At 40.8% G+C, this 235,000-nt stretch overlaps 4 protein-coding genes across 9 annotated transcripts in view; 2 read left to right on the top strand and 2 right to left on the bottom strand.

The window, feature by feature from the left end:
- Positions 1 to 7,201, top strand: part of lca5 (lebercilin LCA5) — an 8,073-nt gene extending 872 nt beyond the window's left edge. The window contains exons 1-8 of one of the 2 annotated variants that reach the window (XM_061929337.2): positions 1 to 81; positions 397 to 797; positions 1,728 to 1,948; positions 2,025 to 2,330; positions 2,414 to 2,551; positions 2,628 to 2,724; positions 2,973 to 3,094; positions 5,041 to 7,201. The exon at positions 1 to 81 is cut by the window's left edge and continues 157 nt beyond it. In XM_061929337.2, the coding sequence (XP_061785321.1) occupies positions 71 to 81; positions 397 to 797; positions 1,728 to 1,948; positions 2,025 to 2,330; positions 2,414 to 2,551; positions 2,628 to 2,724; positions 2,973 to 3,094; positions 5,041 to 5,943 (2,199 nt within the window). In that variant the 5' untranslated portion in view covers positions 1 to 70 and the 3' untranslated portion in view covers positions 5,944 to 7,201. The remainder of the gene's footprint in view (positions 82 to 396; positions 798 to 1,727; positions 1,949 to 2,024; positions 2,331 to 2,413; positions 2,552 to 2,627; positions 2,725 to 2,972; positions 3,095 to 5,040) is intronic. The other variant, XM_061929338.2, reaches the window with a different exon arrangement.
- A 377-nt stretch (positions 7,202 to 7,578) lies between these two features.
- Positions 7,579 to 14,473, top strand: fam167ab (family with sequence similarity 167 member Ab). Of its 3 annotated transcripts, none has more exons than XM_061929448.2 (3): positions 7,579 to 7,658; positions 10,015 to 10,383; positions 12,668 to 14,473. In XM_061929448.2, exons 2-3 carry the CDS (start codon positions 10,072 to 10,074, stop codon positions 12,929 to 12,931), a joined length of 576 nt encoding a protein of 191 aa, XP_061785432.1. In that variant the 5' UTR covers positions 7,579 to 7,658; positions 10,015 to 10,071; the 3' UTR covers positions 12,932 to 14,473. The 3 variants fall into 3 exon arrangements, with proteins under 3 accessions (XP_061785432.1, XP_061785433.1, XP_061785434.1); XM_061929449.2 differs by having other exon boundaries at positions 7,656 to 7,805; XM_061929450.2 differs by lacking the exon at positions 7,579 to 7,658 and adding an exon at positions 9,677 to 9,818.
- A 9,833-nt stretch (positions 14,474 to 24,306) lies between these two features.
- ccm2 (CCM2 scaffold protein) lies at positions 24,307 to 38,143 on the bottom strand. Of its 2 annotated transcripts, XM_061929257.2 has the most exons (10): positions 37,749 to 38,141; positions 35,169 to 35,345; positions 34,970 to 35,053; positions 34,542 to 34,725; positions 26,353 to 26,489; positions 26,143 to 26,278; positions 26,022 to 26,079; positions 25,815 to 25,950; positions 25,614 to 25,752; positions 24,307 to 25,059 (listed from the first exon to the last, which is right to left on the bottom strand). In XM_061929257.2, the coding sequence occupies exons 1-10, from the start codon at positions 37,776 to 37,778 to the stop codon at positions 24,755 to 24,757; spliced, it is 1,386 nt and encodes a 461-aa protein (XP_061785241.2). In that variant the 5' UTR covers positions 37,779 to 38,141; the 3' UTR covers positions 24,307 to 24,754. The 2 variants fall into 2 exon arrangements, with proteins under 2 accessions (XP_061785241.2, XP_061785240.2); XM_061929256.2 differs by having other exon boundaries at positions 26,022 to 26,278; positions 37,749 to 38,143.
- A 2,499-nt stretch (positions 38,144 to 40,642) lies between these two features.
- xkr6b (XK, Kell blood group complex subunit-related family, member 6b) lies at positions 40,643 to 223,438 on the bottom strand. 2 transcript variants are annotated; one of them, XM_061929301.2, is made up of 4 exons: positions 222,267 to 223,438; positions 77,187 to 77,383; positions 57,079 to 57,994; positions 40,643 to 41,837 (listed from the first exon to the last, which is right to left on the bottom strand). In XM_061929301.2, exons 1-4 carry the CDS (start codon positions 222,827 to 222,829, stop codon positions 41,813 to 41,815), a joined length of 1,701 nt encoding a protein of 566 aa, XP_061785285.1. In that variant the 5' UTR covers positions 222,830 to 223,438; the 3' UTR covers positions 40,643 to 41,812. The 2 variants fall into 2 exon arrangements, with proteins under 2 accessions (XP_061785285.1, XP_061785284.1); XM_061929300.2 differs by lacking the exon at positions 40,643 to 41,837 and having other exon boundaries at positions 56,501 to 57,994.
- Between the last annotated feature and the right edge of the window lie 11,562 nt (positions 223,439 to 235,000).

Below are 235,000 nucleotides of genomic sequence, written 5' to 3' on the forward strand. Positions count from 1 at the left end.
GCCATAGACACCCACCACCATCAAGTGGCTGTTTTATTGTCTGGATGATTTAGAAGGGGGAGATGACAGCATGACCTTAAGGTGCTATTAACATTAGTGTTATGTTGTTGTTCTTCATGATCATCAGCTTTATGCAATATTTATTTGGTGTTGATTAACATGCCTGCAATGCATCTTGTGCAGGACGTCTGTTATTATTAAGCCTGGTGGAAACTTCTACCTCATTGAGTTGTTGCCTAGTAACCTAACAATGTTGCACAATAAGGAAGTCCGTTGCCTAGTATTCGTGCCAATGTTGAGTCCAGTTAATCAATGGACTATAATGTTAGGCTGGTGAATGAAGTGCAGTCTAACCTGTGTGCATAATTCAAAAAATCCAGTTTTGTTCTGTTTCAGTGCTCCTTCTCATCATAAAGAAAGAATGGAGTCTAAATCGGAACCGATCGTGGACGATTGGTTTGACAATCAGAGCCGACGGTCTGTGAGGAGTGTGCACAAGGAAAGTCGTGCATCCTCCACTAAGAAACAGAAACACAACAAGAACTTCCGGAACAGGATCCAGGATGAAAAAGACATTTCGAAGAATGAGATCAACACTTCAGATCCGGACCGCGACCACATGTCGGATGGAGACGGGGGGCAACAGAGTAAGGGCCCCTACTACTCGGACGACTACGACAACGACTCACTGTCAGAGCGCTCGCTCTCACCGTATACACGGGATCAGACACTATCACCCACCCCGCCTGTGGGGGTACGGGGAAACCGGATTTCTAGCAGTTCCCCTTATAATACAGGTGGGTCAAGCACAGACACGCTAAAATATAAATAACCTGTTGCAGGGTCAAACTCACCATCACAAAACCTTTTTTTTACTCTACAGCCTGTTAAAATTGTAGTGTTCCTAGCTGCCATACAAGTTAAAGGAAGTTAACCACTGTTAACCATATTCTACTGAGCAACAATGACATAGATGAATTTGTACGTTAGGGGTGCAAATAACGACAATTTTAATAGTCGACTAGCTATCTAGCTTCCTTAAAAAGAAAAGTGAATTTTGTAAATTTGGTGTGTTTAGAAAGTCTATAGTTAAAGCTATTTGTCATGCAACTCTGTCTCTCCCTGTTAGCAAGCCAGCTAACTATATCTTACCGAGGATAGTCAGAGAACCCATCCTTTAGATGTCCAACATGCCTCCGCTTTAAATTCACCCGCATAACAGACGTACTGCCATGAAAAGCTAGGTCTGCTTTGCCAATTGAGCAAGTTATTTGTGTTTTTGAGATGTTCAGGCGAAATGTTCCTTTACTGTCAGTTTTCTCTCACAATGTTTTGTCAAGCTGTCTGGCGCATTTTTGTTCCCAATGAGGAGAAACTCAAGTGATGACATTGATGTCATTTTTTAAAATCCATGTTTGACAACGTCAACTAATTGTTGCACCTTCTTTTATTGCTATATATTTGCTATATTGTCATAAGTGTGTCTGGTTCTATGGTTTTCTTCACACATTTCCTCTTTAAAAGCCAAAGAACAAGCAGCAACGCAAATTGTTTTTTTTTTTAATGCAGATTTGAAGTAGTATGTTTGTCTTAAACCAGCTGACACATTTAGAGGTTCTATTCACTGTGATGGGCAGAAATATTACTACATACATTCCCAGTGAAAGGTTAGAAGACACCACCTCATGGTATTCAACAAAAAAGTGTCTTATGTTTTTATATAAAAGGCATGCAGCAACGTGTCCGGGTTCGCCCACCGCGTCCGGGTGGACGCTATCGCGGAGTGCGTTCGCGCAGCAAAGAGTCCCTTCCTCCGAAAGACCTGGACCCTCTGACCAAGCAAATGCTTTCGGGCCGTCTGCTGAAGATCAACGAACTGCGCAACGCTCACGGTGAGCTGCAGCTGCGCATTGTGGAGCTGCAGAAGGAAAACCGTATTCTCAAGCAGGTACGGTCAGGTTCTGAGTGATAACAATGTTTAAAGGAAATCATTTCTAATGTTTCTTTCATCCATCCTGCCACAGCTTCAGTTGCGTCAAGAGAAAGCCCTGCAGAACTACACGGACGCAGAGAGTAAAATCTCCAAGATGCTGTCATGCCACGCCAACGAGACCCACGTGCTGCGCGAGCGACTCCGGCGCACTCAGGAACGAGAGCGCGTTGCAGAGCGTCGGCTGAAGGAGAAAGAGGAGCAGCTGAGGAGGAGTCAGGTGACCATTGGCCGCATGAATAAGCTGGTCGAGCAGCGAGAATTGGGAGCCCGCGAGGAGCTGACCTTCAAGCTGGAGCAGGAGAGGGCTCGCACACAAGAGGTTGAACTCAGGATGAAGGTATTAATTCATATTTACACTCCAAATTGACTTGAAGTGTGTGTTTAGTAATGTCCCACATTTCGATACTGCTTGTGTGGAAGGAGCTGGAGAGGAACATGGAGCTGAGCAGCAGCAGTTACCAGAGACAGTTAGCTGCAGAGAGGAAGAAAATGCTCGTGGCTCAGGAGGAGATCAAAACTCTGCAGAAGGAGCTCGACCAACTCGCCAACAAACTCCGGGTGCACAACTGCAAATATACAGTATCATACGGCACAGAAAATGCAAGCCATCCTAACTATTTCTTTGGTTTTGCAGGAAAAAGAAAGGGAGTTAGAGATGAAGAACATTTATGCTCATCGCATGGGGAAACTCCCATTGCGGAAAGTCACTGAATGTGACAATAAATCAAAGCGTAAGGCTCATTTATTCATCTAGTTGAGTCATTTAGACTTCATTCAATAAGCTAGCCAGAAGTTAAGCGAGCGCCAGTTGGCTTATGGGTGATTGAAATGTTTTTATTTTTAATGTGGTGACTACTATTTAACTGCTTAACTTAACTGTTATAAGAGAAATAATACAAAGTATATTGTGCATGAATATGTGCATACATATCTTATTTGAATTGAGTGCTTGAAAAGTGATTTTGTCTTGTCTAACAAGTCCCCAGCAGGACCCATGCCAAGGCGTTGCAGACCCAAGACCGAACGAGCAGCCCAGATTTCCCCTCGCCTCCTCCCTCTGTCAGCAGTGATCCGGCACCAGACGGATATTTATCACTGAAGGTAAAGCATTCAGTAAAGATGTCCTGATCCCGATGGTGGAATCATATCGGGCCGATATTTGCCTTCTTTAACTTATCGGCTGATGAGCTGCCAAGCACAGCTGATCATTACCGCAACTGTGTGCCGGTGTTTATATGGCTAAAGATTGTACTTGTGAAAGATTACTTCAAAGGGAATGCACGCTCAGAGGGACACCTGCTCGAGTTTAATAGCAAGCTAGAACAAACATGTAATTTACAAGCCATGTCTGCAAGGGCCTGATTTACTAAGATCCAAACATCACGTGATAAACAGCGTGTGCAATCTATGAAATAACATGTACTAATAGTGGTCGTGTTATGTGTGATCTACTAACACCGCGTGTGCAATTGAAAAGTCGTGCAGACCGCCTTGTTTAAATGAAGATTTTCTGTGTAGTATACGGGGCATCACCACAGAGACACTCTCATTTACTGCACATTCATGTTACCATGCTCCTACCTGTGGTGTTTTGCTTTGTTTTCAAACATACAGCAGACATTTTAGAAGCAGTCATGCAGTGCATCAACAATGAAACCATCTTTTTTTTTTTTACAGCTTAACATACCCTAATTGGTGAGAGGCTGTACATTACTCCACTCAAGATGCAAAAAAATGAACATTTAAAATTTTTTCATAAAATAAATATTTTAATAATATATGTTCTATGTGGGGAAAAAAAACGCCATCAAAAAATACCAAAGGACACTAAAACGCATCAATTGAATTTGTTTTAATCAGTCCCTTAAGTCCTCTAACAGCTGTAAAAATTATAAAATGATGTTACTGAATAAATAGTATGTCTAATATTTTTTATTTCTCACCGTCCAAAATGTTGACAAACGTACTGTAGGACGAAGGATTCTTGTCAGTCTATCGATTGTCTTGTCTGTGCAGCGAGCACTGATCCTGCACAGATCCTTCTGACACGTGCTATATAAAACATAAAAGAGGGCTTGCAAAACGGTGATGAATATTTATGAAACACATTGCATGTGCTAAATAATTATATTTGTATCTTTTCCTCCCAGTATTGTGGGAGTTTTGATGATCAGCATATATTTTGCATATCAATGAAGACAGAGACGCAAAATGGAATGCACGCCTTATTCTGCTCACTTAACACACGCAATCCACTTTGCACACGTTTAGTAGATTAGGTTTGCGTGTGCTATCAAGTTTGCACATGCCTTAGTACACGCAAACTTTTAGTAAATCAGGGCCTAAGTCTTTTCCAAGTACGATTAATACTGGAAGACTAGAGGAAAATAAGCATGATACACACACACACCGAGCAGGTCGACACAATAACCTAAACGCTAAAGCTTCAATGTAGTAATAATAATAATAGTAGGCTCCAGCACCCCCCGCGACCCCAAACGGGACAAGCGGTAGAAAATGGATGCATGATGATAATAATAATAATAATGGATTAGATTTATGTAGCGCTTTTGTAAATTGGGATGATCGATTTAGATGTTACTATCGATACCTACTATAGTATCAGTATATAGCAACACTAAATTGATTACATTGACGTTTTTCTTTTTCTTATCATTACAAAATCACTTTTGGTTATGTTTATTATTTTTCACAAACTCAGAGAGTAAGTCTCTGGATACAGGAAGGATTCGAGGACAAAACCCAAATGAGTTAAATGGGAGCCAATAGTTAATAGCCAATAATATGATTTACAACAAAACTAGCAAGTTCAAAATGTAAGAAGATAAGCTTTAGAACAATCTTTTTGTGTTTACTTATATCATATGCTATTAAACATTTACATTTGTATGATCTATTGTCAAAGTATCGAATCGGGACTCCAAATCAGATTCGATGTGAGACCAAAAAATCGTATTTAGGCTCATTTTATTGGAATTTTGCTGTCAAACTTCAAGCATGTCTTTTGTCCCGTTTGATGTCACCAGCAAATGGACAAGGCAGATGGACCAGCAGAGGCGGACAAACGTCCAAACCGTGCGCAGCAGCATCAAAAGACAGAAGACGTAAGAGGCACGAGGGAGCAGGAGCCGAAGGAAGAACAACGACCAACAGGGTGGGAGAAAGGAGACAAGGAGGACGAGGACAAAACAAGATCCAGCTTCTTGGTAGATTTGAGGGATAGGAGCAGTAGCAGCAGCAGCAGCAGGAAGAGCGGCAATGTCCAAGAGGAAGTAGACAGGTGGAACCATGAGGCGGTCGAGGCACGTCGCAGAAAGGACCAACTGCTGGCGAAAATGCGGGAAATCGATCTTCAAAATGAGGGGGTGCGGAAAACCATCTTCAGCGACACCTTTGAGTTTAATGCGGCTCCAGCTGAGTGTCCCTCTTATGGTGTGGAGGATGCAAGTTTGATCGCTGGAGATGGAAACAGGGAAGTCGGACGTAGACGAAGCTTGCGATCCCAAAAATCCGATGAGGACTTAATTTTCGGGAGCTATGTGCCTTCTTTCGGGAATACCCGAAGTGTCCCCGCGCCTCTTATCAAAGAGGGCGGGGACTCTGCTTTACAAGCGATTGGTGTTTTTAGCCTCCGTGGGGCAGAAGTGGACAAAAAGCAAGAGAATGATGGCCTCTCAAAGAACAAAAAGTCCATTCTCATGCAGCAGCTGTTCGGCTCTCTGGCGACACCTTCTGGTGACGCTATCAGAACGGACGTCCATGATGCGAGCAGCAACAGCATACGTTCGGGTACACGCGTGGGACGCATGAACTTCAGCACGTCAGCGCCGCCGTTGGCCTCCTCGAACACCCGTCACATTGTAGAAAGCCGGCCAACTGTGGTCGCTATCCCTTCGTTTGATGACGACATCGAAGAACTAACCTTATGACATTTTTAAAAGGAAAACAAACTTAGCACTCGTGTGTGTGTGTGTCGAATACAGTTATTTTTTTAGTTGCACTTTCACCTGTTTTGATTTTAAATTTAGTGCACTTGTCCTGTTCTGTTTTGTATTTATTATTACATTATTTTGTTAAATACATGATACGTCATTTGTCTTTATAAATATGCCTATAAATAGGGGTGCAACGATTAATCAGTTAATTTATTTAGTCAAAAAGCTTAGATTTATATTCTGTCGTTTAATGAGTGTAATGAATAAAAAATGAAAAAATCCAGACCGCATGGAGTGCACAAAACCTTCAATAGGCGGACATAGTTTCCGCACGGCCGCTGCAATCGAGCACACATGAGAGCGGTGGCGCTTGGGTGCTGTGATCTATGTGGCAGAGAACAGCAGAGATTTTTTTCTATCTTTTGATAATGCACACATGTTAAAAGTGCAATTTCAATGTTGATGATGTGCACTTATAAAAAATAAAAAAGTTTATTTCAAGTGAAAAGTTTAACTATTTTCCCTAAAATCTGCATTTAAGCTATAAAGTGTGTTACTCGATTAAATGAACAAAACAATCAATAAATTACTCCATTACAGGGGTCGCCAACCTTTAGCATGCAAAGAGCCATTTTAGGCCGTTTCCCACCAAATAAAACCCACCTAGAGGGTGTTTGATCCCTTAAACAACGATAATGCCAGCTTTACAGACACCCCAGTATTTTTGCTCTGATCAGCTTTCCGCAGCAGTTAGGAAACTGCTCCTTTTTTTTGGTCATATCTTTCTGCGAATGCTGTATTTGTTCTGGAAATGTCTTTCAACATTTGATTTTTTGTTGTTTGCCATTTTCTCCCCACATATAAAGAACACTCTTTGTCAACAGTGAAAGCAAACGAGTCCGTCCATGAAGCATTAAATGTTCTATTGTCATCACAAATGTTCCTCTTTTTTGATCCGTCCATTGCCAGTTTAGCAGGGATTGACCGCTAAAAATAATACAAAATACAAACGATAACATACATTTCGATCGGCAAAATATTAAAATGTTTTATTTTTATATTACAAGTACAAACCCCTGTTATATTATAATAATCCATTTCTGCAGCCCTATTATACATATAAATAAATAAGTAAAGTCCACTAACACAACAAGTTCTACAAAAGGTTCATCCACAGTTCAATGTTTTTATTCATTTATTACAATTGGTACAAGTTAAAGTCAAAAATATTTATTTTTAAATCTCTCCTATTAAGTTTTTTATTCATTATTAAGAGTATTTCATATTTTAGAACAAGATTAAATGTACATATGTTTTTATTTATTATTGTGTTGAGTCATTCTTTTTTTTTATAATAGGTAAAGTGAAGTACACCCATGGGACATAATCAAGAGCTCCATCCATAATTAAACTTTTTTTTTTTAATAATGAAAAAGTTTAGAATCACAAATTGTGATATGCTTGTATATTGTACTTTTATTGCAAACACTTATAGTAAACAAGTCCATCATGTGCCCTAGTAGCCTTTTTTAGTTTGCATTGTTGTACGTCATAAGACAGACGACACCTACCTAGCATAGTGTGCGCATACGCGGGACAGCGTCTCCTAGCAACCACCATCTGACCCAACCTCCCAGCCCCTCCTCCTGTCGCTGGAACAAGTGGACCGTCCGAAGACCTGTGGGAGGAGATTAAATAAAACGGAACGAGTGAGTTTTTTTTCTTTTTCTTCTTGAGTGGATGAGTATGGTGGTCTTCACTCGTCTGTCTGTTTCTTAACAAATTCTCTTAAAACAAAACGAAGAGTTACAAACGAGCTGTTAGAACCGGAAGTGGGTCACCAGAAGAGTCACGTGGTAAGAATAAACCGTACCTCGTTAGGCTAATTTGTTAACTAGCTAGCTCTTTTGTAGCGTAACACCATAAATCAAATAACTGCTTATCTGCATTTATCAGAAATACAAATGCTATTTTTCTAGTAAAGTATACCTGCAAATATTTCTGAAGAAAGTACAAAAATTGAACTTAAAGTGGTGCATCCATTGCTATTGTGTGAACTCACCTTTGAAAAAATGTTTGACATTTTGTGTATTTAATATATAAAAAGACACTATGTGTTATTAGTAGTAGCAATATATATTTTTTTATTTGTTTAAGGACTGAAATAAATTGTACTGACACTAAAAAAAAGAGACTGATGGTAAAATGTTTCTCTTTTTTTATTATTGCACAATTGTTTAAAGTGCAATTTCAATGTTGATGATGTGCACTTATATATATATATATATATATATATATATATATATATATATATATATATATATATATATATATATATATATATATATATCCATCCATCCATCCATCTTCTTCCGCTTATCCGAGGTCGGGTCGCGGGGGCAGCAGCCTAAGCAGGGAAGCCCAGACTTCCCTCTCCCCAGCCACTTCGTCCAGCTCCTCCCGGGGGATCCCGAGGCGTTCCCAGGCCAGCCGGGAGACATAGTCTTCCCAACGTGTCCTGGGTCTTCCTCGTGGCCTCCTACCGGTCGGACATGCCCTAAACACCTCCTTAGGGAGGCGCTCGGGTGGCATCCTGACCAGATGCCCGAACCACCTCATCTGGCTCCTCTCGATGCGGAGGAGCAGCGGCTTTACTTTGAGCTCCCCCCGGATGACAGAGCTTCTCACCCTATCTCTAAGGGAGAGCCCCGCCACCCGGCGGAGGAAACTCATTTCGGCCGCTTGTACCCGTGATCTTGTCCTTTCGGTCATAACCCAAAGCTCATGACCATAGGTGAGGATGGGAACGTAGATCGACCGGTAAATTGAGAGCTTTGCCTTCCGGCTCAGCTCCTTCTTCACCACAACGGATCGATACAGCGTCCGCATTACTGAAGACGCCGCACCGATCCGCCTGTCGATCTCACGATCCACTCTTCCCTCACTCGTGAACAAGACTCCGAGGTACTTGAACTCCTCCACTTGGGGCAAGATCTCCTCCCCAACCCGGAGATGGCACTCCACCCTTTTCCGGGCGAGAACCATGGACTCGGACTTGGAGGTGCTGATTCTCATCCCAGTCGCTTCACACTCAGCTGCGAACCGATCCAGTGAGAGCTGAAGATCCTGGCCAGATGAAGCCATCAGGACCAAATCATCTGCAAAAAGCAGATGATATATATATATATATATATATATATATATATATAAATAAGTTTATGGCAAGCAAAAAATAAATAATACATCGTAAAAAGACTGATGGACAAATGTGCTGACTGCGTTTAAAAGTTTTTGATGAGCCGAACTTTCCTGAGACTCCTCAGCTGGTCCAGGTTTTGGCATTCCATAATAAACCCTAACCACAGAGAACATTTTATTGCTGAACCTTATGTTGGTGAGTTTTTAATGCTGCCACCAGAAGATCTTTAGACTAAAAAGGAATGTCGGAATGAAGATTATTGGCTGGTTTTCCCCCTCTTGGGTGTTTGAATGTAATTATTGGGATTACTATTTGAGTTTTTTTTAAACTCCTATAACAGTTAATTTCTGTATGCAAACACACACTCAAGTAACCCCGTCCCATATAGACTCATGCTGAGAATAATCACAAAATCCACTCCAAAGCAATTTAAACCCCCCAAATATCTCTTTTTCTCCCTGTTAAAAGGAGTTGAGCCTATCATTAACTACATGGCCAATGACCTCACTGCTGGTCTGCGGCGCCTATTATGGGATAAGTGAGCACAAACCGCTTTGTAGAAAAACAAAATGGAGAACTACAGTTTATGAGGCTATAATGTAGATTTAATGCATTTTCCAAGTCCTACATGGTCAGGCGTGTGTTACTGTTAAATGGCTGTTTTTATATGGTAATAAGAGTTGTGTGTTTTTCTAGTAAACTGCTGATTCATGTATGTCGTACGTGCAGTCGCTATGGAAACAAACTGCTGCTGCTGGCTATAATTTGATATGTGACGATGGCGTCTTAATCGCTGCATTAAACTGGGAATTATGCCTTAATATTTCTGTTTTTTACGACTCACCGCGTTCTCGCTCTCTTCACAGTTGTTCGGAATGTTCAAGAACGTTTACATCGCACTTTAGCGCCAAAGCCCTTCTATAATGGAGACGTCTGCGTCCGCAACAATCCCTGCAGAAGAGTCGACGTGTGAGGATTCGCCTCCAGGTGACCATCTTCTGATCTTGAAGGCTCTGACGGAGAAACTGAGACTAGAGACCAGGAGACCTTCCTACTTGGAATGGAAAGCCGGGTTGGAGGCAGAAAAGTTCACAGGGTTCGGAAGCGGAACGGTTGAAGCGGAATCCGGCGGCACACGAAGAGATTCAGACATGATTCGCTGCCAGTTGAGGTCAGGTGTCCTGAAGGTGTTCGAGAACGTCGACGAGGCTCTGAGTTGGCTCAGACGAGAACTGGTAAGATGACCACAACATTTCTTAAATCTTCTTTCACGTTTTTTAACCCATTTAGGGGGAAAACTAGTTGGGACTGACTTAATGACATAGCAAATGCAATTTAACCTTCAATATCTTCCTGTTTAGTTTTTTTCACAGCAGCCCATTTGGGCAGCGCACACGTTATGCCTGTATACTCATATTTGCCTTTTATTACATAACAGCTACAATTTCTCTTTTCATTAATTACAGCAGCCTGTCTACGCAAAAACAAATTGGGCCTGACTTATCAAATGACATATAGCTACTACAATATCATTTTCTTCTTTTCCTGTTTCTATCTTTCACAGCTGCCCATTTAGGCAGCTTACATGTCTTCTTTACTTAATGGCTTAGCAGTCACAATCTTAACTTCACTTTATTGTTGTTTACTTTTAGTGGCCACAATATACTGCATAGCAGCCCGTTTAGCCAGCAAACTAGGACTCGTTTATTTAATGACAATGAAGCTACGATTAAAAGATTAAAGATTTGACTACAATGAAATCTTCACATTTCTTTTGTTTCTCTATTGCATTGAGTTATTTTTTTTTTACAGCAGCCCGTTTAGCCAGCAAACAAGGTAGCCTGACTTAAGGACTTGCTTGTTTATTTAATGACATGGTGACTACATTTAAATCTTCACATTTGTCCGTTTATTTATCGTACTGATGTTTTTATTTTTTCACAGCAACCCATTTAGCCAGCAAACTAGGTGAACCTGAAAGGGGTCATATTATAATTTATTTCCCTACATTTAAAACACTTCCTTGTGGTCTACATAACATGTAATGGCGGTTCTTTGGTAAAATGTTGCATAGATAATTTTTTGACAGACCATTTTTAAGTCGCTTTCTGACCGTCTCTTCAGGATGCGCCGTTTTGTGGGCGGTCTTATTTACGCGCCTCCACTTTGTCCGAGTCTTCTCACCGTCAGCCCTGTTGTAGTTTTTAGCGCTTCCATATGGAGTCTACTGACAGATATAAGTAAAAACTATACGCTACTTTGTATTTCAGTTTCAGGAGGTACATGGTGGAATAAGCTCAGTGATGAGTTGAACACATGTAGTTCTTTGTTAAGGTTTAAGAAAGCCTTGAAAAGTGAAATAATAAAACTATAAAATATAGCAACGCTTACTTTCGTCCCATTGATTTTTTGAACGTTGATGTTTCAGGCAATGTAATTTTCAGTGAATGTATAGGATAGGCAAATATAAGCCTTGGCTTCAGCCTATTCCTTTTTCGGTCATTCTTTCTTCTTGTGTGTGTATGTGTATGATTGTTAATATGTATAATATGTGCTGTTAAATTGATCACACAAAATGGTTGATTATATGACCGAAATAAACTCATTTCATTCAGTCATGATTTGATTTCAAATTTTCAGGACTTATGCAGATCCCAAATAGACATAAAAGGGTACCGATTGGTAAGAAAACTTGAAAAACTCTTTTAATGACATGGTGACAACATTAGTTCTGTTTATTTATCCGATTGTTGTTGTTTTTTTACAGCAGCCCGTTTAGGCAGCAAACAAATTGGACCTGTAAACATGACCTACTTGCTTAATGCCGCACCGTAGTTACAATCTAAATACAGTGGTACCTTGGTTTTTGAACGTCTCATTTTTCATTTGATTCGTTTTTTTACTACAATTTCCTACTGTTATCTTACGGAAAAACATTGATTGTTTGTCGTAACAAACTAGTCCGTTTGCCTGATTTGTTATGTGACTGCAAATATATTATGAATTGCATTTACCTTATCTCTAAAGGGATTTTTTTTTGTGTTTTTGTACATTTGGTCTTCAAAGCACCACTGTAATCCTATAGATGTTTTTTGTTTCTATTTTCTACTGCAATTTGTTTAGGCTGCTGACTTAATCGCTCATTTATTTAATGCCTTTGCGACTATTCCAAACTTTCCGCAAGTGTGATTTCCTCCACTGTGCTCAATTAGGCCGCTCAATCATCCATTCACTGATGTTCATGGAGCTAACACGCAAAGAGGCAAAGCCTTTGTAATAGTTTTCCAGGCTTTTCACAAAAACAGTGGACAAGTGAAGGGACTGGGACCTCTACACTGATCTTTGCACATTCGGCAGGCCAGTGCACGGAAATGAGATCATGTCAAGAGAGTCCCACTGTGAGTTTTCTTTGTAGATTTGGTGACAGTAAAGAGTCCCGTGTAAGGAAATTTTCTGCAACTTCACAGAGAAAATACCTCTTGTGGCATTGAATATTTAATCTCGTTTTCGGTCCTCCAGGCCGAGATGCGTCTACAGGACCAGCACCTGGCGAGGCAGCTAATCCGCCTGCGTAGCGACATCAGCAAGATGAAGATCGAGCAGGCGTGTCAGCTGCATCGCCGCATGCTGAACGACGCCACCTATGGCCTGGAGGAGCGCGACGAGTTGGCCGACCTGCTGTGCGAATGCCCCGTCACGCCGGGTCTGGGCCTATCTGCGCCGCTGCGACTCATCGGAGTCACGAAGATGAACATTAACTCTCGACGCTTCTCGCTATGCTAGTCATATGTTATGTTACCCAGTCTTTAGTAGACTAGCTGCTTGATTAATCATTTTAACACACAGTTAATGGTGGAGGAAAATCTAATAAAATGAAAAACATATCTAGAATACAGTGCATCCGCATAATATTCACAGCCCTTCACTTCTTCCACATTTTTGTTGTTACTGCCTTATTCCAAAATGGAATAAATACATTTTATTCCTCAAAATTCTACACTCAATACGCCATATTGACAATATGAAAAGTTTTTTTTTTTTTAAATAAGCAAATGTATTACAAATTAATAAAAATCACATGTACATAAGTATTCACAGTCTCTGCTCAATACTTTGTTGATGCACCTTTGGCAGCTATTACAGCTTCAAGTCTTTTTGAATACGATGCCACAAGCTTGGCACACTTAGGGCAGTTTCGCCCATTCGTCCTTGCAGCACCTCTCAAGCTCCATCGGTTGGACGGGAAGTGTTGGTTTTCATCCAGGATGTCTCTGTACATTGCTGCATTGATCTTGTCCTCTATCCTGACTATAGTCTCCCAGTTACGGCCGCAGAAAAACATCCCCACAGCATGATGCTACCACCACTGTATGAATGGTATTGGCCTGGTGATGAGCGGTGACTGGTTTCTTCCAAACATGATGCCTGGCAATCACGCCACAGAGTTCAATCTTTGCCTCTTCAGACCAGAAAATTGTGTTTTTCATGGTCTGAGTCTTTCAGGTGCATTTTGGCAAACTTTTTTACTAAGAAATGGTTTCTGTCTGCATGGCCACTCCACCATATAGGCCTGATTGGTGGATTGCTGCAGAGATGGTTGTCCTTCTGGAAAGTTATCCTCTCTCCACAGAGGAATGCTGTAGCTCTGACAGAGTGACCATCGAGTTCTTGGTCACCTCCCTGACTAGACTAAGATGAATGCAGCAATGTACAGAGACATCCTGGATGAAAACCAACACTACGCATCCAACCTGATGGAGCTTGAGAGGTGCTGCAAAGAAGAATGGGCGAAACTGCCCAAAGATAGGTGTGCCAAGTTTGTGGCATCGTATTCAAAAAGACATGAAGCTGTAATTGCTGCCAAAGGTGCATCAACAAAGTATTGAGCAAAGGCTGTGAATACTTATGTACATGTGATTTCTTAACTTTTACATTTTTTAAATACATTTTCCATTTTGGAATAAGGTTGTAACATAAAATGTGGAAACAAGTGCAGCGCTGTGAATACTTCCCAAATGCACTGTATCTAAAAAAGGAGAGACTAGTTCCACCAAAACAGCAATTCATGTGTATTTTATCGAAAGAGTAATTGTTTGATAGCAAATTTGTATTAGTTTGTAAACGTATGACATCATCCAAACATCATGGCGCTTTCGTATATGCAGCATAGCACATCTAAGATCGCTTTAAAGCTCCTCTTGCCGTATATGCTCGCTGCTGCCTCATCAGTGAGCCCAGTGTCGTATTTTTATAGCCTGTCAAATCCTGTGTTCAAGTCCAAGTATTTCAATAAACTTTAAGGCTATTCTAATCAAGTGTACCAAATATTGTTTCTTGACACTGTTATTGTCTGTTTTTGAGCCTATTCACATGCTTCTTGGCTGAAAGCAGACTCTGAAGGATAAATACTTTGGATCCAGCACCATCTTCTCAGACTAGAACCGTCTAATCAATTTGCTATAGCATTAACTGATGAAGCCTGTTCGGACGAGAGACAAAACATCTAAGACAATCTGAACATTCCAATGGATCTGACCGATTTGGTGCCCTGAGAATACAACCTGGATGGATGAGAGTATTCACAATGATTATGATCATACATTTTACATGTAATAAAACAATGGATTGATTTTCTTACAATTTGTCAGAAATGTTTTATTGTCAGTGATGATGAAGATTAGGCATTATGATCAGACACAACTGTGCAGCTATCGATAAACTACATGTGCACCTACCTGAAACTCGATTAGGTGCACACTCTCATGATGAAGGGCATTCATGTTCAACATGGTTCTTGAAAAAGCTGTCTAGGCGCTAGCTACATACAGCACAGGCTAAACAATTGGACACACTTTCTCATTCACAACACAACTGATAGTCCCAACCCCATTGATAAAGCAATAAATTCCACGAATCAACCCTGATAAGGCACACCTGTGAAGTGAAAACCATTTCTGGTGACTACCTCTTGAAGCTCATCGAGAGAATGCCAAGAGTGTGCAAAGCAGTAATCAGAGCAAAGGGTGGCTATTTTGAAGAAACTAGAATATAAAACATGTTTTCAGTTTTTTCACCTTTTTTTTGTTAAGTACATAACTCCACATGTGTTCATTCATAGTTTTGATGCCTTCAGTGACAATCTACAATGTAAATAGTCATGAAAATAAAGAAAACACATTGAATGAGAAGGTGTGTCCAAACTTTTGGCCTGGACTGTATTTAGAGCTAGTTTCCCTGCTGCGTAACAAGAAAACATTGTAAGAATAATACATTTATTTCTCACCTTGAAGGAGACAAAATATGTGCTTGTTGTTGACTGCTTTTTAAATTATGGCTCACTTATTTTTCTAGGAAACAATAAAAAAACATTTTCCCCATTTATATTGCAAGTGATCGAAGCACAGATTACCATAATTATCATTTTTAAAGAGCAACACATTAAATTGCATGAAGCCCCATAGGGGAAATGGTGGATCTGTTGGCAGAGCTCTGTGATTAACAATCAGGCAGGATGCAGGTAAAAGGTATTTAATTTACAAAAGAAGGCTAGTGCAGCTAGTGAGTGCACAAGACATGGAACTTCTTTAGAGGAACATAAACACACACTCTCCCAGCTATTATGAAGAGTTTTCAGAGTATAGAAAAAAACCATGGTCAGGGCTGGAATAAAAAGGATCCTGATTGGCAACCAGGAACCGGTGTGTCCAGGTTGCCAATCAGGGACAGGTGTGGGAGCCAGGTCTCAAAGGCAAACAGGGAAAAACACACAGAAGCTGAAAACCAGACCAGGGTGCTGGAACTGGAAATAACACAATTTACAAGAAATACAACACAAGTCCAACAACTGTTATAGAGAGTATTAAAAGGTAGTCTGCATTTCTGCGTGAATTGAGAATGAGATTAATATTTTTGGATGATTTGTAGGACTCTTTACAAAGTTGTTAATGTAAAACGTCCGAATAAAATAGGTTAAACAGACTATAGAGGGGTTCAGATTTTCCCCTAAAGTCCTGCCGGTGTTGTGCCAAAATGTGATTGCCTGCCCAAAATGTATTTCCTTCGCGGGAGCGTGCACCGCTCGCTAAACCCGCATTGCTTGGCTTCGTCTGTCCACAGTGGATTACTAGGTGTTAGACAAACGCTGTATCTTCGTGGTTATTGTAACGCTACGTGTTTGACATTATTTAAGCCTTTATCGTGTTCGGAAAATTACAGTTTTCCTTTTTTGTGGTATTAATGACATTTAAAGGACTGTTGTTAGTCCGATATTGATGTGATAAAACCTCTTTCTTGTTTGGAAGATACATATATATTTCTTTGTGCACATAATACATATTTATAAAGTGTTTGGCTTTATTCATTTATGTAAAAATGTCATTAAATGTAACATTGCCTGACAAAAAGTGATTCAATGTAATATTTTGATATTTACACATCGCATATTTAAACACGCATATTTTACTTGAATACCCTTATGAGAATTACATATATCTAAATCAAGTACCTGCTGTACTGTATACTTGTTGAAATACTCTTTTTAGAGCTAAAAACTACCCAAATGGCCACTTTGCTGCTGCCAAAAATGTATTCCAGATAATATTTATAATAATAATAAAATGTCAAAGTATTTCTCTAAAAAACAATATTATACATTCTGAAAATGTAAACGATAGCAAGAATATAACCTACAAATTTCAGAAAATCAGCTCAGTGGCCTTGTGGTTAGAGTGTCTGCCCTGAGACTGGGAGGTCCAAATAACAGAAACCCCAAGTCATACCAAAGACTACAAAAAATGGGACCCATTGCCTCCCTGCTTGGTACTCAGCATCAAGGGTTGGAATTGAGGGTTAAATCACAAAAATGACTCCCGAGCGTGCCCACCACTGCTGCTCACTGCTCCCCTCCCCTCTCAGGGGGGTAAACAAGGGGATGGGTCAAATACCGAGGACACATTTCACCACACCTAGTGTGTGTGTGACAATCGTTGGGACTTTAACTTTAATTTCACTGGCAACCACTTTGTTTAAAATGTTTTTACTGTACCAACATTCTAAATAACTAAAGAAAAATCACTGATAAACACTGGAAAACTGTCACTGAATGTCATAGTGTGATGTTATTCTGTGATCCCACCCAGGTTTGACACCTTGGATAATGACGGATAACCAATTTAATGTCATGTCAGCATATTGTGACTGTAAGGCAGGATTGGAATCTTACTTGGAGGGGAGGGAACAGGTGGTAGAGGTGAACGGCACCGTCTCCCCCCCCCCTCTCAGTGAGCCGTGGAGTCCCCCAAGGCAGTATATTAGGGTCTTTACTGTTCCTAATATACGTAAACGACATGTCATCAGCATGCGACTGTGAATTGTTCTTGTTTGCGGATGACTCGGCCCTGCTGGTATCAGACAAGGACAAGTCACAGGTGGAGAAAATCCTCAGTGCTGAACTCTGTAGTATTTGCACCTGGCTTGCTGACAACAAGCTATCCATACACTTGGGTAAAACGGAATCCATCCTATTTGGGTCCCACATCAACCTTAAGAAAGTCAGTGACTTAACTATTAAAGTGGATGACATCGTTATCACCAGGAAAGATGAGGTCACCTACCGAGGTTCCATTCTAGAGACTAATCTTTCCTGTGATAAAATGGCAACCAAGGTAATCAAAAAGGTCAACCAATGAACGAGATTTCTCTACAGAATCTCCTCTCTGGTCAACAAAAGCACCATGAAGATTCTATCGGGAACTCTCATTCAACCCTTTTTTGATTACGCATGCACCTCCAGTTACCCTAGCACCTCCAAAACCCTCAAATCTAGACTCCAAACATCCCAGAACAAGCTAGTCAGGTTACTTCTAGACCTCCACCCCAGATCACACCTCTCTCCTACCCACTTCTCCAAAGTGGGCTGGCTCAGGGTGGAGGACAGATTAAAACAATTTGCACTGAGCCTAGTCTATAAGCTACACCTCCCTGATACCGAAGTACATGTCAAACTACTTCCACTACGTAAATAACCGCCATAACCACAACACCAGGGGGAGCTTCACTAACCACGTTAAACTCAGATTCCGATCTAACAAAGGTCTTAACTCATTCTCATTTTATGCCACATCTATGTGGAATGCGCTCCCAACAGGTGTAAAAGAAAGTGCATCTCTTTCCTCCTTCAAAACCGCACTAAAAGAACACCTCCAGGCAACTGCAACCCTAAACTAACACCCTCCCCCTTCCACATCCCACCTCCCCGGATTGTAAATAATCAAATGTAAATAATCAAATGTATATGCATGTTCTTAAGCTTTCTGATCTCTCTCTCTCTCTATGTCCACTACTTGCTGTACATATCCTACCAAGTTAGACCTACACTGTTTCAATGTCCATTTATCTGATGATGCAATTGTTGATGACCGAAGTACTGATATCAACCAAACCTAACCCCCCACCCCCACATCCCCGCCCCCCACTCCACATCCCACCTCCCCGGATTGTAAATAATCAAATGTATATACATGTTCTTAACAAAGTTTTGTTCTTATCTGTGCTGTAAAGTTCAAATTTGAATGACAATAAAAAGGAAGTCTAAGTCTAAGTCTAAGTTATGCTTTCTGATCTCTCTCTCTATGTCCACTACTTGCTGTACATATCCTACCAAGTCAGACCTACCGCTTATTCCCTTCGGGGTTGCGGGGGGCGCTGGAGCCTATCTCAGCTACAATCAGGCGGAAGGCGGGGTACGCCCTGGACAAGTCGCCACCTCATCGCAAGGCCAACACGGATAATATATGTTGCAAGATATTTCTGATGATGTGGCCATATTTGTGTAATTGTTTCAGGTAAACTTTTGCTGTTGTTTTTAATTGCACAAAATGGCAAATAACTCTTAATAACATGTGAAATATGTTAAACTACACTAAACTAAAGTATGAACGCAACTCTTTTGTTTTTGCTCCCATTATTTATGAGTTGAACTCAAAGATCGAAAATGTTTACTATATACACAAAATACCTATTCCTCTCAAATATTGTTCACAAATTTGTCTAAATCTGTGTTAGTGAGCACTTCTTCTTTGCCAAAAAAATCTATACCACCTCACATGTGGCATATCAAAACGCTGATTAAACAATGATTATTGCACAGGTGTGCCTTACACTGCCCACAATAAAATGTGCAGTTTTATCACACAGCAAAATGCCACAGATGTGCAGTTGGATGCTGACTGCAGGAATGTCCACCAGAGCTGTTGTTTGTGAATGTAATGTTATTTTCTCTGATGATGCAATTGTTGATGACTGAAGTGCTGATATCAACCAAACCTAACCCCCCACCCCTCCACATCCCATACCCCGGATTGTAAATAATTCAATGTATATACTCTGATGATTAACTTGTGTGATGACTGCATTATGATGTTAGTATATATTTGTACCATGAATTGATTTAAGTGGACTCCGACTTAAACAAGTTGAAAAACGAATTTGGTGTTACCATTTAGTGGTCAATTGTACGGAATATGTGCTGTACTGTGCAATCTACTAATACAAGTGTCAATCAATCAATCAATCAATCAATCAATGGGAGAATGTTATTTTAATGTAACTTCACTTCCGAATAAGAGTATTTTTTTTAATCAATACTACAAAGTTATTCGACCAAGCACATCAAGGTAATGCAAAGTGGGGCTGTCGTTTGTTTTAAATTCCGTTTTACCTACAAAATGTTTTACCTGAAATGTTTCGAACAGGAAGTCGTCAGCACGTCACATCTCGGTTGATTGTAGCAATCCACGTTCACCTTCGCCGTTAACTCTTCTTTTCAGCCGCTTCCGTTTGCCCTGAAATACGTTTAGGAATATCTCTCCCACCAAGATTGTGACAGTTGACAATGGCGCACGTCTTCGGCATTATGAATATTACTGGATAAATTATTAGCGACAATTAGCGTTTCACTTTTGGAACCTAACTCCCGCCCTTCAATATGAATACCTAATATTGTGACATCCGGGTGTTTTAGTAGTACGTGCTCGTTGGCCATGTCACGTGACGTGATTTAGCACGCTAACGTGTATATTTTACATTTCGACATATACTGAACAAAAATATAAACGCAACACTTTTGTTTTTGCTCCCATTTTTCATGAGTTGGACTCAAATATCGAAAACGTTTACTATATACACAATCAGGCCCGGCCCTAACCAATCTGGCGCCCTAGGCAAGATTTTAGGTGGCGCCCCCCCCCCCCCCCACATCGGCAGTGAAGTGTATATACTCACAAGAACCCGAATAGCTTTGTCTTTGACCTTTTTTTTTACTTACTTTATATACTTAATATATAAAGGGGTGGAAAAGTGACTATTACCTGCAGGGCAAACATTATCTAACCAGAAGGCAATAATGTAAACAAAAAACACCTGCTTAAAAGATCTAATACAAATGTCCCTGAGGAATGTAAGGTGGGAGTACTGTAATTACCTAACGTTACATTAATATTTTCCATAACAATTTAGCCCCCTCCACAATATTAACCCGACGTTAAAACAGAACTAGCTATTTATTGATTAGCAATTGCCGAATCATGTAACATTAGCTTAATGCTAAAAAGCCAGGTTACTATCACATTCTGTAACAGACAAATAATTTCATGTAGGCTAACGTTACCTACCTGATACCTCTGTCTTTTTCTCGTTTCTCCTCCTCTTCTTTTCTCTTTTTTCTTCCCTGGGCACCTGACAGTTTTGGCCGTTTTGACATCTTGTGTTGATTTTTTGATGTGGTGACGTCCAAAAAGAGTCATGATACGGGAAGGGAGGGGGCGCACCGTGCGGGGGGGAGGAGGGGGGGCGTAATGTTGTAACAAATAATATTTCTATTAAATAGGCTTTACTTTGCATTTTAATTAACGTGAGATTATTTTTTGTATTTAGAAATAATAGTAACAACTTTTTTTTTTTTTTTTCCTCCAACATTTGTGGCACTGGCATGGCGCCCCCTGATGGACGGCGCCCTTAGCATTTGCCTATACGGCCTATGCCACGGGCCGGCCCTGTACACAATATACTTATTCCTCTCAAATAATGTTCATATATACAGCACAGGCCAAAAGTTTGGACACACCTTCTCATTCAATGGGTTTTTCTCATTCAAATTACTATTTACATTGTAGATTGTCACTGAAGGCATCAAAACTATGAATGAACACATGTGGGGTTATGTACTTAACAAAAAAAGGTGAAGTAACTGAAAACATGTTTTATATTTTAGTTTCTTCAAAATAGCCACCCTTTGCTCTGATTACTGCTTTGCACTCTCTTGGCATTCTCTCGATGAGCTTCAAGCACACCTGTGAAGTGAAAAACATTTCAGGTGACTACCTCTTGAAGCTCGTCGAGAGAATGCCAAGAGTGTGCGAAAAATTAATCAGAGCAAAGGGTGGCTATTTTGAAGAAACTAGAATATAAAACATGTTTTCGGTTATTTCACCTTTTTTTGTTAAGTACATAACTCCACATGTGTTCATTCATAGTTTTGATGCCTTCAGTGACAATCTACAATGTCATGAAAATAAAGAAAATGCATTGAATGAGAAAGTGTGTCCAAACTTTTGTCCTGTACTGTATATCAAGATGCTGATTAAACAGCATGATTATTGCACAGGTGTGCCTTAGGCTGCCCACAATAAAAGGCCCCTCTGAAATGTGAGTCTTGCTTTATTGGGGGTCTGAGGTGTGACCACCATTTGCCTCACACAGTGCAACACATCTCCTTCGCATAAAGTTGATCAGGTTGGTGATTGTGGCCTGTGGAATGTTGGTCCACTCCTCTTCAATGGCTGTGCCAAGTTGCTGGATATTGGCAGGAACTGGAACATGTTGTTGTATACGCTGATCCACAGCATCCCAAACATGCTCAATGGGTGACATGTCCGGTGAGTATGCTGGCCATGCAAGAACTGGGATGTTTTCATCTTCCAGGAATTGTGTACAGATCCTTGCAACATGGGGCCGTGCATTGTAATACTGCAAAATTAGGTGAGTGTCTCGGGTGAATGGCACAACAATGGGCTGTAGGATCTCATCACGGTATCTCTGTGCATTTAAAATGCCATCAACAAAATGCACTTGTGTTCGTTGTCCATAACATACGCCTGCACATTCCTTAACTGCACCCCCACCATGGGCCACTCGATTCACAACGTCGACATCAGCAAACCGCTCTCCCACACGCCACACACGCTGTCTGCCATCTGCCCTGAACTGTGAAAACTGGGATTCATCCGTGAAGAGAACACCTCTCCAATGTGCCAGACGCCATCAAATGTGAGCATTTGCCCACTCAAGTCAATTACGACAACAAACTGCAGTCAGGTCGAGACTCCGATGAGGACGACGAGCATGCAGATGGGCTTCCCTGAGACGGTTTCTCACAGTTTGTGCAGAAAGTCCGGGTGGCTGGTCTCAGACAATCATGGAGGTGTACCTGCTGGATGTGGAGGTCCTGGGCTGGTGTGGTTACATGTGGTCCGCGGTTGTGAGGCCGGTTGGATGTACTGCCAAATTCTCTGAAACGTCTTTGGAGGCGGTTTATGGTAGAGAAAATAACATTACATTCACGAACAACAGCTCTGGTGGACATTCCTGCAGTCAGCATGCCGACTGCACATCTGTGGCATTGTGCTGTGTGATAAAACTGCACATTTTATTGTGGGCAGCTTAAGGCACACCTGTGCAATAATCATTGTTTAATCAGCATTTTGATATGCCACACCTGTGAGGTGGTATGGATTTGTTTGGCAAAGAAGAAGTGCTCACTAACAGATTTAGACAAATTTGTGAACAATATTTGAGAGGAATAGGTCTTTTGTGTATATAGTAAACATTTTAGATCTTGAGTTCAACTCATAAATAATGGGAGCAAAAACAAAAGAGTTGCGTTCATACTTTAGTTTCGTGTACCGGTAGTTTAACATATTTCACGTCATTAAGAGTTATTTGCCACTTTGTGCAATTAAAAACAACAGCAAGAGTTTACCTGAAACGATTACACAAATATGGCCACCTTACCCCGCCTTCCGCCCGATTGTAGCTGAGATGGGCTCCAGTGCCCCCCGCAACCCTGAAGGGAATAAGCGGTAGAAAATGGATGGATGGATATAGCTAAGCTAACGTTAGCCGCTGTTCCCGCTAATGCAAACTGCCTGCAGCGCCGCAAGATAAAACAATCTTTTCATTGCTATGACATCTCCTTAATGGCTTGCTTCACCTTCGTGATCACTTTTTAATAAAGTCACTCTAAATAAAGCAACAGAAGAATTCAGTTCCGCCGACAATTGGATTAAAGATTAACGTTACAGGGGGCCAATTAGGGCAGTGGTCCCCAACCATTTTGTAACTGCGGACCGACCAACGCATGAAAATTTGTCCCAGGAGGTATGTTTTTTTTTTACAATCATGCGTGCTTACAGACTGTATCCCTGTAGACTGTATTGATATATAATGTAGGAACCAGAAATATTAATAACAGAAAGAAACAACTCTTTTGTGTGAATGAGTGTAAATGGGAGAGGGAGGTTTTTTGGGTTGGTGCACTAATTGTAAGTATCTTGTGTTTTTTATGTTGATTTAATAAATAAATAAAACACATTTTTTTATTTATTTCTTGTGCGGACCGGTGCTTGGGGACCACTGAATTAGGGGACTTTCAAATGCTGCAGAGATGGTGGTTAGACACCGTGTTGAAAATAATTAGGCTTGTTCAGCATCCAGACAATTAAGATGCTTTGTTTCACAAAACACAAGTAGAACAGAAGCAGTGCGACCGGGAGCGTTTTGTATTTGCACTGTGAAAACATTCATTACAATCATTTCAGGTTACGTGCATCAAAGATTTTACCTAAGTACACGCAACAGAAGGAGCTTCTGGGATGGAATGTGCTTCATTTTCATCCCTCTGCATTCCCAACTTTGATGGTATTAAGGACACGTCCAGCTCGCTCGCTTTGACGGAACTTAAAGTGAAGTTTTACGGCAGCTTAAGGTGCATCCGAGCACATGCTCAGTCAGGAATGATCACCATCAGACCGCAAACCTTCACCTCTCAGGTCCCCTTTGCACCCCAAAAGTCAAGAGAAAAAGATCACAACGGTGTAGAGAAATTGAATGCCAAACTCAGTGTTATTTAATAATAAACATTCGCACATAGCGGCTGTGCTACAGTTTTAAAGGCACAATCAGGGATAAATGCCAGATGACCTGCATGAGAGTAAGTCACATCAGCCGCAAATGAACTGGCTTTGTCAAGAACACTTGATGAATAAAACTTTTACAGCATTTCGTGGGTCAGTTAGAGTGAGTAAACACTAATAAATGATAGTGTAAAATGTAAAACATGTATATATAATAAGGCAGCAATGATACAAAAGAATCCAAACCAGTCCTGTTTGTAGCTACATAGCTGACAGCAGTGGCAGATACTGCCTATAAGTGGGTACAAAAACGACATAAAAAGACTTGATTGCAAGTGCATTTGTTTGACTTCATGTGTTGAGGGAGTTATAGCAAATATTCAGTGCGAACAAGCATCATGTGATCACATCAGTCGTATCAGGGCGTCACACCATCGCCGTCCATACTGCAACCGAGTGCTTCGATGTCGTTGCTAATGTCGCTGATCATGCGGTCCCACTCGTCGCCCTCGGAGGTCTCTTGGCTCTCGTCGGAGGCGGCGCCGTCTCCGCTACCGCTTTCCGCCCCGTTGCCGTTGGTGGTGGAGTCGGAGGCTGAGCTCGCTGCCCGCCGGTAGCGGCCGAAGCTGTCTGTGATGATGCCCCGGCCGTCTTTGACCCCGATGGTCTCCAGAAAGTTTTCAAAGTGCTGGCTGTCCTTCTCAGGTATGAAGGGACGCAGGCCTTGCGGGATCAAGAACAAAGGATTTGGGTCAAAGGTGTTTTATTGGCATTGTTAAGTTCTTTTTACACTTGGTTAACAATAATAAATAATTACGCAAAATACCCACAGCCAGACAGATGAAGTTAAAGGTTAAAGTCCCAATGATAGTCACACACACACACTAGGTGTGGTGAAATTATCCTCTGCATTTGACCCATCCTCTGGGAGGTGAGGGGAGCAGTGAGCAGCAGCGGTGGCTGCGCTCGGGAATCATTTTGGTGATTTAACCCCCAATTCCAACCCTTGATGCTGAGTGCCAAGCAGGGAGGCAAAGGGTCCCATTTTTATAGTCTTTGGTATGACTCGGTCGGGGTTTGAACTTATGACCTTCCAGTCTCAGGGCGGACACTAACCACAAGGCCACTGAGCAGAAGTTTGTTCTTCTACTGCAAGTTTTTGTTTAAATAAAAACTAACATTTGTATTTTTAAAAAGGGACCCTTATATAGCTCAATGATGTCTATAAATTACATTTTCTAAGCGGTTTCTTTAAATAAAACATAGTGTGGCCATACCGAGCAGTAGGAACTTCCTGCTGTCACCGTAGAGCTGTCTTAGTTTAATGCAGAACTCGTGTACGGAGGCTCCGTTGCGATATTCGTGAAGCAGAGTGGCAAACTGCTGGATCTCCTGGGAGGACAGCTTTGTGCGCAGCTGATTGCAAGAGACAATTAGGTCACATATTTATATAAGCTTTAAGTATAGCGAGCGCATACTGTGGTCATGTAGTCCTGAAGCAGCTCTGCAGCCGTGGTGCTGAGTTCCCCTTCGCTCGCCGTCTTCACCTGTGGGGAGGCGGGGCTGGAGGCTGACGGCGAGCTGCCATCTGCGTCCATTGATGCCTGGAAAGGACTTAAAGAGGGGGAAAATCTTACATCTACAATGTAAGGGACTTGGGAATGATTATGAAGGCGAGTTCATACAAAGAGCTGGCGTCGCCTTCAAACGCCGCCTTAACATCCACTTTACTTGACGAGTCATCTGAGGATAACAACACGTTAGAAAACGACCTCCGTAACCATGATATGCTGAGTTCCTGTTTACCGCTGTACAGAGAGAGATGCCTGGTGGGGGTGGTGGCTCCGTCAAAGATGGCTCTGTCCAAGAAGTCGATGGTGGACTCGGTGTAAACGATCTGAAAGACTTGACTGAGGAGCAGACACAGCTCCTCTGCTGCTGCCTGACAAACACAAAAAGAACTTACCACTCTGTAATACATTACTTTTGGTAAAAACACTTGAAGAGCAAACTGACTTTGTTGTTGACTGCGAGGACAAGCAGACAGCAGACCTCCACCAGCACGGCGCCGCTCTCTGACAAGGAGCTCAGCGTTTGGGATTTGTTGAGATCGGTAAAGGAGCTGTGACAAGGAGAGCCTCCGCATTCCTGGGCTGAGAAAGAAAAGCAACATTTACTCTACTAGGTCTACTTCACTACATTTAGGAATTATCATTCAGTTAAAGTGCCTGTTAGCAACTTGTTAAAAATGACATTAAAAAAAATATATATAACAAAAACACCACAAATTGCATACGTCAATATTAGTGGTTCAGCAGAACACACACACACACACACACACACACACACACACACGAATATACATCCATACATATACTGTATGTACATGAATATATATATATATACTGTACATACAGTAGATCACCTAAGTCAACATTGATATGTTTGAAGAGTGGATTAAAGCAACTTTAACTAAAATCTATCCAAAAATAACTTTCTTACGTAGAGACTTCAACAGTGACCTCTTGAACCCTAACAAACAAAAGTCCATGGATGACTTTATAGACACAATGTACAGTCTGAGTTTATATCCTAAAATCACAATGCCAAGCAGAATCTCTGGATACATCGCCACACTTATTGATAATATTTTTACTAATAATTTTGATAATAATACCACAAGTGGTCTGCTAATATCCCACATCAGTGATCATCTGACAGTTTGCATAATCTATGACGGAAACTACAACAAAATAAATATTGATGAGAAAAATTCATTTTGAAGAATATGTACAGAACAAAGTATGACAGCTTTCAAGAATGATCTGAGAAAACAAAGTTGGGAATATGTATACTGTGAAAATTATGTAGATGATACATATGGTAATTTTTTTGTATACTTTCATGATGCTTTATGACCAGTGTTGGGTTAGTTACTGAAAACCAGTAACTAGTTACAGTTACTAGTTACTTTATTTCAAAATTAACTCAGTTACTAACTCAGTTACTTACACCAAAAAGTAATGCGTTACTGTGAAAAGTAACTATTTAGTTACTTCTTCTACTTTTTTTTTTTTTTAAAGCTCCCATTAATGTCCTTTTAGCCTTCATTTCAGTACTGTTATTGCACTGGAGAATAATACAATCTGTTAATCAACTTGACATACATTTGCATCACTGAACTCTGCTAAGCAATGTGCTCTACATACAACACACAAAGACAAAGATATGTTTCAAAGGGCCAACTTATTTCAGGCCAGAACAAATTGACAAAACTATTTTAAATAGCTGCAACATAACATACATAAGTAACAAACAGCATAATAACACTAACACTAACACTAACCACGTTAAACCCAGATTCCGAACTAACAAAGGTCTTAACTCATTCTCTTTCTATGCCACTTCAATATGGAATGCACTCCCAACAGGTGTAAAAGAAAGGGCATCTCTATCCTCCTTCAAAACCGCACTAAAAGAACACCTCCAGGCAACTACAACCCTAAACTAACACGCTCCCTTCCACATAATACCTCTTCGGATTGTAAATAATCAAATGTAGACACTTTTTCTTATACTTTCTGATCTCTCTCTCTGTGTCCACTACTTGCTATACATATCCTACCAAGTCAGTCCTACACTGTTTCAATGTCCATTTCTCTGATGATGCAATTGTTGATGACTGAAGTGTTGATACCAACCAAACCTAACCCCCCCCACCCCCCTCCATATCCCACACCCCGGATTGTAAATAATGTAAATAATTCAATGTATATACCCTGATGATTATCTTGTGTGATGACTGTATTATGATGTTAGTGTATATTTGATAGTATATATCTGTATCATGAATCAATTTAAGTGGACCCCGACTTAAACAAGTTAAAAAACTTATTTGGGTGTTACCATTTAGTGGTCAATTGTACGGAATCTACTAATAAAAGTTTCAATCAATCAATCAATCAATCAACAACATAGCTGTAAACCTGGCTTCACCTAAGGAAGGCACACGTGACATACACAGAGCCTAACCAGGCAGATTTTAATTGTTGTTTTGGGCAGTAGACGGGATCTTTGATCCAAGACACAACTTACATTTAACTAAAATGTTCTTTTCTTTGTCCTCGACAAAAGAAAAGAAGTGAGAATATCTCATACTTGCCAACCCTCCCGAATTTCAGTGCCTCTCCCTGGGACAACCATTCTCCAAATTTCTCCCGATTTCCAGCCGGACTTAAGGCACGCCCCCTCCCGGTCCGTGCGGATCTGAGTGGGGACAGCCTGTCGTCACGTCCGCTTGGCCAACCAAAAAGTAACCACAGAACACTATACCGTATAGTCTTATAGTGTTCTGTGGTTACTTTTTGGTTGGCCAACGGTTTACGTTGTATTGCGCACCCCCCTCCCCTCCCCTTCCCACACCCAGACACACACACACACACACACAGAGAGCGCAGAGGAAGAATCAGAAGCACGTCTCTGCTTCGCTGCAATAAAACACACTCAGATCCTCAGTTTCTAGCCGATACTACATAATAACGTAAAATAACGCAGTAACGCATCATGTAGTAACGGTAACTGAGTTACTGAATATAAAAAATAACGCGTTAGATTACTAGTTACCGCCGAAACTAACGGCGTTACAGTAACGCGTTACTTTGTAACGCGTTAGTCCCAACACTGTTTATGACAAACATTGTATAGAACATTTATAACACAAAGATCTACAGAAGCAGAAAACAAGTACAAAATGTATAAAAACAAGCTAACTGGCATACTATGAACACGTAGGAAAGAATATTACAGTCAATTGTTGGACCGGAACAAAAACAATATGAGCGCAACATGGGGCATCCTAAATAGCATTATTAAAAATGGTGCTAAGAAGGATTATCCTAAATACTTCTCAGACGGAAATGTTACAAATGAGAATATGAACTAAGTAGTTGAAAACTTCAATAAGTACTTTGTGAACATTGGACCCAATCTGGAGGAAAATATTCCAGATTCCGAGTCAGTTAAGGACTTGAATGACACCATAGATAGAAATCCCAACTCGATATTCCTTGAAGATGTGACAAAAGTGGAAATAATCAATATTGTGAAAAAATGTTAATCTAAGACCTCAACTGATTATAACGAAATTGATATGGAAACGATAAAAAAGGTTATTGAAGAGATTTCATATATCAGCAACCTATCATTTCAGATCAGAAAAGTTCCCAGACAAAATGAAAATAGTATAAGCCGTACCAATTTATGAGACTGGAGACAAACACCAGAGTACAAACTACAGACCTATTTCTCTACTTCCACAATTTTATTAAATTATTGAAAAACTGTTTTACAACAGATTGGACAAATTCATTAATAAAAATGAAACACTCACAGACAATCAATACGGATACAGAGACAACATTTAAACAGCAATGGCATTTATCAAAATAACGGAAGAGATCACCAATGCAATAGATAGTAAAAAATGCGCTGCTGCAGTATTTATGGATCTAATAAAAGCATTTGACACAATTAATCATACTATCTTAACGGTATGGAATCAAAGGGTTAATCATGAACTGGGTAAAAAGCTACTAAACCATTAGAAAGCAAAATGTGAAGATAGAAGAACACATGTTTACAAAGCTGAAAATATCTTGTGGTGTAACTCAAGGGTCAATACTGGGACCATAATTGTTCAATCTTTATATAAACGACATTTGTAAAGTTACAAAGGACTTAAATAAAGTTAGTATTATCTGCAGATGACACGACTGCGTTTTGTTCAGAAGAAAACACGCAGAAGCTAATACAAACAATTACATAGTAGATGAACAAATTAAAAAGATGGTTTGACAAAAACAGACTATCTTTGAATCTCAGTAAAACTAAAATAATGCTATTCGGTAACAGCAGAAGCGAAAGTCAAACAAATGCAAATAGACAGATGAGATATTGAAAGGGTAAAAGAAAACAAATTTTTGGGTATAATAGATGATAAAATGAAATGGAAACATCATGTAAAAAATAAACAACAAAATAGCAACAAACATGTCAATAATGAATAAAACAAAATATATTCTAGACCAAAAAAAATCACTTCATATTGTCTACTGCTCGCTAGTGTTACCATATTTGAGTTATTGTGCAGTAACATGGGGAAACAACTACAAAGGTGCGCTTCATTCACTAATGGTGTCACAAAAAAGGTCAAATAGAATAATACATATTGTTGGATTTAGAGAACATATACACTTTATTTATTGAATCAAAAATATTGACTTGGTGCATTTGCAAACAGCAAAGATGATCTACAAAGCAAACTATAACCTGCTACACTAGAATGTACAAGTGAAGTGAAGTATAGCGCTTTTCTCTAGTGACTCAAAGCACTTTACATAATGAAACCCATTATCTAAGTTACATTTAAACCAGTGTGGGTGGAACTGGGAGCAGGTGGGTAAAGTGTCTTGCCCTAGGACGGCAGTGACTAGGATGGCAGAAGCAGGGATCGAACCTGCAACGCTCAAGTTCCTGGCACGCCAGCTCTACCAACTGAGCCACGCAACCCCACAACAATTCTTCTAAGGCTGCAGCTAACGATTATTTTTCTATCGATTAATCTATAGATTATTTTTTCGATTAATAGGTTACCGGTAATCTATAGATTCTTTTTTCGATTAATCTACAGATTATTTTTCCTTTTACCGATTATTTTTTTATTTAAAATGAAGATGAAAAAAATAAATGTAGGCCAGTTTTTTCAAAAGGCATAACTTTTATTTACAAAAAAAAAAGTATGGCCACTCAGTCAACATTGACAACATGACAAAATATTCTGTAACAATGTAAACATTCAAAACTTTTAACATTTAACAAAATTAAAAGTAGCTTATTTGCTTTTTAATGTGCAAATATAAAAGTAAACATCCAGTGCAAATCATAATATTCTGCAATAGTATAAGCATTTCAAAAGTAAAAGTATTGCTTATTTTGCTTTAAAATGTGCAAAAATAAAGATAAACATCCAATACAAAAAAGTGCAAAACGAAATATTCTGTAACAGTGTAAACATTTCAACAAAAGTAAAAGTATTGCTTATTTTGCTTAATAACACAACAATGATAGTATGATTAAAGTGAAAGTTAATTGTTCGTTTGTACATAGTATATGTAACTGTTAATGTTGTAAAAGGTATTTGCATAACTAATTAACGTTAGCGTTAAAGAGGAGTGCGTCTTTGTAAACACTGAACAGGCACGCCAAACGTGCCTCTCAGAGCGAAACAGTGTTTTAGTTTATGAATTTACAACGCAGATACAAATGACACATTCATGTTTTTGTGTAATGATGACAATGTATACTCACGCGGACGATTGACTAGTTGATGGTGATGGCAAGAACGCTGTCGGGTGTTTTCTTTTCAAATGTTCGTTCGTAGCCGTTGTGCTGCTATGATAGGCCATTTCCGCTAGACACAGTGTGCATACAACAACTGTCAAGTGTTTTGCTTTTTTCACTGTGCTTATCCCACACTTGAAGGGATGTACCAATGCTGAATGTGGCTTCTGGATTTCACTCAAAAGACCAGACCGTAGTTACTTTTTCCTTTTATTTTTCTTTAGTTTGCAACAGTTTTTCCAACGAAGAAACAGCTTATTTTTTCTTCTTTAGTCTTTTTAGCAGTCTTTAGCAGTGTTAGTAGACTTTAGTTTCTTTAGCTGTCATTAGCTGTCATTAGCCGTCTTTAGTAGCCTTTAGCTTCTTTAGTAGCCTTTAGCTTCTTTAGTAGGTGAAAAACCTTTAAGGACAAAACACCACAAGATTAACATGCTGTAAAAAAATCTATCAATTATCAATCCCATAATTTACAATTATTAATTAGGCTATCAAACAAGTGCAAGAAAATAGACACATCTTTTCCCTTTAAGTTAAAACAGATTTTAAATAATTTGTCTCAACATAAATGCACCAAGATACATATAAAATACATTTAAACCCAGAAACACAATAGATAAATGCAGCAGAAAAAACAATATGCAAATACATAAATACCTAACCAATTAACCACCTATTTAGATACATATTTACAATCCATATTCAATATAAATATATTATTAATTTAGCAGTGAAACACTCAATCTTAAACGCTGTCTACTGGTAGAAAAATACCCCTTTTTCCATGCCCTCACCAGCAGCCAATGATCCAACACAGTTAAATCCAACACATTAAGTTGAGCGACTTCACCCTCCTGATGAAGCAAATTGCTCCAACATTTATCAAACTAAGCAAAGAATATCAACACTTCCTTACTAAACAACAGTTACACAAAACACTGTGTGTTTTAGCCTCCAGACTAAGCACGCTACATGCACACAACTCCCCCGAACCCACCATCTCACCAGCGCAACAGGTGCGCCACACCCACAAAGAGAAATACAGTGCAATCTTACCGGCTGTCCGTTCAGCTTTTGGTTTTGGTACACTTTTGGCACAACTCTGGGTTATCTGTAATGAACTAAACCTTTTTCCACTCTGCGCTGGCGTCTTTTGTACTCCTTGATTTGACACAGCTGTCTAATTACCGGGCTCGCGCACCAGCAAATGAGACGGGAGCGCGCCGCGTTATACCTGCGCGTGAACGTAAACTGATCGGCTCTGATCATATAAGCCGACTGGCCGAAATAATGCCGAATTATATACATTTCCTGGGGTTGCCTAGGTGAATAGGGATGCGGATGTGCTCTAAGATAAAATATAATTTTATTAAGTGGGGTTTGGCTGGTTGCTAAGCAGCCACGGTTGCGAGCTCGCGCGTCAGCTGACGAGACAGCTGTTCGCCGCTACAACATTATTAGGCCGTTTATTGAAATACTCCCACACTTTTGACGACTTTTGGCGTGCTTTTTTCCCCTCGCTCGCACCGCTCGCATCGTCTGCTTTGCGCTCCGCCGTGACGGTAGTGTGACGTAAATATGCGACACGTCGACGCACAAAAACGGCGTCGACGTGTTTACGTAACCAATGACGTCGACGCGTCGTTTCAGCCTTAAATTCTTCTCAACAAAAGAGGAGAATTATAACCTGAGAGGAAAATCTAATTTAAGACATTTGTATGTACATACAACACTTAAGACCTTTAGCATATCCATATGTGGAATTAAATTATGGAATGGATTAAGCAAAAAAAATCAAACAAAGCACTATGATTCACTTTAAGAAACTTTTCAAACTGTGTTTCAAAGTGTTCACTAAGTACAAAGAATAACAATTATGATAAACATCTTGAACCTTTTTTTTTTACGGGATAATTATTTATGTATTTAATATTTGCTTACTTACTTATGGTTTATTTATTTTTTTATTCACAGTTCTGTTAAAAACAGAGAACAAAGAAATGAGATAAAATTGCTATGATATGAAAAGGGGTAGGATAAAATAAGCTCGGCTTCTTCCTACTCCTTTTCGGACATGCTGTAATGAAACAACTGGAAATATGTGATACATTATATTGTTATTGTATTGTGTAAATGTTCGAAATAAACTGAAACTGAACAGAACTGGAGTCTTTTTTAATACTATGCCTCAAGCTTGGCAAATCTATTTTGGGCAGTTTCACCCATTCCAGGCTTGTGACAAAAGACAAGTATTGAGCAAAGAGTCTGGATACTTATGTACATGTGATTTTTTTATAAATTTACAAAAAATTCTACATTTCTGTTTTTGGGGCACACCTACACTAAGATGGGGTGCTGAGTGTACATTAATGAGAAATAAAATGAGAATGGCTGCAATGAAACAAAGAGTGAAATATTGAAATTGGTCTGAATACCTTCCGTACCCAATGTATATTTACAATTTCAATTGCTATGTTTCTGTTGTTTCATCACGCTATTTGCTAATATTTGATTGTACTATTGTATTTTAACCATGTGAAACACGTTGTGAGAAATGTATTAACTTGCTAGGACACTCCACACATCAACTAAATGTTTTTCGGTATCTGCTTCTCATTGGTGTGGGTCTTATCAGTCATAAAAACCAAGGATTAAAACAAGAAAGTGACCATTAGAAAAAAAAAAAACCTAGTAGCTAGTTGGAACCCAGCCACTGTGGCAAGAGAACAAACGCTCAATTTCAAAACTCAATATAATCTGGCTAATCCCCAACGCACAACAATAGTGTTAACCAGTTGTGTTCTCCTTACCGGTCTTGATGACAACGAGGTGCAGCGAGTCGTCCCTGACGTAGGAGACAGCGGCAATGTCATGGATGGGCACCCTCAAAATAATATCCTCGCCGTCACGCCACACTAACTTGACGTTGTACGCCGACAAGCTCATCACGGCGTCCTGCTCTGACGTCAGTTGGCCTGCCAACTGATGTGACTTCTGAAAAATAATTATACATTAGAAGGACTTTGTTTTACAGTATGTCACTCACTTGTATATATAATGGCTGTATTTTGAAGCATTTGTGGACAATAAATGTAAACTGCTATTAAAGCTGTTCAATGACAACACTTTCTATAGTAATGCCCCTTGAAAAATACTGTCATAACCTGCTTGCTGAAATATTAGGGTATTGTAATTTCAAGCGTGTTTTAAACTGTGAACAGTGACTCAGATGACTTACTCTTGCATTGTCGATGAGCTGAAGGACTTCTGTCCTGCTTGAAGGATTCAAGTATCCTGGAACAGATGTCAGCTGGCCCAAATACTGGAAAAAGTGTAGCATCTAGTTAAAAAGATCCTAAGGTGTGTGTTATTGAGCTATACTGATTAACTAGCACGACAATGCTCAGTCAACTCGGTTTGTGCTTCCGCATACTTACCTTGACTTCTTTTTCAATGTAGTCGTTGAGGAGGATGTCAGGATCAATGCGATGGTCGGGCTGCGAGAGTGAGAAGGTGTGCAGGGCCCGGCGCTCTGTGGACTTCTCCTGAGCCTTTTTGTCCCGCCCCTTTTCTCCCTTCAGGAAGACCCGCTTGAACGGCGACACGATACCAGGCTAAGGAAAACACAACAAACAGCAAAGGATTTCAACAACGAAGATATTAACTCCATTGAGAACGTGGCCATATTCGATTTTCTTTTTCAAGCGTCAAAGCAAATCATGCAGACTAATTATGTGCTACCCAATGCCACAAATACTGTATATTGCAATCATGGTAAAGTGAGTCTAATGCTGAAAACAGTGTGTGTAAAGGGACACGAGAGACAAAATAATATTGCAGTACAGTCCTGTAACATCTAGTGTGAAAACATGATACACACACGCCAAAACCAAGTGAAACCAAACGACAGTATCGTAAACTAGTGACTACTTTTTTTTGCAGGTCTGTGTGAACAAGGACCAATAACTCAGACTGCACAAGAAAGGCTTCAAAAACATTTTCCCCATAACAACTTCTTTATTTTAGGTTAATAAAAGTACCTAAAAAAAGAAAAAACTCAAGTGCTCAACCACAACTAGTTCCTGCAGAAGAAAAGGGAATGCTGCTTTGTGTTACCCAATATGTGCATCTCAACTTTCAGCAACAGCAACATAAAAGGAAACGTCATCTCGTAATCCTTAATGACTTTGCAATCAAAGACATTCTACATGCAATGTTGAACCGTTGAGTTGAGTTTGTGTTTATTTCGAACATGCATGCATACAACATGATACAACACAATTTCCAGGTTCTCTATTCAACATGCTTGAAAGGGAGTAGGAAGAAGCAGAGCTTATTTAATCTTACCCCTTTTCCTTTACATAGCAGTTGCTAAAACTTTTGTTCACTTCCTGTTCTCAATTTATCCAAAATATACTCCACATATACTGTTTGTGCTGCAACTCCAAAACGGAGTAAAAGCCCAGTCTTCGTATGCTGAACTGTGCAAAAACATTATACTATGTGTCTTTCTAATCCTGCAAATATTATTAAAGCGCATACCTCGTTCTCCATGAGCCCGGACACTAGAAGAAATACGTTTTCCAATAAGCACTCCACCTCTGTTTACACTAGTCACCTGTTGTCCGGGCTTACGCAAAGTGACAGCTGCCCGGTGCTGTGCACGTGACCCAAAACAAATGAAAGGGACGCATGATGTGAGAAAAGGAAGCCGACTGCCACAGCATCCTGTGATGACGTCGGCATTTGTGCTTTTGGATGCAACTGCCTTCATACACTTGACTGCATTATTAAAAAGAGTGTGCAGCGCCGGATGATATGTGCATTAACATTTAATGGCATTTTGGTTGAGAGAAAACAGTATTTCTTTTGATGGTGACCTTTTATTCAAAATGAAACATGGTATAGACAAAATTGATTACTCTATAAACAACAACAATGCTATTGACCTGGGAACATTTGTTTTAGTTCCAGTGAGGATCATTGGCATTGTTTGTCTCTTACATTATAAATATGCAATATATATTATTATTAGGCCCTGCGATGAGGTGGCGACTTGTCCAGGGTGTACCCCGCCTTCCGCCCGATTGTAGCTGAGATAGGCTCCAGCGCCCCCCGCGACCCCAAAGGGAATAAGCGGTAGAAAATGGATGGATGGATGGATATTATTATTAAATGAAATAAATCAAATATTTTATAAAATGCATATTGTCATGCGACCCCTAAATGAGAGGCCAAATGTTCAATTATTTCCTAAAATGCGGCTTCTCCAAAAACATGCACCTGGGGTTAGGTTGATTGGCAACACTAAATTCGCCCTAGTGTGTGAATGTGAGTGTGAATGTTGTCTGTGATGAGGTGGCGACTTGTCCAGGGTGTACACCGCCTTCCGCCCATGTGCAGCTGAGATAGGCTCCAGCACTCCCCGCGACCCCGAAAGGGACAAGCGGTAGGAAATGGATGGATTGAAATGTTTTTTTTAGTTATAACAATTCGCTATCGCCCTCAAGTGGCACAAAAAGAAACTACATGGCACGGTGACGTCACTAAATCATAAACAACACGGCAAACACTCATTTTAACAACTGACACATAATTAAGACTACAATATGGTCACTAAACAGTAGATATGATACACTCCTGGTACAGAACGAAAACCGGACAATAATATTGGTAAAAATAATCTTACTGCATTGCAAAAGAACAATTTATGGCCTCTCAAAGCATAATAATGTCAATGTTTACATACAGAAATCAGTAACAGGCTGTAGTAGTTGACACAGATCAAATACATGTAAAACAAAGTACATTTCAATCAAATGGCTCAGGAATTAAAATGTACACTTAAAAATCTGTAGACTTTCTAGCGATTTAACATATTATTCCAAGACCACACTTTTGGGACTTTCGCTTCCATCATGTTATGTTTTTAACTGGCCCGACTAGTCTGCTTTGGACCGACTAGCATGCTAGCCGGCTGGGTGGACAACTTGAGTGCTGTGGAAGTGTTAACATACCTTTTTCACTTTTTTCACATCTTCCTCCATTGCTACGGCAATGTCATGTTCTTCATGTTCAACCTACCGCCCTCTGTCCGAACGAGGGAACACATAACCCGCGGAGCTTTAAAGACCGCAACTCCCCGCTAGCTCGATAGCTTCCCTTAGCTTAGCTTAGCCCCGCTTCGGCAAAGTGAGCCCGAATTTGGGGATGACAGCTAAGCGCTATTCTCATGTTTGACATGTACCGAAGTCATTGTGGGGAACAGAGCGAGACACAGAATCCACGTTGATTCTGGTGGGCGCGGAAGAGCTACACACCCCGATAAATAGTATGAAAACAAACTCGAGCAAAACAGTCAAAACTTTTCAATCGTGCCGCCATTTTGGGCGTCGAATGCAACACAGGGCACTCAGCAGCGCCCCCCTCTGGAGGAATCAGTGACATGCAGCTAAACGCAATACATTGGATTAAAAGAAAAGTATACAGTCGTGGTCAAAAGTTGACATACACTTGTAAAGAACATAATGTCAAAACGAACTTTATAGTTGCTAACATTTTAAAGTTAAAAAAGTGAAAGTTCCAATGATTGTCACACACACACTAGGTGTGGCGAATATTCATGACGTTTGGTTCTTTTATGAATGTATTATGGGTCTACTGAAAATGTGACCAAATCTGCTGGGTCAAAAGTATACATACAGCAATGTTAATATTTGGTTACATGTCCATTGGCAAGTTTCACTGCAATAACCACGTTAAACCCAGATTCCGATCTAACAAAGGTCGTAACTCATTCTCATTTTATGCCATATCTCTGTGGAATGTGCTCCCAACAGGTGTAAAAGAAAGGGCATCTCTATCCTCCTTCAAAACCGCAATTAAAGTACACCTCCAGGCAACTTCAACCCTAAACTAACACCCTCCCCGGATTGTAAATAATCAAATGTAGATACTTTTTCTTATGCTTTCTGATCTCTCTCTCTCTCTCTCTCTCTCTCTCTCTCTCTCTCTCTCTCTCTCTCTCTCTCTCTCTCTCTCTCTCTCTCTCTCTCTCTCTCTCTCTCTCCTCTCTCTCTCTCTCTCTCTCTCTATGTCCACTACTTGCTGTACATATCCTACCAAGTCAGACCTACACTGTTTCAATGTCCATTTCTCTGTTCTCAATTGTTGATGACTGAAGTGATGATAACAACAAAACCTAACCCCCCGCGCCCCTCCACATCCCACACCCCGGATTGTAAATAATGTAAATAATTCAATGTATATACTCTGATGATTATCTTGTGTGATGACTGTATAATGATGATAGTATATATCTGATAGTATATATCTGTATCATGAATCAATTTAAGTGGACCCCGACTTAAACAAGTTGAAAAACTTATTCGGGTGTTGACATTTAGTGGTCAATTGTACAGAATATGTACTTCACTGTGCAATCAATCAATCAATCAATCAATCAATCAATCAATCAATGTTTATTTATATAGCCCTAAATCACAAGTGTCTCAAAGGGCTGCACAAGCCACAACGACATCCTCGGTACAGAGCCCACATAAGGGCAAGGAAAAACTCACCCCAGTGGGACGTCGATGTGATAGACTATGAGAAACCTTGGAGAGGACCGCATATGTGGGTAACCCCCCCCCCCGAATGCAATGGATGTCGAGTGGGTCTAACATAATATTGTGAGAGTACAGTCCATAGTGGATCCAACATAACAGTAAGAGTCCAGTCCACAGTGGGGTCAGCAGGAAACCATCCCGAGCAGAGACGGGTCAGCAGCGCAGAGATGTTCCCAACCGATACACAGGCGAGCGGTCCACCCCACCAATAAAAATTTCAATCAATCAATCAATAAGGCGCTTTTGGTAGCCATCCACAATCTTCTGGCAAGCTTCTGGTTGAATTTTTGACCACTCCTCTTGACAAAATTGGTGAAGTTTAGCTAAATTTGTTGGTTTTCTGACATGGACTTGTCAAAACGTCAAAGTGGTAAAGGGATGGCTAAATCAGGCTAGAATTAAGGTTTTTGAATAGCCTTCCCAAAGTCCTGACTTAAACGTGTGGACAATGCTGAAGAAACAAGTCCATTTCAGAAAACCAACACATTTAGCTGAACTGCACCAATTTTGTCAAGAGGAGTGGTCAAAAAATTCAACCAGAGGCTTGTAGATGGCTACCAAAAGCGCCTTATTGCAGTGAAACTTGCCAAGGGACATGTAACCAAATATTAACATTGCTGTATGTATACTTTTGACCCAGCACATTTGGTCACATTTTCAGTAGACCCATAATAAATTCATAAAATAACCAAATTTCATGAATGTTTTTTATGGCCAACAAGTATGTGCTCCAATCACTCTATCACAAAAAAATAAGAGTTGTAGAAATTTTTGGAAACTCAAGACCGTCATGACATTATGTTCTTTACAAGTGTATGTAAACTTTTGACCATGACTGTATATATTTAAAAAGTCATAATTATTTTTGCATTTATAATATGAGATATAAAATATTTATATAAATATTTTTATATTCAAACCAACTTCTCTGTTAAGCGATTTAGCAGCGCTCCCTCTGGTGGAAGTAGTAGTATGCAGTAAAATGCAATACTTGATTTATTTTATATAGACTGCAAGTTTTTGTAACATATTGCATATAGATATACATAAACTGTGGTATGTGTAGCACTAGTGGTAAGCGTCTCTATCTAGTGGTACGCCAAATATTCACTTGACTAAAATACAATGTTTTATGTTCCTCCTATATAGTCAACAGAGTGTTACTGTTCAAACTGTGTGCAATGTTACAGTGCCCCAAAAATATTAAATATACTTGTTAAATAAAACCTACGCCTTGTTTTTAATGAATACGTATGCCTACTACGCTCCTGTATTTTAATGTTGGTTGTTGTCTTATATTCAGGTAAATAAATAGTTATGTGTAAACCTCACCTTTGCAGAACCTAATCAATTAAATGTGAAATGAATACAATACAAATCATACAGCACTTTCAAATACTATATTTATTTTTCTCTTCTGGGATGAACAGTCTCATATATGAATCTACAGTAAGGCTTACATTATATTTTCAGCATAATAGTTAATTAATCTAAAAACCAAAACATACAAAAAGAACTTTAGCACCATATGTTATTCATATTAATAATATTCATATTGTTCCCTGAAACAGGGCAAAGGTACAATACTGGACATCTGCTTGTTTTTTTGTTTTTTTAAAGAAAGGGAATTCCATGAAATTACATTTTATATTCAACCATCACAATGAAATCCATCTCTAAATTTACACACTGTGCCAATTGTTTTAATCATCCATTGATAGAAATCAAATACAGCCCAGGGAGAAGTTATTTGAATATACACCCACAAGCTAACACAATCTAGAAATTGAGTGAATATTAACAAAGCAACACTTTTTTGTCGTAATATTTGAAATCAGCAGCAATTAATGTGACACTCATAGTCATTGCAATATCAAATTCATTTCCCAATAAAATGTTACAGCCAATTCTACAATAATAATGAAATAAAACACAAACAGGACATATAGATGACTTTACAACACCGCAAACACGTTCTAGATATAACAATTTTTTTTGTGTTTATTCTTTTTTGAGACAATTCCTTTCTGGAGTTTTTGTGCTTCTGGGACCAAATGATGTAGCATTTCATTGTCCCAGAATGAAAATAACAAACAGACAAGAAATGAAAGTAAAAAGTAGGCTGAGGATAACTACAACACAATGCGAACACTTTTGTTTGTGCATTGAGTGGTAACAAAAAAATGGCACCATTAGGAAGTTCTGCTGTAGATTTTTGTGGTTTTGAGGTGCTTGCTTTCGAGCATTGTGTTTTTTTTCTTGTTTATGCTCTTTGGAAAACCCCGGAAAAGTGGACTCCACAATGTTAGCACCACTGAGTGAGTTTGTTGAGCACCAAGTTATCAGGAAAACAAAAGACATTTCTTCCTATACTGTAAGAGCGGGTTGAGATGTTACTGTAAAACTGGAACGCACTGCGACAGGAATCAGAGGGGTCGTCGTGCAGGAACCGTTCATCGCCTCACAATCAGATGCATGCTGGGAGGCGAAAAAACAGGAAATGTCTCCAAGTGAAATAAAGGATGAGATTGCTCCGGACTTTACTGTATGCACATTTTGAAACCTCCTCCTACACCCTTTTTTTTTTTTAATTCAGACAAACATTACAGGACAGAAACAAGTCTTGGCACTACAAATCATTCATGTCAAGGCATAGATAGACACAAAAAATACAAAACAATCATCGAGCGGCGAATTTGTGGCTGGCTGACGTTTAGTTGGTTTTCTTTTGGAATAGAATAGGCTTTTATTGTCATTGCACATGAAGAAGAACGGAATTGTGGAATACTGACGGCTGAACCCATCAGGAGCAGTTTGAGGTTCAGTGCCTTGCTCAAGGACACCTCAACATAAAGTCACAAGGGATTGAACCAGTAACCCTCCAGTTACAAGTCGACCACTCCACCCACTGAGCCATGCCGCCATCAAACAGTGTCAAAACATGTCGATTTTCGAATGAGTCACGATTTTTTTTTGTAACGATTCTTGATCGATTACAAAAAAATCAAAAATCGATTAAAAAAACTAAATATATTTTTCAAAAAAAAATCTGTTCTGTCCAGCCACTCCGGCAAATCATATTGTTTAGAAAGAAGAAGTGTGGAATACTTCTCTTGTTGCCTTATTTGTATTTGAATTTATTAAACGTTTGAGTAGAATTTTATTGAACAAAAACTGTTTTCTTTTACGTAATATAAACATTTATCAGAGCTGTTTGTCTATTTTATGGAGGAATGTAGGTAATCATAGAACTGGGACCCAATGTTATTAAAAAAAACTATTGATTTTAAATTGAGAATCGTTTTGAATCGAGAATTGTTTTTGAATCAAATTGTTCCCTCCAAGGATCGAATCGAATCGTGTAGTGCCCAGAGATTCACAGCCCTATTAAATATACTGTGGAAAGTCCAACACAATATTGTTTGGAATTAGTAAAAAAGGTTAGGCAGTCTGAAGTCGCACACAAATTCTAGCGACCATTGATACGTGTCTCTGTCCTGGCTGCTCAGTACAACATGGCCAAGCTGACAATCCTACTAAAAGAAGCTGAAAAGTCTTTATACTCGGGCTGTCAAGCAATTGAAATTGCTAAAAATATCCCTGATTGTGAAATGGTACGTATTTCTGCCTTGACTAGCTGGTGGCATTGGTTTGATTCCCAGACAGAGTTGCCTCAGAAAAGGGCATCAGTCAAAAACATTCTGTAAAATATAATCATCTAATGACTTGCTGCGGGGGCCCCTGACAGGGAAATATGAAAAAATAAGTTTCACATTTGAATCGCGAATCTTATTTATCACAATTCTAAATTGATTAAACATTTTCAAGAATACAATTAAAAAAATTAATTTTTAGGCCGTCTTTCCGTGTTCACTCACTGGGCGTATAGATCATACGTCAGCAGACAAGAGGAGCTTTTGTAATCTGATACCTGGATTTATTGTCATTTTTGTACCAAATAGTAAATTGCAATAATCGGTTTGAATAGAGAATCGTGTTAAATCGAGAGATGATTCTGAACCGAGTGTCAATTCAAAAAGAGTTGAATTAAATCATGAGTTTTTGTAAGATTCGCATACCTAAAGGGAAAAACTGAAAACTGAAAGAAAAAAAACAATGAAATATGTGCATTCTGATTAATTAGAGTCCCGGTTAAGTAATTGCAAATAATTACATTTTAGGACGTCTGTTTTTTATCTGATACGGAGTTTTTATCTGACAATCTGTTTTGTCGATTGACTTGAGTATCGACACATAGGCATGTAACTTAAATTAGAAATGCACCAGGGGATATAGGCTGATTGGCAACGCTAAATGGTCCCTAGTGTGTGAATGTGAGTGTGAATATTGTCTGTCTATCTGTGTTGGCCCTGTGATAGATAGATAGATAGATAGATAGATAGATAGATAGATAGATAGATAGATAGATAGATAGATAGATAGATAGATAGATAGATAGATAGATAGTACTTTATCGATTCCTTCAGGAGAGTTCCCTCAGGAAAATTAAAATTCCAGCAGGAGTGTACAAAATTGAGATCGAATTTAAAAAGTAAAAAGTAAATAATAGGGGTATAAATGGAAACAAAATAGAAACATATTACAATAGAATAAAAATAAAAAGCAACAATGAGAATAAAAATATAACAGTAAAATAAGAATATAACAAGAGAAACTAGGCAGTAGTGACAATGTTATGAAAAAGTATTGCACTGTTATTGTTTTGCATCCCCTGTCATCCTAGTACCCCACTCCCCCCCAGAGAGATGAGGTGTCCAGGGTGTAACCCGACTTCCGCCCGTGTGGAGCTGGGATATATACGTATATATTTATATTTATAATTATATATATATATATATATATATATATATATATATATATATATATATATATATATATATATATATATATATATACAGTATATATATATATATATATATATATATATATATATATATATATATATACATATATATATATATATATGTACACAGGCCAAAAGTTTGGAGGAATTGTCTCATTCAACGCGTTTTCTTTATTTTCTTGACTATTTACATTGTAGATTGTCACTGAAGGCATCAAAACTATGAATGAACACATGTGGAGTTATGTACTTAACAAAAAAAGGTGAAATAACTGAAAGCATGTTTTATATTCTAGTTTCTTCAAAATAGCCACCCTTTGCTCTGATTACGGCTTTGCACACTCTTGGCCTTCTCTCGATGAGCTTTGAGAGGTAGTCACCGGAAATAGTTTTCACTTCACAGGTGTGCTTGAAGCTCATCGAGAGAATGCCAAGAGTGTGCAAAGCAGTAATCAGAGCAAAGGGTTAAGTACATGACTCCACATGTGTTCATTCATAGTTTTGATGCCTTCAGTGACAATCTACAATGTAAATAGTCATGAAAATAAAGAAAAGGCATTGAATGAGAAGGTGCGTCCAAACGTTTGGCCTGTACTGTATACATACATACACACACACATATATATATATATATATATAAAATCGGGTAGCCATCCCCAATATACATATATATATATATATATATATATATATAAAATCTAACAACCACTCATATTGTGAGTGGTTGTTAGATTTCCATCTCTGATACATTTATGCCATAAAAACAGTACCAAAATCCTTGCGCGTAAAAATCAAACTCTGCGTGCACACGGATATCTTTTCTGCTCGTTCGGCCTTTTTACGCACGCGCAGACTCTGTTTGTGCTTGCAAAGTGTTTCTCTTTTGGGACTTAGGTGTGGGCATTGAATACACAGCCAGGAAACGTGCCTCCTTCACTTAAAACACCTGCTGTCTCCTGGTCAGAGCCAATCCAAGGGAAGATGATGTAGTGTATTTTGTCATTTTATACACATTTTTGACACTACAAGCTATAAAACAATGGCATTACTTTAACGACAACCTTTAACAACTCATTAATGATAGATTATTTCTAACATCCGGATAATTGCAATGCTGCATTATATTGAACTACATTATATGACAAAACGTGTCGATGCTCTGATGTCGCAGTGCCGAGTCACAAGTGTGATACCCTCACAACAGAATCAATGTGTTGTTTTTAAGGGTGTAGCGATTAGTTTTATTTAGATTAAATTCAGAAATTGTGGTTGCCGGTACTATTCAGGGCCGCTATTATTTATTTAGAACGATACAATCTGAAACGATTTAGTAATCTTTTAGCACAAAAAAACAACCAGTGTAACTGTGAAATACAGCAAATGGTGGATACTGGACACTACAGGGGAAGTTTCCTATATTCCTGTTATTTCTTGTAAGAGAATTAGGTATAAATTAATTATGGTTACAAACAAGCAAGTAAACAATTAATTGCATTCACATCTTATTTGAATAAAGTGCAACCAACATTTTAGGTTGAATTAGCAGTAGGTTTACCTGCAAATTTTACTGTTGTTTTTCGACATATAAAAATAATATAAATACAAAATAAATTAAACAATTTTTTTTTAAAGTTAAATGAGCAGTGGTTTGACCTACTACTACTCTCATTTTAATAAACAGCTAGGGTAGCAGAGAAAAGCCACAACAAACGCAAACGCCACAACACAATACCATGAAGCCACAACACAACAACTTTCATTTTTAGCACAATTGCAAAAACCACAACAAATACAAACACAACAACACAATAAAATAAAGCCATAACAGAACAACTACAAGCCAAAACACGACAATACAAAAACGGTACAGAAGTGACAACAGATAAGTTTTGACGACCCGCTGACTTCCTGAGACGGAAAGTTGAAAACTGTTTAATCGTACAAAGTTTGAAAAGTAAGTGAAGTGTGACCACTTTTTCAGTCATTAATAACTTCTTTTATTTTTGAACTAATAGCAATATAATATGTTCAGGAAGTTGGCCCGTCGCCGCAATTTGCTCTGCTGTCACATCTGTCATGCCCGCCGTGTCATTTGTGGCTTAAAGTTGTGTTGCGGCTTCATGTTATTGTTTTGTGTTGTTTGTATTTGTCGTGGCTTTTGCAATCATGCTGTAGCTGAAAGTTGTTGTGTTATAATTTATGATTTTTGCCGACTGATGGTGACGACGCCACAGACGGGCAAACCGACTTGAATAACGTTTCACGTCCTTATCATTGAAAGTGCTAATCTTCATATAAAGTCTGCCGTTCTTAAATCCAGATGTTTATACTTGAATCCAAGGAATATAAATACAAAACCCAAAACCAGTGAAGTTGGCAGTTGTGTAAATCGTAAATAAAAACAGAATACCATGATTTGCAAATCCTTTTCAACTTATATTCAATTGAATAGACTGCAAAGACAAGTTATTTAATGTTCAAACTGAGAAACTTCTTTTTTTTTTTTTGCAAATAATCATTAACTTGGAATTTAATGGCAGCAACACACTGGTGCATTTTTACCACTGTGTTACATGGTCTTTCCTTTTAACAACACTCAGTAAACGTTTGGGAACAGAGGAGACCAATTTTTGAAACTTTTCAGGTGGAATTCTTTCCCATTCTTGCTTGATGTACAGATTAAGTTGTTCAACAGTCTCTGTTGTGCGCCACACATTTTCAATGGGAGACAGGTCTGGACTACAGGCAGGCCAGTCTAGTACTCACACTCTTTTACTACAAAGCCACACTGTTGTAACACGTGCAGATTGTGGCTTGGCATTGTCTTGCTGAAATAAGCAGGGGCGTCCATGAAAAAGACAAAATTGGTTACTCTGTCCAAACTTTAGACTGTAAATACTTAAAAAAAGACACAGTTTACCTGTAAAAGGTAACAGTTCCCTCAGATTGGCTCTGACCAGGAGACAGTAGGTGTTTAAAGTGATCGATCTGAAAGAAGGAAGTGCTAGTGCAAACTGAGTCAGCGCGCGAGCAAACGGATGAAGAGTGTGCAAATTGAGTTTGCGGGCTCACAAAACGATTCCGAAGGAAACTAAAGTTTTAAATTATATTCAAATTATATTTTAAATAAATGTTGCTATTGATGCGTAAAAATTGTGGCCCTACTTTTGATGCGACTCTGCAAAATGTTGTCTCACGGTTTTACTGTTAACAGCAGTTACTGTAACTTCTTTTTAAACTTGGGAGGCAAGTGTGGAATGCGTAGCGACTTGCCTTCTGAGCAGCCAGCCGCCATATTTGCGCACGTATGACATGTTAGAGTGTTAACGTGTCACATAAGACAGTCACCCCGAGAGTAAGCGCGACCCTGGAACTGATAACTTTCAAGAGTTGGACTGTGTTTGACGTTAGAAATTCCACTGTATATTTAAAAGCAGTGAAGCTTGGATTCAAGCAGAGAACATGCTTAGAGTTGCTCGAATGACGGAGAAACAAAGTGCACAAGCTAATTTTGAGCGCGCTGTGGTAAACACACAGACTTCCAAGTACGACACAGGTGGACTAAAGACGTTGGCTTCGCGTTTTCTTGCAGCGGAACTTCGGATGTCGTGGCTGGCTGGACTGAAGCACCCCTAAAAGTTAGAAGGCACGACAAGGACTGAGAAGATGTTCAGTATCATACACTCTTGCTGTGAGACGTGGAAACGTTATTGGCTTGAAAACTCTGTATGCGTTAGAAAAGGCTTCCGCTTGCAGTCTTAGCTTTTGTAACCCATTTGGTCTTGAAATAAGTCATTTGGTTTTTAGACTGCTCGAATTCTTGTAAGCAGGCTTTACGGAGGAAATATGCAAACTGACCTGTTACTAAACTAGAATACTTATAATAAGCACCATAAGATTAAATATTGACAAGATAATCTTGGTTTTGATGCCCCACTCGTAAAAAATAAACCAATGAATCACAGTGTAAATTGCACCTGATTTGTACATGTGTCCATGTCTGGAAAATGAAAACAAACAACACATTTCCCTCAAAAGTAAGCAAACACTGAGGGCTCCCAGCAGGTGAGGTGTAGTCCAGAATGGAAAAATTGGGTGTGCATTTTGTTGAGGAGTGACATACCTGGGGATGAGAACTGCATTGAGACACCCCTGAGTCAGCGGATTTAGTGGTCTTTGTGTGTTGCTCCTGAGGAACCCCTTGTATTATTTTTTGTTGGCTATGAAAGCGTCTAACTAATCAACATGGATGCCCACCACCACATGTGGGAACAACTCTCCATGCTGGAGAAGCTTGGCACCTTTAAGGGTACGTCCCCTGACACGCTGAATAAGCACTTGTTCACTGCTGACTCATCAATTATACCGGTCAGTGGAGCTCATTGGATGTTCTCATGTCAGGATCTCAACCAACCAGAGTATGTGGAAGTTTTTAACGGGGGGGTACTTGGAGATCGGCGAGAGGGCGGAGCAGCAACCAGGGATGGAGTTGAACGAGCTACGAGGACTGCGGGAGCTGTACACTGCAAACACTGAAATCTAAGTAAGATTAAATATCTCAAATAAGGGTGATATTTGCTTATTTTCTGTCTGATAAGATAATTATTCTCACTAAGCAGATTTTATGTTAGAGTGTTTTACTTGTTTTAAGGGTTTTGGTCCTAAATGATCTCAGTAAGATATTACAGCTTGTTGCTGAGATTTTATGACCTATATTGAGTAAAACATGCTTGAAACTAGAACATCAACTGTTGCAAAGCTGTGTCATCAACACTCACATGTATAAAACTACCTTTTTAAAGTAATCATTTCTTATTTCAAGCATGTAAAAAAAAATCATGACTTTGACACAATTGTGTCTCATATTAAAACAGATGACAGCCAAATGGACTTTGCTGTTTTATTTTCAATGAAACAATAGAAAATACGTACTCATATAGTAGTACAGTTGTTATTAGTGAGAATATACTTATTTTAAGGTATTTTTGGGTTCATTGAGGTTAGCTAATTTTACTTGTTTTGGAAAGTCTTGACAAGCCAAATGTTCTGGTTCTATTGGCAGATAATTTTGCTTAGTTGAAATAAAATACCCCTCATTTTTTCATTTGTTTTTCTTGTTTTTGAACACTGACTTTTTGCAGTGTAGGTAGCTTCCTACGCTCGCCAGGGAAGCCTTTAAACAGTGTGGCTTATTTGTTCATAGGACGCACACAAAACAATGAACAACTTTGGGTCCGTCACCTTTCGTTATGTCGGAGCAGGGTCAATTAACGTGATGACGTGTCAAGCGCACTGCGTTACTCTCAGTGTTCGGCAAATAGGCTTCCAGGCGGTCTCTGTGATTTGATTTGAGTGCGACTGCAAAATAAGCCACCATGGGGTCAAAGAAAGTTGTGAGTGCCTGAAATTTTATAATGAAGGTGAGAACACTTTTTAATTAAAAAACCCCAACTTGAAGCAAAATACGAAGGTGGCGTCTGTGAAGTTCTACTCTGTACTCTGCAATGTTTACTGGATTAAAACATTGTTAACTAAGTGGATCTGATAGAAGGACCCAATAAAATTGATAAAATCTAGATCGCTTGGAATGCCTGTAAATTTAAATCAGGGGTCCCCAAACTTTTTGACTCGGGGGCCGTATTGGGTTAAAAAAATTTGGCCGGGGGCCAGGCTGTATATATATATATATATATATATATATATATATATATATATATATATATATAAGGGGTGTAACGGTACACAAACATTTCGGTTCAGTACGTACCTCGGTTTAAAGGTCACGGTTCGGTTCATTTTCAGTACAGTAAGAAAACAACAAAATATACATTTTTGGGTTATTTATTTACCAAATTTGCAAAATCTTCCACCAACAATATTTTTCTTAGTGGAATATTTGATGTGAAGTAATCGGAATCTTGGATAGGTCAATAATTCATAATAACATTGATTTTGATTCAATATTATGTTTTGAGCAATGACAGTTTGAAAGAAAAAAAAACTGCTTTGTTTTATTAGTCAACATTGTAACTTTTTCTAAATTACATTTAACCTTTTTTATTTCACTTTTGTTATGTTTTTGTTTATTTTAATAGTAATTTTAGAATGTGCCGGGGGCCTTTAAAACATTAGCTGTGGGCCGCAAATGGCCTCCGGGGCACACTTTTGACACCCCTGTTAGATAATAAAAAATTAAATCTGATAAATCTATGGATAAAAAGCAGAGCCTGGCGACACAAGCCCGTTTATCATAAATCTCTCGCTCTCTCTGTCTCTGCCCCTCCCTCACGAATGCTGCTGCACGCACAATTTGTTTTGTTTTCAACCCCTTCTTAACCCTGAACGTACATTGAAAGTACACGCAACCCTAACTCAAAATGAGGCATTTAAGAAACTCCGCCCTGACAGCTCCGCAAAAGAGGACATGTCCGGTGAAAAGAGGACGTATGGTCAGTCTATCCTAGCCCGTTAGCTGCTAGCATGCAGCTAACGGTTCCACACCGAGGAACAACGCACTGCCGTGTGTTGGGCCCCGGTGTGCATTGTTTACATAACGTGCGTTACGCTACTTAATATGTCCGTGTGGAAACTCGTTCGGTACGCCTCCGAACCGAACCGGAACCTCCGTACCGAAACGGTTCAATACAAATACACGTACCGTTACACCCCTAACATATATATATATATATATATATATATATATATATACACAACCCGGCCCCCGGCCAAATTTTGTAAATTAAAAAAAAAAAATCACTTGTATATAAATATATATATATATATATATATATATATATATATATATATATATATATATATATATATATATATATATATATATATATATATATATATATAATATATTCCTAGCGCGATGTCACGTTATCGATGGGAAAATGCATTTTTAGACAATATGATTTGCCTTAGCAGCGAGGAGACACCGAGAGTAACAAGTGGTAGAAAATGGATTTGAAAGGACAAATAAAAAATAAAAAAAGTATTTATTTTTTTAACTTGGGCACCCCTGCTTTAAATACACAGACATAGTCTCCGCACGGCTGCTCCCGTGGTTTATGTGGCGGTGAACAACTGAGATTAGTTTTTTATATTATTAATCCACACACGTTATATGTGCAATTTTCCAGGTTGATGATGCACATTTATTAGAACAAAAAAATTAAGGTTATGGTAAGCAGAAAAAAAATGGTTTAAACGTTTTCCCCTAATATACAGTACAGGCCAAAAGTTTGGACACGCCTTCTCATTCAATGTGTTTTCTTTATTTTCATGACTATTTACATTGTAGATTGTCACTGAAGGCATCAAAACTATGAATGAACACATGTGGAGTTATGTACTTAACAAAAAAAGGTGAAATAACTGAAAACATGTTTGTCCAGGGTGTACCCCGCCTACCACCCGAATGTAGCTGAGATAGGCTCCAGCAAACCCCCCCCCCCCCCCCCCCCCCCGCGACCCTGAAAGGGACAAGCGGTAGAAAATGGATGAATGGATGTTTTATATATGCTCTTTTAATATTTAATGCTCTTTGTGTTCTTTGATGTTTCCCTCTTACACACATGTAAGACGGATGTGTGCTATGGCTATGAGATTTTTTCCCCCTTGGCCTCAGTCTGGACCCCCTCTCTAGGGCCCCAGGTTTAGACTGAATTAATTTTTGTCTCAGCTCCCCCTCCTCAGCGTTTACCTGTTTCTCACCTTTTTTGTAAGGGACGCCGGAAGTTGGCAGACCTGTCAGCGATCCTGTTCTGTCTCCCTGTAATGTTTGTCTGCTCTTGAATGGGATTGTGCTGAAAATCTTAATTTCCCCACAGGGATTATTAAAGTACTTCTAATTCCGATTCTTATTCTAGTTTCTTCAAAATAGCCACCCATTGCTCTGATTACAGCTTTGCACACTTTTGGCATTCTCTCGATGAGCTTCAAGAGGTAGTCACTTGAAATGGTTTTCACTTCACAGGTGTGCTTGAAGCTCATCGAGAGAATGCCAAGAGTGTGCAAAGCAGTAATCAGAGCAAAGGGTGGCTATTTTGAAGGAACTAGAATATAAAACATGTTTTCAGTTATTTCACCTTTTTTTGTTAAGTACATAACTCCACATGTGTTCATTCATAGTTTTGATGCCTTCAGTGACAATCTACAATGTAAATAATCATGAAAATAAAGAAAACGCATTGAATGAGGAGAAGGTGTGTCCAAACCTTTGGCCTGTACTGTACGTATTGAGGCTATAGAGTGTGTTTTATGCGATTACTCAAACAAAATAACCAATAGATTATTAAAACAATCAATAGCTGCAGCCCTAGACAAAAGTTTTAATTAAAGGAAAGGTGATGCTAGATGTTTATGTTTTCATTTCATTTGTCATGTTTGTGCATAGTTTTCCGCGTGTAAATTATTCTTGATAAAATGTTCATATTTTTGGGTGTTAACTGGATTTGCGTTAAATGTATCCAGTTTTTGTACAATTCGATCTTTGTCAGACAGACCCCTCACAAAAAGTACTATATTGTGACCCAATGCAGAAAGCCAATGGTGTTAACTTCAGGTGATTAAAGGTACAATCCACAATAATGAACACCTATTATTGGTCTGCAAAATAATGATCGTTTAGCACAGTCTCTCCCTCCTGTTCTTTTCCATCCCTGGCAAAAAAAAGAAGAGCCCTCTCGCCTGGAACGCAAACTTTTAGGTGGCATCTGCCTTATTACAGTACGATGTTTTTAGGCACGTGCGGCCACATAGTGAAGCAGACAACCACTGTTCAGAGCCCGCGTACATTTCTGCCTGTACTTGACAGTAATAGATTTCAATGAATGGTTCTAAAATGACACTGTTGACTTTTAAAAGCCAGCGGTTTGTAGCTAGAATAAATGGCACAGGATCATTGCATTTTTTTTTTTTTTTACAGTTGTGGACCAAAATAATGTCATATAATAACAAGAAATACTAGAACTAATCCATTGTTAATATCAAAACAAAAACACTCTTTAGGGTTGAGAAGGGAATGGTGGAGGATTTGATTGTTAAAAATAAGACAGCTTTGGAACGTGTTTACAATATGTGTACCACGGTAAACACACGGCAACGTCTAATCGCTCCCAACACACAAATGGTCCCAAAATACCCCCAAACAACTGCATGAGAGAAATGCTGCAACTTCACGTAACAAACGGGATGCACGTCTTTAAAGATATGAGCTAATAATTAATTATTAGTAGGTTACAATTACTAGTTATAATTAAAAGAGTAAAGTCATTTAAAAAGTAACTCAGTATGTGTTTTGCTAGTGTCTACTTTAATGTCTGTGTGACAAAAACGAGTAAAACATCCACACTGTATTAATTTTCCAATGTTGGTTGAATTCCTGCACTGTGTGTGCATGGGTAAGGTTACAGGGAACATTTAAAACATTGATAAAATCCCAAGTGGATTCAATGTTATTGGAACTGATCAATGCTGGCGCTGTCTAGCTCAATGGGTGTTGTTGGTTTACCAATTATAATGTGTACCGTTATCTGAAATATGTTTTATATTTGCGTTATTATTCGCTTGTTTCAACAATATTTGCCCTTACAGTGTCTGTTTGAGAACCCTCCAAAACAGTGGTTCTCAAACTTGTTTCACCAAGTACCACCTCAGAAAACACATGGTTCTCAAAATACCACCCCACTGTAACATATGTGAACATACGGGTTAGTAATTGCTAAGTGGAAACAGGGTAGGATTAATTAAGTTTTGCTTTTTCCTACTCCTTTTCATACATGTAAAGAAAAATTAAAATATGTAAAATGTATCATATTGCACCTGTATAGATGTTCGAAATAAACTTCAACCTACCAATCTAAATGACCAACATTAAAATAAAGTACTATAGTAGGCCTAAATATTCTGTATTAAAAAGGCAGAGGTTTTATTTAACAAGTGTATTTAATATTTTGTCCACTGTAACATTGCACACAGTTTGAACAGTAACACTGTGTTTGAATATTGCATTAAATGATTATTTGGCTTACCACCAGATGAAGCCCATGTACCACAGTTTGACATTAGCATAGTTAAGGTCTGTCAAAGTTCCGTTTTGTCCTGAACTTGCAGCATTTCTCCCTTGTTTTCATGATTTGTTTATGTTTGTGCCATTTTTCTCGTTGCATTTGATGCCCAGCAGTACCTCAATTTACGAGCTTTATTGCTTATCTCCTATTGAAATTAATTAAAATCAATTTAGTTGGTGCTAGGCCCCGCCAAAACAGCACAATTTGAACATGCAACATTCAAGAAATATTGTCTAAAAACAATGCAACAGAATGTACTCTGAACAACTATGGTAGTTTTATGAAGTACGTAAAAATAATGCACAGCATTTAGAGAGTGCACTTCTACATATCGCTTTACAGCTTCTCCACATTTTCATGGATAAACATCCGCCGTTTGGATATTATTAGAAAATTCTCGGCTGGCGTTAGATTCACTCTGCTTCAATATGGTATGATACGCTCCAAATGCTTTGACAAGCTAGCTCCAAAATGGGTCATATTTTTGAAGATTTTTTTCTTTAATTAATGAACATCACCCGCTTCTTCTTCTCAGCGCCGTCCTTAACGGTCACTTTCGGTTATGTCGATCTCTAGCTATAAGCTAAATCTAGCTAGTAAGCCGCGGATGTTTTGGTCAGATCTAACAGGGTTCACTCCCAGCAGGACCCAAGACATTAAAACAATGTTGAGAACTTGTTGTATTAGGTCCTGACGTTGAGCAACTTGCATATAACATTGAAAAGTGTTTTTTGACGACGTTTAATCAATGTTGGGTTCTGACGTTGGTTTGACCATTGAATCTTGGTCATTCTACAACACAAATACAATGTTGAAACAACATGCCTTTTGACAATGTTTATTCAATGTCAGGTTGGGATGTTGATTTGACCAGTGAAACTCGGTCATTTCCCAACCAACAACGAGGATCCAACATTGGACATCAACGCTGTCTTGATTTACAAATACTATTAACGATATAACTATTTTGCAATGTTGTTCCAAAGTCAATTTTAAAAGACATGTATGTATAATCAATGTTGTATCAACGTCTTGTGCCTGCCGGGCTGCGGAATTTGCTACGCCAACTAATGGCGGGGATGTTGGTAACTCAAATTTTTGCTTGCAACTTAGAGCATAACAATTAACCGGGAGACAGCTTTTAAGTTGAGGTACCACTCTATAGGGCGGGGGTCATCAACCCACGGCTCTCGAGCCGCATGCAGCTCTTTAGTGCTGCCCGAGTGGCTCCCTGGAGCATTTTTAAAAAAGGATTGAAAATGGAAAAATATTTTTTTTGTTTTAGTATGTTTTTTGTTTGAGGACAAACATGACACAAACCTTCCCAATTGTTAGAAAGCCCACCATTTAATATGTTTGTGTGTATGCGTCACTGATGAGACTATTTGGTGAAAATCGTTTTGTCCTACTAATTTCGGTGGTTCTTGAACCCACCATAATGTGGACTGTGCCGCAACAATTTGTTTACATGTAAAATATTCCACTTCTTCGTCTGATTTTGTCCACCAAAAGTTTTATACTGTGCGTGAATGCACAAAGGTGAGCTTTGTTGATGTTATTGACTTGTTGGAGTGCTAATCAGGCTATTTAGGCTAGCTGTATTTAATTTAATTTAATTTAATTTCCTTTAATTTTATCTTTTTTGTATATAATTTATATTAGCCTGTCTCATGACACATTATCTGTATGTAATATTGGCTGCAGTTTGTGTGCCATGTTGTTCCACACCACGTCTACACCTTTGGCCATTAAAAGCCAGTCATTTCCAGGAGTTATCTCACCTTCTGAGTAGCTTCTGATTTACTAATGGTTTCTAATGTAAAAGTGTGTACAATAAATATTACATTTCTACATTTCTGTCAACGAAGATTTGCGTCAGCCTGCGACACATAGTCATTTTGATAGTAGGCTATTATAGCTAATATAGACACTTACATTATGTGTTGTCTTCATTATAAGGCTTATGTAAGACTTTTTTTTTGAGGCTCCAGACAGATTTGGTTTTTGTATTTTTGGTCCAATATGGCTCTTTCAACGCTTTGGGTTGCTGACCCCTGGTATAGGGTGTGTATATGTGTGTTTGGTTTTGGATCATATCTGCGTTTGGAACATGCTGACCACCGTACCCTATTTTCGTGCTCTTTCTGTTACATTCCACGCTTATTCCATTGTGTTCTGCCATTATTACGTATGGCTCCGCCATGAGGGTAAGGCATGCCATAGCGCCTTGCCTCCGCCAGAGGGCAGTGTGCGCTAAAAACCGTTTTTTTTAATGAATAGGCGGAACTGATTGAAGGTCAGTGTGCTTGCGTCTCTCTTCCCCTCCACGCATGATGTGATTACCATTTAGGATTTTGGAACCAAAATAGAACAGCCAGGAGAGCTCACAGGAAGGGAAACCTCTCTCTCTCTCGCTCTCGATTTGCAAATTTTGGGGTTATTTACATAAAAAATGGCAGTAAAGTTTGGGATGTGCGGGCGGAAAAAAAACCTGCATCCTTTTGATACCCTCCTCCAACATTCCCTTTAGGCGTCATACAATATGCCCTTCACAGGTATTCACAATACAGAATAATGCATTTCATAATGAAACATTCATGTTATCTACACACGCAGCCCCATGGGTTCATACTATTTTTCTCTTTGCGTGGTTTTTTTCTCCCCCAAAAATACATCATGACTGTGTTTGGACGGTAAGAGGGATGAGAAAGCCTTTTTTTTTTTTCAGAACGCCGATTCATACTGCAGGAGTTCGTAGAGAAGCGGGCCGTCCCTGTACCTGATGCCCACGGCGTTGGGGCTGATGTACTGCAGCACGTTGATGGTCCTGCGCAGGCGTCGGTCCACAAAGTGCGCGTCCCAGGCTGGGTAGCGCTTCCTGGGCATGTCTATCTTTATGAGGGGGCCTTCCGTTTGGATGGGCCTGCCGGATGCGTCCATGGGCTCTGTGGACCTCACCTGGAAAACAGGAAGGCAGGTGTCTGTGGCGGTTTCATCAGACTCCGTGTACTCCCCCGCCAGCCCCCGCGTTGGAGTGGCCTGGGAGCCCCGTGGGCCGGGCGTGGTGGCCATGGGCTCAGCTTCGGGGGGTAACGGGAGGCCCCAGAGCAGTTCCGCACAACAGGAGCTGGCATAGACCCTCAGGCGGGGGCCCATAGGGTGCAGGACCCCGTAGTAGAGGACCATGCAGGCCACACCCGAGGCAAAGCACAGGAAGACGCTACAGAGGGCATAGGAGGCGTAGGCGTCAGTGGTGGCCGGGTCTCGGTACGCGTACCACAGCGAGCTGAGGAGGGCGTTCTCTAGCAGCACCACGGCGTAGTAGGCCACCATGCGGTAGCGCGTCTGCCCCTCGCGCACGTTGAACCAGCAGAAGACGTAGACCACGCCCACCACCATGTTGAACAGCACCTCCTCCCACTTGGACATGCAGAAGTCGGTGCCGCCGTGGATGACCCAGAAAGCCATGGCGCACCAGTGGAGCACCACGAAAATGCCAAAGTAGATGTGGAAAACCGAGGCGAACAGGGCGAAGGAGAGCACCCGGGAGGAGATGGTGAAGAGGCGCCAGAAGAGGTGCACCAGAGCGCCGCGGTAGCTCATGCTCTTCTCGTCGTCTCGGGAGTCGCGCAGGAGCTTATGGTAGGACGATAGCACCCAGGACAGGGACAGGAGGGAGGACATGGCAGAAGAACCTGACAGACGTAGAGAAGATAGAATGGATGAAATGAATAAAAAGAGGGTGTGCAGTCTTGTCAGTCTCAGCATCTTCTAGAGTAGTCAGTGTGCAGCTTGTATAGCAAATAAATACATCAGTACCTGCTTCTTTCAATGTCGTCAGTACCAAATACTAACACTCTTTCAGTGTTGGTGCTAGGAATTTGCACCATTTTTTTACCCTTCGCGTTCATATTTGTTGCATTTTTGTTGCGTTTCGCCTGATTGTAAAATATGTCGATCAAGAGGGGGTGTGACGTTCATATGTTGTCAATATTCAGTGTTTTATCGTTCATAGTTAATATTGTAAATCCCATTCTTTATTTTCATGTACATCAAAGACATGCACCTGGGGATAGGTTGATTGGCAACACTGAATGGGCCCTAGTGTGTGAATGTGAGTGTGAATGTTGTCTGTCTATCTGTGTTGGCCCTGTGATGAGGTGGCGACTTGTCCAGGGTGTACCCCGCCTTCCGCCCGAATGCAGCTCCAGTACCCCCCGCGACCCCGAATGGGACAAGCGGTAGAAAATGGATGGATGGATGGATTCTGGGTGACTCATTCAGTAAAAAAAATGTAAAATTCTATTCCGTTTTTTAAGGCGCTGTGTCATAATGACATATCATCTTTTGAATCCTTCAGAAATGTTATATTCTTTACCTATTTCTCTTAGTCCTAATATTATTTACTTTAAAAGAAAGAAGTTAAAATTCACTTTGATTAGGGTTTTCACTCAGTCCTGTTACCTTAACACAGGGGTGTCAAAGTCTTGAATTAACTATCTATGGCCCCCGGGATGGTATTTGATTAGTATTAGAATTGGCCTGCAGGCCACAGCCGCCTGCTGCTGTTTTGCACGCACCAATACTCCATCAGTGTTGGCGCTAGGAATTTTCAAAATTGTTTGTAACCGTTTTGAAAACAAATGATACATGTATGCATTATCCTGTTATATCTCACAATCTATATTGTGTTTTGGAAAAAGGTTGTCATAAATGTTACTTAATTCATTAAAAAAATAATACAAAAGAAAACACATTTTTATGTATATGCCAGGGTCGCTTCCACCCGATTGAAGCTGAGATAGGCTCAAGCTCCCCCCGCGACCCCGAAGGGAATAAGCGGTAGAAATGGATGGATGGATGTAAATATATTCAGTTATAAACGCTTCTTCTTTCCTTCATGGATCTAAACTTTACCGCAGCCGGTATTTTTTTCTATATTTTTATTGTAATATTTTCAAAATGTGTTTGTTCTATTTTATATAAGACAAATAAAACAATTAAAAGTTGTTTTTATTTTTTAGTTTTAATGCCAGTATTTTAATAGTCCGGCCGGCAAGTGCACAGATTTTCCTCCATGCGGCCCCTGAGCTAAAATGAGTTTGACACCACTGGTCTACATCAACTTCAGATTTATCCGTCAATTCTAAGTTTTTATTTTATTTTTTATGTTGTTTGTTGGGTTTTTTCTGCCCTTTTTGCCAAACAAAACTATGTTTTTTATGGCAAACACACAAAATGTGCAAAATCTTCCACAAAAAATATTTTTCAAAGTGGAATATTTGATGTGAAGTAATCGGAGCCTTGGATAGGTCAATAATTCATAAAAACATTGATTTTGATTCAATATTATGTTTTTAGCAATGACAGCTTTAAAGAAAAAAAAAACAGCTTTGTTTTATTAGTCAACATTGCAACTTTTTCAAAATTAAATTTCACCTGTAAGCTTTTTTATTCCACTTTTGTTATGTTTTTGTTTGTTTTAATAGTATTTTTCGAATGTGCCGTGGGCATTTAAAACAGTAGCTGTGGGCCACAAATGGCCTCGGTGCCACACTTTTGACACCCCTGCCATAGATAATAAAATAATTAAATCTGATAAGTCTATAGATAAAAAGCAGAGCCTGGCGACGCTTGTGCGTTTATCATAACGCACAGTCAGTATCTCTACTTCAGTAAACAATGACGGTGATGATGTCACTTGCTACCTTGTCAGCCACTTCTCCGAGAGACTCCTTTTGAACTCTCCTCGCACATTAACACTTCAAAAGGCACATATTTGCCCCGTTTGTTGATCTGCAAAGTATGTTTTTGGGGTGGAGGAGTCTGGTCGGGTGCTGGTTAGCTTGAAGCTAACTGCTAGCCAGTCTCCATCCTCGAACGATGTCGATGCAGCGGGAGATAAAAGTGAAGTTTCCATGGACTCACAAAGACTAAAACAAGTTATTTACTGGCGACATGGCTATACTTGCCAACCCTCCCGGATTTTCCGGGAGACTCCCGAAATTCAGCACCTCTCCCGAAAACCTCCCGGGACAAATTTTCTCCCGAAAATCTCCCGAAATTCATGCGGACCTGAGTGACGTGTCGACAGCCTGTTTTCTCGTCCGCTTTCCCACAATATAAACAGCATGCCTGTCAGATCACGTTATAACTGTAGAATGATCGAGGGCGAGTTCTTGGTTTCTTATGTGGGTTTATTGCTAGGCAGTTTCATTAACGTCCTCCCAGCGCGGCAACAACACACACCAACAACAGTCACGTTTTCGTCTACCGTAAAGCAGGCCGTCTGCCGTAAACAGCAATGTTGTGATACTCTTAAACAGGACAATACTGCCATCTACTGTACATGCATATGTGACATTAACATCTAGGGCTTTTAGAGAGTGCAGTGCACAACTGCGCACACAACAAGGAGACGAAGCAGAATGTATCATCAGAGAGGGTGTTCAGCATGGTTAGAAAAATAGTGACAGAGAATAGAACAAGAATGGACAATTCAACCCTTAACTCAACAATGAGTAGATGAGTGTTATGTGTGTGTATGTGTAAATAAATGAACACTGAAATTCAAGTATTTATTTTATTTATATATATATATATATATATATATATATATATATATATATATATATATATATATAATAAAATAAATATATATATAGCTAGAATTCACTGAAAGTCAAGTATTTCTTATATATATATATATATATATATATATATATATATATATATATGAAATACTTGACTTGGTGAATTCTCGCTGTAAATATACTCCTCCCCTCTTAACCACGCCCCAAACCACGCCCCGACCACGCCCCCGACCACGCCCCCGACCACGCCTCCGCCCCACCCCCGACCACGCCCCCCACCCCCCTACCTCCCGAAATCGGAGGTCTCTAGGTTGGCAAGTATGGACATGGCACAGGATGAAGTTAAAAAGGTTGACTTTACACTCATCTTAGTGTTTACCATGAAGTCTTTCTTTTGATAGCCCCTCGCGGTAAAGTTGTCCGAGTGCAAACTGAGGCAGTATTTGTCATTGATAAATTAAAAAAAAAATTAATTTTAAGAAATTGTACCGGAAAGTTCAAGAGCACATTTTTCCATAAATGTTCTTATTCATGGAAGCCTGTCACAAATTTAGCACTTCTAGTTTACACTAGTTCATTAACAAATGATAATGGACATGTGGCAGTGTAGCGTACCTAAAGTGTGGCGTAACTCTGCTTCACAACACGCCTCATGTCAAGCGGAAATGATCTGTGATGCACTTTAGTCACTATGTCGCTATATTTCGCCAGCAGAGGTACTATTATTAAAAAGTAAAATCCGGTAATCAAATACAAGCAGTCACAAAAGTAATTACATTGTGAGTGACAGCAGAGATCCGCCACCACAAGCCCAAAGCGTACAGAAAACCTCCGAGAGCGAGCGACTCAATCTTTTTATCACTTGCAGGGAAACACAGATTAGAGAGACTTTTCTGTGGTTTGGCAAGACTTTGAACACTACTGCTTTACTTAATTCTCCAGGAAGGAACATTTGGTAAATGTTGAAAAGTAAAATGAACAAAATAAACTGGGAAAAATGCAAAAGGACAGCAAAAAGGCATAACTTAATGAGAAAAGGCTGAAATGTTGATACTAATAAATATAAACACAAAGATCTGTTTCTAAATATAAGTTTTATCTTTCTTATTAGCCTATGTCATTACACACAACATGATGATGTCACTCTACCAACATATTGAAAGAATATTAGAAAGAATATTTAGCATTTTAAATATTTGAAGGCTCCACAACCACTGCTTTTCTTTTTGTGTGAATGTTCAAGCATCCACACATATAAGATTCTACACCAAAAAAAAAAAAATCTATTTATTATTATTTCGCTGCAAAATTTTCATCCGATTGGAACGGTTGAAGTATAAACATGTTTGGCTTGACCGGAAATCGCAAGCTCCCTGTCACGTTCAAACACTGAGGACATCTATTAAACAAGACAAAAGGCAAGGAATCAAACAGAGACAGAATTCAATTTGGACTCAATATTGAGGAGAGACATGGCCACTGCACTCTCTGTACAGTCCTGCACCACGCTCTGACGAAGAAGGTTTTCGTCTCCTCTTTTATTCAGATGTTCAATGTTCACGCACCAACACATGTCACAGCAGGAATGGGAAGTATGTAAAACAGTCATTGTTTTCGGTCGCTTTGAAGACCAAGAAGAGGATTTCTCGGGCTTGGGCTCTTCCTGGATCCAGCTGGGGCAGGTGTTGGAGGACAATGGATAACCCCTCCCGTCTCCTGACCACAGCAACTTCAAGAGGGCAGCGGGTCGTAAATAGCGTTGACCTCGGTTACCAAATAGTTGGAAGAGAGTTTGTGAAATACTTCAGAGAGAGTTCGTTTAACACTTCAAAGAGAGTTCTTCTGGAAGTTGAGCAGATCCTGCCATCTGTCCGTGTTGAAATCACAGTGGAGTTTTACGAGCCTTCTTCCTCTTGTTAGGCCTCGAAAGACAGCCTTCATCTTCTTATCAGGAACACAATGCAACACAACGTTTCTTTTGTGATAACTTACAAACAATTATTCCAACATTTCCCTCCTGTTTATCGCAAAAACTTTCCCATAATCTCCTTATCCCTAATAACTTCTTCTTGCAATTTTCAGTTAATGGTTAATTTCCTTACGACAAAGTTATGTTTACACTCAGTATTGAACATACATTTTTCTCATATTTATGACATTTCTGGAAATAAATCAGGAACACCATCCTGGTAGGTATCCTCGTCTTCAGATTCATCTTCCTTGTCGTCCACCAGGAAGTACATCTGAACAGCTTTATCATCTGCTGGGCTAATCGCTGTGGTAATCAGACGGTTAAACAGAGAACAGACAGGGAATACAACAACATCCACACAATGTCAGTATTGCTGAACACGGCCATAGATACCGGAATTGATGATACCAAAGACTTGTATTTGCCAAACACGTCCAACCACCCCTCCCACATAGATGTATCTATGTCTGAATGCTCTTTCAGTTTACCGTTAAGGGTGTGCAGGCCTTCCATTGCTTTGGTCAGGCTACTTTCTGCATCAGTGCAGTTTGGTACGAACATGCAACACTGTTCACCAAATATTGCGCACACGCCCCCTTTTTTGCGTCATACGGTTTTGAAAAGCCATAAGGAAGGTGGCGGTGGCAAGTTGATTAGCGACAGCTTCAAGTCTTGGCCTGTGTAATTTTCCAATCTCTGTACGTTGTAGTGGACGTAGTTTATTCTGTCAACATTCTTGTTAATCGTACACCACCAGTAGACGTATGATTCAAATCCAGCTGCAACTTGATTTACCAATTTATAGTCGTCAGATATACTTCTTTGGACACCCATCAATATTGATTGATTGATTGAATTATTTATTTCAAACCTGCACAGTACAACAACACACACTTTTTTTTTTAAACATTTTGGCAGGGACATTTATGCAAGGCTTGAAAAGGGGTTGGATGAAGCAGATGCTTATAATATCCCAACCCCTCTCACTCATTCCACATTTAACATAAACAATATAATACAAGAACAATACTATACAAACAAAAACAAGAAAAGCTCCTGTACACTAACAATACAATAGTACCACTGTTACTATAAAACAAGACAAGACGAGACAAAACACACACACACACACACACACACACACACACACACACACACACACACACACACACACACACACACACACACACACACACACACACACACACACACACACACACAGGCCCAAACACTCTCTGACCATACACCTCTCTCCCATCGCTCTGTGCTGAGGGCATCATTCTTTTTCCTCCTCGTACTTCTTCAGTACTTCTTTTTTAAACAGTCTTTTAAATGTAATCATGTTAGAACAGGTTTTTAACTCGTCCCCTAAGTTGTTCCACAGACTGACTCCACGCACTGAAATGCACATTGATTTTAAAGTTGTTCTAAATTTAGGCAAATAAGTATATAAGTTGGATCTACAACACTTTGCCAGTTTACATCATGTCTAGTTATTTTCCAATGTTCAGATATCAAACTGTTCAGGCGTGTTAACAATTCTTGTACAAATATTGATACATTTACTATGTGTATGCAGTTATCTGATGATACGTTTCCTAACTGTTGTACAGAGCCTTGCATGTTAATGCAGGTATAATTAGCTTTTTCACATATTTATCAAATATTGGTTTCTGTTTTGTCTCTTTAGCTACATGGTCAATTTTGTTTTGCTCATTACTTCAATTCAACTTTTTTTTTTACTCATCTTGAGTAATTGTCTGGGCTTATACATACAACACAATCAGTTTTTGTAGCCTTTTCCACTTGCTCCGCCATAAGGAACAAATTAATTACCAAAACAGGAACCAATTATTATCAAACTTTGACACACCATCAAATGGTATGCTTACAACTTTGTCACAGTGGAATTTGTAGTGTGCTAGTTAACATGTCCCTTTGATAACACAAATACAATTCCAAATACTTCCCCCCCCCCCCCCCCCATTATATGACCTTTTTAAATACAATCCCAAATACTTTTTCCCATCATATGACCTTTTTACTATGTGCTAAGTGTACTCAGCTTGGTCTTTCCACTATCTTTCAAATGGTGTTAGTCCTGTTGTACTTGTAATGTTAATGTACATTTTTACTAAATATTTGCATAATGCTTTTGCTACTGTCAGCACATCTGCTTTTCCTTTAGGAAATATTTCTACCTACTTTGAAAATGCATCTACTATGACCAGAAAATAATGTTTTCCTTCACTCTTATTTAGTTAATTGCCTAGATGTTTTATACAAAAATTTTTTTTATAAGAATTAAACTATAGGAAGTATAGTACTTCTGTATAAGGGTATTCATATCCCTCCTGTTGAGCCATGAGTTGAACCATGGCTCAAAACTGCTACCCACTTATATAGATTTTTTGGTAAAATTAGTTTATTGTCTGGACATACATAGATGTCTTCTTTGATCAACGTGACTCCGTTTTTTTTATCCATTTATCTTTTTCTTTTGGAGTACTTTGTTGTTGCATACCTTTTAGTATATCATGCGCTAGTTTGTAGTTTGAAATTTGTATTTCCTTTTCTGTTGCTTGTTTTGCTGTTTTGTCAGCAAACACATTTCGTATTGATACTGTGTCTGTTCCTTTGGTGTGTGTCGCACATTTGCATATTGCTATTTTAGCTGGTAGCTGTACTGCTTCTACTAATAATTTTCTCTCTTTTTTTTTTAATCAGTTCTCCAATGTGTTACAGATTTTCCTGTTGACTTTATCATTCCTATATTTTGGCTATCTTTATATATATTGTGACCTTTTGATCTTTCATTACTTTACATGCTTCTTTTAGTGCTTCTAGTTCTGCCGCTTGCATTGAGCAATTTGATGGTCAATTGATAGCTTTCAAAATTTTCGTTACTGTAACAATCGCACATTCTGTTCTATTTTTATTTCACAGAATGCTGCTTTAGCTTCTGAATTCCACTCTACAGATGATTACATTTTTCATTAATTTACTTAAAGGAGCCACTATTTCAGCATAATTTGGTATTCAACTTCTACAATAATTCGTTAATCCTAGAAAATTACATCATTTGCTTCTTTATTTGTGGTTTTTGTACTTGCCGTACTTAGTTTTTCTATTTTCCACAACAGTGCATCCATTTTTGTTTAGAGAACGTCCTAGATTCTTTACTTCTCTTTTGCATAATTGTACTTTTATTTTGCTTATTTTGTGTCTTTCACTATGTAGATGATTTAATAACGCTAATGTTATTTTTTCCTCCTAATTCAAATGTTATACATATTACTTTATGCATTTTTTAAGTAATGTTTTAAACTCACTTAACTGTCTATATGCCACTTAATCTATACTTTTACACTCAGAATTTACATTCTTCCCATTGTTTATATTTTTTATTTGCAATTACTCTTCAATAATATTCAAAGCAATCAGTTGTCTATCGCTAGCTGATAGTTTTCCTGATTGCCATACCTCCTTATTTATTCTATGTTATGTCCTTATCTTATCTTAGCTAAACACTCAGATGTATGGTGTTGCAAATGTCTAAAACATAATCTAACTTAAGAATGTTATACTACACTTCAAAGTTAAACCTACTTTAAACATGTAATAAATTCACTTCCACACCTCCCCCACTGCGCCACGCACACACACACACACACACGGTGGTGTGTAAGTGCGTGAGTGCACTCTAAAGGGCAAAGGTCAGCAACACTTGAAGAGATTTCTCTTCTTTTTTCTTTTTTCTCTCTTCTTTCCTCAGCTAATGAACATGTAACCCACTTTATCATTTTATCATATTATACATCTCAACTCTTATTATAGTTATTAATCTAGGTTTTTATTTGTTCCATTATTTAATTATACATATATATATATTTGTATATATAAAAGCGCTCTTTATATATCCAAACATACATGTATATCTTCAGTCTACCTTTTCTTCATCTCTTATTTCAATACCCCCATTATCTCTGTCGTACACATTAGTTTATTCCATTTTGCATTAATTCTTCTTATTGATTTCTTCCCATTTCTTCATCTATTTTTACTTTTATCTCATTTTAGCACTTTGAGATTTTTCTCCTATTTGCTTTTCCTTTTAACCTATTTTTATTTTTATTTGAACCTCCAGGGTTTTTACACAATTTGTACCTGCAAAGATACACACTTAAACACACACTAACAAACAAACACGTTTGCAGCGATCTTACCACCAATGGCATACGCTGACAACATGACTAATTGGTGTCGTCTTTTAACAGTCATGATGAGTTACTTTGATTGTTAATTTTTTTTTTTTCTCAGGACAGTTTCTTGCAAAATGCCCCTCTTTGCCACAACGCCAACACGCAGTAGGGTGTAACCGCTGTCGTTGTTGTGGTCTCCTATTTTGGTTGAAATAGATTGTAGTAGACCATATTAGATCTGCATTTCTTTGGGTTCCTCTTTTCATTTTGAGGATTTGGAGTAATCCGTCGTCCCCTACAGAGCCGAACTTATAAGGATTACTTTTGTTTTTGTTGTAAGATAGTGGTTTAATTTATTATTGTGGTACACGTCGCGTCTACTGGAGATGGTTCCCCAGTGGAGGTGTCTTGCTTAGAGCATCCACAATAACCCACTATTTACTTCTCACAACTTTAATATGGAGTGATAGCCTAATGGCGATTACTCCCACACACTCTCACATTCACACCTTTCAGTATATTGATCTACGGAAATTTCAATGTTTCATGAGGACCCCGTCGCCCTCCAGGTTATTGTTTTTTACGGACAAAATTCAGTTTTTTATTCTGAATAGACCATTTTTGGTCTGTTGGACTCCGTCGTCCTCAGTATAATGGTTCACGGATATTTCAAATTATTGTGCGCCCCGACACCCCCTAGTATGTTTGTTTATGGATATTAAGGATTCCAGTTTTCGCGGTTCCGTTTACCTGCAGTATTTTGGCCTCTTCAGTTTTTATTTTAATTCAGTTTTTATTTTAAATTTTAATACTCACGGACGTTGGACTCCGACGTCCCTCTAATTATTTGGCCTTTTTACCTGTTAGAGCCTAGGATTTACAGGGTTTGTCTATGCATCGTAACCCTCGTCACACGCTTTTTCTTAGTCGTTTCTTTCTTCGTCAATTTAAAACGTACTCACTGCTCTCTGCCTTCCTTCCTCTTGTCCTCGGATTTTCCGTCAGTCTTTCAATTCCAGCCCGAAATGAAGAAAAAGCAGTTCCTCAATCAGGATTTGGATGCCATGGTCTTTCTGGTTTCACTCATTCTTGCTGGAATCGTCAGACGTGTTGGAATCCGGCTCAAAGGACCAATAAGATGTCACGTTCAAACACTGAGGACATCTATTAAACAAGACAAAAGGCAAGGAATCAAACAGAGACAGATTTCAATTTGGACTCAATATTGAGGAGAGACATGGCCACTGCACTCTCTGTACAGTCCTGCACCACGCTCTGACGAAGAAGGTTTTCGTCTCCTCTTTTATTCAGATGTTCAATGTTCACGCACCAACACATGTCACAGCAGGAATGGGAAGTATGTAAAACAGTCATTGTTTTCGGTCGCTTTGAAGACCAAGAAGAGGATTACTCGGGCTTGGGCTCTTCCTGGATCCAGCTGGGGCAGGTGTTGGAGGACAATGGATAACCCCTCCCGTCTCCTGACCACAGCAACTTCAAGAGGGCAGCGGGTCGTAAATAGCGTTGACCTCGGTTACCAAATAGTTGGAAGAGAGTTTGTGAAATACTTCAGAGAGAGTTCGTTTAACACTTCAAAGAGAGTTCCTCTGGAAGTTGAGCAGATCCTGCCATCTGTCCGTGTTGAAATCACAGTGGAGTTTTACGAGCCTTCTTCCTCTTGTTAGGCCTCGAAAGACAGCCTTCATCTTCTTATCAGGAACACAATGCAACACAACGTTTCTTTTGTGATAACTTACAAACAATTATTCCAACACTCCCCACAAAATCCCGGATTACCCAGAATTCTCGGTTTTCTGGGACATTTTGCCTAATGAAAATGAACGAGCCAATTTTCAAACATGCACAACTCCCACATTTATCACCCCATTCAAACTGTTCCGCCATCCACACACTCCACTCACCTTAAACAATCACGCCATTTACAAGTTTAAAAAAATTCCCAGAATCCTGGTTTCCCAAAGCCCTATTTACACCTCTTCCTGGAAAGTTTTCACAGTCCACATTTTTCAACCGTTTTTGACCATTGTACCTTTAAAACATGCCTCTTAGTTTGGACAACAAATCCCCTTTTTTTCGTCCAAATTCTCAGTTTTCCACAAATTCAAACTGTTACCACATCAACATTTTTCAACCGATTCCAAAAATTCGAACATCAACCCATTCATATCATTTAGGACAATTGTGCTAGTATCAATATTTTCAAAGACTCCCGGTTTTCCCGAAATTTCCAGGAAATTCCCAAATGAATGGACATCGTTGTACAATGTAGTTCTAAATTCTCCAAATTTTGCACCATTTATGAACGCCTACCCACACTACTCTTCCAATATATCGAACGCAAAACATGTTTTCCCTTTCCTGAAATTCCCAGTTTTCCTGGAATTATTTCCCCATTGACAATGAATGGGCATTATACAATCTATTGCATATCCCACATTTCTCATCCGATTCGAACCATTCCACCATCCACACACTCCACTCACCTTAAACAATCAAGCCATTTACACTTTAAAAAAAAATTCCAGGAATTCTGGGAATTTTCCCGAAATTTCCAGGAAATTCCCACACGAATGGACATATTCATAGTTCTACAATGTACTTCTAAATTCTCGAAATGTTGCGCAATTTATAAACGTGATTCCGACCTTTCAACCATCCACCCACACTGCTCTTCCAAAATATCGAACGCAATACACGTTTTCCCTTTCCCCAAATTCCCAGTTTTCCCGGAATTACCAGGAATTTTCCCCCATTGAAAATGATTGGCAATATACAAAACTCTCCAAATCCCATATTTCTTGACCGATTCGAATTGTTCCAACATCCACACACTCCATTCACCCTGGACATTCAAGCATTTCAGTTCCATGCCTATTGGCGGTTCGGCGGCTTGCGCACATAGGGCATTCATGCGCAATTCCTACCGGAATTTAAAACTCTAGTTAGAATGTAAAATAGTTGTGTATTGTTGGTAATTATGAGCATATTTATGAGCACAATAGCAATTGTTTTGAGGTATTGGGAGGCTATAGAACACTGTTTGTTTTACCTGGATCTTTAAATGATGATCTTAAGGATCTAAAATACTTGACACTTCGAAACACTTTTAAATAATGTACTGAATTTAAATGAACAAGGGTTTATTTTATCATGGTATCGAATAAGAATCGTGGAAAAACTCACGTGTCCTTATCGACTACTGAAAATCTAGCCCTAGCAATTGTCGGAGGCAGATATTTACATATATCCGTATTTAAGTGTTACTTCTTTAATTTCATAATCATATTACAAAACAGCTAGTGTTTTTCTTCCAATTGTGGTATTTTGGTTGTCTGCAAATACTGTGTGCTAACCTTGGGTATGGAATGTAAGAAAGAGAGATACTCCTTCTTCTTATCTATTCTTCTGTCCAGATGCGGAGGACAATGGGCATGTGTTTGGGCTGGAAAGACAAGACAACGAGGGTGGGAGGGAGAGAGACTTTATAGAAGAGAAGGTTTCCATATTTTAGAGCAGACCATCTTAGCTGCGCGATTGAATGTTCTATGCTGGACTGGTCTCATGATATTTACAAAGCTTTGCAAATATATTACAAAATACCTATTCTGTCTCTGGTGGTTCTTTTACTCAGCTTTAAGTGTCGTAAAGAGCTTGGGAGCGACGACCAGAAACTTGAATTCCCTGGGAGGAACAACTGGTCCAAACGCAACACCATGTAGCAATGTAGATTTTGCTCCTGACACACAGCCATTATTATATAGCTGACAACACAAGTGAGTAACAAGATCATTAATGGTGGTGGGGGTCAAGTTCTAGGTGACAGCATGAGTGCTGTCAACACTGGGGGAGAAACGATTCTTTGCGGGTGAAACATACATTCTGATCTTCGTACTGTGACATTCTGAAGCACAAACTGGGCAGCATGGTGTTTTTCCAACATGATAACGAGTCCAAACACCAGAGGTGGGTAGAGTGGCCAGAAATTGTACTCAAGTAAGAGTACTGTTACTTTAGAGATTTATTACTCAAGTAAAAGTAAGGAATAGTCACCCAAATATTTACTTGAGTAAAAGTAAAAAGTATGTTGTGAAAAAACTACTCAAGTACTGAGTAACTTATGAGTAACCTGTTCGTTTAATGATGACGGCAACAAATAATGCACAAAAACATAAAAATAGCAATGAGCAAATTCAAAGCCAGGAATATCTCTTAAGCAGCTAAAACTTAGACTTAGACTTCCTTTTTATTGTCATTCAAATTTGAACTTTACAGTACAGATAAGAACGAAATTTTGTTGCATTAGCTCATGGTAGTGCAGGATAAAAAAGCAATAAGGTGCAGATATAAATAAATAAATAGGTTACTGTACAGATAAATATATTGCACTTTTTCATATGCATCCGCGTATATGGATGTATGTTATATTGTCTTTTTTATTCCAGCGAGTTAATCCATTTTGGGGGGAGTTGAGGGGATAATTATGATGCGTTCAAGAGCAAACAATAATTTATGTTAAATAATAATACATTAATCATAAAAAAAAAAAAAAGAAGGCAAATTGAGCCACAATAACTTAACAGCACCATAGGCTCAGTAGGCAGAGATTACAAAGGAAAATAAAAAGTTAGCCTTTACACAAACCATAAACTGATAGGTGTGGGCTGCATCTGGGAACACACTCATTGGTATTTCTATGCATGCGTGTGTGTGTGTGCGACTGTGTGTGTGTGTGTGTGTGTGTGTGTGTGTGTGTGTGTGTGTGTGTGTCTGTCTATGAGGCTGCAGTGCGTTAATAAATGTCCCCACACAATGTACATTGGACAGTGAGTCATAGCAGGGAAGCTAACATCAGCCTACGGTGACAGCCAAAATATCTACTAACGTTAGTTACCGCCATGTGCTTTGTTGAGTTCATGTAAGCTTAAACTTGTTAATTATGTGACCGGCTGGCTCTGTTTGATTGGTGAAACGGAGTCAAACGTCACCAGGCATGCGATAGATCCTAAGGTCTGTCTGACAAACCAAAACAAACAAAGCGTGCATAAACAGATCGATAAAAATCAGTAGCGAGTAGCAAGCTGAATGTAGATAAATGGAGCGGAGTAAAAGTAGCATTTCTTCTCTATAAATATACTCAAGTAAAAGTTAAAGTATGTTCCATTAAAACTACTCTTAGAAGTACAATTTATCCCAAAAGTTACTCAAGTAGATGTAACGGAGTAAATGTCGCGCGTTACTACCCACCTCTGCCAAACACACCCCGGGTGTTTTTAATAGCCGCCATGCTCAGTGTGAGCGGTACTGACCTGTGTTGCCACTTATTTAGACAATAATGGCCGTGTGTTGATATCTAATCTATACTGCAATACAAGCTGCATACTGACTTCTCTAAATTAAATACAAACCCCGTTTTCATATGAGTTGGGAAATTGTGTTAGATGTAAATATAAACGGAATACATCCATCCATCCATTTTCTACCGCTTATTCCCTTTGGGGTTGCGGGGGGCGCTGGAGCCTATCTCAGCTACAATCGGGCGGAAGGCAGGGTACACCCTGGACAAGTCGCCACCTCATCGCAGGGCCAACACAGATATAGAGACAACATTCACACTCACATTCACACACTAGGGCCAATTTAGTGTTGCCAATCAACCTATCCCCAGGTGCATGTCTTTGGAAGTGGGAGGAAGCCGGAGTACCCGGAGGGAACCCACACAGTCACGGGGAGGACATACAAACTCCACACAGAAAGATCCCGAGCCCAGGATTGAACTCAAGACTACTCAGGACCTTCGTATTGTGAGGCAGATGCACTAACCCCTCTGCCACCGTGCTGCCCCAAACGGAATACAATGATTTGCAAATCCTTTTCAACCCATATTCAATTGAATGCACAACAAAGACAAGATATTTGATGTTCAAACTCATAAACTTTATTTATTTTTTGCAAATAATAATTAACTTAGAATTTCATGGCTGCAACATGTGCCAAAGTAGTTGGGAAAGGGCATGTTCACCACTGTGTTACATGGCCTTTCCTTTTAACAACACTCAGTAAACGTCTGGGAACTGAGGAGACACATTTTTTAAGCTTCTCAGGTGGAATTATTTCCCATTCTTGCTTGATGTACAACTTAAGTTGTTCAACAGTCCGGGGGTCTCCGTTGTGGTATTTTAGGCTTCATAATGCGCCACACATTTTCAATGGGAGACAGGTCTGGACTACAGGCAGGCCAGTCTAGTACCCGCACTCTTTTACTATGAAGCCACGTTGATGTAACACGTGGCTTGGCATTGTCTTGCTGAAATAAGCAGGGGCGTCCATGGTAACGTTGCTTGGATGGCAACATATGTTGCTCCAAAACTTTTCTTGGGCACTAATACCCCCCCCATACCGTCACAGATGCTGGCTTTTCAACTTGCGCCTATAACAATCCGGCTGGTCCTTTTCCTCTTTGGTCCGGAGGACACGACGTCCACAGTTTCCAAAAACAATTTGAAATGTGGACTCGTCAGACCACAGAACACTTTTCCACTTTGTATCAGTCCATCTTAGATGAGCTCAGGCCCAGCAAAGCCGACGGCGTTTCTGGGTGTTGTTGATAAACGGTTTTCGCCTTGCATAGGAGAGTTTTAACTAGCACTTACAGATGTAGCGACCAACTGTAGTTACTGACAGTGGGTTTCTAAAGTGTTCCTGAGCCCATGTGGTGATATCCTTTACACACTGATGTCGCTTGTTAATGCAGTACAGCCTGAGGGATCGAAGGTCACGGGCTTAGCTGCTTACGTGCAGTGATTTCTCCAGATTCTCTGAACCCTTTGATGATATTACGGACCGTAGATGGTGAAATCCCTAAATTCCTTGCAATAGCTGGTTGAGAAAGGATTTTCTTAAACTGTTCAACAATTTGCTCACGCATTTGTTGACAAAGTGGTGACCCTCGCCCCATCCTTGTTTGTGAATGACTGAGCATTTCATGGAATCTACTTTTATACCCAATCATGGCACCCACCTGTTCCCAATTTGCCTGTTCACCTGTGGGATGTTCCAAATAAGTGTTTGATGAGCATTCCTCAACTTTAACAGTATTTATTGCCACCTTTCCCAACTTATTTGTCACATGTTGCTGGCATCAAATTCTAAAGTTAATGATTATTTGCAAAAAAAAAAATGTTTATCAGTTTGAACATCAAATATGTTGTCTTTGTAGCATATTCAATTGAATATGGGTTGAAAATGATTTGCAAATCATTGTATTCTGTTTATATTTGTAGAAAACAGATATGCACCACATCCATCTTTCACATGCAAAAGCAGCAGCTAACATCTTAATAGATATAAAGATAGATAGATAGTACTTTATTGATAATAGCGGACAGAAAGGAGATATGGTTTGTTGTGATTGGATCGCCTTCCTTGGGGAGGGGGGGTCTGTATTGCACACTAGAAGCACAGAAGTAAGAGCGATGATCGTTTGAAATTGGATCTTACAGCGTCCATTGTAACAATAGTTGATCACGTGGCAAGAAAGAAAGAGAAAGAGGGTCCCACCTTGTCACTGAGGGACAAATACATAAAAAGTGAGAGATGCGGGGAGACTCTGATACATTCTGTGCATTAAAGACGCTAAAAGCAATCCAATGCAGGTCAATTCATTGGCCGTTTCCATTGAATCAGTGCAATTTGTGCCCCCAGGAAATAGAATGTATAAATGCACAGTAAAAGCTAACTGTCCCGCATCTTCACCTGATTGCATTTTTGATGAATACATTTGAAAATATAAATTTAAACTACCTTGAAGACTGAAAAAAATGTGTTTTGTTGTCTGGCCCCCCGCTTCCTAATATTGGGCGTTAACATGAAATATGATCATTTAAATCAGGGGTGCCAAACTCATTTTAGATGGGGGGCCACATAGAGAAAAATCTACTCCCAAGTGGGCCAGACTGGTAAAACCACGGCACGATAACTTAAAAATAAAGACAACTTCTGATTGTTTTCTTTGTTTAAAAATAGAACAAGCACATTCTGAAAATGTACAAAATCATAATGTCGTTTTTTTACACTTACATGTTGTGGTTAATAGTATTCTATCTTTTTTTGTCGTTATTTATACTTTCTGAATAAATTATGTGATAATGTTCATCAGTCTACTCATTGGTGTTAATTTTCAATCTATCAAGATAAAAAAATAATATCAAAATCAAATTACAGGATGTTATTTATGTAGTTTGCCCATTTTCCTCGACATCATGTGGTTTATTTTTTTGTACATTTGTAGCATCATCTACAAAGATACAAACAATTGCTATTGCGACATCTAGTGGACACATTTAGAACAGCCGTTTCTTTCATTCCAAAATTGCGGCTCATTTTTATACATAGCAAACTCATCCCGCGGGCCGGATAAAACCTGTTCGCGGGCCTGATCCTTACGTTTGACACCTCTGATTTAAATAATTCAGCAATGTGTATTTCACATATTTGTGTATCTCAACCAACTAAAAAAAAGTAACCACGTTTAACCACGTTTAAAGGGGAACATTATCACCAGACCTATGTAAGCGTCAATATATACCTTGATGTTGCAGAAAAAAGACCATATATTTTTTTAATCGATTTCCGAACTCTAAATGGGTGAATTTTGGCGAATTAAACGCCTTTCTAATATTCGCTCTCGGAGCGATGACGTCACAACGTGACGTCACATCGGGAAGCAATCCGCCATTTTCTCAAACACCGAGTCAAATCAGCTCTGTTATTATCCGTACCTGTTTTCCGTACCTTGGAGACATCATGCCTCGTCGGTGTGTTGTCGGAGGGTGTAACAACACGAACAGGGACGGATTCAAGTTGCACCAGTGGCCCAAAGATGCGAAAGTGGCAAGAAATTGGACGTTTGTTCCGCACACTTTACCGACGAAAGCTATGCTACGACAGAGATGGCAAGAATGTGTGGATATCCTGCGACACTCAAAGCAGATGCATTTCCAACGATAAAGTCAAAGAAATCTGCCGCCAGACCCCCAGGAAAAGAGAGCGGATGAGGGTATGTCTACAGAATATATTAATTGATGAAAACTGGGCTGTCTGTACTCTCAAAGTGCATGTTGTTGCCAAATGTATTTCATATGCTGTAAACCTAGTTCATAGTTGTTATTTTCCTTTAATGCCAAACAAACACATACCAATCGTTGGTTAGAAGGCGATCGCCGAATTCGTCCTCGCTTTCTCCCGTGTCGCTGGCTGTCGTGTCGTTTTCGTCGGTTTCGCTTGCATACGGTTCAAACCGATATGGCTCAATAGCTTCAGTTTCTTCTTCAATATTGTTTTCGCTACCTGCCTCCACACTACAATCATCCGTTTCAATACATGCGTAATCTGTTGATTCGCTTAAGCCGCTGAAATCCGAGTCTGAATCCGAGCTAATGTCGCTATACATTGCTGTTCTAGCCGCCATGTTTGTTTGTATCGGCATCACTATGTGACATCACAGGAAAATGGACGGGTATATATTACGATGGTTAAAATCAGGCACTTTGAAGCTTTTTTTAGGGATATTGCGTGATGGGTAAAATTTTGAAAAAAACTTCGAAAAATAAAATAAGCCACTGGGAACTGATTTTTAATGGTTTTTACCTTTCTGAAATTGTGATAATGTTCCCCTTTAACACGCTGCGGGTAATACGACTCTAAAAAATATGTGCATATAGGGGTTTGTGGGGTGATAAACATAAAGGTATGACTTTAAGTTAGTAGAAATTAGGGGTGATTAAGGGTGATGGGTCAAATGCAGAGAATAATTTCGTCACACCTACTGTGTGTGTGACAATCATTGGTACTTTAACTTTAACATTGTTAAAAAGAAGGTGCTGGTGCAAAAACTCAATTGCAATTCTGTGGTGCAACTGTTATTTTACTAACATACTTTTATTTTGAAGGGCGACAGGCGACATTATGCTATGCCAATTGTTACTGAATGAACCGGAAGCTGAAAATATTTTTGTTTCTCTCTCCCATGAAAATGTATTTACGGGAAAACGAACAGAACCGGAAGAGGAGCAGAATACCGGAGTTGACAGGTGTGACTTACACTGCAGCCACTCGACCTGGTTGCTCTGGATCATGATGCACAACTGCAGCACCAGCTGAGGCGCGCTCTCCAGGAAGGTCTCCAGCAGTCGCAGCATGTTGACGTCAGCGTACTCGTACATCATGGCACAGTAAAAGCGCCGCTGGTTCTCCTTCTGCCGGTGGCTTTGGATGCCCAGGTACATGGTGCGGATGTATCTGCGGACAGAGACGCTAAGTATTACAATTTAGAGAGATGGAGATGAATTTTATCCAGGAGGAGACCGCGGAGGACAATGATTTTTAGCCATGGAGCCTCAAACGTAACGATGAAGTGGTGGTGGTCTTCCATAGGGCAGCGGGGGTTGAGAAGCAGAATGGGGTTAGTGTAGCTGTGAGAGGCAATGTATGTTGCGGTAAATGCTGGTATTTTCTGACATTTTCACTCAGACTGGTAAATGTCACATGGAAAAAGTCCACATCCACCACCTGCCCCTACTCCTGTTCCTAATGACACAACACAGACCTTACATTAGTCTCCGCCCACTGAGTTCTATTAGACCAGGCCTGGGCAATTATTTTGACTCAGGGGGCCAAAATTTTAGAAAAAAATGTGTCTGGGGGCCGGTATATCTATCTATCTCTCTGTATGTATGTATGTATGTATGTGTATATATATATATATATATATATATATATATATATATATATATATATATATATATATATACATACATACATACATACAGTATACAAACCCCGTTTCCATATGAGTTGGGAAATTGTGTTGGATGTAAATATAAACGGAATACAATGATTTGCAAATCCTTTTCAACCCATATTCAGTTGAATATGCTACAAAGACAACATATTTGATGTTCAAACTGATAAACATTTTTTTTTGCAAATAATCATCCATCCATCCATCCATTTTCTACCGCTTATTCCCTTCGGGGTCGTGGGGTGCGCTGGAGCCTATCTCAGCTACAATCGGGCGGAAGACGGGGTACACCCTGGACAAGTCGCCATCTCATCGCAGGGCCGCAAATAATCATTAACTTTAGAATTTGATGCCAGCAACACGTGACAAAGAAGTTGGGAAAGGTGGCAATAAATACTGATGAAGTTGAGGAATGCTCATCAAACACTTATTTGGAACATCCCACAGGTGAACAGGCAAATTGGGAACAGGTGGGTGCCATGATTAGGTATAAAAGTAGATTCCATGAAATGCTCAGTCATTCACAAACAAGGATGGGGCGAGGGTCACCACTTTGTCAACAAATGCGTGAGCAAATTGTCGAACAGTTTAAGAAAAACCTTTCTCAACCAGCTATTGCAAGGAATTTAGGGATTTCACCATCTACGGTCCGTAATATCATCAAAGGGTTCAGAGAATCTGGAGAAATCACTGCATGTAAGCAGCTAAGCCCGTGACATTTGATCCCTCAGGCTGTACTGCATCAACAAGCGACATCAGTGTATAAAGGATATCACCACATGGGCTCAGGAACACTTCAGAAACCTACTGTCAGTAACTACAGTTGGTCGCTACATCTGTAAATGCAAGTTAAAACTCTCCTATGCAAGGCGAAAACCGTTTATCAACAACACACAGAAACGCCGTCGGCTACGCTGGGCCTGAGCTCATCTAAGATGGACTGATACGAAGTGGAAAAGTGTTCTGTGGTCTGACGAGTCCACATTTCAAATTGTTTTTGGAAACTGTGGACGTCGTGTCCTCCGGACCGAAGAGGAAAAGAACCATCCGGATTGTTATAGGCGCAAAGTTGAAAAGCCAGCATCTGTGATGGTATGGGGGTGTATTAGTGCTCAAGACATGGGTAACTTACACATCTGTGAAGGCGCAATTAATGCTGAAAGGTACATACAGGTTTTGGAGCAACATATGTTGCCATCCAAGCAACGTTACCATGGACGCCCCTGCTTATTTCAGCAAGACAATGCCAAGCCGCATGTTACATCTACGTGGCTTCATAGTAAAATAGTGCGGGTACTAGACTGGCCTGCCTGTAGTCCACACCTGTCTCCCATTGAAAATGTGTGGCGCATTATGAAGCCTAAAATACCACAACGGAGACCCCGGACTGTTGAACAACTTAAGCTGTACATCAAGCAAGAATGGGAAAGAATTCCACCTGAGAAGCTTAAAAAATGTGTCTCCTCAGTTCCCAAACGTTTACTGAGTGTTGTTAAAAGGAAAGGCCATGTAACACAGTGGTGAACATGCCCTTGCCCAACTACTTTGGCACGTGTTGCAGCCATGAAATTCTAAGTTAATTATTATTTGCAAAAAAAAAAAAAAAATGTTTACGAGTTTGAACATCAAGTATTTTGTCTTTGTAGTGCATTCAATTGAATATGGGTTGAAAAGGATTTGCAAATCATTGTATTCCGTTTATCCATCCATCCATTTTCTACCGCTTATTCCCTTTGGGGTCGCGGGGGCGCTGGAGCCTATCTCAGCTACAATCGGGCGGAAGGCGGAGTACACCCTGGACAAGTCGCCACCTCATCGCAGGTATTCCGTTTATATTTACATCTAACACAATTTCCCAACTCATATGGAAACGGGGTTTGTATATATATATATATATATATATATATATACAGTATGTATGTATTAATGTATATACATACATATAAGCTGTGAAAATGTGCTGTACAGTATGTGTGTTTGGGTCCTATTTTTAGGAACACTAATACAAAAACTCACAAGAATGTCTGATTGAATGCAAAAACGTTATGACAGAGCGCCTTAAAAAAACGGATTGGAATTTTAAATTTTTGTACTGAGTGAGACACCCAGAATGTACATGAAAATAAAGAATGTGTGATTTACAATATTAACTATGAACGATAGAACACTGAATATTGACAACATAGGAACGTCACACCCCTTCTGGATCGTCATATTTTACAATCAAGCGAAACAAAAATGCTACAAACACGGCGAAATATGAACGCGAAGGGTATAAAAAAAACTCCCACCTACAATCTGATGTATCTGATACATCACTAAGCTTTAGAACTTTGTTGTAAAAATCTCCTTCCAGTTCTGTCCCACACTGCATGGTGCCTCGTCTGAGCTGCTGTGACTTAGATTACCATAGTAACTATTTAGATTACCATAGTAACTAGTATATCATGCAAAAGCGCAGATTCCAACCATTGAAATACTTTGTATAGTTCAAGACTTACGGTAATTGGAAAACGTCACTGCACATCATAAAGGCAGCTACAGTTTCTATCTTAAAGATCTAAAAAATTATTTGGGAATGTACGGCGGGCCAGATTGAAAAGCTTAACGGGCCGCATTAATTTAATTAATTTGCCCAGGTCTGCATTAGCTTCTGTGTGTGTTGAATGTAACGCCACAAAATCCAGGCTAAATGTAATGCTACAGTATGTAGAGTTAGCATAGACTCAGACATTTTTTTTACTTTAATTCTTATGCTTCAATCGCTGGTAATACAGGTTAGTGATAAAAGGAAAAAGTAATTCACTTTTATAAAAACGCGCCCTCCGCCTTTAAAGCAGGGATGTCAAACTGGTTTTCATTGAGGGCCACTTGGCAGTTTTGTCTGCCATCAGAGGGCCGCTTGTAACAGCGAATAATGTATAAAATTCCCTCTGAATTTCATTATTAATTATATAAATTGTAGACTGTCGATTTTACAGTAAACATTATACATTTCCAAAATTGTACTGTAAAATTGTGTTTTTAATTGTTTTTTTTTACAACATTGTACAGTAAATGGAAAAACAGTACCACTATTTTGGGGGGGATTAAAAGCTGGCAGCTTAGTTGCCAGAATTTAACTATTAAATTTACATTGGTTTTTACAACATTATATGGTTAATGTAAAAACAGTACAAGTTCTTTTTTTATTCTGGCAACTTCGCTGCCAGTTTTTCAACCGTAAAAACAAAACCGTCTTTCCATTTACAGTAATACACCGTTAAAAACAACAACCGTAGATTTTACAGTCAAAAACTGGCAGCTCAGTCAACAGAATTTTAACGCAAAAAACAGTAGTAGTTTTTTTTTCCAATTTACAGTAATATGCTGTAAAGAACAATGTAAAATGTATTGTAATTTTTATTAATTTAATGGGTAGTTTGCTGTAAAGTTAAGTATTTTTATTTAGACAAAAGCATGTTTGGAAAGTATGATAATATATTGTAATATTTGTTGCAATATTGGATACTATTAAAGTTGAAAAGGTATGCAATTTCAAGCAGTACAAATATTTTTTATGTCAAATTGAAAAAAATCCATTACATTTAGTGAGAAAATATGAAGTACTTTATTGCCACATATAATTTCCAGGTGTTTGCGGGCCAGATAAAATGATGTTGCGGGCCACATCTGGCCCCCGAGCCTTGAGTTTGACAACGGTGCCCGAAAGCTTCCATACACATAGGCAAGAATGAGAAGCGGCATGTGTGCAAATTTAGTGTTTTTAAACGATTCTAATTATACAGAAAATAAATGTATAACACAGTGTAATGGGCAAATATTAATATTTAGTTCATGGCTTTATCATTCTTTTTTTTTTTTTACCATGTCAAGTGAAGCACCGCCTCACCTGCCTATCCTGACCGGACGTCCCTAAATAAATTCTATATTTGGCATTGAGACATTTACATCAGAGATGCATTGCATAAGGAAATAACATTGCATTTCCAAGCCACGATAAAAACAGGTATACACTAAGGTAAATACACCAGGTTTAAAATGTAGTTTTGTTGTTGTAAAAGGTTGGAAAAGGTAAAAATAGGACAGTGAAAAGGCTAATTAAACTCAAACTATTGACTAATAAAACACAGGATAAAACAATTATAAAAACAGTAATAGAAAATAAAATATACTTTAATTTTGCACACATACAGTAAGTTCAGTATTGCACTGTGGCACGGTGGGTAGAGCGGCCGTGCCAGAAATTGGAGGGTTCCAGGTCTGATACCCGCCAATATAAATCTAATCCAATATTATCATCATTATTATTGAAATCTCCTCAGCATATTGTACTGTGTATCGTGTTATGCAACATGATATGAATATGGAAGGTGGCTATGTCATCATCATGACCTGTGAGGACAAATACTAAAAGATGAGATTAAATAATAAAAAAATAATTTTTAAAGTTGCAAAATGATGAAATTATAGTTTTGGAATTACAAGGAAAATGTTGCAATTTTAAAATGTCTTTAATTTTACAATATTCATCTTTTTTCTTAATACTCCTTAATAAAACTGGCTTCAAAGAAAGTGATGAAAAATGTATGTTGATTGATAATGTCCACTTTACCACTGAGCATTTTTCGATGTCTAATTTCACTTCACTTTTTACTTTCACTTTTCTTTTGTTGGGCATGTTGGCCGAGGAACAGTCTGCCACACGCTCAGGCATACTTGCCAACCTTGAGACCTCCGATTTCGGGAGGTGGGGGTTGGGAGGGTGGGCGTGGTCGGGGTGGGGGCCTGGTTGGGGGCGTGGCTAAGAGGGGAGGAGTATATTTACAGCTAGAATTCACCAAGTCAAGTATATATATATATATATATATATATATATATATATATATATATATATATATATATATATATATATATATATATATATAAGAAATACTTATATATATCAATATATCTATCTATCAAGAGGGACAGAGACAGCACACAGTGCATGTGGATCACATGTTACCATGGCGAGAAAACATGGAGAGACTGCCAGTTATCTTGTCTCCACCAGTTGCAGAAAATGTGCCATCAGTACAACTGGACAGTGCTGTTTCAGTTCCATCATCAGGACCATCAGTGAGTCAGACACAAACTAGTCTCATCATTGAACCAGATTCAAGGGCTGCTGAGTTGCCATCATCAGAACCCAGATCACCCACAACAAAAACCCCACCAGTGATCCGCAGATACCCAGAAAGGTTTCGAGTACCACCAAAAAAACTGAATCTCTGAAGACAGTATAAACATCTGTGTTAAAGGTGTACAAATACTGTTTGTATAATAAGCATGTTATTGTTTACAAATGAGGGTTAAGAGTTGAGTATACAGGTAAAAGCCAGTAAATTAGAATATTTTGAAAAACTTGATTTATTTCAGTAATTGCATTCAAAAGGTGTAACTTGTACATTATATTTATTCATTGCACACAGACTGATGCATTCAAATGTTTATTTCATTTAATTTTGATGATTTGAAGTGGCAACAAATGAAAATCCAAAATTCCGTGTGTCACAAAATTAGAATATTACTTAAGGCTAATACAAAAAAGGGATTTTTAGAAATGTTGGCCAACTGAAAAGTATGAAAATGAAAAATATGAGCATGTACAATACTCAATACTTGGTTGGAGCTCCTTTTGCCTCAATTACTGCGTTAATGCGGCGTGGCATGGAGTCGATGAGTTTCTGGCACTGCTCAGGTGTTATGAGAGCCCAGGTTGCTCTGATAGTGGCCTTCAACTCTTCTGCGTTTTTGGGTCTGTCATTCTGCATCTTCCTTTTCACAATACCCCACAGATTTTCTATGGGGCTATGGTCAGGGGAGTTGGCGGGCCAATTTAGAACAGAAATAACATGGTCCGTAAACCAGGCACGGGTAGATTTTGCGCTGTGTGCAGGCGCCAAGTCCTGTTGGAACTTGAAATCTCCATCTCCATAGAGCAGGTCAGCAGCAGGAAGCATGAAGTGCTCTAAAACTTGCTGGTAGACGGCTGCGTTGACCCTGGATCTCAGGAAACAGAGTGGACCGACACCAGCAGATGACATGGCACCCCAAACCATCACCCAACCATGCACATTTTGCATTTCCTTTGGAAATCGAGGTCCCAGAGTCTGGAGGAAGACAGGAGAGGCACAGGATCCACGTTGCCTGAAGTCTAGTGTAAAGTTTCCACCATCAGTGATGGTTTGGGGTGCCATGTCATCTGCTGGTGTCGGTCCACTCTGTTTCCTGAGATCCAGGGTCAACGCAGCCGTCTACCAGCAAGTTTTAGAGCACTTCATGCTTCCTGCTGCTGACCTTAGCCCCATAGAAAATCTGTGGGGTATTGTGAAAAGGAAGATGCAGAATGCCAGACCCAAAAACGCAGAAGAGTTGAAGGCCACTATCAGAGCAACCTGGGCTCTCATAACACCTGAGCAGTGCCAGAAACTCATCGACTCCATGCCACGCCGCATTAACGCAGTAATTGAGGCAAAAGGAGCTCCAACCAAGTATTGAGTATTGTACATGCTCATATTTTTCATTTTCATACTTTGCAGTTGGCCAACATTTCTAAAAATCCCCTTTTTTGTATTAGCCTTAAGTAATATTCTAATTTTGTGACACACGGAATTTTGGATTTTCATTTGTTGCCACTTCAAATCATCAAAATTAAATGAAATAAACATTTGAATGCATCAGTCTGTGTGCAATGAATAAATATAATGTACAAGTTACACCTTTTGAATGCAATTACTGAAATAAATCAAGTTTTTCAAAATATTCTAATTTACTGGCTTTTACCTGTATATATATTTAAAAAAAAAAAGAATGTGGCTTAAGGACAGTTTTTTAATTGAGCTGCTGCATTTTTTGGTTGGGTTGTTTATTTCTTTTAAGTATCTTCTACATTTCTAAAAGGGGAGGAATGTCATAGAGTTATCTATGTTTGTCTGTTGCCATCTCCTGGTGAATGTTGGCTATAGCGTACTGGGGTTACTTTTTGGTTGGCCAACGATTTACGTGGTGTTGCGCACCTAACGTCAAGTGTGTGAGTCTGTTCTGAAGTCTACAGTAAAGAGACGTACTTCATCACCTCGCCTGGTTATTGCCTCCAAATCAATATATTACAACAACATTGCTCCATGCGGACCTGGAGGGTCCACATGGAGCTGGAGGGGGCGTGGCCTCCAGGTCTGCCTGAATTTCGGGAGATTTTCGGGAGAAAATTTGTCCCGGGAGATTTTCGGGAGAAAATTTGTCCCGGGAGGTTTTCGGGAGAGGCGCTGAATTTCGGGAGTCTCCCAGAAAATCCGGGAGGGTTGGCAAGTATGCGCTCAGGAGACATAAAAGTTAACTGATGATATCCTTCCTCGGTATACTGCTTTACTGCGTTCTTTGCGCTATAACTACTTCTTGGGGGAATCTTGTGTTTACAAACCAAAATTTGTTTTTTTAATAACTGGAGTACGTTCATAACCACCAAACATGGATTGTCGTAAACCGAGGAGCACTTATAATGTATTCAGTTTTTAAATTACAATGATGAGTTTGTATGAGAGAAAGTTGGAATTTAACAAGATACTTAAAAATGACCAATTTTTCAAAAACAATACATATACGCAACAAAGTCTAAATTTTACGAGACAATAAGTGCAAACCTGTTTTCTCGCCAATTGCGACTTTGTCAAAATTTCTTAACGTCACTTTGCTCTCCTATTTTTACTACCCTGTTTTAATATGACCCTGACAAAAAATACACATGGATGTCTGATGTCATAAGGAATAGTGTGGGTATTTGTATAATGCACTTTAATTAGTAAAACACTGACTTTTTTTTAAAATAAATGAAAGCAACAAATATATTTGGCTTCAATCTGCAATGAGATTGTGTAAAAATACATCGATTTCCGGGCACTATACAGTATTTCAAAGCAGAATGTTTATGTATATTTTTGTTACGCTAATGTGTTAGGGCAGGGGTGTCAAACTCATTTTAGCTCAGGGGCCGCATGGAGGAAAATCTGTGCACACTTAGGCCGGACTATTAAAATCATGGCATTAAAACTAAAAAATAAAGACAACTTCAGATTGTTTTATTTGTCTTACTTTTGCCATAAATAGAACGAACACATTCTGTAAATATTACAATAAAAATATGAAAAAATACCAGCAGTGGTAAAGTTTAGATCCATGAAGGAAAGAAGAAAGTGAATTAATGTTTATAACTGAATATATTTGTTTTCTTTTGTATTATTTTTTTTAACGAATTAAGTAACGTTTATGACAAACTTTTTCCAAAACACAATATAGAATGTGAGATATAACAGGATAATGCATACATGTATCATTTGTTTTCAAACGCTTACAAAAAAGTGGGACCCCAAATATTTACTGTGGGTCCCCATTTTTATGACTTGATGGGGTCCCTAGGACCCCATTTTGACAATTCCCAGCGCCAACACTGATGGAGTATTGGTGCGTGCAAAACAGCAGCAGGCGGCTGTGGCCTGCGGGCCGGTTCTAATACTAATCAAATATCATCCCGGGGGCCATAGATAGTTAATTCCTTGACTTTGACACCCCTGTGTTAGGGTAACAGGACTGAGTGAAAACCCTAATCAAAGTGAATTTTAACTTCTTTCTTTTAAAGTAAATAATATTAGGACTAACAAAAATAGGTAAAGAATATAACATTTATGAATGATTCAAAAGATGATATGTCACGGTAAAGTATAACTTTAGAAAGCGGGGAAAGGCAACAAATGGTAATTTTCTACTCTTTTAAAGCATATTTACTAAATATGCAATCAGACCTGTGTGCGGGACAGTGTGTTTAACAAAAAACATGATACATTTAGTTTATCGTGCATTTATACATTTTATTTCTAGGGGACACAAATGCCATTGATTTGGTGGAATAGTCCAAACATGCATACATATAAATGTGTACACGAAAATATATTTCATAATCCTTTTAGAGCGGTTTTCCTAAATTATTATAAATTAGTAACAAGCTAACTATTTGTGTATAGCAGGCCTGGGCAATTATTTTGATTCGGGGGGCCAAATTTAGAGAAAAAATGTGTCTGGGGGGGTCGGTATATCTATTTTTAGGAACATTAATACAAAACAAATGTCTGATTGAAAGCTAAAAACATTATGACAGACCGCCTTAAAAACGGAATGGAATTTTACATTTTTTAACTGAATGAGTCACCCAGAATGTACATAAAAATAAAGACTGTGGGATTTACAATATTAACTATGAACGATAAAACACTGAATATTGACAACATATGAACGTCACACCCCCTCTCGATTGACATATTTTACAATCAAGCAAAACGCAACAAAAATGAACGCAAAGGGTAAAAAATAAACCCCCTACCTACAATCTGATACATCTGATACATCAGTAAGCTTTAGAACTTTGTTGTGAACATTTTTAGGCTCGCTCTGGAAACACTCTGTGGAAACGATCCCCCCCACACAGAGCTTGGTGCCTCGTCTGAGCTGCTGTGACTTAGATGACCATAGTAACTAATTAGATTACCATAGTAACTAATTAGATGGCCATAGTAACTAATTAGATTACCATAGTAACTAATTAGATTACCATTGTAACTAATATATCATGCAAAAGCGCAGATTGCAACCATTGAAATACTTTGTATAGTTCAGGGGTCGGCAACCCGCGGCTCCGGAGCCGCATGCAGCTCTTTGACCACTCTGATGCGGTTCAGCTGCATTCTTGCCAACCCTCCCGATTTTTCCGGGAGACTTCCGGATTTCACTGCCTCTCCCAGGGCAAACATTCTCCGATTTTCACCCGGACAACAAAATTGAGGGCGTGCCGTGATGGCACTGCATTTTGCGTCCTCTACAACCTGTCGTCGCGTCCGCTTTTTCACCTAAGAAACAGCGTGCCGGCCCCGCCACATTTTGTATGCGGCGTCTGCTCACACACTGAGTGACAGCAAGGCATACTTGTTCAACAGCCATACAGATCACACTGACGGTGGCCGTATAAACAACTATAACACTCTTACTAATATGCGCCACACTGTGAACCCACACCAAACAAGAATGACAAACACATTTCGGGAGAACATCCACACTGTAACACAACATAAACACAACAGAACAAATACCCAGAATCCCATGCATCCCTAACTCTTCCGGGCTACATTACACACCCTGCTACCACCAAACCCCGCCCACCTCAATCTACGCACAGGGGGTTGGGGGGGTGTTGTTGATGTGTGGGGGGGCAGGGTTGGGGTGGCGGGCTTTGGTGGTAGCGGGGGTGTATAAAGTATTCCGGAAGAGTTAGGGATGCATGGGATTTTGGGTATTTGTTCTGTTGTGTTACGGTGCGGATGTTCTCCCGAAATGAGTTTGTCATTCTTGTTTGGTGTGGGTTCACAGTGTGGCGCATATTAGTAAGAGTGTTAAAGTTGTTTATATCGCCACCCTCAGTGTGATCTGTATGGCTGTTAACCAAGTATGCCTGGCATTCACTTATGTGTATCTGCAGAAGCCTCATATAACATGTAACTGGGCTGGCAAGCTGTTTGGTCAAGCCGTAGAGGGCGCTAAAGGTAGTGACATCACGGCACGCCCTTATTATTGTTGTTTGGGTGAAAATCAGCATACATTCGAGAGAATAGTTTCCCTGAAATTCGGGAGTCTATCGGAAAAATCGGGAGGGTTGGCAAGTGTGACACTGTCAAGTGCCCTTCATATAAAACTCGCGGGCCGCACTAACATTACATTTCCATTTTAAGGTGCGGGCCGCGTGTCTGAGACCCCTGGTTTATACATAGCACAAAGCAAAAAAAAACTTTGCATGCAGTGTTATTTCATTTTAAATTTCAAAAGAGTTTTGTGGCTCCCATTGTTTTCTTTAATTTGTGGAAACGGGTCAAAATGGCTCTTTGAGTGGTAAAGGTTGCCGACCCCTGGTATAGTTCAAGATTTACAGTCATTTGAAAACATCACTGCACATCATAATGGCAGCTACAGTTTCCATCTTAAAGATCTAAAAAAATTATTTGGGAATGTCCGACGGGCCAGATTGAAAACCGAACAGGCCGCATGCTGCCTCCAGGCCTTACTTTGTCTAGGTCTGGTGTATAGGTTATACAGTATTTTCATACTTTTTATTCAAGCATTACTTCACATTTTTGTAGATTTTGATCATAATAATATTGCAATTTTGTATTAATTATGAGTAGCTTGTCATCAAATACGGCCTAATTTTTTTCAATGGCCCCTAGGGTAATTGTGCTTGAGCCGTGTGAACTCTGCCTAGCAACACAAACATGTGACAGGGAAAAAAAACAAAACAATTCCATTAATACATTTTTACTCCAGTTGTACCCCGGGACCAGGGGGGTGGACCACTCCTCTGTGCATCAGTTGGTGACGTCTCTCAAGATGATCCCCTACTGGCCCCACTGTGGACTGGACTCTCACATTATTAACCGTATCCACTCTGCATCCATTACACCGGTCACCCAAGGGGGTACCTTCCAGGGTTTCACGGTGTTCCCATTGGGTTGAGTTTTTTCTTGCCCTGATCTGGGATCTGAGCCGAGGATGTTGTTGTGGCTTGTGCAGCCCTTTTAGACATTCGTGATTAAGGGCTATATAAGCAATCTCGGATTGATTGACTTTGATTGATAGTTTTGTTGTCTATTCAGAATTATAGATTTTTCTATTAGTTGCTATTAAATACACCAGACTGCAGTTTTCCATGTTTCTCGATTAAGCGTCATGTGATCATTGCTCCCCGGAGTAGTGCTACCTGAGAGCTGTTGCTAATGGTAACAAATGAGTGGCTTTGGCAGAGGAAAACAGATTGAGTAGCGCCGCATGCACTGCTGGGGTTTAATGTTGCTGGTGGCTCAGACACAGATCATGTAAGTAGAGCTACACCAAACGTAGACAAGGATCACTCAAATAACGCAGCAAGATTGCCTTAACATTAGGTACACCTGCATAATCAATGACATTGTTGTTCAGTTCAGTTTCAGTTTATTTGGAACATGCATACGATATAATGGAATGAATCACACAATTCCAGTTGTTTCATTACAGCACGTCCGAAAAGGAGTAGGAAGAAGCACAGCTTATTTAATAAATAATAAAATAAATAATAAATAATAAATAAATACCATAGTAAGCATGCAAATATTAAATACATAAATAATCTGTCTCAATTGAAAAAAATGTATATTTGCCGTAGCTGATTAGTTGTTACTTTAAAGCACATGAGATGATGATAAGGGCAGGGATAACATTTGGCGTAGACACGAAAGCAAAGTTCTGAATCCCGCCGCTGCCTATCCCTGTCAGCTCCCGTCACGTCATCTCCGTTCTATCCCATCCTTCCATCCCGACATCCCAGGATTGGCCCAAAGGCGCTGGTCGCATCTCACAGAGTGCGTATCGAACTTAGCTGTGGGATCTTCACTCAGCTAGAGTGTCATCTGTGGCATAATCACTGCCATAAGGGAGGATAAAGATATCTGATCTAGGAACAGCGGTACTGTTAGAGGACACACACTCTGGTCCATTTAGAGCCTATTGTTGGCCTGGCAAAACATGCACCCTCGACCATGTTGTTATTTTTCCGACAAGTACACCTCATGATGGCACTGTTACTAAGTTGGACAGCCACAAGTACGGATGGATGCCGAATTTGGTACAGTGATAGGTACTGACCAACGTATGTCTGTTGGTACCTATTCTCATAAAAACAAACAGTGTTATATTTTGAAACCAAGTGACATCCCATCCGGTTGCAAGCACTTTTCAAAATGCGCTAGCTCGATGGTAATTTACAATAAATTTGCCATAGACTTGCTACCAATTAGCATTAGCGATTTTACATGGCGACTTCAACACCTCCAAATTTGGCAATGAAAACTACAAGTAAGATGCACATTAAAATCAAACAGCTGGTGTGTAATAAATACAAAAAAAGACTTGCACATTCAACTTAATGGCAAAGATTATGTCCTGACTAAGGCAAAACACCATAGCCCTGGGGTTCCCAAACTTTTTGACTCGGGGGCCACATTGGGTTAAAAAAAATTTGGCCCGGAGCTGAGCTGTGTGTGTATATATATATATATATATATATATATATATATATATATATATGTATATATATATATACACACACATACATACATACTCGACACTGCGGCGCAAGCGCGATGATGTCACGTTATCGATGGGAAAATGCATTTTTAGACATTATGATTTGCCTGAGCGGCTAGGAGACCCCAAGAGTTACAAGCAGTAGAAAATGAATTTGAAAGGACATATTTAAAAAAAAAAATTTTCAGTTATTTATTTATTTATTTTTTAAACTCCGGACTTCCCGTATCCGGCCCGCGGGCCGTAGTTTGGGGACCCATGCCATAGCTTATACACTACTGCCATCTAACGTCTTAGAATTGCAACTGCATGCACAGTCAACCATATAATATAGTATAGTACAGTACAGAAAATAAGATATCAGCTGGACAGCACAGCTCAGTGTTAAATATTTTTTAAACAATTAACATTTAATTTAATTAAATCGACTGCTGGGTTCCCTCCGGGTACTCCGGCTTCCTCCCACCTCCAAAGACATGCACCTGGGGATAGGTTGATTGGCAACACTAAATTGGCCCTAGTGTGTGAATGTGAGTGTGAATGTTGTCTGTCTATCTGTGTTGGCCCTGCGATGAGGTGGCGACTTGTCCAGGGTGTACACCGCCTTCTGCTCGATTGTAGCTGAGATAGGCTCCAGCGCCCTCCGCGACCCCGAAGGGAATAAGCGGTAGAAAATGGATGGATGGATGGATTGCCAGGTACCGGGAATTAGTACCATAATGATTCAAATGTGAAATATACCAATCCTATAGCCATGAGTCAAATTGACTTGTAATTTCCCACACAGCTCAATGCGCTCTACAAGACACCCAAGGTAGATTTTACAGTACTTAAACTGCATTCATTCAAGCAGAAATTGACAATACAGACTTGTGGCAAGACAATAATTATTAATAATAAGTATGTGGACTCATTTTTAGTGGAAAGTTGATCTGGATTGCTTTACAAGTTGTGCACTTGGGAGACAAACATTTTTGCAGCAAATTCCTAAAAGTGCTCCTGTTGTATAGAGGAACTCTGACCACTGTAAACACATCGGCAGATCCTTGCATTAACATTTAACCTTGCCATCAAACATAGAACACTAGGGTCCAAACTTAAGATTCACGTAACTGAGGTGACCCTTAAGGCACCCCTTTAAAGAGGCCCTATTATTCAAAACCAACATTTCTTACCTATTAGGAGCTCTTTTGTGTATTTGAGGTCTGCATAAGTCCCAAAAATGTGAAATTAAATCGTGGAGGCATGGCAGAGATATTTATAAAACAATCTTGCCTTCCTTCATACTTTATACAAATGAGTCGTTTGGAATTTTCTCTGAACTGGATGTTTTCTGACCTGTGACGGGTTTGGTGGTAGCGGGGTTGTATAATGTAGCCAGGAAGAGTTGGGGATGCATGGGATTCTGGGTATTTGTTCTGTTGTGTTTATGTTGGGTTACGGTGCGGATGTTCTCCCGAAATGTGTTTGTCATTCTTGTTTAGTGTGGGTTCACAGTGTGGCACATATTAGTGAGAGTGTTAAAGTTGTTTATATGGCCACCCTCAGTGTGACCTGTATGGCTGTTGACCAAGTATGCATTGCAGTCACTCATGTGTGTCTGCAGAAGCCTCATAAAGCATGTAACTGGGCTGGCACGCTGTTTGTACAGGTTGGGTTGTAGAGAGGGTGTTAAAGGCAGTGCCATCAGGGCACACCCTAATTATTTTTGTTAAGGTAAAAATCAGCAGACATTCGAGAGAATAAATGCCCTGAAATACGGCAGTCTCCCGGAAAAATCGGGAGGTTTGGCAAGTATGACGTTGTCAAGCGCCATTCATATAAAACCCGCGGGCCGCACTAACATTACATTTTCATATTAAGGTGCGGGCCGCGTGTCCGAGACCTCTGGTTTATACAAACCCCGTTTCCATATGAGTTAGGAAATTGTGTTAGATGTAAATATAAACGGAATACAATGATTTGCAAATCCTTTTCAACCCATATTCAATTGAATGCACTACAAAGACAAGATATTTGATGTTCAAACTCATAAACTTGATTTTTCTTTTGCAAATAATAATTAACTTAGAATTTCATGGCTGCAACACGTGCCAAAGTAGGTGGGAAAAGGCATGATCACCACTGTGTTACATGGCCTTTCCTCAGTAAACGTTTGGGAACTGAGGAGACACATTTTTTAAGCTTCTCAGGTGGAATTCTTTCCCATTCTTGCTTGATGTACAGCTTAAGTTGTTCAACAGTCCGGGGGTCTCCGTTGTGCTATTTTAGGCGTCATAATGCGCCACACATTTTCAATGGGAGACAGGTCTGGATTACAGGCAGGCCAGTCTAGTACCCGCACTCTTTTACTATGAAGCCACGTTGATGTAACACGTGGCTTTGCATTGTCTTGCTGAAATAAGCAGGGGGGTCCAAGGTAACGTTGCTTGGATGGTAACATATGTTGCTCCAAAAGCTGTATGTACCTTTCAGCATTAATGGTGCCTTCACAGATGTGTAAGTTACCCATGCCTTAGGCACTAATACACCCCCATACCATCACACATGCTGGCTTTTCAACTTTGCGCCTATAACAATCCGGATGGTTCTTTTCCTCTTTGGTCCGGAGGACACGACGTCCACAGTTTCCAAAAACAATTTGAAATGTGGACTCGTCAGACCACAGAACACCTTTCCACTTTGTATTAGTCCATCTTAGATAAGCTCAGGCCCAGCGAAGCCGACGGCGTTTCTGGGTGTTGTTGATAAACGGTTTTCGCCTTGCATAGGAGAGTTTTAACTTGCACTTACAGATGTAGCGACCAACTGTAGTTACTGACAGTGGGTTTCTGAAGTGTTCCTGAGCCCATGTGGTGATATCCTTTACACGCTGATGTCGCTTGTTGATGCAGTACAGCCTGAGGGATCGAAGGTCACGGGCTTAGCTGCTTACGTGCAGTGATTTCTCCAGATTCTCTGAACCCTTTGATGATATTATGGACCGTAGATGTTGAAATCCCTAAATTCCTTGCAATAGCTGGTTGAGAAAGTTTTTTCTTAAACTGTTCAACAATTTGCTCACGCATTTGTTGACAAAGTGGTGACCCTCACCCATCCTTGTTTGTGAATGACTGAGCATTTCATGGAATCTACTTTTATACCCAATCATGGCACCCACCTGTTCCCAATGAGCCTGTTCACCTGTGGGATGTTCCAAATAAGTGTTTGATGAGCTTTCCTCAACTTTATCAGTATTTATTGCCACCTTTCCCAACTTCTTTGTCACGTGTTGCTGTCATCAAATTCTAAAGTTAATGATTATTTGCAAAAAAAAAAAATGTTTATCAGTTTGAACATTAAATATGTTGTCTTTGTAGCATATTCAACTGAATATGGGTTGAAAATGATTTGCAAATCATTGTATTCCGTTTATATTTACATCTAACACAATTTCCCAACTCATATAGAAACGGGGTTTGTACATAGCACAAAGCAAAAAAAAACTTTGCATGCAGTGTTATTTCATTTTAAATTTCAAAAGAGTTTTGTGGCTCCCATTGTTTTCTTTAATTTGTGAAACGGGTCAAAATGGCTCTTTGAGTGGTAAAGGTTGCCGACCCCTGATTTGGGCTATTCAACTGGTGGCCCGCGAGTTCAGCTCCAAAAACTTATAAGACACTCACTTTCTGCAGCAGATTCTTGAAAACACTGCAAGGAAGTTGAGGTAGTTGTGACCCCAAGTTGCAGGAAACAGAAGAACGACGTGCAGGTAAGAGTCTTTTTTATACTCAAACTTAGGAGGAACGGTAACAAAAGGTCCCTAACATAAACAATCCTTGAGCACTGAGGAACAGGCGAGGCAGGCATAAATAGCAGCCTGATTGGTAACTGCAACCAGGTGTGCCAGGCTGCCAATCAGGGACAGGTGAGGGAAACGAGCGCTCAGGGAGACGTGCAGGAAATGGAACAAAAATAAGAGCGCTGACAGGAAATAAACACCAAACAAGGAAACACAACCAGAAGATGTGAAGTGACAGATCGTCACAAGAGTGCTGTCATAGAGATGATCTTTGGTTGGCTTTTTGTCAAATAAAATAGACTAAAATTAAATGTCTGTAGTGGAGGACACAGGTTCTCCAGAATATACGATTTCTGGAAATGTGGCCCCCGAAACCATTTAGTTATCCAAGGTTACTTTTTGTTGAATGTTTGTACTCAGTGATATTAGTTCTTCCAAAAACCTAAACAAAAACTACCAACTGGCTGCTCTATGGTCCATTTGTTGTACCAAAATAAGATGGAATGTGTGCAAAGAGCTCATGCTTGGCAGGGAAGGCGCTTAAAAGCCCTGAAGCGACTCCAGATGTAAAGGACTGCTGCTGGTACCTTGAACACACACTTTCTGTCATAGACCCTCAGGCCCAACTGTTCTACACCATGCATAGTAATAGCTCTACCTGTGGGAATCCGCTAACGATGCGACAAGTAGTTCTCCTCGCCTTGCCTGCATGCAGATGTGGGTTGTCGATGACATCTTGAGTCCGCGTCTACGCCATAAGCCAGGGGTGTAAAACGTACGGCCCGCAAACAGGTTTTATCCGGCCCGCATGTTGAGTTTGCCAAGTATAACAATAAACTGATTTTTTTTTTTGGAACGAAAGAAACTGCTGCTCTAAATGTGTCCACTGGATGTCACAATAGCAATTCTGTTAGGCAAGCAAACGGTTTATACCGGGGACAAGCAAGAGCTTTACAGTAAAGGTGTACTGTGGCTCCTCCTCCTGGACCCACATGAAACCTAAACCCTGCCGTTTTATGTCACCCTGTTTTTGGCCCACGAGAAAAGTGAACTTAACCCTTTTGAATAGTTTTTACCGTATTTTTCGGAGTATAAGTCGCACCTGCCGAAAATGCATAATAAAGAAGGAAAAAAACATACATAAATCGCACTGGAGCCCGGCCAAACTATGAAAAAAACTGCGACTTATAGTCTGAAAAATACGGTACCTCCGTTTATTACGGTTTGTTGAGTTAGCTCTGGGGGGTTAAATCACCATCGCTGCCCCCCACTGCTCCCCTCACCTCCCAGGGAGTGAACAAGGGGATGGGTCAAATGCAGAGGACAAATTTCACCACACCCAGTGTGTGTGTGACAATCATTGGTACTTTAACTTTAACTTAACTTGATACGTGGATATGACAAAGGAGGTACTTGATACAGAGAAGAGTTTACATGTTGTGTTTTAGTTCAACCCCAGAAAGACTGTGACTTAAAGTTGAATCCTGGCTTTGTAGATACACTAAGACAAAGTCTAAGCTCATAGTGTTTTTGAAACCACACCAATTTCCTCTGAATTTTCAACAAATTTGAAGCGTTTTGTCCAGAGGATTTTTTTGTGATTTGTACATTTTCTAAATGTGCTTGTTCTATTTTCGGCCAAAGTAAAACAACCTGAAGTTGTCTTTATTTTTACGTTATCATGCCATGATTTTACCATTCCGGCCCACTTGGGAATCTGAGTTGTTGTGCAGAAATATGGGGGAATAACTTCAAAAGTACACTTTACTTGCTAACCGTGTTACAAAAAAGGTCAGTTAAAATGATACATCATGTTGGATACAGAGAATATACAAACACTTTATTTATTGAATGAAACACATTGAAATTCATTGACTTGGTGCTTTTGTAAACAGCTAAAACAAAGAAAGAAACCTGAAGTTGTCTCTATTTTTAAGTTATCATGCCACAATTTTACCATTCTGGCCCACTTGGGAATAGATTTCCCTCCATGCAGCCCCTGAGCTAAAATGAGTTTGACACCCCTGCCATAAGCAAAAGCTCACAATCTTGCCACAAATAATTGCCAGGGGAGACACCCAAACAGTGGGTGAAAAGAGGGCCGTTTGTTTTAAGAAGACCAAGCAGGAGTGCGTGATGGTATGTTTTATATGTGTGCTATGCAATGGAGTAGATTGGGATTTCTCCTGACAGCTTAAAAAAAGACAACTATGGATGACAAAAGGACTGAAAAATGCTTGCAAAAAGAATACACTATATAGAATATTTATAACACAAAGATCTCCAAAAGGAGAAAACAAGTACAAAACGTATAAAAACAAGCTAACTGGCATACTACGAACATGTATAAAAGAATATTACAGTCAATTATTGGACCAGAACAAAAACAATATGAGAGCAACATGGGGAATCCTATATAGCATTATTAAAAATGGTGCTAAAAAGGATTATCCTAAATACTTCTTAGATGGAAATGTTAAAAATGACAAAATGAACGAAGTAGTGGAAAGCTTCAATAAGTACTTTGTGAACATTGGACCAAATCTGGAGAAAAATATTCCAGATCCTGAGTTAATTGAGGACTTTAATGACACCATAGATAGAAACCCCAACTCTATGTTCCTAGAAGGGGTGACAAAAGAAAAAATAATCAAAATTGTGAAAAAAGGTAAATCCAAGACCTCTAAAATTTAAAAGTTCACAAACAGATGGGTTCATAAATCGAGGTTCGATTGTTTGTAAATGACAGAAGAAACATTTTCAAACTTTACAAAAGCCCAGGAGCCTCCTTGTTCTTTCGGCCTCAGTGCAAAATCCCCACTTAACCCTTCACTTGGACGCCTCTGATCCTAAATGTATATATTTGGTGCAAACATATACATATATTTGTACCAATTATACCAATATATGTATATTTGGTACATAGATCTGTAAAACAGACATAGGTCTGTAAAACAAAACCTATGCAAGATTCTGATCCTAAATGTATAGGTCTGTAAAACATAACCTATGCAAGATTTTGACCAAAGAACCACCATTACATGTCATGTGGACCACAAGGAAAAATCATAATATGAACCCTTTTAATGGAGATTAATGGGAATCTGGGCACATTTCACATATTGTTGTCCCATAACTGATGAAAGCACAGATCAGACAAAGGGACTCTATCGCATAGTATCGTTCCTATTGATCACTTCAACTGGACATTTAAAGATGATCAAAGGCAACGGGTCGTCACGTTCAATATCCAGATGAGTAATCAAATGAAGGACGGGCTTAATTAAATGACGATGATTTCTTTATTCAGCAGATGAATAGCCCACTGCAGCTGTGATCAGTGTTATCATGAGATCACAGCCAAAGTCAATGGTAATAGGATTAGGACTCAAGGGGGTGTGGGGGGCTTCACATTGTCTAAGAAGTTACGGCAGGCTTTCCTGTGGGGATTCTTAGGTCTATACCTTTTCTTAGTGACAATAGACAGGAACAGACTTAATAAACTGATTAAGAGAGCTGACTCTGTCCTAGGTTGCCACTAGACAGCGTTGAGGAGGTGGCTGACAGAAGAATGCTGACCAAGTTGACATCCATGATGTCTCACCAAGCGCAGAATGACAATTTTACGACATTGTTTTGGCGACTTGGACATGAAATCATGTCTCATGTGGCCCCCTCCCCTTTCCCAGAGCACTCACATGCCGTTCAGTTTTGTTTGTGACATTTAGAAAAAGAAAAAAAAAAGAACGGACAGAAGAAAGTTTGTACATCTAAAGATTTTTGTTCAGCTTTTCATGTTTTTGACTCACTGTTTTCAAATGATAAAAACCGGATAAATTATTACGTCATAATTGCGGTCATTGGAAAACACTGGACATCCACACCTCTCAAGGGTTTTGATAGTCCACCCATGCAAAGAATTTCAGGTAAAATTGTAAACAAAAAGCCAGGACATAAACAAAACATTGAAAGATCAGACAAAGATGGCAACAAATCATCTTTAAAAGCTGTAATCATGAAAGTCACTTTTGCTGTTTTGAAGTTTAATTATGAATAAAAAAAATATACACCATTATTATACGTTTATAATAATGAAAAGGGGTATTCCAACTTTTTCACTTCTGATACGATACTGATATCGGAGCCTTGATTGTTGGTTATCGATATTAGTATCAGCACAAATCATAGATTTTGCAGAGTGGAATATAAGAAAAAGCTTGATCCAGTAAAATTACTCAAACAGAAAACAACGGTAGGCAACGTTCCCTCTAAGGTACGCGCCTGCGCAATTGCGCACTGCTCAAGCGTCCTCTGCGCACAGCAAATATATGCCGCGCACCAAATCAAATCCCATCTGAATTCTAAATAAAAATAAACACATTTATTCTGTGCAATTTTGCAATGCAACTCTGAGTGACAGTGTCAACAAGCGGCCCTAACGGTGTTCGTCAACACCGTTCAATTGAACACCATTCAATTATTGTAACATCTATCGAGGTGCTTCGAGGGCAGGAATTTTATCGATCACTTTATTGAGCAAAACTGTTTATATTCGGCCATAACCACACCAAAAACATGAGTAAAAAACTTCTATCTCGAAAAACTAGTCATTTTCTGCCGTACAAAGCAGGCCAAAACCAACTTGTCATCTGTCACCAACACGCATACCACTAAGCCACTGGTGCGTTTAGGCTACACAAAAAGTCGGACAACTCAAACACCACACAAAGTTACACTATGACTCCTCAGTCATACGTGTGCTTATTCTACTGTCATTTATTATTAATGTTAATTTATTCATATTAATCATGGAATGCTGTTACTAGAGAAAGTTACAGGAATGCACACTTCATCCTATGCTTACATTTCAGTGTGCAACGTGAGGATGTTTAAGGGGAACTAAATGTGATCTCTGAAAGGGGTACAAATGATTTCCAAAGCAGGACACCCACCCAGACATATTGTACAATACTAATCCATAGCTTATGAAAAACAAGATTTATTTTATTTTCATTACAAGTGAACCAAATCACTAATATTACAAAATAATCTCATGAAAATGACTCCTCATTTGAGTGTTATTATAAAAGATTGGTTTGAGACAGGTGTGCTGCTGGTATTTCCACGTGTGATGTTGCTCACATGTGCTCCACTGAATGCTCAGGGAGTTTTTGTGTTTGCTTACACACATGAACAATTAGAGGGAACATTGACGGTAGGTATGAAAAACACTAACCTATTTATCATTTACTGTCTGGAATGGGGGCAGCACGGTGGAAGAGGGGTTAGTGCATCTGCCTCACAATACGAAGGTCCTGAGTAGTCTTGGGTTCAATCCCGGGCTCGGGATCTTTCTGTGTGGAGTTTGCATGGTCTCCCCGTGACTGCGTGGGTTCCTTCCGGGTACTCCGGAATCCTCCCACCTCCAAAAACATGCACATGGGGATAGGTTGATTGGCAACACTAAATTGGCCCTAGTGTATAGATGTGAGTGTGAATGTTGTCTGTCTATCTGTGTTGGCCCTGCGATGAGGTGGCGACTTGTCCAGGGTGTACCCCGCCTTCCGCCCGATTGTAGCTGAGATAGGCTCCAGCGCCCCCCGCAACCCCAAAAGGGAATAAGCGGTAGAAAATGGATGGATGGATGGATGTCTGGAATGGACTTATGCTGTCTTTAAGTTGAATTGAAGTGGTATTTATTTTGTTGATACCAAGTTTTCACAATAATTCATTGAGTTAAGATCATGACACAGTAAATCGAATGATGCGGACACATTTGTTACTGGATACTTTCAAATAGGCTTTGTTGCGTCTGACCAGCCTTCCCTCCCAGGGAATTAATGTCACTGGTCAATCCCAAGTTCTTTCAGATGACATATATGCAGAGTAAGAAGGACCATCAAGACAGAATAGGAATATTATCAAGTTTTACTAAAGCTTTAGGAGACCAGCCCACACCAATGCGGTCATAACGGCATTTCGAAATCGTCCAACATTCCAAACGGGAAGAGACAACTTCTTGAATACGAAAACAGCCCCCACCCTGTCCAAAAAGGAATACAGCCTCATTGTTCTAATACAGATAAGATATAAAGGGAGTACTCCAACTCCCACATTCTAACCTTTCAAAGTAAAGCACACAGTTTACTTGCGGACATAAGATACAAACATAGAAAGAGTACAAATGGAAAAATACTAGCTACTTTAAACGTGACTATGAATAAAGAAAGAACTCTTAAACATACAGTATATGCATTCTCCACAGCTTCTGCCTTGGAGACCTCGTATGTGTAAGTGATTTGCTAATATAATTATCTGATACTTGTCTATATTGACAAATGTGGAGTAGCTGCTACCTCTTACTAGAAGGCTATAGCCGACCTTGTTTACTTTTAGTAAATGACTTCACTAAAATACAAAATAGACCAACCTTGTGTGATTATTTGAGGACATTTGGATGTTGACTCGCTGTACAGCTTTGCACAAGCTGCAGGACTGTTTGTACCAGCGATTTTACATGAAAGCCGATACAAAAACTTTTTTTTTTTGCAGGTATCAGGCCGATATCAAGAAGGTTGCACGGGAAACCCCTAATAATGAATGGCTTTTTCTGTGTATTGTATTGTGCAAGGTGCATTTATGTTTTATTTGGGGATGCAAGTAGCACTGATTTTGTGGAATGTGCCCATAAATCTGTAGCGCACCTGTCTTTTACAGGCTTTTTTCGGGGAAAATACAGTGTTATAATCGAGTCCTTATGAAAACATCAGATGGTGTCACGCATACAACTATCGGTGTCAAAGTGTGACTGTTACAGCAATATCCCGTCACTGCTGGCTTCTGTGTAAAAGGCAAAGGTGGACACATGTTACAGCTCTAACGAGACTAACGTGACTCCTCCACTGTTCGCTGCCATTATTTCTTGTTATTGTGTTGTTACATTGAAGCCATAAAAGCTACTCTGCCCTCTTACCAACTTTATTTGCTCTTTTGGAGCGGGTACCGCCTGAAGTGGGAGGAGCAGATTACATGCGAGATTAAAAGAAAAGGCTTGACCTAGTTGCTCGCCAAAAAAAGAGAAAAGGAGCACAAGAGGACTGGCTTTTAGTGCCCCTCGCCATTGCAGCATCATGTTGAGGATTTTATGTTTGATAGTAGGGCAATATGATGGCAATTTAGATGCACCGCAATATTGCAGAAGTGTACCAGACAACTATAAACAGCACAAATCGATGACAGGAGACAGCAGGGAAAAACAAAGATGTCGGTTCACAGCACTACTTACATGTAGACAATTGAAATGGTGGCTGCCAGCCAAAGTTGACTGAAGGCTAAAGATGGATACCTTTCACATTTGAATAGATACTGTACCAATTCCCCGTGTGTGGTAATTGATACCAGTATTCAACGGTACCAATTTTCAGTGCTTCTGCGTGTGTTAATTTGTTTAAAAATAAAATTGAATTTAAAAAAAATGAAATAAAATTAACAGTGTGTTGATAACTGTGCTGTCCAGTCTACAGTGATGTTTGCGTGAAGTTACAATTCCGAGACATTGAATGGCAGTAGTGTAAATGCTACGGTGTGTTGCCCAGTCAGGAAGTATTCTTTACCATTAAGTTGAATGTGCCAGCTAGTCTTTTGTTGAGCCCTACAATGTGTTTATACTCTAAGGCCCTGTCTACATTACGCCAGATAACTCCTTAAACGAATAACTATTTCGCCTAAGCATAGTGTCAGCCACACTAAACCATCAATTAAGGTTCCCCTCCTTGGATAATTTTTTACACGGGTAAGTGCGCCGTGTATTTCTTGAATCTCTGGCTCTTAGCTTTGTATGGACTCATCGATCGTTTACAAACTGATTTCGGAGAGGAAGGGACATCAGAAAGAATGTGCCACAGCCAGCTTCATAACAACTGGTTTTGTAACTCGGACGTAACCACTGGAAAGATGGGGGCGAGTCAATCAGACATGCCCGTGTTACTCCTTCTTCTACATGTACAGACGCTTGTGGAAATCCCACATGAATAGAAGGAAACGCACGATTGCAGCTATTTGGGATACAACACATCTCAGACGGTTTTGGATAAGGCTTGGAAGAACTGCAGCCTGGTGGGATATGTTTGTCACCGAGTGGGTTGTGCCAGAGGAACGGCAAGAGAACTTTCAAATGTCCAGGTCAGCTGTGATTCTACTTACCAAAAAACTTTGTCCATTTGTCAAAGGAGAGACAACGAAAATGCGGGCTCCCGTGGATGTGATAAAAAAAGGTAGCGCATGCTTTGTATTACCTGGCCAACGAGGGAAGACTACGGAAAACAGCGAATGCATTTGGACTGGCAAAGCAGACTGGATCAGTTATTGTCCGCCATGTATGTCGAGCGATTACTCACCGTCTTGGTCCAGAGAATATCAAGTTTGCTAACAAGTTGTTTACTTTCACATGTCCATTCAAGATTTAATTAATTTATCATGGCTCAGGTGTGATTCACAACAATAGGGCCCCACAGCACGCTGAATTTCAGTTAATTGAAATACCACAAAACTGGATATTGTTCAGATAAGTTAAATTTAATTTAACTTGCACACAAAGCAACTATGACGTGCGCATTTTCCACGCATGCGTACTAGGTCGCGTTGCGACGGCGGACGGAGGGGGCAGGGGGTCTTAAACGGTGGAATTGTGTGTGTGTGTGTGTGTGGATAAGGATAAGGTTAGGTGGGATTTACCCTGGATAATCTTAGCCGGCTTAGTGTAGAAGGGGCTTAAGTATTGTATTTATTACACAACAGCTTTTTGATTGTAATGTGCACCTTAGTTGTTTTTTTCAGTACCAAATTTGGAGGTGTTAAAATCGCCATGTAAAATCACGAATGCTAATCCATTTTGAAAAGTGGAGCCTTGTTTTGCATTGAATTGTTTTCTATAAGGCATACTTGCATTCTTGGCATCCAAAATTATAACATTACCTACAGACAGTCTGACTGAATCCGCTCTGAGTGCTGCTAGAGTGCATGTTTCCTCGCCAAGTGTTTCAGCCGGCAACCGTACGTGATGTTACGTGCAATAAAGGTAACGAATTATGGCTTCATTTGAATCGATACCCGGTAGTATTGACAGAATTCAGACGGTGCCTCTAACAGTACCAAGTTCGGTAGATGGTTAACAAAAACTGGGACGTATACAGTATGTATGATATTGGTCTGATTTCGAGAGGTGTTGTATTCTTACTAGAGTATAGAGAGAGTATGGACAATGTTTGGTACCTACCTTGGTACCATGCAATTGAGTCGTTCTGACATTAGTTTTCCTGACGAAATGAACCAAAATAAGTTTAAATATAGTTGTAAATATACTCCAGATCATAAACCTACAATACAATATTCTTTTATTTTGCGGCTGTTTTTGATGCACTCCACAGCTATATTAATGAAGTGTTTAGCTTGGTGAAATGTACGTCAGGAAATACGCAAAAATCCTCATTAGTTTTGGATCAACAATTACGAAGAAATTATGACTTTTGTCAACTGCCTCCAATGTGTGGTTTGTAATCACTGCACTATACAGTATACGCCTGTGCTTTGACTTTTGCTTTTTTGAATGTTTTTCATTGGTTTTGCTATGGCGAGTCTGTCATGATCCGTTGCCCAGATCATGTTTTGTTTAGTTTTGACTCCCTCAGGTCCGTTTTCAGCACCCTTGAGTTTGTGTGTTTTGGTTACCATGGGTGCTGACTAGTTTCACCTGCCTCTGATTAGTGTCTGGGATCCTCACCTGCTGCCGGGCACTAATCAGAGAGCTACTTATTGGTCCCACATCTGCGGTCCCCTCCAAGGTTCCTCGTTGTCATCCCATTGGGTTGAGTTTTTTCTTGCCCTGATGTGGGATCTGAGCCGAGGATGTCATTGTGGCTTGTGCAGCCCTTTGAGACACTCGTGATTTAGGGCTATATAAGTAAACTTTGATTGATTTATTGATATGTATGCTCGCTTACCTCGCACAAGAAACTGTTGTTATTGTCATGGCGAACCTTCACTTCCCACGTATTTCTCCTTTCTGGGTTGCGGGAAACGTACGCAATTGCTTCCCGCAATTTTTGCCAGTGGCCGTAAAGCAGGGCATGTTTACATGACAAACACTCTTCAATTGAAATAAATGTACAATGAGGAAGTGCATTGTCACTTAGCTGCGGCTTCAAACTAGTACATAACATGGCGCCCTGTAGTCACGTGGCTGCCTTTAGACCAATCATTGAGGAGATCGCTTGAAACCGGGTTGTCCATGAGCTCTACACACGACTCTGATCCTTACCGTTGGTGTTCAGTGTTACGTGGAAATATCAATGTTGGAGTGAGACATCATTTGTTTGTTTTTTGCAGTAGTTATGTCGCATTTTCTTCCATGACACACGAGTGGAGGTAAGAGTCAAGTCAGCACACACCAAGGAAGAAGAGGAGGGGATAGACAGAGATGGATGGGCGAGGCGTTGGAGATAAGAGGCGAGGAAGTGGAGGGTACGAATGGGCAGGAGTGACAGTGTGATGTAGTGACAGTGCGAGTGGGGGGAAGCGAGGGGAAGTGGCGAGACGAGGGGACTGGTGGGGAGGGAGGCGGTGGCGAAGACCTGAGGAGGAGGGAGGGGGGAAGTAAACTAATCACTGAGCACGCAATGCAATTTTCTGGCTCCGTGCCTCCACTCCAACTCCCTCTCCTCCCACCACCACCACTACGCTACTGTCTTGGGGGCTCTTCTTTACTATTCTGCTCACAAACACAGACTCTCGCTCTCCCATCCATCAGGCCGTACCATTCTGCGGCGACCCCCACCCCCCCTTCACCTGAAGTGGATGCATCCGCCGTGATCATTAGGAAACCTGCGAGCGGAGAAAACGAGCGTCTGTGCGGCTGAGGCGGCGTTTAGGAAGGATTTGATGTCTATGCAGCAAAGGCCCGAAAGCGTCTCCCTCCCCTTGAGAGTGGGCCTGCCTCACTATTTTGCAGCGCCTTGAGAATGATGATGATGATGATGATGACAGATGCTTACAGCAGACATGCAAATCAAGGAGGCGGCTCCCCTCACACTCACACATGCACACACACTCACACTCACACATGCACACACAACCCTCCTGTGATCCGCTGATACTCTATGATTAATAATAATAATAATAATAATAATGGGGATTTGTCATGCAATGCGAGCGCTCACTCCCTGCTGCAAATATTTTGTCACACAGCAATAGAAAGACAGGAGGGGTGATTTTGGGCGTGCGGCGTAAGTCACCTCATCCATCATCATCTACACGGGTGTCACTGCTGGGTGTGAGGGGGACATGCTAGCATTCCCTTGCTAATGCAGTGGAACCGCGAAAGTTGCACAACTTAACCACACACAGCACATAGAGTACCGATGTTCCGCTCACGGTTTTATTCTGCCGATTACCTACCATCCGTGAGTGAGATCACCGATACCGTTCGCATGTATTACCGTATTTTCCAGACTATAAGGCGCACTTAAAATCCTTTTCCCCCCTCAAAACTCGACAGTGCGCCTTATAACCCGGTGTGCCTAATGCAGGGGTGTCAAACGTATGGCCCGTGTGATGAGTTTACCAAGTAATAAAATGAGCTGCATTTTTTTTTTTTGCGAGAGAAACTGCTGTTCTAAATGTGTCCACTGGGTGTCACAATGGCAATTCTATTAGTAAAGCAAACGGTTTATACCGGGGCCAAGCCAAAGGTACACAGTAAAAGGGGACTGTGGCTCCTCCTCCTCGACCCACATGAAACTTAAAACCTGCCGTTTAATGTCTTCTGCTTCGAACACATCATTATTTGGCACCCTTACTCCCCCAAAGTCATACCAAAGACTATAAAAAAGGGACCCATTACCTCCCTACTTGACACTCAGCATCAAGGGTTGGAATTGGGGGTTAAATCACCAAAAATGATTCCCGGGCGCGGCCACCGCTGCAGCCCACTGCTCCCCTCACCTGCCAGGAGGTGATCAAGGGTGATGGGTCAAATGCAGAGAATACTTTCGCCACACCTAGTGTATATGTGACAATCATTGGTACTTTAACTTAATAATATCTCTGTCAAACACGAGAAAAGTGAACACAACCCTTTTGAACAGTTTTTACCTCCGTTTCTTACGGTTTGTTGAGTTAGCACTGGATTGATATGTAGATATGACAAAGGAGGTATTTGATACCTATAAGAGTTTATATGTTGTGTTTTTTGTTTAATCCCAGAAAGACTGTGATTTAAAGTTTAATCCTGGCTTTGTAGATACACTGAGAGCAAGCTCATTGTGTTTTTGAAGCTGCACCAAAACTTGAAATGTTTTGTCCGGAGGATTATTTGTGATTTGTACTGTAATATCTGTGATATTTGTATAAGTGTACTGTGTCTTTAAGGTTTTGGTAAACGCGCATGCGCGTGTGAGTTGGCGGTAAGCGAGAGTGTGTGTGAGCGTGAGTTGTGGCTAACAGCAGCTCGTGTATGTGTGTGCGTTACTTTCAACCGATTAACAAGTTACCGCTGGTTAATAAAGCGATTGAGCAGCACATCCTCGTCTGTGTGACTCCTTCTCCACTGCGGGGCATTACATTGGTGTCAGAAGTGCTTCGATTTCAACCCGTTGCCGCCCGCATTGTGGAGAGAGGATGTTCGCCGACCGCAGCGCTCGAGTGAAGGTAGAGAGAGGAACTGGAGAGTGTGCGATTGACATGCCGGACGCAGTTTGCGTCGAGCACGGACGCCGTGAAGCCAGCGTGTCGCGCCACATGGACAACAGTACCGCCATGACGGAGCGGCGTCATGACGCAGAAGCGCATGCGCCGCCGCCGAATGTAAACAAACATGGCGGCGCCCATGAGTTTGTGTGCGAAGCATTGAGGACACTGAAGTTTTCCGGGAAAGGAAGCTGGGAAGCTTATAAAATTCAGTTTGAGCTTGTGGCTAATAAAGCAGGCTGGACTGAGGAGGTGAAGGCAATACAGTTGGCTTTGTCACTGACAGAAGAAGCTGCGTCCTGTTTGCTCCTGCTGAACCCGGAAGAGAGACTTGATTACAGTGCGCTGGTTGCTGCGCTGCAAAGGCGTTTTGGAGAGTTTGACTTGAGAGACTCTTTGCGCTGTGAGTTTAAGCACCGTGACAGACTACCGGGTGAGTCGCTTCGGTGCCTTGCTCATGGGATCGAGAGGCTGGGTCGGCGTGCGTATATCGGAATGCCGAATGCAATCCAAAACGAACTGATACGTGATCAATTCATCCAAGCACTGAAACCGGATGAACTGCGCTTGCGCGTCCAGCTCGCCCACCCCACTGCCCTGGCAGATGCACTCGAACTCGCTATAGAGAGAGAGATCGCCACTGGGGCAGCACTTGAGACATTTTCCCGCCCAGTTTCGGCTGCATCGTTTACGCAGGGAGCGGAGCAAAGACCGGCGTGGGTGGAGGAACTTGTATGTGCGCTGCAGACCCGCCCAACCCAGTATGAGGAAAAGAAGGACAGACGAGCGTGCACTGCTGTCTGCTGGGGGTGTGGACAACTTGGCCATCTGCTGCGGCGCTGTCCAAATAGAAAGGACCAGCAGGGAAACGGGAGAGGGTCCGTGTAGCCCGGACGACACGGACCCCTTTAACCAGTTACCGGGAGCACCAGCCCTCGAGTGACGAGACTGTTGTGACTGTGGGCTGGACAGAAGTGGGGGGCCCATGTCATGTTTTCGTGCAGATTGGGGACGTGGCCTGCACAGCCCTGGTGGATACTGGATCTTCAGCCACGATTGTGAGACCGGACGTTGTTCCAGCTGGAACCGTTTTAGAACCAAGTCTCACCAGATTAAAGACAGTGACTGGGGAAATAGCCCAGATGAAAGGCAGAGCGACATTTATGTTCATAATCGGAGGCTTGTCAGCAACATTTTCCGCTTGGGTGGCGGATGTGAGCGACCCGTATATACTTGGTCGAGACTTTTTGAAAGCCACAAGATGTGTAATAGACTTGGGGTCTGCGGTGCTCGTTCTGCCGAGTGGCCAGCGAGTAAAGCTGACCGCTCCCACTGAACGGACTGTGGCTGTGTCCGTCAACACCGCAGTCGCCAGTCCGACAACATGGGAAGAGACTGTCAGGCCCCCCATAGAGAAGGATGAGGCAATCAGGGAGCTCGCAGCCAAGAGGACACCATCCACCACGCAGCAGCCACCGATAATGGGGGCAGAGTCCGCTCGCCCTGAAGAATCAAGTCCAAAGTGGGGGGCGACGTCATCCAGGCCGTCCACAACAGTAGCGGTCCGCTCCATCTGGGAAAAGAACTGCGTCGGCCTCGAAGGGGAGCAGCGCGAGCGGCTGTGGCACGTACTGTGGGACTTTAAGGACATTTTCGCCTTCAATGAAAATGAGGTGGGTCTCACCCATCTGGTTGAACACCACATCGACACTGGGGATGCGCGGCCAATCAAGGTGCGGCCCTGTCGCCTTCCCATGATCCGGCAGGAGGCGGCTGATAGAGAGGTCCACGCCATGCTCGAGGCGGGAATCATAGAACCCTCTGACAGTCCGTGGGCGTCTGGCGTGGTCATGGTTCCCAGGAAGAACAGCATGAGGCCGCGGTTCTGTGTGGACTACAGGCCGCTGAATAAGGTGACAAAAAAGGATTGTTACCCACTCCCGCAGGTCGATGAAACGTTGGACCTGGTCTCAGGGTCCTCATGGTTCTCGTCGCTCGACCTGCGCAGTGCATACTGGCAGGTCCCACTCACCTCTGAGTCACGACAGAAGACAGCGTTCTGCACCACCAGGGGCCACTGGCAATTCAAGGTCATGAGTTTTGGGCTCTGCAACGCACCAGGGACATTTGAGCGACTGATGGACACAGTGCTCGCTAACATCCCCAGGCAAGAGTGCTTGGTCTACTTGGACGATGTCCTCGTCCATGGACGGTCCTTTCAGTCAGCCCTTGATTCCTTGAGGCTGGTGCTGGAAAGGATTGCGGCAGCTGGACTGAAACTACACCCAGAGAAGTGCCATTTCATGCGGCGTGAGGTGGAGTTTCTGGGCCACAAGGTGGACGGAAGCGGCATCAGCACGCTGGATGAGAAGATCAGCGCTATCAGAGACTGGCCAATTCCGAAGGACCAGAAGCAGCTAAAAAGCTTCTTGGGACTTGCCTCATATTATCAGCGTTTTGTAAAGGGATTTTCCTGCAGTGGCGCACCGTTGTTTAGCCTCCTTCAGAACGATCAGATGTTCGTGTGGACGCCGGACTGTCAGGAGGCATTTTCTGGGCTCAAGAAGGCCCTCATGAATGCTCCTGTCCTCACTACTCCAGACCCAGCTAAGCCTTTTGTGCTAGATACGGACGCCAGTAATGTTGGTATGGGCGCGGTGCTGTCGCAGGTGGGCCCAGAAGGTGAACGGGTGGTGGCTTACTTCAGCCGCACCTTCAACAAGAGTGAGCGGCGGTACTGTGTGACCAGACGTGAACTGTTAGCTGTTGTGTTGGCTGTACGCCATTTCAAGTACTACTTGTGTGGCGTGTCCTTCACCATCAGAACCGACCATGCAGCACTACAATGGCTGATGTCGTTTCGTGAACCAGAGGGTCAGGTGGTGCGATGGCTGGAGGAGCTGCAGTCTTTCCACTTTAGTGTGTGTCATCGGGCTGGGGCGCAGCACACCAATGCAGACGCTCACTCTCGGCGGCCGTGTGCTATTGATGGTTGTAGCTACTGTGACCGGCGAGACGTCAGAGAGAAGGAACTGCGCGGAGATGAGACCGCTGACGGGCCTTCATGCTGCACTTTGGAGACTGTGGACGCTGCAGAGTGGGCGGCCAGACAGGGGGAAGACAGCGATCTCAAACCAGTTCGGCAATGGGTCCAGAGTGGTAGGAGACCACCTGGGAAGGCGTGTTGGGGCTGTCAGTCGGCACCAAGGGCCTGTGGAGTAAGTTTGCTGTGCTGCGCATCAGGGACGACGTACTGCAGCGTGCGTGGAAGGAGCCGGCCACCGGGAAGGAGAGATGGCAGGTGGCAGAGGTGGGACCAAGTCATTGTTTTGCAAGTCACAAGTAAGTCTCAAGTCTTTGCCCTCAAGTCCGAGTCAAGTCCCGAGTCAAGACAGGCAAGCCCCGAGTCAAGTCCAAAGTCAAGACTGGAAAGTCTCAAGTCAAGTCCTAAGTCCTGCATTTTGAGTTTTGAGTCCTTTCAAGTCCTTTTAACCACAGACTAATATATTAACACAGATTGTGTATGCTTTTCAAACGCTGTATTTATTTATTAAAACAAGTGCATTTTAAATTGCAGGAAAGAAAATTGTGCTGACATTGCACTTTATAATAGCACTATTAACCAGTCATTTTAAACATTAACTCATTCCTTTACAGAACAAACACATTGAAAAATAAAGTGCAAATGTACTTATTTGTACAAAAGTGTTAACATTGAAAAAACATGACATATACGTGAACATAACAAAAAAGTTGTACTTTTTATATGTCAGGGCCCTATGCTGCATTGCATTTGCAAAAGACCAAATTAGCCTAGAGTCTGTCAGTCATTTGTGCACGATGGGGGCGTAGTATGATGCCACCATGGCTGAAAACTCGCTCCACTGGAGCACTGGAGGCAGGCACTGCCAAGACTCTCATGGCCACTCGGAACAGTGAAGGAAGAGTCTTCATGTTCAATGCCCAGAACAAAAGGGGGGAGAGAGTTGTTTTGGGTTGGTGCACTACTTGTAAGTGTATCTTGTGTTTTTTATGTTGATTTAATTAAAAAAAGAAAAGAAAAAAAAACATTCTTGTGCGGCCCGATACCAATCGATCCACGGACCAGTACCGGGCCGTGGCCCGGTGGTTGGGGACCACTGAGGTAAACAACCAACAGTATGTCAGAAAGCTAGCTAAAACGGTACACATATTCATAATATAGTATACATTTTAACTGACCTTTATTTTACTATTTTTGTCTTTTTTTAGGTGGCTAAAATATGCGGTGCTGCTGACCGCCGTCTAACGTTACGTGTGATATATTGACTAATGTAACCCTGCTTAGAAAAAATCACTGAACAAAAAGTATGAATAAGGTAGTGAACTGCAACAGATTCCCGTGTTTGCAATAACGTTATAACGTTAGCAGTGAGTTTACAGCCTCACTGATTTAACTACACAGCAAATAAAAGTCACGTTACTTAGCCAATAAACGTTATCTTTCATTCAAAACTTACCGTTCTTTGTGCAACTTCAAATGCCGGACGAAGTTGGAAGTTGTTTCCTCTCCATCAGTAATTTTCGAACCGCATGTGTTGCATACTGCAAACCGTTTTGTGTTGACCACCTCGTAATTTTTATACCCAAACAAAATTATTTTAGGTATCATTTTTTGTTCACTGGCGTGTGGTTTGGACATGTCTTCTTCCTTGGTTGTCCTGCAATTTGATTGGATGAATGCTGTGTGATGAAAACAAAGTAGATCTAATTTGATTGGCTGTTGTACTGAGACCACACCAGCTGACACACGCAACGCTGATAGACAAGTACACAATGAAAAATACGGGGCGCTCCCGAATAACTTTTTCATCTTTGGGTTTTGGGGAAAGTGGCAAGTCATGTCAAGTCATGTCAATTCAAAAGGCTCAAGTCCAAGTGAAGTCACAAGTCATTGATGTTAAAGTCTAAGTCGAGTTGCAAGTCTTTTTACATTTTGTCAAGTCGAGTCTAAAGTCATCAAATTCATGACTCGAGTCCAAGTCATGTGACTCGAGTCCACACCTCTGGCAGGTGGTGGTCCCGAAGACTCTGAGGGACGCAGTGCTGAAGGCGTGTCATGGGGGAACGGGCTCAGGGCATTTTGGCAGCACAAAGACGCTCCGTCGGTTGCGCCAAGGGTTCTACTGGGGTCAGCACCGGCGGGACGTGGAGGACTTCTGTCGGCGCTGTGATGAGTGCGCAGCCTACAAGGGACCCCAGGACCGGTCACACGCACCGCTTCAGCAGCAAGGGGTTGGAGCACCCATGGAGAGGGTAGCTGTGGACATTATGGGCCCTTTTCCCGTAACAGACAGAGGAAACAAGTATGTGCTTTGCGCGATGGATTATTTTACTAAGTGGCTGGAGGCGTACGCACTGCCGGACCAAGAAGCGGAGACAGTGGCTGATGCTTTACTGGAGGGCATGTTCAGTCGCTTTGGAACTGCAGATATTCTCCACAGCGACCAGGGCAGGAATTTTGAATCCAGGGTTTTTGCTGCCCTGTGTGAAAGACTGGACATGCAAAAGACACGCACGACTCCCTTGCATCCGCAAAGTGATGGACTAGTGGAGCGGTTTAACCGCACCATGCAGCAGCAGCTAGCCATCCTCACCGCCAACCATCAGCATGACTGGGACCGACATATTCCACTAGTGCTGATGGCATACCGTTCCGCGGTTCAAAGTTCCACAAGCTGCACCCCTGCCCTGCTGATGTTGGGTCGGGAGATCCGGACACCGGCTGAGTTGGCGTTTGGGAGACCACCAGGCAACACCGAGGATCGGCCAGGACTGGAGTACGCTCGGAAGTTGCAGGATCGGATGGAAGCGGCACATTCCTTCGCACAAGACCAGTTGGGGAAGGCTGGTTTGAGGCAAAAGAGGAACCATGACGTGCGGAGCAAGTGCCGGGATTTTAGGCCTGACGAGCTGGTCTGGGTGTACACGCCAAAAAGGAAAAAAGGACGTTGCCCCAAGTTGGACAGTCATTGGGACGGTCCGTGTAGGGTGCTTGAGAGGGTGGGAGAAGTAGTCTATAGAGTTGCAGTGCCCCCTAAGGGCCGAAAGGTTGTCCTGCATAGAGACCGTTTGGCACCCTACAGGGGCAGAGAAGTTCCCCAGTTTGAGACGGCGCCTGCCTCACCAGATGGCAATGGACAGTTGGTGGATCAAGGTTCCCCATATTCCACCATTGTTGTCCCTGTTCAGCTGCTAGCGCCACGTGTTGATGGACCTGAGTCAGAACAGGGCTGGCCACAAAGACAGAGGCGTAGACCGCCGAGGTTCAGGGATTTTCTTGTTGACCCCTCGGGGCGAGGGGCTTCATAAAGGGGGAGGCAGTGTAATATCTGTGATATTTGTATAAGTGTACTGTGTCTTTAAGGTTTTGGTAAACGCGCATGCGCGTGTGAGTTGGCGGTAAGCGAGAGTGTGTGTGAGCGTGAGTTGTGGCTAACAGCAGCTCGTGTATGTGTGTGCGTTACTTTCAACCGATTAACAAGTTACCGCTGGTTAATAAAGCGATTGAGCAGCACATCCTCGTCTGTGTGACTCCTTCTCCACTGCGGGGCATTACAGTACGTTTTCAGAATGTGCTTGTTCTATTTTTGGCCAAAGTAAAAAGAAAACAACCTGGAGTTGTCTTTATTTTTAAGTTATCATGCCATGATTTTACCATTCCGACCCACTTGGGAATATATTTTCCTCCAAGCGGCCCCTGAGCTAAAATGACTTTGACACCCCTGGCCTAATGTTAGGAATAAGTTTGGTTGTGTTTACCCACCTCGAATATTTGGTACATGGTGTAATGATAAGTGTGACCAGTAGATGGCAGTCAAACATATGAGATAAGTGTAGGCTGCACTATGATGGGTCTCAAGTAAACAACACCAACATTTTAAGTGTTCCATTGAAACTATAGAACATTACACACAGCGCTGAAAAATCGATCAAAATGTTTTAGTACGACTTTGGTAAGCTATGAAGCCACACTGCTTGATGGATTGTACTGTGCTTCAACATACGAGTATTATTATGGTGTGTGTATAAGACAAGACATATTATCTGGCATTTTGTTTCGCAATATTATGCAAAAGCAACTATTCTTACCTTCTGGTACCTGCTGATCTGTATTTGGGATCTGCATAAATCCTGAAAAATTGCGCGCGTCCACCTTTGTAGTCTGTGAGGACGCAGTAGTCGATAAGCTTCTTCTTTTTTTCTATCTTCTTGTTATGGGACATTCATCTTCCGCTGTTGCCATTTCTAATATAAAGTAGTGTAAAGTTCTTAATTATGTCTGTCAGTAAACTCGCCATGAAAGCGCTAAAACATACCGGTGTAGTGAGTTTACATTATTCACCCAAGGAACTTTAGTTATTAGAGAGTTCCGGTCGGACGGTTTATCACTCCGTTTCACTCCGTTATTGATTGAAGCAAAGTCTGAATGTCATTAAAACAGTTAGCTCCATATTTTGACACTTCTTCCACTCCCGTCCTTGCACGCTACACCGCTACAACAAAGATGACGGGGAGAAGACGCTGTCGAAGGTGAGCCACGTAAAAGAGACCGCTCACAAAACGGCGCATCCTGAAGCGACTGTCAGAAAGCGTCTTGAAGATGATCTGCAAAACATAATGTATGCAACATTTTGACCAAAGAACCACCATTACATGTTATGTAGACCAGAAGGAAGTGTTTTACATTTATAAAAAATAAATAAATAAAAAATAAAAAAATGGCTTCTTTAATGCGCCCTATGTATGAAAAAAGATCAAAAATGACCATTCATCGGCTAGCACCGAGGGTGTTTCAGTGTTATAACTTCACCTTTATCTTAAGCCAAAATGCGTGCGTTCTCCCTTTTCCGTCTACACACTGTGTCTGCTTTTAAGTACTCCGTGATTGTGCGCTGCCGAACATGCTCCTCTGCTCGTAGACCAGCAATGTCATGACGTGACGACGCGCCTGTACTTTTCAAACAGAGTATAGTACAGTTTTTGATTCCTTAGTACCGCGATACTATACCAGTACCGGTATACCGTACAACCCTAGCAGAGAGTAATTCTAGTTATACATGCAGAAAACAAATTTTCTTTCTCTGCCCAGGAAAATATATCATCAGACTATGTTGCTGAGCCCCCTGCCCCGTTCTAACCCGAGGGGATGCTATGACACATTAGGCATATGCAAGATCTCGCTTGCTGCTGCTGAACAGAACAAGTGTGTTGTTGTGACAGAGCAAACAGCTCCGCCTGTCAGCGTGCATAGAGGGACAGCGTAACAAAGGAGGACAGAAGGAGTCTGGACAGTTCATGGGGGTCACACAGAGGTCAGGGTAGCAGAGGGATGGTAAAAAAAAACATAAACAAGATGCATGATGTGCAAGGAAAGACATTCAGGATAGTGTACAGCTCCTGTGGGTTGCATTAGAGCTGGGTGATTAAACGATCGCCATATATGTCGTGAAATAACTTTTCCTCAAAGAGACAATTTCGATAGTAGTGGTTTGTCCACGTTCTAAAAGATGGAAGACTCGCCTGCTAAGAACGACTGCAGTAACATCAGCACAAAGATAATACACTATATTGCCAAAAGTATTAGGCCACCTGCCTTGACTCACATATGAACTTGAAGTGCCATCCCATTCCTAACCCATAGGTTTCAATATGATGTCGGTCCACCTTTTGCAGCTATTACAATTTCAACTCTTCTGGGAAGGCTGTCCACAAGGTTGCGGACTGTGTTTATAGGAATTTTCGACCATTCTTCCAAAAGCGCATTGGTAAGGTCACACTCTGATGTTGGTGGAGAAGGCCTGACTCTCAGTCTCCGTTCTAATTCATGCGAAAGGTGTTCTATCGGATTCAGGTCAGGACTCTGTGCAGGCCAGTCAAGTTCAACCACACCAGACGCTGTCATCCATGTCTTTATGGACTTTGCTTTGTGCACTGGTGCACAGTCATGTTGGAAGAGGAAGGGGCCTGCCTCAAACTGTTTTTTTTTTTTTGTTTTTTCATAAAGAAATACAATCATGTGTGCTTACGGACTGTATCCCTGCAGACTGTATTGATCTATATTGATATATAATTTTTTTTAATTTTAATTTTTTTTATTTCTTGTGCGGTCCGGTGGTTGGGGACCACTGCTTTACACCACTGCATCTGACACTTTGCATTGGATTTGGTGATGTATGGCTTAGATGCAGCTGCTCGGCCTTGGAAACCCATTCCATGAAGCTCTCTGCGTACTGTACATGGGCTAATTGGAAGGTCACATTTAGTTTGGAGCTCTGTAGCAACTGGCTGTGCAGAGAGTCTGCGACCTATTTGCACGATGCACTTCAGCATCCGCTGACCCCTCTCTGTCAGTTTACATGGCCTACCACTTCATGGCTGAGTTGCTGTTGTTCCCAAACTCTTCCATTTTCTTATAATAACGCAGACAGTTGACTTTGGAATATTTAGGAGCGAGGAAATTTCACGACTGGATTTGTTGCACAGGTGGCATCCTATGACAGTTCCACGCTGGAAATCACTGAGCTCCTGAGAGCGGCCCATTCTTTCACAAATGTTTGTAGAAACAGTCTCCATGCCTAAGTGCTTGATTTTATACACCTGTGGCCGGGCCAAGTGATTAGGACACCTGATTCTGATCATTTGGATGGGTGGCCAAATACTTTTGGCAATATAGTGTATGTAGCCAAGGTGAAAAAGAGGTCTCCCTCTGTCATTAGTGAAGTGTGTAAGTAAATAAGTAAGTAAATGTTATTTAAAAAGTGCTTTTCACAGAGAAAATCCCAAAGCGCTGTACAAAACATAGGTGAAGTAAAACAACAATTAAATTTAAAACAACAGGGGCAACAACATACAAAGGAAACAAAGTGGATTAGAAATGATAGTTAAAAGGTGCATTAACTAAAAGCTTTACTAAAAAAAGAAGGTTTCAAATGTTTCTTAAAAGTGTCAACATAGTCAAGATGAAGGAGGAACTGGTGCAAGTTGTCCCAGAGTCTGGGAGCTATAGCCTGGAATGTCAGGTCTCAACGGGTTTTTTAAAACGAGTTTTTGGGATCTTTAGAAGACCCTGGCCTGAAGACCGGAGGCTGCGCCCTGAAGAGTATGGGCATAACAAGTCAGTGATGTACCGAGGGGCCCCACCATGCAACGCACAGAATGTCAGGACTAAAATCCTAAACTCAATGCGGAATTTAACGAGAAGCCAATGAAGACTGGATAAAATGGGGGTGATATGGGCTTTTCTGGGTGCACCGGTCAAAAGTCTGGCAGCCGCATTTTGTACAGTTGGAAGTCTCTTTAGCGTTGACTTGTTGAAGAGAGTGAAAAGAGAATTGCAATAGTCAATATGAGATGAAATGAACGCGTGAATGATCATTTCCAGATCCAATTTTGACAACACATTGTGTGACGATAACGGCTTTAAATAGTGGATATAGGGCGAATTATTTCCAACAAATAGTGTCAAATTTTAGTTTATGGTTTGTATAAGTGTGAATATTGCCTTGCCGAGTATAAGGTTTCTTTTTTTCCCTCTGTAACGTACATCCTTATATTACACCATCTACGGATCTAATGTGTTTTCCCCAACATATATCATCTGTGCATCCATTCGTTTCCCACCGCTAGTCTATTTTTGGGATCACGGGGGATGCTGGAGCCTCAGCTGCACCCTGGACAAGTCACCACCTCATCGCAGGGCCAACACAGATAGACAGACAACATTCACACTCACATTCACACACTAGGGCCAATCTAGTGTTGCCAATCAACCTATCCCCAGGTGCATGTTTTTGGAGGTGGGAGGAAGCCGGAGTACCCTGGGGGCAGTCACGAGGAGAACATGCAAACTCCATACAGAAAGACCCCAAGCCCGGGCATCAAACCCAGGACCTTCGTATTGTGAGGCACATGCACTAACCCCTGCCCATCTGCATACCTGCCAACTTTTGAAATCAGAAAAACCTAGTAGCCAGGGTCCAGGGGCCGCAGGCCCTGGTAGGTCCAGGACAAAGTCCTGGTGGGGGGTTCCTTCGCCCCCCGACGCAAAATGATTATTAGCATTCAGACAGGTTAAAATGTTGCTAAAACCATCACTTTTCTATCAGTCACAGTGACTTTTCAAAACAAAAATATTACAGCAAAAATCATATGGGTTGATTGACATGTTTATTCTGTAAGCTAACTTCAATAGTTTGAAATTATTTTGACAGTCAATGCCAGTTATCCTGTCAACCTTTCACAAGACTTCAATTTGTTAATTGAAAGTATAAACAGTATAAACACTTTTTACAGTAAACAAATGGTAAAACAGTACTAAACAATTCCATTAAAAAAAAAATTGGTGTCATTATTAACTTTCTGTCCAAGCTTGTATAATCTACTGCCTTGTTCAATTGTAAAAAATATTCTGTGCCTAAAATTCACATTTCTATCACAATTATCATACTGTAAACATGGTAAGCTAACTTCATTCAAATTAATAGTCCTGTCAATAGCATGGAATTACAATTCAAATGTAGTTTTTTTGTAAACCTTTCAAAAGAATTCAAAATATGAAAAATTAATGAAAATTAATTTAAGCCATCAGACACTTGAAAAGTGGCACATCACATCTCTAATGTAATCATTTTAACTTTTCAACAGAAATAGCACTGCAAAAATATTAAGGACATACTTCTGTATTTTGGTAGTCATGCTGTCAACATTTAACAAGATTTCTTCAACTTGGACTTGAAAGCATAAATAGTATAAACACTTTTAACAGTAAAACAGTACTAAACAATTCCAATAGATAGCATTGGTGTCATTACCTTTTTGTTTGCTCAATTATTGCCTCCGTAAATAAAACTTTGGCATTTATCACATCCAAAGAATCTGTTTGGGCGACGAAAAACGTTGAACGTTTTCCACTTGTATCGCTAGCAACGGCATTAGACTTGTGTTTTTTTGTCCCAACGTGGTCTTTTACATCGCTAATTCCTCCGTGTCCGATCGAAACATCTTGTCTGCACAAGGTGCAATTCGCGTAGTTTTCACCCTTTTTGGAACGGATAATTATTCCCGGATAGGCTTTTGAATATTCTTCACGGAATGACTGCAGTTTCCTTTTCGGTTTAAGACTCGTATGCGATTTTTCTCCGGCTGATTCCATGATCGTTCGCTTGTTTGGAAACAATGGCAACTGGTGCCTCGGGCTTGGCAGCGGTGCTATAAATAGCCTCGCGCATGGCATTCGGAATGGCTTAATAGGAAGTTACGGGAAGCACTGGTAGGGCTGGGCGATATGACTAAAAAAATGTATCACGATATAAGTGTTTCATATCAGTCGATATCGATAATTATTGATTAAAAAAAAAAATATTCTAAATAAAGACCAGGAGAAAAAAGGCTGAATTTAAATACTTTTATTTTAAATATAAGTAGGTAGCATGTCCTTCGCTAATTGATCCACCACTGCATCCGTTATTTCTTTCTAACGTTTTGAATTTTTGTCATATGGCACTGCTGCCGAGTATCTCTCGATGGTGGTCTGTTGTTGCCGCTTCGGTGCTGTTCCACTTGCACCGGCTGATGTAGATGGTTGTGGTTGTTTGTTACTGCTGTACTCCAGCGGGTGAGAGCGGCTCAGGTGGTAAAATAAGTTTGTCGTGTCCCCAGACTTGGTCGGGACGACGACCTTGCAAAGTTTGCAGACAGTATTACTCTGATTCGTATCGGACTTAAAAAATCCAAAATACTGCCAAACTGGTGACGTGACGTTTCCTTTTTTATTTACAATTTCCTCTCGTGCCGCCGCACTCATATTCCCGTTTTGTTTCACTCCTCGTCGTCAGCTCGCCGTTGTTGCTTTTTTTTTTTCTTTTCTTTTTTTTTCTGTTAGCATTTCCCAGAATGCCTTGCGGTTCAGGCTCGGCCGTGATAGGTTGAGAGGCCAAAGCCCTCCATCTGCCTACACCCCCCAGAATGCCGTGCGGTTCCGGCTCGGCATTTCTTCCTATTTTTTCTAACAGAACTCAGTGAAATTATCGAACGTTCTATCGACCCCATTTTCTATTGATATTGATCACATGTCTATCGCGATATATATTGTTATTGTTTTATCGCCCAGCCCTAGGAAGCAGTGTCGATTGTCATTGTTGTTATGCGATTTCGTGAATAAAACTTTAAAAAAAAATAAAAAAAAATGTAATTAATGAAAAACCGTATTTTTTATCACTGCAACCGTAACCCGGAATAGGTTGATGAAAACCGTACTAAATACGGGAAAACCGGAGTAGTTGGCAGGTATGCATCTGTGCATCAATATAGTGATATTATATATGTACAACAATCTGTATATTAGGGGTGTGGTTTTTCAAATGACATTGATTTGAATTCTTAATCGATTAAGAAAACATTTAAATTAATTTAAAAACATTTTTTAATCCGTTCAACCACTTTAGGAAATGTTTGGGTAGAATTTTATCAAACAAAACTAGTTTTCAAGTAGAAAGTTATCAGAGCTGTTTATCTATTTTAATAAGAAATGTAGTTAATCATAGAACTGGCACCCAATGTTATTAAAAAGTATTGATTTTGAATCAAGAATTGTCAAGACTTGGTCCTTGGGTTTTGTTTTTCCGGAAGGCAACGGAAAGTTGGCTCGGGCGAGACGGGAATGTGAGTACATGATTTATTAAATATTGTTAAAAAAGAACAAACGAAAAGCGCGCACAGTGGCGGAGAACAAACTATGAAACCAAAAAGACTATAGCACAAAGGCAATTAACTAAGAGCACGAAACAAAACACTTACTGTGGCATGGGACTGTGAACATGGCTTGAGAGGATAAAGAGTGTGCAGAGCATAAATGCGATGTCGCCAGGCTGACCAACAGAAAAAGAAAAGCTTAAATAACACAGACATGATTAACGAAAACAGGTGCGTGACTCAAAACGTGAAACAGGTGCGTGACGTGACAGGTGAAAACTAATGGGTTGCTATGGAAACAAAACAAGGGAGTGAACAACCAGAAACTAAAGAGTCCAAACACTAAACAAAACAAAACATGACTAAAACAAAACATGATTACACAGACATGACAAGAATTGTTTTGAATGGAGAATCGATTGTGAATGGAATCGTGTTGTGCCCAAAGATTCACTGCCCAACACCACTTGTAAGTAAATAACAGAAAGTTTTGTTGATAAATACGGTTAAAAATATGAGATAATGTAGCACATTGTGTAATGCAAATATTTGTCCCCATCTCTGTAGGGATGGGTAACTTTAAATTTGAACCGATATGGTACCAATTCCTGCTACCTGGGAATTGATACCGGGACTCAACGGTACCAATTTTCAGTACTTTTGTGTGTGTTAATATATATTAATTGTCTTAATATTAAAAATCTATTTTTTATTTCAACATATAAAATGAGCTGATTATAATTGCTGTCCAGTTATTATATATTGTTTTATTATTACTGTCAATTTGTTTGTTGGCACTTAAAACTGCAACTTTACCAAGAGGCAGTTTGGCTGAGACCACTCTCAGTGCTGCTGGAGTGATGGCCTAGTAGAATAAGGAATGTGACCATGTGAACATTTTATTTCACTGTTATTGGGACCAAAATTATCACCGTTATTATAATGACAATTTATTTCTTGAATCAAAAATATTGAAATTCAATGATCTAGTGCATTTGCAAACAGCTAAAATGATGTACGAAGCCAATTATAACCTACTACCCAAGAATGTACAACAATTGTTCCCAACAAAAGAGGACAAATATAACCTTAGAGGAAAATCGAATTCAAAATATTTGTATGCACGTACAACACTTAAAAATTTAGAATATCAGTATCCATCCATCCATTTTCTACCGCTTATTCCCTTTGGGGTCTCGGGGGGCGCTGGAGCCTATCTCAGCTACAATCGGGCGGAAGGCGGGGTACACCCTGGACAAGTCGCCACCTCATCGCAGGGCCAACACAGATAGACAGACAACATTCACACTCACATCCACACGCTAGGGCCAATTTAGTGTTGCCAATCAACTTATCCCCAGGTGCATGTCTTTGGAAGTGGGAGGACGCCGGAGTACCCGGAGGGAACCCACGCAGTCACGGGGAGGACATGCAAACTCCACACAGAAAGATCCCGAGCCCGGGATTGAACCCAAGACTACTCAGGACCTTCGTATTGTGAGGCAGATGCACTAACTGGAGTGGATTAAGCAAAGAAATCAAACAAAGCACTAATATGATTCACCTTAAGAGACTGTTCAAACTACAAGTGTTCACAAAGTACAAAGAAGAACAATTATGATAAATATCTTGAACCTTAAAAAAATAGAGACAATGATTATTTATGTATTTGTTTACTTACTATGGTATATTTATTTATTTATAATTTATTTATTCAATGTTCTGTTACAAACAGAGAACAAATACATGGGATAAGACTGCTATGATATGAAAGAGGGTATGAGCTCTGCTTCTTCCTACTTCTTTTCGGACGTGCATTACATTGTAATTGTATTGTATGCAAGTTCGAAATAAACTGAACTGAACTGAAAAATAATGTTAAATGTGCTGAAAAAGTACTTATACACAGACTAAAATCACTATATGTGTGAGGAAGATCCTGACAATCCTGATGTCTCACCCCCTGGCTCCTCTTGAGGTGATCCCTGAACGTTCACGCTTCCGATGTGTGTCATCGTACCTGCACTATGGGAATGTGCACATGTGATAGCTGTCATGTCTGCCTCAGGGTGGGAAGACGCCAGGAGCTGCGATGTGTTATATAGCACAGACACGAACAGCAGAGAGGTGAGTTTTGTATGAAAACATTGTGGTCTTGTAGGCACTAGAAACCCTAATGCTGCTCCAATTCTTTCATGTTTTAATACTTTTCCCATTGGAAATAATGATATAAATAATCTGTTTCAGGGTCAAGCTGTCTCTATCAAACAATCTGCATTTCACTGTACAAGCACTTTAAAGGGGAACTACTTTTTTTGGAATGTTTCCTATTGTTCACAATCATTATGAGAGACAAGAACACAAGTCTTTTTTTTCTTATAAGCGGTAGAAAATGGATGAATGGATGGATTGCAAGATAAGGCAAAGCTCTCAATTTACCGGTCGATCTACGTTCCCATCCTCACCTATGGTCATGAGCTTTGGGTTATGACCGAAAGGACAAGATCACGGGTACAAGCGGCCGAAATGAGTTTCCTCCGCCGGGTGGCGGGGCTCTCCCTTAGAGATAGGGTGAGAAGCTCTGCCATCCGGGGGGAGCTCAAAGTAAAGCCGCTGCTCCTCCACATCGAGAGGAGCCAGATGAGGTGGTTCGGGCATCTGGTCAGGATGCCACCCGAACGCCTCCCTAGGGAGGTGTTTAGGGCACGTCCGACCGGTAGGAGGCCGCGGGGAAGACCCAGGACACGTTGGGAAGACTATGTCTCCCGGCTGGCCTGGGAACGCCTCGGGGTCCCACAGGAAGAGCTGGATGGAGTGGCTGGGGAGAGGGAAGTCTGGGCTTCCCTGCTTAGGCTGCTGCCCCCGCGGACCGACCTCGGATAAGCGGAAGAATATGGATGTATGGATGGATGGATTGCAAGATCCGGCTAATGAGAGTCAAGCCCACTAAAACAACTTCAAAACCGCACGTCCGACCGGTAGGAGGCCGCGGGGAAGACCCAGGACACGTTGGGAAGACTATGTCTCCCGGCTGGCCTGGGAACGCCTCGGGGTCCCACAGGAAGAGCTGGATGGAGTGGCTGGGGAGAGGGAAGTCTGGGCTTCCCTGCTTAGGCTGCTGCCCCCGCGGACCGACCTCGGATAAGCGGAAGAATATGGATGTATGGATGGATGGATTGCAAGATCCGGCTAATGAGAGTCAAGCCCACTAAAACAACTTCAAAACCCTCCACCAATGTTTTATACACACACTGCAAATCTATATATAATGTAGTAACAGACACTATCATAACAATATGTAATATATACAATATTTAACGCGAGTGTGTATTCTAATCGCGGCAAACTTGGTAACAAACAAATGAGGATTCACAACCTTATCTTCTAGAAGAAGCCAAAAGAGTGTGACTTGGTCACGCTGCAAATCTGAAACTTTGAGCCAAGCTATACCGAATGAATGGATTGTTTACCCAAATCAACTGGAAACATCCCCGGCCAGCTGGATCAAACAGACAACTGTCTATCGAGTGATTCACTTTAATATCGATCATGACACATGCAGCATATCACCGTACACTACAGCAGTGTTTTTCAACCTTTTTTGAGCCAAGGCACATTTTTTGCGTTGAAAAAATCCGGAGGCACACCACCAGCAGAAATCATTAAAAAACGAAACTCAGTTGACAGTAAAAAGTCATTGTCGCAATTGTTGGATATGACTTTAATCCATAACCAACCATGCATCAATATAGCTCTTGTCTCAAAGTCACCACCTGTCACATCACGCCGTGACTTATTTTGAGTTGTTTGCTGTTTTCCCGTGTGTAGTGTTTTTGTTCTTGTCTTGCGTTCCTATTTTGGTGGCTTTTTCTCTTTTTTGGGGGGTGCATTCTACGCCAGGGGTGCATTATCCGGTACAACACCGGAGACTTTGACTGTTTTTCGCTGGCTTTGGATGAGAGCTGTGATGTACGTGACACCGCCCAGCTGCTCATCTTCTTACGTGGGATAACTACAGACTTTCAAATCACGAAGGAGCTGGCAGCCATGCAGTCAATTAAAGAGACAACCACAGGTAATGACTTGTTCACATAGGTAAATGCGTGTTTGGACATGTTAGGACTGAAATGGGACAAGCTGGCAGGTGTGACAATCCAATCCAATCCACTTTATTTATATAGCACATTTAAACAACAAAATGTTTCCAGAGTGCTGCACAACAATATTAAAAACAATATTCAAATAGTATCCTTAGCTCCACCAATGACTGAATAAAAACAAAAAATAATTACATATACAACCAATATAAAAAACAATATAAAATAAATATGATTAAAAACGATTTTTAACAACAGATGGTTGTCCAAATCTGATGGGGAAAAATGTTAGATAATGCAGGATTAAGTGACAGAAATGAACCCTGTGCAGAAATGGATATTTTTCCATTGTATTATACATCAGGAAGTGTTGTGTAAGACAGTGTTAAAAATAAAACCATCAAAAGTAATCTGCTTTTGTATAAAGTTAAGATAGGTTAAATTAAATTATTATTATTATTATTAATTATTATTATTATTATCATTATTATTATTTATCTTACGGTATATCAAAAATAATATTGAGCAAAATTTAATTGAAATATTGTTGGTGTGGCTCTCCAGCAGTGCTCGGGTTGCTCATGCGGCCCCCGGTAAAAATTAATTGTCCACCCCTGGTCTCGAGCAATCGCTTAAAAGGTCCGCCAGACAACAAGGACTCACACTTGCTCGAAGCAAAACATTCATACGTTGTTGTCCAGTCGTTGTTAAAAGTCAGATTTATTAAGATTTTTTTTCCAGGGTTGAATGAGTAGTCTTCTTCTACTCACCCCACTGCTGCTTCATTGTGAAGTACGCTGTTGCCCCCTACGGGGTGGCAGGAGTACTGCATACATGATCAATCCTAGTTTTAATGATTTCATTATGCCTCTTTGGGTGGTGTTCGGCAGGCCTAATGCAAAGCTTTGGCAGGCCGGATGTGGCGCGCGGGCTGCCAGTTGATTAGGCCTGCATTTCAGGGATCAAATCGTGAATAGTACTACTCTTAACTCCCTCCAGTCGAAAGTACCAGACCAACAGGCATTCAGTGATGTTGAGCATATAGGCGAGGGCGGACCTAAGTCACTTCCGCCTGCCAATCCCCTAGCAACCGGTCGCCATATTGAATTCGTTGAAAACAAACCAGCTCACAGCGAACACAGCATTGACAGAAAAGGCATTTAACGAGGTTTCACGGCATTTTAAACTGTTCTAAATGGCGTATGATTATGTAAATAGTCTTTCCAGTGAGGCTAGGTTAAGATACGAGTTAAAATGTTCTGTAGTTGGATTAAACGACTGCCCTTACCGCCTTCCAGCAGATGCGTGGACTGATAATCCTACACAATGGCCGGACATGGAATTTGGAAATCTTTATGTCTACCTCACAAGCGCACCAGGTCAGTTGTTAGCTTCGGTTGTTATATAACGAATAAATCACATAAAAATTGTTAAATCACCCAAGGTATGTTGATAAATGATAATAAGGATGACACGGTGGCTACCAGTAGCTGTATATTTATTATATCTGTAGAGAGCTCATTCAAATTCAGTTCAGTATTATGATTTATTATTTGCTGAATTACTGTTCCTTTTTTAACTGAATTATTTATTTAAAATTACAGGCGTTTTCACTCATCAGGCCATGAAGGCATACAAATCACTGGAAGCTCATCGTTACTTCACAGCTGGATTTGTTCAAGTTGTGGTTAAGAAGGTGGATTTTTGTTCCTTATATTTACCAGAAACTAAGTGATCCGAACACACGACCCGGGATTTTGGGGGACTCCAGTGAGAACCGTCCTCGTTTTCCCGGTGTAAAGCTGCGAGCCATTTGTCTCGTCTCTGTGGGCTTTTAGCACGCTTTGGCAGAACAAAATACGACCTTTGTTTTCCCTGTTTCCAGTTGTGGTTTGCACAACCAAAAACAACACCGTTTTATGGCATTTTGGAGGCAGAATGACGGGTTTAATCAGCGCAGGTCGACAGGTTAAAGAGTAATGGCGACGGTTTGTTTTCAACGCCAGTCAGGTTGCTATGGCTCGAAGAACCCGTATGTAGCTCAGTTGCCCGGATGTCGGCCCTGCCCTATTGTGAGAACTGTACAAAATATATTATTAGAATACAACACAACAGAAGATGATTCTCATAGAGAGCCTAAAACATGTATTTACTACTCAAATAACTTTCGACTTAACCAAACAATATCGTACAGCACACATATATCCGCCATATTGGCTTGCTAACATGCTAGCTGGCTAACTATTAGCATGCTAACGAGCTAACGTTTAGCATAATAACTTTGAAAAGCGTCAAATTCAAATCACAGTCAGCGTACAAAAAAGGATTGTTTTAAGGTTACCACATTGGCCGCATTCACTAGAGGGGTAAATAAATCATTTTGGGTGAAAACGTTGGCAACTTGAAAGGGAGTTTGTCTTCCTGTGACAGTTTGCAGTGTGCATCAATCAATAATGTCCCACACCACAACACGTACAGAGCGAACATAATTTTCCGCCATCGAATAAACCCACACACCGTATATTTACAAAGTTATACAAAAACAATATATTGTGAATAGAATTATTTATACACTTCACAAAATGTGTATATAAACACAACACTTTAGATCAAGGGTGTTAAACGGACGGCCCGAGGGCCGGATCAGTCCCGCGAACAGGTTTTATCCGGCCCACAGAATGAGTTTGCTAAGTATAAAAATTAACCTGAAAGTTTTGAATGAAAGAAACAACTGTTCTAAATGTGTCCACTGGATATCGCAATAGCAATTCTTTGTATCTTTGTAGATGATGCTACATATGTACAAAATAAACCACATGAAGTTAGTACATCAGTCGAGGAAAATCATCAAACTACATAATTAACATACTGTAATTTGATTTAAATATTTTTTTTTTTATCTTGATAGATTGAAAATGAACACCAATGAGTTGACTGATGAACATTATCACATAATTTATTCAGTAAAAAATATGAATAACGATACAAAAAGTATATATACTATTAACCGCAACATGTAAGTGTAAAAAAAAAAACAACAACATTATTGATTTGTACAATTTCAGAATGTGCTTGTTCTATTTTTAAACAAAGAAAACAATCTGAAGTTGTCTTTATTTTTAAGTTATCATGCCGTGATTTTACCAGTCCGGCTCACTTGGGAGTAGATTTTTCTCCAAGTGGCCCCCGATATAAAATGAGTTTGACACCCCTGCTTTGGATATATGAAATTACTTCAAAACTGTCTGTTGGCAGCTACAACAACCTTAGATGTGATATGGTTCCACCAACTCTATAATGCGGTCGGCAAGTGAAATGATCTGGTGTCATGTGACAAGGTGGACCTTAAAGAAGCTTTGTGGTTGTTTGAAAGACTTTAAATGAGCGTCAGAAGCATTAAGTAAGAGTAAAAAAGATACCGCCATGTTTTTTTCTGTTTGGTCAGAGTGACATAGCGACTAACAAGTAGCTTTTAGGTCTAATATAACGGCAAAGAGTCGATGGGCCGGCGCTCTGACAACACCACAGAACGTTGTACTTTAACGACGGCCCGATAGCGCTCAGACGTCCGCCAGGAGTTGCTAAGTGGTGGTAACTGGACTACGACATGTTGCAGTCTGGGAAATGTGATGAATAGGAAGTGGGAGGAGGAGGACTGTAATGCATTGGCCCCGGGCCAAGGCGTCCATTTTACTGACAAGATCGGTCAAGAATCAGCCGCCACCTGACCCAGACAACAATAAAACACGCACAGGGAGAAATAATGATAACAAATAGCCGAGTGACGCTCTTCCTCCATTTGATGATTTCATTTTATGTTTGGAAAGCTGACATTATGTTTAATTGGCTTCACGGGCACTACAGAGGCAAGTGGGGCAGTGCCCCTCCAGATCCAGCAGACGGTGCTGTGGTGAAAAAAGCTTAGTGTTAACAAATACAAATACCTCAAAAGCCTGGCAGTGCTTTTTCCTGACTGACGACTCTCACTGGCCTTTATCGAATTGGTTCCTCTGTGAGTTCTGCCTAGCAACAGATATAGACGTAAAAATGTATATAGAAAAATAGCCACTCTGTTGTTCAATATTGCCTACTGCAGTTTTCTACCACATACCTGCCTAATGTAAGACTTCAGTAGACACTTGAGTATGTCTTTCCTGCCGACTCTTCCTATAATGATGATTTTTCCCATGAATTCTGTCCAGCAACAAAAGGATGAAACTAACAATAAATAAGTAGCAATTCTGCTGGTCTATATCGCTTCCGCAGATTTTGACCTACATTCCAAAATGTGTACCATATTTTTTGGACTATAAGGCACACTTAAAATCCTTTCATTTTCTCAAAACTCGACAGTGCGCCTAATGTACAGAATGATTTTGGCTGTTCTTACCAAACTCTAAGCTATTTTCTTTAGTACATGGTGAAATGATAAGTGTGACCAGTATATGACAGTCACACATAAGAGATATGTGTAGACTGCAATGTGACTCAAGTAAACAACACCAAAATGTTATATATTCCATTGAAAATATAGAACATTACACACAGCACTCAAATATCTATGAAAATGTTTTAGCACGACTTTGGTAAGCTATGAAGCCGCATCGCTTGATGGATTGTACTGTGCTTCAACATACGAGTATTATTATGGTGTGTGCATAAGGTAAGACATATTATCTGGCGTTTTGTTTCGCAATATTATGCAAAAGCAACTTTTCTTACCTTCTGGTACCTGCTGATCTGTATTTGGGATCTGCATAAGTCCTGAAAAAGTGCGTGCTTCCGCCTTTGTAGTCAATAAGCTTCTTCTGTTTCTCTACTTGTTATGGGACATTCATCCTCCACTGTTGCCATTTCTAATATAATGTAGTGTAAAGTTCTTACTTATATCTGTCAGTAAACGCGCCATGAAAGTGCTAAAACATACCGGTGTAGTGAGTTTACATTATTCACCTAAGGAACTATAGTTATTAGAGAGTTCCGGTCGTACGGATTTTCATGGGACACATTTCCGGCGTTGTTATTGCACTAGTGAGCCACAGATGAGGAGATGCTGCTTTGTTATTGATTGAAGTAAAGTCTGAATGTCATTAAAACAGTTAGCTCCATCTTTTGACACTTCTTCCACTCCCGTCCTTGCACGCTACACCGCTACAACAAAGATGACGGGGAGAAGACGCTGCCGAAGGTGAGCCACGTAAATAAGATCGCTCACAAAACGGCGCATCCTGAAGCGACTGTCAGAAAGGGGCTTGAAGATGATCTGTAAAACATAATCTATGCAACATTTTGACCAAAGAGCCACCATCACATGTTATATGGACAAGATAGTGTTTTACATTTAGAAAAAAATCATAATAATGTGACTCCTTTAATGCGCCCTATAATCCGCTGTGCCTAATATATGAAAAAAGATCAAAAATAGGCCATTCATCGGCAGTGCGCCTTATAATCTGGTGCGCCCTATGGTCCGGAAAATACGGTACACCCTTCCTGTCCACTCCCACTGTCCTTGACTGATTGGTTCCTCTGTAAATTCTGTTTAGCAACAAATATCACATTGTGAAGAGGCGTGGCCTGCGGACCTGCAGCAAGGCGGGTTGTGCCGGGGCCGGCTCCGAAAACAGCGACAGGTGCGTAGATAGCTTCAGCTGGGCGCGTTTGTCTGATCACCTGTCACCCTGTAAAAGGGCAGCAGCCGAGAGGAGAGGGGTTGATGGTGGAGAGAAAACCCGAGCACGAGCACGAGCGAGACGGAGACGGAGACCAGAGCGGATGGCTGAAAAGCAACCGGAAGAACTAGACTGTCATGAGAGGCGATTGCTGGAAAGCAGAGCGATGAGTTTAAAAAAAAAAAAAAAAAAAAATCACAAAACCGTCAAGCCTGTCATGTCTCTACTGGATGGTCCAAGGAACCTGGAGGTGCAAGACCTCCACACACATCAATAAATAATAATAAATCAAAAAGTAGCCATTCTGTTGTGTGCTAATTTAAGCCCTAGATCCTGGGTGGGTCTTTCCTCAAAACTCTCCCTGACCTTTTTTGATTGTGAAAGATTGTGCCACTTGAATTCTGCCTAGCAACACATGACAAAAGAAAAAAACAAGCAGGAAAGAGTTGTCTGTCGGGTTGTGTTGCTTCGAGTGTGCTAATTTAGGATGAGATTCCCGAGTGTCTTCACTGACAAATCTCCCCGTCCGTCCTTTTGGTTATAGAAAGTAGGACAGACGAGGACGATGTCGCTCCTCCTTGACCAAGCAGCTGTTTTTACTCCAGTGTTCTCTCTGGGATGGTGCTAAGGCTGCACCTTCAAGGAGGAGAGTGGGTCAAATTTTAAATCCCGGCGGCCGCATGTGGCCTTGGAATGTAAGTACTTGATGTAACGTTTGATGATAATGCTTTATTACGTAGTGAGACAGCAGGGGTAAACTCAAAGCTCTTCTTTGACACCTGCCATGTACTTCACTCATCGTGACGTCGCCTATCTGGCTGGAAAAGAAGTGATAAGGCTGACTAAGGCTGACTAAGGCTGTGCTGAAGGAAGAACACACACTTCCACATTCAACACGCTCAATGCTCTTTCACCAGCCCAGATATGAGATTTTTGTCTCGGGACAGAATCGGACTAAAAACCCTTTCCAAAGGATTTATCTTCAGCTGTGCAAAGGCCACTTAATTACAGGCAACAGTAAGACGGATGAGTGAGCTTTCACCGAGGAGGATTGAAAGTAAGTTAGGGCAAGTAGTCTGACGCTTTCATCTCCACCAAGGCAACAATCATATAAAGAGGTATCTCAACTTAAGACGGGGGTCAGCAACCCGCGACTCTAGGGCCACATGCGGCTCTTTAGCGGCGCCCTGGTGGCTCCATGGAGCTTTAAAAAAAAAAAAATGTGTGTATGCTTCACTGATGAGACTATTTGGCCAGCGTCGTTTTGTCCTACTAATTTCAGCGGCCCTTGAACTCACCATTGTGTGGACTGTGAATCAACAGTTTGTTTACATGTACAACTTTCTCCGACGCTGCCACAGAAAGATGTGTTTTATGCCACTCCTTCTTTGTCTCATTTTGTCCACCAAAGGTTTTATGCTGTGCATGAATGCACAAAGGTGAGCTTTGTTGATGTTGTCGTTTTGTGTTGAGTGCTAATCAGGCATATTTGGTCAATGCATGACTGCAAGCTAATCGATACTAACATACTATTTAGGCTAGCTGTATGTACATATTGCATCATTATGCCTTGTTTGTAGGTATATTTGAGCTCATTTAATTTCCTTTACTTATGTGTATCAGATTTGTCCAGGGTGTACCCTGCCTTCCGCCCAAATGCAGCTGAGATAGGCTCCAGCAACCCCCGCGACCCAAAAAGGGACAGGCGGTAGAAAATGGATGAATGGATGTGTATTTAGTTTATTTTTCCATGTTTCATGACACATTACCTGTATGTAATATTGGCTGCATTTCTGATAGTTGTTTGTGCGCCATGTTGTTCCAGACCACAGCAAACGTTACCCAGCTTGCATAGATTGTAATAAATCCATTAGGAGAAGACAACCTGACGTTTCCTTTAACTTGGACACACACATCTATACTTTTGGCCATTCTAAGACAGTCAATTCCAGGAGTTATCTCACCCTCTGAGAAGTTGTACTAATGTTTTCCAATGTTGTAAAAATGTGTAGAATAAATATTACATTTCAACATTTCTGTCAATGAAGATTTGCGTCAGCCTGCGACACATGGTTATTTTGATAGCAGGCTAATATAGCTAATTAGCCACTAACATCATGTGTTGCCATCATTATAACACTTACAGTATATAAATATTTTAATTTATTGCAGCTCCAGACTGATTACTTTTTTGTATTTGTGGTCCAATATGGCTCTTTCAACATTTTGGGTTGCCGACCCCTGACTTAAGAGATAAGAGATGTGTCTCGGCTAATTGTTATGCTTTAATTGGCAAGCAAAAAAATTGAGGTACAATTATCCCCGCCGTTAGATGGTGTAGCAAAAGATCTGACCAAAATATCCGTTCTTACTCACTAGCATTAGCTCATAGCTAGAGATCGACATAACTTTGTTTTTCTAAGCATGGGAAGGAAGTGACTGTGGAAGACAGCGGTGAGAAGAATAAGTGTATTATATTCATTGAATCAAAAAAAAAATCATTCAAAACATGTCATGTCGCCATCTTGGTGACCCAATTCGAGCGTATCACTGCTAGTTTGCATCGTAGTAAAGCAGAATGAACACCAGCCAATAATATCTAGCTAGACAATTATCCATGAAAATATCCAGAAGCTGCTGATGGTGTGTTTGACTGAGAAGCAGCTCCAAGGAGATTCCGTAGAAGTCTGCTCTCCAAGGTAAAAATACTGTACAGTAAATTAGCAAGTAGATTAATAATAGTTTTGACAAAATAAGACAACTGAAAACAATGCAATACGTTATCGCATACGTCCACAGTCAAATTAGGTGCCTTAAGACTTATCACCTCAGACTTGTCTATATTTCCTTCGGCACTGCTTTATCGTACTGCTTCCTACTTTGTTTTTATTTTATATCATTGCGGTACCATCAAAACCGGTACAGACCGGTTGGTTGTAATACATTTGTACTTTTATTGTAAGCACCTTGAGTTTACTGTAATTTGCTATTCTGACTTTTATCCTATATAATTGCACTACATCTTATTCTCTGCATCCATACTGTGATTATTTTACTGTAAATGAGACCTACGGCTCACAGTGATCCCTGTATTTTACTCTGCATTCCTGTTCCACACTGTGATTATTGTAACTATTATTGTCTGATCCTTTTGTTTTCTACTTTGCTTTTAACTTTATTTTTATTTGTTATAATTTATTTTAAATTTTTTTACACTTGTTTTTAACCATGTTTTTACTCAATCATGTCTTTTACTGCTGTGAAGCACTTTGAGCTGCAATTCTTGTATGAAAGGTGCTATACAAATAGAGTTTATTATTATTATTATTATTATTATTATTATTATTATTATTATCATTTATATGCCAAATAATGTACTGTATCATTATTGCAAGAACTGCAATATGTTGCCCATCGATAACACCAATAAACAAACAAGGCATAATAATGCAAAAAACACAATTAATTTGTACTGTCTTTTCCCTTGGTCCCTGAAACTCCCGCCACCAAAATTTATGAAAATCAATTCTGTAGTTAAAGTGCAAACACGCCAACAAAGAAACACTTAATTAGAAAAGCTCTCAGATAACGCTGACCTCCGCTAGGCTAATTTTTTTTACAATGAACTAGTGAGCAAAGTTAGTGACTGTGTGCAAAGCTGGGACAATACAGCTGCGATCCGTATTCTGATCCAGATCACCCCCAAAATACAATCATTTGTTCCCTGTCCCATTTCTAACGTTTTCTGAATGTTTCATGAAAAAAGTCCACAAAAAACAAAAAACAAACTGAAAATATTACAATTATCGTGTGAGAAAGTGTTTTCAACAGACGTAAGCGATGCCAACTTAAGAAAGATAACATAAACAAAGACATATGCGAGCATGAGTCACCCTGATGCTGAGTCATCATTGGCCATCTGCTGTGAAGAACCCACGCAGAAACACGCACCAGGATTGGTCAAAGACTTGATAAACACGCTGAAAACATTTGCATACTGAAGTCAACCTGTTCCTACAGTGTTTTGGTATGCAAATGTCAGAATTTTAAATAGTTTTCCCTTAGTGGTCACATTTATGGCAGCATCAAGTCTGTGTCATTCCAACCTTTCTACTCATGTCTATGTTTTTCCAACTGTCTATTTTGGTCACTGGTGTCCCAAAGTAAACATCTGGGGAAAGATAATGAGCCAGTTTGGGCTGTGAGGTCTCCTCCCCTTTTTTTTTTTTTTTAGCAGGGCCGCATCAAATAGCTTGCATCTCCAGTCTGTGACACACTTTCATCAAAGACAGAGAAGGAGAGCGAAATTGCCAGTTTGTTACAGTCACCTCCCTCAAATAAGCCTGTAACATTGAAAAAAAAAACACCCACCAGACCTGGGCAATTATTTTATCTTTGAGTTGTTAAAGTTTCCCTCTTGTTTTCATGTGGGGTTTTTTTGCCTTTTGCTTCGGGCCCCTTAGGACAGCAAGCGTTAGCCTCGGACAGAGTAAGCTCTCTTGGTTGCTTAGTTTGGTTTGTTTCTGTCTGTGGCAGTGCTGCCCCCCCACCCCAGCAGACGATGGCGTGGAGCACTGCAGAGGCCACCACGGTGTATGTGGGTGTTTGTCTAGGCATGGTGCAATTGTTTGTGCGCAATATGTGTTATTCATTGCTCATTTTTTGGTTTTTCGTTTTTTTTTTACATTTATAGCTGTATGTAGAAATGGCGCTGCTGAAGTGGCAGCTAGTTGCATCAGCTCTGTACTCTATTAATGTATTTTACATCCTGTGTGTTCTTTGATGTTTCCCTTATTGTATTGTTAACCTTATTTTTGTGGACTTTTTCATTTCATCATTGTGGTATGAATAAAGTTTATTCTATTCTATCCTAAATGCGTCTGGGGGCTGGAGTATAATTGATGAGCATCTGCATATACATATATATATATATATATATATATATATATATATATATATATATATATATACATATATATATATATATATATATATATATATATATATATATATATATATATATATATATATATATATATATATGCTCATCAATTCAACCAGAAGCTTGCCAGAAGCTGGTGGATGGCTACCAAAAGCGCCTTATTGCAGTGAAACTTGCCAAGGGACATGTAACCAAATATTAAGATTGCTGTATGTATACTTTTCATTTTCAGTAGAACCATAATCAATTCATTAAAAAAAAAAAAACTTCCTGAATGATTTTTGTAAAAAACAGGTATGTGCTCCAATCACTCTATCACAAAAAAATAAGAGTTGTAGAAAGTATTGGAAACTGAAGACAGCCATGACATTATGTTTTTTACAAGTGTATGTAAACTTTTGATCGCGACTGTAATATATATATATATATATATATATATATATATATATATAACATAATATATATATATATATATAACATAATGTCATGGCTGTCTATATATATGTATACTGTATATATATATGTATACTGTATGTATATATATATATATATATATATATATATATATATATATATATATATATACATACACTTGTAAAGAACATAATGTCATGGCTGTCTATATATATGTATACTGTATATATATATATATATATATACATACACTTGTAAAAAACATAATGTCATGGCTGTCTATATATATATATATATATATATATATATATATATATATATATATGTATATATATATATATATATATATATATGTATATATATATATACTGTCGCGATCAAAAGTTTACATACACTTGTAAAGAACATAATGTCATGGCTGTCTATATATATATGTATACTGTGTATATATATATATATATATATATATATATATATATATATATATATATATATATATATATATATATATATATATATATACATACACTTGTAAAGAACATAATGTCATGGCTGTCTATATATATGTATACTGTATATATATATATATATATATATATATATATATATATATATATATATATATGTATATATATATATATATATATATATATATATATATATACATACACTTGTAAAAAACATAATGTCATGGCTGTCTATATATATATATATATATATATATATATATATATATACATACACTTGTAAAAAACATAATGTCATGGCTGTCTATATATATATATATATATATATATATATGTATATATATATATACTGTCGCGATCAAAAGTTTACATACACTTGTAAAGAACATAATGTCATGGCTGTCTATATATATGTATACTGTATATATATATATATATATATATATATACATACACTTGTAAAAAACATAATGTCATGGCTGTCTATATATATATATATATATATATATATATATATATATATATATATATATATATATACATATATATATATATATATATATATATATATATATATATATATATATATATATATATATATATATATATATATATATATATATATGTATATATATATATACAGTCGCGATCAAAAGTTTACATACACTTGTAAAGAACATAATGTCATGGCTGTCTTGAGTTTCCAATCATTTCTACAACTCTTATTTTTGTGTGATAGAGTGATTGGAGCAAATACTTGTTGGTCACAAAAAACATTCATGAAGTTTGGTTCTTTTCTGAATTTATTATGGGTCTACTGAAAATGTGACCAAATCTGCTGGGTCAAAAGTATACATACACTATGTTAATATTTGGTTACATGTCCCTTGGCAAGTTTCACTGCAATAAGGTGCTTTTGGTAGCCATCCACAAGCTTCTGACCACTCCTCTTGACAAAATGGGTGCACTTCAGCTACATTTGTTGGTTTTCTGACATGGACTTGTTTCTTCAGCATTATCCACACGTTTAAGTCAGGACTTTGGGAAGGCCATTCCAAAACCTTAATTCTAGCCTGATTTAGCCAATCCTTTACTTTTGACGTGTGTTTGGGGTCATTGTCCTGTTGAAACACCCAACTGCGCCCAAGACCCAACCTCCGGGCTGATGATTTTAGGTTGTCCTGAAGAATTTGGAGATAATCCTCCTTTTTCATTGTCCCATTTACTCTCTTTAAAACACCAGTTCCATTGGCAGCAAAACAGGCCCAGAGAAAACTACATACCACCACCATGCCTGACGTTCGGCATGGTGTTCCTGGGATTAAAGGCCTCACCTTTTCTCCTCCAAGCATATTGCTTGGTATTGTGGACAAAGAGCTCAATTTTTGTTTCATCTGACATCACATGGACAAAGATAAGACATTCTGGAGGAAAGTTCTGTGGTCAGAAGAAACAAAAATACAAACAAACACACACACACACATATATGCAGAGGTGGGTAGAGTAGCCAGAAATTGTACTCAAGTAAGAGTACTGTTACTTTAGAGATTTATTACTCAAGTAAAAGTAAGGAGTAGTCACCCAAATATTTACTTGAGTAAAAGTAAAAAGTATGTTGTGAAAAAACTACTCAAGTACTGAGTAACTGATGAGTAACATACACACTCATATCATATATATATATATATATATATATATATATATATATATATATATATATATATATATATATATACATACATACATACATACATACATATACATTGATATATACAGTATATAATTTATATGTATTTATTTTGCTGTTTTTGTTTACATGTTAAAGGTGTTTTAATGAATATACATGCATGTTTAACATATAGATTCCTTTCTTTCATGAAGACAACAATATAAGTTGGTGTATTACCTGATTCTGATGACTTGCGTTGATTGTAATCAGACAGTTGTGATGATAACGTCCACGTTTTCAAATGGAGGAGAAGAAAAGTTCCTCCTTTCTGTCTAATACCACATGAAAGTGGTGGGTTTTTGGCATCTTATTTGTCCAGCTTCCATATTCGTTTTTATACACTTTACAAGAAATATATTGGCGTCAAACTCCGTAGCTTGCTAGCTTGTTTGCGCTGGCTTTCGGAGACTCTTGTTTTGAAAGCGCAGGCGCGATGGAGCGGCACTTTTATTGTGAAGACAGGAACGTCCTCGTGCGGTTGAAATAAAAAAGTATATTTTTTCCTTCACACTTTTGATTGATTGATTGGAACTTTTATTATTAGATTGCACAGTACAGTACACATTCCGTACAATTGACCACTAAATGGTAACACCCGAATAAGTTTTTCAACTTGTTTAAGTCAGGTCATGTGACCACCTGGCTCTGTTTGATTGGTCCAACGTCACCAGTGACTGCATCTGATTGGTGGAACGAAGTGAAACGTCACCAGTAAGGCAGGCACTTTGACGGTCTGTCTGACAGACCAAAACAAACAAAGCGTGCATTAACAGATCGATAAAAATTAGTAGCGAGTAGCGAGTAGCGAGCTGAATGTAGATAAAAGTAGCGGAGTAAAAGTAGCGTTCCTTCTCTATAAATATACTTAAGTAAAAGTAAAAGTATGTTGCATTAAAACTACTCTTAGAAGTACAATTTATCCCAAAAGTTACTCAAGTAGATGTAACGGAGTAAATGTAGCGCGTTACTACCCACCTCTGCATATATGTGTATGAGCATCTAACAAAAAAGAATGGGGATATTTCTATAACAAACAAAGAGGTTAAGAAATCAGAAAAATAAATCACTGGAACATGAATGTTGTATTTGTGTGAATAGGGGGCAGATATTTATTGTAAATTATACTACTTTCTGCTCCTGTTAGTTCATGATAAATTTTAATATTGTATCGATAGTTTTCGTTTGATATTGAGTGAATGAAGTAAAAGTGGAAAAAATGGAAAGGGAAATGCTAAAAACATTATGATAGACCACCTCAAAATACTTTTTAATGAATAAAAGACCCAGAATATACATGAAAATGACTGGGCCCGGCAGAGTGCTCAAAATTTATTTTTCACTATAGTTGTTTTCCTATTATAGATTTATACTGTCTCTTGAATTAGGTGGAGTTTCCGCTCCCTTGTGTGCTATCTGAGATGATCGTGTGTTCTCCTGGTGCTCTCTTTCCATCCATTAAGCTAGCACATTACCATCTGTGCTCTCCTACAACGTTAACATACCACCACCTCGCTATCACTTACACCTATTAATGTCCTCTTTATCGCTACTATTGTACATCCTCCATCTGGCAGCTGCTTGCCCTCCATCCTCTCTCACCAAAATGCACTTGACCTCCATTTTTGTCGAGGAAACTAGAGCATCTGCTTCTGGCCTGCTCGTACGGACAAAAATGTCTCTCATCTTCTCCCATTTATGAATCAACCTTGTAGTTGAGTGGCCCTCCTGGCTGTCCCTTTTATTGAATTGACACTTTGTTTAAAATATGACTCCCAATATGCCTGAGTCAATACAATAACGTCTCCAAAAGAGGTGAGGTTAGATGTAAAACTTGACGGGTCTTTGATAAGATTTTGATAAACGCTCCCAGCTGCCAACAGTGCTGGCAGTGCACATGTGGAGAAGAATCATAGCCGCACTTTGCTAAATGTCTGCTTTTTTTCTTGGCATTGTTTTGTCATTTTTCTGTTGCACTATGTAAAGAAAATACTACTCCTGAACAGCTGCAGACATCAGAGTGAATATTTGCCAAAACATGCATCCTCACTGTTTTGCATATACAGTATATATATATATATATATATATATATATATATATATATATATATATATATATATATATATATATATATATATATATATATATATATATATACTGTATATATATATATATACATATATATATATATATATACTGTATACATATATATAAATATATATATATATACATACATACATACATACATACATACATACATACATACATACATACATACATACATATATATATATATATATATATATATACATACATACATACATACATACATACATACATACATACATACATACATACATACATACATACATACATATATATATATATATATATACATATATATATATATATACTGTATACATATATATAAATATATATATATATATATATATACATATATATATATATACATACATACATACATACATACATACATACATACATACATACATACATACATACATACATATATATATATATATATATATATATATATATATATATATATATATATATATATATATATATATATACAGTAGAGGCCAAAAGTTTGGACACACCTTCTCATTCAATGCGTTTTCTTTATTTTCATGACTATTTACATTGTAGATTGTCACTGAAGGCATCAAAACTATGAATGAACACATATGGAGTTATGTACTTAACAAAAAAAAGGTGAAATAACTGAAAACATGTTTTATATTCTAGTTTCTTCAAAATAGCCACCCTTTGCTTGGATTACTTTTTCGCACACTCTTGGCATTCTCTCGATGAGCTTCAAGAGGTAGTCACCTGAAAGAGTTTTCACTTCACAGGTGTGCTTGAAGCTCATCGAGAGAATGCCAAGAGTGTGCAAAGCAGTAATCAGTGCAAAGGGTGGCTATTTTGAAGACACTAGAATAAAAAACATGTTTTCAGTGATGTTGTGTCGTTCGCGAACGATTCGTTCGAACGAACGAATATTTTGAGTGAATGTACTGGACCGAATCACTTCTTGAACTGATTCGTTCCTTTCTCAGTTCAGTTGAGCTCCGCCGCGACCATGCCGGTATGAGTGGAACTGGCGCATTCTGTGACCCACTGAACCCTTGACGTCGGCGAACGACGCAGCCAGCTACTCATCATGGGGGCGGGGGGAGGGACTGAGCGAACGATTCGTTCACCGCGGATTAACGACATGAATCACTCAGTGAACGACAGAATCAGGACTCGCGAACCTACTGACACAGAGAACTGACTGTGTCGCGGAGGAGGAAGTCACATTGAGGCTCTCGTTCAGTCACTGTGCGCGTCGTTCATTGGGTGCTGAGGGCTTGTGTCGTTCGCGAACTGACACACACCGAGATCTGCCACTGGGGAAGCTGTTACTGACTGACTCATGATTCGCCGACCTGCACACAGAACTGCTGCTGCAGAAGTGATTCAGGTTCACGTACTGAACTGTGCTGACTGTGGCGCTGTGTCAGTCACTCACTGCCTGGTGTACTGCATGCACAGAGCTGTGTAGGGACTCGCGTTCACCCTATTTGCTGCTTCTCCCGCGAATGTCTGCACTGTACTGTACTACGCACGCCCCCCCTCCTCCTATTTTTTTTTGGGGGGGGGGGGGGATTCGGTGAACAAATTTTTTGAACGACTCAATTTAAGGAACTGATTCTAGTGATTCAGTACAGTCAAAAGAACTGCCGATCCCATCACTAGTTTTCAGTTATTTCACCTTTTTTTGTTAAGTAGCCTGTACTGTAAATATATCTATCTATCTATCTATCTATCTATATATATATATATATATATATATATATATATATATAGGGTTGTACGGTATACCGGTATTGGTATAGTACAGGGGTCGGCAACCCGCGGCTCTTTGATCACTCTGATGCGGCTCAGCTGCATACTTGCCGACCCCCCCGATTTTCCCGGGAGACTTCCGGATTTCAGTGCCTCTCGCAGAACACTCCCGGGATTAAAATTCTCCGATTTTTGCCCTTACAATAATAACAAGGGCGTGCCATGATGATGCAGCATTTAGTACCCTCTACAATCTTTATAAAAAGCGTGCCAGCCCAGCCTCTTGTTATATGCATCTTCTGCTTGCACACGTAAGTGACAGCAAGGCATACTTGCTCAACAGCCACACAGGTTACACTGACGGTGGCCATATAAAACAACTTTAAGACTCTTACTAATAATGCGCCACACTTTGAACCAAAACCAAACAAGAATGACAAACACATTTCGGGAGAACATCTGCACCTTAACACAACATAAACACAACAGAACAAATACCCAGAATCCCATGCAGCCCTGACTCTTCCGGGCTACATTATACACAATCATGGAGTACTTACAAGCAGACACAGTGTGTAGACAGAAAAGGGAGAACGGACGCATTTTGGCTTAAAAACTAAAGATAAAAGTGAAGCTTTAACACTGAAAGGCCCTCAGGAAGAGGTGCTTTAAGATATACTTTTTTCCGCAGTCTGCAGTGTTTTAGCTACTTCTAAATCACTAATCCTCGCCTCCATGATGACAAATAAAGTAAGTTTCTTACAAGTATCATCCCTGCAGGACGAGGAATAGCTAAACATGTTTCACTACACACCGTAGCTCACCGGCGTTACCGCTAATGACGCCATTCCCCAATGTAAACAAACGGCATTGGTGGATCTACACCTGACATCCACTGTAATGATACCAAATTCAGGAGTGTATCTAGTTGATGCTACTATGATTTTATCGATATTTTTTAGCATCACAAAATCTTCTTTCGTTTTTTTTCAACATTTATATTATGTTTATAAACTCAGGAAATATGTCCCTGGACACATGAGGACTTTGAATATGACCAATGTATGATCATGTAACTACTTGGTATCGGATCAATACCCAAATTTGTGGTATCATCCAAAATTAATGTAAAGTATCCAAACAACAGAAGAATAAGTGATTATTACATTTTAACAGAAGTGTAGATAGAACATGTTGAAAGAGAAAATAAACAGATATTAACAGTAAGTGAACAAGTAGATTAATAATTCATTTTCTACCACTTGTCCTTAATAATTTTGACAAAATAATAGAATGGAAAATGACACAATATGTTTCTGTATATGTCAGCAGCTAAATTAGGAGCCTTTGTTTGTTTACTTACTACTAAAAGACAAGTTGTCTTGTACGTTCACTATTTTATTTAAGGACAAACTTGCAATAAGAAACATGTTTAATGTACCGTAAGATTTTTTGTTAAAATAAAGCCAATAATGACATGTTTTGTGGTCCCCTTTATTTAGAAAAGTACGAGTACCATGCCTATCGAAATACATTTTGGTACCGGTACCAAAATATTGGTATCGGGACAACACTAATATATATATATATATATATATATATATATATATATATATATATATATATATATATATATATATATATATATATATATTAACAGTTGACGCAGGGGTAGATCTTGCTTTGGCTTTTGGCTGAGACCAGGGATCTTGGACTCGATAAGGTTGGTGACCACTGATCTAAAACATTATATTTTCACCTATTTTCTCCTCATTCATCCACTATTTCTTTTTGCAACCACCTACTTTGCAGAAGAATAATGATATTTAGTGGTCAATTGTACGGAATATGTACTGTACTGTGCAATCAACTAATACAAGTTTCAATCAATATTTGTTGTTTGTTGATGGCGTTTGGGTCGAATGAATGCAACTTGATCAAATCAAATCAAATCAAATCAACTTTATTTATAAAGCACATTTAAAATTTACCACAGGGGTAGCCAAAGTGCTGTACAATGGACAGGTTAAAAGATAAAACGAGTACCGAGCAAACACAACAGAACACAAACAGAACACGATAAAAAATAAATAAATAAAATAGAATAAATAAAAACATAAAAACAGGTTCACAGCAGGTGTATTATGGGGCGCCATTGCAGGATGGATATCACTCAGTGTTAAAAGCCATGGAATAAAAGTATGTTTTTAAGAGAGATTTAAAAATAGGAAGAGAGGAGGCTTGTCTAACACTCAGGGGTAGGTCGTTCCAGAGCTTGGGAGCAGCAACGGCGAAAGCTCTGTCACCTCTAAGCTTCAGCCTTGTGTCAGGGACCGTCAGTAGCAGCTGATCGGCTGATCTTAAGGATCGGGTGGGGCAGTAAGGCTGAAGGAGGTCTGAGAGATAGGTTGGCGCGAGGTTGTTTAGACATTTAAAAACAAATAAAAGGAGTTTAAAATGTATTCGATAACGCACAGGGAGCCAGTGAAGTGACGCTAAAATAGGGGTGATGTGCTCACGTCTGCGGGTCTGTGTTAGCAGACGAGCAGCAGAGTTCTGCACGAGCTGCAGGCGGGCGAGGGAGGCCTGGCTAATGCCTACATACAGGGCATTACAGTAGTCAAGACGAGTCGATATAAAGGCGTGGATTAATTTCTCAAGATCATGTCCTGATAGAAGCGGTTTCACTTTCGCTATTTGGCGTAATTGATAAAAGCTTTTTTGTACGGCGCTGCTGATTTGTTTTTCGAATTTAAAATCTGAGTCGAACTTTACCCCCAGGTTTGTGACACAGTCGCTGAGATACGGGGTCAGAGTGCCGAGGTCAACGTTGGGGGAGGGAGAGCGACTTGGACCGAACAACATAACTTCTGTTTTATCTTCATTTAGGCTCAGGAAGTTAGCTGAAAGCCAGACTTTGATGTCGTGCAGGCAGTCAATAAGACGTTGAACCGTGTTATTTTGTGCCATGGGAAAATAAATCTGGCAATCATCGGCGTAAAAATGAAATGCAATACTGTACTTCCTAAAAATAGAACCAAGGGGGAGAAGGTAAAGCGCAAATAAAATTGGGGCAAGGATTGAGCCCTGGGGGACCCCATGTGGTAAAGGAGCTGTGGAAGACATAAAACTGTCTACTTTTACACAAAAACTCCTGTCGGTTAGGTACGACCGGAACCAGTTGAGGGCGGCGCCCTTAATGCCCACACAGTTCTCAAGACGAGTGATTAAGGTGGCGTGGTCGACGGTGTCGAACGCAGCAGACAGATCTAAAAGCACCAGGACAACATATTTACCAGAATCAGTTGACAGGAGGATATCGTTAAAAACTTTTAGAAGCGCTGACTCTGTGCTGATCGTTCAAACTGTAGTCACAAAGGATACATATTGGATTTAAATCCACATTGACACGGAAAAATCAGGTACATGTCACACAGGGGTAAAACAAAAATCGTAATTGACCTGTCTTGTGAAGTCCCCCGTTAACTTGCTCTCCCAGGACCTCTCATAAAGAATGTTGGAAAGACCATTGGAAGCATATTTGTAGCAGAACAAGACCGTCTAATAATAATGATTTTTAAAAACAGAGTAAGTTTTTTGAAATAAAAGGACTTTGTCAGAAAAATCATCCCAAAGAATCCATTTTCTACCGCTTGTCCTGTTCGGGGTCGCGGGGGTGCTGGAGCCTATCTCAGCTGCATTCGGGCGGAAGGCAGGGTACACCCTGGACAAGCCACCACCTCATCGCAGGGCCAACACAGATAGACAGACAACATTCACACTCACATTCACACACTAGGGCCAATTTAGTGTTGCCAATCAACCTATCCCCAGGTGCATGTCTTTGGAGGTGGGAGGAAGCCGGAGTACCCGGAGGGAACCCACGCACACACGGGGAGAACATGCAAACTCCATTTCAAAGAATCACAATCATATTTCTAAAAATCATGATGCACATTCCTGGCGGAATTTTGCAGCCCGAGTGTGAAGCCTAAGTGTTACGGACACAATCCTAGTCTGGTTTGAAGAGGTGCCAAAGAGAAATTCAATGTGGATTTGTCAGTTTTTAATCCACTTTAGTTCCTCTAGCATGCCAGCAAAGTGAAAATACAACAAAGTTGATAGATTAAAGGAAACTGGAGGGTGCCCTAAATATGAATGAAATGGGTCACCTGACACGCGACCTTCAATTAGAGGCCCGACAGCGAGGCACATGTAGCCCAAATAAATCTGCTCTTTTAACTCCGCATGAGGCCAATTCTCACGTTCTCATTTCCTGCGACACAATGGGATTATTGTCGCGCTAAGAGGCGATAGCTGAGAAGACCCTGCCTGGGTGACACCGAAAGTGTGAGAACTAAACGTTGGGGTTGGGCCGCGGGTGTTTTTTTTTAAAAATTATTATTTATAAGTAGAGAGCGTCTGTTTATCAGAGCCACGCTCGGCGAGTCCGTCTGGATTAGACTAAAGCAATAGTGATTTTTTCTTACCGATGCTGCTGATGCTGCAGCCTGGACAGGAAATGAAATGCAGAAGTGTGTGCACTGCTGTTTATCTGTCTCTTCGAGGACCTGCTTCTTTGTTGGGACTCGTCGATAATACAATGGACATCTCTCTGCTGGACAAGATTAAGACACTGTGGTCAACAGTGTTGGGACTAACGCGTTACAAAGTAACGCGTTACTGTAACGCCGTTAGTTTCGGCGGTAACTAGTAATCTAACGCCTTATTTTTTATATTCAGTAACTCAGTTACCGTTACTACATGATGCGTTACTGCGTTATTTTACGTTATTCTTTATGTAGTATCGGCTAGAAACTGAGGATCTGAGTGTGTTTTATGGCAGCGAAGCAGAGACGTGCTTCTGATTCTTCCTCTGCGCTCTGTGTGTGTGTGTGCGGGTGTGGGGAGGTGAGGGGAGGGGAGGGGAGGGGGGTGCGCAATAATAACCGTTGGCCAACAAAAAAGTAACCACAGAACACTATACGACTATACGGTATAGTGTTCTGTGGTTACTTTTTGGTTGGCCAAGCGGACGTGACGACAGGCTGTCCTCACTCAGGTCCGCACGGACCTGGAGGGGCGTGCTTTAAGTCCGGCTGGAAATCGGGAGAAATTTGAGAGAATGGTTGTCCCGGGGAGAGGCAAGTATGAGATATTCTCCCTTCTTTTCTTTTGTCGAGCACAATTTAGTTAAATGTAAGTTGTGTCTTGGGTCAAAGATCCCGTCTACTGCCCAAAACAACAATTCAAATCTGCCTGGTTAGGCTCTGTGTATGTCACGTGTGCCTTCCTTAGGTGAAGCCAGCTTTACAGCTATGTTGTTGATTGATTGATTGATTGAAACTTTTATTAGTATGTTGCACAGTACAGTACATATTCCGTACAATTGACCACTAAATGGTAACACCCCAGTAAGTTTTTCAACTTGCTTAAGTCGGGGTCCACTGATTCATGATACAGATATATACTATCAAATATATACTAACATCATAATACAGTCATCACACAAGATAATCATCAGGGTATATACATTATTTACAATCCGGGGTGTGGGATATGGAGGAGGGGGGGGGTTAGGTGTGGTTGGTATCAACACTTCTGTCATCAACAATCAGCATCAACAATTGCATCATCAGAGAAATGGACATTGAAACAGTGTAGGACTGACTTGGTAGGATATGTACAGCAAGTAGTGGACACAGAGAGAGAGATCAGAAAGTATAAGAAAAAATGTCTACATTTGATTATTTACAATCCGAAGAGGTATTATGTGGAAGGGAGGGTGTTAGTTTAAGGTTGTAGTTGCCTGGAGGTGTTCTTTTAGTGCGGTTTTGAAGGAGGATAGAGATGCCCTTTACTTTACACCTGTTGGGAGTGCATTCCATATTGAAGTGGCATAGAAAGACAATGAGTTAAGACCTTTGTTAGTTTGGAATCTGGGTTTAACGTGATTAGTGTTAGTGTTATTATGCTGTTTGTTACTTATGTATGTTATGTTGCAGCTATTTAAAATAGTTTTGTCAATTTGTTCTGGCCTGAAATAAATTGGCCCTTTGAAACATATCTTTGTCTTTGTGTGTTGTATGTAGAGCACATTGCTTAGCAGAGTTCAGTGATGCAAATGCATGTCAAGTTGATCAACAGATTGTATTATTCTCCAGTGCAATAACAGTACTGAAATGAAGGCTAAAAGGGCATTAATGGGAGCTTTAAAAACAAAAAGTAGAAGAAGTAACTAAATAGTTACTTTTCACAGTAACGCATTACTTTTTGGTGTAAGTAACTGAATTAGTAACTGAGTTACTTTTGAAATAAAGTAACTAGTAACTGTAACTAGTTACTGGTTTTCAGTAACTAACCCAACACTGGTGGTCAAACACGCCACTCGTGTTCAGCGCTTCACTTTTTCCACATGTTGTTATATTACAGCCTTATTCCAAAATGGTATAAAAAAATGTTTGTTCTCAAAATAATATACACACTTTATGACATTTTTGTAAATATACACAGCATTTGCTCAATACTTTGTTGATGCACCTTTAGCAGCAATTACAGTCTCAAATCTTTGTGAATAAGATGCCACACGCTTGGCACACCTATCTTTGGACAGTTTTGCCCATTCCTCTTTGCAACACCTCTCAAATTTCATCAGGTTGGATAGGAAGCGTTGGCTTTCATCCAGGATGTCTCTGTACATCGCTGCATTCATCTTTCCCTCTATCCTGACAAGCCTCCCAATTCCTGCCGCTGAAAAACACCCCCACAACATGATGCTGCCACCACCACGCTTCACTGTAGGGATGGTATTGGCCTGGTGATGAGCGGTGCCTGGTTTCCTCCAAACATGATACCTGGAATTCACACCAAATAGTTCAATCTTTGTCTCATCAGACCAGAAAACTTTGTTTCTCATGGTCTGAAGTCTTTCTACTAATAAATGGCTTCCGTCTGGCCACTCTACCATTCAAGCCTGGTTGATGGTTTGCTGCAGAGATGGTTGTCCTTCTGGAAGGTTCTCTTCTCTCCACAGAGGAATGCTGTCGCTCTGACAGAGTCACCATCGGGTTCTTGATCACTTCCCTGACTAGACTAAGATGAATGCAGCAATGTACAGAGACATCCTGGATGAAAACCAACACTTCCCATCCAACCTGATGGAGCTTGAGAGGTGCTGCAAAGAGGAATGGGCGAAACCACCTCAAAATAGGTGTGCCAAGCGTGTGGCATCTTATTCAAAAAGACTTGAGACTGTAATTGCTGCCAAAGGTGCATCAACAAAGTGTTGAGCAAAGGCTTTGAATACATATGTACATGTAATGTTTTATTTTTTTAAAGTTGCTAAATATTTAACAAAAACATAATGTGTTAACATTGTCTTTATGGGGTATTGTGTGTAGAATTTTGAAGGCAAAAATGAATTGATTTCATTTTGGAGTAAGGCTGTAACGTAACAAACTGTGGAAAAAGTGAACCGCTGTCAATCGTTGTCACGTTGGCAAAAAGGCAGCCCCGGAAAGCCTATCAATGAGCATCAATAAGCTAGTGGGCGGTGAAAAGGGACAAACTTCAGCCTGAGTGACCTTTTTCCACCTGGTGCTAGTGTTTGACTTGTCTCCATTCAATAGCGTTACAATATTTTTGGACGTTAAAAAGTGCAGGGGACAAAATCAGATTTTTGAAAAAGTGCAGTGGACATGCCCCACCTCACCCCCCACCAAATGAAGTCAATGGTCTGGGGGCTGCATAAATGTTTATGAGGATAGTGATGGATGACTGGTCAGTGCAGTTCTTAGACATGGCGGACCAATGTTGTTCTACTTTATGATTTTTCCACAGTGTCTCAAGGAGAGGAGAAAAAAGCATCAGTGAGATATTTTCAGCCACCGTGTCTGAGTGGATTAGTCCGGCGTTCGTTCAAGGGACACAATGGACCAAAACGGCTACATCCATCCCATTTCCTGCGGATGGATTTGTTACAAAAGATACAGGATTGATAGTGGTGTCTTCAGTGTATGAAGGCATACATGTACTGTACACTGATGTGTTGTGTACAGTATTCTGGTGCTCCAGTGCTAGATGAAGACATATTTCAAGGGCAGTATTTTCCTCCCGAGCTGGCCTCATTAGCAGTATGGCCCAAAAAATACCAGCTGACATATTTCCTCGCCTAAATATTGACAGCATTTCCACATTTTGCAGTAAATGGATTTACAGAGTGTTATGTGCAATGCGCCAAGATTAGCAGGGTGTTTAATCACAGAGCCTTTTGAAAACAGCTTAACTTATCACAATACAATACTCCATAATTCCCCTCCTATGGGAATTTACATTCTAGCAGCAGAGTGTCTCTTTATTCATTAATAATATAAATGGGTGTTTTCCATTAACTAAATTAAATATTAAATAAAATATTAAATTAAATTAATTAAATTAAATATTGTTGTCATGCATTTTTACTTCTGCTTTTTTCCTGAGGTGGTATTTGGTGAAAAAAGTTTGAGAACCACTGCTCTAATCTATATAAAAATAAATATATCCAACCTCCTTGTCTTTATTTTCTCATTTGCATGCACCTCCAGTCTTTGGACACTTTGGGACTGATCTACTAAGATCCAATTACCACGCGCTAAACACTGTGTGCAATCTATAAAATGGTGTGCGATTTACTAAGACTGCATGTGCAATTAAAAAGTGGTGCAGATGGTGCGTGTTTTCAAACATGCTGGTGACATCTACCACTTTTTATGGGCAATTTAGAGGCAGTCGTGCAGTGCATCTACAATGACACACATATTTCTTACCGTTGAACGTGCGCTCATCGGAGAGAGGCTGCACTTACTCCGTTCAAAGCGCAAAAAATGCACACTTCAAAAAGTTTTTTTCATATAAGAAACATTTTAAGAATATATATTGTTGTCTGTCTATCTGTGTTGGCCCTGCAATGAGGTGGCAATTTGTCCAGGGTGTATCCCGCCTACCTCCCGAATGCAGCTGAGATAGGCTGCCTCACCCCCCGCGACCCCAAAAGGGACAAGCGGTAGAAAATGGATGAATGGATGGATATTCTTTGTGAAAAAACGAACTTCGTAAAAAAAAACACTATTGGACACAAAAAAAATCTATTTAATTTGTTTTAATCAGCCCCTTAAGTCTTTTTGCAGCTGTATAATTATAAAAGGATGTTGCTGAATAGACAATATGTCTAATATTTTTTTATTTCTGACTGTCCAAAATGTTTAGGCCTCTTGTCTACACGCAAACCTATACTTCTGTCCTTAAAGGGGAACATTATCACCAGACCTATGTAAGCGTCAATATATACCTTGATGTTGCAGAAAAAAGACCATATATTTTTTTAACCGATTTCCGAACTCTAAATGGGTGAATTTTGGCGAATTAAACGCCTTTCTATTATTCGCTCTCGGAGCGATGACGTCACAACGTGACGTCACATCGGGAAGCAATCCGCCATTTTCTCACTTTCGTCGGTGTGTTGTCGGAGGGTGGAACAACATGAACAGGGACGGATATAAGTTGTACCAGTGGCCCAAAGATGCGAAAGTGGCAAGAAATTGGACAAAATTTGTTCAAAATACGAGGGTGTGGGGAAAGCCGACGAAATGGTCAGTCGTTTGTTCCGCACACTTTACCGACAAAAGCTATGCTACGACAGAGATGGCAAGAATGTGTGGATATCCTGCGACACTCAAAGCAGATGCATTTCCAACGATAAAGTCAAAGAAATCTGCCGCCAGACCCCCATTGAATCTGACGGAGTGTGTGAGCTATTCAGGGACAAAGGACCTTGGTAGCACGGCAAGCAATGGCGGCAGTTTGTTCCCGCAGACGAGCGAGATAAACCCCCTGGATGTCTTGGCTCACACCATCCCTTATGCCACCGAAGATGATCAAGAGAAGAATATCGACCCTAGCTTCCCTGGCCTGCTGACATCAACTCCAAAACTGGACAGATCAGCTTTCAGGAAAAGAGAGCGGATGAGGGTATGTCTACAGAATATATTAATTGATGAAAACGTTATTCATTACTCGCGGTTTTACGTAAATTATTATACATAAACTGTGTTTACCAATAATTTAGCTTAAAAACATTTATTTTTTTCAATCATTCGAGTAATGCAGTATTTTGTGTCTATTTAGGTATGGTTAACCTGAGGGCTGAAATCGTGGAAAAATATATGTTCTTTGCGCGCCTGAAATGGGCTGTCTGCACTCTCAAAGTGCATGTTGTTGCCAAATGTATTTCATATGCTGTAAACCTAGTTCATAGTTGTTAGTAATTATCTTATCAGACAGTGTTAAGCCGCTGAAATCCGAGTCTGAATCCGAGCTAATATCGCTATACCTTGCTGTTTGTTTGTATTGGCATCACTGTGTGACGTCACAGGAAAATGGACGGGTGTATATAACGATGGTTAAAATCAGGCACTTTGAAGCTTTTTTTTAGGGATATTGCGTGATGGGTAAAATTTTGAAAAAAACTTCGAAAAATAAAATAAGCCACTGGGAACTGATTTGTAATGGTTTTAACCCTTCTGAAATTGTGATAATGTTCCCCTTTTAAAGCGCAGACATTTGCAAACGCCGGCCAGTGTAGAGTTCCAAAACTCTCCGGTCAGCGAGTACATGGCACAAATGGAGACTTGTAGTCCTCTGATGACGTCACGGTTGTGCGCTGTCATTGTCAAAGATCAACAGCAATGCCTTGCTGCCTTTAAACACACTATAAGACCATGTCAACACTAAGTCGTTTAACTTCTTAAACAAATCATTATTTAGCCTAAGCCCCGTTTCAGCCACACTAAACTATCGTTTAAGGTCTCCCTCCTCGGACAAATTTTTACACGGGTAAGTCAGCCGTGTATTTCTTGAATCTCCGGCGCTTAGCTTTGTATGGACTCATTGATCGTTTACAAACTTAGTTTGGAGAGGAAGTGACGCCAGAAAAGACCACGCCCCACAAAGGAAGTGATGCCAGAAAGTCCGCGCCCCACACAGGAAGTGACGCCAGAAAGTCTGCGCCCCACACAGGCGCGGACATAACAAAGATGGAGGCGGATCATACAGACATGCCCGTGTTTCTCCTTCTTGTGCATGTACACGCGCTTTTGGAAGTCACAAATCAATACCTTAAGAGAAGGCAACGGGCGATTGCAGCTATTTGGGATACAACACATCTCAGACGGCAAAAGAACTTGAGTCTATTTACCGAAAAACTTGGTCCCTTCCTCCCGTGGATGTGATACAGGCAGTGTGTGACTAACAATATTGCTCTATGGATGTGACTGTGAAATGGCCAGGCAGTGTGCATGATGCCCGCATCTTCGCGAACTCCGCCATTAGCGCGCAGCTGAAAGATGGAACCACCCCCTCGTGTCCGAAACAGTTTATTGCATTGTCTACTTTCTCATGTCTAATAAAGATTTGATTAATTTATGATGGCTCAGGTGTGATTCACTACAATGGGGCTCCACAGCACACTGGATTCTAGTTAATTGAAATACCACTACACTGGATATTGTTCAAAGGAAATACATTTTAATTGAAAAACTTGCACATAAAATACAGCAAACAAATGTAAAATGCACAGCAAACTATTTACAATATAGCTCTTTTAAATAACTTCACAGTGAAGTAAAGTAATCTACTGGAGAGCTTGGAGCAAAAGGACGTTTTTTGTTTTTTTTCCGCGAATGCGTACTAGGTCGCGTTGCGCCGGCGAACGGAGGGGGGCAGTGGCATTGTTGTGTGTGGACACAGATAAGGTTAGGTGTGATTTACCCTGGATAACCTTATCCGGCTTAGTGTAAACGGGGCCTAAGAGGACTGATGTGGGACCTGAGCCGAGGATGTCGTTCGCCCTTTGAGACATTTGTGATTAAGGGCTATATAAGTAAACTTTGATTGATTGATTGATACTGTATGTTTGAGTGCAAAAATGCTATTTTCACTCAACATTGATAAAAACAAAAATTGGCTTTGTGACACTCCCACCAGCGTTAATGACAGTCCGGATACGACTGCTGTCGGACCTCCAGCTGATAGTACAACTTCAACAAGCAAGACTTTTTGCTTTATGTCATAAGAAAGATGCAACATTAACTCATGTTTTAGTCCTTATTTAACAACAGATCATGAAGTTAACATACATGTGTTGGTTTCATTTGTGTAAATAGGGGCAGGTGTAAAAAGGGCTCATGTGAGAAAAAAAAACCATGATGTAGCACAGTGTTTTTCAACCACTGTGCCGCGACACACTAGTGTGCCGTGACATACAGTCTGGTGTGCTGTGGGAGATTATGTAATTTCACCTATTTGGGGTCAAAATATTTTTTGCAAACCAGTCATTATAGTCTGCAAATAATTTGCCGTTGTTGAGTGTCGGTGCTGTTTAGAGCTCGGCAGAGTAACCGTGTGATACTCATCCATATCAGTAGGTGGCAACCGGTAGCTAATTGTAGATGTCGGGAACACGTCTTGTGAGACGACAAGGGTTTGTCGTCGTATCTAATGCTTAAACCAAAAATAAACAAAAGGTTAGAGCTCCTAAGAAAAGGCATTGAAGCTTAGGGAAGGCTATGCAGAACGAAACTAAAACTCAACTGGTTACAAAGTAAACAAAAACAGAATGCTGGACGACAGCAAAGACTTACTGTGGAGCAAAGACGACATCCACAAAGCACATCCCAACATGACTTGACAATCAACAATGTCCCCACAAAGAAGAATAAAAACAACTGAAATATTCTTGATTGCTAAAACAAAGCAGATGCGGGGAATAGCGTTTAAGGAAGACATGAAACTGCTACAGGAAAATACCAACAAAACAGGAAAAGCCACCACAATAGGAGCGCAAGACAAGAACTAAAACTCTACACACAGGAAAAGAGCAAAAAACTCAAAATAAGTCACGGCGTGATGTGACAGGTGGTGACAGTACACCTACTTTGAGACAAGAGCTATATTGATGCATGCTTGGTTATGGTTTAAAGTCGTATCCAACAATTGCGACGACGACTTTTTACAGTCAACTGAGCTTCGTTTTTTAATGATTTCTGCTGGTGGTGTGACTGAAAAAAATGAAAAAAATGTGCCTTGGCTCAAAAAAGGTTGAAAAACACTGATGTAGCATCCTCTTTGTAGTGTGTACTGATGTTAAAGACAATATACACTTCATTGCACATGTAATATATCTCTATATCGATGATTAAATGCTTTATAATTCCACAAGAGTTTTGCAGCGGCACACGCAAGTCCGTGCGTTTTAGGAACTTAAACATTCCAGATGCTTCCTTGGCTGTTTAAAGTGTGTGCTGATTTTACAAATAATGTACATGTAATATATCACCATGTTGCTGATTAAACATGCTATAATTCCGTGAATTTTGGGTTTCAGCAGCACAGGCGTGTTTAAACACTAAAAAAGAGATTCATAAAGTTCCCAGGGCTCTGTGTAGGTGCATGCTGGTTTTAAAGATACTGCACATTTATTGTACATCAAAATAAACATAATAGAGGTGTAATGCCACCAAGTCAGCTTTTGCTGCTTTTTTCAGGCTTCTGATTGGGAAAGAATGTGCATGACAGCAGGTGTATGCGTTTTTGCCTTAAATTGTACTCACTTAACAGACGCAAACCAGTTTGGACACATTTGGTAGATCAGTTTTGCGTGTGTTATCAGGTTTGAACGTGTTTTAGTACACGCAAACCTTTAGTAAATCAGGCCCTTTGTCTTCATTCTGACCTTTCCTCGGCTGTTGTGTGTCCAAGTCAGCGGTGGGCTACCCAAAATGTTGAAAGAGCCATATTGGACCAAAAATAAAAATAAAATATCTTAAAAGCCTTATATACTGTAAGTGTTATAATGAAGTCAACACATGATATAAGTGTCTATATTAGCTATATTTGCCTAGTATCAAAATGACTTTGGGTCGCAGGCTGACACAAATCTTCGTTGACAGAAATGTTGAAATGTAATATTTATTCTACACCTTTTTATAACATTGGAAAACATTAGTTTTTTAGTGGCAGAGGGGTTAGTGCATCTGCCTCACAATACGAAGGTCCTGAGTAGTCTTGGGTTCAATCCCGGGCTCGGGATCTTTCTGTGTGGAGTTTGCATGTTCTCCCCGTGACTGCGTGGGTTTCCTCCGGGTACTCCGGCTTCCTCCCACCTCCAAAGACATGCACCTGGGGATAAGTTGATTGGCAACACTAAATTGGCCCTAGTGTATGGATGTGAGTGTGAATGTTGTCTGTCTATCTGTGTTGGCCCTGCGATGAGGTGGCGACTTGTCCAGGGTGTACCCCGCCTTCCGCCCGATTGTAGCTGAGATAGGCTCCAGCGCCCCCCGTGACCCCAAAGGGAATAAGTGGTAGGAAATGGATGGATGGATGGGATGGATAGTAAAACGAAGGCTTTTCAGATGGTGAGATAACTCCTGGATATTACCGGCTTAGACTGACTAAAGGTATAGATGTGTGTGTCCAAGTTAAAGGAAACGGCAGGCTGTCTTCTTCAAATGGATTTATAACAATCTATGCAAGCTGGGTAAAGTTTCCTGTGGTCTGGAACAACATGGCATAAAAACCACTATCAGAAATGCAGCCAATATCACATACAGATAATGTGTCATGAGACATGCCGATATAAATTAAATACACACAGGACATAGGAAATTAAATGAGCTCAAATATACCTACAAGTGAGACATAATGATGCAATATGTACATACAGCTAGCCTAAATAGCATGTTAGCATTGATTAGCTTCCAGTTATGCATTATGTCTGATTAGCACTCCACACAAGAAAATAACATCATTAAAGTTCACCTTTGTGCATTCACACACAGCATAAAAAGATTGGTGGACAAAATGAGACAAAGAAGGAGTGGCATAAAATATGTCTTTCTGGGGCATCGTTGAAGAAAGTTGTACATGTGAACAAACTACGGTGAGTTCAAGGACCGCCAAAACTAGTAGGACAAAACGACGCTTACCAAATACTCTCTTTTGAGAATAATGTTTAATATAAACAGTGGGATTTCTAACAATTAGGGAGGTTTGTGTCATGTTGTCGTCCTACAGAAACCCTATTAAAACAAAAATATATTTTTTCCACCATCTTTTTCTATTTTCATATATTTTGAAAAAGCTCCAGGGAGCCACTAGGGCGGCGCTAAAGAGCCGCAGGTAGCAGACCCCCGGTCTGTCACATCGCGGTGAGGGAAGTCTTGTCTTGGTTTTTTCTGTCTTGTGATTTGCATGTTTTATTTTGAAAAGCAACTCCTCTTGTTTCAGATCACGGGTCCTTCCTCTTGTGTCACCAGTGTGACGTCATCCCTGACCCTTGATTGTTTCCACCTGTTTCCCATTACCCTCATGTTTCATATAAGCCCATGCCTCCCCTTGTTCTGTGCCAGATTGTCTCGAGCTTTCGTGCCTGTCTAGCATCCATGTTCATGTTAATGTCCATGCCTTGCCTCGTCCAACGTCTACTCCCTTGGATCCAGAAATTCCCACGCTGTAATTTTGAGTTTAACTTTTTCTCCTCACTCAGAGCGACTTTTGTTATCTAGCCTTTTTTCAACCGCAGTGGTGAGTTATGATTTTTTCCTAAATGATCTTCCTTCCTCAAAGTTTTTGAGTGATTTTTCGTTTACATTTATTACACTAAGATTAGAGTAGAAATGTTTATAGTCATTGTTTTCTTCCTCCTGTTGGAGCGTTTTTTGTTAAGTTTTCTTAGCAGATACGGCGCTAATTATAGTTCGTCTTTATTTTTGTATTTTCCTCCTTTTCGGAGTGATTTTCGGTTATTCCCTTTTTGGAACCTTTTTTCGCTGTCCGTTTTTTGCTACCCATAGTATTTGAATTACTCTGCTCTGGAGGTTAAAGAGTTTTCAAAATAAAAGCTTTACTAAGAATCCCATCTCTGCATCTGAGTCCCTTCCTTAGTCCAAGCCTGACACTGTCTAAATGAACAAAGTAAGCAATTCAAAACGTTTCATCACCTCAACAACACACCAACACAAAGATTATGCATCATTATTTAACACATTGAAAGTTACATCATTATGCTAGCTAAATTCGCTTTGATTGATGTAGCATAACAAGTAGCGCATAGCAGTTAGCTCATTAACATTAAGGTGATTAAACCTACCAGAAGCGTATTTCTGCTTTAGTTGACCAGTCCAAAAGGGAAACTAGCACATTCCAGGGAAGCTTTATAATCAGGCGAGTTTCAGTGGATGGAAAATCTTCATCTGCCATTATATCGCTGCGACAATCAAATAGCCGAAGGTTGCCAGATGCTGCGCCATCCCAAACTTCCTCACAGAGTGGAAACATTAAGTCCAAACGTCTGTGGACCCTGCGACGCCCAGAATCCACGGAGTGTCTGTATTTGTTTCAGACGTTCTTGAACTTGTTTGTAAACTGACATGGTGTCAGGATTTGCAGGTGACGAAACCCAAGATGCAGAGATGGAGGAAAACATGACTTTAATGTCCAAAGGAATCAGGCAGCAAAACAGGAATCAGGAACCAGGATAACAGGAACACAGGAGACAGCAAACAGGAACCAGGAAACAGGCAAACAGGATACAGGAGAACTCGCGACAGCTTACATCTAACAATACTCAAGCAGTGACTTGAGGACGAGGCAGGCATAAATAGTATCAATCAATCAATCAATGTTTATTTATATAGCCCTTAATCACAACTGTCTCAAAGGACTGCACAAGCCACGACGACATCTTCGGTTCAGAGCCTACAAAAGGGCAAGAAAAAACTCACAACCCAGTGGGATGTCAATGTGAATGACTATGAGAAACCTTGGAGAGGACTGCAGATGTGGGTGACCCCCCCTCTCTCTAGGGGAGACCGGATGCAATGGACATTGAGTGGGTCTAGCATAATATTGTGAAAGTCCAGTCTATAGTGGGGCCAGCAGGAGACCATCCTGAGCGGAGACGGGTCAGCAGCGCAGAGATGAGGCGGTATGGCCTAGTGGGTAGAGCAGCCATGCCAGAAACCTGAGGGTTGCAGGTTCGCTCCCCGCCTCTTGACATCCAAATCGCTGCCGTTGTGTCCTTGGGCAGGACACTTCACCCTTGCCCCCGGTGCCGCTCACACTGGTGAATAAATGATGAATGAATGATAGGTGGTGGTCGGAGGGGCCGTAGGCGCAAACTGGCAGCCTCGCTTCCGTCAGTCTACCCCAGGGCAGCTGTGGCTACAAATGTAGCTTACCACCACCAGGTGTAAATGAATGATGGGTTCCCACTTCTCTGTGAGCGCTTTGAGTATCTAATAATAGAAAAGCGCAATATAAAATCTAATCCATTATTATTATTATGTTCCCAAATAGTAGCCGGCTGATTGAAACCCGGTGTGGCCTGGCTGCCAATCAGCCGCTGATGAGGGGAAACAGTGCTCAGACAACAATGTGTGAATCGATCACGAAAAAACACCAACACAACAGGAAGAGTCATCAAAATAAAAGCGCAGGACAGGAACTAACCCAAAACACCGCAGAACACCAACAAAAGGGCACGGCTTGGCGTAAACAGCCGTGACACATGGACTTTAGTGATGTCACTATGGACACATGGAGGAAGTCCCGTGGTCCGTCTGCGCCTGCGCACGGCGCCACTTATTGCGAGGCACTGCATTACATCATTGTCACCCAGGAAACGTTTTCGCCTGGATGTGAATCACTATCGATAGGAACGCAAACGAAACTAAGGTTCCTATGGGCACATGCCCTGAGGAAAAAGCAAACATGGAGTAAAACGCAGCCTTGTCATGCACTTTTAGACGACTGACAGCAGACATAATATCTGATCTGGGATCAGGTGACACTTTCACGTCTCTGAGGATATTCTGACAAATGTTAATACGCACAAAACCTACTCAGGGGCCTAGTGGTTAGAGTGTCCGCCCTGAGATCGGTAGGTCGTGAGTTCAAACCCCGGCCGAGTCATACCAAAGACTATAAAAAATGGGACCCATTACTTCCCTGCTTGGCACTCAGCATCAAGGGTTGGAATTGGGGGTTAAATCACCAAAATGATTCCCGGGCGTGGCCACCGCTGCTGCTCACTTCTCCCCAAGGGGATGGGTCAAATGCAGAGGACAAATTTCACCACACCTAGTGTGTGTGTGTGACAATACTTTAACTTTAACTTAAAAAGCCTCGCTGACTTCCTGTGCCTCACGTTGCGGCCGCATCATCTTCTGGTTTCTGCCAGACGCCGCCTTTCGCCGAGTTGCCTTCAAACAGCCGCCTCCTTTTGAAGAACACATCATAGCTACCTCTGAAGTCTCCTGTGTGGAGCATGCTCAGTAGCATGCGGTCAATAAGTCATTAGTGGAGGCCTGGTTGCTTACCTTGGGAGGCTGGAAGTCACACAAACACTAGGGGACAAGTACACACTGTGAGGGATGTCTCGGTAGTTAAAACTGCTTTATTCCAAATGATTAAAGTGGTCAGGCAGCGTACTGGACATCTCCCTCTCCTTTCCTCTCAGTCAGACAAAACGTCTTAAGCCAGTCTGGTTCTTGACTAAAAGTGGCAGGAGAGTGGGCCGCCTGCTGGGTGGCGTCTTGCAGTGACACCATCATCACAAGGCTCGATAACCCAGCCCCCTCCACACATGGACCTCAGCAGGAGGGTTGGCGCTGACAAAAGGGTGCTATGGTAACAACATGGGACACTGGCAACACGTCTAGTGCAAACACCAGACGACTGATATGCAGCACATATTATTGCCACTCACTTCTACTCACCACAGTGTTAGCACACGCAGGTCCTACGAAGTCAACTAGGGTTCTAATCTCACCACACAATATTGGTAACATACACCGCTGATAGTTTTTGATACGTTAGTCAACATGGTTTCGCATTTTGCCCCATTTCTGTTTTCTCTTGAATAGAATTAGCTCCTTCCTTGATAACTTGAGCTCGGAATAGGTGATATCACAATATATGTTGCAACCTCCTGAGAAAACAATATATTACCGTATTTTCCGGACTATAAGGCGCACTTAAAATCTTTTTTCTTCTTCTCAAAACTCGACAGTGCGCCTTATAACCCGGTGCGCCTAATGTACGGAATAATTTTGGTTTTGCTTACCGACCTCAAAGCAATTTTATTTGGTACATGGTGTAATGATAAGTGTAACCAGTAAATGGCAGTCAAACATAAGAGATACGTGTAGACTGCACTATAATGGCAGTCTCACACACAAGAGATAGTGTAGACTGCAATATGACTCAAGTAAACAACACCAACATGTTATATGTTCCACTGAAAATATAGAACATTACACACGGCGCTCAAAAATCTGTCAAAATGTTTTTAGTACGACTTTGGTAAGCTATGAAGCCGCACCGCTTGAAGGATTGTCGGCGCATTAAACATGAGTATTATTATGGTGTGTGTATAAGGTAAGACATATTATCTGGCGTTTTGTTTCACAATATTATGCAAAAGCAACTTTTCTTACCTTCTGGTACCTGCTGATCTGTATTTGGGTATTGCATAAGTTCTGAAAAATTGCGTGCTTCCGCCTTTGTAGTCCGGGGTGGATAAGCTTCTTCTTTTTCTCTATCTTCTTGTTATGGGACATTCATCCTCCGCTGTTGCCATTTCTAATATAAAGTAGTGTAAAGTTCTAACTTATATATGTCAGTATACTCACCATGAAAGCGCTAAAACATACCGGTGCAGTGAGTTTACATTATTCACCCAAGGAACTTTAGTTATTAGAGAGTTCCGGACGGACGCTTTTTCACGGGACACATTTCCAGCCTTGTTGTTGTTTCCTGATGAGGATTGATTGATTGATTAATTGATTGAAACTTTTATTAGTAGATTGCACAGTACAGTACATATTCCGTACAATTGACCACTAAATGGTAACACCCGAATAAGTTTTTCAACTTGTTTGAGTTGGGGTCCACTTAAATTGATTCATGATACAGATATATACTATCATATATATACTATCATCATAATACAGTCATCACACAAGATAATCATCAGAGTATATACATTGAATTATTTACTTTATTTACAATCCGGGTTGTGGGATGTGGAGGGGGGGCTAGGTGTTGTTGATATCAGCACTTCAGTCATCAACAATTGCATCATCAGAAAAATGGACATTGAAACAGTGTAGGACTGACTTGGTAGGATATATGTACAGCAAGTAGTGGACATAGAGAGAGAGAGAGAGAGAGAGAGAGAGATCAGAAAGCATAAGAATAAGTATCTACATTTGATTATTTACATTTGATTATTTACAATCCGGGGAAGTGGGATGTGGAAGGGGGAGGGTGTTAGTTTAGGGTTGAAGTTGCCTGGAGGTGTTCTTTTAGTGCGGTTTTGAAGGAGGATAGAGATGCACTTTCTTTTACACCTGTTGGGAGTGCATTCCATATTGATATGGCATAGAAGGAGAATGAGTTAAGACCTTTGTTAGATCGGAATCTGGGTTTAACGTGGTTAGTGGAGCTCCCCCTGGTGTTGTGGTTATGGCGGTCATTTACGTTAAGGAAGTAGTTTGACATGTACTTCGGTATTAGGGAGGTGTAGCGGATTTTATAAACTAGGCTCAGTGCAAGTTGTTTTACTCTGTCCTCCACCCTGAGCCAGCCCACTTTGGAGAAGTGGGTATGAGAGAGGTGTGACCTGGGGTGGAGGTCTAGAAGTAATCTGACTAGCTTGTTCTGGGATGTTTGGAGTCCAGATTTGAGGGTTTTGGAGGTGCTAGGGTACCTTGCATGCGTAATCGAAAAAGGGTTGAATGAGAGTTCCTGCTAGAATCTTCATGGTGCTTTTGTTGACCAGAGAGGAGATTCTGTAGAGAAATCTCGTTCATTGGTTGACCTTTTTGATTACCTTGGTTGCCATTTTATCACAGGAAAGATTAGCCTCTAGAATGGAACCTAGGTAGGTGACCTCATCTTTCCTGGTGATAACAATGTCACCCACTTTTATAGTGAAGTCACTGACTTTCTTAAGCTTGATTTGGGACCCAAATAGGATGGATTCCGTTTTACCTAAGTGTATGGATAGTTGTTGTCAGCGAGCCAGGTGCAAATTCTACAGAGTTCAGCACTGAGGATTTTCTCCACCTGTGACTTGTCCTTGCCGGATACCAGCAGGGCCGAGTCATCCGCAAACAGGAACAATTCACAGTCGCATGCTGATGACATGACAGGAGATGCTGCTCCGTTATTGATTTTAAGTAAGTAAAGTCTGAATGTCATTAAAACAGTTAGCTCCATCTTTTGACACTTCTTCCACTCCCGTCCTTGCACGCTACACCGCTACAACAAAGATGACGGGGAGAAGTCGCTGCCGAATTGATATTTGATTAAGACGGAGAAATTCATGCATACTCTTAAACGGCGGTTACAACAAAAACAAATCAAGCAACAAACATGGCTGTAGAAAAGATCATGCATTTTACTGACGCATATTATTTCCAGGCTTTCGTGGGCCTTATAAAATAATGTGGCAGGCCAGATTTGGCCCTTGAGCCTTGAGTTTGACACATGTGTTCTAGATCATTAATTACACTTTTGATCACAATTATAATCACACAAAACACAGAATGGCGATGTAACAATATCAACATTTTTTTTGATTATTTCCTACTATTTCCTACTGATTGTAATATTTTTGTACTTAAATCTATCTTATGTCCAGAAACTTATTTTCTGAGGTTGTAAACAAAATTATAAAGGACTAAAATTTTTAATAATAAAAAATATTGATCTAACCACTGCGGTGTTAAAGTATATACTGTATTTGTATTCATCCGCCCAACTCTGTTTACATTCATAAGCTCTACCTTAGCGGTTAGCATATATGTGTAGTGTAGCATGTTTAGCTATTCCTTGTCTTCCAGTAATGATACTCGTAAGAAACATAGTTTATTCACCATTAAGGAGGCGAGGATTACTAACTTAGACGTGGCTTTGCACTGTGGGGGCACGTGAGCCGTTAGCTCATTAGCGGGAATCCTACAGCGCGTTAAGGACGCGTTCATTCGCTTGTCACTGTCAAATTTTGTAGGACGCAGCTAGAATGTGTCATGAACATACGATAGTATTAAAAGCTCGATCGTCGGTTCAATTTATATATCATTTATGTCATCTATATTGGCCAACTCTGCTTGGAGCTGAGGTATTTTCTGCTGCCACAGAGCAGCGAAAGGACAAGGAAAGATGGCAGGAATGGGTTAAAAAAAAAGCAAGATACACCAACACAATTGTGACATTTCACGGTGACGTGTTGTTAGTCATGTTGTTAAAAGAGGGAAGGAAAACAGTCAGTCAGACTGATGGCTGGGATTCAAGTACACAATTAGCACAGAGGCAGCAAAGAAGAGCAATAGAAATATTTTCCTTTTTCATGGAGTGTTTTGTCACATGTTGCTAGGTAGAATTCATGTTCATTCCTCAATCGGAGAAAATGACACAAACAAATTTAGGAAATTAGCTCGAAAAATGCATGTGATTATGAGAAAATTCTAATTCAAAAATAGTGTTTTTTAATTTTCTATATCAACCTGCTGGAACAACCAACTTTATTTAGTTACATTGTAGATTGCTTTACAGTCATGATAATTAAAAAAAAGCACAGTGAAGTGAATTATATTTATATAGCGCTTTTCTCTCGTGACTCAAAGCACTTTACATAGTGAAACCCAATATCTAAGTTACATTTAAACCGGTGTGGGTGGCACTGGGAGCAGGTGGGTAAAGTGTCTTGCCCAAGGACACAACGGCAGTGACTAGGATGGTGGAAGCGGGAATCGAACCTGGAACCTTCAAGTTGCTGGCACGGCCACTCTACCAACCAAGAACCACCCGTGATTGAGTCACCAACATTTGGGATTCTTTGTTTGGGCACTGATAAGGAGTGATAAGTGGGCAAACAGACTACCATATTTTCCGGACCATAGGGCGCACCGGATTATAAGGTGCACTGCCGATATATATCTTTTTTCATATATTTTTTGCACCGGATGATAGGGCGCATTAAAAGAGTCATATTATTATTTTTTTTTATAAATGTAAAACACTTCTTGTGGTCTACATAACATGTAATGGTGGTTCTTTGGTCAAAATGTTGCATAGAGGATGTTTTACAGATCATCTTCAGGCCGCTTTCTGACAGTCGCTTCAGGATGCGCCGTTTTGTGGGCGGTCTTATTTACGTGGCTCACTTTCAGCAGCGTCTTTTCTCCGTCACCTTTGTTGTAGCGGTGTAGCGTGCAAGGACGGGTGTGGAAGAAGTGTCAAAAGATGGATCTAACTGTTTTAATGACATTCAGACTTTACTTCAATCAATAACCAAGTAGCATCTCCTCATCCGAAAACAACAACTTAGGAAATGTGTCCCGAGAAAAAACGTCCGACCAGAACTCTAAAGTTCCTTGGGTGAATAATATAAAAACTCACTACACCGGTATGTTTTAACGCTTTCATGGCGAGTTTACTGACAGATATAAGTAAGAACTTTACACTACTTTATATTAGAAATGGCAAGAGCGGAGGATGAATGTCCCATAACAAGAAGATAGAGAAAAAAGAAGAAGCCTATCGACTCGTGGATGCGTACAATTTATCAGGACTTCTACAGATCCCAAATACACATCAGCAGGTACCAGAAGGTAAGAAAAGTTGGTTTTGCATAATATTGCAAAACAAAACACCAGATAATATGTCTTACCTTATACACACACCATAATAATACTTGTATGTTGAATGCGCCAAAATCGTAGTAAAACATTTTGATAGATTTTTGAGCGCTGTGTGTAATGTTCTATACTTTCAATGGAACATATAAAATGTTGGTGTTGTTTACTTGAGACATATTGCAATCATAGTGCAGCCTACACTTATCTCTTATGTGTGACTGTCCTCCACTGGTCACACTTATCATTACACCATGTACCAAATAAACTAGCTTCGAGGTGAGTAAGCTCAATCAAACGTATTCCTTACATTAGGTGCACCGGGTTATGAGGCCCACTGTCGAGTTTTGAGGGAAAAAAAATAATTTTGAGTTTGCCTTATAGTCCGGAAAATACGGTAATTTGTTACGGGCGATGTTTGGCCACTTGTTGCGAGGCAGAATTTATGGGCCACAATCAGAAAAGAGAGGACAGGAAGAGTCAGCAGGAACATTGTGAGGAAATTACCTCAAGAAATAGCACTTTGTGATTATAACGCAATATTTTTTCACTAGGGATTCCATTTAATTGAGATTAAAAAAAGCCAACAAGCTTTTTTCATCATGGCACCATCTGCTGGAACTGGCCACACTTACCAATGTGTGCAATGGTGCTTTTCTAAGCCATTCTTGGATATTTATAGCAAAAGTAAAATTACGAGTGGAGGAGCACAAATCCATCCTTCAATTGCCGCATTGTTTGCGTGGTCCTCGAATGTACCGTCACACAGTGCAGCTGGTGGCCCGCAGAGACAGCAGAACCCATCACTGATTGGAGTCATGCTTAAGTTTGAGCTGCAGCTGTTAGTGGTTGGCGGGATTGAAGAGCTGCATCTTTAAGGTGGGAGAAGGCTTTCACTTTGGGCTGCTTTGGGCCAAAAGCCACAACAACAAAAGAATGTCATCCTTCTTTCTCTCCATCGGGCGACTAAAACCTCTCAAAGGAGCAGCAGCCCGCTCGTTGCCATGGTGATTAAATGTCAATCACAAGATGGAGCGAGCCAGAAGATGGCTATAGTGCATTACGCCCACGCAACTTAAACACATGTAGGTGGACTTCTGCCGTGCCAAATGCCAAAATCTCTTTTTACATTCCGTTCTCCACTCTCCCTCCATTTTGTTCCTGTGGCTCAAGTCTCAGTGGGGCGCAGTGAAAGTGACCTCGCAATCGACTGATAATACAACTGTCATTGTCTGCTGCCCGCCATGGCTCAGCGTGGGAAAGAGAGCCAAATAGGGGACTACGAGTCGGAAAATACGTGAGAAAAGACGCCGAGAGAGTGGAGGCGAGCTAAAGTGAACTGCTCAGACCGCCGCAGGGTCATGCGTCGGCAAGGCTGCGAGCGTCACGGCCGCAGGGTCAGACAGGTTGATGGAAACAGATGAGGACGGACACAACAGGATGCACATGACTGCCTTTGACGCCACTCGTTCACCTTTGCAAATGCGCTTGTTCACCTTCAAAGTAGGCTGAGGCAATATATCGATTTTATCGTAGATCATTTAAAATATATATATATATATATATATATATATATATATATATATATATATATATATATATATATATATATATATTTTTTTTTTTTTTTTTTCTTTTTTTTTTTCTCCGGCATACTTTTTGTCCCCATGTGTTTCCGTAGCCCTCGTCCAAACCCTTATTTCCATAGATTCAAAACATAGCGAGACGTTTGTTCCAAAGAAAAGAAAAGTGTTGTCAGTGGTTTGGTTTTGCGGCAACAGGCGAGGAAAAATGACTGCACGCTGCAAAGTTTGTTTAAAAAAGGCAGCAGGACAACAAACTTTTTCCAGCAGCTGAAACCGAAGCCAAGAAGCCAAGACCACAACGACAAACAAACTGGCTAAAAAGCATCTCACAGCAAAAATGTATGATGATGATACCATGTTTGATGAGAAAGAAGCACAGTGGAGAACGATCACTCAAGCAGTCACTCTGCAGTGCAGAGTGACTGCTTGAGTGATTCACACATGTTGGTGGTGTGCAGAGTCTGCACACCACCAAGATTTGTGAATGAAAATTTACTAAAACTATTATATTATCCTACGAAGTCAGACCTACACTGTTTCAATGTCCATTTCTCAGATGATACAACTGTTGAAGACTGAAGTGCTGATATCAACCAAACCTTATCTACAGACAGAAGGTTTAAATTTTCACTTTATTAATCTCAATGTTGGACATTATTATTGATTTTCATGCATAGTGCAATGCTACATTTTTGTTAACAGAAATATTTAGAAGTATAAGTGGGTTGCAATCACGTTGTCAAGACTTGGACTATGGCTTGATTTGTTCTCCCGAGGTGCAAGTGAATTGGACTGGTCAAGGCTTGAAGGTGGGTACATGATATATTTAAACTATCAAAAAAAGAATAAACGAAAAGCGCGCACAGGGGCGGAGGTACAAACTTGACTAACGAAAACAAAAGACTTGCACGAGGGCAAAAAACTATGAACAACAACAAAACACTAACTGTGGCTTAATAAACAAAAACTTACTTGGCATGGACATGAAGTGCGCAGAGGTGGACAGAGTGTGACAGGGGGCATAAATGCGGGGATGTCGTCAGGACGAACAACAGAAAATGAAAAGCTTAAATAACAGACATGATTAACGAAAACAGGTGCGTGACTCAAAACGTGAAACAGGTGCGTGACGTGACAGGTGAAAACTAATGGTTGCTATGGTGACAAACAAGAGTGCACAATGAGTCCAAACGTGGAACAAGTGAAACTAATGGGTAATCATGCAAACAAGACAAGGGAGTGAAAAGCCAGAAACTAAACAAAACATGACTTAAAACAAAACATGATTACACAGACATGACACACGTGACCTAGAGGCACACCCGGGCACTTCTGGGTTTCAGGCGATGGTCAAAGCCCAGTTTGGCTACTGTTTATTTACCTGAATCCGTGCAGATTTAGGCTTATTAGGACAGGTTTAGAGGCAAATATGAAAGTGATCGGGAGAAAATATTTAAAATGGTAAAGAGTGGATTTTTACATTCTTAAGAAAAATATATTTTTTAAAGATTTAAACCATTTATCATCACCAAGAGGTTACTGCTACCTCACTTGACACTGAAGGATTGGAGGCACATCCTGTCTTTACATGTGAGGGGTCTACAAGTGAAACATTAATCCATGAAAGACAAAGTTGGACTTATTCGTGCATCACTAAGTACCGTATTTGATTGACATTTGATTGACCTACTCAGTGGCCTAGTGGTTAGAGTGTCCGCCCTAAGTTCAAACCCCGGCCGAGTCATACCAAAGACTATAAAAAAAAAATGGGACTCATTACCTCCCTGCTTGACACTCAGCAAGATGGCGGCGCCCTGACTGGCTGCGGCTTGCAGACGCTCATGGTAGTATAGAACAATTTGGCAAAAATACCGGACAATTCTTTAAATTTCATGGCTGGCTTACAGCTTGGACACTCCGTGGTCACATACGACCGCCAGACAATTCTGGATGTGGATAGATCGGGCCGTTTTGGACTGAAAGATGCGTGTACGTTGGACCTCCTCGCTGGCATGGGAATACTTCGCCGGCTACATCCAGCGGCCTTTGACACAACGGAGTCTAGTACCAGCGGGGACCGTCAACGGAAGACACGTAAGCGATGTGATCGGAAGCAGAAGCAGGGATGCCGAGCGGGGCTAACAACAAAGCTAAAGGCTAATCCACACAGAACGCCGCTTCCTTCCATCCTGCTTTCAAATGTCCGCTCCCTGGAGAACAAACTGGACTACCTGAAGCTGGATTTAAATGCAAGGCGCGAGATGAGAGACTGTTGCCCCATATTTCTAACAGAAACGTGGTTGAAACCATCCGTTCCGGACGAGGCAGTTAGCATCGAGGGGCTAACTATGTTTCGGTTGGACAGGAGTAGAACTCTCACTGGTAAATCCCGAGGCGGTGGTGTTTGCATATACGTCAATAATAACTGGTGCAATAATGGGAAGATAGTATCACGTCACTGCTCTCCTGATGTTGAACTATTAACTATAAAATGCAGGCCATTTTATTTACCCAGGGAATTCAGTGCTATGATCTTCACAGCAGTGTGCATTCCCCCCAGTGCTAACACCAAAGAAGCTTTCAATGCCTTGTACTGCTCCATCAATGAACTGCAAACTACACATCCAGAGGGAGTTTTCATCGTGGCAGGGGATTTTAATCAAGCTAACATGAAAACAGTTTTCCCTAATTTCCATCAATATGTGAATTTTGCAACCAGGGGTGGAAGCAAGCTGGACTTGGATTATAGTAATATTAAACAGGCGTATAAAGCTGCACCACAACCCCACCTCAGCTCCTCAGACCATCTATCTGTGATGCTAATTCCTGCATACAAGCTGAACCGTGCCATTAGGGTTGCAAAGCGTGCTCACAGTCAGAAAGTGCAGGACTTATTCGAGAATCCTACAAACACTAAACGAATGTGGCAGTGCATACAGGTCATCACGGACTATAAAGCTGCCCCTTGTCCCTGTGACAACAGTATCAGCTTCCTAGATGACCTTAACAACTACTTTGCAAGGTTTGAGGCACTTAACACCACTCTGGTGAGAAAATCCATCCCTCGCCCTGATGAGCAGCCGCTCAACCTGGATATAGCGGATGTCCCGAAAACCCTGAGGAGAGTGAACCCCCGGAAAGCACCGGGACCTGATGACATTCCGGGCAAGGTGCTTAAGGGATGTGCAGACCAGCTGGCTGGGGTTCTCACAGACATCTTCAACATCTCGCTGACCCAGGCTGTGGTACCATCATGTTTTAAGACGGCCACAATCATCCCAGTGCCAAAAAAAAACACAATCTCCTCCCTCAATGATTACCGCCCCGTTGCACTCACCCCATCATAATGAAGTGCTTCGAGAGGCTGGTAAAGGAATATATTGTCTCCAGACTTCCCCCCACATTCGACCCATACCAGTTTGCTTATCGCCCTAACCGCTCCACAGAAGACGCCATCTCCTCTGCACTCCACCTGAGGTTAGAACATCTGGAACTAAAAGACACACACGTGCGGATGTTGTTCCTGGACTTCAACTTAGCATTCAACATCATCATCCCGCAGCACTTGGTGAGCAAACTGGCCCCCCTTGGATTCAGTACCCCCCTTTGCAACTGGCTGCTTGACTTCCTCACAGACAGACCCCAATCTGTGAGAGTGGGCAACAACACCTCCAGTGCCATCTCCCTGAGCACCGGCTCCTCCCAGGGCTGCGTCCTGAGTCAGCTGCTGTTCACGTTGATGACCCATGACTGCTGCGCCAGGTCCACTACTAACCACATTGTGAAGTATGCGCACGACACAACAGTAGTGGGCCTCATCCGTGACAACAACGACATGGACTACAGGGAGGAGGTGAAACATCTGGTTGACTGGTGCAGAACCAACAACCTGGTCCTGAATGTCAACAAGACCAAAGATATCATCGTTGACTTCAGGAAACACCAGTCCAGCCACGCTCCACTCTTCATCAACGGCACAGCGGTGGAGATAGTAAGCAGCACCAAGTTCCTGGGAGTGCAGATAACTGACAATATAACCTGGTGCCTACACACCGGAGCTCTTGTAAAAAGAGCTCAGCAGCGCATGCACTTTTTGCGTCAGATGAAAAGAGCACAGTTCCCTCCCCCCATTCTCACCACATTCTACAGAGGCACTATAGAGAGCCTACTGACCAACAGCATCTCTGTCTGGACTGGAGCCTGCAATGCCTCAGACTGGAAGTCTCTCCAGAGAGTGGTGAGTACGGCGGAAAAGATCATCAGGACTCCTCGTCCTCCTATCCAGGAGATCGCCTCAGAAAATCTGCAAAGACTCTTCCCACCCCCACCAAGGACTGTTTTCACTGCTGGACTCTAGAAAGAGGTTCCGCAGCCTCCGAAGCAGAATCTCCAGGTTCTGTAACAGCTTCTTCCCTCAGGCCGTAAGACTCTTAAACGCATCATAATTAAATAAAATGATCCCCTCAACTCCTCCCAAAATGGATTAACTCGCTGGAATAAAAAAGACAATATAACATACATCCATAAATGTGGACGCATGTGAAAAAGTGCAATATATTTATCTGTACAGTAATCTATTTATTTATTTATATATATTTATATATATTTATTTATTTTATATACATATATACATTTATATATTATTTATATATATGTATTTATTTATATAAGTTCAAATTTGAATGACAATAAAAAGGAAGTCTAAGTCCAAGTCTATCAAGGGTTGGAATTGGGGGTTAAATCACCAAAAATTATTCCCGGGCGCGGCCACCGCTGCTGCTCACTGCTCCCCTCACCTCCCAGGGGGTGATCAAGGTTGATGGGTCAAATGCAGAGAATAATTTGGCCACACCTAGTGTGTGTGTGACAATCATTGGTACTTTTTAACATAACGAGTGCCGTGCTGCTGTGATCGTGACGAGAAAAAGGATAAGTATGTTTGCAGTTGATTTCCTGTTATTAATATTAGTCTCATCTACAATTCATGTCTGCAGTTGTTTTTATGGTGTGAAGTTCATATTTTGTCTCATTATTTAACTATAAATGTCCCTTTGTTCAGCAATGTTTGCTAGCGATATCAAGATATAGTTTATGCTGTTGAGCCACGAGAGATCTTTTCATCTAGTTTATTAATACTACTAAGGATATTTTATTAATGCTAACAAATATCACCAAAGACGCTAAAATGTGGTCATCGATGTCGAATAAAGCACTTGTCTTTCCTGCACAACAACAAAGGTTTAAGTTTCTGGTATGAAAATCGACAAAAAAAATAGGGTGGATTGGACCAACAATCCCAATATTTATTATTAGGACGTAACATGACGTTAGTTTTTTTGCACAAGCACGTCTTCATAGTTATATTTAGGCATAGCAACCACAAAAGAGCAAAAAACTAATGCGATCTATTGTCATTTCTTTACGTTTAGTTCTGCTCTCAAACACTACTAATATAACTTGATTGCATCACAGAAAGTTTTACAAACAAATCAAATGTTCAAACAAACATTTTACAAAGTGATTGCTGCAGACACAAGCATGGTCTGATTGTATTCTACAAGATGATGAAAGTTGTATTTTTAAGAGCAACTTCCTTCTTTTTTTCCGGATTTTATTACCTTTATGAACCACTTATTTCGGGACTCTATGGAAGCTAGTTCCTATATTTCTATTTGAACGACTGGAACACCCAAGAACAGAACAGCAATACGACATTTTCTGCTCAAACTTGTTTTAATGCTACACTCAAACCGCTTTACCATTTTGAGAATTAAGCCACGAAGACAAAAACGGATGTGATGTCATATACAACCCTCCTAGGAATATTGCTTCCCAAAGGAAGCTCTTCATTTAGTTCTTAGAAAACTATTGCATAAAAAGTACAATTTATATCTCATCGAAAAAGAACAACAGACACTGTCATGTCTCGGTGATCATGTTTAGTTTGGCTATGTTCTGTTTGGTTTTTGGATTTTGTCAGTTCCTGTTTTTTCACTCCCTGTTTTGTTTCCATGACAACCCATTAGTTTTCACCTGTCCTCATGTCACACACCTGATTCATTTGGACTCACACACATGTCATTAATCATGTTCAAGACTATTTAAGCCGATAGTTGCCAGGAAGTCAGCCTGGCGACATTGACTTCTGCTACCTCCTTGACAACCATGCTATCCTTTGCTTCCTGTTGATACCATAGTTCATGCTCCATGCTTTCCAAGTAAATTTTTGTTTATGACCATAGTTCAGTTTATGTGTTGACGTTCTTTTGTTTCATAGTCAAGTTTGTTCTCCGCCTTGTGCGCGCCTTTTGTTTGCACCCTTTTTTTGTAGTTTATAGTGTTAAAATAAATATGTACTCACCTTCACACCTTGTCCACTCCAACTTACTTGCATCTCGGGAAAACAAACACCCCAAAGTCCACGCCGTTATGACAGAAGCTTGCCATTTGGCCCCCCTTCTGACCTCCCTCCACTTACCCCTAAAAACGGTTCCAGACCGCGGGGAGCGCGTCTGGTATCCGCTCCTTGAGGGGGGGGGCTAGGGCTGGGAACTGTTCAGATGGGGTGGCTTGGCATCACCATGCCAAGCCACAGCCTCCAGCCCGGCCGCCGCCACCGGTCTTTCGGCCTGCTAAGCCGCAACCTCCGGCCCGGCCGCCGCCACCAGTTTTTCGGCCTGCCAGGCCGCAACCCCCAGCTAGGCCACCTCCACCTGCACCAAAGCTAGCGCCAGCTCCAAGGCTAGCACCAGACCCTAAGCTAGCACCAGCGCCAAGGCTAGCACCAGTCGCTGCACCACGGCTAGCACCAGTAGCAGCACCACGGCTAGCACCAGTAGCTGCACCACGGCTAGCACCAAGGCTCGCACCAGCTCCAAGGCTAGCACCAGCTCCAAGGCTAGCACCAGCGCCAAGGCTAGCACCAGTAGCTGCTTCACGAATATCTCCATGGCTAGCATCAGCTCCAAAGCTAGCAACATGCCAAGCTGCACCACGCCAAGCTCCGGTATCTGCTCCACGTCACCAAGTGCTGCCAGCAGCTGCTCCACGCTGCCAAGTGCCGCCAGTAGCTGCTCCACGCCGCCAAGTGCCGCCAGTAGCTGCTCCACGCCGACAAGTGCCGCCAGTAGCTGCTCCACGCCGCCAAGTGCCGGCCGTAGCAGCTCCACGCCGCCAAGTGCCGCCCGTAGCAGCTCCACGCCGCCAAGCCAAGCTCCGCCAAGCCAAGCACCGCCAAGCCAAGACCCTCCACGCCAAGACCCTCCAAGCCAAGACCCACCACACCAAGACCCGCCACGCCAAGACCCGCCACGCCTAAACCCGCCGCCTGCTTCGTCTACTGCACCCGCGACTGCTTTGTCTGATGCTTCCATGCCTGCTTCGTCTGCTGCACCCACGCCTGCTTCATCTGCTGCTTCCACGCCTGCCACGACGACGTGCACAGCTTCCACGCCTGCCACGATGACGACGCGCCTGCCTCCTCGTTGGCCACGGATGTGGCCGCTACCTGGTGGTCCGCCACGACAAGTGCGCCCACCTCCTCGTCGGCCACGGATGTGGCCCTTCCCGGGTCGCCCACCTCGTCAGGTACAGCGACGCTCTACGCGTCGCCGCCACCTGACTTTGCCTCGGTGGATTCGGGAACACTTGGTCTGGCAACCCACCGCCATGTCCCCCTCCCGCCCTCCCATGACTCTTGATCTTGTTTTGTTGGGGGGTTTTTTTGGACATCTGGGATCTGTCCTTAAGGGAGGGGCTCTGTCATGTCTTGGTGATCATGTTTAGTTTGGCTATGTTCTGTTTGGTTTTTGGATTTTGTCAGTTCCTGTTTTTTTTTACTCCCTGTTTTGTTTCCATGACAACCCATTAGTTTTCACCTGTCCTCATGTCACGCACCTGATTCATTTGGACTCACACACCTGTCATTAATCATGTTCAAGACTATTTAAGCCGATAGTTGCCAGGAAGTCAGCCTGGCGACATTGACTTCTGCTACCTCCTTGACAACCATGCTATCCTTTGCTTCCTGTTGATACCATAGTTTATGCTCCATGCTTTCCAAGTAAGTTTTTGTTTATGACCATAGTTCAGTTTATGTGTTGACGTTCTTTTGTTTCATAGCCAAGTTTGTTCTCCGCCTTGTGCGCATCTTTTGTTTGCACCCTTTTTTTGTAGTTTATAGTGTTAAAATAAATATGTACTCACCTTCACGCCTTGTCCACTCCAACTTACTTACATCTCGGGGAATCAGACACCCCAAAGTCCACGCAGTTATGACACATACAAATTAGAAGTTTGCTAAGAGTAGGAATGCAATGTAATTTCAATCTACTATTTTTTGATCAAATAAAACAAAGACTTGTTTTGAATTATCGCTGACATGTTTTTGTTTTTTTAAAGTCGTTACAAATTGTAAATCTATTTTTTTGTGATTTAGTTTTTAGGCCATAATGCCCATACCTACTTCAAAGCACTTTTCACACAGCCTGTAAAGATCTGCCATCTCTCCGACAACTACAAAGACAATATACCAAAAAATATTCCACTTTGCGAGATTGTATTGACGCTAATGGCCACTGTGGGAAAATATCCCGTAAATAAATACTTAGTCATAAAAAATTAGTTGTTTGAATGTTAACTTGAGCAGAAAGCTTGTTGATGGCGCTAGCTGCAGGTGGCAAAAGGGCGCCACAATTCACATTTTGCATATGGTTGTCCGCAGGTTTTTCTTGGACACTTTGCAGACACCTTGTCTCCACTCCCCTCTAGACTGCTTCCTGCTTACATCGTCAACAACATCCAGTTTGGGCAGTGTTGTTTCTGTGATAAAAGTCTTATGACTGAAAATTCGGTGCATCACTAAACGAAACCCCCCTGAATTGTGAGGATCGAAAAAAAAATTCAAAATCCTAACAAGTTGGAACTCGACCAGAATTACGGGTGGAGTATGGCTTGTCCTCCACTTGATCAAGTACAACAACTGACCTCCACCGTAATTGCCAGCCATTATTGGCTGGAGGCTAAAGGGCAACATATAGCCTTACTTCTTCATTTCCTCTATCCGGAAGCTGATAGTGATTCCCAGAGCGAGGCTGCCACGCTACCGCTTTGACTTGTCAGCACCGGACTCCAGCAGGAATCTAGGTCAGGGTTTGCAGCAGTACAATAATGTATCCACAGCTTTGGGTACACACAGCTGCATAGATAGGCAGCGGTGTCGAATTGGGATGGGTACGTGGAGATTTTGTACCATGAAAGTTCAATATTAAGGTTGCTTAAAACAAATTAATGTCTAAGACAGACCTGGGCAAAATAAGGCCCGCGGTCCACATGCGGCCCATTAAGATTTTCAATCCGGCCCGCCGGATGTTCTAGATAATTTTTTTAACACTGTAGGACCCAAATACAGAAAAACCTAAAAGATATATGTATATTTGACCTTTCAGATGTTGTTGTAGGAGGCATTTGATGCAGAAATTGAAGAGTTTAAACTAAGGGTTCATTTGCAGGGTTGATTGCTTACTTATCCCCATAACGGTATATACCATTAATAATAATCACACATTAGTTATATTTTTATGAAGTCATCTATTACAAATATAAAAAATATGAAACAAGATAAAACTCTTAAAAAACGCTTTTTCCCCCTCTTTTTTTCTTTTCATGACATTGATCATGAAGACTTTCATTGGTGGTGAAAGTCCTAAAAACAGTCCCTGTCGTCTGTAAAACAAAGGCGGACATCACACTTTCTGCATTGTGTGTTGGTGTATTCTATATTGCAGTGTCTGCAGCATCATCATCTCATCCACAGAGTTGTGCTCTTCTGGTACCACCTGCAGGCATTTCTCTCTGAATGAATCAAGCCATAGTCTGAGTTTCCATAGTTTGTCTTTCTTTTCCGTCTCAGATGCTGTCATGTTGTTTACAAAATGTAATGACGTCAACAGGGGTTGGAATCTGTTGCGTGGCATCACATCAGCAACAGGTGGTGGACCAAGTGCTCAGGGTAGACAATAGTGTCTGCCTGGTAAGTCGCTTTGGACAAAAGTGTCCAAATTCCATCAATCAATCAATCAATCAATCAATGTTTATTTATATACCGTATTTTCCGCACCATAAGGCGCCCTGGGTTATAAGCCGCGCCTTCAATGAACGGCATATTTCAAAACTTTGTCCACCTATAAGCCGCCCCGTGTTGTAAGCCGCATCTAACTGCGCTAAAGGAATGTCAAAAAAACAGTCAAATAGGTCAGTCAAACTTTAATAATATATTAAAACCAGCGTGATGTGGGCGCGCATGGAATCGTATATCAACATGGACGGAGCTGCGTGAAAAAAGCCACCCGGCCTCTTCGCGTAAACTTAAACTTACCTTAACCACTCGCTCATCTTTTCTTCATCCATCCCTTCGAGTTAGCTTTTATGATGACGCCGGCTGGAAAGGTCTCTTTTGGCAAGGTCTTCCTTTTGAATATCACCATGGGTGGAAGTTTCTGGCCATTAGCATGGCAAGCTAGAACCACAGTGAAGGATGACTTCTCATTCCCTGTGGTGCGAATATTCACCGTACGTGCTCCCGTTGTATCCACAGTGCGGTTCACAGGAATATCAAAAGTCAGTGGAACCTCGTCCATGTTGATAATGTTCTCTGGCCGGATCTTTTTTTCAGCTATCTTGTTTTTACAATATGCACGGAAAGTAGCCAGCTTTTCTTGAAAGTCTTTAGGCAGTTGCTGTGAAATAGTAATCCGTGTGCGGATGGAGAGATTGCGTCTTTTCATGAACCGGATCCCTGTCGCTTAGTAGGAGCCATTTTGTGGTCTTTACAGATGTAAACACACAAAGGAAATGAAACGTACGGTAATATCCGCGCTCTTTTTCTTCTTCTACGCGGGCGGGTGGTTGCTTACAGTAGAAGAAGAAGCGCTTCCTGTTCTATGGGGGCGGGTGCTTACCTTGGCGGTTGCTTGCGTAGAAGAAGAAGCACTTCCTCTTCTACGGGGAAAAAAGATGGCGGCTGTTTACCGTAGTTGCGAGACCGAAACTTTATGAAAATGAATCTTAATATTAATCCATATATAAAGCGCACCGGGTTAAAAGCCGCACTGTCAGCTTTTGAGTAAATTTGTGGTTTTTAGGTGCGGCTAATAGTGCGGAAAATACGGTAGCCCTAAATCACAAGTGTCTCAAAGGGCTGCACAAGCCACAACGACATCCTCGGTACAGAGCCCACATAAGGGCAAGGAAAAACTCACCCCAGTGGGACGTCGTTGTGAATGACTATGAGAAACCTTGGAGAGGACCGCATATGTGGGTAACCTCCCCCCTCTAGGGGGTCAATCTAAATGTAAATGGATTATTGGCTCTAAGTATCATACTAAAAGGAAAACATGCATACCCCCATTACATGCACACATTCAAGAACATTCCTTTCCCCAGAACTGAATTGTCTGTTGATATCCTCTTTGTGGACAAAGTCATGGAATTTTAGGTCAGGCTGATCAATTAACTACATTTTTTAGAGATAAAACTTTTAAATCAGTCACCAGAACACAACACAAGGGTAGAATGTATACTATCCATGTATAGAGAAAATACTTGAGGCAGTGATGTAGTGGAGGGAATACAACCTGTTTGAGCCCACTGCATCAAGCCAGCTATTTTGACTACCACATTCACCCAGTGTTGTATAATTGCAACAATTATATAACAAGCTCTAAATGAAATTTAAATGCATCTGTTCCACAATAACTACATATGTATATGCTTTAGACATTGTAATAACAACCAAAAAAAATATAAAAGACATTTTACTTACTTGAATCTGATGAATCCAGTCTAATGAAACTAATAGATGTTGTTCGAAGGAAACCTTGAGAGGTTGTGTGAGTTCATGGCCAGAAGGCATGACTTATAAACAAATGTACAATCCAATAGCCTTGTGAGACTGAACAATAGAACCCAATGACTATGTAAATGTGGTAAAAATAAATAAATATACATAACAGATAGTTTTTTAGGATGGTTAAAGGTAACATTGTAATTTTACAACAAGGGGTCTTACAGGGTTAAACCTTTAACATCAAAACTGTAGTCGCCATTGTGATGTGCGTATTGTGAGTATCCGTTGCCCGGATCATAGTTTGTTTGCGTTTGTGATTCACTTGTGGTTCCAATTCTGTTCAGCACCCCTGTTTTGTTGCTTTAGTTGCCATGACGGCAGATTACTCTCACCAGCCTCTGATTAGTGTTCGGGACGCTCACCTGTTCCCGGGCACTAATCAGTGAACTATTTAATCCATCCTCTGGCCTCACTCTGTCACGCCGCGGGCTCGAACCCGCTTTTCCCCGGCAGCTGGGTCTGCCAGCACCTCTGCTGGCAGCGCGCCGAGACACGCCCCTGCTCGCGCTGACCACATCACGCCCACATGCCGGCAAGGCATGTGCAATCAACACACCTGGGACTGATGAGGTCGAGCGGAATTTAAACCAGTGGACCCAAGGATCCTCGCCGGAATTTAGTCTTCTGTACCGTAAGCCGATAACCCAGCTTTATGCTCTCTCTCTCTACGAGCAGATGAGCATGTTTGGCAGCGCACAATCACAGAGTACTTACAAGCAGACACAGTGTGTAGACAGAAAAAGGAGAACGGACGCATTTAAATCAATCAATCAACGCAAGATAAAGGTGAAGTTATAGCACTGAAACGCCCTCAGAAAGAGGTGCCTTAAGACATGGCTAGCTAGCTAGCGGTTAAAGTCCAGCCGCAGTGGGCAGTGTTTTAGCTACTTCTAAATCACTAATCCTTGTCTCCATGGCGACAAATAAAGTAAGTTTCTTACAAGTATCATCCCTGCAGGACGAGGAATAGCTAAACATGTTTCACTACACACCGTAGCTCACCGGCGTCAAAATGTAAACAAACGCCTTTGGTGGATCTACACCTAACATTCACTGTAATGATACCAAGTACAGGAGCGTATCTTGTCGATGATTACATCGATATTTTTTAGCATCACAAAATCTTTTTTCCTTTTTTGAAAATGTATATTATGTTTATAAACTCAGGAAATATGTCCCTAGACACATGAGGACTTTGAATATGACCAATGTATGATCCTGTAACTACTTGGTATCGGATCGATACATAAATTTGTGGTGTCATCCAAAACTAATGTTAAGTATAACACAACAGAAGAATAAGTGATTATTACATTTTAACAGAAGTGTAGATAGAACATGTTAAAAGAGAAAGTAAGCAGATATTTACAGTAAATGAACAAGTAGATTAATAATTCATTTTCTACCACTTGTCCTTAATAATTTTGACAAAATATTAGAATGATAAATGACACAATATGTTACTGCATACATCAGCAGCTAAATTAGGAGCCTTTGTTTTCTTACTTACCAATAAAAGATAAGTTGTCTTGTATGTTCACTATTTTATTTAAGGACAAACTTGCAATAAGAAACATATGGCTAATGTACCGTAAGATTTGTGTTAAAATAAAGCCAATAATGCAATTTTTGGTGGTCCCCTTTATTTAGAAAAGTATCAAAAAGTACTAATACCAATATTTTGGTACCGGTACCGGTACCAAAATATTGGTATCGGGACAACACTAGTTCTAAGTAAGTTAATCCAATCTTTAAAAATTAAAAAACCTTATTAAAGTTTTAAGTGTGTTTTAAAAATTTGGTTTCAACTAAATCCATGCAATAATTAGATTTTTAGTGCATGTAAACATACCAAGTGTATGTAGCTGTATGGTGTGGCGACGTTAGGTTTAAGATGGCATGGGGCCCCTCAGGAGTCCACAACAAATTTGATACTATGCCACTGTAGATGGGTATGATAGCAGTCTAGGGTTGTGAATACAAAGTAAATCAATTCATATTTTTAACTGTCACAAATGTGGCGACCATTCCAAGTCATGTTCAAGCGTACAAAATCGTCAGTGTGATAAAAATTAATGACGAGATTCCTTGTCGCGTTAAATTTCGACAGCAGTTCTGACACCTGCAAAAATGAGGTGCCAGATTTTGTACTTGCAAGTGTGAAGGGCAGATGTTTGCGCAAAGCGTTAATTAAAAACCCCACTGTAAGTTGGAGCGCTGAATAATTGATTGCATTATTACAGTACTGTCACATGATCCTCTCAGTCATCGTGGCGCTACGACTAAACTTGTACGTCACTCAAAACGCCACACAAAGCGCATTTTTGCATTGTCGCTGCCTCGAGTAATCGAGTCAGACAGCTGTTGTTTTGTCTTCGTATTCCTCACATTCATCATTATTTGGGACATTTTTGCTGAAGCGATTGATGTTTAGGCTGGAAAATCTTTCACAGCTCTGCGGAATAATTATCAGGAGATTTGATTTAAACAAGCACTTTCTGGCATACACTCTGATCTATCTTTCATTTTTCATGATTATTATGGTTATTAATAGTAATAATAATATATGTACATTAAAAAAAATCTGCAAGTGCTACTTAAAACTGAATTTCAAATAAACAGTATAATAAATAGTGCAGTTTAATAACAAAGACTGTATTTTGGACATGAACATGCAAGTGGGCTGTAACCTTGTGGACCTTGATGTGCTCCTTTATCCTGATTTGCACCAAATTATGGATCAGTGGAGGGAATACTTTGAAGACCTCCTCAATCCCACCTACTCATCTTCCTATGAGGAAGCAGTCCCTGGGGAATCTGTGGTGAACTCTCCTATTTCTGGGGGTTGAGGTTGGCCATCTAGCAAAAAAGCTCCTCGGTGGCAGTGGATGAGATGATCTCAGAGTTCCTTAAGGCTCTGGATGCTGCGGGGTTGTCTTGGTTGACAAGACTCTGCAGGATTGTGTGGACATCGGGGGCAGTACCTCTGGATTGGCAGACCGGGGTGGTGGTTCCTCTCTTTAAAAAGAGAAACCGGAGGGTGTGTTCCAGCTATCGTGGCTCACACTAAGGTCTATTCAGGTGTACTGGAGAGGAGGCTACGCCGGAAAGTCGAACCTCGGATTCAGGAGGAGCAGGGTGGTTTTCGTCCTGGTTGTAGAACTGTGGACCAGCTCCATACTCTCGACAGGGTCCTTGAGAGTGCATGGAAGTTTGCCCAACCAGTCTACATGTGATTTGTGGACTCGGAGAAGGCATTCGACCATGTCCCTCAGAAGTCTTTTGGGTAGTGCTCAGACAGTATGGGGTATCGGACCGTCTGATTGTAGCGGTCCTCTCCCTGTATGATCGGTGTCAGAGCTTGGTCCGGAAGGCAAAGCTCTCAATTTACCCATCGATCTACATTCCTATCCTCACCCATAACCATGAGCTTTTGGTTGTGACTGAAAGGACAAAATACAAGCGGCCGAAACGAGTTTCGTCCGTCGATGCTTGGCAACCCTAATCAAGAGACAAGCTAGCATGCTGCATTAGCTTAAGAATGACAGCAGGACAAAGCAGCAAACCCTTCCCGCCCAAAAGAAGTGTGGGAACATTTTGGGTACTAAAAAATGACCAGGGAGTCATTTGAGACGATGGCTCACCCATTTGCAAAACCTGCCATACGTCCAATATGGTGCAGCTTTAGACGCTAAGGTAAATATAAGACATAATAACTGAGTTAAATTATGCTAGTGGCAAGTTACTTGATGAAGAATTAAGTTGGTGTAAAAATGTCCCTTACAATCAGTAGCTTAGCATTGATTCAGTTCAGTGTAAACAAACAGCAACAGGTACTCGTAGGAGATTGTTTCTTCCCGTTTGTGTTGAATAAACTATAAGCAAGAATATAGCAAGTGTAAAACACTAACATAACATCAGGAACTTGTAGAGTAACATCCCTACATCATGGGGTCAAACCATGGGCATTCCAATTATTATTAACACAGCAAAAAAAATGTATATTAAAAATTAATAAATAGGCGTGGATGACAGTTGATGACAATAACACTTGAGTTTCACGAGAGTAATATTTTCTCCAAAAAAGTTAACCTTAGTCTTACTTTATTAATTCGAATATGAATGTATTTGATTACTGTTATTTCAGACAGTAATAAATAACACATCGAAATCTCAAAGTAATGTCACTGTGATTTAAGAAATTAATCAATGCATAATATGGCTGTCTTCAAATAGTTGGAGATTTGACAATTCAGTTCTGAGGCTTCGACTATCTAACCTGACTCTTGCCAGACCCTTGTAGTTTGCTGAGCTCCACACAAGGATCTGGGCTCGAAGGCATTGCAAACTCCTTCCAGATAGCAAAAAATAATGAACCAATCAGAATCGCCAGGTGGGATTTCATAGATGTGACGTAGCGCCGAAGCGACTGTTTGGTACAAACAACAATGTCGGCACGCAGCCCTCGCTGCGTCGTGTGCTGACATTGATTCTGCTATTGCAACTGTTTTGTCGAATCTATCGAATATTAATTCTTTAAAAGATGAACAGAGAATGGTTTTGAAGGCATTTATTGGTGGCAAGGATGTTTTGGCTCTTCTTCCAAACGGGTTTGGATTTCCCAGTGTCGCTCTCATCAGCGTCACGGGTTGACTTCGATGTGAGTGGTTGAAGTAGCACGTCATTCAAGATAACGGACAAGTGGTTTATCCAATCACATACATTGATTTTTTTTTACAAGGTCCGCCTTCTGAAATGTATCTCCTATTTAGAACTCCCAGATCCTTGTGTGGAGCTCATCGAACTACAAAGGTCTGGCGAGAGTCACGTTATGGACTATCAACCTCGCAGTCAAATCATCTGATATTAACATGAGCTTCACTCTCCGTGGGAGGGAGGCGAGTTAAAGGGGAACATTATCACCAGACCTATGTAAGCGTCAATATATACCTTGATGTTGCAGAAAAAAGACCATATATTTTTTTAACCGATTTCCGAACTCTAAATGGGTGAATTTTGGCGAATTAAACGCCTTTCTAATATTCGCTCTCGGAGCGATGACGTCACAACGTGGCGTCACATCGGGAAGCAATCCGCCATTTTCTCAAACACAGAGTCAAATCAGCTCTTTTATTTTCCGTTTTTTCGACTGTTTTCCGTACCTTGGAGACATCATGCCTCGTCAGTGTGTTGTCGGAGGGTGTAACAACACGAACAGGGACGGATTCAAGTTGCACCAGTGGCCCAAAGATGCGAAAGTGGCAAGAAATTGGACGTTTGTTCCGCACACTTTACCGACGAAAGCTATGCTACGACAGAGATGGCAAGAATGTGTGGATATCCTGCGACACTCAAAGCAGATGCATTTCCAACGATAAAGTCAAAGAAATCTGCCGTCAGACCCCCATTGAATCTGCCGGAGTGTGGAGCAATTCAGGGACAAAGGACCTCGGTAGCACGGCAAGCAATGGCGGCAGTTTGTTACCGCAGACGAGCGAGCTAAACCCCCTATCGTTCCTAGCTTCCCTGGCCTGCTGACATCAACTCCAAAACTGGACAGATCAGCTTTCAGGAAAAGAGCGCGGATGAGGGTATGTCTACAGAATATATTAATTGATGAAAATTGGGCTGTCTGCACTCTCAAAGTGCATGTTGTTGCCAAATGTATTTCATATGCTGTAAACCTAGTTCATAGTTGTTAGTTTCCTTTAATGCCAAACAAACACATACCAATCGTTGGTTAGAAGGCGATCGCCGAATTCGTCCTCGCTTTCTCCCGTGTCGCTGGCTGTCGTGTCGTTTTCGTCGGTTTCGCTTGCATACGGTTCAAACCGATATGGCTCAATAGCTTCAGTTTCTTCTTCAATTTCGTTTTCGCTACCTGCCTCCACACTACAACCATCCGTTTCAATACATTCGTAATCTGTTGAATCGCTTAAGCCGCTGAAATCCGAGTCTGAATCCGAGCGAATGTCGCTATAGCTTGCTGTTCTTTCCGCCATGTTTGTTTGTGTTGGCTTCACTGTGTGACGTCACAGGAAAATGGACGGGTGTTTATAACGATGGTTAAAATCAGGCACTTTGAAGCTTTTTTAGGGATATTGCGTGATGGGTAAAATTTTTAAAAGATCTTCGAAAAATATAATAAGCCACTTGGAACTAATTTTTAATTGTTTTAACCATTCTGAAATTGTGATAATATTCCCCTTTAATGCCTGTTGGAATGTTTTGGTTTCCTACGTTTATTATATAAAATGTATTCGTCTATAAACAAGATTATAATACTAATAGTGTTGGGAGGACGTTTCTACATGTCGTATGTGATTGAGGCTGCTGCACTGCTATTGCACACCTCTGGCTGGCTGTATCCATCTGTCAATCCCGGTGCGACTGATTAACAGAAATCGCTGATCTGATCACTGGACTCCTCTGGAATAAGGTGATGGTCCTTCAAATGGTTCACATACACACACTATGTTATTATTTCTACTTGACTTACACTATTATGCAAAATCAACTTTTCAACCTTCTGGTACCTGCTGATCTGTATTAGGGATCTGCATAAATCCTGAAAAATTGCGCGCGTCCGCCTTTGTAGTCCGTGCCGACACCGTAGTCGATAAGCTTCTTCTGTTTCTCTATCTTCTTGTTATGGGACATTCATCCTCTGCTGTTGCCATTTCTAATATAAAGTAAAGTTCTTACTTATATCTGTCAGTAAACTCGCCAGGAAAGCGCTAAAACATACTGGTGTAGTGAGTTTATATAATTCACCCAAGGAACTTTAATAATTAGAGAGTTCCGGTCGGACGTTTTTTCACGGGAAACATTGCCGGTGTTGTTGTTTCCGGATGAGAAGATGCTGCTCTGTTATTGATTGAAGTAAAGTCTGAATGTCATTAAAACAGTTAGCGCCATCTTTTGACACTTCTTACAGTTCCGTCCTTGCACGCTACACCGCTACAACAAAGATGGCGGGGAGAAGACGCTGTCGAAGGTGAGCCACATAAATAAGACCGCCCACAAAATGGCGCATCCTGAAGCGACTGTCAGAAAGCGGCTTGAAGATGATCTGTAAAACATAATCTATGCAACATTTTGACCAAAGAACCACCATTACATGTTATGTAGACCACAAGGAAGTCTTTTACATTTAGTCATTTAAAAATAATAGGACTCCTTTAATGCGCCCTTTAATCCGGTGTGCCTGGTAAGTGTTAGAGCGCATCCATGTCACGTTACTGATACCTATTGACCAGACACTACTACATATCACCATCTGTTTATTTCTCCAAAAAAAATGCCATTAATTCAAATGAGCGAAAACGATGGGTAAAAATCAAACAAATCAGGTTCAACTATGACAATTCTTCGTCGAAGACAGCCCTCATGCATAATAATTTTATTAATCATGTAACCGTGACTATTGCCAATACTATAATCGTACAAACCCCGTTTCCATATGAGTTGGGAAATTGTGTTAGATGTAAATATAAACGGAATACAATGATTTGCAAATCCTTTTCAACCCATATTCAATTGAATGCACTACAAAGACAAGATATTTGATGTTCAAACTCATAAAAAAAAATTTTTTTTGCAAATAATCATTAACTTAGAATTTCATGGCTGCAACACGTGCCAAAGTAGTTGGGAAAGGGCATGTTCACCACTGTGTTACATGGCCTTTCCTTTTAACAACACTCAGTAAACGCTTGGGAACTGAGGAGACACATTTTTTAAGCTTCTCAGGTGGAATTATTTCCCATTCTTGCTTGATGTACAGCTTAAGTTGTTCAACAGTCCGGGGGTCTCCGTTGTGGTATTTTAGGCTTCATAATGCGCCACACATTTTCAATGGGAGACAGGTCTGGACTACAGGCAGGCCAGTCTAGTACCCGCACTCTTTTACTATGAAGCCACGTTGATGTAACACGTGGCTTGGCATTGTCTTGCTGAAATAAGCAGGGGCGTCCATGGTAACGTTGCTTGGATGGCAACATATGTTGCTCCAAAACTTGTATGTACCTTTCAGCATTAATTGCGCCTTCACAGATGTGTAAGTTACCCATGTCTTGGGCACTAATACACCTCCATACCATCACAGATGCTGGCTTTTACACTTTGCGCCTATAACAATGCGGATGGTTCTTTTCCTCTTTGGTCCGGAGGACACGACGTCCACAGTTTCCAAAAACAATTTGAAATGTGGACTCGTCAGACCACAGAACACTTTTCCACTTTGTATGAGTCCATCTTAGATGAGCTCAGGCCCAGCAAAGCTGACGGCGTTTCTGGGTGTTGTTGATAAACGGTTTTCGCCTTGCATAGGAGAGTTTTAACTTGCACTTACAGATGTAGCGACCAACTGTAATTACTGACAGTGGGTTTCTGAAGTGTTCAATGAGTCCAAACGTGGAACAGGTGAAACTAATGGGTAACCATGGAAACAAGACAAGGGAGAGCAAAAGCAGGAAATAAAAAGAGTCCAAAAACCAAGCAGAACATAACTTAAACAAAACATGATCCCAGACATGACAATTAGAGTATGTCTCTATATACATATTTATTTATTTTTTAAATTAATTTTGACGCATTTGATGACAGGGGCACATTTCAATTTCTTACACACACTTGTTATTTCATATGTTGGCCAGAGGGGGAGCACTTCAAATTTTGACACACACTTGTAATTTTATACGTTGACCAGAGGGGGATCTAGGGATGATGTTCGAAACCGGTTCTCCCGGCTTTTTGATAAGAAAAGAACCAATTCCAAGGACTCGAATCCCTTTTTGAGAACCGGTTCCCGTTATCGAGGCCACTATAGTAAAGAAAAAGAGTTGGTTCTTTATTCGAATCCCTAGGAAAAAATCCCGTCCAACAGGAAATGCCCTGTGGCACGTCCCAGGAAATAACGTAGCTCAGTCATTAGGCGGCAGATACAGAAGCAGCAACAACAATGGACCGGAAAAAACGCCTCAAGGCATGGCTTCATTTTACAAAGAAATATGACGAGCAATCTGCAATTATTGCCAGGCTTCGCTCTCATGTAAGGGGGGAAACACAACAAGCATGATGAAACATGTTCAGGCCGTACATAACCTGAAGGTTAGAGAAAGGTGTCGTGGAGAAGCAGCAACAGAGATGACGAAGCACGCCCCTCTTCCTCTACTTCAACCTGCAGCGCCAATTCCAGTGATAGTGCTGGTGAGTAACTAACTTTAACTGTTGCCGGTTAATTTCCATATCTGCTCACTCGTAGCCTTTAGGCTAAAATTGTCATGTCTGTGTAATCATGTTTTGTTTTAAGCCATGTTTTGTTTAGTTTCTGGCTTTTCACTCCCTTGTCTTGTTTGCATGATTACCCATTAGTTTCACCTGTTCCACGTTTGGACTCATTGTGCACTCTTGTTTGTCACCATAGCAACCATTAGTTTTCACCTGTCACGTCACGCACCTGTTTCACGTTTTGAGTCACGCACCTGTTTTCGTTAATCATGTCTGTGTTATTTAAGCTTTTCATTTTCTGTTCGTCCTGACGACATCCCCGCATTTATGCCCCCTGTCACACTCTGTCCTCCGCTGCGCACTTCATGTCCATGCCAAGTAAGTTTGTTTATTAAGCCACAGTTAGTGTTTTGTTTAATTGTTCATAGTTTCTGCCAATGTGCAAGTTTTGTGTTTATAGTCTAGTTTTGTACCTCCGCCCCTGTGCGCGCTTTTTGTTTGATCCTTTCTTTGTAGTTATAGTGTTAAATAAATCATGTACCCACCTTCAAGCCTTGACCAGTCCAATTCACTTGCACCTCGGGAGAACAAACCAAGCCTTAGCAGAGGTGGGTAGAGTAGCCAGAAATTGTACTCAAGTAAGAGTACTGTTACTTTACAGATTTATTACTCAAGTAAAAGTAAGGAGTAGTCACCCAAATATTTACTTGAGTAAAAGTAAAAAGTATGTTGTGAAAAAACTACTCAAGTACTAAGTAACTGATGAGTAACATACACACTCATATCATATATATATATATATATATATATATATATATATATATATATATATATATATATATATACATACTTATACATTGATATATACAGTATATCATTTATATGTATTTATTTTGCTGTTTTTGTTTACATGTTAAAGGTGTTTTAATGAATATACATGCATGTTTAACATATAGATTCCTTTCTTTCATGAAGACTAGAATATAAGTTGGTGTATTACCTGATTCTGATGACTTGCGTTGATTGTAATCAGACAGTAGTGCTGATAACGTCCACGTTTTCAAATGGAGGAGAAGAAAAGTTCCTCCTTTCTGTCTAATACCACATGAAAGTGGTGGGTTTTTGGCATCTTAATTGTCCAGCTTCCATATTCGTTTTTATACACTTTACAAGAAATATATTGGCGTCAATCTCCGTAGCTTGCTAGCTTGTTTGCGCTGGCTTTCGGAGACTCTTATTTTGAAAGCGCAGGCGCGATGGAGCGGCACTTTTATTGCGAGGACAGGAACGTCCTCATGTGCGATCAGTCTTTAGGCTTTTGACGGGATGTACGGTTGAAATACAAAAGTATATTTTTTCCTTCACACTTTTGATTGATTGATTGGAACTTGTATTAGTAGATTGCACAGTACAGTACACATTCCGTACAATTGACCACTAAATGGTAACACCCCAATAAGTTTTTCAACTTGTTTAAGTCAGGTCATGTGACCACCTGGCTCTGTTTGATTGGTCCAACGTCACCAGTGACTGCATCTGATTGGTGGAACGAAGTGAAACGTCACCAGTGACTGTATCTGATTGGTGGAACGAAGTGAAACGTCACCAGTAAGGCAGGCACTTTGAAGATCTGTCTGACAGACCAAAACAAACAAAGCGTGCATTAACAGATCGATAAAAATTAGTAGCGAGTAGCGAGCTGAATGTAGATAAAAGTAGCGGAGTAAAAGTAGCGGAGTAAAAGTAGCGTTCCTTCTCTATAAATATACTTAAGTAAAAGTAAAAGTATGTTGCATTAAAACTACTCTTAGAAGTACAATTTATCCCAAAAGTTACTCAAGTAGAGGTAACGGAGTAAATGTAGCGCGTTACTACCCACCTCTGAGCCTTAGTCCAAGTCATGACAGATGTCGTCAGCTAAGAAGTTCTCCCGCAAGATTGGACGAAGGAACGTGGGAGGTCCTGCGCGCCATGGAAGCTGAGACGCTCCGCTATTCCCCCACGGAGCGCAAGGATCCGACCGGCAAACTGGTGCCGATCAGCTCCGTTTGGCCCGGGGACGTTGGCGCGTCATCCCAGCCACGGAAGCGCCGCCAAAGGCGAGGGACGCCAGGAAGGTCTTCCGCGAGCCAGCGGGACACGCCGCTCCCACAAGCCCCGCCCCCTCCGGGCGGAAGCAAGCAACAGTCTGCCCGGCTTCCCCAGGATGACATCACAGCCCAGGATTTTTTTTTCAATACTTTTTCGTTAGATCACTCGCCTCCAGCTAAAAACTCTGATGCCATGTCTTTGATAAAACATTATCAAAACATGTTTTTAGAAATTAGGTCTAATCAGTCCAAGCCACGTCCCAAATGTCATGCCCCGCCCCCCAAGACTCATGCCCCGCCCCCCAAGACTCAAGTCCCGCCCCCGTCACAATTTTTTCCTTTTTTCCGCCCACACAACCCCAGGTGGGGGATAAAAAAAAAATTGTGGACAACTTAAAAGGGAAGTTTCAGCCCCCCTCCAGACCTCCCCCCGCCCACCCCTAGAGAGAGTTCCAGAATCGCAGGGAGCGCGTCTGGTATCCGCCCCTTGAGGGGGGGGCTGGGGTCGGGAGCTGTGTTGGTGGGGTGGCTCTGCATCACCATGTCAAGCCACAGCCTCCAGCACGGCCGCCACCACCAGTCTTCCGACCTGTCAAGCCACAGCCTCCAGCACGACCGCCCTCACCAGTCTTCCGACCCGTCAAGCCACAGCCTCCAGCACGACCGCCCTCACCAGTCTTCCGATCTGCCAAGCCGCAACCCCCAGCTAGGCCACCTCCACCTGCTCCAAGGCTAGCACCACGGCTAGCTGCTCCAAGGCTAGCACCTGTCGCTGCTCCAAGGCTAGCACCTGTCGCTGCTCCACGGATAGCACCTGTAACTGCTCCACGGCTAGCACCTGTAGCTGCTCCACGGCTAGTACCAGACCCTCCACACCAAGACCCTCCACGCCAAGTCCAAGACCAAGACCCTCCACGCCAAGTCCAAGACCAAGACCCTCCACGCCAAGTCCAAGACCAAGACCCTCCACGCCAAGTCCAAGACCAAGACCCTCCACGTCAAGTCCAAGACCAAGACCCTCCACGCCAAGTCCAAGACCAAGACCCTCCATGCCAAGTCCAAGACCAAGACCCTCCACGCCAAGTGCCGCCAGTCGCAGCTCAACGACGCCAAGTGCCGCCAGTCGCAGCTCAATGACGCCAAGTGCCGCCATGCCAAGACCAAGACCCGCCATGCCAAGACCAAGACCCGCCATGCCAAGACCTAGACCCGCCATGCCAAGACCAAGACCAAGACCCGCCATGCCAAGACCAAGACCCGCCATGCCAAGACCAAGACCCACGCCGAGCTTCGCCGCTGGACGCGTCACGCCGAGCTTCGCCGCTGGACGCGTCACGCCGAGCTTCGCCGCTGGACGCGTCACGCCGAGCTTCGCCGCCTGACTTGCCACGCCGAGCTGCCACGCCTGCCAAGTTGACGACGCGCCTGCCTCCTCGTCGGCTACGGATATGGCTGCTACCTGGTCGCCTGCCACGCCAAGTGCGCCCACCTCCCAGTCGGCCACGAATGTGGCCAATCCCTGGGCGCCCGCCTCGCCTGCTGCAGCGGCGTTCCACTCGCCGCCGCCACTTGACTTTGCCTCGGTGGATTCGGGGCCACTTGGGCTGGCGACCCACAGCCATGTCCCCCTCCCGCCCTCCCATGACTTTTGTTAAGTTTTTTCTTGGACATCTGGTATCTGTCCTTAAGGGAGGGGCTCTGTCATGTCTGTGTAATCATGTTTTGTTTTAAGTCATGTTTTGTTTTGTTTCTGGCTTTTCACTCCCTTGTCTTATAGTGTTAAATAAATCATGTACCCACCTTCAAGCATTGACCAGTCCAATTCACTTGCACCTCGGGAGAACAAACCAAGCCTTAGTCCAAGTCATGACAAAAATAAGGTTACCTCTTATGTCAACCAAGACTGCAGTAATGTTAGCTAGACTAACGTTACCTAAGCATAGTCAGTGGCTAACGGTATTGTTACCGTTATCCTTTTTGTATGTGTCTGATAACGTTAACGGTATCTTGTAGCCTACACCACTCCAGAGTTTGCAGGTCTGTCTAATAAACTAGTGCTTTCTTTCTTTCTTTAGTTTATTTTGTACATGAACACACTTACAGCATAACACATTACATTTTCATATCATTTCACTTTACATCATGTCCGAAAAGGAGTAGGAAGAAGTAAAGCTTATTTAATCCTACCCCTTTCCCACTTCAGAGCGTTTACAAATATTTACATCATTTACTGACCTTTTTATAATAAAATAACATCTGTGAATTAGTATATACAACAGTTTTGTAATATGTAATTAATTAATTCAGTCATTATTAATATACTGAGATGAAGAATATCTTATATTCAATCAGGTTGAAAGTATTTCTCATAATTCTTCTTTGTACTTTGTAAGCACTATTAATTTGAACAACCTCTTAAAGTGGATCATATCAGTAAAATGTTTAACTTCATTACTTAATCCATTCCATCATTTAATTCCACATACTAATGCTAAAGACTTAATAACAGACACCCTAGTCTTCACATTCAGCTAATTTCCCCCCTAATTCTATGCTGTGTCTGTCCCTCATTTTCCCTCCAGGACAAGGACGTGCAGTCATTCCTGGAGGAGGCTACACTGATGGACCCCAGAAGGATGTTCCAATAGCAGCAGAAGTGCACTTTTTGGAGAGCTGTATTATTTTCAGTTTTATGCCCAAGGGACTGATTTTATTTAACACTATATTATTATTTATACACCTATAGTGATCACAGAGACAGGTTGTTTTTGTGTTACTGTATATATTTGTTTTTCTGAAAAATCCCACTTAATATACTTTGGGTAACAACAGTCAATATTTATTTATTTTATTTTATTTCTTTAGGGGGGGTAACAACAGTCAATATTTTTTTATTTTTTTTCTTATAAAATAAAAGTGAGCTTTTGTTAAACCAAATATTGTGTTTTTTTCCCCATATACAACAACCTATCTGGATTCGATAAGAGAATCGATAAGGAATCGGGTCGATAAGAGGATTCAATAATGGACTCGAACTCGATAATTTCTTATCAAACATCATCCCTTGGGGGATCACTTTTAAAACCGACAAAACAGTCAATTTGAAAAATCCCTCCTTTTTGGGACCCCCCTAATTTTGATAGATTTCACCACCAGGGGTGCAAATGAGACATTCTCTATTAGATGCAATGGTTTTCCGTATTGGGACCATGATTTATGTCCTAACTTGTTCACTTGTCCTCATATGGAAGGTACTTTTCATTGTTGGTGTCTCAAGAAGGGTAGAAATACAAGAACACACACACAAACACACACACACACACACACACACACACACACGGAAAAACAACAGACTACAAAGTCAATAAAATCCTCATCACCAGCCAAGTTCTGCCAGCGTGCATGCATCTAATGTAGCCAGAACAAAGAGCAGGGTAAACATGTTCAAATGCACACAAGCAAATTGGTAAAATGTGTTATTGTCACAACGTACAGCATGAATTACTACAAAATGAGTCACGCTTGCCGCCTGGCGTAAACATGAAGTGAATACTACATTTATTCCTAGTGACATGTTTTGGTAGAGGAAAGAAAATATTTTATATAGTGGAAAACAACACATTTCTTTCTGTGAAACAGTTGTGTATATTTTTGTTTACTTTGTATTGAACTGCCCGCGACCCCGAACGGGACAAGCGGTAGAAAATGGATGGATGTATGTGTTGAACTGGGATTTAGTAAGAATTATACTTTTTCCACACAAAGGAGTCACCATTGGTATTGATTTTAATGTTTTTTGCAGGCGTTGAACTGTCTGAAATAAAAAAGGTGTTGGTGTGGAATGTATTTTAACCACAAGCTGGGAAAACATTTCATTTAAAAGTACTTTAAAACATTAGGATAACATTTGAATATTATTATTTTTCTACTATCTTATTAAAAATTGTTATGTAAGATAACTCTTCTACTCTTGAACCGTGGCACGCAAAAGGGTGAGAATGTTATGATCCGTTGCCCGGATCATGTTTTGTTTTGTTTAGTTTTTGACTACCTTAGTTCTGTTTCAGCACCCCTTGGTTTGTGTTTTTGGTTGCCATGGGTGCTGATTAGTATCGCCTGCCTCTGATTAGTGTTCGAGACGCTCACCAGCTGCCGGGCACTAATCAGAGAGCTACTTATTCCTGTTTTTCACCACAATCAGTCTGGCTGTCTTATTTGCTCAATGCAATGTTGATGATTTCTATGATTCTTGCTAAGCTCCCATGCTATTGGCACGCTGTTCTGTATTTTTATATCCTGAATGATTTATGGACATTAAATAATTTCCTTACCTGCACCTTGCCTCCGGTGTTCCGTCTGCATCTTGGGAGAACAATGCGCGCAGTAAAATGCGACCCCGACGTGACAGAAAATCTGCCAAAAAATGCCTGTGGCATTACATTTGTGACAATACACCCCACGGTGGAGCTGTTATTAAAAAATTGACAAGCACAAAAAATTTGAGCAAGACTGGATTAAAAACATAGTTGCCATCAACCAACACGTCAACGAGCAACTAATTAACAAGTCAATAAAACATGATGTCCAACGGTTTACCAATCCAAGCAGGCACAAGACATTGAAACAACATTGATTATACCTACATGTCCTTTAAAACGGACTTTGAAACAACGTTGCAAAATAGTTGTATTTGTAAATTGAGACATGGTTGGATCCGCATGGTTAGGAAATGACCAAAATCAATGGTCAAATCAACGTCAGAACCTAACATTGGCTAAACGTCGTCAAAAAGCATGTTGTTACAACGTTATGTTTGAGTTACTCAACGGTAGGACCTACTTCAATACAGTTTTTTCCAATAGCTTACATACTAAATGTTACATTTTTACACAGTTAACAAAGTCTACTCACAGTAAGCAAAATCACTGTGCAGATTTGCCTAATATTAGGCATAGACTCCGCTTCACAGTTTTTGCGAAATATTACACACAATGCTATACACACACCTTCCCATCTCGCACACATATAAGGATTGTGATACACACATCTTCACATATTTCACACATAAGGATTGTGATACACACATCTTGCACACATAAGGATTGTGATACACACGTCTTCACATCTTGCACACATATAAGGATTGTGATACACACATCTTCACATCTTGCACACAGATAGCGGTTGTGATACACCTATTGTCACACTTTACACACACACTAGGATTGTGATACACATCTTTATCTCCAGATTTTTTTTTAAACCTTTTTATTTGTCTCAGATTTGAATTTGTACCCCGTGTCATTGTTGACTACTGTGATATGTTACTTTACCTTACTGTGGTAAAAATAAATATATGCAGTTTGTAGCATCATTGTTGAGCAGTTCTTGAAAATATTACAGGATATTTTTACTTTCTCTTTAGGTCCTTACGTATAAGCCCACTTCAAAGTAAACAATGACGATTGCTATGGATTTGCCAATATATTTTGTCAAGTGACAGTAATCATTTATCACATATGCTAAAAAGGTCGAGCAAAATGCCCCAAACATGTGATTTCTTATGGTAAAAAAGTTTTTTTTTTACAAATGTGTTTTGTATTTATCACTCTTCTGGGTAACTCACTCCAATAGTGTCTTATCATTTGATGTCTGTGTGAGTGAGATGAAAATAAAACTGCATTTTTACAAATGCTTGCTTTATTTTGATGAATGGGCATATGTTTTGACCGAAGTGTGTGATTTTTCAAATAATCTATGAATTAAGAAAATTGAATGTGGTGTTTGGAAAAGTGTGTTTATTTTTCTGAAAAAAGACACACAGTTAGTAAAATTGTGTGTAAGCAAAACTGTAAGTCCTCAACGTTGTTTTAAAGGGATACAATATCACCAGACCTATGTAAGCGTCAATATATACCTTGATGTTGCAGAAAAAAGACCATATATTTTTTTAACCGATTTCCAAACTCTAAATGGGTGAATTTTGGCGAATTAAACGCCTTTCTATTATTCGCTCTCGGAGCGAATAATAAAATATCGGGAAGCAATCCGCCATTTTCTCAAACACCGAGTCAAATCAGCTCTGTTATTTTCCGTTTTTTCGACTGTTTTCCGTACCTTGGAGACATCATGCCTCGTCGGTGTGTTGTCGGAGGGTGTAACAACACGAACATGGACGGATTCAAGTTGCACCAGTGGCCCAAAGATGCGAAAGTGGCAAGAAATTGGACGTTTGTTCCGCACACTTTACCGACGAAAGCTATGCTACGACAGAGATGGCAAGAATGAAAATTCAGGGACAAAGGACCTCGGTAACACGGCAAGCAATGGCGGCAGTTTGTTCCCGCAGACGAGCGAGCTAAACCCCCTGGATGTCTTGGCTCACACCGTCCCTTATGCCACCGAAGATGATCAAGAGAAGAATATGACCCTAGCTTCCCTGGCCTGCTGACATCAACTCCAAAACTGGACAGATCAGCTTTCAGGAAAAGAGAGCGGATGAGGGTATGTCTACAGAATATATTAATTGATGAAAATTGGGCTGTCTGCACTCTCAAAGTGCATGTTGTTGCCAAATGTATTTCATATGCTGTAAACCTAGTTCATAGTTGTTAGTTTCCTTTAATGCCAAACAAACACATACCAATCGTTGGTTAGAAGGCGATCGCCAAATTCGTCCTCGCTTTCTCCCGTGTCGCTGGCTGTCGTGTCGTTTTCGTCTGTTTCGCTTGCATACGGTTCAAACCGATCTGGCTCAATAGCTTCAGTTTCTTCTTCAATTTCGTTTTCGCTACCTGCCTCCACACTACAACCATCCGTTTCAATACATGCGTAATCTGTTGAATCGCTTAAGCCGCTGAAATCCGAGTCTGAATCCGAGCTAATGTCGCTATAGCTTGCTGTTCTATCAGCCATGTTTGTTTGTGTTGGCATCACTATGTGACGTCACAGGAAAATGGACGGGTGTATATAACGATGGTTAAAATCAGGCACTTTGAAGCTTTTTTTAGGGATATTGCGTGATGGGTAAAATTTTGAAAAAAACCTCGGAAAATAAAATAAGCCACTGGGAACTGATTTTCAATGGTTTTAACCCTTCTGAAATTGTGATAATGTTCCCCTTTAATGTCTTGTGCCCGCTGCAATGTGAATTCTAAAAACGAATATTTAAATTTAGCCCCATTTCCATATCCAAAGCGCTCAATGATGCAGTGGGTTTTCACAAGTGTGAACGGCTGATAAAGCCCAGCGTACAAATGAGAGATGAGAGGGCGTGCGGTGTGAGAGGCATATTTATTTGCCAGCTCCTCTAAAGCCAGGAGTCAGCAGGGAGGAGTTCACTGTCCATTTTCTGCACCGCCTCGCTCTGATGTCAACGCCTCAAGAAACAGGACATGGAAATGTGAAATTCTACCACAGCACGTGTGTGTGTGAGAGAGTTGTGAGTGTGCATACGAAGAGGTGCATCACACGGTTACTCCCCCTGAGGTTTGTGTACGCCCGCAGACACACATCCACACACTGTATGCATGTGACGCGCATGCTAATGTGTGTCTGGTCGGCCCATCAGTGCTTAGTATTTGCTCTGGCCTCTGTCTGCTGGCCCGAGGTTGAGAGGCAGCCAGGGTGCAACATCAAGGCGTTCAGGAGGCCTCCACCACTAAATATGACTCAGTTCAGCATGCACACCAAAGACTGCTACAGCAAGAATAAACCTTAGGCTCCCTATTCACACTGCTGTGACCTTCCAGCACTCTCTGCATGTGCCAAATCCCTCAATGGACACATCATTAGGTACACCTACATATTTGATAATGTATTGTGAAGTGAAGTGAAGTGAATTATATTTATATAGCGCTTTTCTCTAGTGACTCAAAGCGCTTTACGTAGTGAAACCCAATATCTAAGTTACATTTAAACCAGTGGAAGTGTAGTGACTTTGATGCTGCAATCTAAACAGTTTGAAAGCCCAACTAGAAACAACACTTTGTGTGTCTGTAGCTTTAATGCTCATGAGCTGTGTTTGCCCTATAGTGCACATAGTGTTGTAGGGTTTACCGGTATTAGTTTAGTACCGCGATACCAATGAATCATATTCGGTACGAGACCGCCTCTGAAAAGTACTGCCGGTTTACAAGCAGAGGAGCATGTGCGTAGACAGAAAAGGGAGAACGGACGCATTTTCGCTTAAAAACTAACGATAAAGGTGAAGTTATAACACTGAAACGCCCACAGGAAGAGGTGCTTTAAGACATAGCGGCTAAAAACCATTCGCAGTCTGCAGTGTTGTAGCTACTTCTAAATCACTAAGCCCCGCCTCCATGGCGACAAATAAAGTAAGTTTCTTACAAGTATCATCCCTGCAGGACGAGGAATAGCTAAACATGCTTCACTACACACCGTAGCTCACCGGCGTCACAATGTAAACAAACGCCATTGGTGGATCTACACCTAACATCCCCTCAATGACGTGCGGTGAGGTTGATGGCTGGTGAGGCACTGACTTCATCACAGTCAGATTTACAAACATATGAACCCTAAAGAGTATCTTATTCACCATTTGATTGGCAGCAGTTAACGGGTTATGTTAAAAGCTCATACCAGCATTCTTCCCTGCTTGGCACTCAGCATCAAGGGTTGGAATTGGGGGTTAAATCACCAAAAATGATCCCCAGGCGCGGCGCCGCTGCTGCCCACTGCTCCCCTCACCTCCCAGGGGGTGAGCAAGAGGATGGGTCAAATGCAGAGGACACATTTCACCACACCTAGTGTGTGTGTGACAATCATTGGTACTTTAACTTAACTCTAACTTTACACATACAAACTGTAGCACACAAAAAAGCACATTTAATAAAACAACGTTATTATGGTCTTACCTTTACTTATAAGTGCGGGAACAGTGGTGTTCGTGTTGGAGGAGTTGTGAATAAATTAAATATGAAATCCGTGCTGCAGTCTGCAGGTGTACCTAATGTTGTGTCCCTGCAGTCGTTCACGGCTCCTCCGGCGCGAGCATTGTTGTTTTTGCACTTTTTGGCTTCTTGTTAAGTGACTTTTTTTGGGTGGATTCGGTCTTGCACGTGGAGGGTTTGGATGTGGGCTTTGGTTGGTGTGGCGCTCCCGTCGGGGGGTGCAGTCTGCGGTGGAGGTGCAATAACCGGCACCAGGAGGCGGGATTACGCGAGCCTCACACAGTGCGTCTTCGCAGCAGTTTTATGATTGCTCAGCACAAGAAATACGTTACACACATACAGTTGTTGACAAAATACACTGTACATTATATACCTCAGCTAACTAAACTATGGAAATGTATAATATAATTCATATAGCAATACGGTCTCACTGCACAGCAGGCCAGCAGTTAGCCTAGTCATTGCGCAATCCATGTTGAGGCACAACTGAGTGACGTGCCTCAACTGGCTGCTGATCACCGCACCGTCTCTTCTCAGTATTTGAACGGTAAATGTGAAAACTCAGCGATTTTGAATAAAAATAATCTAAAACTGGTGAAATAACTTTATAGTATAATCACTGGATACATATAACAATTTAATTTTTTTTTTTTCTTTTTACATTTTTTTTCTTTCCATGATGACAGGTGAGGCCCCGTCTCACCTGCCTCCAGTGACCGCACGTCACTGCATCCACTGTAATGATACCAAGTACAGGAGCGTATCTAGTCGATACTACTATGATTACGTCGATATAAGGCAATATATAGTATCTGGCATTTTGTTTCACAATATTATGCAAAAGAAACTTTTCTTACCTTCTGGTACCTGCTGATCTGTATTTGGGATCTGCATAAGTCATGAAAATTTGAGCGAGTCTGCCTTTGTTGTCCGTGCCGACGCCATAGTCGATAAGCTTCTTATTTTTCTCTATCTTCAAGTTATGGGACATTCATCCTTCACTGTTGCCATTTCTAATATAAAGTAGTGTAAAGTTGTTACTTATATCTGTCAGTAAACTCACTAAAACATACCGGTATAGTGAGTTTACATTATTCACCCAAGGAACTTTAGTTATTAGAAAGTTCCGGTCAGAGGGTTTTTCACTGGACACATGTCCGGCGTTGTTCTTGCACTAGTGAGCCACGGATGAGGAGATGCTGCTCCGTTATTGATTGAAGTAAAGTCTGAATGTCATTAAAACAGTTAGCTCCATCTTTTGACATTTCTTCCACTCCCGTCCTTGCACGCTACACCGCTACAACAAAGATGACGGGGAGAAGACGCTGTCTAAGGTGAGCCACGTAAATAAGACCGCCCACAAAACGGCGCATCCTGAAGCGACTGTCAGAAAGCGGCTTGAAGATGATCTGTAAAACATAATCTATGCAACATTTTGACCAAAGAACCACCATCACATGTTATGTAGACCAAAAGGAAGTGTTTTACATTTCGAAAAAAATCATAATGTGACCCCTTTAATGCGCTTCATAATCCGGTGCGCTTTTTGTATGAAGAAAGACCGGAATAGACCCGCTTATCGGCAGTGCGCCCTTTAATCTGGTGCGCAATATGGTCCGAAAAATACAGTACATTATTTACATTTTTAAATTACCATAATGTACTACAACAAAACTTTCAGAGAAAATCTGTCTATTTCACATTTTTTAATTACCGGTTTGACACAGGTATAAATACTATGTAAACATCAATGCTTGGTAATCATAAACATGCTCTCGGGACACGTTTTACTGTTCGAACATTATTAAAAAATCACTTTAGCACACTAGGTTGACATTTAACATTGAGTTGAATTTCATCCCCAGCTTTCTTTGACCTTTCTCCATGTCATCATTGCTCGTACGAACCTTTCATGGCAACTACAAGCAGCCCCGTGAGCCAAGAGAGGCTTTTGTCAAACTCCTTCAGCAGCCTGAATAAATATTTACCAGGCTGGGAGATGTCGTAGAGGCAGGCAGACGTACGTTTAACACCACAAGGCTATTTCCTCATCGCTCAGTGGCGAGGCCGCTCTTGTTCTGGATTAAAGCGTAAACCCCAAGCGCATCAGATTTGCGGTGCTATACTTCCTCGATGGCAAGCAGATCAGTCGCAGCTATTGGGGCGGGAAAAGGAAAAAAAGTTGGGTGTGGAATGTTTACATTTGATTTATTGAGGAACCTCGGATGTCGTGCAATTGGGTCACACAAAATTTGAGAGTTCAAACTGTGTAGTATTTCTGGTTAGGTCTTAAGCGCTTTTTCTCTGGATTTCATGAAAACACTGGACAAATATTCAGACCACTATCTAGATTTTCTTTGGCTTTTTTTATAGCAAATGATCAATAAGACTTTGCGATGCTGTGCAAAGCATTAGAAAATCTAGCAATAGCGTCACCTCAACTCATTCAACCGGCACTAAAAGACTAAATGTCAATGTATTTTTGCTTTTTCTTTGGCTTTTTGTGGCCACCTTTATTGGCAAATGGGCGCTGTGCGCCACAGAGACATTTTATTACACAAACCCCGTTTCCATATGAGTTGGGAAATTGTGTTAGATGTAAATATAAACGGAATACAATGATTTGCAAATCCTTTACAACCCATATTCAATTGAATGCACTACAAAGACAAGATATTTGATGTTCAAACTCATAAACTTTATTTTTTTCTGTGCAAATAATCATTAACTTAGAATTTCATGGCTGCAACACGTGCCAAAGTAGTTGGGAAAGGGCACGGTCACCACTGTGTTACATGGCCTTTCCTTTTAACAACACTCAGTAAACGTTTGGGAAGTGAGGAGACACATATTTTAAGCTTCTCAGGTGGAATTATTTCCCATTCTTGCTTGATGTACAGCTTAAGTTGTTCAACAGTCCGGGGGTCTCTTTGTAGTATTTTAGGCTTCATAATGCGCCACACATTTTCAATGCGAGACAGGTCTGGACTACAGGCAGGCCAGTCCAGTACCCGCACTCTTTTACTATGAAGCCACGTTGATGTAACACGTGGCTTGGCATTGTCTTGCTGAAATAAGCAGGGGCGTCCATGGTAACGTTGCTTGGATGGCAACATATGTTGCTCCAAAACCTGTATGTACCTTTCAGCATTAATGGCGCCTCCACAGATGTGTAAGATACCCATGTCTTGGGCACTAATACACCCCCATACCATCACAGATGCTGGCTTTTCAACTTTGCGCCTATAACAATCCGGATGGTTCTTTTCGTCTTTGGTCCGGAGGACACGACGTCCACAGTTTCCAAAAACAACAGAACACTTTTCCACTTTGTATCAGTCCATCTTAGCCGACGCCGTTTCTTGGTGTTGTTGATAAACGGTTTTCGCCTTGCATAGGAGAGTTTTAACTTGCACTTACAGATGTAGCGACCAACTGTAGTTACTGACAGTGGGTTTCTGAAGTGTTCCTGAGCCCATGTGGTGAGATCCTTTACACACTGATGTCGCTTGTTGATGCTGTACAGCCTGAGGGATCGAAGGTCACAGGCTTAGCTGCTTACGTGCAGTGATTTCTCCAGATTCTCTAAACCCTTTGATGAATGATGATATTACGGACTGTAGATGGTGAAATCCCTAAATTCCTTGCAATAGCTGGTTGAGAAAGGTTTTTCTTAAACTGTTCAACAATTTGCTCACGCATTTGTTGACAAAGTGGTGACCCTCGCCCCATTCTTGTTTGTGAATGACTGAGCATTTCATGGAATCTACTTTTATACCCAATCATGGCACCCACCTGTTCCCAATTTGCCTGTTCACCTGTGGGATGTTCCAAATAAGTGTTTGATGAGCATTCCTCAACTTTATCAGTATTTATTGCCACCTTTCCCAACTTCTTTGTCACGTGTTGCTGGCATCAAATTCTAAAGTTAATGATTATTTGCAACAACAAAAAAATGTCTATCAGTTTGAACATCAAATATCTTGTCTTTGTAGCATATTCAACTGAATATGAGTTGAAAATGATTTGCAAATCATTGCATTCCATTTATATTTACATCTAACGCAATTTCCCAAATCATATGGAAACGGGGTTTGTATTTAACATGGCAGTAGCATCACTTTGTTTCACTCTATTGATTAGTTTTTTTTTACATTTGACAGCAGTCGACTTCTTTTTACACTTGCACAACAAGAAAGAGTATAAAATAAGTCGCATTTAGGCACATTAGAAATGCTAATCACCAATTATGTCTTTGTCATTTAATTGCCGTGATCCCCTACAGGGGCGTCAGGAGGTCTGAAGAAGAGCGGGGGCTTAGCCCCCTGGAGGTTCCTGTAATGCAAAAATGTTTTACACTTGCAGGATCTTTTTGCTCACAACTTTTTGGCACGTTATTAGAATTATACAGCAAATACTGAAGAAATCAAAATGGTTGAAAAGCAATATTGTTAGTTTCCTGTTATTACTGTAATGGTCATTAAAAGCATATAGACTTAGACTTAGACTTCCTTTATTGTCATTCAAATTTGAACTTTACAGTACAGATAAGAACAACATTTCATTGCATTAGCTTGTCGTAGTGCAGGATAAAAGAGCAATAAGGTGCAGAGTATTTGCATTTACAAAAGAAGGTGCAGATATAAATAGGTTTACTGTACAGATAAATATATTGCACTTTTCAATATGCATCCACCTTTATGGATGTATGTTATATTGTTTTTATAGTCTTTATATGCCTTTATATATTTAGACCACAGGTGTCTAATTCAAGGCCCACAGGCCACACCTGGCTCGTAGGGATGGGTGAAATGGACTATCACAACAACCTGCCATTTATGGTGAAAACGACAACAGTAAAGATAAAACAAACACCCATAGAACTCCACCTTTTTGAATATAAGTCTGTCAGTGCCTCCAGTCTATAGAGACCCCAAAACACTACTCTAAAATAACACTGTGGCTATTAAACTACATCAATTAAGTTTAAGTAGCACACCTATACCACAAAGCTGTGGTAGTGTGCTTTCCTTATCATACGGTATGGAAGTTATTTCCCTGTCAGCAATATTATAGATATTATTATTACGAGTTTTATATTACAAATCAATCAGATAGTGTTGTGATGCGACAATGGTGTGAACTCTCCAACTCCGGTCGCATGAAGGGGAATAATGATGATGCTTATGATACATATAATTGATATATTATTCATTGAAATAGACGGATACAAAATAAATAGTTGCCAAATTAGCAGAAACAGGCGAAAACAATGTTTTAGGAACTCACGTCAATCAATGTTCCACCACTTCAGAGAAGACTTTGAGGTAAATCTTCTTTCATAATCTTCTTGGCGGTTTAGAAAAAGGTGACTTTGATTGCACAAAATCCTTGGAATTGGCACAAATGCACCAGTGCTGAGATGACTAGAATTGAAGCATGCTTACTTCGAATTTATTTCCATAAACAGAGCAGAACGTGCGACTGCGGTCTGGCTCCACCTTGTAACAGTGAAAACGTGGACTGGTTTTTCGGTATAGTAATGCGGGCGTTACTGATGGAACAGATTGGATTGGATAATAAGCTCTGACTAAGGGTCTTCAAAGGATTTATAATCATAGTGAATAATGACAGGTTATATTATTATTTATTTAAACTGCCTTTTTTTTGTAGAATTTTTTTTTTTTTTTTAAATCACAATAAATTATTTAGGGGGGCTTAAGAACATTTTAGGGTGCTTCAGCACCCCTAAAATAGGCCTAACAACGCCAATGATTCTTTATGACAGTTTGGTCTTTGTTCATTGTTTTGCTTAATTTTCTCTCCAGCACTTTTTTTTAAATTCCACTTTCTTTTTGCCTTCATGTTCACCTCTTGTTAGAGCATTGTGGTCAAATTTGTGGCCCATGGTTCATTTGCGGCCCGCATGGTCACGTGTTGTGTCCCCTATATAACTTTACAGTTGAGTGTAATTGTAGCCAGCGCACCATTGGCAGCTAATAATTAAATATATTATGGCAATCTTGACTCCCACTCGAAAGAACACTAACTACAGTAACTGTGCAGACACAAAAAAATGGGCAACACGAAGAGCAACTTCCTGTAAGTACGAAGAAAAAGTGTATTTGACCATCTTCTGGGGAACTTAACTGAGTCAAAACATCATTTTTTTACATTCCATTTTACATTTATAGTGACTTAAGGCCAACCATAGCCTCACCTCAACTCTACCTCCAGCAACCCTCAGGAAAAAAAATAGTTTGAGACCCCTGTGTTAGAGCGTTGGGTCCCTCACCTGTTTCCTGATTGACAAACATGAAACTCACTTGTTCCTGGTTGTCAATCAGGAGGCTTCTTATGCCAGGGACCCTGATTGATTAAATTGTTTAAAGTCCATGTGTACTCTGCACTAGCTCTCTGTTTGCAATCAAAGTTCGGTCATCTCCTGGCGTTTCTGCATTCTGAGGCCATGCCTGTGTTTGTGGTGAGGTAAATTATACCGTATACAATTTTCTTATATGATTGGGGAGCTAGCATGTGTTGGTATTTGGTCACATAATCCTTTAGAGGATTATTCTAATAAGGTCAAAAATGCACATGTCCATCACAAGCGCTCCAGAGAGTGGTGGCCCTTGCCCCCAGGAAATTGGGATTCTACAGGAATGCAAGTTTGGAGTTTAGGAGGAAGTGTAAAGACATTAGCAACATTTGGTAGGAAGCCCCCACAGATAGGAGTAGAGGATAGGTGTCGTAGGTCATCCGACTCAAACCGATCACAGGAAATCGGTTAACCGGCAAAACAACAAGCTGGGCTTTTGTCCGGACTGACCGGCTCCAAGGCTAGAGTTACGAAGAGTGGGGGTCTTTGGGTAAAAGGTATTTAAGGACAGTTGGCCGAAAGGATATCAGAATAGTGATTAGGTCCATACTCATTCTCCTGGAAGCTGCATGTTCCAGTCTGAGGCTCGCTGAAACAAATAAAGTTTTTTGTTCGACGATTCCTTGTTGACGTCTTCTTGGCTCATCACTCATCACACAGTCACTCTGTCTTGGGAGAGTGGCACGACAAACTGATGTAGAAGACTGTTTTATATGACAATTAAGACCGTTTTGACAGCATTGAAGACATGCAGAGATCCATGGATTTGTTCACCACCGCTTGCAACAACTTTGGACTAACATCAAGAAGACCAAGGTGATGTACCAACCTGCGCCACAAAAACCCTATCAGAGCACCTACAGTTCAGAACCTTTATTTAACCAGATGAGAAACCCATTGAGATCAAGATCTCTTTCACAAGGGTGACCTGGCCAAGAGGTCAACAGCACATGTCATAGAGCAGTTTCAAAAAACTGTAAATGGACAGAAATTGGCAGCTGTGGACAGATTCTTCTGTCTTTTTGGGTTTTAAGCAGGAGGTGTCAGACAAGTTACCACAGGGATAACTGGCTTGGAGCGGCCAAGCGCTCATAGCGACATCGCTTTTTGATTCTTTAATGACGGCACTTCCTATCATTGTGGAGTGTGAGATTGTTAACCCACTAATAGTATGGCTGTCATTTAGTTGCAACTCCATTAAGAGAGGAAACATGGTTGAGTGCTGACAGGAGTCATATCTCATTACTCACTTGTATCTAAATAGTGAGCTGGGATAAGACTGTTGTGAGACAGGTTAGTTTTACCCTACACGGATGATGTGTTGTCATCCTTCTCTTGCAGTGTGCACATTGATCATGTAGTGGATACCAGAATCGTTAAGGTTAGCTCTGCCTTTGGCCGGCTGAGATCATCAGTGTGGAAACGCAAAGAGACCAGCCTCTTAACAAAGCTGAGCGTCTACAGAGCCATCGCTGTCACAACAATACTCTATACATTTGAGACCTGGACTGTATACTAACGACACAGAAATAAGCTCAACTGGTGGCACAGGGGTTAGTGTGTGTGCCAAACAATACAAAGGTCCTAGGTTTGATCCTGGGCTCAGGATCTTTCTGTGTGGAGTTTGCATGTTCTCCCTGTGACAGCGTGGGTTCCCTCCGGGTACTTCGGCTTCCTCCCACCTCCAAAGACATGCACCTGGGGATAGGTTGATTGGCAACATTAAATTGGTGTGAATGTGAGTGTGAATGTTGTCTGTCTATCTGTGTTGGCCCTGCGATGAGGTGGTGACTTGTCCAGGGTGTACCCCGCCTAGAGCCCAAATGCAGCTGAGATAGGCTCCAGTCCCCCCCGCCCCCCTTACCGCGACCCCGAAAGGGACACGCAGTAGAAAATGGATGAATGGATGGATGGATGCTTTCATCTAAACTGCCTTGCCAAATTACTAAGAGTGAAATGGCAGGACAAAGTCCTTGACAGAAGTCCTTGAAAGGACCGGTATGCCCAGTGTCTTCACCATGCTTTGTCAGTCTCGGCTTCGATGGACGGGGTTATACCACAGGGATGTCAGATGAGCGCCTTCCCAAGCGCATCCTGTATGGAAAACTGCAGGCTGTATCACGCTCCCAATTGGAGGTCAGAAGCAGCACTTCAAGGACACTCTGAAAGCCTCTCTAAAAGTATTTGGTATTGACCATAACTTGCCCAGGATCGTCCAGAATGGCAAGGGGCAATCGGGAAAGGAACAACAGCGTATGAGGCACAGCGCATCAAAATTGCCAAGTTGAAGCGTGCGTCACACAAGTTTCGTGGGCAAACCTTTACTGCAAGCTGCTGCTGAACATCATTTGCTCCTCCAAGTGCCTCATCAGCTGTATCTGTTCTGTACCCATCCCACCACACAATTGATAGATAGATGATAGTTAAGAACTGGGATGGAAAAAAAAACATCTCTTTTGGAACGTTCTGGACTCCTGTTTCCATGCCAGTGTTGTATTGAGCATACTTATCACTGTGCAGAGGAGTTTTCATATGAGCGTCTCATAACTGACAGATATTATTAATTATAATAATAATAATAATAATACCTGGGATTTATATAGCGCTTTTCTAAGTACCCAAAGTCGCTTTACATGTAGAACCCATCATTCATTCACACCTGGTGGTGGTAAGCTACTTTCATAGCCACAGCTGCCCTGGGGTAGACTGACGGAAGCGTGGCTGCAATTTGCGCCAACGGCCCCTCCGACCACCACCTATCATTTATCATTCAATTCACCGGTGTGAGTGGCACCGGGGGCAAAGGGTGAAGTGTCCCGCCCAAGGACACAACGGCAGCGATTTTTGGATGGTAAGAGGCGGGGAGCGAACCTGCAACCCTCAGGTTTCTGGCACGGTTGCTCTACCCACTACGCCATGCCGCCCCGATTAATTATCTTGTGGGATCTGAGCCGAGGATGTCGTTGTGGCTTGTGCAGCTCTTTGAGACACTTGTGATTAAGGACTTTATAATTAAACTTTGATTGATTGATTGATCTTTGGACAGTAACACTGCAGTTAAAGTACCACTGATAGTCACACACACACTAGGTGTGGTGAAATTACCCTCTGCATTTGACCCATCCCCTTGTTCCATTTTTATAGTCTTTGGTATGACTCGGCCGGTGTTTGAACTGACAACCTACGAATGTCAAGGCGGACACTTTAAGGTTTCACATTGGCAATGATTTCACTCTGGAACAGACAATTTCTATTTCGGGCCTATACAATTTATTATGTCAAAACCTCATTTCAGACACAACCTTTTCTGTGATTTACAGTTTGGTTATGACACACTACACAGGCTGCATACATGCAGTAAGTACCGTATTTTCCGCACTATAAGGCGCACCTAAAAACCACAAATTTTCTCAAAAGCTGACAGTGCGCCTTATAACCCGGTGCGCTTTATATATTGATAAATATTAAGATTCATTTTCATAAAGTTTAGGTCTCGCAACTACGGTAAACAGCCGCCATCTTTTTTCCCCGTAGAAGAAGCGCGCGGTGCATGCTGGGATATGTGACGTTTCATTTCCATTTGTGTGTTTATGTAAAGACCCCAAAATGGCTCCTATTAAGTGTGTTGTCTGTCTAATTATAAATAATGCAGACGAGGCGTGTTAACTGAGTTCTCAACGTTTACTCACAGCGTGCTAACTGCCAGCATACAACGCTTCTCAGGGCTACCGCGCATGCTCGTAACTATCGTTGCATGCTGGGTAGTGTAGTTGTTATATTTGCTAGCTCATAACAGCACATTAAGAGACACGCTTACGCGCTTAATTCAATACTCGCCGTCATTCCGGGTGGATTGACAAAAGACCTCCAGCCGCTAGATATTGGTGTCAACAGGGCATTCGAAGCTAGACTGCTAACTGCGTGGGAACAATGGATGACGAAGAAGCGCGCGGTGCATGCTGGGATATGTGACGTTTCATTTCCATTTGTGTGTTTATGTAAAGACCCCAAAATGGCTCCTATTAAGTGTGTTGTCTGTCTAATTATAAATAATGCAGACGAGGCGTGTTAACTGAGTTCTCAACGTTTACTCACAGCGTGCTAACTGCCAGCATACAACGCTTCTCAGGGCTACCGCGCATGCTCGTAACTATCGTTGCATGCTGGGTAGTGTAGTTGTTATATTTGCTAGCTCATAACAGCACATTGAGAGACACGCTTACGCGCTTAATTCAATACTCGCCGTCATTCCGGGTGGATTGACAAAAGACCTCCAGCCGCTAGATATTGGTGTCAACAGGGCATTCGAAGCTAGACTGCTAACTGCGTGGGAACAATGGATGACAGAAGGCGAACACACCTTCACTAAGACGAGGAGGCAGCGCCAGACGACGCCAACATCTGCCAGTGGATCGTAAATTTGCCCAACTTTTCACTTCGGACACCGAAGACGAAGGATTTACGAATGAAGAATAACTTCAGAAAGTGAGCGCTATGTTTATTTTGTGTGTTGTGACATTAACGTTCGAGCAACATTATGTTGCTATTGCTCTGCACTATTTTGAATTTTACTATGTTTGTGATTGCACATTTGCGTACATTTTGGGAGTGAACAGAGTTGTTAGAACGCTGGTTTTTAATATATTATTAAAGTTTGACTGACCTATCTGACTGTTTTTTTGACATTCCCTTTAGCGCAGCGTAGGCGCGGCTTATAGTCCGGGGCGGCTTATTGGTGGACAAAGTTATGAAATATGCCATTCATTGAAGGTGCGGCTAATAATCCGGTGCGCCTTATAGTGCGGAAAATACGGTATATCGTTCTTTTAGGTTACATGGAGGGAAGAAGCGATCCAAATGTCAGCCTTTTCTATAACTATGATGTTGCATGACTATGTTTCAAGTTTATTTGTCGTGAAATTGCCGCATGCTGTGTTTACAGAGGCACAAACACTTCACTCACTCACTCAGCCTCTCCAGGTTGAAATTCTCGTAATTGCCAATTATTCCGTGTTTTCGGCCAATTGTGATAAAACAGACAGAGAAGAAAAGAACGGCACCCCCACCGGCCCAGTCTGCTGGGATTTCCCCTCCGCCTGCGCTCTTTAGAATCAGCGGGAACGCCCGCAGTTCTTTCCCAGTCGTCCACTAATTTGGGATTTACACTGATTAAGCTGTCCATCGTGCCACTGAGGAGACTTGTGTGAGCGCTTTTTGTGTGACAACACAGCAGAACAGGAGAGGAGTCCTCGCTCGCAATGCATGCAGGGGAAGGCGGCTAATTGAATGTAGCGCTGCAGATACAAGTGAGTAATGAGACATGACTCCTGTCAGCACTCAAACATGTTTCCTCTAATGGAGTCGCAACTAAATGACAAGTATACCTGGCAAGGAGGCACCAAAAAATTCATCGTTTCATATCGCTCGTGTCAAACTTAAGGCCCGGGGGACAGATCTGACTTGCCACGTCATTTAAAAGTGGTCCGACATCATTATAATGGCCCCAGGACATCATTTAAATGTGGCCTGAAACATCATATAAGGTGACCCGCTATGTCATTTATTTGGCCTGCGGAAAGTTGGAAATAATTCAAGCTGTGACGATCCGTCACTTCATTTCTGTTTGTGCTTCCTTGTTTTGTATTTACTTCCTATCAGTGCTCTTATTTTTGGTTGTATTTCCTGCTTGTCCCACTGAGCGCTGTTTTTCTCCTCACCTGCAGTTGATTGGCAGCCGGTCCACACCTGCTGCCAATCAGCATGTTTCTATTTATGCCTGTCCCGCGTGCTCCTCTGTGCTCGAGGATTGATTTATGTTTGTTGAACTGTTACATGCAAGACTGCTTTCTCCGCTGTTTAAATTATATTAAAATCCTCTTACCTGATCATCGTTCTCCTGGTCCCTGCATCTTGGGGTCACTATAACTGCAGCCATTCGAGTTCCTAACACAAGCATTTTCATTTTTTTGGGGAGGTTATCAAAAATACTTTAATATCTACTTGTCACTTTGACTTATGATTCCGAAGCAATTGATCCATCAATCCGTTAGTAAAATATATAATAATCAGAAAGAGTTGTCTACGCAAATTGGGCAAACAAGGCTATTATAGATTTATATATTTAAACATCTGAGGGCAGCCATAATTGTGATGTAGCCCTCAATCAAAAGGGGTCTGACACTCCTGTTCTAGCCACAACATTAGGTACACCTGCACAGAAAGCCAATACCAAACACTAATATCAGTATGTTTATTACGGTGTTTGTAGTTTACTGGCAATGCACCATACTGGAAGCTAAAAAGGTGGTATTAGAAACACCTCTCAGTATGATGCACTTCAGTTGTGTTCAACACTTTTTTGTGAAATAAAATTTTTATTTTTTTCCACGTTTGTGTGCAACTTCCTGCATTTTAAAGTCAGTATTCCTCAAAGTATGTTCTTATACCAAAGACATAAACACATCAACTGTACTGTGATTACTTATAATAAAAAGTATAATAGATTTGAATGACGGGCCGTGCGTTTCCCACCTAGGCCTTCAGTGATGTCCGACTTCAATGATTACCTCTCAAAATACCATCATTTATGTCACCACATGACCATTGCTGGAGAAATATTATACAGAAACACAGTTACGCACTACTGGGCATTGTACAAAACGAGTTATTTTCTGGCGCATTTAAAAATCAACAAACCCGCATCAGCAATTAAAACATATCTTATGTGGTACTGTCAAAATTAAAATAGCAAAAAACATATTAAACGTGAAAAAATAAAGAAATAAAATATCTGAACTCACATTTCATCGCCTGGACAGCTGAGCTAGCTTCCGGGGTTGGCCGACATCGTCTCACAAGATGAAATTTCTCTTTAAATATCCTTCTTGAAAATGGTCTTGCAAATATATGTGTTGTCTTGTCTAATCATAAAAGATGCAGACGAGGCGTGTTGGTTGAGTTCTTAAAGTTTACTCCACAGCGTTCTCATCAATAACATCCAGCTGCCGGCATGTCTACATTCAACAACCTAAACGGGGCTATTGCGCATGATCTTCACTACTGTGGCATGCTGGGTAATGGAGTTCTTATGTTACCTAGCTCATAACATCACTATATATCTGCCTTAGGCCAGCTAGAAGGCCTTACTGACAACAACTCGTGATCTGATTGGCTATCGCAACTGTCTGTCAAACGTTTGTGTCCGTTCACTTACAGTGCACGGACACCCACATTGTTGATTCCGAAGGCCTCAGGCAGATTTGGTACAGCATAGCAACATAAGCTAGCTGAATTCTGATTGGATAAAAACTCTATAACCTAAAAACAACAGCGCTGGAAGGAGCATAATATAACTATATAATATAACTAATAATATTAATACTTTCAGATATTTAGGCAAAGTAAATTAAAAATTACTTTTATCTTTAATTATGATCATGATTTCTGGTTATCTTAGGCCAGCAGAGAAGGCCATGCTGGCCCTGACGGCACACCACTGTTTAAAGCATATTCAATTCAAATTTCAACATTAAATTACAGCAAATTACTTATAGATTTTATTTTAACAGCTTACTGAACGGCTCTTGCGTTGGATATACAGTATAGTCCAGGTATTCCTATTGCTATGCCGTGTCCTTGTATAATCCTTTTTGTACTGTCATATTTTGCTACCTACAGTGTCAGGGTGGTCTCTCAGCCTCATCATCTCCATATCAGTTTGCTAACCTTCTAGTCAACTCTCACTAAGCAGACAACAGCAGCCTTTGACCCCCAAACTTGGGTTTTCAGGCAGATCATGGCCAAGGGTTCAGACAGCGGGTCTAACAATGATCATATTCACCCTCGAGTTGCTGTCCGGTCACAACCTACACACACACACACACACACACACACACACACACACACACACACACACACACACACACACACATTCTTGTATTTTTTACCTTCTCGAGACTTCGGAAAAATGCCTACCTCTTCAGGACCACCCTTTGTGGATATATATAAATTAATGATGATAAATGGGTTGTACTTGTATAGCGCTTTTCTACCTTCAAGGTACTCAAAGCGCTTTGACACTACTTCCACATTTACCCATTCACACACACATTCACACACTGATGGAGGGAGCTGCCATGCAAGGCGCTAACCAGCACCCATCAGGAGCAAGGGTGAAGTGTCTTGCTCAGGACACAACGGACGAGGTTGGTACTAGGTGGGAATTGAACCAGGGACCCTCGGGTCGCGCACGGCCACTCTTCCATTTGTATTTACAACATTAATAATATATACATATCATGCAAATATAAAAAAAAGGAATCTTTTAGTTTTGTTTTTTTATTTGAATTTTTTTTGTAATTCCATCCATCCATCCATTTTCTACCGCTTATTCCCTTTGGGGTCGCGGGGGGCGCTGGAGCCTATCTCAGCTACAATCGGGCGGAAGGCGGCGTACACCCTGGACAAGTCGTTGTTTTTTAATTTTCAATATTTACTTCGTTATTACAGTATGTCTGTGTATACATCATTTTGGCCAAAAGGGGCACATTTCAATTTCTTACACACACTTGTTATTACATATGTTGGCCAGAGGGGGAGCACTTCAAATTTTTATACACACTTGTTATTTTATATGTTGGCCAGAGGGGGAGCCTTTTTAAAACCGACACACAGTCAATTTAAAAAAATCCCTCCTTTTTGGGACCACCCGAATTTTGATAGATTTCACCACCAGGGGTGCAAATGAGACATTCTCTATTAGATGCAAAGGTTTTCCGTATTGGGACCATGATTTCGGTCCTAACTTGTTCACTTGTCCTCATATAGAAGGTACTTTTCCTTGTTGATGTCTCAAGACGGGTAGAAATACAAGAACACACACACACACACACACACACACACACACACATGTTCTTGTATTTGTTACCTTCTTGAGACCTCCTAAAAATGCCTACCTCTTTAGGACCACCCTTTCTAGATATATAAAGATTTGTATTTACAACATTAATAATACATACATACTATGCACATATAAAAAAGGTAATATTTTAGTTTTTGTTTTTTTGTTTTTTGTAATTTGTTTTTAATTTTCATGATTTACTTCGTTATTACAGTATGTCTCTGTATACATATTTATTTTTATTTTTTATTCATTTTGGCCAAAGGGGGCACATTTAAATTCCTTACACAAAAAACAATTCACTCACTCACTCACTCAGCCTCTCCGAGTGCGGCCACTGCTGCTTTTTGGGACAACCCGGATTTTGATAGATTTTACCAACAGGGGTGCAAATGAGACATTGGGACCATGGGTAGTGGGACCATGGTTTATGTCCTAACTTGTTCACCGGTCCTCATATGGAAGGTACTTTTCCTTGTCGATGTCTCAAGATTGGTATACATACAAGAAAAAGAAAAACACACACACACACACACACACGCACACACGTTTTTGTATTTGTTACCTTCTTGAGACCTCCTAAAATGCCTACCTCTTTAGGACCACCCTTTCTAGATATATAAAGATTTGTATTTACAACATTAATAATATATACATACTATGCAAATATAAAAAAGGTAATATTTTTAATTTTGATTTTTGTAAATTGTTTTTAATTTTCATGATTTACTTCGTTATTACAGTATGTCTCTGTATACATATTTATATTTATTTTGTATTAATTTTGGCCAAGGGGGGCACATTTCAATTTCTTACACACACTTGTTATTGCATATGTTGGCCAGAGGGGGAGCACTTCTAATTTTTACACACAATTGTTATTTGATATGTTGACCAGAGGGTGAGCCCTTTTAAAATCGACACACAGTCAATTTGAAAAATCCCTCCTTTTTGGGACCACCCAAATTTTGATAGATTTCACCACCAGGGGTGCAAATGAGACATTCTCTATTAGATGCAATGGTTTTTCGTATTGGGACCATGATTTATGTCCTAACTTGTTCACCGGTCCTCATATGGAAGGTACTTCTCCTTGGTGATGTCTCAAGACGGGTAGACACACACGCACACACACACACACACAACTGCATGATGTTTCTTGTGACATTTTTTTCCTTCTGCTCTGCCTATGTAAACCTTGGCAGAGGTTTGGCTTGTTTAAAGGCACTCTCTTGTGTATTTGTCCACTAAATCTTTAAGGGTTAGAAGACTAGTGAAGTAACAAGTTGATAAAAAAGAGTTGCAGCTAATAAATATGAGCAACTTTACTTGTGGCTCCTGTCGGTATGCAATGATGAAATGTCAAGATGCACCAACGTCCACTAAACTATGGAATCTTCTTACAAAACTTCACATATTGTATAAGGTTGCCAGAGAAAGCTATACAATTTTTTATTTTCATCTTAAATAAGTCTCGGAGGTCCAACAATCGTGTGTAATGCAGGAAATGAGGCAGTTTAAAAGTGCTGTTAGTAAGCCCTACTGGGAACACGTCGTTTTGAGTGCCTGTAGCTTCAATGCTAATGAGCTTTGTTTGTCCAGCTACACGTAAATAAGTCTGCACTTGTCCCGACTCCAACGTAATAGATGCCATATGCTGTATTGCACACAACAACTGTTAAAGAGTGAGCCAACAGGACACAAACGTTAGTGACATAAGCTACAGTGAACTACAGTGCTAACATTCCACTGACATTACAGTATACAACCTATACAATCTCTGAAAAAAAAAAAAACGATCAATCTTACAGCTCCCATGTCTGTAGCTGACTATATTTATTATTTTAAGACATGTAGTAAAGCCTGTTTTTCCTTCAATTGCAAGCTTTTGAGTACTTCTTCTCTTATAGAGCAAATAAGTGAGGGATATTTAAAATTTTGCTCATAAACTCTCTATTATATACTACTTTATACTCTATAGCGAGGGTACCCAACCGTTTTTGCACCACGGTCCGGTTTAATGTAGGCATTATTTTCAAGGACCGGCTTTCCACTTGTGCCAGATAAATACAGCAAAAATAAGGGCATGAAAAATACTATAACACTATAACGCTGAGTTAGTGGGAGCTCTGAGCTTGTTTCTTTGCAATGAGATCCCCAGCAGGGGACTGCAGATGGAAATCAGCCTTTGGCTACAATCTGTCACGTTTATGTTTTATATGTTCATTAATGTGCATTGTATCATGTCACAAAGTTATAACAAATATAACAAATGGCAACTTCCTATGAGGAGTTTTATTGTACATCTATAAACAAGCGTATTAAAGTTAAGTTAAAGTCCCAACGATAGTCACACACACACTCGGTGTGGTGAAATTATCCTCTGCATTTGACCCATCCCCATGATCCCCCCCTGGGAGGTGAGGGGAGCAGTGAGCAGCAGTGGTGGCCGCGCTCGGGAATCATTTTGGTGATTTAACCCCCAATTCCAACCCTTGATGCTGAGTGCCAAGCAGGGAGGCAATGGGTCCCATTTTTATAGTCTTTGGTATGACTCGGCCTGGGTTTGAACTCACGACCTTCCAGTCTCAGGGCGGACACTGTAACCACAAGGCCACTGATGTTTATTGGTTATTTTGTGTGTCTGGTGGGGCAGGCTAAAGTTAAGTCTGAGAAAATGCAGTCGTTTACAAATTATTTAATGTTGCTCTGCGGCTTGGTAGCAAATGCGTCACGGACCGGTACCGGTCATGAATGAAGTTTTGTGACCAACAAGTATGTGCTCCAATCACTCTATCACAAACACATAAGAGTTGTAGAAATGATTGGAAACTCAAGACAGCCATGACATTATGTTCTTTACAAGTGTATGTAAACTTTTGACCACGACTGTATATGTATGTATATATATATATATATATATATATATATATATATATATATATATATATATATGTATATATATATATATATATATATATATATGTGTATATATATATATATATATATACACGCACACACACACACACACGCACACACACAGCTGGACCCCCGGCCAATTTTTTTTTCACCCAATGCGTCCCCGCAGTCCAAAAGTTTGGGGACCCCTGCCCCATAGCATGTTACAATAGTAATATTAAAGACCGAAATGGGTCCTAACACATTGTTTGTTTAGGGCCACAAAAAGCGTAGGGCTCCAGTCTACTGTTAAAACATTTTTAAAGTCACTTTTGCATAATATGGCACTTTTAAAAACTGGTCTATAGTCTCCGGCAAGAAGTGCGTTGACAGGATAGCTGCATAAGTAAACCACCAAATGCTAATTAAACACTGCATCCAGCAGCGAGCACCGACTACAAATTAGACGGCTAAGTATCCATCCATCCATTTTCTACCGCTTATTCCCTTACGGCTAAGTATACTGAATGTAAACAACAGCATGATGCATAAAGTCTTCTAAGTCCACTATAGGGTTGTACGGTATACCAGTATTAGTATAGTACCGCGATACTAATTAATCATATTCAGTACTATACCGCATCTGAAAAGTACCGGACTGCCAAGTACAGTAGCGTATCTAGTTGATACTACTATGATTACATCGATATTTTTTTACACACCACAACATCTTCTTTCGTTTTAAAAACAATTTATAAACTCAGGAAATATGTCCCTGGACACATGAGGACTTTGAATATGACCAATGTATGATCCTGTAACAACTTGGTATCGGATTGATACCCAAATTTATGGTACCATCCAAAACTAATGCAAGGCATCCAAACAAAAGAAGAATAAGTGATTATTACATTTTAACAGAAGTGTAGATAGAACATATTAAAAGAGAAAGGAAGTATATATTAACAGTAAATGAACAAGTAGATTAATAATACATTTTTATAGTTTGTCTCTCATAATGTTGACAAAATAATAGAATGATTTTGCATATGTCAGCAGACCAATTAGGAGCCTTTGTTTGTTTACTTACTACTAAAAGACAAGTTGTCTTGTATGTTCATTATTTTATTTAAGGACACACTTGCAATAAGAAACATATGTTTAATGTACCCTAAGATTTTTTGTTAAAATAAAGCCAACAATGCAATTTGTTGTGGTGCCCTTTATTTAGAAAAGTTCCGACAAGTACCGAAAAGTATCAAAATAATTTGTATTGTAAAATATTGGTATCGGGACAACACTATTATACATATATATATATATATATATATATATATATTATCGGCCGATAAATGCTTTGTAATGTAATATCGGAAATTATTGGTATCGGTTTAAAAAAGTAAAATTTACGACTTTTTAAAACGTAGCTGTACGGAGTGGCGGCAGCACGGTGGAAGAGGGGTTAGTGCGTCTGCCTCACAATACGAAGGTCCTGAGTAGTCTTGGGTTCAATCCCAGGCTCGGGATCTTTCTGTGTGGAGTTTGCATGTCCTCCCCGTGACTGCGTGGGTTCCCTCTGGGTACTCCGGCTTCCTCCCACCTCCAAAGACATGCACCTGGGGATGGTTTGATTGGTAAAACTAAATTGGCCTTAGTGTGTGAATGTGAGTGTGAATGTTGTCTGTCTATCTGTGTTGGCCCTGCGATGAGGTGGCGACTTGTCCAGGGTGTACCCCGCCTGCCGCCCGATTGTAGCTGAGATAGGCTCCAGCGCCCCCCGCGACCCCAAAGGGAATAAGCGGTAGAAAATGGATGGATGGCTGGATGTACGGAGTGGTACACGGACGTAGGGAGAAGTACAGAGCGCCAATAAACCTTAAAGACACTGCCTTTGCGTGCCAGTCCAATCACATAATATTTACGGCTTTTCACACACACAAGTGAATGCTCTGCATACTTGTGCATCCAGCGGGGCATCACAACAAAATTAGGCATAATGAGTTAATTACACGACTGTATATATCGGTATCGGTAATTAAGAGTTGGACAATATCGGAATATCGGATATCGGCAAAAAAGCCATTATCGGACATCTGTAATACATATATGTATATACTGTATACACCAGGGGTGCTCATTACGTCGATCGCGAGCTACCGGTCGATCTCGGAGGGTGTGTCAGTCGATCACCAGCCAGGCATTAAAAAAATAGTCCTAAAAATGAGCGATCATAAATCTTCACTATGACGTCACTTTCGTCACTTGATTGACATTCACGGCACCCGAGGGTCTTCTGAGATGACGCTGGCTGCTGCCAGCTCATTAAAATTACCGACTGGAAGGCGAGAAACATTTTATTTCAACAGACTCTGGCGCCGTACCTGTCGTCAAAACTCCAAAGACCGACTGCACAGTTGCACAGTTGGGCTAACAAAACAAGAGTCTCAGAAAACTGGCGTGCACAAGCTAGCAAGCTACAGAGTTTTCCGACAATGTATTTCTTGTAAAGTGTATACAAAGGAGTACGGAAGCTGGACAAATAAGATGCCAAAAACCAACCACTTTCATGTGGTATTGGACAGAAAGGAGGACTTTTTTCTCCTCCATTCGAAAATGCGGACGTTTTTAGCACCACTGTCTGATTCCAATCAATGCAAGTCATCAGAATCAGGTAATACACCAACTTATATTCTTGTCTTCATAAAAGAAAGGAATCTATATGTGTTAAACATGCTTGTATTATCTTTAAACACCTTTAACTTGTTAACAATATTAACTATATGTGTTAAACATGCTTGCATTATCATTAAACACCTTTAACTTATTAACAATATTAACTATATGTGGTAAACATGCTTGTATTATCATTAAACACCTTTAACTTGTTAACAATATTAACTATGTGTTAAACATGCTTGTATTATCTTTAAACACCTTTAACTTATTAATAATATTAACTATATGTATTAAACATACTTGTATTATCATTAAACACCTTTAACTTGTTAACAATATTAACTATATGTATTAAACATGCTTGCATTATCTTTAAACACCTTTAACTTGTTAACAATATTAACTATATGTATTAAACATACTTGTATTATCATTAAACACCTTTAATTTATTAACAATATTAACAATGTGTTAAACATGATTGCATTATCATTAAACACCTTTAATTTATTAACAATATTAACTATATGTGTTAAACATGCTTGCATTATCATTAAACACCTTTAACTTATTAACAAAAACATATATTTCATAAATAAGTAAATATAAATTATATATATGAATGAGGTAGATCCCCACGACTTCATCAATTGAAAAGTAGCTCGCCTGCAGAAAAAGTGTGAGCACCCCTGGTATACACACACACACACACACACACACACACACACAGCCCGGCCCCTGGCCAAAAATGTTTAACCGAATGTGGGTCAAAAAGTTGGGGGACCCCTGCACCATAGCATGTTACAATAGTAATATTAAAGACCGAAATGGGGCCCAACACATTGTTTGTTTAGGTTAGGGACACAAAAAGCGTAGGGCTACAGTCTAATGTTAAAACATTGTTAAAGTCACTTTTGCATAATATGGTACTTTTAAAAACTGGTCTATAGTTTCCGGCAAGAGGTGCATTGACAGGATAGCTGCATCAGTAAACCCACAAACACTGCATCCAGTAGCAAGCAAAGTATACTGAATGTAAACAACAGCATGATGCATAAAGTCTGCTTAGTCCACTATGACCTGCAGTGATGCTCCCGTTAAAAAGAGACACACAAACACAATTGTTTCGCATCTGAGTGGCATCACATCTGCCCTAATTTGCGTGGCTAGATTTGTTTGGGAGGGGGATGGCGGCGGGGGTCAAAGATGCCGAGCAATGCAGAAGAATCAATGACATCATGTCTGTGCATCGCTGGTGGTCGTGGTGGATGGGTGTACATGCGTGGGGTTTAGTGTAGAGCAGATGACTGGAGAATGTTGCAGCAGTATGGAGCACACATCCCGTATCTCAATTAAAATGGAAATACTGTAGCGGTCACGTGATGCTGCTTTGCACCCCAGTCATGCACGCAGGTTACACCAGGTGACGGATGACGTAAGCCTTACCTCCACACCTGTCCCATCTGAAAGACGTGCAGGAGGCTCTGCCAGACCCACACCGAGAGGCGACAGCAGCGGTCCCGGTGCAGACTGGCCGCGGCTCTGCGACTCGTCAAGCCCTGCACGGAGCCCAGTCCGCCCTCCGTGTAATCCTGCACGAACCACCTGAAGCTGAGGATCTGCACCAGGACCGAGGGCACCAGCACAAAGAACAGGGTCATGCCCGACCACAGGAAGTCTTGGCTGCGGTAGTAATGCGCGGAGAGCCACACGTCGCTCCCCACGTCCCAGAAGAAGACCAGAAGGGCCAGGACGATCCACAGGCAGTCCAGCCAGAGGCGCTGCTCCTCCTGCGGTGGCCGCGCCGCGTCCCTCCGCCTGGAGCGCAGGTAGTGCAGGCAGGCGCTCCGGCAGCCCCAGTAGCACGACGAGGTGTTGCAGCAGTGGCAGATGTGAAAGGAGCTGCCGTTGTCGCGGCCCTCCTCCCCGGTGCCCACCACCTCGTCCAGGTTGCGCAGCTGGGCGAAGCCGGTGACGACCCCTCGGCCGTCGGACTTGGCCGCCATCATCCCCGCGGACGTTGCCCCCTCCGCCCGGCGACCACTCGTGACGACACTTCCCGGACACCTGCGCTGGCCATCTACGCGCGCGGTGGCTGCGCGTCGCCGCTGCTCACCCCGGGCTCGGAGGGCGCGCCGCCGCCGCAGAAGCAGCCGCAAGCCCCGCGGACGCAGCGCATCTTCCCGGCGTCCCTCGGTCCCTCGGTCATCTAATCTGCTGACTTTAAACACTTTCAATCCATCCAGCTGTAATCGAACAATCTATTTTGGGATTTTGTTGTTGTTATTAGCATGAGCGTTAATCTCATCCCCGCCGCGTCAACCCTCCCCGTATCCCTCCTCCTCCTGCAGCTGCAAGCCTGCACCGCGTCCCTCCACTGGCCCTCACCGACGTAATTCATCCCTACCTCTGCCCCCTCCCATCCTAGCTCATTTACGAACACACACACACACACACACTCACACACACACACACACACACACACACACACACACACACACACTCTCTCTCACACACACACACACACACACACACACACACACATTCTTGTATTTGTTACCTTCTTGAGACCTCCAAAAAAAGCCTACCTCTTTAGTATGGAAGTAGTATTGTCTCACATCAACTTGTATATATCAATATGGTATTAATACATATGCATATATTAATAAATATACAAATACAATGTACAAATAAATAGTTTGTATAAATAATATTTTTGAGATTTTAAAATATATACAAATAAAATGTATACATATAAAAATGTGACATACAAATAAATCAAGAATTTGTATAAACAAACATGTATTTGTAAATATATTTTTGAGATTTGAATATAAATATGCTTGATTTTGTATTTGTATTGAATTTGCGTATGTGGATCGTTTTTTTGCTTTTGAGTCGATGAGACATTCCTCCCACAAACCAGATGCACAAATAAATATGACCTACACACTCCCATGGACAACCAGCAGAGGGAACTGCATAATTATCAGAATTTCACTTGGCAAAATTATGACAAATGTCATCATTTTACTAAAAAAAAGTCACTGTTTTTCAAGAACAACAAAAAAAATTGGCAATATTGTGATAAAAGTCAGAAGTTTATATGACAAAACAAAAAGTAATAATTTTACATTAAAAAGTAATAATTTTATGAGAAAATATTGCAATATTACAGGAGCAGAAAAAATATGAGAAATTGTTGCCATTTTTATAAGAAAAAAGTCAACACATTGTGAGAAAAAGACTGCTTTTAGTTTGTTTTTTGTTTTTTGGGGGGGTTTTTTGTAATTGGTTTTTAATCTTCATTATTTACTTCAAATTATTACAGTATGTCTCTATATACATATTTATTTTATTTTTGTTTTATTAATTTTGGCCAAAAGGGACACTTGTTATTTCATAAAACCGACACACAGTCTATTTGAAAAATCCCTCCTTTTTGAGACCACCCTAATTTTGATGGATTTCACCACCAGGGGTGCAAATGAGACATTCTCTATTATATGGTTTTCCGTATTGGGACCATGATTTTGGTCCTAACTTGTTCACCGGTCCTCATACGGTAGGTACTTTTCCTTGTTGGTGTCTCAAGAAGGGTGGAAACACAACACACACACACACACACACACACACACACACACACACACACACACACACACACACACGCGCGCGCGCGCTTACAGGAAATGAAGACAAACACAAAGGAAAAACTAAAACAAAACAAAACTGTCAGGGACAAGCCTGACAGTATAAAAGCAGCTTCCATGAAATGCTCAGTCATTCACAAACAAGGATGGGGCGAGGGTCACCACTTGGTAAACAAATGCGTGAGCAAATTGTTTAAGAACAATATTTCTCAACGAGTTATTGCAACAAATTTATGAATTTCACCATCTACGGTCCGTAATATCATCAAAAGGTTCAGAGAATCTGGAGAAATCACTGCACGTAAACGACCTTGGATTCCTTTAGGCGGTACTGCATCAAAAAGCGACATCAGTCTGTAAAGGATATCACCACAAGGGCTCAGGAACACTTCAGAAAACCACTGTCAGTAACTACAGTTTGTCGCTACATCTGTAAGTGCAAGTTAAAACTTTACTATGCAAAGCCAAAGCCATTTATAAACAACACCCAGAAATGCTTCGCTGGGCCCGAGCTCATCTAAGATGGACTAATGCAAAGTGTAAAAGTGTTCTGTGGTCTGAGCCAATCAGTGGCTACAATACTGAAAAGCATGCCAAATCATGTGCCATTTTTTTAAAATTATAAATCAGTAATAGATTGAGGTGAGATGAGGTGGTTCGGGCATCTGGTCAGGATGCCACCCGAACGCCTCCCTCGGGAGGTGTTTAGAGCACGTCCGACCGGTAGGAGGCCGCGGGGAAGACCCAGGACACGTTGGGAAGACTATGTCTCCCGGCTGGCCTGGGAACGCCTCGGGGTCCCACAGGAAGAGCTGGACGAAGTGGCTGGAGAGAGGGAAGTCTGGGCTTCCCTGCTTAGGCTGCTGCCCCCGCGACCCGACCTCGGATAAGCGGAAGAAGATGGATGGATGGATGGAGTAATAGATTGAAGTCTCAAACATTGAAGCGCGATGTAACGAGGGAATATCGAACAACAGTGTAAAACTGTTTTGCATAGTACAAAAGACATGACTCGTGCTGGGACCTTTGGCCCTGTGCTTACTTACAGATCATAATGTAAATGTATAGGGTCCTTGTTCTGATAATTGAAACTCATTGCAGAATGTCTTAAGATTAGTCAAACGTGGCACCTCCATTTAAGAGAGCTCCAACTTAAGAGCATTTTGAGATAAGATGTCACGGCGCAAGCGCATGCCGCTGCGCTTTCCTCAATAAGCTCCGCGGAGCGCGCCTCGGGATACGCCCACGGGCGCTCATCTCCAGCTGCAGCCCGCGGCTGCAATCAATCTTCTGCAATCAACGCACCTGTCGCTAATGAGAGGACCTGCCTTCATAAGCCTGCACAACCTGCTATCCCGTGCCAGAACGTAGCTACCTGTCCTGTACAGTAAGCCGTATATCTACTATATGCAAACCTGCTCTCTCTGTGTTTTCTCCCCATCGTGTTTATCTCGTGTCCTCTTTGTCGTTCCAACAGCAGACCTACGTTCCCGCGTGATGAGCTGTGTGTCTCGTCTCCCCTTGTTCCCTCTGCTTCCCTGACTGCCTCTTTGATCTCGACCTCCCGCCTGGACAGGGACCTTTGGCGCCTCGCTATAGCCCCCGACTTCCTGCCTGCTCACGGATCTCCGTGCTCTGCCTTGTCTCTCTTGATCCTCCGCCTCTCGCTCAACATTACCAGTAACACTCAACCGCTAATCACCACACATAGTCACACACCAAAAACATTTGGATTAATTCTGCACTTCATTTATTATTTATATATATTGTATTTATATACAAATAAAACATAGAGCTAAATACGACGTTCCCTGTTGTCTGTGCCATCTCCTCCTCCTGTACACAACATAAGAGCTGTCTCTCAGCTAATTGTTATGCTTCAAGTTGCAAGCAACTTTAAATTTTAGTTATAGGCATCCCCGCAATTAGTTGGCGTGCATATGTCACAGTGAACCGTGTTAGATCTGACAAAAACATTGTATTTCTAAAGATTCTTAATGCAAAGAGTTGCTTGTAGTGGCCGAATTCTAAAAAACTTCTTAGAACCATGCTGTTTTCTTAAAATTTCCCCTAAAAGTGTAGATCATTGTAAAGATGAAAGCTATTCCTAAAGAATCCTAGCTCATAGGAGAGCTCCTAAGGTGAGATTTGTTAAAAGCACGGAAGAGGACTATTACGGAATTTACTAAGCAGAGGACAAAACGGCGGATGGAAGAGGCATATTCTCCAAACACTGGACGACAGTGAATAAATGAAACACTACAGATTGGATCGTACAGGAATCATGTTTGTGTGTTTGTACTTACTTACAATGCAATACCACCCCAAATGAAAGCCAACCAACACTGCTTCTTACAGGCCGGTCAGGAATCACATACATTGATGAAAGCCGAGTCATTTTAAATTGAGTTTAAATGTTCTCAGTGCAAAAATTACCAGCATGGCTATTAATATGAGCAAATATATATATAACTATCACTTTGTGAACACACATTTTGTAGACACATTTTTAAATATAGTTTACTTTTCATTTAAAGGATAGTTTATTGTATGTGAAATATTATTTTAAATTACACAGTCTTGAAAGGATTAGATTCTATGATAAAGTTTATCAATTTGAGGGTCTATTCTTTGCCCATCATCACCAAAAGAATATTTTTATCTGGCTTTTAGGATCAACCAATCGCAGCTTTTGAAATGATGACTGATACCGAGCAACGGGGTCAACCACACCTCCTCACTAAGATGGGAGTTTCTGTCCATTACTTGCTCAGAATTCTCTGAGAATGTTCTGGAATCACTCTTCAACTGATTTGCTAGGACTATTTAGGTTAAGTTAGGACCTCTCTGAGAGGATTCTCAGAATCTTTAAGAATACGAGCCCTGACTTACTCGGTAGCATTAGCTTATAGGAAGTGTAACTGTCGTCATTTCATTACAACGACAACAACAGCGGTTTACATTGTTGAACATTTTGTAAATTATGGTTCATTTTTGGAAAGAAAAAAAAACTGTTCAATGCTGGTACAGTGTGTGAAAAAAGTTTGTACATAAAAACATTATTCTAGACATTTAGGAATGTTATAAATATGTGTCACTAAACAACCGGATATATAGTGACCGGAAGTTTAATGACAAGAAGTATGCAGATATGAGCGCGAACAGAGAAGACAAATCTGAAAGAGCTTCCTTTTCTACATTCTACCGTTCTACCATTCGTCTACCAGACAAACACTGTGAATATAATTTGTTTCATCACAGTGTAATGTATCTTTTTTGTATACAAGTATTATATATAATTGTTGACAGTTTTCAATGTATTCATGTGATTACGGTACTCACGGTATCTCACGTCACACTGTGCCACACCATGTGCCATACCCTGTATTTGACGCAAAGACAATACCAGAGCAAACATGAAAAAAGATGTCCGATTGTGTCGCGTATCACTGTTATTCTGCACCATACTGAAGCAGAATGAGTCACCAATGCCAGTCAAGAATTTTAAAAGAATGTCTAAACGGCGGACATTTTTCCCTGACAATATGGAAAAGCTGCTGATGGTGTGTTTGGCGGAGAAGCAGCTTGAAGGAGATACCATGGAAGTCTATTCTCCAAGGAAAATGCTGTACAATTATTACATTACTTCATATAACTACTGAAGTTGTTTGTAGAAAATGTGATTGTGTTGTTCTAGACAATAATTATTATCTAAAAGTTAGATTTGCTTTGTTTTCTTTGTTTATTGGATTTTAGACATATACAGTCCAAAAATACAAATAAACATGTCAAATTTTCTGTTTCCTCCTCAAACAAGGAACCCACCAAAAATATGTGTAAAATAAAATTAAAAATAATAAACTGGAAAAAAAACAAAACATGCATCGGTCAAAAAAGTACAGGCAAATATTGACATGATGCCACAGACAACTGCACTGCTGCATTTCCCCACCTCGGTGCAGCAATACACAAAAGCAGACAAAAGGCTCATCAATGATATACCTTTCAATACTTTTCAATCAGGATTAACTTTGAGATCAGTCTCTCTGACATATTTTAGGAAACCACCCAATACTTGATGACACTTCACATAACAACTGTTCAATGTCAGCCTAATTGTCTCCAATTCAAGAAAAATAAAGACTTTCTCTAATCCAGCGGGTGTGGCAGGGAGGCGCTGCAGCCTTCCAATTTAGCACAATGAGTATTCTAGCCAACAAAGCGGTCAATGCTCCAAAGTTCTTTTTGGATTTGCTGAGAGAAAATGACAGAGGGGCTACCCAAAATAATCCATTTAGAGGATTCGGTTCCATCTTTTCGCCAATTCCTAAAGACAAAGTATTAGACATTTTTGTCCAATAACTGTACATGGATGGACAAAGCCAAAACATATGTATAAAGTTAGCTGGAAACTGTTGACCCCGATCACATAATACCGATATTCCATCATACATCTTATCCAGCCAGACCTTGGTATAATACAGGCCTTGGCAATTATTTTGACTCGAGGGCCAAATTTAGAAAAAAAATGTGTCTAGGGGCCGGTATATCTATTTTTATGGACACTAGTACAAAACCTCACAATAATGTCTGATTTAATGCTAAAAACTTTATGACAGACCGCCTTAAAAAACGGAACGGAATTTAAAAATGTTTTACTGAATGAGACACCCAGAATGTAAATGAAAATAAAGAATATGGGATTTACAATATTAACTATGAACGATAAAACACTGAATATTGACAACAGATGAACGTCACACCCCCTCTCAATCGACATATTTTACAATCAAGCGAAACGCAACAAAGATGCAACAAACACAGCAAAATATGAACGCAAACGATAAAAAAAAACAACACCTACAATTTGATGTATCCGATATATCACTAAGCTTTATAACATTGTTGTAAAAATCTCCTTCCGTGTCCGTCCCTGACACCTGCATTTCAGGCTGGCTGCTCTGGAAACACTCTGTGGAAACAAACCACGGCCACACCGCTTGGTGCCTCGTCTGAGCTGCTGTGACTTAGATTACCATAGTAACTAATTAGATGATCATAGTAACTAATATATCATGCAAAAGCACAGATTCCAACCATTGAAATACTTTGTATACTTCAAGACTTACGGTCATCTGAAAACCTCACTGCACATCATAATGGCAGCTACAGTTTCCTTCTTAAAGATCTAAAAATATTATTTGGGGATGTTTGGCGGACCAGATTGAAAAGCTTAATGGGCCGCATGCGGCCATCGGGCCTTAATTTGCCCAGGTCTGCTATAATAGGTACGATGTATTAGCTTGCATTGAATAAGGCTGTGTCTTCCACAAATATAGAAGACTTATGAACTCTACTTAAGATCTCTGTCCAGCTCTCCTCAGATAGGGTCACTCCTAAGTCACCCTCCCAAAGTTATTTAACTAAATTCAGAGACTCAGGGCGTAAAAGAACATTTTGGTTTTAAATACGTGTAACTGATCCTTTTAAAGTCGGAAGTGGTGTCAAAAAAGCATCTAAAACTGTCAGTCGGTAAGTTTGAAAACTGGGAAAAGTATTACGAACAATACCGCGGACCTAGATATCTAGAAAAGTGTTGTTAGGGAGTGAAAATGTATTACAAAGTTGCTGGAAAGAGACAAAAAGGTTGTCATTGTATAAATCTAATAGTACACTGAATAGTACTTTACCAAGTTAGGGAGATTCAGAAAAAGATGTTTGAAAAAGGTGTCATCGTCATAGTTGGGAGCATAAACAATTACGAGGGCTCTTGGAGTGTTGGAAATCTGGCCAGTGACGATAACATACCACCCATTGGGATCAGAAATACCATTTGAGTGAACAAAATGAACAGATTTATGTAGCAAAATTGCAACTCCCCTCGATTTGCCCAAAAATGAAGAGTGGTAAGTCTGTCATATCCATCTTCTCCTCAGCCTCAAGTGATCAGAAGGTTTAAGATGAGTCTCCTGCAAGAAGATTACTTGGGCGCCCAGATGACAAAGATTATGTAATATCTTACTTTGTTTAATAGGATTATTAAGCCCTTTGCAATTAAAACTGGTAAACCCGATGCCACACCCGCCGGACGTCGCTGTTAGATTAGGCTGGGTCATAGCAAAATGACGCAAACATCAAATACACAGTATACAAAAAGGCAAGGCTGTGGTAAAACTACAAAAAAATAAGCTTGACTGATGCAAAGAAAAGAAAAACAAAACAGTGGCCCCCCATCCCAAAGCCCAAAAACAACAATCGCGCCTCTTCTACACTGACAAACAACACAGTAGGCGCCAAAATGTGACATCCAGTTAGCAAATAAAGTGCACTAAAGTATATGTTTGAGTAAGATGAAAAGAGGCCGTATAATTACAGCTTACGACTAGGGATGTCCCGATCCGATATTTGGATCGGATTGGCCGCCGATATTTGCCAAAAAATGTGTATCGGCAAGGCATGGGAAAATGCCGATCCAGATCCAGTTAAAAAAAAAAACTCCGGTCCGTGTTTTCCAACACACCGATTTAAATAATACATTCCACTTTTCTGCTGCTCCCTAATTTCCGTTCCGCATTTTCCAGCACACCTTCAACACATCCACAGGTCTGTGGATTCTCACGCAGTTGCTTTTAGCTGCTGGCATTACACGACAGGCTCTTCTCACTCTTTCCTGTGTCTCCTTCTCACAGACAGCAAGCGCACCTTCTTACACACGTCACATACTGTCACGTCATACGTCACATACGTATACGTCCTCTCCCAGCAGATACGTAGCAGCATGGCTAACGTTAGCTGTGATGCTAGCGCAGCCGTGCGAGCAACGTTCCCTCTAAGGTGCGCGCCTGTGCAATTGCGCACTGCTCACGCGTCCCCTGTGCACGGCAAATCTATGCCACGCATAAAATCAAATAAAAAAATAAGTGCATAACAATTTTCGACACACGGACACGACAGAGAAAACAGTTTTCGTCATCATTGTTCAAATATTGCAACGTCTGTCGAGACGCTTATCTCCATTCGGTGCCACACGTCCACACCATCAAAATGCCGAGGCAAACATTTCCAGATCAACACCGTATGAAAAAAATAGTAATTTTTTAGTTGTGAATTCCTTCTCTGCATGAAAGTTTAAAAGTAGCATATATTAATGCAGTATGAAGAAGAATGTTTTAATGGAGACACATAGAATCATCATACTGCTGTGATTACATGCATCAAGTGTTCATTCAAGGCTAAGGCAAAATATCGAGATATATATCGTGTATCGCAATATGGCCTTAAAATATCGCAATATTAAAAAAAGGCCATATCGCCCAGCCCTAGTTCAATGATGCCATTTCTGTTTGTCATATATAATTTTGTCTATTTTGTGTTTATCCTTGAATAAACAGGTCAGTTTCTTGTTATCAACCATTGTGTATTATTCAAACTCCCCTAATTAAGCTGGCTAGTTGTTATCAAGAGTACTAAAACCTTTTTCAACATGATTCTGACAACTAAGTAGGCTAAATAACTTTAAACTTTAATACATGCTCGGATAGGCCAGTATCGGTCAGTATCGGATCGGAAGTGCAAAAACAACATCGGTATCGGATCGGAAGTGCAAAAACCTGGATCAAGACATCCCTACTTACGACCAAAACCTATTTCTTCAACCGAATGTGCAAAATATATATGAAGAAGACCGATATACAACCGGTAAATTAGTCAATAAAATAATACAAAAAAATCTTAGCAGTCATTTTGACAGAACTCAGGAACTATACCATCTGAATAAGGTAGGACATAAACGATAAGAAAGGCAAGATATCTCACGCCACAGGTATTTGTAGACCTCCAGCTCCAAAATGGCGGCGGTCAGCGAGCATGCTAACATGCCTCCAAGATCGAATCTGGGGCAACTCCCATTTTAATGTTTTTATCCACAAAGTCCGCTGCCTTTGTAGGATCATCAAATCTGTGCGTCAGGCCGTTGGATAAAGTGATCCGCAAGGTCGCCAAAAAGAGAAGTCCAAGCTTCACATTGGGAGATGAATAGATTTTCTTTTTAAAAAGCATGTCACATGTCAAAATTGTGTTGTTTTGGGGGGAAGCACCAAATACATTTATTTAAATTCATCTCAGAGGACAGAGTTGATTTGAGATACAAGTGTTTTGATTTAAGAGCTCTGTCGTAGAATGGATTAAACATGTAAGTTGATGTATAGTTGTACTGCAATTACATATGATATTAAATGAACCCAGCTCGCTCAAGTATCTTAGTTCCATAATTATCTAAAAAATCTTAAGGGTTCTTGTCACAATAACTGACCAAAAAATCTGACAATCACTTGAAAACTTTAAAGTCTTGATGCAGTTATATATGACGAACAACTGTTCTACCCCTGAAACTTTAAATATGTTTGATCAGAAATGTTTTAAATCAATAGGGTACTTTTTATGATATTGAAAAATAATTGCAGAAAATTTAGTCAACATAATAACAGCCTTCTATGAATTGAGCTTTGACCTCAGTTAGCTCAGTTGAAAAGAGTAATGACTTGACAAGGGACACTTAGCGGTCTGGTCCTTGAACCTTGTTTCCTAAATTGGCTCGTTTAACAATAAAAAATATTATATATGATATTTAACCCCTAAAACATCAAATAATTGGGAAGTTATTGAGAAAAAAACCAATAGAATACTTGTTATTGCATTGATGTTCAGCGATAACAGTAGAAAGTTTGAATATTACTCGAGGACTGCTAAACCTTAATAAGGGACTAGAGGTCAGACTTTTGACCCCATGACCCCTTCAAACATCCTGGAAGTAAAATCTATAGGTTTCTTATTATAATAACGGATGAAAATCGCATTAACCTGGACAAAACCCGCCACATTAATTATCATTTGGTACTTGTTATCACGAAAAAGTGGAAAGCCTCGAGAATGGACATGAGACTAGCACTCTGACCTTTGACCCCCTGCTTTTTGCGGACGTCTTGGATGCAGTGCCATTAAAATACAAAAAGGTTGTTGTTAGAATAATGGGCAATGATCGCGCTAAGTTTGACAATCACTTGAACTTCAAAGCCTTGATGATGATGGATATGTGGCTAGCAGAGTGACCTTTGACCCCAGCTAACACACATATTGTTGGTAAATAATGTGGGAATATGGGTGAATAGCAAAACGAAACAAAGACAAAAAATTGACAATTGTATGATCTATTTTGGTGCTAAATGCATTCAATGTGTCTTCCTCTCTCTGCTCATCATGTCTTTGTTTGTTCTTTAAACACATTTAAAAGCCACCAGAACTCACAGAAAAGTGAAGGCAAGAAACAGGTGCGCATGAAAACTAGCTGCAAGTCTTTCAAATGTTCTGGAATCAACGTCAAAAACGTTGGATGTCGCTTGTTGCAACATCTTTTAGTGAAGGTTTTGAACAATTTGCTTTAAAAGTATTTTAATATTTTAAAACACAATGGCAAAGCATCTTTAGCGTCCAGGGAAGAGGTGGCTTTCACTGTCAATCAAGCTGGGGAATCCTCAATGATGTGAGGGGGGACACATTATTGTGAAGCCCAGACAGGCTGCCGGGGTGCAACACACACACACTGAACAGAATGATGCATGCATCAAGGATCCAGGTGGGCTTCCTTCTATCTGGCTGCCCTTTTTTTACCTTCCTTTTTGTCCCCTCCTCGCTTTCTTTCTCACTTATCTCGGTTTTTATAGATTTTCTTTAGTACCATTAAAATACAAAAGTCTGTTGTTAGAATAATGGGCAATGATCGCGCTAAGTTTGACAATCACTTGAACTTCAAAGCCTTGATGATGATGGATATGTGGCTAGCAGAGTGACCTTTGACCCCAGCTAACACACATCCAACCATCCATTTTCTACCGCTTGTCCCTTTTGGGGTCGCGGGGGGTGCTGGAGCCTATCTCAGCTGCATTCGGGTGGAAGGCGGGGTACACCCTGACATTCACACACTAGGACCCATTTAGTGTTGCCAATCAACCTATCCCCAGGTGCATGTCTTTGGAGGTGGGAGGAAGCCGGAGTACCCGGAGAGAACCCATGTAGTCACGGGGAGAACATGCAAATATGGAGAACATGCAAACTCCACACACATATTGTGGGTAAATAATGTGGAAATATGGGTGAGTAGCAAAACGAAACAAAGACAAAAAATGTACAATTGTACGATCTATTTTGGTCCTAAATGCATTCAATGTGTCTTCCTTCCTCTGCTCATCATGTATTTATGTTTGTTCTTCAAACACACATCTAAAAACCACCAGAATTCACAGAAAAGTGAAGGCAAGCAACAGCTGCGCATGAAAACTAGCTGCAAGCCTTTCAAATGTTCTGGAGTCGACGTCAAAAACGTTGGATGTTGCATGTTGCAACATCTTATACTGAAGGTTTTGAACAATTTGCTTTAAAAGTATTTTTTTCTCCGAGGAAAAACACCAGAGGTGGCTTTCACTGTCAATCAAGCTGGAGAATCCTCAATGATGTGAGGGGGACACATTATGGCTG

The sequence above is a fragment of the Nerophis lumbriciformis genome, linkage group LG34, assembly GCF_033978685.3.
Source record: "Nerophis lumbriciformis linkage group LG34, RoL_Nlum_v2.1, whole genome shotgun sequence".
Taxonomy (NCBI): domain Eukaryota; kingdom Metazoa; phylum Chordata; class Actinopteri; order Syngnathiformes; family Syngnathidae; genus Nerophis; species Nerophis lumbriciformis.

Excerpts from the sequence above, each read along its gene's own strand:
- ccm2 (XM_061929256.2), bottom strand. The coding sequence starts at position 37,778 with ATGGAGGAAGATGTGAAAAAAGTGAAAAAG. Across the intron at positions 35,054-35,168 it reads ACATTGAAAAAGAAGTCAAG|TATTTGGGCCAGCTGACATC; the intron begins GTAAGTATGCGG and ends CACTTTTTCCAG. Across the intron at positions 26,490-34,541 it reads CCTCGTTGTCATCAAGACCG|CCCAGGAATGCGGAGGCTCT; the intron begins GTAAGGAGAACA and ends TTTCTTTCTCAG.
- fam167ab (XM_061929448.2), top strand. The coding sequence starts at position 10,072 with ATGGAGACGTCTGCGTCCGCAACAATCCCTGCAGAAGAGTCGACGTGT. Across the intron at positions 10,384-12,667 it reads GTTGGCTCAGACGAGAACTG|GCCGAGATGCGTCTACAGGA; the intron begins GTAAGATGACCA and ends TCGGTCCTCCAG.
- xkr6b (XM_061929300.2), bottom strand. The coding sequence starts at position 222,829 with ATGATGGCGGCCAAGTCCGACGGCCGAGGGGTCGTCACCGGCTTCGCC. Across the intron at positions 77,384-222,266 it reads CAGATGGGACAGGTGTGGAG|ATACATCCGCACCATGTACC; the intron begins GTAAGGCTTACG and ends CTCTGTCCGCAG. Across the intron at positions 57,995-77,186 it reads CCAGGTCGAGTGGCTGCAGT|GTTCTTCTGCCATGTCCTCC; the intron begins GTAAGTCACACC and ends TACGTCTGTCAG.